The sequence below is a fragment of the Liolophura sinensis genome, chromosome 1 (genome assembly GCF_032854445.1).
Source record: "Liolophura sinensis isolate JHLJ2023 chromosome 1, CUHK_Ljap_v2, whole genome shotgun sequence".
In the NCBI taxonomy this organism is placed as follows: Eukaryota; Metazoa; Mollusca; class Polyplacophora; order Chitonida; family Chitonidae; genus Liolophura; species Liolophura sinensis.
The window spans coordinates 80,007,505-80,295,862 of NC_088295.1; the positions used below are offsets into that span (position 1 = coordinate 80,007,505).

The window sequence follows — 288,358 nt, forward strand, 5'->3', positions numbered from 1 at the left end:
GTAACAGTCGTACTCACCTCCAAAATTGCCTTTTGTTGGTGACGTGTAAGACAACAAGCTCAACTTGATTTGCCGTCCTTCTATACTATGGTAAGAAATATGCAGTTGGAGTAATTTTTCTAATTCATAATGCTTAGTTCTGACGCCAAGAACTCATTGCCTGGGATAACGTCAGGATTATTTAAAAACCAGAGGCATGCTGGATATTGAGCGGAGTTGACCATTTTTTACGGAGGGCGACAACAGTTACCTGAACTGCTATTAACTTCATTGTAAACCCTGTGTTTGACTCTGACATATTTGAAATTGTTTACCCGTTTTGGCATAAAGTAACCTTGATAAATGAATTTTATTTTATTTCTTGTGCTACATATTTTCACGGCAGTATGGGTTTAGAGAGCATTCTGTTATAAAGGGGAAAAAAACAATGAATTCGCGGAGACAGTGATTTAGGCTGAGTTACTGGGTGGAGTCTGTTCTAATCGTTGCTGGTGGAGCCATTGTAAAACCAATTCCTCTCCACCCCCATTGTTCAGCATGACACTTACTTTCGAATATAATGCGATCTTGCCATGGAAATCGAGCTGATGTAGTTCAACATTATGCATTAGAAATAGTGTTCTATCTTCATTTTCTTTGCAAGAATATCGCCTTTCAACATATATATGTGTATTGCCTTTGTCATATCACTGACTAAAGGCAATTTTGGTAGTGAGTATGACCAATTTTCCATACAGCTGACTGGCGTCTGTTTAAAAGGCGACTATTTAAAAGAAGTAGGCTATAGGTGTAAACTGCAGCTAAACATGTAAACGTGTTTAATATAGTAAACGTGTTACTTGTGAAATTCACCTTGTAAACATGTAAACATTTTTACATATACATTTATAAGCATTTCACACGTATCTATGAAGACAATCGTGTTTACCGGACTAATTGTATTTATTGAATATATCCACCACATACATGATTATGTGAACACTTCCATGCTTATTATAGCAAACACATAACATTTGTTACACAGTATGGGAAACTGGTTAATCAAGGATAGAAGTGTGTATATAAAATCCAGATAGCCGTAAACGAAATTTTGAAACAGCGGAAGTAATGACTCAAATCACCATGCTATACCACCGGAGTCATTTCCGCGCATACCCCGATACCATATAAGTTGGTGAGATATTTATGAACACAAATACCATAAACCAGTTCAAAATTACTCTGTACTTTAAAACACCAAATGCGAGAATACCAGGAAGGCGTGTCTTTAGCACATGGCGTGACACTTTTATTGAGACGTGTCAACACGTCACTGAACGAAAAGATTGGAGGGGCAGACAAGTCTTGGCAGCTATGTTCAGTCTTACTCTATGACTTTACTGTTTACAAAATGGATTTATTAACTGACGAAGATATAAATTTACATACCATTAAAAAAGAAAAAGAGACGAGCCTATGAAAAGGAATGAATTATATTTAACACGGATGTAGCAGGTGTTCAACCTCATTTTCTTATAGCTAATATAACTTTTTTTTACGTTTGTTAAGATTGGACAAGAATCATAGTGAAAATCATGAATTAAATTTTGCCTATTTCATGCTAACGGATAAATTAATACAATAAGCAGGGAGACATAGAAATTACAAAATGTTTGCTAGATTATAAAGTTGGCGAGAGGATTTCCTCACCGAGGAACTTTCTAGTTTTACGTCATTGTGCTTGCTTCAGTGGTGTGTGCACGAGTATGGTGGTAGGGTAGCATCTTTTTTCCTTTAAGTAATGTCAAAATCAGTGATGTCCAAATTTTTATTATAATGTAAAAATAAGCAAATCCTTCAAATCGAATTTTTGTTTTTATAGTTTATCAGAATCATTTTAACAATAACTAGTACAGGTGTTAGTCTCTTTTTAACTGAAAGGCAATAGTTGGAGCTAGTACTGGTAAACATCCAGCAAAATTGATTTGATTGGGGAATAGGACTTCAAGGAGTAGATATCCTGGTGAACACCAACACCCACATGAACCATAAACTAACACTGGGTTTGTTGTATAGGCCTTCAAGGAGTAGATATCCTGGTGACCACCAACACCCACATGAACCATAAACTAACACTGGGTTTGTGTATAGGCCTTTAAGGAGTAGATATCCTGGTGACCACCAACACCCACATGAACCATAAACTAACACTGGATTTGTGTATAAACCTTCAAGAAGTAAATATCCTGGTGACCACCAACACACATATGAACCATAAACTAACACTGGATTTGTGTATAGGCCTTCAAGGAGTAGATACCCTGGTGACCACCAACACCCACATGAACCATAAACTAACACTGGGTTTGTGTATAGGCCTTCAAGGAGTAGATATCCTGGTGACCACCAACACCCATATGAACCATAAACTAACACTGGATTTGTGTATAGGCCTTCAAGGAGTAGATATCCTGGTGACCACCAACACCCACATGAACCATAAACTAACACTGGATTTGTGTATAGGCCTTCAAGGAGTAGATATCCTGGTGACCATCAACACCCACATGAACCATAAACTAACACTGGATTTGTGTATAAACCTTTAAGAAGTAAATATCCTGGTGACCACCAACACACATATGAACCATAAACTACCACTGGATTTGTGTATAGGCCTTCAAGGAGTAGATATCCTGGTGACCACCAACACCCACATGAACCATAAACTAACACTGGATTTGTGTATAGGCCTTCAAGGAGTAGATATCCTGGTGACCACCAACACCCACATGAACCATAAACTAACACTGGGTTTGTGTATAGACCTTCAAGGAGTAGATATCCTGGTGACCACCAACACCCACATGAACCATAAACTAACACTGGATTTGTGTATAGGCCTTCAAGGAGTAGATATCCTGGTGACCACCAACACCCACATGAACCATAAACTAACACTGGGTTTGTGTATAGGCCTTCAAGGAGTAGATATCCTGGTGACCACCAACACCCACATGAACCATAAACTAACACTGGATTTGTGTATAGGCCTTCAAGGAGTAGATATCCTGGTGACCACCAACACCCACATGAACCATAAACTAACACTGGATTTGTGTATAGGCCTTCAAGGAGTAGATATCCTGGTGACCACCAACACCCACATGAACCATAAACTAACACTGGGTTTGTGTATAGGCCTTCAAGGAGTAGATATCCTGGTGACCACCAACACCCACATGAACCATAAACTAACACTGGATTTGTGTATAGGCCTTCAAGCAGTAGATATCCTGGTGACCACCAACACCCACATGAACCATAAACTAACACTGGATTTGTGTATAAACCTTCAAGAAGTAAATATCCTGGTGACCACCAACACACATATGAACTATAAACTAACACTGGATTTGTGTATAGGCCTTCAAGGAGTAGATATCCTGGTGACCACGAACATCCACATGAACCATAATCCACTGTAAGACTGGATTTCCGCAAAGGCCTCGATTGTATTGAATAACGTTATTCATGGATAACAAATGACATGTAATATATGGATAATATTCCATCATCCATCCTACACAGAGCCAACATCAAAAGACACAAAAACCCTCTCAAGACTCCTTTCCCAGTTTCTTCCCATGACACTGTCCAACTTTTGACTAAACCCCCCGTCGTCTCAACCCTCTAGGCAAGCTTGTCGAAAAAAGGCGACTAACCTAAAGCTCTGCCGTGTGGGCCCGCTGAATATAATAGGCTCAAATGTGTGAGAGGCAATCAGGAAGCGACCTTATTGTCGTCCGTTGCGACCCGTAATCTCAGGTCGGGATCTTGGTGGCTGAAGGCGCGTTGGTCTAGCGAGATCCTCACACCCAACACTCCACTTTGGCTCTTACTTGGAGAGAGGCAGGAGGTCGGATGGGCCCGGTCTGATCTATCGGCTTGGCCACGTCTTGCCTCTCCGTAGTCCCAAAATTTCTCCATAACACCACTCCTTAGAGAAAAAATGTTATTTCTGAAAATTCGTTCGCATGACTACGTTTTGCTCATGGATCAATACGTGTAGTACGCGTCTTTTGTGTGACCTTATTCACTCGGTGAGAGACGGAGGAGCTCGTGATGGGTAACTGGGTTTGCTTATTGAGGCCATCTATTCGAGTATACCCCATGTGGTTTCCTTGATGCGTTTCCTGTTGGGTATCCCCACGTTCAGACATCGCCCTTGTTGACACTCTTGGTGGGTGGGGGACACTTGGGGTGAATTCTTATTTTATATGTATTATGTCTTCAATAAAACTTTCGTCGAAGGTACCTCTCCGATCTTTTTCTTAGTTGACTTCAAGTGCTTATAAAAAGACGAAGTTTTTGTCCCACCCGCTTGATAATGGACAGGACAGTTGGCCTGCTTTTTTCGTTCTTTCAACTAGGAGTGAACAAAAACTGGCCTCTAAAATTCATCCTTTTGTATTAAAAGGGGCTTTAAACGGCACAGCAGGTACTTAAAAAACCGTTAAAAAAAACTACGACATCGAGACATTCTTGTCGCATGTTTCCGGAAACAATAATCTAAAACTTTATTATCATTAAATAAAATTTCCGATATATCTGTTTTTAGACCCCTCACAATTCCCTGAAAAGCTGTCAGGGAATAATACGTGATAGGGATGGTGATATTATTGACTTATCTGAAGACGAAATTTGTACAGAATTAAACGCATAGGGTGTTGCCGGAGTGAAGTACTTCACAGCCAAAAGTTTGCAACATCCTCACATTAAAGACACACCTTATGACCTTCAATAGTAGCTCTCTACCATGGTGTATCTACATTGGCCCGTATACGGTTAATATGGATTTATATATCCCCAACCCAACACGTTGTTTCACTTGCAAAAATCTGGTCACGGCAACGGCCAATGTAATAATAAATTGGTTTGTATTCGATGTTTCAGTGAAGGTAATGATGGTTTCGACTGCAGCAGCACAGTTAAGTGTTGCAATTGCGGTGTAGACAACATGGTTTGTTCTAAGGGCTGTCCTTTTTTCGTTAAAGAAAAGCAAAATTTAAAACTAAAAACAATATATCTTATCAGGAGGCCCGCAAGCTGGGGCCGCTTTCTAATACTTCACCGCAGACTTCGTTAGCCAGTGTGGTCAAGCGAGCTGCAACATCCGTTGCCTTCGGTAAGTCGTCTCAGTGAAGCAGCACTAAATAAAAGAGCGGTGGAAATCCGTCCTGCAACAAGGAGGCACATTACACGTACATGCACCCTAATGATTCCTTCGTCGTCATATGACTGAAAAATTGTTGAGTACGACGTTAAACCCCAAGCACTCACTCACTCACTCCTTGACATTGCCCATCGGAAACGACAAACCTAGTTGTATATCTTGCGAACCTTCTGATCAACCTGCCCGTAATTCTTGCTCAAACCAGACCACCTCAATACAACAAATAAATCCAGTAAACAATACAGAACAAACTAATAAACCTGAATCTAACCACTCCAAAAACAAAAAATGCTAGAAATAAGACCGAAAATAAACCTTATAACACTTAGAAGCGGAGGGGAAAGATACATCACCTCTACCAGGAAGATGTTCCAGTCGATCTCCGAGGAAGAGTCGTTCCTGGTCCAAACATAAAGATAAATCTCCTATACGTCTCACTCCATAATGTTTGTATATGGCAAAAGTATACAATGAAATTGTCGTGGCCTTAACGTAAATTTTATTGAAATAACACGGCTGGCCCAGTCATTAAATTATATTGCCATTTTTCTTCAGGACACTAACCTGAAAACACCTCACAAAGATAAAATAACACTCAAAAATTATCCACTTTATAGTACATTTTGTAATGAAGAAGAGCGAACTGCAGACGGCTCCTCTATCTTCATAAATAACAATATTATCCTCAGCCCTGTTGTTCTGCATACAGCTCCAGATTGTGACCGCCCGTGTTTCATTGTCTGAAACAATCAGATTGTGTTCGGTGTATGAGAAGTGTAATACTTCTTAGTCAGTTTTCCAGTTGAATAATTTAAAAGAACAATTACCTAAACCGTTTATAATAATGGGAGATTTTAATTCCCATACTAATAATAACACAAATAATAAGGGGGAGATAGTAGAAGATTTTTAACTAAGGAGGAACTGTGTTATTTCAGTGATTGTTCTTGTAATGGGCTCATTCTGCTATCGGTCTCACCATCACCGATTCATCACTTCGCCTGGATATTTTTGGAGAGTGTATGAGGATCTGTGTGGCTGTGACCATTTTCCTATTGTCCTACAGCATCTCGCTTCTACTTCTTCAGAAAATGTAGCTAGGTAGAAGATCGATAAAGTGGATTGAATCACATTTGAGATGATCTGTGAGGCTGATATCACCTCAGAGGCTCTCAATGCAGCAGATTATCCTATATTAAAATTTAATGAACTTTGTCGAGCTGCAGATAAAACTATATCTAAGACCTCGACAAATCCAAAATCCAAAAGTAAACCTTGGTATGATAATGACTGTCGTAAAGCCATAAAGGAACTCAAAAAGGCTGAACGCAGTTTTAATCATTGTCCTTCTGACATTGATTTAAACCAGGTCCGTATTTTAGAGCTAAGGCCCAGGAGACTATCTTGTTGGGAGAACTTCGTTTTAGGCATTACATCTCACATCTCGGTTGCTCGGTTAACACCTATGCGTAAGGTCTGGAACATGGTTCAGACACTTAAGGGCAAAAATAATAAAGCGAAAGTCCAGCATTTGAAAGATGAGGATAATATATTAACTTCCCCATCCGCCACAGCTAATAAACTAGCTGAAACAATTTCAAAGAAATCTTCTTCTGAGAATTATACTTCAAAGTTCCAGCATATTAAAAATCAGAAGGAGAAAATTAAATTGCTCTTTTCTTCTAATAACTTAGAAGATTATAATCGTCTGTTTAATATTGATGAACTAAAAACTGCATTAAGAAAGGCACATGATACTGCGTGTGATCCTGATAACGTATAATATAAATTTATGAGCCATTTACCGCCTGAGCCACTTGAGACTTTCTTGGACTTGCTTAATGATCTTTGGATAACTGGTAATTTTCCACCCTCATGGAGGAAGGCGTGTATCATCCCGGTTCCCAAATTACCGTCCCGTAGCTCTTACCAGCTGTGTCTGTAAGACTACTGAACAGATGTGAAATGATAGATTTGTTTGGTTTCTTGAAACCAACAAGTTACTGTCTAATATACAATGTAGTTTCGTCAAGGTAGATCCACTATGAATCACCTTGTACTATTTGAAACATTTATTCGTGATGGTTTTATTAATAATGAACACGTGTCGATATTTAAAACCTTGAAAAGGCTTACGACACCACATGAAAATATGGTATTTTGAAAGACCTGTCAGATATGAGGTTTGAAGGTCGTTCACCACTATTTATATCTGAATTTTCATCTGATCGTCATTTTAAGGTACGAGTGGAGTCCACTCTTTCTGGGTCTAATGGGTAAGAAATGGGTGTTCCCCAGGACAGTATTTTATCAACAACTCTGTTTACATCTAAATAGCCAAAACTTTGACGTCGAGCAAAGAGGGTTCTTTATATGTTAATGATTTCCTAACACGCTACCGTGCTAAAAATGTGAATAGTATCGAACGTCAGTTGCAGCCTTGTCTTAATAAAATCGAGAAATGGGCAACTGAGAACGGTTTTAGAATTTTCACGTCCAAAACTGTAGGTATGCATTGTTGTAATAAAGGGAAACTTCATCTTGACCCTGAACTTTTATGGTAAACAGATTAAAATTGTTGAAGAAACTAATTTTTTTGGTATAATATTCGATAATAAATTATCTTTCATACCTCTTAATACCTACGCTTAAAGCTGAATGTACAAAGGCTCGCGACAAAATTAAGGTAGTGTCTAGCACCGACTGAGGTGCTGATCTACGTGTGTTATTAAATCTATATCATTCTCTGGTGAGGTCTAAATTGGACTATGGGTCCATTATTTATGGTTCCCACTGGGAAATCGTACCTTAAAATGTTGGACTCTGTCCATCGCCAAGGTCTGAGACTCAGCCTTGGTGCTTTTAGAACCTCACCAGCAGAGATTTTATACGTAGAGGCAAATCAGCCTTCTTTATGTAACCGACGTATAAAACTGAGTCTTCAATATGCTACAAAGCTTATAACTCACCCAACAAATCCTGCCTACGACTGTCTTTTCAATCCGTCATATGTAGATTACTTAATAAAAGTCTCAATAAGTTCCCTTCGTTCGGTCTTTGTACACATCCAGCTAGAGGAAATAGTTCCGGTGTCTTTTCCGGAGTCTCCTCCCTGGCTTCTTCTACAACCTAAACTGATATTTGATCAACGTAGATATAATAAATTCAACACAAATTCTATTATAATTCAGCAAAGTTTTTCTGAAATTAAGGCTAACTATGCAGTCTATAAATTTATATATACTGATGGGTCAAATAATGGGGACAGAGTTGCGGCAGTGGCCGTCTTGGAGCAGCGAGTCTCTTCTACCGTCCTCTTCTTCAATCTTCTCTGCCCAGGCCAGAGCTATACTCCTTGCATTACCATATGTTTCTTCTGGGCATGCCCAGAGGGCATAATATATTCTGTTGGATACCGAGCCATATTGGTATCCATTAAAACAAAAGTACGTAGACACGGAGGCAAAGGCCGCCCATAAAAAATCTATATCAAAAGTTATTCTCTCTTTTACGGATTTTCGTTCTAATATTTTTACATATATTCGTCGCCATTGGCAGGGTGAATGAGACCTTCAGGTCCATAATAAATTGCATAGTGTTAGCCATATTATTGGGTGATATTTGTATACTCACGGTATGTCTCGAAGAGACCAAGTGGATTTAACGAGGTGTCGTATTGGGCATTTTCGTCCGACTCACAATTTTACTCTACCCCAGAGTGTATTGGATGTGATGCTCAATATGGCAGCAAACATATTCTGGTTGAATGCGTAGACTTTGCCCATGTTGGCAAAAAAAAAATATGGTATATATATATAATAATTAAAATTTAATTAAGATACATATACAGTTTTTCTAGATAAACTATTTCTAAAAATATGGTGGTTTTCGAGTTTTCACTGTTTTGTTTTTTCTTTTCTGATCCGCCTCGTTATTTCAACTTGTTCTCACAACGATATGGCTGATATATTGTCGATGTGGCGTTAAACCATAATCATTCATTCTTTCATTCATTCTGACTAAACTGTTTGCCCCGTTATGTAATACTGCTGGCTTCTTGAAAAAAGACTTTCATCACCAAAATCGCAAAACATGCGCGGCACTGACGGTAGCTGAGCTACGACCTCTTCAAACAACATTGCTCAGCTATTCATCCAGGAAAAAACTAATCAGTAAGCTAAATAGATTCATACCTCCCTCTCCGTTAACAGTAAATCCAATCTGTTACACATTCCTTCATCAGTTGAACCAGCGGAGATCTACATGCCACAATTTGAACAAAAGGCCACAGTAAAGCGGAGCTGAAGAGTGAACCTGTCGAATTAGCCTAGCATGATGAAAATTCGAATTCCCCATTCCATGGTATTGTTGCATTGGACAAAGCGCATTAACCTTGGGCAGAATGCGATTCCTCAAATCCACTATCGATGAACAATGAAACAGAAACCTCATTTGGCCTATTCAGAAGAAACAAGCCAGAAAAGGTGAATAGGGAAAGACAACCTGCCAAGGTATTGACCAACTCATCACCTTGGAGAGAAGTCACCATAATTCACACAGCTACTAATCACTGTGAACGGCTTTGTCTGTCGAAACCACTGCTGATTATTACAAACCTACAAACAATATGTACTATACAATACAATTAAAAAGCATCTCTCCTAGACCACGATGGTGTTGAATGGGCATATTCTGGAACCTAAATTCAAGAAAATATTCAGAAGAAAGTGTGATGACGGTGTGATTCTAGAATGTATTCTGTTTTGCAGCAGACTTTGTGTGAAAATTAACAGATTAATTTACATGACAGTGATGGCTATTATAACAAGATAATTTAAGTTAAGACACTGATTGCCTTTCCCAGGGAATGTCTATTCCCTAGTTGTATTAGGTATATACTATACAAGGTGGCATATTTTCATAAGAAGGGATTTATAGTTACATTTGAGTAAATCTGTGATTTTTGTACTGGTATGCTTTTTTTTGGTATGCTTTATATTTTTGGAATCTGATAAAAGTATTTCATAATTTTAGAGAAGGATTAGAGCAAAATTTTGAATGGTAAAGAAAAAAGTTTTGTTTTTGGCGCCTGTGTAAAGCTGCTTTCCGAGAGTGGATCAATCTCTCATGTCATCACTGAAAACAACTTCGCCTATCCATTTCATTGGTTGAGATTACCGTGTGTTATTATGGACAGTATTTTCACATGAGTTGTGCTGGGCGTGGCTTGTAGTCAAGGGATATGCGAGGCGGGCGACAACTTTTCACTACACCAACAACTATTGATCTATGCTGAGAGGAAGCCTGTAACTGTTCAGAGCGCTGTGTCACTCAAACACAGACGTAATTTTATTGGCGTGTGTTGGCCCTTCCCTTGCTACTCGTTTAAACTTAAACAGCTCCCTTTGTAACTCATCTCTCTCAGCTGTGCAAGTTTCCTGCTTTGCTTCACTTAGGGGCCTCTGGAACATTTATCCCACACAAGAACACCACCAAACAGGTAAGAAACCCCGTTCGATTGATTTCTGAAAAATTACGCTTGTATAAATGTACGAAAATATGTTTATTTCCATCAACTTTAGGCCATAAGTGCAAGTGTACGCTTTGACCATATGTGTCATACATGACGTTCATTAGAAACCACTTACCTCTACGAAAATGGCATACTGGCTAATATCTATGTGTGTAACACGTCGGAAAATTTGTCATCTTTGGGACCTGGAAGCGAAGGGGACGGAGTCCTATGTGGGCATTTCTGATTTGGTGAAAATTGTCACTGACAAAATGTAGTAGTTCCAGTTTTAGAGTGTATCTCCCTTAATCTTTCTTCTATTTGGGTACCATATGTAAACCCGCCTAGACCAACGTTATTGTGAAGCACAATACTTACTTCATAAAATACCGGTAAAATTATGCTGTTTTACAATACGATTTTAGTGTTGTCTGTTCGCACTCTTTACCTGCATGATACAGAATGGTTGCATTTCCAGTGATTCGGCCAGGCCATGGTTAAAAAATATGTTTGTTGCGGATAACGACAGAGTTTGTGGAGAGTGAAATCAGACGACGGGCTCACAAATTTCGAAAACTACTAGTCGACTTTGGCTAGGAAAAATGTTTGCAGGTGTACATGTTGTTATAAACGAGTCTATCTGTTTCGCTTAATTATTAAGTTTCTTATTATTTTCTCTAGCTTATAATTTTTCCAAAGAAGATTCTGTCCTTCGTTTAATGGCACTCGGTGCTGCATTATGGATACCAGTGTTTACCATACCAGCAGGTGTCCCTCGCCCTGCCGGAAATCTTACACAAGGTATCGCACCTTGTCATGGAAATACCTCGAAGTTATGACCATTAAGATCTTAACGAGGTACGAGGCTGTCTGGTCTTGGTCATCAAAACAGCGCGATTTGCAAAGTCTAAATTAAATGAAATGTGTCGTCTTATTTATATATAAGAAGGGGAGGGGTGGGGGGCAAGAGTATGAACATCGACGAACTGTGACAATTCCTTTCTTCGGGACAGCCTAAGACAAACCACTGCGCTGCTCTGATCTACCGAAATTAGGTTCAGTATTCAGTGGTGTAGCTTAACGCTTGCCCGCTTGCCAAATGCATGTGACCTCGGCGTCGGGCAAGTAAATTATGTTTTTTTGGTTGCCTGCCACGGCAAACTGATATGCGTGAGTTCCCAGGTAAATTCATACATGTCGGTTGGCAAAATAAATGTAACAAACAAACACAAATTAATGTCGACGGCGTATGGCTAACAGCAGAGAAGGATTCCGTGTTAAAACAAAACATTTATAGCAACGCCTATAGCATTAAGGGGGGGGGGGGCAAATCGGCAGATAAAACTTTCGGTTACTACTCAAGGTCTGCAGCATCCTGCTGATGATCGTGGGTTCCCCCGTGTTCTGCATGGTTTGCTCTCACCATAATACTGGCTGCCGTTGTATGAGTGAAAAATTCTTGAGTATGGCTTAAAATATCAATCAAGCAAATAAAACATTTTTTCAAAAATATTGCGCCGTGCATGAAAATGAGTGCGGGCGAGCAGTTTTCATTTCCAGCTTGCCCTGAAAGCAAACACCTTAAGAAGTTTAGTTACTACATCAGAGGTGTTACATATATTATCACTGTATTATAACCGGACCCTTTAAAACCCATGGGGCCCATTTACTTGATGAAATTTGGCAATTTAGTACGAGAACCACCGTTTCAAGCACTCTGCCATGCGCAGACCACCATCTCATAATTGAAATATTGAGGTTTTAAAATTTAATCAAATGAATAAATTATTTACTTTAGAGGGTTTATGCTATGAAGTGCTAGTTTTCTGATTTACTATACGGGAGTTTCGTGTTCGAACTCTTTTGTTTTGAAGGTAAGAAGAGATCTTCTGTATCACGTGACAAATGTTAGGCAACCTTTGTAAACATTAAATTACCGATCACTTGCCTCACTATGTCAAATTAGCCCAAATTACGCCTCTTTTCTTTAGACACTTTGCAAGTTTACAAACGTTCAGCTCGTCAATTTTCTCCAGCGTTTGTCAGCTCTAAATAACTTTTGAGAAACTTTTTTCAGACGCTCATGTTATAGTAACGGTGATCCTACAATAGTTTCCTAACATTTTTGACAGGTCACATGATTTTTTTACATTTAGCCATAGAAGAGTTTGAACTCAAAACTCCCCTATTTTTTTCTATATCGAAAAAAGATATTTAACAGGCCTGACCTCAAGAATTTGACACAAATGTTCTCATCAGATTTACTCAAGAAAGAATCAAAATTAAACTATGTAATCATGTCAAATAAGTAAGACTTAATATCTGAACATGAAGTATTATAGGGTTTAAAGAATTAATCTGGGGTTTTTACCCAAAACATCTGTTTGACACTTTGATCGATGAAGTGAATTGTAAAATAAAAGGACAATAGTGTGACCATTTTTGAATATACCTTTCAGGGTGTAATCAGTGGATTTTTTTTCTTTTTAATGTCTCTTGGACCATCACCCCTGTATAAAACTAAATGTTTTCGGGGGATTTGAGCTAAATTTTAGTTTATTTATTTAATTGATGGTTGTTTTACGCTATATTCAAGAATACTTCACTTCGACAATGGCTGCCGTCTTTATGGCGGGAGGAAACCGGGGGGAAATCCAAGACCATCCGTAGGTTGCTTGAAGACCTTCCCACGAAGGCATTGGCGAAAGGTTCCTGGGTCATTGCCCCGCCGTGGTGTGCTAACCACCTCGGTCACGGAGTCGCCATTCTCGGACAGCGAATTTTCAAAGAGCATCGTTTCGCAATAAGCGGTTGATAGTGCACTCAACCTTAGATGGAGTTCGCTGGTGACCGTTAATATGATATATTATAATGTGGCATGTTGAATAATTCGCCATTGTAACTTTGTGTAAAACTATTTGACAATCAAACTATTATCACGAAAATAGGAAATCCTAGAAGTGATCTGAGGCGTATCTCGTTGGAGCCCAAGGCCCACATTTCTAAAACGACTTAAGACTTAAGCAAAATTTACAATTACAATGTCTTCATCTAGGAAGTTCAGACGTTGTGTACTGATTCTTTACTACAGACCTATGTACCATCCACAATTTAAGGTTTTTTCTTGCAATTTCCGACTTATTGAAGTTGCATAGTAAATACGAACCCAGAAGCCCTTATTTGGAATCCAGTTCTCATCAGGTGGCATGCCAGTATGACAATATAATGTACTCTTATTTAGCGCAGATTTTCTCCACCAACAATCCTTTCCGCCGTTATGTACACTGATTTCAAATTTCATTTGTATTTTACCAGATCATGTCGACGTCCACCATCCTGCACGCTATGATCTTCACACTCGTGCTGCAACAGAGTTTATCTACCCAGAATACACCTGGAATTACCAATGACCAAGCGGAATTGGCCCTCTTCGCAACGACGGACAAGTCGTCTGAAAATACCACCGTTAATGTTACGATAACACACGTCGCTGTTAACGGAACCAGCAACTTCAATAACGTGGAACCGAATTTGATCGATGACTTTTCACCGGGCAAAAATTCATTGGAACAAATTTTTAATAGAGTGAGAGCTGACATGCTCAAATACTACGTATTTACTCTGAACCTTTTGAGCTTTATCTGCTGCATCTTAACTATTATCGTCCTTCAAAGAGGAGCCCTGAAATCTAGCTCAACCGTGTACATCCGGGGAAGTGCCATGTCTAGCATCTTCGGCACCCTACTCTACATAGTCTATACCGTTCAATACCATAAGACCGTTTCGCAGTCTATCGCATTTAAGAACTTCTTCAGCTATATTGTCGCATATGGTGACGCTTTCTTCTACATTAGCATCGCGGCAAATTCCTGGATTATTCTCGCATTTGCTCTGGAGCGTTTGTTTGCTATTTGGTTACCTCTAAAATCTCGCGTGTTCAGTAATGAATCACGGGCAAAGAAAATCGTCGCCCTCATTTTTGTTGTCGCCATTTTGGTGAACATTCCACGCTTTCTCCGTGTGACAGTTACAACCAGAATTGATCCTCTAACCAACAACACTCTTCACGTCTGGGCTTACACAACTTTTGGCAGGGATCCATTTATCCGTAATGCTGTTTACATCTCCTTTGCAGTTATTGTCATTATTATACCATTACCAATTTTAGCCATCCTGAACTTGCTGATAATAATAAAGCTACGCAGTGTGAAACGTAAGCAACTTCGACTTAGAGAAGGTAACACAAAGGCGACGAGCGGCTTTGAAGACAAGAGGCAAGTACAGATGGAGCGGGTTTTAGTGGCAAGTCTACTGGCATTCCTTATTTGTTACACGCCAATGGCTGGAACAACTATGACAGTAGCATTTGAAGGACCGAGTGTTTTTAGTACTTTTCACTTTGGATACCGCTTACTGTTCTTAGTGGCACCTCTTTTCTATGTTTCCTGTCCTTGTCTCAATTTTGTCTTGTATGTGTTGTGTAGCAAGATCCTTCGGGATGGCGTCAAGGATCTGTTTTGTGTCAAATGTGTAAAGAATGAAGGCGCAATTGGTCAGCAGCTAGAGTCGTCAAAACACACACACAGAACAGATGCGGAAAACAATGCGACTGTGGACAAAAACTCTGTACCTTAAAATATTCGCAAAGTAATAGAACAGAATAATATTAGAACATACGAACTTGTTCTAAAGATACAACAATTAATATGACGAATTTTGTCCACCTATATTCATATTTAGGTATTGTACATGTAATGTGACGTTTTTAATATAGCCTGAAGTAAAATATATTTTGTGCTTTTGTAACAATTAATGACATTGTATTATATATTTGCGAATTGTGGAAGACGTCCAAAAAATTCATGATTGTTGTATTTAACGGTGAGACAATTGCTTACACTATCTGTTTGGTGGTGGGGTGGGGGTGTTTTGGGGGGGCGGGGGGTGGGGAGGTGTCTAAGATCATAAAATATGGACACATACGTTTTCCACGTCTTAATATGATATTTGTGGCCTGATTAATTTGTGGGTGGTTACCCTTAAGACTTTATTTATTGGATGTCGTCCGTGACATTTTAGCGTTGTAACACAATAACCCAGAAGCCTCTCAGTTCAAGTGAGTTAAAGTCCAGCTCATGCTGGCTTTCTCTCCGATCGTATGTGGGACGGTCTGCCAGTAAACATGCTGATGGTCGTTGGTGTCCCCGACCCCTGGTTCGGCCCGATTTTCTCCCGCCATAACACTAGCAGCTGTGGTGAAAGTGACATATTCTTGAGGAAGACGTAAAACTCCAATCAAATAAATATTCCTTTGCACATTTATTTATTTGTAACGTTAATTAACACAAAAATGTTTCATCTGTATACCGGCAGTCACGTTTATGGGTGGAGGTGACCGGGCAGGGCCCTTATTACACCACTGCCTTTCGTCAGGTTGGTGACAAATTTCCTGATTTCCAGCTTAAACAAAACCCTCGACAAATCTCGCAGCCTGCGATCTCACGGAACAAGATCCTGTCTGTTAAGAAGTAAAAACTGATAATTCTGGGCAGTGTAAGAATACAACATAGTCTTTAAAAGTGAAATGTTTTATGTCTTCAGCATGCTGTTTACTGAGATATGACGATAAGTAAGCCCAGATTCAGCATTACCGTTTCGTGTATGCACGGTATATCCTAGAAAGTAAATCAAAAAATGAAAATAAATATATCGTTTACGTTGTCATTCGTAGACCATATATACATGAAATCAAATCAAAGTCACACCCAGCGAGGCGTGGGTATATAGGCTATATATTTGTTGAAGACCACTTGGTTGTCTCCACCACTTTGGTGTATACTTCATGTTAATGTTTCAACACATTTCAAAGCTGTTCATATTCCATTAAAGTTATGTTGATTAACCAACTTTTAATGGAGTTGGAATAGTTTGATGAATGTTAAAATGTTAACACTTCATAAAAGTGCAGTCATTCCTTGTGATTTAAATCGTGTATCAACAGCCTCGCATGTCTGTATGGCAGTATTACCTAGCTAATCAGTGCTCCTTCAGTTCGGAGGCAAATTTTGAACGTATTTACTTGAATTAGGCATGTGTAGCCTTTACACCACTGCCTATGGAGCCTGTGACACGCACGTAAGCTTGTCTAAGCATTGCCTCATGCCCGCGAGCCCATCCGCGGAACTGTTTAATCAGTGTTCATCGATAAAATTGTTTTAGGTTTTGGTTGGAATCATGTTATACGTAAGCATACTCAAGATAAAGAGAATACATGTGTATAAAGTGTTGTTCGAGACAATAAAGGTTGAGATGGATTGTTTTTGTTTTCTGATATCACTTCCTGTCTTATCAGCGTCACCCCTAGTGGCCACGGCGTTGTTCAAGATATCTGTACAAAATTTGTTCTTGGTGGCAGTGATGTAAGGCTAAAGATAGCGAGCGATGCAGGCACTGTAAGCTAGAATATGACTGAAGGTACGTAGAACAAGTCAGGAAACCAGTCTTGTATTCTTCCCAGAGTTATCACCCTTATCGTGCTGGTCAATTGCGATGTGTACCCAATTATTGTTACTGTTTTACAGAGACGAAAATGTTAATTTATTATGCTTTCAGAGTGATGAATTGATAAAGCAGGCTTCGTGTATTGGCTAGGCTTCATAGGAAGCTGCTTAATTTCAATATTCCCAGAAGCTTGCACTAAATATTTTTGATACTGGTAGACATATTTCTTCTGAGATAAGCTTAACTAATTTGATACAGGGATGGTGTTGAAAGCCTTGTAACAAAAAAAAAAAACGACAAATGATAAAATGAATAGTACGAATGAATAGTACGAATCACTGATCAATGAGTATCGAGTATAAAGAGCGTATTCTGAGTCTTAAAAACAGGGTTAAATGATATTAAAAGTCCCCTAAATTGTAAGAATAAAATGTGCAGTGTATTAGAACCGCTACCGGTACTGAAATCACAAGACCATAATGAAACAAAAGATTTTTGTCCCTTCCAAATTTACCTGACCTATGTAAATGTCACACAAGAACAAATGACGTCACCTATAGCCGACTTGTAGTCACATTTAACGCTGAATTGATTGATTGATTGATTGATTTATTTATTTATTGATTTATTTATTTATTTGATTGGTGTTTTACGCCGCACTCAAGAATACTTCACTTATACGACGGCGGTCAGCACTATAGCGGGCGGAAACCGGGCAGAGCCCGGGGGAGAAGGTCTGTGCTGACAGACCTTCTCACTTACGGCCACGCTGAATTGAAGTCATTCCAGCAATTGCCTTACTCGACGTCATAACTGCCCGATTCAGATTAACACAGGGAATATGAGCACATCACAACGGGTAAACATTATGCAAATAATTACAGGATTCCAGTAGTGTTATTCATCTTAAATCCTTTTGAACTACGGTGTTAAGTCTGTTCCGTGACAACAATGTTCAGCGAATATATTTTGAGTGACTAACATGTGACATCACTACAGTCTTTGTGCTCTCTCGTCATGGCGACAATAACGTGACGTCATCTAATTCTTGACTTCAGCTTGCCTTCATTTCTGATAGAAGACACCTATACACCATTTTGCTTTTTACTGACGTTTTATTTATTTCTTTATTTATTTGATTGGTGTTTTACGCCGTGCTCAAGAATATTTCACTTATACGACGGCGGCCAACATTATGGTGGGATTAAACCCACGACCATCCGCAGGTTGTTACCAGACCTTCCCACGTATGGCCGGAGAGGAAGACAGCATGAGCTGGACTTGAACTCACTGCATCAGCATTGACGAGATGCTTCTGTGTCATTACGCTGCGCTAGCGCGCTAACCAACTGACCCACGTAGGCTCCTATATCGTAGCGGGATTCAAGAAAGCAGGCTTTGAGAAATAAACGTAGGGAAGTTTTCATATCTTCATGTTTTAATGAATGTTCATGGAAGTTTTGATAAGACTGTTACCTCAGGCTATACTAGTTAATGAATGATGTCAATACCTGCCAGTATAGTGTTTATATATTCTCGTAGAGAGTTTTAAACTTACGTTTATGTCTTTTGTGACCGAGAGATGTTGTTTTTGAATCGGCGTATTTGGGATAACTGTAATTCAACAATGTATTGATCTGAAAAGCCTTTGCCTCCTATTTTCGTTCTTGTTGCACACAGTAAAATGACATTTATTATTGACATTTTACTTTTTCGTAGACAAGTACTTTAATATAGGCCTATGCTGGAGCTTAATACTTCTATTGCTTTGAGCTGTAAAACGTCAGGCTTGAATACAATGTTAGAAAAATAACACACAGTTCACAGTTCACGATAGCGCTGTAAAATAACAAACTTCGAAGGTAATTTCCGGTAATATTAATCAAGCAAAAAGACTATTACTTATGCATCATATTCTTTCACCACATTGCTCAAATAATGAAAATAATAACGCCTCTCCAAGTTTAGTGACATCCTTTTCACCTTTATTCGTGTATGCAGGTTTCATTTTGACTAGGATTAAGATAGAGCGTCTCTTAATCCCAGACTTTGAGATGAGTTATTTAGGTGACATCTTCAACTGCAGTAATGCTGTCATAGACACGGATGTACTCGTGACCAAGTCGCCTACTCAGTTTTCAGCCAGCTGAAGTCGATCGTTCAGTACATTTTGTAAATGCCGTGAAAGGATGTTCCGCGGACACGGGCGTAGCTTTACAGATGATCAGTCAGATGGACTAAATGACGACGGATATATTTTGGCTGAATGACAAAGAGTGAGTTCATCTTTCAAGTACTTCTTAATGTTAAGCATTTAGACGTACAGTGAGTGAGTGCTTGGGGTTTAACGTCGTGCTTAACGACTTTTTCAATACCTCCTTGTTGCAGGACGGATTTCCACCAAGTGCTGCTTTACTGAGAAGACTTACCAAAGGCAAGTAAGTAGCCCTGCCAGAGTCATTATACTGATACGGGTCAACCAGTCGTTGCACTATCCGCTTCATGCTGAACGCCAAGCGAGGAAGTTACAACTTCCTTTTTTAAAGCCTTACCAGGAAGACTCGACCCAGGATTGATCCTGGATATACCGCTCCCGAAGCAGCCGCTCTACCAACTGGCTCTACCAACTGTGCTATCCGGGCCGGTACAACCATAGAAGAATGGTGAGAATGGTAACTCGGCTGCAGAAAATAATTTGTAACAGAGTGGTTTGGATATTCAAATGTTTTCCAGTATAGGCCTAAATCAGTCGTATGTTTCATTGTTACCCGCGCGATATAGCTTTTCAGGCAATGAGGCCTTTCCGGTAGAAATTAACTAAACATTTCACTCTTGTTAGGTTTCATTTTATTTCCTATAAAGTGGAGGTTTCTGGAGTGCTCTAAACTTGCGACGCAGCAAGCTGGACTTGTCCAAAAACACAAGCTGATCAAGTTACTGAAATTTGAGCTGGAGAATCTGCACAGGTTATACAAATGTAGACAGGTAACACGTGGAAAAATAGTCGCCAAAAAAATCATACAAATATGATAAACAAGCTTCTAGATTTAGTTGGATTATATGCTGTACTCATGTATTCTAGATCAAATAAGTTACATTCACATTTCTGTTTTTTCTTATTTTCACGTCTTTTTGACATTGTAAATAGTTTGGTTTTTCAACATGATTCTCAAGAAACACATTTGTCTTTGTAGTTTGTAATATAAAACTTCCAAAGTTTCAACAAACACAAGATTGGTAAAGTTTCCAGCCAAAAGAATCTGGTTAAACACGGACAAAAACTAGATGACACAGTAGCGAAATATCACCTCATGCTGCAGAACGAGATGCTTCCGCAGATACTTATCCTGCTGGTAGGTCATTATAACCAACATTCTCCCAAAAAGGGCTGTAATGAAAGTAACGTGCACATGGGGAGTTTGGTGATCTAACTATACACAACCGCTGCGCCATTGGTCTGGATATTCCGGATAAACCTTTATTTATTAAGTGGTTTTAAGATTGCTTTTAACATGTGAATGTTACCTTATTTTGGAAGTTTTGCTCAGGAAGTATTTTTAAATAAATCCTTGAGTTATCAAAATAAATATTTTGAATTTCAGGGTTACTGATTATAATGTTGGTACATGTATATGTGGCGTTATATTAACTGCGTGTCTAAACTTAAATAAAATCACAGGTAAAACATGTTTAAATATTGTTAGTAGCTATGTCTGGAACTCAGCATGGCAAAGACCAGCAATATAGGCGGCAATAGCGTGAAGACATACGATGTTGCCATGGATACCACGATTTACACCAATGTCTCATCACGAGAAGAGCATATTCCCGTCAACACAGTTTAGCAAACACTAACTTCAATTTTGTAAACATCACGCAAAATAAGTCAGACTCAAAGGTCGACCATTATGGGGTTTTTTTCCGCAGAAATGATGTTCATCTCTTTTATATAGTCGCCATACTTTAAAGCATATGCTTATACATTTACTGACACTGTGAATGCATGATATATGCAAATGTTATACTTTAGCGGTTTACAAAAATCATTTTATTCTACATTCCTTCTCACAAATTTATGTACTAAAACGAAGATCCTAGTAGATACAAGAAAGTTTATTTCTACTGAAGACACCTTTAGAATAAGAACTTTAGTTCTACAATTTCTTGCATCATACATTGTATGGGCTCCTCTGGGCTACTTTTCAGGTAGGATGTTTCGCTGAATCACGACAGACTGATCCAGATTGATTCTTTTAAAGAATTTTTAAGTTCAACCCTTGACTTAAGTGCTGGTATATTCGGATCCACGTTGCTCTAGCTCAACTGTCGCATTTTGTCAGGTCATGTAACTGTCAAGTTCCGGTGGCGGACAAGGTTAACTTGAACCTTGTCAAATCTTATCTGATCTTGGGAAGGTAGCAATCTGTTACACACATGTGTGTCCACTTATACTACTTCCATCTTTTCATGTTCGATGCATTCATTCCACTATTTTTTTTACGATGGCTGTCAGACCTAGGGTCTTACCTGAAAAAAACCTTAAGTGCCAATGGTAAACCATCGACCAATGTCAAAGTCAAGACGAACTATATTCCACATGTAACACACAAACTTGCACGCAGCAGTGGTGGGAGGCAAATGACATTTACGAACGAATAGCTAAGCAGTGTAAAAAGGAATACAATTAACGTGCGATATATTGAGAAACCATTTTTAATAGCTGTCGTGCCACAAACATTGCTTTCGAGTGAGATGTAAGTCATTATAGCCTATTTTATAGCCCAAAAGACTCAAAGAGTAATTATGCGTCCTACCAGAGAAATCTTGCTTTTGTGTCACACATATTGTCCTATATGGCGTGTAACGAAGTTGTCGTGAAGACTGTAGTAGACTTCCGGGCCGTGATCTGCTGCTTTTAAATACTATGAAAAAAATCGAGTTGTTTTCCCTAACAATGGACTGTGGCTTGTGTCTCCTGATGTAAATGACCTATAATAGTTTTCAGATTTTTTAAATCTGTTGTGGTGATAGATAGTGGTTTGGTCGAACTGAAAGCCTTCGATGGCCAAGTGGGATACAAGCTGATGGAGTATGTACCTTGTGCGGGTTCCTGCAATTCCTGCAATAGCTCCACTATAGATTTTAAAATGCCCTTTGTTTCGCTAACAAAGAACAACCTGGCTGCATATCCCGTTATCATTTACAAAACCCAAACCAATATAAATAAATTCATATATTTCTCAAATGTAACAATAAATTCATTCTTCTGAAAATATGCAACCTTACGTAGCATATATTTCATACAACAAGTGAATAGTCACAATCTGTGAAAAGGTAAATGGCAGTCTTTACTTGTATTATCACGTTGTAACAGTCAACAATGTCAGGTTAGTACGTTAGTATGTGCATGTATAACTGTATCCTCAGTCAACCTAGCCGGGGTCTAGGAGAAAACAAGTGGTGTGTTGCACTGTGTAGTAAGACTGTTTACAGTTATTAGTACCTATGTGAATTATGGCGACATGGTGATGAGGTGTTCTTAAGAGCTTGGCAGGTACTCTTCCTGACAAGCTCTGACTTGTTTCTTCGGATCCTGACATCAGTTTTCTGGTTTTTGAAATCCTCTGTGTTGTTTAATTGCGGTTTGTCGAACCCCATTGTAGAGTGTGCCCTGGATTAAAGCGGTTTGTTAAATTCACGTACAACAATCCCAGGAAACAGCGGATGTCTAGTTTCATTCGACTACTCGGCATTCGAGGGTCTACTCGGCAATAGCACTTTGTGAACTCAGATTTACCAAGGCCTTTTGTTCATATTTTGTCATGGCTATCTCCGCTATTAGAAGGCATGAGGGGGGGGGGGGGGGACCGATCGGTTGTACTTAATTTTTCAGTCATATGACAACGAGGAGTCATTATATACGTGTACATATACTGTGTCTTGTCGCGGGCGAGTTATGCCAAAGACACCAGACATGACCCCCATCCAGCCCCATAATGCTGACACTGTGCCAGCAAAGCATGTTTCTTTGTTCTAACCTCGCAACGCTGAGCGCTGAGCATGAGAAAGTACCATTTTTAAAGTCTTTGACCCGAACCGAGTTTGATTCCGGGTTTCCTGACTTCGAAACGGACGCTCTAACCATTAGGCTACCGAAATGATCTCTCTCCAGCCGTACGTGGGAGGTCTGTCAGCAACCTTTAGATCTTTAATTACTAAACACAGTTTTTTTTTTTTAACAAGCACCCGGACGCGTTCCCAAAATGTAACACGGATGTGTTTAAAGACTAAACACTTATTTTAGTGTGTAGAGTAATTGAAAGCTTGAAAACACCTGCTGTATCTACATTAACCCTGGGATTAAGATAGATTATCTGTCTTAATCCCAGGTTAAACATACACCGGTCCTTTTCCGCCATTGAATTAGGCAGAAGAACTTTCTCTGTAGACACCTGTAGTGAAATAAATTCCGGTGATGCAGTAGTTATGACACTTGCTACAATTATGTAATATTATGATATGGTTAGCAATAGTTTACACATATAGTGTCACATTATTACATTACAGGTAGCACTTGCTACCTATATAGTGTGATAACCCGCCAGCGACTATGACGTAACGCGAGATTACTTTTTTTTAGACGTGAAACTACGAGAAGTGGGATCTCGCCTATGAAAGCATGCAGTATGCATCACGACAGAGACAAAATTTTCTGGGCAAGAAAATGTAAAAAAAAAATGCGTGATAGGGCCAATCAGCGTTTAGGAGATGCAGATGTCAAGATACCTTGAATGAAATCCATGTTTTTCAGCTAAAAGAGTTCGACGAAGCTGCCTATCGTATTTAATCAGAGCCAGGATTTTAAAATTACTTCCGAATTGATTAAAAAAAAATATGTAACGTTTTCCTGGGCTTTCCAACCCTGTGGTTGGGGTGCCCTTGGGAATACGTCTCGGCAAAAGATATCACTTTGTGCTACTTCATCGGTTACGTGTGACCATTTGCCAGCATTCACACTGTCATCGTTGCTCTGGTCTTACTCTCTATGGTGTACGTCTTAATTAGGTTTTAAAAGTACAGATCAATTGGGTTGATTTATTTTGATTGTGTTCATATTTATTTCACTAATTTACATCAGGCACTGGTATCGCAGAAATGTCAGGTTCTTCGGCTGATTTCCATTAATCATTTAGCGCACGTGGATCTTGGTGCCTTAGAAACGATGTATAGACAGTGGCATATTTGCTCTTATGCAACCGACCGATCGGCAGCAGAGATTTAACCACATAAGCCAGTCCAACGAATGACACGCACATGAGGCCAAGAGTTCGAAATCTCGAGTTAAGTCGGACAACACCAAAAATCACCAAAAAACTAAGACGGAGTTCTGTATTCCAGACAGTAGTCGCATGGCAGTAACACTGACAAGCTATCATGAGAACTAAATGGTTTTCAGTTAACTGAAATCAAAGAGTTAAAGTTCGTTTGCGTATTTAGACTTTATATGTATCATGTATGCCTAACCCAAAAATAAAAAGCAGGTTTATCATGGCCCTTCTGTAAATTCAAATGTGTTCTGTTTATGTTTTATATATTTTTGTTGTGTTTTATTTCAGTGTGTGTTGTAATGATGGCCACCAGAAGTTTCATGTGTTTATACACTTTAGCCCATATTCATAAAAGACTGATAACTTGGAAAGCAACTAGGCCTTAACAAGCTACTAAATCCGCAGGTGTCTGCTCCATATTTCACACCTAATTTTGTATTCATAAAGCCATGCTAGTAGCTTACCAGACAGTTGGCAGCTAAGCATTTTAGCAAGTAACTACTAGGCTGACAAACTGTGTTTGAAAACGATATAATGTACGAATATCATAAATTGTATTTCAATAGGTTGAGGCTTGTTTTTTTCTACATTTTTTTACACATGGCTGAGATTTTACACAAAAGGTGAGATAAAGCAACATGCCACAACTAAGACAGCTGGAAAAGTGTCAATACAAATCAAGAAGAATTGATCTGGAACAGGTTATTACTTCTGCAGGCAGATATTTTGGTGCATGGACTATCGATCTCCTTTCCTACCCTACTGTCAACTCTAAAGTCTGTTCATTCGAAGCAGTGTTAGCTATGAATGTGAAATTACATTTCTTGTTACATGTATAATGGTACTCTATCTATTACATCAAAATATACAAAGCCTATTTACTCACGCGGCTAAGAATTCAAAAATTATGTCACCAATTTAGCTGAACTGCCCACTGTTACCCGTTAAGAGGGGACCTTTCTAAAGTACTATATTAGTTCAAACTCCGTAGGTGTGATCACTTTTGTACAAAATGGTATTTCATATGTTGAGGTGCCTTTGTACTGTTGGGGTAGTCAAAATAATGACGCAAATGGCAGTGTTGTGAAAGAAATGGAAAATAACGACCATGTTGTTCCAGATGTGGCAAGCGGCGTAATGTTGCTACTGGCTACACTTCCTGTCTGGATTTGGCACTACGTGTAGTCCTAAGATTAGCGCAGGATTTGTGTGGAATGTTGACCAAGAAGCTCAATGTGCTACTGACCATTTCCCAATACATGTTCGGTTTGTCTGGGTTTCCAACGGTTATCTCCCTTTGGGTCCACATGGATAGAAATTACGCGAAGCTGATTGATCCACCTTTTTCTTGCAGTGATCCAGGCAGCTTGATACAAATATTGTTGATGATGATGTTGATGTTTTCTATAATAACTCTGTACATGTAAACACTGTGTGCCTTGGTGGTCGAAAGAGTGCGGTGAGCCTCTTAAGGATAGGAAATGACCATAGCACAGAGCATGCAGGTCTCTTTTTTTTTTATAGACATATAAGAATACAAACAGACAAAGGCTAGAGCTCATAGAGCTCAGGGTAATAAAATCTGCCGAAAAATCCTTCTGGCGTTAACTAATGCTCACGTATTAATAACAGGATCACACTGAAGAATGTTTGGTGGGTGGTTCTAGCTATTCGGGGTTCCGAGTCCACCAACTCCATCCCTTGGCTTAAAGCTGGTGATAATGTTATACTGATACTATTGACAAGGCAAATGCTTTAGTTGATCGATTTGCGTATGTTAGTAGCAATGGAAATTATGATCATAATTATGTACCCCACAAGACTGTGGTAGAGGCCTCCACTAATTTTGGTAATATCTTGTTTGATGGTCATGCAATACACGTTGATTTCTCATTGAGAGAATTGAAGCAAGCTGTTCGTAAAACAAAAAATAGCTCTCCTGGAAAGGTTGGTATCTGAAATATTATGTTTCGCAACTTACAAGCTTCATTTTGGCAGATCCTACTTCAACTTTTCAACCATACTTGGTCGTCTATGTCACTGCGTCAAGCCACAGAAGTCATGGGTTTTACATCAAAACGGGCGGTAACGAAGTTTACTTTTGAAGTTAAATGACATAAAGAAAAATAAAGGATTTGTCGGAATTCATGGATCTCTTTTAATTGACATCTAACGTGGAATAAACACGTCCATGCTCTCGTGATAAAGTGTTCTCAAGCAATGAAATTAAATCGCTCTGTTCCAGGAACGCCTTGGGGAGCTGTCAAAACGTCTTTGAGATTGTTGTATAGGAATCTTGTATAGATAAGACTATGGTTGTGAGGTGCACGATACAGCATTCAACTCTTTACAAAAAAAAATAGATTCTGTTCAATATAAAGTTCTGAATATTTGCACAGGTAAGGTGAAGGGAACGTCAGCCAGAATTTTTCAGCTTGCGTGTGGCGAATTTCCACGAGCTATCAGAAGGAAGTGAAAAACTTTCAAGTTCGCTTTTAAATTGTCCGCTGCTAAATCGAACCCAACTTCTGACCTGCTTAAGCAGTCTTACTAGTCTTTTTGCAGGAAAAAAGTTTGTCTTTGCATTCGGTCTTCTCTTGCGGCAAGTTTGCGGCAACTCCTACGATGTGTCTGGATGTTAGAGATAAAGTGCAAAATTCTGACAAGCCAGACCTTATTAATACGTGTTTTAAAGATTTTGTTAGTTCTATCTGGCTTGGGTATCTGAAGTTCTATACGGATGCATTGCGCTTTCCAGATTCTCGAAAGTCTTCCGCGGCCTTTACCATACCCGAATTAAGATACACCAGATACTTAGGCTGTCTGATATAATCTATCTGTAATTACATGTGAGCTATAGCTGTCGATTTTTGACCTCTCAAGAGTAGTCATTTTTCTGATTCGCTTAGTCCTCTTCAGTAAATCAAGAAATTTGTGTGATAGAGAGCGTCATCAATTCTATATGAAGCTCTTCTGATATTCAGTTTTTTGTGCTTTGTCTGGGTTCTGACTCATGCTCCCTGTCAGATCGGAGAGGAAGCCTGCATAAAATGGTCGTGAACTCACAGCGACCGCATTTGTGTGAGGCTCATGGGTTATTGTGCCGCGCTGACGTGCTTATCCCTCGGCCACGGACGTCCCTATTCAACTAATATGTCCTACTGCTGACATGATTCTTTTTAGGATTCTTGTGGAATATGTCCACTGCATGTACGTCTGCATAGATTAAATGGAAGAATCTTTGGACAACTTTTTACTTACTTAAATTCAGGCAACAGCGGGTAGCCTCGCTTGGTGTTAAGCACCTTATAATGCACGGTTTGCTTGCTCCAGAAAAGAACAGGACCAGAATTTTCCAAGCAGCTTCGTTGTTGTGTTCTCCTTAAGATTTTAATTTAATTTTTCTTGTAATTTTATTTACAGAATAACCTGAAAGGTATAGATTTCGCTGACAACCATTGGATTGTGGTGTAAATGAATCCCGTCGGGGGACTGGCACACGCCAATATCCCAAACACAAACCAAGACACGCATTAAATTTGTAAGGGACGTTTATACCCGGAATTCCAAAAATCATGTACCTCGTCAACCATGAAGATGTAAACGATAAATAATTAAAACGATGGAAACGTAAATCTAATTACACTGAGGATGAAAACCTGTTTTTGGACAAGGAGTTAGACGAAGTGAACGACGTTCTTGAAAGTAAACATAAAGATATCAACACCAACCGTATATGTAGCAATCTATAGGGCCTAGTGTGCTGGGAATTTTTAAAATTGTCCTTTTTTTCAGTATGTCGCTTTCACGGCTCTGTCATCTTCAGACCCCATCTTTTCGTTCCCCAAAATGGCTGAGATCTCATCTTCGACAGTCTAGGGCCTCGAAGCTTCCGCGGGAACAGGCGACATCTATACATATATTTGTACATATAAGATATAGAAAGCCATTTGCACTCTGTTTCGTGTTACTGATCGATTCATAGATGTGTATTCTTGCCCTTTTATAAGAGTTATTTTGAGATTGTTGTGTATATATACCAGTACAGTGTACACTGACCGTGCTCGTCCTGATGTTGAATCTGACGAGTTTTGTGGAAGTACCCACAGACGATATATCAAAATTTGTCCGAAGGTCGAAACCATGTGAGTCGATTATACGTTGTTCATGGTGTGAACCATTTATGGCGAAGAAACAATATGTCGTCTCAGTCGACTCGAGTTTCAGCTTCTGGAATTGTATTCCAGAGCGTTTTCCGTCTGTTTCAGCTTAGTTTCATAATGCCTGGAAGAAGAAGGGCTGAAATATATAGTCCAGAATTAATCATGATTCACTCCGTGATTTAAAATTATACTGGCAAGATCGAAGCGATCAAAAAACCATCATGTTCGTGTGCATGTCATATAGGAGATGATATATTTTAGTGTATAAGACGTATTTGTATGTCTAATAACCACCTTACACGATCTGGTTTGGATGACTAGGAATTTACTCCTCGTGTAAAATAAATGAAAGACGGCACAGTTTCCCGCTGATGACTCCATCGTGTGGAATATGTGCTGAAATAGCATGGACTTCATTCAACCTTAAAGTAAAAGAAAGTTAAAATATGAAGTAAGGTTCATAGTAGACAACTGAAAACTATTTCAGATTTTTGAAACACTATTTTATGAGTCGTACTAACGGTATATAGGAACTCTGACGTCACATCACCGTTTTTCCTAATGTTCGCAAGAAGGAAGGAATTTTTGTGAACAATCTTTCAGTTACCATTTACTCATGGGTGAAAAGACTTTTTCCAATACTCAGGTCGTGATTAGAGTTGGATAAATTTCGTGTGACGTCAGAATTCCTAAACCCTTATAGTATGGTCAATAAAGCCCACCTTAAAATTTAAACGTTTGAACGCCTTTAACTCTTTTCACAAAAATGTAAAGAAAAATAAATGAAAGTATGCATGGTTTTAAGTGGTCTATTTAGTAATGCCTACTTCGAATTTAAAGGTCTTTTCCATTAATATCCATCAGAAGAGTCTAGTTATCAGTGTTTAATTTACGCATGCAAGGATCTACATACGTCTGTGTCGCAAGTTATATTTAATTCTGACATAGGAAGGATGTGGAACTGAAAACGGTTGAAGGCAAAAATTTACAGCATTTTGTGGAAAAAGAACCTCGGGTTCTGGAAGTCAAACTTGTTCTGTAGCTTATTATGTAGCAGTCATGTACCATATTCCAATTCAATACGACTAACAATTTGCAGAAAAGTCCAGAAACCTGTCCAAATTTGAACAAATACGGCTATGATTTTGTCCAGATTAAACGTAGGGGTCCAAATGTCGACGATGGTCTGTAAATTGTTATCATGAAACTGTGGTTAACCGTTTTTTTAATTTTTTTTTTCAAATCCATAAAGAAAAAGGTGACGAATTGACATATTGACAAACGGGTACAAACCTCTATAGTCTCACCTACCAAATTATTTATTTATTTATTTGATTGGCGTTTTACGCCGTTCTCAAGAATATTTCAGGAAACCGGACAGAGCCCGGAGAAAACGCACGACCGTCCACAGGTTGCTGGCACAGGTTGCTTCCCATGTTACCGATAAACTGCAACCCAGTGGACGTGTAGAGAGGGAGGCAGATAAATATCTATTTTTTCAATAGATAGCTTTAAGCAAAGTTCGTAGAAAGAGGTACTTATCTTGCACAGTAGGCACATCAGAGTTCGGATATATTTGTCAGTTCAATGCCTGATTTAATAACGGCTAGACTTGACGTAGGACGAACGCACACATGGGATCCCCAATTTACATATACAGGCGAACAATATATCGGTATAGCATTGTACATATACTGTATATGGGGTCTACTTCACCCCATAACATTTCTTGGAGTGAATTACGTTAGAGAACCAAGCAGTCATAGCAGAATAAACAAAAATTATCTGCATTTTCAAAGCTCCCAAGCAGCTTGTTCAAAAGGCTTTCAGATTCTGCTTCGGCAAAGTGGGGTTTACAGCATGACACTATTTGTATCAATCGTCCAGCATGAAAGGGATGGTGTATTCTGAGGAAAACGGTCCGCCTTTGGGAAATCATAGAGAGTTAACAAGGCTGTTCAAGAGCAACCAAGTACCCAGCCACCCTCTAATTCTAAGTTAAATCAGTGAATGGGCTTAAAGTTTTATTTCTGAGAAAGTGTTATGTTAGTTAAACCATCTTAGCGAGAAACCTTTACGTGATTATTTGTAGCCCAAGTAGGATTAGATTCCACGGAAAGTGTATACCATGGGATACAAACTGGTGCAAAGTACAAATTTATATTTGTTTATTTATTTATTTGATTTGTGTTTCACGCCATATTCAAGAATATTTCACTTATACGACGGCGACCAGGATTATGATGGGAGGAAACCGGGCAGAGCCCGGGGGATACCCACGACCATCTGCAGGTTGCTGACAGACCTTCCCACTTACGGCCGGAGTTGAAGTCAACATGATACAAATTTATAGCTCTCATAGATTCGATTTACATGACAATGAAATAATGTAACTTTTAATATTGTGAAACCCACATATAGAGTTAGATGAGTACCAATACATCCTTTATAAACAATGTAACACATTGTAAAACATAGGTTCTGTGTCCGTCGTAATTCATCTATTTTCCAAGCGAGTGATTTATTTATTCATATATTTTTTTGTCTGATTGGTGTTTTACGCTGTACTCAAGATTATTTCACCTATGCGACGACGGCCAGCATAATGGCGGGAGCAAACCTGACAGAGCCTGGGGTAAGCCTAGGACCATCTACAGGTTGCTACAAGAACTATAAGGAAGCAAGCTTGAGACGGACTTGTGCTCACAGCGACTGCATTAGTTGAAAGCCACTGAGTCAATGGGCCGCGCTAGCACGCTAATCATCTCGGCCACGGAGGCCCCCTCTAGGCGAGATCAATTCTCCAACTGCTAGTGTGAATAAGTGTAAATATAACTTGTTATAGTGTAATCTCAGCTATCTGCTGTAGAAACGCATCTCTTTGCAGTATACCAAACAGCGTTGCAGCCGAAATACAATGGATTGACAGTGCCCTATTGTTAAACATAGGACAGACTGTATAAATGCACGGTATAAGTCTAAAGTTAACAGCATGTAGGTATGCTGAACATGTTATATAGTCTAGCATTTTCATTAAATGGATTGCTTGCATGTTAGATGTTAACGTTAAATCCGACATCGTCCACCTTGTCTCCGGGAATGTGCCCGACATGAGCAATAAAGGCACGAGTATATGAACGAACGGCTTTCAGTCCTGCTATTACCTGCCGCCATCCTTATAAAGGCATGAGTATATGAACGAACAGCGTTCAGTCGTGCTATTATCTGTCGCCATCATTTCTGAAGCCCGACATCTACATGTATCTTATAGCGATCAACTTCCTGTCATTATTCTCAGCAAGTTCGGAAACAAACCTGATGAAGTTATGTAAGGACCAAAAACCAATTCCACAAATTCATTTCTGATTCACCTGTGATGTCACAGTGGTTATCGCTTTTGGAACTGAATGTTCACATTTTAACACCTTTGTCTCAAGAAAACAATTATATCATTTGGTGCAAAATTTAAGTTTATCCAAAAATTACGCTTGAAATCCTATTTCAAAGTTATGACTGAAGTATAGCTTTGTGATGGGACCTAGCCGTGATCCCCGGCAGCATCGGTCAGTTGCGCTGCAAGCCCACGCTAGTGGTGGGAAATCAATACAAACATGATACGAAACAAGACTCATAATGAATATATATATATATATATATATATATATATATATATATATATATATATATATATATATATATATATATATATATATAGCAGGTATTACAAGCTCTCTCAAAAATGATATATTGAAAATCTGGGACAACAGAAGAAAATGATTGGCAATACCTGTATGCATAAATTTGTGTTAGCTAATTTTTAGAGATTTGCGTCTATTGTGGATAGGGTATGACAACGAAATAATGTTAGAAGATATTAACTGACAATTAACTTAAATCGGATACTGCAAGGCGATATAGACAGGTACACTTGGTTCATTACAGAGATGACTTTGACTTGTCACTGTTGTCTCCCTGTAGAGAGTTCGATTACATGTAAGCTTTTGACCCTTGCTAATCAAGCATGCATGCAGTACGTCGACTGCAAAGGGTCGACTCGTTATGAAGCAAAAGAAAGTCGCCGTGAAAGCAATAATGACGTTTGATCCAATATTTAATTTCATAAGGCATTCCGGCTAAACTGATTCTGATAGAGCAAATTATTGCTGTAGACGTGCAGACACTCTATCAAAGGGTTTGACACCGATGTCGTTTCTAATTATATGGGCTCTGTTCGGAATAGGCGTATAATATTACCCCTTCACAAATCTGACCTCTGCATGTTCGTAGTAAAGCATGTCAGATTTGAAAAACTAGTCAGATTAAAACTAGGAGCGATGGCTATAAATATGTCTTCCCAAATGTTTTACAAATATTTTGCTAGAGTAGTGGCTGTTGTCTTAACCCCTTTCCATAGTTTTCTAAAAAATATCAATGACATATTTGTTAAGTCTACATCATAAAAATGTAAAGTGAACTACTACTATAATTAAATGGTCAATCAACCGTTAGGCCTACTTTCCTCATATCGTTTAGACATTTTACTGTGCAACTGTGCTGGTCTAGACAAGCTTCCATAGTTTTGTCAAAAACGCAATTAACGTGCCTACATATTTACTATGAAAATCAAAAGTGAACTACTGCTACATAACATAACGTCAACTGAATATTTACAACTAATGAGTTTCTGTTCCTCAAATATGATGCCAAGTGACCACCGTAGATTTCTATAGGCCTACATCAGGCCTACATTTAGGGGCCTAACGTGTGTGTGTGGGGGGGAGGGGGGGGGGGTACCCACAGTTAATGAAGAAATCCCACCATCTGTTATGGATGCATTGATTTCTTACAGAAACTATAGCTCAATAGAGGCCTATATAGGTCTACCGCAGGTTTTTGGCAAAATCAAAAATTATCGATCAACGATAATCCAATGGAATGTAGTCTGTTAATTTAGAACAGCTTAAATTAATCAACTTATGCAAAATATCAGTATCGTCTGGGCACGTTTTATAGTTCAAGGTCGGTACAGGTAATAAAGTTTGTAAAAATGTATAAAGCTGGTAGTATTATAGGCCTATAACTTTAGCCCTACATGCATTTCTAACTTTAGAATCATTTTACCAATATTTTTACTAAATAGTGTAGGTACAAGTCTGATATTGGGCCCACTGAAAGATAACAATTTGAGCTATTCTTGGTAAATACATAAAATTCGAGTTGATTATAGCAACTTTTTTGCCAAAAATCTCTGCTAGGCCTAGCCCCTTTAAGAAAAGGTATTGAGACAGACATGACTGAACAATTTCTTATAGTAGGCTAAGCCACACGAATATAGAATGAATGAATGATTATGGCTTAACGCCCACGAATATAGAAGACTGCTTCAGTCAAGCTGCCGTCCTTGGGAAGGTCTTAAAAGTAGCAGTCTGCGGATGGCAGAGGGCCATAATGATGGCCTCCATCGTAGGTCATATGAAATATCCTTGTGTACAACGTGAAACACCAATCAAATAAATCAATCAACCAATCAATCAGTTAATCAAGTTGAAATTTTTGTACCTGGCATCGATGTTAATAACACCTGAGGACTCTGCTACAGGTTAGATTTGGAATAATTTCGCAGGGCTCAATTGACCTCTGGCACTGTGTAGCCTACATGTATAGAATTGCTGTGAGTGAAAAGATCATGGATGGGAAGAGTCACCAATTCTGGCATTTTTTCATTTGAAAACAACAACATGCAAATAGCACTGCATGTATCAAGATATGGACAAACATGAGCTGAATTGATTGCTTATTGCAGCTATAGTTCGACCCAAATACAGATTCATTATTCTATAGGTGATCCGACGAAATATGTCAGCGAATATCTTCAGTCGCATGATGTTTAATATCTCTGGTGTGTGATCATGTGACGTCAAATCTAAGACGAATACCCTGAATGGTTAGAACAGCTCTATTGTTCTGCAACTTCACCGGGCGACAAAGTAGACTGCCATGTATATACAGCGCTCGCTATGTATTTGTCCTGAACTAGATTTACCAGCAAACATGCCAGTTTCAGCCCTGAAAGTATAAAGGTCTTCTGCATAGCCCTCCTCATAAATTTAAGTTTTAATATTCCTGCATGAATACATATAATGAAAAATATTGAGTGTGGCGTTAACGGTCTAATTAATAGGCCTAAACACAAAAATTGTGTGACTAATTTATGTAAAACTCACCTTCATTGTGATATTTCATGATAAACAACTGACTTAAGCATTTGATTCAGACATGAACTAGACCAGCTCACAGCGTTAGATTTCATATACTGAAACTTATTCAATATCAAAGACATTCCGCAGGGTCATTAGGCTATAGCCGTTGTAAACATTTGTTTATAACCTGTAATATCCTATACCGCATGTCCTTGCGCAAATTTTTGTCCATGCAGGTATAGGAATGGACATTTTCCCCTCCCGGACATTTTCCCGTCCGGGACATTTTCCCCTCCCGAACATTTTCCCCTCCCTATGTGTGAACAGAATCTTCTGTGGTCCGTCCTCCATTATACATAGTCAAGAGTGGATCTTAATCATTAAATCATTTACAAACCGGAAAGTTTTAAAACTCGCAGCAGTTTTTTTTTCATGTGTAGCTTTCAATTCAATTAAATCAACACTTTGTAAGACTAGACCTAAGACTATAAAACTAGGTCTTATATAGGAAAAGGACAGTAGACAAAGTAAACGGAAAGCTTATTTATGAGAAATAGATGTTTTTTGTATTTGGAACAACAGGCTGAGAACAAGTAGGCTACTGTTACTTAATTTCTCAGTGAAATACAATACAGTACATAGTTCATGTGTTACGGTCTGATGCAGTGGCCCACTGCTCTTAGTGTTTCCTCCACTGTCTGTCTACGAGGTCTATTCATTAAGCTTTTATCCGAATACTGTTTTACTTTTTCTTCAATGTACAATTTCATTGAATAGTTTTATACACCATACACATACGTATCTTCCTTCCATATGATGACAATCAGCATTATTATGGGATGTTCCACTTTGATCATCAACATGCCGACAACTATCTGAATTTTGTGAATATATAAATATAAAAAAATGACTTAAACCCTGAAACGCTACAGCGGCCTTAAAATCTTCACCATATGGAGAGAAATACCTGAATTTTTGAATGTGTAAAAAAAATTGCTTATTTGAACCCCCTAGTCTATTCATTACAAGACACCTCACTTAAAAGATCGTAATTATATTTCCTACTGATCATATATGCATGTAGATATATAGGCAGGGGAAAATGTCCGGAGGGGAAAATGGGAAAATGTCCAGAGGGGAAAATGTCCCGGGAGGGGATATGTCCGGGAGGGAAAATATCCGTACCCCGCAGGTGTATAGGCCTATGCAGTCTATATGTTAACAAAAACAACAGCCTTATAGGCCTAATCACTCATCCGGTGCTCCAGAGAAGGTGTTAATAAACACATTTCACAAGGTTTCTCGCAGAACTCAAAATGGAACATATATAGTTTTGCAAATTTACATAAGTAGGTTGATATATTCACGTTTTATTCGGAGGTAAGACAATAGTTGATTCAAATTGGCTAAAACAAAACGAAGGATCTTCCAGACAATTAAATAGCTTTCCTATTTCTGTATTTTGAGACTATGGTATGGAAAAATACTTTTTTTTCTCTTGTTTTTCAACACAATACTTTGAAATATTCTTTTTCAAAAATCTGAGACCATGTTTAGTTTAATAGCTCTGAAATATACAAAGCTTTGATTTTGAAAATGTTGAAAATCAGTTGACGAAACAATACCAGTTCTTTTCTTTTATTATTTTTACAATTTCTTTTTATTTTCAGTGAAACAAAAGTTTCTTTTTTTTTTAATTTTGAAAGTGTTTTGTGGCGAGCAGTCTTTTAAATGTATCTAAAAGTCCGTTTCCGACTCACATCCATTAAATCCACTTTCAAAGATGGCGGAGGATTTGGTTTTGTTTCATCAAACTGATCTTCCATTTCAGGCCTTCCCGCAGATGGAAAACATTCGAAGGCAGGGAAAGCTATGCGATGTGACATTAAAGGTAAAATGTGAGAACAAATAGGTAAAACAGGTGGAGGTTTATACCAATCTGAACGTTAGGTTGATGGACCAGGGTGTAGCATCATAAAGTGGCCAATTTTCGACACGACATAAACCAAACCAGATGCGCAGATAACTTCAAATATCATTCGATCTGAGAAGGCGTGAGTGATAACAAAAGTAACATGCTGTACCCCACCACCCCCGTTCCATCGACCACCCCGCCTTTCTTTCCGCACACGCACACATAGTCCTTCGTTAAAAAAAAAAATCTTTAAGGTTTTCCCAATTCACTTTATTTTCACTTTCGAGTTTTGCCCGGTTAGCAAGTCTCAGTCATTAGGGTTAAAAAAAATAAAAGAAAGAAAGGAAAGCATGTGGAAATACAGATCATTGAGCTACCTGAAAGAAAGGTATTGTCGTGTGTGATTTTTTTCTTTTACAGTTTATGCAGTGATAACTCACTTATTGATACATGTCAGCAGAAGGATGGAGAGCTACACAGTGAAATCTAACGAAAGTGGTCATGTCGAACAGCTACCTGAATGCAAAACAAGGCAATGCGGCATATTCCCCTTGGAGAGGGGAGTACCTCACATGGCTCATGCTAGCTGCGCTTGGCCGTTTAGAGCTTATTTTAACTCCTTGAGGAAGATTTCACTGACCTTAACAACTGGAACTCACCTTTATATTTTGTATACACTGATTTCCTTATGTAGATGTAGCCAAAATTTGAAGTCAGGCCATCTCATTTCCAAATTGCTCCTATTTTTCCCCCACATCACCTGTGTTAATTTTGTCAAAATAAGGCGTCTCAAAGACACTGAGACACGCACCTGGCTAAACCTATGTTCCCTAAGTTTGCCAAAGTGTAGACATGCCAAACTCTGGATCATTAAACTGTCTATTATAGTAATCCAGCGTTTAAACTTTTGAATCACGCAAGTCTGATCAATATCTGCCATGGTTTGAAATTGAACTGTCTGCAAGATACATACAGCCTTCAAATCTATATTTTGGCTTTTGGCACTCATGGTCAACAGTCTGTCGGGCCAGCTTGTACAATATAGCTGGATCGTAGCTGAATATCCTACATCCGTCGTGGCAGAGCCGTCCAGGTATGGCCCTGATCCCATTGTATACCCATCATACATATACAGTGGAACAGGATCAGATCATGTTAGGCCCAACATGCGCCGACCCTGTAGCCATGATGGGCGTAGGATATTAAGCAGGAATGTGACTGTACTGTACTTTGCTGATGGTTAGAATTCAAATCATGGCAGACGTTGGTTTGACTTTTTTGATCGAAAAGTGACCAGCTGGATTACTGTTAAAAGATGAGTGACACAATTTACTGATGCAGGTTTTGACATGTTTGAGTTGTAAAGATCAGTGAGTTTTCCTTCGCGAACTATAGATATGTACTAATTACTAGGCTATACCTGACATGGAGCATAAATATTAGCAGCATATGTCAGCATTGGTGGATAAGTGTACTTTGAAGGGCAGCAAGGATCCTTGGTTGAAAGAGCTAAGCTACTCAACCAGTTACATTGGCTTTTACAATGTTGGTCTCTGTTCATCGGCATGCCATCAGTAGGACAGCTACGGTACTTTATCTGCTTTACTCCACATGTAATTGTAGATTAAAATATACTCCCTTTTCACACTTCTTGTATTATGAAGATGTCATGTATTCATAGTATTTTATGTACTGGTATGTCAATATTGTTTTGCTACAGGTTGGAGAGCAGAAGTTCACAGCTCATCGTATTGTTCTGGCAGCAAGCATACCTTATTTCAATGCAATGTTCACACATGACATGGTAGAGTCCAAGCAAGATGAGATCACCATGCAAGGGATTGATCCAGGGTACGTAGAAATGGTCAAAAACGGTAGGCCTATAAACAAGAACGGAATCAGATTCTCTCCTAGCTTCTTATCCCACAATCCCTGGGAACAGGAATTCCTTAAGACAAACAAAATAGAAGAAACTTGTGGACTGACATGGTTTTGCACAGAAGCTCATCTGTGCAGGTAGAAAAAGATCCTTACCATGTTGCTCATACACATCTGCATTCGTGTATTCTTTATTTTTTAAAATGTTGTGCACCATTTGATCTATCATTATTCATTTAAAAGAACATATTTTTTCCCCAGTTAGCCCTGGACAAACCACTGGGCATTTATTGTCCATTGGCTGTGAATTTACAACTGATCCTTACATTACCCATTTGGCCTGTTGCTACCACTGCCTTTGAAGAACACAAGTTATCTCCCTTGGTACCTTGTAAGTCAGATCCGAGTCCGTCATGCCTGCAATCATTTTTCCTTTGGTTCTGACATCGATGTGAGATTAATCATATGTACTTTTGAGCGGGATAATCAGTTTGATGTAGATCCTTTTGGCCCTTGAATTCTTCTGGCCATTTATAACTGATACAATGATGCTCTTGTTTTTACATTCAGGATTTATGCTTGTATTTTTTTTTTTTCTTTCTTTTTCTTTTTTTTCTTTCTTTTCTCTAAAATGAAACATACTAAGTTGAGCTTTAATGTCTGACAGCTTTTTATTGATGTTATCCATTTTCAAAACAAGTCATTAATTATAAACTAGAACTGCTACAATTTCAGAACTTCTAAGCAGTCTTCATGTATGGTTATGAGTGGATCTATCTACTGGTTCTGGAGAAGAAAATGTTATAAGGCTTTGCTCCAAATCCAGTTTGGCCACTAATCTAAGTGGCGTAGAAGACCAAGCTTTAAATCTGTGAAAGATAATATCTGCAAGAATTCTGCTGCCAAATTTCAAACAGCTGCAATGTGAATTTCTCTTTAAAAAAAGGACAAAAAGCACAGGTCAGAAAGAATTTTTTAATCCTCCAAGGAAAAACATTAGGCTTCCAGCTATCAGCTACATAATTTGTGATTCTTTGTTGTGCTTGATAACATGTAAAGCACCTACATGAAGTTTACAGTGTGATTGATTTTCAGAGCTATGGGAGCCTTAGTAAACTATGCATATAATGGTAAAGTGGAGATAGAAGTGAATAATGTCCAGTCACTGCTGGTAGGGGCTAGTTTCCTGCATCTCCAAACTGTCAAAGAAGCCTGCTGTGATTTCTTGAAACAAAGGTAAATAACATCTGATGATGTCAAGAGAGGGTAGAGATTGTTTCAATATGACTTGTATATTCAAAAGGTTATTGGCGACCGTATGAAGAACCTGTTTGCAACAAGAAGCAACAACGGTGGTATTTCATATGTGAACAGTGGAAATGCCCTTAGCTTACGAAATGTTACAGTAGTATGAATTGTTGATAGTCATCTCCTGTGGGTCACATGTGGAGAACAGTTGTGAACAGTTGTAATTTGCACACTTATATGGATTTTGGAGATGAAGGTTAGTTTCCCTGTCAAGGAGGAGGGAGAATCAAAGGCTGCAGAAAGCCATTCTTGTCAGAGTATCTCTATACTGTCCGTACTACATTTATTTCATAAAATACTTGTAATAGCATTGAGGTACAGTTACATTCAGTTCAGCTGCCCACATTTAAGTTCTTTGGTATAATAAATGTGTACATAAGTGCATGGTGAAAACCCTGATATACAATGTAAATACACTTATGCCAATGTGGACATTTATCTAAAGAAAATAAGCACAGCTAAATATGTAAATAAATATATGATCGTTATGGATATGGTATTTGTGTTGTACATGTAACTATTTGTGTGACAGACTACACCCACAGAATTGTCTGGGGCTGAGGAAGTTTGCTGACCAGTACATGTGCACCAGCCTGGTGGAGTCAGCCAACAAGTACATCCAGAAACACTTCCAGGCCGTGAGTAAGGGCGACGAGTTCTTATCTCTGAGTAAAGCTGAAGTGTTGGACATCATTAGCAGGGATGAACTCCATGTGACCAGCGAAGAACAGGTACATATAACTGAACCGGAAGTTCATTGATTGTTATGCTAAGTATCTGGTTGTGGAAATGCCAGGTAAAACTACTCACCTTCATTTTGCTCGTCTTGATACGGAACTTCATAAGGTGAAAAGTTGAAAAAGTGCCACCTGTCATAATGTTGACTCTGTTTTTACCCTTCACCCAAGATTCTCCATGGGGTATTGTCGAAGCGGGTGCCGTTCCTCCGTCCGCTGTCCGTCAGTCCGCCCTTCTGTTCATATACTTATAAACACTTTAGAACGGTTTAGCCCAAGTTTACCAAACTTACATCACACTTACACCTTGGGATGAGGAAGAACCTTATTTATTTTGAGTGACGTGGATCTTTTTCTTCAAGGTCATTGGGATCAATTAAGTTAAATGTAATAAAACTCTTGCAAACACAATATCTCTAGAGCGTGAGGAAGAATCCTATTGATTTTCAGCAACCCTGACCTTTTTCTTCAAGGTCATCCAGGTCATTTAAGTTCATTTTTATATGAGAGGCCGCAATGGTAGTCTGAAATAAACAAAAAAGTTGTTATCCTAAAAAGATATTTCCTCTCCAGCCGTACATGGGAAGGTCAGTCAGCAACCTGCGGATGCTGCCCGGTTTCATCCCACCATAATGCTGGCCGCCGTCGTATAAGTGAAATATTCTTGAGTACTGTGTAAAACAACAATCAAATAAATAAATAAATAAAAAGATATTCTCCTGTTTCATGTTTCACAACTTTCATCTGAATGCCTCTTGAAGAAGATCTACATATTACAAACCAGCGATAAATTGAACCCATTCATTACAGTGTATAAGGGGCCTCCGTGGCTCAGTTGGTTAGCACGCTAGAGCAGAGTTATGCCCCAGAAGCCTCTCACCAATGCGGTCGCTGTAAGTTCAAGTCCATCTCATGCTGGCTTCCTCTCCAGTTGTACGTGGGAAGGTTTGCCAGCAACCTGCAGATGGTCGTGGGTTTCCTTGGGCTCTGCCCGGTTTCCACCCACCATAATGCTGGCCACCGTCGTATAAGTGAAATGTTCTTGAGTACGGCGTAAAACACCAATCAAATAAATAAATAAATAAATTACAGTGTACATGTGCTCAAGGCTGAGGGATTTTAAGTGTATTGCATGGTATGTTTTTTTACTAAATGGCACTGTGATGATTCAGTGGTGCTAATCATGATTGTCACTTTGCTTTCTGTTTGACATTTTTTTATCTACACACTATTACTGATTGTTATTGTTTAAAAAATTGGGAGTCCAGTTTACAACTTGTAAATGCCTTATTTATTTTTTCCTTACACATATACAAGAAAAAAAACATAGACATTTTTCATCATTAGAAGTTGGCATATAAATCATAGAAAGGCACGCACAGACATTTCAGTAGGTGTATATCTTAATTTTTGTATTTTGAGATTAATAATATGAACAAAGTAAAGTGATAATAAAATAACACTGAATACTGCAAGCTGGACTTTGCCCACTTTATGAAACACTGGTGACGTTGTTCAGAATGGTTACTTCCTGTAATAAGTACATGAGCAACAATAAGGCAGTGAAGACAGTCCAAAAATGCTTTGCACTGTCGGTTCAACCCCATTGGCCATGCCATGTTATTTTATGTTGACGTCTGTGATTAAAATAATCTGACGTACAATGTAATGTTGTTGAATATTAGGTATTTGAGGCAATCCTGGCCTGGGTTAAGAGGAACCAGGATCAAGAGAAGGACTCCTTCCCAGAACTCATGGTCAAGGTCCGCTTACCTCTGCTCACCCCACAGTACCTTTCTGACAGGGTGGCTACTGAAGAGCTTGTTAAAAGCTCCCTCAAATGCAGGTACCATACAGCCAATTTTTCTCTCTCGTGTTCCTTTCTTTGTGTGTTTTTCTTTTTTTTTTTCTTTTTTTTTTTGGCTCACATTTTCTCACTGTATGAATCCAGAGTTTTCAGAATTCTTCTTAAATGATAAATTGGTGCAGAATTTATGAGCACCACAATATTGCAGGCCAGTATACCGTTTATAGCAAGGGTGGCATTGTGTATTGCTAATAAAGATATCCAGTAAATGGAATCTCCAATGACAAAAGCACTCTTTTTTTTGCAAATTTGTGACAAGCAATAATCACGTGTCCAGCTATAGCAGCTGTATCAGTTCTGATCATCACTATTGGCTTGCCGACAATACAAGATTTTCAAGTCATGACAGCAATATAAAAAGGTCATCGGAATTATGTTCTGCAGTTTTGTTGGGTGCAGCAAAGTGCAAAGACATCAGAATTCTGTCAGCAGTATTCCCTTGAATACAAAAACCACCATGTTGTGTGATAAATGACAGTAACATCAAGGTAACAAGGGACTTAACTCTGTTATTGCTGTAACTCGTGTGTCATAGGGATCTGTTGGATGAGGCAAAGGATTACCATCTGATGCCAGAAAGAAGACCTTTGCTTCAGACCTTTAAGGCCCGACCTCGCTGTTGTACTGATGTGCCTGGATTTATCTATGCTATAGGGGGCCTCACTTCATCAGGTAGGTTCAACACCAAGATGAAAGCCTATTACTTATGATGTTGTTCTGAAGTGTAGAAAATTACCAAGTCATTAAAGGTTACCAGTGTACCACTGACGTTTAACATTTTAAAAGAATCATGCCCATATTTTCAGTAAGAGTTACTAGAGCATTAATGACATGTATGTTACATACAGGTACATGTACTTGAAGCAAGATTTAGTGTCAGTGCAATGGCTGCAGAATAGATTTTACAGAAATAATGGATTCACTGAGACTTGAGTCAGGCCACTTTACAAATGAAGATGAAATTAATTGATTTTATGTAATTCATATTTTTTATATATTAAGTCCTGTAACTGGGAGCTTATTGGGTATAAGCATGTGATAACACTGTCTTGTGTTACCTTACATGAAGTTCACTGAAGTTTACCACTTTGAAATATGACACATTGTTAAAATGTTCAGCAGTATAACTTACGGTGGTTTACCCAGGATGTCTGGTTTAACCCACGAATATAATTCTTGAGTACAAGTACAACGGAGTAAAAAACTAAATGCTTGAACTAGGCAACAAGCTGTACATTATTGTTGTCTGTTAAAGGGACTCCCTGAGCACAGTGGAGTATTATGATCCAATCGTAGGGCGTTGGTCTGTCGCTGAGGCAATGACAACGCTTGCGCAGCAGGGTGGGCGCTACTGTCTTAGCAGGTAAGTGTGATTTGATATCATTATAACATTTGTGGTCGTACAAAGTATGCCTTGTAGATGTGTTTTTGAAACGTGTTTAACGCAGGAATAAGAATGTGTCAGAAAAATGGTTTTATAACATCTTTTACTGTCTACTTGTATTAAGAAATGGCTGTTTTAAGGTTTGTGCTATTTTAGGAATAGGCTTAAACTGAATGTGACATATTTAAAATACAGTGAAAAAACTTTAGAACTTTTCCGGCTTGCACTGGACGTGTACACACATGTTCATTGCTTTTGTAATGTAGCCTGCCCTCTTCTGTATCACTGTGTGATAACATAGGTCCTGATAAAGTATTTAATGAGATAGATATGATATTAAAGGATACTTGAAAAAGTACTGTAAAGCAAAGAGTATGGTTTCAAGGAAGGTGAAAAGAATACATATGAGCCAAAAGACAGGGAAAAAATGTGATTTTTGAGGCATATTTTGTTGTTCTTAATGTACTAGTTACTTTTATACCCCAGAAGAAATCCGGGAAGATTTTTTGTACTTTTATTTGTTAGACCACCTTGTATACTCCATATAAAGAAATTAAAAAAAGTGTTTCATGTGTCCTTCAAGGTAACAAACATTGGATGTACAATATTGTTAACATGTTGCATTATGTCAATCGATTCCTTAAGTCCAAGAGCAACAACTATAACTGACAGCCTATATATTTGCACTTTGGGCAGGTTGTCTGTACGCTATTGGTGGGTATGATGGTCAGGAGAGACTGAGCACAGTGGAGGTGTTTGAACCAGATTTGAAAAAGTGGAAGAAAGTTAGCCCCATGAACTGTAAACGAAGGTAATACTGCTCTACAAATGGATGTGTCACTATGTACATGTTCATGTTGGGCCTGCTCCACACATTCACAGCTCCATTTAAATACACGGTTTACATGCTTGCAGAATTCCAGTGAACAAATTAAGCTTGAATAGTCATTAAAAATGGCAGACAAAAAAAACATTGAAGTGAAACCAATGAATTTGTGTCAAGATTACAGTTTTGTCAAGGGTTGGTAAATCCTGGGCTACACAGGAGATATGTTCTTTGTTTTTTAAATTAATTTATGTAAATATACTTTCTAGAATATGAGCTACATGTAATAGTAGAAAGGTCTACATCTGAGTGATACTGTGGTAAAATATCTGGTGATCACATGATAAGCTAATCTGCATGTCCAGGGAAAAGTCAGATAAAATATAAGATCTTCAGACTAGAAGAGGTTTGAGTATGTTTGTGAACCTAAGTGTGATGATGTTTAATTTTTGCTGCAGTGCCTTGGGAGTGGCCATCTTGGATGGGAAGATCTATGTGTGTGGCGGGTATGACGGAGTGTCCTCCCTCTGCTCTGTGGAGCTCTATAACCCCAAACTGGACACGTGAGTATCAGAAGTATCTGTTAGCAGTTTATCGCCTGGCACAATGCCATGCCTGTCAACACGTCTGTCTGGCCCCTGGAAAAGCGCTTTATTCCATTTGCTGTCCTTTTCTTCACAACAGTACTATAAATACTTTCATTAGTTTATCATATCATATTCACTGAACTATGTTTCCAAATATGGAAGAGTAACAATATGATTGAAAACTGTTGTTAGCCTCACAATTCTCGCCCGAAAGGAAGTTTCCAGGACTCTAACGTTTAGCAAACCGGGCATATGTAATGCACAGCCGTGGATCAACAAGATCACAAGTTTTCACAACAATGAAATTTGAACGTTAGATCATAGCCAGCTGCTTGCCCAGTTCAGGTCGGCTGGAGAGGAAGCGTCAGTCCACCCACGAAAGACTAGCCGCACAGAACAGTTCTATTTGATCTTTGTTACGAACCTGACAAATGCAACTGTCAAAGCAACGGCAACGTGCGGCCTCATACTTATGAGTCAATCTTATAGGGTAACAAAATCATATACTGAGTTCTCCTCAAGCAGACCAGTCAAAACTGTTCAAGAAAATGAATTTTATTTTTATGTGATTTAAAAAAATTTTTTTTATTCTAATGCTTTGAATTTTACAAATAACTTAATTGATTGACTTCAAATGCCTTTGATACTCAGTACTATTAGTCATAATTCCTGAACAAATAACATCCATGTCCATGGGACTATTTGTGTTTGACGTAGTGGACATCACAAAAAATAAAATAGTTCAAAAAGATATGTGGAACATAAAACAAAATTTCTTATTGTTAAGGCCTTGAGTTAAGAGACTGTCTGCTAGGGAGTACTTTAACAAAGTTTTTTCCATTTAAGAAATAAATGTAATGGCATGCTACATGCTTAAATGTATGTGAAAATATCCATTTTTTGTTGTCAGTTGAGGAGCTTTAGGGTATGAATATTGATATATATTTAAACTATGACTTAAACCAGATCTAAACTGGTTTTGAGTGGCAACATAGCAATCTCCAATGGTGGCAAATCATCCCCCATGCCTTTCATAAATCCTGGCAAGGGGTCTGCTGTGATACCTGAGGCGAGGAGGTTTTACCCTGTGGTTAGGCATCCCTCTGCTGCTGTGCAAAAGCAGATGATGTTTGGCCACACAGTTTCATTTTGTACTTGTCAGTGACGCACAGACCCACTGGTTTGTTAATATTTGTTGATAATTCATTTCAGGCTACTGACTACCCAAGTATCTGTATGCCCAGCATTAATGGTTATTGTGTTGTTGTTGTGTATGTATGATAGTCGCACGCATAGGATAATGGTACGGTAATAGTGACATACAAAATGTCGTATTACAAAGGTACGATCAAAAAATGCTGTACGGCACTTTTTAAACTGAACCCAGAACTTTATGACAGTCCTGCCGAATATGTTGCATATTACACACCGCCAGGAGCAACGCTACATTACCCTGGCATCATTCGATGACACACCATTTTTTTTCTTTGTATGTATTTTTGCACTATTAATGGAAAAGCTAAGTTTGAGTTTTACTACCTTAAAATTGTGTCAAATTTTCATTTTTGTCAACTAATATTTGCTCCCTAGTTGAATTGATTGATGTTTGGTGTATAATACATCGGCTATTGAATAAACATGTGCTCATGCGGACTTTTAGCCCATATTTATTCACATACCTGTAAGTATCTGATAATTACTGGGTTAAAGCGACTGTCTAGAAGGCATTACATAGAGGATCTAACCTTGTTACAGATGGACTATGCTTAGTAATATGCACAAACACAGAAGTGCCTCAGGAGTAACAGTTCTTGATGGGGAAATCTATGCCTGTGGGGGACATGACGGCCTGTCTATCTATGACTCAGTGAGTATCGTGTTTTCAGTGTTATATACTTTTTAAATTTTTTGGACTAAATGTATATGACAGGCTGTAGTGCAACAGTGCATGTAATGTATAGAAAGGAATCTCTGACAGTATGAAAATTTTCTGGCTTCCTCTCCAGTCGTAATTTGGGAAGGTCTACCTGCAACCTGCACATGGTCATTTGTGTCACCCGGGCTCAAGCCAAAAAATGTCTGCTTCCACCGTATAAGTGAAATATTCTTGAGCAGGGCATAAAACACCAATCAAATAAATAAATAGACGTGAGGATGGTGTGTGCTTCTTTCTGAGAGCTGACATGTAGATACAATGCCAAGTAAAATTTTACATGAGGATGCAACTTTTTAATTACTGTTTCTTAGAAACTTTTAGGGCCACTTAGAGGGTTACCTTGGTGAAATGTGAGAATTTTTGTTTTGACATTGTCCTTTGTTGTTGGCATGGATTGTATCCATAATTGAATTTTCATCTGCCAATCATGTTACACCTTTGACTTGTTGGAGGGTCATCTCTCTGTCTTTATTTATTTATTGAAATGATTGGTGTTATACGCCGTACTGAAGAATACTTCACGCCCACGATGGCAGGCAGCATTATGGTGGGATGAAAACGAGGAGAGCACGGAGGGAAGCAACAACCATCCACCAGTTGCTGGCAGACCCTCCAACGTAAGTATGGAGAGGAAGCCAGCTCTTGTCTTCAGTAGTGCATCCCAGTGGCAGCACTCCTTTTGATCATCTTTTGATCACTGCTTTTAATCAGCCTGTTACATGTAGACCCGACACTGTCACAATATGATTGTATGACTGACAAATAAATCTGATTATATGAATATGGTTATAGTAATGTCCTGTATTTGTAGGTGGAATGTTTCAATACAACTACAACTTGTTGGAGAAGTGTGCGTAGTATGCAGACTAAGAGGTGTCGCTTGGGCGTGGCCACACTGAATGGTCAGCTCTACGCTGTCGGGGGATACGACGGGAATGTTTTCCTCAAGACAGTTGAGTGTTTTGATCCCAGCACAAACAAATGGACATATGTGAGACCGCTTAATAAGAAGCGGAGCCGTGTGGCCGTGGCAGCTACCTACGGAAAGCTGTTCGCAATCGGGGGATATGATGGGGTGACAAACCTCAAATCTGTGGAGATGTATGATCCAGAGTCTGATACATGGACCATGGTAGCCCCAATGTGTGCTCATGAGGGAGGAGTGGGCGTGGCAGTGCTGCCCATTGAGGAGGACCCTTGAGTTGCTGGCAGGGCTTATGACGTTTACACAGTGTGGTTTTCTTGTATATGGCTTTCAGGTCAACCTTCATGCTGTCGTTTCTTCAAGATATGTCTCATTCAGTGCATGAGCTGAAAAATAAATGAATTTTGCTAATTCATTCAGAATTGGGCAAATTTCCAGAGAGTTAAAAAAAAATATTTGAAAGAACTACATCTTCTTGATAAGTCTTACATGTACATTGAATCTAGCACAAGGTCTGGTTTTATTGTGAAATCTATTACAGAGTAATATATGTGCTTAGTACTCCTCAGTGGTTAAAAGAAATCAGATTTTTGTAAGAAGAATTGCCAATTTGTAGTGTCTTTAATATGTGTCTCTTTGTGTATGTGTTACCACATTATGCCTGGGTTGAATAGTGTTGTGATGCAAAAGCAACAAAGCTATTTTATTTTTTACATACAGCATCCAAATATAGAGCAAATGTAAAGTGCTCAAATCGCTTCAGTTGCTAGTTGAGCATGGTATCTTCATGTGAACAATCCTGACAATTACATGTGGATCATCATGTTATCTTTCATGGTTTATCACATCAAATCTTACTGTGATTTACAACAGGTGCTCTTGCCACTTCTGTGTCTTTGGTTGTGCATTAAGCTTGTGTAAATCTACTACGCAAGTTTCATACCAGTGTCACAAACATGTACTGCATACTAGATCTTTACTAGAACAGCAGTCAAATTTAAGCCATTAGTGGCAATTGTGAAATTTTCTTTTAAACATAGGCAAGTTCTATTTTAATACCTGTTAGGGGTGCACCAGTAACTTGTTAAAAGTGAGCAGTCAATCTCATTGGTGCATTTAGATATTCAACCTGGCCATATTTTGATACTTGTTTACATTTAGCAGGCGAGGACATCCTGTGTAATTAATGTGATATTGGTAAATATTTTTTCATAGATTTCAAGCCAGGCTTCATGTATATGCGAGTGTTTTGCCAATGGGACTCCCAAACTCATGCAGGGCATCATTGATCGAGCGTTAGGCCTTGTGGCCCACAACAGAGACCACTTTTATCTGCTACATTTTAGGGATACCCTGGCCTCGGGTCTCCGTTTCCTAGCCACCTGTATTTATATCTACTGTCTTACATCAAAAATCATTATTCTAGAAGTATTTCTGTGGAAAAACAATATTGTAAATGAGAAACTGTTTGAAAGTGTGAAGAAAGTACATGTACATGCAGATTATGTCTTTATATCCAGATAATTTTTTTTTTTTATAATTTTAATTTGTCTTTATTTCTCTCTATTACAATTTGTGTTTTGTCAATGTACCTTAGAGTCAAGCAAAGCTGTGTATGTGTGAGAGATGATATATTCTTTACAAACTCTGTGGTGCATTTTATTTCTTGTGAATTTGTTCCTATGGACAAATTTTATGTCTTTTATGTTCCTCAAAGTCAGATCTAATAGCATTTCCCTACAGTTTATTCTGACCTTGTCATTAACTGGATGTGAGATATCACCTTCTCGTCTTTGGTTGGAAAAGTGAATCAGAATTCTCACTTCTATACACACGTGGGTGAATGTTCTGGATTCACCTCCCAAAATATGGAAGCAAGAATTTTATGGAACAATCAGTGTGGAGTGGGTGTTTTTGTTTTTTTTTAGATCAGTTCATTGACAACTCCATATATTTATTTATTTATTTATTTGATTGGTGTTTTACGCCGTACTCAAGAATATCTCTTATACGACGGCGGCCAGCATTATGGTGGGTGGAAACTGGGCAGAGCCCAGGGGAAACCCACAACCATCCACAGGTTGCTGCAAGACCTTCCCACATAAGGCCGGAGAGGAAGCCAGCATGAGCTGGACTTGAACCCACAGCGACCGCATTGGTGAGAGACTCCTGGGTCATTATGATGCGCTAGCACGCTAACCAACTGAGCCACGGAGGTTCCCAACTTCATATAGGGAGCAGCTTCTAGATTGGCTTTGATGAGATAGATAGGTTTGTGATTAGATAGTGATGGGACAATAATGATCTGTCTATTGTGATGCTTACATTTTAAGGATTTAGTCAGTATTTGAGCTTGATAGTGATATAAGGTCTCAATCATGTGTATTAAACAAAAATGAACTGGTTGTGAACTGTATTTGGAATAAAAATAGACATGTTTTTGGACAAATGCAGTGAATGTTTTCATACTTTGTCAGATTCTGCTATACATACATGTATGTAATATATGCAAACTGTGTGCCTGTATTGAATGCACAAGCCATCACTGTTGTAACCTTACACTGTACAGTGAACATGTGAAAAGGTGTGAAAAAAGTGTACGTAAAGCAAGCCTGTACCAGTACTGCAAATGAAAACAACCAGTAACACAAGCTACTGTGTATACCTATGTTTAAATTGGCTGAGCCTGTTTTACTTCAGTTATTTTCTACGGTTAAAAGTGATTGTTTTACACAAAATAAACATTCTTTGTTTTCCTATCCATGTGTTTTCATGTGTTTATGAAATTTCAACCTATGTATGGTTTTTATATTTTTTACGCTTTGGTTCATCCGTTCCATCAGGTTACACAGTTTTACTGAGTATACTAAATTTGTTGACTGTATCATTGATTGTTTGCTTTTATATAAAGGTATGTTAAAAAAAACTAAAGTGAAGATTTCAGAGATCAGTGAGCCAAAAGTCACTCACTTAGGTGTTCGATACCAAGTGAGGCCATTCAGTTCGGTGTTTCTCGCCATCCAAAGACCATGGACCATGGACAGTAACCACTGGTTTGGTTGTTCCATACAACCCAGAGGCTATTCAGTTTAGTGTTCCATACCACGCAGACAACATTGACTTGGATTTGAGAGTTCCATACCACCAAGAAACCATAGGCTTGAGAGTACCATACCACCCAGAGATCATAGACTAAGGTGTTCCATACAAAGAGACCATTGATTAGAGCGTTCCATCCAACCCAGAGACCATAGACTAGGGTGTTCCATACAACCCAGAGACCATAGACTAGAGTGTTCCATACAACCCTGAAGCCACACAGTTAGGTGTTCTATAACACCCAGAGACCATTGATTATGGTGTTCCATACAACCCAGAGACGATAGACTAGAGTGTTCCATACCACCCTGAAGCCATACAGTTAGGTGTTCCATACCACCCATATACCATTTATTATGGTGTTTTATCCAACCCAGAGACCATAGACTAGGGTGTTCCATACAACCCAGAGACCATAAACTTGGGTGTCCCATACCACCCACAAACCACTGGATTGGTTGTTGGATCACTGAGGGACCCCTGACAAAACTGACAAGGGTTTTCCATACCACCGAGACACCACTGACTCCGGTGTTCCATGAGACCATACAGTTGGGTGTTCCATACCACCAAGAGACCATTGATATTGGTGTTCCAGAAAACCCACAGACCATTGACTCAGATGTTCCATTTACCACCCAGAGATCATTAATATATGTGTTCTAGATCACCATGACCATTGACACCGGTGTGCCATTTACCACCCACAGACCATTGACACAGGTGTTCCATTTACCACCCTCGAGATCGTTGGCTAAGGAGCCCTATTGTGCAGGTGGTTTATTGCCAGTGGACGGGGACTCAACAATAGACCACTGAATACCATTATTTCATACTTCCTGTTTCAGAAGGGTATGTAGGTTGAGGAGTGTTTTTTGGGCCTCCTTCATTCTACATTTATAACGTTTTATACATTTTATGGGTGGCATTGTGTAGGGTAGGTTGTGAAGTTTGATGGATGTATTTTGGCGGATGTCAGTTGACATGTTCTTTGTTGACAAGCTTGCCATCCGATTTCTTGAGGGCTACCTCCAAATTTCTACCATAGACGACCTATGGACATTTTTTAGAGGTAGCATCTCACAGGTCTGTGAACAACCTGTCAAGAGTGTTTTAGGCTTGCCGGTTCCTGGGCTGCCCAGCAGAAATAAACGTTGATAGGTAAATATAAAATTAGTTACTATCTGAGGACAAAGGGTGTAAACAGGACTCAGTCGATTTGAGCTCGATCTATCGCCCGTCATACGGCTATGTATAGAGGCTGATTTTAGTCTATTACCGACACCAGTGGATGGCAATATGTTTTCACATTGTCATAGTTTCCCCCACATTTTACATAACGGGTTAGTTGTATTCTAGTTTGGCCATTTTCGAGTTTCGTGTTGTTTTGCCTATTTTGACCAATTATGTTTATATGAATGTTTTCTGGAGACATACAGGTGTGTAATTTCAATGCGGTGAGTTACAGATAATACTAGACTCAAATATCGTTGAGTGATAGATGTACATGTACGTAGTCTGAATGCTTTACTTTCCTGGAATGGCCTAGTTTTAGCATTCTCTACAATCCTCTGATCACTTGATCAGGAGGCAGTTGACAAAGGCGTTCCTGACAAAACAAATGCCGTTTGGGATATTTTTCTGAAGATTGATGATTTCGAAGGCCGTACAAGTGTGCTGTTAATAGCCGCAGAATTTGAGGGTTGCTAGTCTACTTCGTCTTCGGACGTACACCCCGGCATTAAGTTAAATGCACACCAAGTCAACAACTTCTTCTGAAATGACTAAAGGAGATGACAAAGTTAAATAACAGCTTTGACCGCTACAGTTATTTATTTGGTGCCGTACAGCAATTGTTTCTCTGCGTTTGTTTTTCTCTTTTTATTTTCATTTTTTCGGTTTATATTTCTTTTAATGTACGGCCCAGTGGTTAGCCGTCTTATAAGTGAAATATTCTGGAGTATCACTCGCGACTTAATTGGCAAATCTAAACAAAAGAGCGATTTTCAAAAACAAAGGAAAAATATGAGATCAGAGATAAATCAAGATTGTATTGCAGAGGGAAAAGGGTTATACGTGCACATTTCTTACCGGCGTTATGAGGGAAAACTTCTCGAATATGACGTTTAACATCAGTCATATGAATAAATGGATAAATAAAACAAGTTTTCATTTTGTAAATCTCATCCAGGATGAAAACAGTTCTTTAAATGGATAATACAAAGTATTTCTGCCATTTGTTGGACTATTAAGCAATATCACAGTACACAGTTCCACACCGTTAGACTAGTCTTTCCAACCTAGTACCTGTGCCATCCACCCACGTATCATATATATTTCTGTATACACAGACTCAGATCAATTCATGTTTTAGACATTCTCTAGCATCGATATGTAAGTGTTGTAAATGTCGTGTCAGTGTGTCTTCAGAAGAGGGTGCACAGGCCTACGTGCCAATCTTGTGTCCACGTACTATAGAACCGTTCTGATTTATCGCGGATTGCCGGTCACAGAAACACTTTTGTGGCACTTAACAATGATTATACGGGTCATCGAAGTAATTGAAGCCTGTTGCTTTCTCATTGCTCACAACAGTGCTTTTCTATTGTCTGTATATACATTGTGTTTCACTGCAAATGTCACAAGGCACGGATTCCTATACCACAACGATGAAAGACACAAGGAGGAGTTTAACCTAGGTTTTATTTGTTAGTCATTAAATGTTGATTTCAAATATTGACGAGAGCGTTAAGTATTTTGACATAAGACGCCAGTTTGTACAGAGCAGCATTGTTAGAATTTGGCACTGACGCACGAAGCAGCCATTTCGCCACCAGATGTCGCCCGTCATCGATTGGAGATTTTCCTCAGATGTCTTCATTGTGAAAACCAATCACATGACCACAGTCCATGTTAATATCCCCTCTTCCCGGAAACTGGAGGTTTTGAGATTTAGATTTGCACCAATGGATGTCAAAAGAGCTCACAAACTATTACCTTACGAAGTTCATTCTAGCCTTGTAGATTCAAGAAATGTCTGACGATACCAAAATAAAGACTGCAATTCAGAGAAATCATATAACATGTCGCCAGCCATTTACAAATACACAGATAAGACATTTTCTCCCATTCTGAGCTCAGATCAACTCGCTTAACCATGTTCCGTAAACCCACACAGAATCACACAGTATAAATGCTACTTGTGAAATAAATCCTTGTATCTTTCTTGAAGGAATGGATGAGTAATAAACATATTATATAATATAGAGTTTTATTTTTTAAGAGTAGCTAGGAATTCCTAAGAGAATGGATGAATGAATGATTTTGGCTTTAACACCACTTCGGTAATATTGCAGCAATACTGTAGCGAGAACATGTTTAACAGATGAGACCGCAAATGATTCCCAAACATCCCAGATCAAACAAAAATAAACGAATGTTTTCGAAAGAAATCAAAACAAACATGAGAATATAGTTCTGGCCTTAAATATCATAAGATATAGTTCTTATAAAGTAAATGTAAAATATGTTTTAAATATCTATCGAAGGCATCGCCAGCAACACTGATTTAAGCCATCACACACAACACATGTTAAGAGCAAATCAGATGTGAACCTATTCGGATCACCGGACCCACACGGTAGCGCTTTATTTTAATGACGTTTTACGTGAAGCTTGCCTAGAGGGCGGAGTTCCTATTTTTCTTACCCCGGAGACTCCACGTTGGCTCCCACGAGAAAGACAGAGTAACCTTCTGGAAATTAAAGATAATCAACAATATATGCAAGCATTCCAATAAGTTTTAATTGGTCCATCAAATCTGTCATCAGAGTGGAAATATTGGGATTTTTCCAGGAAAATCTCACGTCTGATCAGACAGTCGCCATTTGGAGGTATAAAAGATGCGGTGGCAAAGCCTCATTCATAGATAACCTTGGGTTGTGGTGAGACGTGAATCCAGGACATGTGGAAGATGGTACATATATCTTGTTCCCATACCATGCTCTGCTTCATGTTAATGGGCATTAATTCAAATATTCCTTCAAATATTACAGTTGTTGCCACACTAATTTTCTTTCACCGTGCTGACTGCCTTGCATGATTGGACGAAACTGTAAATAAATTACGAAGGAGCGGTACATTGTACGCGTGTTTACGTTCTTAATCTATCGTACGCCTAATTTCTGTTGTTACATTATCAGTTGAATAGTTTCCAAAATATTGTGGCATATGTATTCTTCTTCAAAATAATATCTGAAAAAAAGTTTTCCGTCTGCCCAGTTACCATGCATTTATGCACATCGTTAGAGCAGAGCATGTCAGCGCGTTGTTGACAATGTTAACATTGTATACAACATGCACATAATGCGGGTATAAAATAAATTGTGTACATTTTCGCCGGTAATGCAGTTTCTTTAGATATTTGTTTCTTGTAAACCGATAAATGTCCGACAAAATGCAACAACATCAAAAAGGCCCGTTTTTATGAAACTTCCTGAATTCTGTAAATTGCGTCATTCGGTGTGTTTTTTTTTTATTGTTTTGTTTTTTGTTTTGTTTTTTATTCTTTTATTTTTATTTTTTTTCTTATTTTAGTTTAAAAACATGTGCAATACAATACAGGACTTGAGTTGTTCTGCTTAGCAAAAAGCTGACAAAGTTTAGTGAAAACTGGACACAGGAGGTTATGGTTGTTTCATTGTTTATGGGTAGGCCTACATGTAGCCCTTGTAAACACACAGAGATAGCTGGTTGATGCTTAAGGCACATCACGATGTAAATAATCTAAAATCTAACACGGTTTTATCTAATGCTAGCAGGAAAGTGAAACCTGGCAAAGTCATCCAATTCAGGGGGAAGCCTTTCTCATCATGGCGCCTCTGTAAACAGCTCACTTGATCTCACACCGATACGCTTCCATACTCACGTAGATCGATAGATTTAGCATGAAGTCATCTGTGACATAAAGTATTGCGCTGTGGCCAGATTCGTATCTGATCTGTTAAGCGAAGAAAACTCCCATGTCCCACCTGTCTGTGAACATCATGTGTGACAATAGTGGACAGTTGTAAACGAGGTTTGGAATGTATCGCCATCGAGCTGTTGTTTATCCCCCACTCTGCCGTCAGCAGTCCGTGGTCATGCGACTAATCAACCCTCCACCCAGTCAACCATCCGGCCATTCTAACAATGGGCGAGAAATCAGCTGTCGCCCCGATCGTTCAACACAACAACTTACACTGATATTGATTGTATTATTCAACATATAAGATTAAACCAGTTTGAATTTGTCTCATTGGGAAGGGTCTTGGCCTTTTATTGGGACCCGGGAAGTTTTACAGACTGGCCGTGTAAACTTGTATCACCTACTGGACGACAAGTACAGGTGGGTCCCGGTTTTTGTTTCACGCGCGACCGTCCCCCACTCCCTGTATTTAATCCGACGCTGCCGAGGGTAGTTTCGTTTCCTCACATGTAAAGAAGTTAGTATGCATCAGGCTAAAGCCCCATTGGTTCACTATCTTAAATTTTTGTTTTTGCTTTTTTTTTTTGCTTTTTTTTTTTTCGTTTTTTTTTTTTTTTTTTTTTGCTTTTCTATTTTTTTTTCATTACTTTCTTTTATTTCTTCGGATGTCCTTACCTCAGTTTGAATGAAGAGGTAAACTGACAAGAAACCGTATTTTTACTTTTGACCAATTCCCAAGCATCACACTGTCCTAACTGATCTGGGTTTACTCTCTATGTTGAAAGTCTATTATAACGAAGATATTCTCCATTACTTTCTGATATTTCTCTTTTGTCGCCGAATACCCTGCATGGGAATTTATACACGTATGCACCTGTATGTACACCTAGGTGAAAGTGGAATGAAATGGCATGGGTCTTTGTAAAGAAGCAGGCACTGCCTTTTATTGATGTAGGGAAAGTTAAATCGCTGGTATCTTACATCTTTTAGCTGAGACCGCTACAAATTGCGTTGTCAAACGACATACGGTTAGAATTTCGTATTCTGTCTCTCCAAAGTGATGCGTATATACTATCGCAATGGTGGTCTACAGATCATTTATTTTGTTGCTGATGGTCTACTTGACAACTCGGTCGTCAGTTTCATGAAAGTCAAGAGATGGATTAACCGCAGTGCGGTGGTCAGCAAGTTTTGTTTCTGATAATGACTTTAGCATCCGTGTGATGGTGGTCTATTTGCCGTAATTAGCATCAATATATAGATGTCCTTATCTGTAAAGCACGTTGCAATACATAATTCAATGTGTATTAACACTTGAGCTATGTCTATGTACTATACCGAGGCTAAGGGGAATCGTTTAGGCAGTCAGCTCGGAAAAATTCATGTTAGATACATTTCAATTGACAAACAAAACCAAATTAAACCTGAAAAATATGCTTACTATTTTCATTCAATAGTAAACCCTGAACCCCCCGCCATATTTGCCTCTGTTACTGAGGCATAGTGACATAATTTTGCCCGTCTGCCAAGAACCTGTTTATTGTAAATACAATTAACTTTTAAAAATCATTTTTGAGAAAAGACATCAGTATCAATTTTTGTTGAAAACAACTTTATGGATTTTCCAGAGAATCGTTTGAGTTAATCTCGAACAAATTTTATGTTGATTTCTGCATATATATATCAGGTTTGATTATTTTCTTGTATATAATGTTTCACTTATCAAACTATTAATGTAGTGCAAATTTCCCTGCTCTGCTTGAAAGTCTCACAAAATTTTTTAAGTGTTTTAGCACCTGTTATATATACCTGTACATTTGTTTGCTTTAACTTAATTAGACTATTCGTTGTTATACAATTCCACATACAAATCTCAGGGAAGAAATAGGGTGGAACATTAACCCTTTATCTAACATGACCTCCTCAGGTACAGTATGATATATTCGCCTACAAGAGAACGTCTTTGCCAAAAGGGCAATACGGTTAGTTTGTTGTAATTATTTAAAGGCAAAATTTTTTGTTTCTTATCGGCGATTCTCAACTACTTCTCTTGTCATCAGAAATAAACCTTCGGCCTCACCGCGTCCCGTCTGTCTTTATATCTACCTCTCTCATGGCTATTCGATAAAAACATGCTTGCTAGTGTTGACGTTAGATACGCCAAAGTAATTAAACTTATATACAAGTAAAGTGGTCAATTTATAGCATATGAGGAAATCATACTTAACTGAGCGCAATACATGGTTTAATGTGATTGCATTGTATCTCAGTGAAATTTACATGACGTTACAGTAGCAATAGATTTCTGAACTTCTGTTATCAGCATGCTTGAAAAATTTCTTCATAAGCCGAGCAATGATTGGTAATGGTGAGTTTAATCATGTGATTCATGAAATTATACACATCAACAGCTAAACAAAACGAAATCAAATCTGGTTAATATGCGTTCTACTTTCATAGAATAGAAAATCGTATACCAGGTTACTCATATTCAGAGTCGATCTACGTACTTTTCAACAGATAACCATAAATCTGCTTAATCTGACACTGATGTACAAATATCGATTGGTTTCAAACTTAAGGAGTGTTTTGTTCATCTTAGGGGACTTAATCCTACAACTGAAGTCAACATGTGGGGTGAGAATTTTAGGTATGCACAAACATAAAATATGACATAGCCGGAGGTTTCCAGATATACCCAGAGATTATCAAAAGCTGCAGGACAAATATTGTTCCCGATGACCTTTGCTGTAGTCACTGTAGCCACGCAGGCACAATCGAGGATGCTGTATGGTTTTTTGCTGACTATTTTTTTTTTAATTTGTTCAATACCAAATCGATCTAAATTCATGTAGCCGGTACATTCCATTGTAGGCCTATATTTTCCATGAAAGCCTCACAGGACTATATACTTGAGAGTGACTGTGAACAGTACACAATTTACAACTGTAAAATGTCATGCAGTTATGTATATAATGAAGTTTGTGCAAACTTGATCACATATACCCGCTGGCACTTCTCATTATAATCACTTTCTCTGGTTGTGGAACTCTACTGACTGATAGAGGCGCTAGATGACAGTGGTATATGCCCGACACAGTGGTAACTTATACCCCCTCTTACTGGCATTCATGTATTTGAAGCTCTATTGACTTATGGATGCATTTACTTGTGGTGAAAAATTTGACATTCTATAATTACTTACCTGCAGTAATAAACTTTGCATCCGAGTGCTTTTTACACATGCGCCACTCTAGTGATATCTACATGATAAGACAGTATCTTATCGTGGTGAGGAACTCCAATCACCTTGACATCCGATAGTGACTTATAAATGTACTAGCTGGCAGTATTATATACTGTACTCTGGTCAATTATACATGCACTTGTACGCGGTAGTATATATACTGTACTCTAGACACTTGTACATGTACTTGTAGGCGGTAGTATATATACTGTGCTCTGGACCTTATACATGCACTTGTACGTGGTAGTATATATACTGTACTCTAGACACTTGTACATGTACTTGTAGGCGGTAGTATATATACTGTACTCTGGTCACATATACATGTACTTGTAGACGATAGTATATATACTTTACTCTGGACACTTATACATGAACTTGTAGGCGGTAGTATATATACTGTGCTCTGGACCTTATACATGCACTTGTACGCGGTAGTATACATACTGTACTCTGGACACTTATACATGTACTTGTAGGCGGTAGTATATATACTGTACTCTGGTCACATATACATGTACTTGTAGGCGGTAGTATATATACTGTACTCTGGTCACATATACATGTACTTGTAGGCGGTAGTATATATACTGTACTCTGGACACTTATACATGAACTTGTAGGCGGTAGTATATATACTGTACTCTGGTCACTTATACATGTACTTGTACGTGGTCATATATATGGTACTCCAGTCACTTATACATGCACTTGTGGGCAGTGGCCAAATTGACTCGCCATTTACTCTCTTCAATCTTCAGTGTTACATTTAACTCTGTAAATATCACGAGGAGTCACTGCATTTATATGAGTTGCATGACCAGTTTTTATTAAGTGTTGATGTTTCAACACTCTTCAAACTCTTTTAAAGTGTTGATTTAGTTTGTTTACACTTTCAAAGTGGTTCAGTAACTCTTTGAAGATCACTCTTCGGGATCTTTACAGTGTTAAATGTAACACTTCAGTTTTCAGAGTGTAGTATGTGGAAGTACTATATGCGGCGCTCGATTTGCTGACTTATAGATTTACTTGACAGTAGTATATGCAGTACTCAAGTGACTTATATATATATACTTGTTAACGTATATGCGGAATTCTTGATTGGGTCGTGACCGAGTGCTTCTGACGCTTATCTTTCAATTGCTCGGACCCGGGAGGTTTATTCCCGGTCTTATATTAGTGTTATAACAGTGGCACCTCACTCCCGAAACCACCCCCCACGGCACCCCTGCCCATCACTTTTTACATGTTAGGAACAATTTTACCGGGTAGGAAATAACAAGCATATACTGTAGTGCCTCGTTCTAAAAACTTCAGTTCTCACACAGTTCTGTACGCCTACTAAACTGAACATCAAAGACTACAGATAAAAATAATATTTCTTAATGCAAAAGATTAAGAGCCTACATAATTGATTCTTATTAATCTATATCTTCGTCTAGCTAAACACACAACTTTGGGTACTATATATACAATTTTATACAAAACTTATATTTGAAATTCATAATTTTCTGTCAATCAGAAAAGGTTCTTTTACAAAGTGTTTTACATGGTGAAGTAATTTCGCCAGCGAGGGTCATCTGTTGCTGTCATATAAAAGTCGGGGCCTCAATGTTACACTTGGAACCACGTCTCTTAAACTCGGCACACTGACGTCTAATCTTTATATTTTTTGTCAGTTTTCGGCTCCGTACTCCTTTAGACTCTATCTCTCGGGGCACAAATTAACTTTCACAGGATGTAAAAAACGCAGTCTATGGTCACAGCTTCCGGGCCTAGGTGGCCTGTGGACCCTCGCCCGATTTTAAAACTCTTTCATTTTAGCATATCACGATTACGGCTCTATACCCTTCAGACCCAATCTCTTGATGGATCTCATCTACAGCAATCCAGAGTCGCGGAACGTCTGGGGTATCTATAGAGGCGGACCCTGGGCCCTCGCCTAATATGTGATAGTTACCCCACCCATACTTGAATTTCCTTCTTATATGTATGTATATGTAATACAGCAATGATATGTAAGCGCCACTCTAGTGACTTTAGGTGAATTTCGAGTTCGAACTCTTTCATCGCTAAAGTAAAAAATACCTAAAGTATCATGTGACCTTTCAAGAATGTTAGGCAACTAGTTTTGGTCACATTTACTACAATATGGGCGTGTGAAAAAAGTATCACAATAAGTGATTTTAAGCAGATGAACGACAGAGAAAACTGAGAGGGTGAACGCTTGTGAACTTGTGAAGGTCCTAAAGGAAAGAGGTGCCACTTGTCGCTGTAAAACACGGTAGGCAGGTAATGGTTAAATTAATGTCATCAAAAGTTGCATAGCATTTTTTGCATTCACATTTTTACATGTACCTTCAACCGCAATAGTTTTCGAACTCCTCTACTGTAGACATTTTATAAACCCGGCCCTCTGATGACTTTGACATTTATATGCCTACCTGTTAGCAGTAATACATATGCAACACTGTAGTGTAGTGCAACGTTTTGTATCTCTGAAGTCTGCAGTCTCTGTAGAAACTTCTTTGGTGATTTTGCATAACCTCAAGGTCAAAGGGTACATACATTCCGATACACATCTTGCTCCTGAAGATGACATGTCGATTGATTTTATCTTTATACCCCACAAGTTAGAGCCTTCTATAATCAGCTTATTGGGCTTATGTGTTTGTGAAAGATCAAATGGCGACAATGTCTGGTGTCTAAACATTCAATATATCGACTGGCGTGAATGATCTTGTAGCCTCTAGCGCGTGGTACTCCATTCCGTATCAGTAGCTTTAACTGTTGAAGTCACTGACCCACTACTATACTTGTCAGTCTTCTCACTAAGGTGTCCGTGGCGGTGTCACTCTTGACCGGTATCTTGACCGGCCCCGATAGTACAATTGGCAGAGCGCCCGCTTCAGGAGGCGGTAGATTCAGGGTCAATCCTGGGTCGAGTCACACCTAAGACTTTCAAAGAGGCAGTTGTAACTTCCTCGTTTGGTGTTCAGCCCTACGAAAGGGATAGGGCAAAGACTGATTGACCCATATCAGTATAATGTCCCGGGCGGGGTGGCTTACTTGCCATGATTATCATTCAGAACTTGTAGGCGACTTATATTGTCATGGATTGTTCTTTGTCTCAGATGCATGTCTGTATTTGTTCACCAGCTTTAACTGACATACAACAGATGTTCATTTTCTGAGGTGAAAACAAAGAAATGCAAAAATTATGAAAACTTTTTTGTCACACACGATAATGCCGGTCAGCTTAGAATGTAGAGATGAAAACAAGAAAACCAAACTGAAAAGATAAGCATAGAATGACAAGATAATAAAAATTGGGAATTTGAGGAAATCATTATACAGGATCAGCTGAGCGACAAATTTATCATCGGGATAATCGTGTGGAGTAAATTTGTACTGTTTACAAAGCAATGAGATAATTCCTAGTAGAATGTGTTTGCATAATTATACTCTGGTTTTCTTGATCATAAATCTTTATAAAGCAATTAAAGACGTACAGCATATAGAGTAAAACCACAGCAGCGACGACAGTGTGTTAGCTGGCAAATGATCAGAGTTAATCCGGGAAATATGGCCTCTTGTCAATTTATCTCAGGGTTTCATTTTAATTGTTCATGCATGAACAGTAGCAATTTACGCGTCCTCCTAGCACCATGGCTTAAGCAGAATTAGGTTGGAAAATTGCACTGATGTTAACTGCAATTTATTAGACGTCACTGGCCTAGACTTATTCAAAATGTTGTATTGTCATCACATTTAGCATACAATAACATTAAAAAAAATACTGAAGCATTTTTTTCTTTACATGTTCGCCACTGTAGGGCAAACTTATATTGTTTGTATATCTGATTGCCTTCATAGAAACTCGAAGTGAGGTTGATGCTGTGTTTTAGCGATGCACTGCCCAGTTTTCTTGCGGAAAAGGATAAATGTTGGTCTTAGACCCCAATCAAATAAAAAAATAATCAATTTCAATATCATGCTCTTCCAATTCTGACTGGGGACAAAACTTCATGTAACATCTTGACTATCAATTTAATCAATACAGTTTTGAGGAGGGATGAAACGCAATTATAAATGCAACATTGCATTTACTTTTTTAAAACCCATACAAACATTCCCTTCTTATTTTCATTTACTTGACACATTGCCTGCTCCTTTCTGCTAGCCTATTATGTCCTTGCGACTCTGATTGGGAACAAAACATCGTGATTTTCAGTATGCTCAATAAAGTTTTGGGGACGGATGACGCGACAAAACGACAAAGAATTGCAAATACCAACATTGTAGTTTATCTTTTTAAACCCATATAAATATACCTTTTATTATTTTCGTTCACTTGGTATATTGCCTGTTCCTTTCTCATCAGGTTTGTCTGCTCGTTTCTGTCCTCTCATTTTCATTTTCTGGTATATTGCCTGCTCCTTTGACTTCTCAGTTTCGCCTGTCTGCGTCTGCTAATTTTCATTGTCATTTTTTCTTTTCACGCTCTTCAGTTTTCTTGTGTTCATAATTTCATTCTCGCACTGTCATATTTTTCTTCCCGTTTTTTCTCACACATCCTTGATTTCTCAGCGCAATGCAAATGTCAACATAAACTAGATGTGATGATTTTCAATGTAAGCACCGGTATTTATTTCTAGCTCTCTTATTCTATAATTCTCCCTTTTGTCATTCCTGTTATTGCCTGGTATTTGACAGGATAACACAAATTAGAAATGCACCTTAGTTTATCGATTGTATATACACGTGTCGAACAAACGCAGCCTTAGGATCTCCGTTCACTTTCACATAATGCGCATTTTACAGTGAACAGATTTAGCTCCGTTTAAAGGAATCATATTTTTTTTCCACATCCTCAATAGAGATGCTGTTTTGCACAACATTTACAGCTGAAATCAAATGTAATTCGATGGATGAAAATCTCGAATTTGTAAATGTTGAACATCTGCCACTCTCAAAGAGCGTTCCTTTTGTTAATTTTGCATTGCTGATATTTTACCAGTAATATGATACATGTGAACTAGCCGCTTTGGTATTTGTCATCAACGATCATTTGCTTGAGACATTTAAGTCAGTGGTTCACTTCGTGCAATGTTTAATTGCTTCCAACGCTGTGCTGACACAGGAATCCATAGGTTTTGGTTCTCGTTTGTTTCTCTTAGATGCTAGTTTGTGACCAGAAATACTTTATATTATATATTTACAACTAGAAATTTCACAAGAGCAACACTTTTTAGAAAGAGCTTTTGGGATCATATTTTGCAAAGGTTTTTCACATTACTTTGAGTGCTAAAATTATTAAAACTTCTACAATGATCATAATGGAGTTCAAAGTGATAAGACCAACAGGCAAGTAAGGACAACTTTTATGACGAAAGTGACAGCACTAAGACGTGGTTCGAAAGGACCACCATATTTTATCAAACTTTAAATGATTTTATGTCACAGCAAAGATTCTAAAAAAAAATAAGATAAAATACCAGTAATACAAAATAAGAAGTAAGATAAAATAAAATACATTATTCCATTACATAGACACAGTGTCCCCTGGCGTGAACAAAAACTGTGAAATCAAAGCACTGACAATAGCAATGTTTATGTATTGGTAATCTTGGTGTTTCGCGTCGCTACCAATATTATTTCTGGTAAGTTGTGGCAACACTGATATAAACGTAATTATAGTGTTGCCTTTCTAGAAAGTACTGCCGTAGACACCAGACGTGATGCTATATCCAGTTTCGATATACAGATACCGAGCCAAGTAGCACTTAATATATACTTATACTGAGCACAAGGCCGGAGATGTACCAAGATTGTCATTTTGAAAGCATTTGACACCATCTTTGAACCATAACAGAGCATTTAACGAGCTCTAAATATATATGTGCTTAAGAATTGTTTATATGTGAATTGGTATACGTGTGTGGAAATAGAAAATGACCGTTCCTACGTACAAAACGAATTGCACATATGTAAATAATGTGTATCAAGAATATGGATTTCTCGCATTGGTAGAAAACGGAAGTAAGATTTTGTAACATAACTGTGACTGTGAGAAAAATTAGCTGATAGGGGTACTGTCACAAATGGCACACAAAACACCGTCAGCAGCAGATGAGTTGAAGTCTATGATGCCATACATTACGTAGGAAGTGAAAGGACTCTTACCTTGACAGGGAGAGGTCATTGAAATACAGGGTACCAAACGCGCCCCCTTTTGCACATATGTTCAGATATGTGAACATCTTTTATACACAAGTACGAAAGATTTCCACATCACAACAAAAGAATTACACATATGTAAAAGAAAGAATTCTACAAGGGTAGAACTTGTGTTAAATAAATGTGAAGTACATATATATTACAAAATAATAAAACACGAACAAGACCTTGTGTTAATTCAACAGAGGATAGAGCTGTTCATATATGACACAAGACTTTTGTAGGAAGTGTTTTGTGTGTATAGACCATTTTATAGACCATTGACAAAAATGTGTGAACCAAATATAGTTTTTCCTTGGTTTTATGCGTTATAAAGTTACTATTTGTTTTAGCGTACGCTAAGAAATCAGCTAATATTGCATTCTGTGGTATATTTGATAGGAACAGAGAGGTCATCACGACTCGTCCCAAGAATTAGCCAATCATGATCAGGCTGGGACTGCTGGTGGCATTACTTGCCTTCACCACAGTTGTCGCCGGTAAGATACCGTCTTGTCCATCGATCATTATCTTGTAGATCTTTGATTTTAACTCTTTGAAATATAATAAAATGGAACTTAAATATTTAAGTTAAATATTTACTTCTAGTATCATGCATTTGCAACTTTTAAATGTCATTAAGTTTATTATTGTCTCGTTAAAATTCACCGCGAGTTGCGGAATAAAATGTCTTGAGGCTATGTAATAGTGCCAAATATCACATTGTCAAAATGATGGTGCAGTTTTATGGTAAAAACTACGGGCAGGCTTGTTCCAATCTATACATTCATATAACAATTCTCAGACATAACTTTTCAGTGTTTTCTTGTACGTTTACAAGCTGTTGATATCTCTCTGTCATGCTCATAACTTTTGTAGCAACATAGATGATGCACGTTAATCAAAATCATTTACCGTTAAACTTGTAAATGTGTGTGTTTTACACTGGAGCGCTGTGTTACATTTTACAGTGAAACTTACTCGTAACGCAACAAACAGTTTTTACAGTGCACCTGTTCTAAACTCAGTTCTGTTGCTTCAATAATTTTGACGGACTTAAAACAAACACATTGCTTTCTAGAGGATAGCCTTTGCAGTCTCCACCAGGATTTGTCCTGTGACCCGTTTGCTACGTGTAAAGAGGATGCTGACAGTTGGTGGTGTGAGTGTCCGGAAGGAAGCACGGGTGACGGCTTGAAGACGGGCAATCACACCGGCTGTGTCTTTGGTAGGTCACAATTATTAGGTTATGTCATAATCAGAAACTATAGTTATAGAAAAATGTAACTATATATATATATATATATATATATATATATATATATATATATATATATATATATATATATATAGGGGCCTCCGTGGCTCAGTCGGTTAAAGCGCTAGCGCAGCGTAATGACCCAGGAGTCTCTCACCAATGCGGTCGATGTGAGTTCAAGTCCAGCTCAAGCTGGCTTCCCCTCTGGCCGTACGTGAGAAGGTCTGTCAACAACCTGCGGATGGTCGTGGGTTTCCCCCGGGCTCTGCCCGGTTTCCACCCACCATAATGCTGGCCGCCGTCGTATAAGTGAAATATTCTTGAGTACGGCGTAAAAACCAATCAAAAAAAAAATATATATATATATATATATATATATATATATATATAATATGTAGCATGAGAAAATTATGAATATACGATAATTAGACAGTATCCTCTTAGTCATAGCCGCAAGTGGTATAAATGTAAATTTAAATTCTGGTTGTACACCATAGTAAAAAAAAAGTATCACCTGAAGTTATAATAACCCAAAGGCCTCTCACCAATGCGGTCGCTGTGAGTTCAAGTCCAGCTCATACTGGCTTCCTCTCCAGCTGTACGTGGGAAGGTCCTGCAGCAACCTGCGGATGGTCGTGGGTTTCCCCGGGGTCTCCCCGGTTCCCTCTCACCATAATGCTGGCCACCGTCGTATAAGTGAAATATTCTTGAGTACGGCGTAAAACACTAATCAAATAAATAAATAATTCGATAAATAATTTCTAAAAATAGGTTATTTGATTTTTCCTTAAAGAGATGAACTGTCATAGTTTTGAACGAAGATGTGGTTAAAGAAAACGCTATTTTCGTGTTTATTAAAAGCAATTTCACGATGTCTCACTACTGGGCTAAACCATGAGAGCTACATTAGTTTAATAGGCCCCCAGCTAAAAAATAGCACAGGAACTTTTCTAGAATGAAAACGTCAGTTCTTTTCTTCAAGAATTTGGGACCAGTTGTTCAAGAGCGTATTAAAGTTTATTCCAGGTTTAAATGTTAATACCAGTTTAATCCCAATGTAAAACACATGGTACTTTTGTCTGGCCTAAAGTTAATAACAGGATTACGCCCTAATAAACTTTTTTAACAACTTGACCGTGACTTATATTGACATATGAAACTGTCATGAAGTTAACGTTTTGTGAATAACCCTGTCTATATTTGCTCTGTGTCGCCAGAGAAAACCCCGTGCGTCTTGGATAATGAGTGTCACATATATGGATACTGTGCCGTGGAGGATGGTTCTGTGTGTCACTGTAAGGAAGGCTACGCTGGGGATGGATTCAGATCCTGTGAAGGTAAGAATTAGTCAGGGTTACGAATTCACTGTCTCCGTAAATATCCAGTACCTGTGTAAAATTAACAAACGTGAGTCTTGCAAACCAACAGACAATCCCAAATCGATTTCTGATTTTCTTATTTTTCAGAATCTTACCACAAAAGATATAAAATGAACCACAAAAAATTAATTCTGTTAATTAATGAAATAGTAGATTTTGCCAGTTCATTTTGTCTGCTCCAAGTTACGGTTGACTTGAATGAATTTCACTCTAATCAGATGGATGGCAGTTATCGACTTTAATGATATTATTAAACTTACAGGGATGGGCGTTTGTTGTTTGCCCCTTACGTATAAATACAAATTTTATTTTATATGTTTATTCATTGTATGATGGCGGCCACTTTCATGAGTATTCGTCGAAAACCACCGACCTTTGGCAAGTTATTTTAGCAAGCCTGTAAATAATTAAACTAAGATTTTATGAAGTTTAGACTCAGTAGGCCAAACGCTATTGATATTCGTTGCCCATTGTTCCATTATGAAATCTCAAATACACATGTGTGTATTATAATGTTTGCAACACGTGTCCACTTCGTATTGACATGGGCTGTCAGTTTGGTTGTTTGGGTCTTATGACCTATAGAACCCTATCACTGACATATATACAGCCATGATGAGGGTGCCACATGTTACTGTTGACTGTACAGACAATACAGGGACTATACATGCCTGGTCAGCCCACATAAAAACACCTAGGTTAATGTCATCGGTAAGTTGATCCTATCGATCATGACTCTGTTGAATTGAATACAAATTCGAAATTAAGGTTCGGTATTGATTATATTGTCCGAGAAAGACTATTACAAACACCCTCTTGTACTTCCCCGTCGATGTCGCCTTTAGCTATTTAAGGACAGCCTTTGTGCACAATCGAGCACATTTACGTAGCCCGCGTCAGTTATTATTATTACTACTGTTAATAGTAATAATTTTTACTGTTAATTCTGTTAATACTGTTAATTTAATACTGTTACTTTAATACACTTTTCCTGAAAGATCAAAAGAAATTTACAACTGTCAATTAATATCATTATCCTAATCGCTTTATCAAAAAATCCAAAAACAAATGACTAACAAATATCATTTGAATCTGTTATTTCAATTGTAAAAACATCACCTAGAATCATTTGGCAAAATATTGACAGTTTTGAATCGATATTTTATAAAGAATTATTTACGATGCTAGAAGAAAGCAGTGCTGGTTTCGTAAATGTCCCATTAACATGTGCCCTATTTGAATGATTGTCGACGTATTTATTCCATGCGCTTGTCTGGCTAAAGAAAATGCTGTCCAAAACAATCGTTCACTGAGATTACCAAAATGGAGCTGGAGGTGATCACTTATGAAATAACCCCGAGTTTTTTTCTTCTTATTTGGTAACAAAACAACTAGTGGATCAGACGTTCTACAAATGCCTTTCATAACATCATACCTTTTGCTAAAAATCCCACAAGAGTTTTCAAAAACGATAAACAATACCAGTCTTGGAGAGGAAATTCATGGATTCCTTTCCCCTTTTCACCGTGGTGAATAAATTGACGAAGATGTTGGTGTGGCCCATTGCACACTCTAACCTTCGTTGATTACCTCATTTACACCGGCTTCCTTTACCCTCAACCCCATAGCAGGGATGAAAATTCTTGAAATATGGCGTTAACAAACAATCATATAATAAATGAGTCCTTAAACCATAAAATCAAGATTCTTCAAGATCAAGATTCAAGTCAAGTTCTTTGCAATACAAAAATATCCTGATCCAAACATGGTTCATCCACACTATAACACGTGTAGCATTGTGCTTTATCCGTTTGCTTGACCGCGCTTTAATATGCACCATCTTGTCCAATAAAACGACTTAAAGCAGAATGTAATGGTATCTCACTGTGTCGAACATTGATGACCAATATCCATTAGAGCTAGAACAGGTTATCAGGGTAACGTCCCTTATTTAAGCCGCTGTGAATATACAGCTTATATAGCTGTATTCTTAAAGTTGTATATCGAGGAATTATGTGTAGGCCTATTTGTCGAACTCATGCGTCTTTATTGTGTAGTGCAAAGTATCAACATATGCGGTATTGCCGTTAATAACATCCTGTGTTTATCCTCCCTTCCAGACAACGATGAATGTTCCATGGGTATCTGTTCCCCGGATGCTATTTGCCAAAACAGCCCCGGAAGCTACAGTTGCGCATGCGAAATTGGTTTCGTTGGTGATGGCATTGAGTGCATCAGTAAGTGGTTAATTTTACCTTTTGCAAATCATTTCTTAAATGTCATTAGGTGATGGCATTTAGTGAACCGGTTTTTAATATCACTTATTTTGATGTCCATATCTGGCGTCATGTGCAGTACTACTAAGTAAGAAATTTTACTACCGATTAAGCAGCTGATGACAACAAGAAGTCCTGCCTGGGGTTATGTCGTCGCTAATATAGTCAGCAACACTGTGTGTAAATCATTCCCTTGTCTATTTGTCTGTACACTTGCAAATAAGCAGAAGTGTGTTAAACAACCGAGTGTGGCAGTGTGTGATGCTTTCGTGGTTGTCGCTTTGATGGCATTGAGCGTCACAGTGTGTAACCTTTTCATAGTTGTCGTTGTGACTGTCGTTGAGTGAAGCAGTGTGTATTGCTTTCAAGGTTGTCATTGTCACTGGCACTGAGTGTAGCAGTGTGTAATGTTTTCATGGTTGTCGTTGTGACTGTCATTACGTGTGGCAGCGTGTAATGCCTTCATGGTTGTCGTTGTCACTGTCTTTACATGTAGCAGTGTGTAATGTTTGCATGGTTGCCATTGTCACCGACATTGAGTGTAGCAGTGTGTAATGTTTCCATGGTTGTCGTTGTCACCGGCATTGAGTGTAGCAGCGTGTTATGCTTTCACGGTTGTTGTTGTCAGTGGAGTGTAGCAGTGTGTAATGTTTCCATGGTTGTAGTTGTCACCGGCATTGAGTGTAGCAGTGTGTAATGTTTCCATGGTTGTAGTTGTCAGTGGCATTGAGTGTAGCAGTGTGTAATGTTTCCATGGTTGTAGTTGTCAGTGGCATTGAGTGTAGCAGTGTGTTATGCTTTCACGGTTGTTGTTGTCAGTGGCATTGAGTGTAGCAGTGTGTAATATTTCCATGGTTGTAGTTGTCACCGGCATTAAGTGTAGCAGTGTGTTATGCTTTTACGGTTGTTGTTGTTAGTGGCATTGAGTGTAGCAGTGAGTTATGCTCCTGTTCTCCTGTTCTCGTTGTCATTGATATCAGGTGTAACTTAGTGTAATGGTTCCATCGTTGTCCATGTATATGGCAATAACTGTAGTGCAGTGTTCAATTATTCGTCGGTGATGTTTTCAGTGATATTAAGTGTCTTCGTTCTTAATGCCCCCATCGTTGTAGTTGTCCGTGAGTAGCAGTGTGTGATGTTTCCATGGTTGTAGTTGTCAGTGGCATTGAGTGTAGCAGTGTGTTATGCTTTCACGGTTGTTGTTGTCAGTGGCATTGAGTGTAGCAGTGTGTTATACTTTCACGGTTGTTGTTGTCAGTGACATTAATTGTAGCAGTCTGTAAAGATTCCATCGTTATCGTTGTCTGTGATATCAAGTCAGTGACATTAATTGTAGCAGTCTGTAAAGATTCCATCGTTGTCGTTGTCCGTGATATCAAGTCAGTGACATTAATTGTAGCAGTCTGTAAAGATTCCATCGTTGTCGTTGTCCGTGATATCAAGTCAGAGGCATTAATTGTGGCAGTCTGTAAAGAGTTCATCGTTGCCGTTGTCAGTGACATTAATTGTAGCTCTGTGGAATGCTTCCCTTCTTTGTCGATGTAATTAAGTGTAGACGTAATTGATTAAAGGGCCCCATACACCTTTGTCTCAGATGATATTGGGTATATCTCTTTTAATCTCTTTTCCAATTAAACTGAGCACCTTCACTGCATAAAAACTGTAACTAACGAGCAACTCATTTAAATTTTCCTGAAAAGCGTGAGGTATGTGGCATAGTATATCATAGGGAACACACGTTTTTTCTTTCTGCTGACCAGTTCCATAACCTGTTCTTCATAACAATTACGTTTTTCGCTGTAACGCTTATGCTGAAGTTTCGCTGTGGAAATGACAGTTAATTCTTTGCTCTCTCTTTATAACTACTACTTTGACCCCACTGATTTTTTGGTACTTTAAGACTGATAATACTCCGCCTGTTTTTCAGGAAGCTGTGAGCTGAACCATCACTGTGCTGGCGAGAACAATTTCTGTAACACCAGTTTGTCAGTGTGCCAGTGTCGCGAGGGATTTGAGGGCGACGCATTCTTCGGATGTACAGGTGTGATCATAGCCTTGTCCTGGGTGTCAAAACAGAGATTCGTATACCAATCGTCAGTCATAATAGTCGTTACAGATCAATGCTAACACAAGATTGGCATTCTGTTGTCTTTTGTTTCCGACTTCCAGGAACAAAAGTTGCTGTGTATGGAATATATAAATATTTCTCCTTTCGTAAGTTTGATTAATGCAAAATAAATTTTTTGACTAAAACTAAGTAACATGGATAATTTAAATTTTAAGTATTTTTAATTTATGTGGTCAGATATTGATGAGTGTGACCTGGGGCTGGCTCAGTGCGGAAATCTGATGTACTGTGAAAATCTGAACGGTACCTACGATTGTCCATGCGTAGACGGCTTCTTCAAAGTCGGTGACGAGTGTATAGGTAAGTAGCTTAATCAGCCAGGTGAATGACTTAAGTGCTGATAGATTACTCTTGCAACGATTGATGGACATCACAAAAGCAAAATGTGAAACATTGGTATGTGCTTACTTCAACACAAATGTCAAAAAAACGGACATTACGTCTTTACTCATAATACTAAGTAATCACATCTGAAGATATTAAAACTACCCTGAACATTTCATATTCCCTTTTGTCCTCCAAGTAAATCAAATGCCGGCACCGTGGAAAGATTATTTTCACTTCTGGAATAAAATTGTTTTCTCGCAAATTCTTAACAACTCACCACCAGTCACCTTGGGGCAATGCCGTTTAAGAAACAATAAATACTGACAGAATTTCTTGACATTTGTACTTGATATCATCAGAAATTAGCTTAAGGAACAATGCTAATTAAGCAGATGAGCACCATAGTGTTTGGAAATATGACATATTTCTTCGTTGAACATTTCCATATATAGTTCATTCGGCTGCAATTGCCATGATTAAATGTAAGGCCGGCAAACTAAACCCGTCACATTTATACATGAATGTCATACAATATAAATAAAAAACAGACTCTGGTGTAGAAATCTGTCATTGTCGGGCTTCAATTTTAGGAAAACCAAGGAATTGTAACGATATCAAGATAAGAAATTCCCGATCGCGTGACGGCACCTATGAGGTTGATCCAGATGGACCTGGTGGCGTCCCAGCGTTCGATGTGAGTTTGTGATGTAATGTTGTCACATGAGTTTGTGATATAATGTGTGTGACGTGAGTTTGTGATGCAGTATTTATCACGTGAGTTTGTGATGTAATGTTTATCACGTGAGTTTGTGATGTAATGTTTGTGATGCGACTGTGTGCTGTAATGTTTGTCACGTGAGTCTGTGATGTAGTACACCCTATGAAAGGAAAAAGGCAAACCACACTGTTTAAAGTTATTCAACATGATCCTCTTCATATGGAACCATTATACGTTCCTTACAGAACTTTCACATCCAAGTGATCGTAAATTTCACTAAAATTTTTAATTCAATAATAGGGAAAAACGTTTGGAACGATAAGAGAATTGAAATATCCTTCCAAGAAACAATCATCATTGAAAAACTTATGTTAAGAACAATTTCATGTCTTGTTAAGTGCAAGTCAAAGTTTGTTTTAAAGACTTTGTTATTACCTCTATTCCAAACTGTTCATATTTCTTTGAGACGAGCAATCTCGATACCAACACACACGTTTCCATGCAGGGAACAAAGCCTAAATATAGCTCATTAATTAAAGCTATAGTGTTATTAAGCTTATGCTGACACTGATGATTTCTTTGTACTCCGTCTTTGGTAGAAAAGGCAGTGTTGTTTTACCCTACTACAACTGTATGTTACTTCTCACGAAATTACTAGACAAGTCTTTCGGAAAGACCTGGAGAAACCGATTCACTAGGTCCTTTAGCTGTACAGATAGGGCTTCTGAGTGAGGACCAATGGAGTCAGGTTACTAATACAGTATCCGTGTTTCTCCTCCCACCAGGTTTACTGTGATTTCCAGCCCACATTCGGCATCACGGTGCTGTTTGCGGAGAACACGAATGGAGAATCTGTCAGAAACTACCTGAAGAATAAAGAGATCAAGTATGAGGCGACCCAAGAGCAAATCCAAGCTCTGATGGATTCATCTCCGTACTGCTATCAGGATATGAGGTAAACTGGTATTGGGTGCTTGAAAGACTGCGTGGGTGACTGCCTAAATTAATGAATGAACAAATGACTGAATGGGTGGTCGAATGGTTGTATGAGTAGAAGAGTGATTGAATGAGTGATTGAAGGAGTGATTTGAGAGTCGGTGAGTAATTGAATGAGTGGATAGGCGATTGAATGAGTGAATGAGTGATTGAATGAGTGGATGAGCGATTTGATGAGTAATTCGATGAGTGATTGGGCGAGTTTATGAGTTATTGGAGGGGTGGATGGGCGATTGAATGAGTGGATGGGCGGTTCAAGGACTGAATGACTGATTGAATGAGTGGATGAGTGATTGGATGAGTAATTCGATGAGTGATTGGGGGAGTTTATGAGTAATTGAATGAGTGGATGAGTGATTGAATGAGTGGATGGGCGGTTCAAGGACTGAATGAGTGATTGAATGAGTGGATGAGTGATTGGATGAGTAATTCGATGAGTGATTGGGGGAGTTTATGAGTGATTGAATGATTGGATGAGTGATTGAATGAGTGGATGAGTGATTGGATGAGTAATTCGATGAGTGATTGGGCGAGTTTATGAGTTATTGGAGGGGTGGATGGGCGATTGAATGAGTGGATGGGCGGTTCAAGGAGTGAATGAGTGATTGAATGAGTGGATGAGTGATTGAATGAGTGGATGCTATTGAAGCAGTGGAAAAGTGATCGAATGTATGGATGAGTGATTGAATGTGACTCCTCGCTTTGCTGCTATCTGAATGTTTGGTGAGCCATGAAAGAATGTCTAAATGATTGGATGGCTAAATGATTAGATATGTGATTGACCGAGCGGACGGCTGATTGAACGTGTGGAAACACAGTCTTAACTGACCTAGTCATTAACAGATTTCTCTCATTGCCGAGTTAATGGATCGAATAAATGTTTAAATGAATGCTTCACTAGGTGCTCCGCACACCCTTATGATGTATTGGATGAATATTTTAATGAATGCTTCAGTAAATGGACTGAATTTTTCGCAGGTCTTAATGATGCATCAGCGTGATATTTTCAGTCAGAAGTCCAACCAAAATCCTTTTTTTTGACTTGATCTGCAATGACACGATCTGCAAATCTTGCTGTGTCAGGTTTCGCTGCGGGAGCGCTACGGATTTCCTGAAGGGCCAGACGTACTGGCAGGACGGCAATGGTGTCCGTCATTATTCCTGGGGAGGAGCTACAGAGAGTGGGAAGTGCGTTTGTGGACAGCTAGGCACTTGCGCCACACCCGAGGACAACTGCTACTGTAACGGAGAAGATTCGGGCAAAGAAGACCGTGGTAGAATCATTGACAAGAGCCAACTGCCAATCGTCAAGGTCTATTTCGGTGATATCAAATCAGGACAGCGCGCCAATCTTAAAATCACCAACCTAAAGTGTGGACCACATACATTCGGTAAATATATCACAATGTCTTGAAACTAAACATACGCATAGGTAACGTTCAATGAATGAATGAATGAATAAATGAATGCTTAAATGTTGGAGATCAATATGTTCTTGTGGAAAAATAATTAATTCGTATAAATCAAATATTCTTGAGTACTGCGTAATCTGTACTAATAACTAGATAATCAAAAGATAAAGAATAAAATAAAGAATTCTCTCGAAAACAGATTTAGCTGAGAGCTGCCACGAGTACAAATTCTCCGGCCGCTATTGGATCCGTAAGGACACTCCCATGTACATCGACGTGGATGGACCCCAAGGAAATTGCGACCCAATGCTGGTTCACTGTAACATGGAAAAGTACAAAAATGTTGGCATCACGGTTTTCCACCATCACGAGTAAGTGACATGCAGAGCTTTTTCATCTATCATTATTTCTGAAAATAATATGCATTCTGTAGTCTTACAGTGAGTATGCCATTTACGTCTTCTGTCAACATGTTTTTAGCATTGTCTTTGTTCTATGTAGTGTATATATATATATATATATATATATATATATATATATATATATATATATATATATATATATATATATATATATATATATATATATATATATATATATATCCGAGGCCGCAGTAGTACTGGTTTCTATATGTTACTTTCTATATATCCAAGGCCGTGGTAATATTGGTTTCGCCATGTTACATTCTATATATCCGAGGCCGTGGTAATACTGGTTTCTATATGTTACTTTCTGTATATCCGAGGCCGCAGTAGTACTGGTTTCTATATGTTACTTTCTATATATCCGAGGCCGTGGTAATACTGGTTTCTCCATGTCACATTCTATATATCCGAGGCCGTTGTAATACTGGTTTCTGTATGATAAATTTTATATATCGGAGGCCATGGTAATACTGGTTTCTCCATGTTATATTCTATATATCCGAGGCCGTGGTAATACTGGTTTCTCCATGTTACCTTCTATATATTCGAGGCCTTGATAATACTGCTTCTGTATGTTACATTCTATATATCCGAGGCTTTGATAATACTGGTTTCTCCATGTTACCTTCTATATATTCGAGGCCTTGATAATACTGCTTCTGTATGTTACATTCTATATATCCGAGGCTTTGATAATACTGGTTTCTCCATGTTACATTCTGTATATCTGAGGCTACGGTAATACTGGTTTCTCCACGTTACATTCTATATATCCGAAGCCGTGGTAATACTGGTTTCTATATGTTACATTCTATATATCCGAGGCCGTGGTAATACTTGTTTCTGTACGTTACATTCTATATATCGGAGGCCGTGGTAATACTGGTTTCTACTTGTTACATTCTATACATCCGAGGCCGTGGTAATACTGCTTTCTTCATGTTATATTTTGTATACCTGAGGCTGTGGTAATACTGGTTTCTCCATGTTACATTCTATATATCCGAGACCGTGGTAGTACTGGTTTCTACGTATACACTGTAGTTGAAACATTAGCAATTAACGTTTTATTTGTTAGCTGAAGCCTGGTAATACTTATCTGTATGTTACATTCAGTACAACCTAGGTCAGCGTAATACTACCCCTGTGTTATACTCTGCATGCATAGCGGAGAGTCTGGTAATTAACGTTTCATTCAGTATCTGTAATATGACGACACTGATTTTAATGTTACATTCTATACAGTCAAGGTTAGGGTAATATTGTTTTCTATGTTATATTCGTTATAGCCGACGTCTTAGTAATACTGGTTTCTGTGTTATATTCTAAAGCCGACACCTTGGTGATACTATTCCTGTATTATATTCTGTAGCCAAGGCTTTCGTAATATTGATTTCAATGTTATATTTTGTAGCTGAGACTTTAGTAATACTGATTTCTGTGTTACATTCTGGATCCGAGACCCTAGTTATACAGATTTCTATATTATACTCTGCAGCCGAGACCTTTGTCATATTGATTTCTGTGTAGTAACCTGTAGCCAAAACCTTAGTAATACTCATTTCTATGTTATATTCTGTAGCCCAGGCCTTAGTCATGCTGACTTCTATATTATATTCTGTAGCCAACACTTTATAGTAATACCTAAGTAATACTGATTTCTATGTTATATTCTGCAGCAGAGACCCTAGTTGTACTGATTTCCATGTTACATTCTGGAGCCGAGACCATAGTAATACTGATTTCTGTGTTATATTCTGTAGCCCAAACCCTAGTAATAGTGATTTCTGTGTTGTATTCTGTTGCCCAAACCCTAGTAATACTGATTTCTATGTTATATTCTGTAGCCCAAACCCTAGTAATAGTGATTTCTGTGTTGTATTCTGTTGCCCAAACCCTAGTAATACTGATTTCTGTGTTACATTCTGTAGCCCAAACCCTAGTAATAGTGATTTCTGTGTTGTATTCTGTAGCCCAAACCCTAGTTATACTGATTTCTATGTTGTATTCTGTAGCCCAAACCCTAGTAATAGTGATTTCTGTGTTGTATTCTGTTGCCCAAACCCTAGTGATACTGATTTCTGTGTTATATTCTGTAGCCCAAACCCTAGTAATACTGATTTCTGTGTTGTATTCTGTTGCCCAAACCCTGGTAATACTGATTTCTGTGTTATATTCTGTAGCCCAAACCCTAGTAATACTGATTTCTGTGTTGTATTCTGTTGCCCAAACCCTAGTAATACTGATTTCTATGTTATATTCTGTAGCCCAAACCCTGGTAATACTGATGTCTGTGTTATATTCTGTAGCCGAGATCCTGATAATACTGATGTCTCTGTTATATTCTGTAGCCGAGACCCTGGTAATACTGATTTCTATGTTATGTTATGTAGCCGAGACCCAGCTGTGGTACAAAACTCTGGACGGTTAGACTTTGATTACCAAATTCCTTCCCAGTGTCTGAGAAAAGCCGTGGATAACAGTGCTTACTGCTCCCAGTCGGCCTACTATCAGTGCAAGGTAAAGGCAGTAGCCTGCCATCTCCTGCAGAATGTTCCTTTCTGTTGTTTCTATTGATATCAATTCTTCCTAAGCTTTATATTCTAAGTTACTTCTTAGTCAGAATAATGTATATGTATTTTGTTAGAACAAAATTCATATTGCCCACATAAAGCTAAACTTTGTCTGAACTAAAATCGCAGAAGACTTTTCGTGGCAGAAATGTTGACAGTTTTGACTTAATTGTAATTTTTCAATCGACTCTGCACGAATCGCTCTGTTAATCTGATTATTATGACGCAACGTTTGGGTTTCCATTGCTTTGTGGAATCTAAAGTTGCTTGGTTGTAAAACTTCTCTTAGCCAGTTAAAATCATTAATATACGTAAACACGTGTCATTCCTGCAATGACTTTTGCTTTTTTGTCAGAACTCTCGTCTGTACAACAATGGTGATGTTAAGGGATACCTGGGTGGTCTTGACGGCCAGCCCATTCCGTTCTTTGCCGGTGGGATGGGCATAGAAAACATGTGTGGATGCGGGGTGAGCGGCTCGTGTGAGGACCCCTCCTACAACTGTAACTGTGACATCGCTGACGGCAAGGAGAGAATCGACCAGGGAGTCATGCACGAGAAGGATTATCTCCCCATTAGCTTTGTCTCCTTCTCCGAGATCGGAGGCAATGCTACCGGAACATACAGTGTCGGGCCACTCCAGTGTGCAGAAAAGCAATTCGGTAACACAGTATTTTCGTTAGTCAAAAAAGTTCTGCTCCTGTCATTATTTGAATCACAATAAGCGCAAAAATTTATCTACCTTGACCATTTGATCTTGTCCACAAAAAATCGAGAACATTTTTTTTGTTGATATTTTGCTAGCGTAAACATTCTCCTGTTTATAGAATGTGCATGCGGTGTATTGTTAAGCGTACTGTCTACAGCATTATGTCCATTGTCTTTGGCCCATATGACATATTTAAGCATTCTGTGTAACTTTTGCCAGGCATCCCACCGTCGTGTTTGGCAGTACGAGCTGATGGGAACACCCTCAACCACAATTACCTGATCGACCCTGACCAGGGATCAGATATCCAGAAATACAGTAAGTTTAGGAAATCGGCCGTGTTCCAACGTAGCATTCCTAAATACAAGTCCCTTACAAACAGTAGAAAGTGTTGTCATACGGTGAAATTTCATGTTATTGTCGTTTTATTTTATGTCTCTTCTAGGAGTTCTCATAAAAATACATAAACCAAATTCAAAAGTATCATGTCGTAAATGACAAAATGTAAATTTGTTCATTTATTGATCTGCCTTAATGTTGAAAAATTAAAATTTTCATTTAATTTACGGGTACAGAGAATTTAATCACCCAAATTATGTCATAATATTAAAACGCAAGACATTTGGTACAAAGTAATTAAGCTTACTGTAATATTGGATACAACTGCGTAAAACATAAAATACGGACCTTTATATTATTCATTTGTAACAAATCGCTTTCCTCATAGGTTAATAATCCATTTTGTCGCCTTTTCTAGATAACGTCGAACCTTTTAATGTGTACTGCGAATTCAGTGATGTGGGAATATCAGCTACTACAATTGTGTACCACGAGAATTGGAATGTGGTATGTCGAAATGGCAAGCTAGCCTGCTCGAGTTATAGAAACGTCGCTGCAGTCATAATTAAGTCAAAACTAACTGATGTACATGAAGACTGCCCGAACATTAATGGCAATCATATATTTGTAACTATTCGTTTAATGACCATTTGGGTGCATCAAAGAAAACGGAAGCTTGTAGACTTGTATCTTTGAAGAGTAATTCACGAATCATAGTTATGTCAACTTTCAGGACAAACATAATCCTAATAATGCTAACAGCGTTCGACTTTTCTTCTTACAGACAATGCTAACAGCATCTGACTATATCATCAACTACAAGTATTACCTTCTAGTGAAGAAGCAGATCGAGGCCCTAAAACGCACGTCAGCGTACTGCTTCCAGGACGTGACCCTGGCCTGTAAGAAGGCTCATCTACACGTAAATGGTAAGAGGCATGTAGTACTCACGTAACGAGTATAATTCTGGACTTACCAAGTACTTAGAGTAGCTTTGGTTCCATTTTTCCGGATGAAGTCAGAATCTAAACGTCATATACTCTCAATACAGAAAGCTCGTGTCCTTTAATTATGTTATTTCATTTGTGTGGTGTAAATGTGCTGTATTCAACTGAATTCCTGGCTGATAGAAATTCCAAGATTTCCAACATTGATTCACACCAAAATCCTATCAACTGTTCACTGTGTTTTTCAGGAGTTGCCAATTTTGACTGGAAGGACCTGGACTTTGCTGTCCACAATTACTTCCACGGTAACGGTGCTGGGCAGGGCTGTGCCTGTCATGACACTAACAACTGTACAGGGGGTGGGCTGTGTAACTGTGACGCACAAGATGAGCTTAAGAGGTACAATACTGCAATACTTCACTCATGATTCTGTCCATGTAACAAGGTGTTGGGTTACATACAACCCACAAACTTTTCTTTTGACGGGCTATTTGGTTTGTGTGTTTGTATCCCAATTGCACACCAACATCTAATGTAGAATGCAGTTCCTATAACCAGTGCCACAATTCTGAACTTCTATTAAGAATAGCCAGTGCGTAGTTTATACCTTTTATCACGAAGTCGCTTTTCTCTGTTTAATAGGTTTGACTACGGCGTGTTGACCAACATGAATGAAATGCCAGTGATTCAAGCTGTGTTGAGGGGATTGACTGGCCTGAGTGAGGCCGATCTTACTGTGGGGCCTCTTATTTGTACAGGTAAGACTAACTTACGTGGTATATTATCCGTATTTACCTGTGTTGGGTACAACTCGCATGTATTCCTTTAAGGCTGATTTACCTAGTGTGCTGTCCGTGTTTTCCTGACTCTCAGGTCTCCTGTCTGCTCAGGTAAAGTAATTTACCTGCTGCAATTTCTGTATTCGTTTAAGGACTGTATAGCTTACTTTGAGGTCTCATATCTGTTCGCCTGAGACTAGTTTTCATTGTTTATCACTGATTAATATATGAAGGGCATGAACCTGAATCCCGACCATTCACCTTTTGTGTTATTCACCTTTTGTGTCATTCACCTTTTTGTCATCTCTTTAAACGTTGTTATCATTATAGTTACAGATTATAAATACAATTCGTTTAACTTCTGATATTTAACTGCAATTCTTCGAACTTTTAATATGTATATCTCTATTTTCGCATGCTGATCAGAGAATTTCCCCACATGTCATCAAATCAATGACAAATTCGTGCCAGCTAAGAACGCTTTTGGACTTCTGGAGGATGGTGAATTCTATGTGGACCCAGACGGTATTGATCCGCTCGAACCATTCCTTGTCCAATGTGCCTTCCCAGTGCGAACCATCTTACCCACCAGTGAGTAACTAGTAGTTGTTACACAGGGGAATACCCTGCGAACATGGGACAATAACTGCAGGTGAAACATCCAGGTAGTATCATCCCGAATCACCAGATTTCATTCGCTGGTTTGCATTTCTCGATGTAGGTGAGAAATTTTAATATCCAATTTTAATTTATTGTATTTAGCAGCAGCAGGAAACGGGTCAAACTTGGCCTTGGACATGAAATCTGTACATGCATACGCTCCCAGTTCCATGGGGTCTTGATGACAGTAATTAGTCGAAGATGCTGGGAAAACCGCTTATCTTTCACCAATATAGTGTGTATATACATGTCTGCAAAAGTTGGTCAGTGACTTACCAAAAGGTTGGTGGTTTCCCCTGGGCAACAGCCAGCGTTTTGACCGTCTGAGCGAGCGTGTATCATTCATCTTATACAGTAAATCTCTCATACAGCCAAAAAAAACCCCTACCGTACACTTAAATGATTAAGTGAATTCAGAGGTTTGACTACTTAATACTGCTACATGTAAATCAACACTACAGAGGACCCCCTTCTTTATCTTCAGCTGACGGGACTGACAATGGACCGCCTTTCCCATTTGGCTTTCCACAGTGCTTTGATATAGAATATGCTGGAAATCCCAGCCCAGAGCAAATACAGGTAATTTATGGTGTTACATCATTTCTGTCAGACGATACTCATCAATTAAGATTATAATTTCCATCCCATATATATATATATATATATATATATCCCCTCTAGGAAGTATATATATATATATATATATATATATATATATATATATATATATATATATATTGTTTGATATACTAATAACTGCTATCAAAATAAAAATGTGAATGGTTTGTATTTACCAACAGGCGCTTGTGAATTCATCTGCATTTTGTGAGCAGAAGGTGGCTTACTATTGCCGAAACTCTCCATTTACTAACAAAGTTACCTACAAGACATGTGACGGAAGAGAACAGAGAGGTAAAATGAAATCTTATTAACTCTCATCAGTTTTAGAGTTTAAGAAATAGTACAAGCTCTATCCTTAAGGCCAACTTTAGGGGGTCTTATTTGTCAAATCAACTCCACTAGTGGAATAAAAATACTTCACACCCTATTTCATATGATTCGCACATTTACACTAAAATCGAATCGAACTGATTTTGATAATTTGCAATTCAGTACAAAAAATTGCACCCTGTTGACGCGTCGTAAGTAAATGTGTGTAGGCTAATCTTTATATCCCCTGTTTCTTCTTGGTTATGTCTTGATGACGACGAGAAGTTATTGTCTTAATTATAAAAATAGGTGCTTCAATTGTTGTGTTCAAGGTTGGGGAGGGAGTCAAGGACAGCCAGGGTGCGGCTGTGGCGTCACTGGTACCTGCGATAAATGCCTCTGCGACACAGGCAGTTCCCAGACACAGAAAGACGAGGGATTCATCCGCGCCAAGTGGGCGCTTCCGGTGTGCAGCGTGTGCTTTGATCTAGACCCAGTAGACTTCGGGGACCCCAGTCGCTACTCGAAGACTGTGGTGGAGTCACTCGTCTGCTACCCTCACACTGGCCGTCAGTACAACATTTACGTTTAACTGGACCCAAACTCTGTTTGAGCAAATGTTCATGTATTGATGTGGTAAACCTGAATCTCACAAAAGAGCTAAGGCCATATCGTGTTCACCACGGTGAAAGACGAATTGCATAACATAATGTCTGTTACATTCCACTGTAAGGCTAGCCTTGGAATACATATACGTCTAAAGCTGACATAAAACATCTGCGTTATAAATCAGTTCAGCTTAATATTCAGAGATTCAGCCGAATAACTTTCATTTAGATTTGTGCGTTTAAACCCCATTGATTTTGATGCACAGATTTTCCTGGAATGCAATGCGTATTCACTTTATACCTTAAAATATGTGAATCTCTGATGCACAGATGTTCCCGGGACATGCCAAGATATCCGGAACAGCGACATCTATCATAGCGGCGAACAGGAACTGACCACTGAGATTGACCCCGACGGCCCCTTCGGTAACCCTCCACTTCCGGTTACATGCCTCCTCACGGGACCTCTGGGGGTCGTGGTACGTTACAGGTGGTAGTTTCCGTAACTTATTCGTATCGTTGATCAATAACTTTGAGTGAAAAAAACTCTCTTGACTATCAAAAATGTTACAGCTATTGTCAGATATCGATCTATGACAGCTTTTTTCTTAGAAAACGAAAAGATCAATATTCCTAGCACATATCCGTCACCAAAGCATTCTCAGTTCATTCAAATACAATATTGATTCCTTTCTATTTTCTGTCTACTCTTTTTGCACTGGATTGGTGTCAAGGACTATTGAACTCCTTACAGTGAGATTATTATCGGTTTCAGGTCATCGAACCCATGAATCCTGTGATTGAAGTACCTTTAGAGGGTATAGAAATCGAAATCCTGTACTTCTTCTTGAACTTTACCTTCATCCGTGACGTCATAGAGGAGTCCGTGTACTGCGAACAGTCCCTCCACATTGAGTGTTTTGATGACGCCACATTTGCGGTGAACGCTAACTCTGCTTGGCAGAGTGCTGATGGAACTTATCAGGAGTACTGGGCAGGAAACACAGGTAAACTTATGCAGTGTGGAATAGCGAACTTGAAGCACTTATGAAGATGTAACCAAGCATATGCCAATCACAGCTTTCACAGTAACCCTGTAACCATATGAACGAAATAGTTTTTTGTCAGGATTACAGTTTAAGTCTTTATGCAAAATCATGAAAAATTGATGTGTATGAATGTCAGAAAGATGACTTCCCGACAGCATGCTGTTAGAGTAAATAAAGCAAATAGTAAATGTTCGGTTGCACACTCATATTCACCATTAAAACTTTGCTCAGTTGCTGTTCGGCAAAGATACAACACAACATGCTGACATGCCGCCTAGTTACCTTGTATGAAATATTTATGTAATTCATTGCACTCCAAATTTTACACTTACGGGTGGAGAAAGCCGGGATGCTGAGAGCAAACTTGCCCTTTACCAGGTATCTGTCAAGCCTAGTGATTTGAAGTCCCAGCCGAACCACTGATATCTGAATTCCGTCCTGTGACATCATTAGCCTGGGGTCGAAGGCTGTTTTAAATACAAAATTTTTCCTAGAGAGCGAGCAAGGGTCTTATGCACTGTATGATAGCCAATAAACACAGAATGCCTCCTGAAACATGAAAATAACATAAGAACACTAGCTATCGGAGGTTTACCATGAAAACTTGTTTGGATCCAATAAAGAATAGAACCATTTGAAACAATGAATAAATGATTATGGCCTGGCATTTTCATTCACAATGTTTACACAATTACTTAAGGGCATAATTAAGGGTATCTCCGAAATACAACATTTGTGAAGGAATATGCTTATGTTTGTGTGTGTATCAAGAATTCTTCTGTTTATTTGTGTGTCGTCTTAGGTGGTATTGGTTGTGAGGGAGGAGAGTGTAACTGCGGCTTCCAGGACGGTCGAGAAAGAATTGACGGTGGGTTGTTAACAGATCAGGACGCCCTGCCCGCTACCGGCCTCAAGCTGCCCGCATCGACCGGGGCTAGACGCGTCACTATTTCCGCTCTGAAGTGTTACGGTGAGATCCAACTGCAGAGAATCCATTCAATAACACTTTTGCCGTTCGGCTAGTTCTGCATACAGATTCAGTTAATTTTGTGTCTTTCTGCTTTCTCTCAGTAATCTGTTCTCGCCAGTTGAATAATGTAATTGTATGAGAGTTGTTTCTTGTTTTAGTGACATTATATTGTCTTTACCATTCCATTTTAATACGAAACTGTCTCCGTTTTTTATACGAACTGTTTAGGTCATACAGAATAATTGTCTTTACTGTTTTAGTTACACATGATGATTGCCTGTACATTGTTTCAGTTGTATACAAGGATTGTAATGAAATCCTTCAGAAGACGGGAGGCAAGAACTCGCCATCTGGGGACAAGACTTGGCCAGTAGACCCGGACGCAGAAGGCGGTGTAGAACCATTCACTGTTAAATGTGACTTCTATTCTCACAAACACATGGGTATCACTGTGGTAAGCTCACTGTCACCCAACCTCATACTGTCTCAATGTATCAACTTCAGTGACTTTAAATGTGACGAATGTTTCCTTTTTGCTTTCGCAAGGTGTAACATTTGGGTGTGAAAATATTGCCCACGTGTTTTTATAAATTTTCGTGTTTGTTTTCTCTGGTAACTATTCTATTAAATACTACTATAGAAGTAGAGATAGATTATACTACTCACTTAAGTATGGGTGTTGAACAAAGTGTCCTATATTTTTTACGATAACTTTCATCAACCTGCCCTTATAAATACAGACTCAAGACACTTAGGCGATATTTTATTTCAATAGTAGAAATACATGAAATACATCTCTTCACCATTGCATGTATTTGTTAATCACAGTACATGGGTATATACGAGTTGGATCAAGCTCTTTAGAGCTTACTTTCTTCATTTGGTGATAACGTCAACTATTTCTGTATTACGTCATTTGCTGGCGAATAAAGAGAGTAATCAATCAACTAAGAAATATTTCGACTGGCAGGGTTGGTCGCTTTGATAATGGCTTCTAAAAGATTGCTTTCGCGCACACCTCTGTCGTGTTCTTCGTTTGACGCTGCTTTATCTGTACCAGATCAAGACTGACACCGCGCCAGTAGATGTGGTAAATGCCATTGAACCAGGAAGTTTCCAGATTCCAGTTTCTTACTTGCCCAGCCCCGCCCAGATTAATGCTCTTACTATCCAATCGGAATACTGTTACCAGGTAAGTCCAACACTGATCAGCTCTACAAGACTTTTATATGAGATCGCGTAGTTGTTTGTACTTATCGATAGTCATAAATTTCTTTCGCGACTGGCATTCCCGCAATAAGAAACTAAGACCTGTGACTGAAAGATAACTTCAGAGTTTGAAGATGTTCACTACAGCAAACAAAGCACGTTGAATTTCGTGTCATTTATTTATTTATTTTATTGGTGCTTTGTGTCGTACCTAAAAATATTTCATTTATACGACCGCGTCCGTCATTATGATGGGAGAAAAACGGGCAGAACCCGGGGGTAACCCACGGCCATCCCATGTACAACCGGAGAGGAGAATTTCGTATGATACCGGAAAAGAATGGTGTGCAACCAGCCATCCATTTCACACTTCATTATGAAATAGAGTACAAATAGAGTTCATTCACTGTTTTTGTTGTTGTTGTTTTTTCAAGAACGTAGAGTTTCAGTGCACCTTGACTCCGCTTATCAATGACTTCAACCCAGCTTATGGCTTCTTGACTGGTGTCAGTAATGTGTCCTCGAATTTCGCCGCCGGTGATTCCACTGTGGTAGGCTGTGCCTGTGAACTTAGCGGAACCTGTCCAGCTAACCATTCCTGTCGCTGCGATGTCAAAAGCTCAGAACCAGTCTTGGAACGAGGGGTGCTCCTGAACGAATCGATCATGCCCATTACTCTGGCGTCTTTTGGTGGACAAACCAGCGAGGGAGCCTCTGGCGTGTTCAAGGTCGGGGACGTATTGTGTGCTCCTGAGGTCTTTGGTAAGTGGAGTCTATTGGATTTTATTGGATTTTCAACCCCCTTGAAAAAATTCTTGCACAACGTTCGAATATTTCAATCTGTAGTAGGTAATTGAGGCTGCGATAATTATGCCAGTAATGGACACATCGCCATGATAAGCTACTGACTGTTACGTACATTAAAGCATTGACTTAACAATGGATCTCTTCCTCAGATGTACCCGTGGACTGTGAAGAGGCTCGTCAGCTGGGCATGACCACAGGGGACACCCTTATCCGCCCTCACGCTCATCTTGACCCCATCATGGTCTTCTGTGAAATGAGAGAGGACTTCGGTAAGATATGAGACTAGTAGGCCTAGCTAGAAAAGATTATAGCAGTGTAACACTGCGTAAGAAATACGTGGACCGTGACGTTTTTATTAGCTGAGGATTAATTAAATACAAATAAAATATATAGTGATGTAAGCTAAACAAAAACAATGTCGACTCACAACTCGGTAAAGTGCCCATTCTTGACGTCAGCCAAGGATTTATTCAGGTGGTTCATGTTCATGCTTAAGCTATCTGATTAACCCAACCCCTTGGTGACATGAACGGAACAAATTTCATTAGAAATGTGGTTATTCAACTGGTATGCATACAAGATCGCTCACAAGTTGCGATTTGTCATATCGAAACAATTAAAATGCACTTCTTGTACCATTCTTTGCTATGGCGCATGTCCTTTAAGCCCGCATCGCTCTCCGTTGAAGGCATTACGTCAACGTCTACCTCTTAAATTTACAGGTATAACAATTGTGGGCACCAGTGTGACAAACACACCAGGTAATGTGACGTACCCGGGCAAGGTGGACGTGACTTACTTTGACGTCCCCGATGTACAACTCCGACAATTGGTGAAGATGTCCGTGTGTTATCAGCCAGTCAAATTCGACTGTAAGAACACTGAGGTAAAGCAGTGAATTTTGAACACGGGCACCTGATAGTAGTAGTACATGTAAGTAGTAGTATATACGAAGGGGTGTCTTTTCATTAGAAAATCTGCAGCTGTATAACTTTATAGCATTTATAGCAAGTGGAGAATAGGAAACATATAATATTAATCTGAAACCTTAAATTGGATGATTTCTTTTTCGTAGATAGATAAGGTATTAGACGGTTGATCATTAATTCACTGGATTTTTTGATCCGCCTTCAAGCTAACATGTTGAATATTTAAATATGTCAGTGTAAAAAGAATATTCTGTTATATGCGGTTTGTTGTAGTTTTTGAAAGGTGACAAGGCTTTCTGGCTCACAATGGGAAGTGAGGAAAAACGTAGATATTTTGGGCACGCCAACCCCTGGGAGAACAAGTGTAGCTGTGGTCACGATAGGTTGTGTGGCGGTACGCCTGATGAAGGCAAATTTGTCCAAAGAGCAAGGTGATTGTAAAAATTATTGAAAATCCATAAACAGAAAAATAAACTTCCTAATAGAATAGAACAACGTAGACAGTAAAAAACCGGGGGGAGCGACGACAGTGTGATAATTCGGCTTGTTTATTTACCTCGGTGTTTTATTCTAAGTATTTATGTAAACACTTTCATTAGCATATTACGTGCTCCCTTGCACACAAGCTTAAATGGCATTAGGTGAAAAACTGCAGGGATGTCCATTACAATTCTGTAGACGTCACTGGTCCAGAATACAGAATATGATATTCACATAATGCATAATATCATCATATTATTCAGTATTATTTGATTAGATTGGTCTTTTTGTTTATTTATTTATTTATTTATATATTTATTTATTTATTTATTTATTTGATTGGTGTTTTACGCCGTACTCAAGAATATTTCACTTATACGACGGCGGCCAGCATTATGGTGGGAGGAAACCGGGCAGACCCCGGCGGAAACCCACGACCATCCGCAGGTTGCTACAAGCCCGTCCCACGTACGGCCGGAACCATAATTCTTTTAAACCACTTTGGTATTAATATGTGAACAATTGATTATCATAAGTCAGATTGCTTATATCTAAAGACTGCTTGCGTTTTTCCAGGAAATGTAATTGTGACGCTGGCGATGACGTATGGCGTCGTGATGCTGGCATCATCAGTGACCATTTGCCAATTGATGGTGTTCAGTTCAATGCCCAGAGCCACGAGAACGCAGAAGGACTAGTAACTGTTGGATATCTGTACTGTGCCCCGCAGGAGTTTGGTACGCTATTAATGCACAGGGAATTCGCAAGATTGCATACGTATCCTATGTGTCCAATATTTTAGCCACATATTTTTTACGTCATTTATCCTATATTTGTTCAAATTTCAGTACGAGTTGTTCTCTGCGTATTTTGTGCTCTAGATATGTCTAAAGCAGCAGCGTTCTCTGGTTTCATATGATAAGTCGTTTAAATTGGGGATCCTCAGATAAATGATAAGCGCACATGTACAACTTTTCCTGATTTCTGATCAGTGACCATTCACAAATGACCAAGACATATATGGTCACTGGTGGACGCCAAGACATATACTAAACTTGTCCTGATTTCTGACCAGTAAGCATTCACAAACGGAGAATATATATCTTAATTTTGTCCTATCGATGGCTGCCACTCGTGGCCATGTTTGATCTGTAACAAAGAATTTCATAATCCGGTGCACCTAGAGAGGGGCACACTCCAGGGGAGTCCATCGCATTCTTTTGTTAAGAGTTCAATATGGCCACAACTGCAAACCACATATAGTGTAGTGAAATCTCCTTTGTTTCTCCTAGATTTTCCCTCAACATTTGATTTTTTTATTTTTTTTATTTAATAGTATCGGTCTTGCTTTCACAGACTTGGATGAATGCGCCCTGGACTTCCATGATTGTGATGCTAATGCAGACTGTATAAATCTGCCAGGAGCATTCGAGTGCCGATGTAGGGAGGGTTACAGAGGCTGGGGCCTTGATCGTAGCAAGTATTTTGCCACCGGACGAGTTTGCTATGGTAGGTTTCAACTCTTAGTTTCTATCAACACAAACCCTTCGCATCAAACGTTCCAATTAGTTGCTGTCTGATTAATGTATGTTAAAACCGATGTGAACCCCTCACAATTACCAATGCTGATTACCTACTATCAAACAATGATAGTCATCACTTTGTTGATTGTTTGTTGTCGACTGAATGAATGCAGCAAAGTAATATGTTTGTGGTTTTGACAGACGATGACGAATGCGCCCTTAATAGATGTGGATGGTCGGCAGTTTGTGAAAATTTGGAAGGCTCTTACCGTTGTCACTGCAAAAACGGCTTCACCCAGGTTGACGACCAGACATGTAAAGGTAAATGGTGAATTTTACTCGAATGTATTTAATCCATTCTACAGTGTTAAAAACTAAATTTTCTCAAGAAATAACATCATTATGAAGAAAGGCACTATACCCTCATTATGTCATAGTTCTGTTAAGCGTTTAACATGGTTAAATATATTCTTAAAGCACACCAAGTTCAATACACTTGAATAATTGCATTAATTAAACACATTTCGATGAGTTGTATCAGGCACAATTCATGCTCCCTCTTCTGGGTTATGCTAATTTACTTTTCAGGTGGTTATAAGTGTCTTGGCTGGGGTCTTAAAATCTCTGGTTCCTCTTTCAGACATTGACGAGTGTAAGACAGGGGACAACAACTGTGACGAAAACGCTTACTGCATCAACACCCCGGGATCATATCAGTGCAGATGTAACCGAGGTTACCGTGGCAACGGCATTGTCTGTGAAGGTAAAGACAACTTGATACATTTCTCTACATATGTTGTTGTATTCTCATTACGCTCTACTTTTTCTCCAAGGTAATTACCTTTTCACATTGCCTTTTGTTGAAATTTTAATTAAAGTCTTGCATTCGTTACGTAGAGGCCAATGCTCGCTGTATTATTTACTGTGCAGCAAGTGTGTAAGTACTGTACAGTTGCCATACTTTTTCCGTTATTCTTTGAAAAAGAGATTGGAATCTGCACGTGCTTTGGCGACCCCCATTGCCGGTCGTTCGATGACCGCTGGCTGCACTTCCAGGGAGCGTGTCAGTACACCATGGTGCGTGATAACTGCGAGGGAGACCAGTTACCCACATTCCAGGTTCTGCAGAAGAACTGGAGACGAGGTGACCGCGTTGCTATCGATACCGAGGTTTCCTGGGTCAAGGAAATCACCATCATCATCGATGATCTGGTCAGTAAGAAACACATCATAATGACCAATAATGGACTGAAACAGTTTTAAGCGTATGTTGTGATTTGTCAGAATCAGCCATTGATGAGAACACATTTTCAGAATAAAATTTAATATTTGCATTGTATGTGTCTATAGATGTGCTAATTACGTTCTAATTGTAAAGATGTTCATTAATTCATATTTTTGTTCCTTATCAAGAGAATGATTGTTTCTTGTTTGGAACTCTTGCAATGTACCTTCATAGCCTCTACCAGTTCTCAAAGAATCAGATATCCTGGCTATCTATCAGATTCTTCCAATGTACCTTCATAGCCTCCACCAGTTCTCAAAGAATCAGATATCCTGGCTATGTATCAGATTCTTGCAATGTACCTTCCTAGCCTCCACCAGTTCTCAAAGAATCAAATATCCTGGCTATGTATCAGATTCTTGCAATGTACCTTCCTAACCTCCACCAGTTCTCAAAGAATCAGATATCCTGGCTATGTGTCAGATTCTTGCAATGTACCTTCATAGCCTCCACCAGTTCTCAAAGAATCAGATATCCTGGCTATGTGTCAGATTCTTGCAATGTACCTTTATAGCCTCCACCAGTTCTCAAAGAATCAGATATCCTGGCTATGTATCAGATTCTTGCAATGTACCTTCCTAAGACTCCACCAGTTCTCAAAGAATCAGATATCCTGGCTATCTATCAGATTCTTGCAATGTACCTTCCTAGCCTCCACCAGTTCTCAAAGAATCAAATATCCTGGCTATGTATCAGATTCTTGCAATGTACCTTCCTAGCCTCCACCAGTTCTCAAAGAATCAGATATCCTGGCTATGTGTCAGATTCTTGCAATGTACCTTCCTAGCCTCCACCAGTTCTCAAAGAATCAAATATCCTGGCTATGTATCAGATTCTTGCAATGTACCTTCCTAGCCTCCACCAGTTCTCAAAGAATCAGATATCCTGGCTATGTGTCAGATTCTTGCAATGTACCTTCATAGCCTCCACCAGTTCTCAAAGAATCAGATATCCTGGCTATGTATCAGATTCTTGCAATGTACCTTCATAGCCTCCACCAGTTCTCAAAGAATCAGATATCCTGGCTATGTATCTGATTCTTGCAATGTAACTCCATAGCCTCCACCAGTTCTCAAAGAATCAGATATCCTGGCTATATATCAGATTCAAACAATGAATTTTATCTTCATTTGCAGACAATCACCCTTAAGCAGGGCCTTGTGTTACATGTCAACGGCATAGCCAGGAATCTTCCATTTTCGCCGAGAGCAGGAATAGCTATTTATTATACACTTCACAATATCGTGAGTATTTTTTGTCAATGTTCATGTCAGTTTTCGGCATGCTAATGAACGGCTGGTTTATTATGGTTTCACTCTACCTCTCCAGTATTACATCCATGTGATTGCAGAGCATATTAAGGAATCTGTTTTGTGTGTCGTGTATTCCAGTCACATATAACAGTAGTGTTCTTCATATGTTCCAGGAAGTGAGAACGAGCTTTGGATTACACGTGAGGTGGAATGGATACACTTCTGTAGACGTCATCCTGCCCACGGACTTCAAAGAGAAAACCTGTGGACTGTGTGGAAACTATAACGAAGATCCGACAGACGATTGGATAACAGGACCACGATGTCCTCCTGGTGGCGAAATTGTAAGAGCATAAGGATAGCTGGTCAAATTGCATAACGTGATCGTAATGGGGCGCAAGCATTGCATTAGGCGGGATAGCTTCCCCATTACTCACTGTCTACTACACTACCCTATGGTAGGCTCATTTATTTGCATGATTGGTGTTTACGCTATGCTGAAGAATAATTCACTGATACGACAGGGATTAGGTTTATGGGTAGAGGTTAATGTCTCACCTCGTCAGGTGCCTGAGGAATCGCCTATCATTCGGCTGCAGCCGTTGAGGCAGAAGTTGGAATCGACCACGAAATCTCACGGTCAAATGTGACGCCCCTTCTACCGCTGCAGTATGGTTAAAATCATAAGAGTATAGAGGATGTATATCTGGATTACAAGCAGGATTGTACAAATAAAATGATGTGTGTATTTTTTTAATTTCTCTCGTAGACGGACAACAACAACGAGTTTGGTCAGTCCTGGGCCGTGGACTACCCTGGTCAAGCGGAGGACACAGAATGCTCCATCGACTGTGACAGTCCTCCAGACGGAGACAGGTGCACAGAGCAACAGAAGAGGTACGCTGAGGAATACTGTCTCATCATCTTCTCCAAGACCAGCGTGTTCAAGGTAACTAATAATGGGGAAACGTCATACCATATGTTCTCTATCTTTTCGCATGTGAAATACATGTGCCGACTTCAAATGCGATGTATCCATCCTAAAAATTAATACGTAGATGAAGGACAATAGTTGTTGTATGTTGACCACATTCTCGAGGAGGGGGAGGATTTTCCTTGACCCACGACACCTCGGACACCTCATTCTTCAAGGAAAGTGTTATATGCTAACTTAGACAGAAATGTACAAAGACGTATACATGCGAAAAGGAGTAAATTACTTCTCAAGACAATCTTGATTGAGGCCAAACCAATATATCTGAGAAAAGCACACTTTTGGCGCTAGACAGTTTTTTTTGCTCGGGGCTTTACGTCATTTGTGGAGATGTTTCACTTTGTTAAATATATAATTACGGATACCGATACATCATTTTGTGCGTTCTCTGTTTAAATCCTTTATATATTCTGCCAAGAATGTAAGGAAACTATTCCCATTCCACTTAAGAACTGCTCTATTGGGAAAAAAAATTCACTCAAAAAAATGAGAAGCAGGATTTACTACAAATCCAAAGTTTGGCTTAGAGCGTATACCTGGACGAAATACGATAAAAACGTTGAAGCAGATGTTTGTGATAACGCAAAATGTTAGGAACAATCGTATTCGTATCCGTACGTGTTAACATAATCTTGGGAAACGTTTTCCTTCTTGTCACCATTGTGTTATTCAAGTGTGCTGTATACATGCTAATTAATGTACGAGTGCTGTATGCCATGATTACCATTAGCTCTGGTTATGATTTTAGGACTGTATCGCTCTGTTGGGGGATGAGGTATATGCACAATACAAGGAGAGTTGTATATACGATCTGTGCGATGGGAATGTCGCTGCCGAGCTTTGCGCTACAGCTAAAGACTTTGTAAACGAATGTCAAACAACGTACAATGTCCAGATCACTGGCTGGAGATCCCCTGCATTCTGTGGTAAGGGGACTCGAATCATCCAGAACTTGAAACGCATTTGAAAACGTAAAAAAGTGAAAAACAGCGTTGGGCGGTTACAGAAACTGTGTCTCTATCCACAAAACAATTATATTCGAGACAGATTTTGCCTTATCTATAAAAACCAAATATGTTGAGTGATATATTCTGATTCTTATGAAAAAGTAATAATTGTTCAAATGGTTTTAAGTATATATATATTTCTGTTGTTATGAAAAAGTAATAATTGTTCAAATGGTTTTAAGTATAAGATATATATATTTCTGTTGTTATGATTGTCGCTGTGTCAGCTGGCAATTTTTGCTTTTCCTTGTGTTTCTTTTTTTTCATATTCCCCAATTCATTTTCCTCTTATTTGTCTTTTATGCGTTTATCGTTTTCCTTTCTGTTAATAGTTTTTACATTCACTTTTCATGTTGCGCAAAAATAATAATAAAATAATAAAATTTTCCATATGCAATGGATAAAAATATGCCTGAGTGAGCTTTAGGTGTGCCAAGAAACACGAAAATGTCAAAATGCAGCGGAAAGAGAAAAACATACCTTTTTTATTTTTTCGATTCTTTTGATTGATAAATGGTTGAATTATATTGTGGGCTTTTATACACTGATCACGTTGGCTGTTGTAAAACGGCGTTTTCTGGGCTTTTTAAGTTTATATTTGACTTTTATTTTCACCATTGGGTAAAATTCTTTTGAAGGTAATGACTTTTCATGCATAAAAGCATAAATATTAAATACGAGATTTGGGATGACAAACGCATCTATAACGTTAAAGACACCCACAGTGGTCCGAAAGGCTCATCATAGAATCCTAACATTTCTCTGCATTGTATTCACTCAAACAAAATCTAATGAAAAAAAATAAATAAACAAAGTTAGCTTAGGATATAGTTTCCAGTGCTTTCACGCTTATACGTTTTGTTTTACATTAAGACAAAACAGTCAACAATGCCGTCACATAAACTGTGGTTAATTGAATGATAACAACTGTGTTCCCTTGCAGACCCGAAATGTAAGGAAAACCAGGTGTATACAACCTGTGGGAAGCCATCTGAGCAGCAGTACTGCGTGGGTAACGACACACAGGCCGTGCCTCAGAATTCAGGGTTTGAGTGTGAAGAGGGATGCCTGTGTCCAAACGGATTCATGATCAGCGGCACTAACTGCGTCAGGCCAGATGAGTGCGGCTGTTACGTTGATGGGACTTATTACGCTGTAAGAAATAAGTAATTGGCCAGTTAGTTTGAAAATCATGAGTTCTGAACATTTAATAATGATGTAGTCTCCACAGGCTGGTAGACCAAAGCAAAAACGGGTGTAATGGCGGCACCGATCCAAACTGGATAGACCGTTGTACTCTTCTAATACATGAGTTTGACGGTACAAGCTTGTCCATAAATCGTCATCACTATTAAGCAGGAATGAAAATAAGGCTACACATTTGCAGTGGTGGATGAGGGTAGTGGGACTCATTCCAGTTAACCCCTAATTCAGTTTTAGTTGACCTAGCGTCTATAAGGCTAACACCAATGCTACATTGTAAGGAAAGTCACTAATTATGAATCTGCAACTTAAGACAAAATTTGTGGTGGAAAGGCCACTTAAGATAAAGACTAATTAGCGCTAATTAAAAATTTATTTGACATAAAACCTATAACATTGGAACCAGATGTAAAACGTCGAGCATGGTCTAAATAGCAAGAATCGCCAACTTAAGACAAGATTATGTAGTGGAAAGGTCAGTTAAGAGAAGTACAAAGGTCAATTTGCACAAATTGACCTTTCCACCACAAAATGTTGTCTTAAGTTGGCGATTCTTGCTATTTAGACCATGCTCAGCATTTTACATCTGGTTTCAATGTTATAGATTTTAAGTGGCCTTTCCACATCAAATTTTTGTCTTAATTGCAGATTCCTAATTATTATGATTTTCCTCACTATGTAGCACTGGCGTCAGCCTTATAGGCTCTAGGTCAAATAAAACTGAACTGGGGGTTAATTATAAGAGCTCCACAGTCCCACCCACCAATGGCTGCACATAAGACAAAAATTTCTGTAGTCAGGGAGGCTATCTCTACCCTACCAAACAGTCAAAGTTTTTATAGCTTTTATGTCAAAAGAAATCTGAGCCAGCTCTTGCACTATAAGACTACACATCTTTTGCCCGAAAAAACATAAGGCTGTACACCTTTTGCCCGAATGAACATAAGGCTACACAGCTTCTGCCCGAATTAACATAAGGCTGTACACCTTTTGCCCGAATGAACATAAGGTTACACATCTTTTGCCCAAATGAACATAAAGCTACACAGCTTCAGTCCGAATGAACATAAGGCTGTACACCTTTTGCCCGAATGAACATAAGGTTACACATCTTTTGCCCGAATGAACATAAAGCTACACAGCTTCAGCCCGAATGAACATAAAGCTGTACACCTTTTGACCAAATGAACATAAATCTACACAGCTTCAGCCCGAATGAACATAACGCTGAACACCTTTTGCCCGAATGAACATAAGGTTACACATCTTTTTCCCGAATGAACATAAGGCTACACAGCTTCAGCCCGAATGAACATAACGCTGAACACCTTTTGCCCGAAAGAACATAAGGTTACACATCTTTTTCCCGAATGAACAAAAAGCTACACAGCTTCAGCCCGAACGAACATAAGGTTACACAGCTTCAGCCCGAATGAACACAAGGCTACACATCTTTTGCCAGAATGAACATAAGGTTACACAGCTTCAGCCCGAATGAACATAAGGCTGTACACCTTTTGCCCGAATGAACATAAGGCTACACAGCTTCAGCCCAAATGAACATAAAGCTACACAGCTTCAGCCCAAATGAACATAAGGCTACACATCTTTTGCCCGAATGAACATAGGGTTACACATCTTTTGCCCAAATGAACATAAGGCAACTCATCTTTTGCCCGAATGAACATAACGCTGCACACCTTTTGCCCGAATGAACATAAGGTTACACAGCTTCTGCCCGAATGAACATAAGGCTACACAGCTTCAGCCCGAATGAACATAAGGCTGTACACCTTTTGCCCGAATGAACATAAGGCTCTACACCTTTTGCCCGAATGAGCATAAGGCTACACAGCTTTAGCCCGAATAAACATAAGGCTACACAGCTTCTGCCTGAATGAAAACAGCTTATGTACACCTTTTCTCAAATAAAACTGAACTGGGAGTTATTTAGAAAGAGCCCCACAGTGCCACCCACCAACGGCTGCACCAAACATTCAAAGTTTTTACAGCTTTTATGTCAAAAGAAATCTGAGCCAGCTCTTGCACTATAAGACTACCTATCTTTTGCCCGAATGCACATAAGGCTGTACACCTTTTGCCCGAATAACTGCAGGCGGGAAAAGTTCACTGTTACAATCTTTGATCCGCTCTCATTGGCTGTAGTTTTGAGTCAGACGGTTTGTCAGGTGCCTGGCTAAGTGAATTCATATCTCGCCTCAACCCCAGCTTTTCTTAACCCATAAAGCCGATGATCGCTTAACCGTTTTTTCAACCCTGTTCTTGGACATGAAATCTCTACTCTTTACAGAGAAAGTTTTTTCTGTCTCTACTGTTGGTAGTACCTTGGTAGCAAAATTTGTCGAGAGCGCGTGAAGCTCCGTTCAGGTTAGCTTACATAAAGTTTGTTTAAGATTACTTGCTTCCACATTCACTCTGCCAAGAAGGTGTAAATCTGTGCGTACCAGCTGGAAAGTGGATAACGAAATACCAAAGGCTGATAGTTTACACAGGGCACCCCAGTTTTCTTCACTCATAGAACCGACACTTATGCCCGACATTAAACCGTAATTAAATTAGTTTAATAATATATAAGGACATAGATTTGCTGGTCAGTACATGCGCTTTACAAATAATGGGGCTTGGTGCTTCAGAACAGCTGATTTGCTATATACTATATATACTGAGTTATTCCAGAACATACCTTTGTCGTAATTGAAAGTCATGTGCTATATGGGGCGTTCAATTTAAAACAGGGAACGAAATGCATTTATATTAAATGTTTCTCATTGGTCTTTGTCTTAAGATATCTTATCAAAATCATTTCCGTTTATTTCCTACAGGTCAATGAGGTTGTATTTAGCGGCAACTGTTCCACGATCACGACGTGTGGTGATGATCGTCAGTTGAAGACGACTCCCGCTCCGGCATGCGGTCAGGATGAAATCTGCACCGTTAAAGATGGTATTGAGGGATGTCACTGCAAAGAGGGCTTTATGAGAACTGATGAGGGAACATGTACAGGTAAGCATTTCTAACATGTTTCTACAGTCTTTGTGCATTCCAAGCAACGTTTGCCATTTATCTTATTTTGAAGCAAGGCATATATAGCATATATTATGATTTATTTTTCTTTGGTGCTCTTTTTGATGTCAGATATTGTGACAATGGACTTATCATGGACTTGGTATGCTGTGCCTTCAAATAGAGTTGTCTTTCTCACCTTTGTTGTCATAAGCGCTACGGCATAACACCGACTATGATATTACAAAATAATTGATGCAGGTTTGGGGCATTTAACACTGTATTTGTGTTATTGTGTGAAAATATTTACCGGAGACAAAATTTATGTACCATAGAATTAGATTCGGTTCGCTAACTTTGGATGTTCGTTTTCATTCACAATATTCACCATGACACAAAATGCTTAAACGTGTTTATTTAGATTTGTAATAAGATTTAAGTTGTTGGCAGTCTGAGTGGTGAAGGAATTCAAAGGAAAATTCCTTATGACTGTTTTGTTTACTTTTAGACGACCATTGCTACAAACATAACTGCACGAAGAACTCCGAGTGCGTGTCCACCGAGGATAGTTATGAGTGCGTTTGCGTGATGGGATTCACCGGTTTCTGTAATAACTGTGATGGTGAGTGTGACATTTATCACGCATTCATGATGATGAGAGTGACATTTATCACGGATTCGTGATGGTGAGTGTAACATTTATCGCGGATTCATCCATGTTTACAAAATAGCGACCACTTTTACAAAGTCTGCAACGCAGCTGTGATGATCCCTCAGAAGTGACTTGGCCCAAAGTAAAGTATTGTAAAAGCAGTAAGATTTGCGAGAGCAGTTTCCAGAAATGTATCTTGTGACGATGTGATCTAATGTCATAAGGAAGCAACTACCAAACAAAAACGTTTCCCTTGGGACGTATGTGATATAAATGTGATGTCTTGAAGTTTGTCCGACTTTAATTATAGATCGTCGTTATAAAGTATAGTAGACTATAAAGTCGTTTGTTCAACTTTAATTATAGATAATTTACAGATCAGTTGTGTCGTCATTGTTTGTCCTTTAGATGTTGATGAATGCGCCACAAACACCCACGAGTGCGACGGAAGAGCCCAATGCCAGAACACTATCGGTTCATACCGGTGTTTCTGTGAGCCCGGTCTGATAGCCCTGGATGGACGAGTCTGTGTCGGTAAGCTGGCTCCTCTAAACATACCCTTAGACATGCGTACTTTCTGTCCCAAAGGCGCAAGACTTTTCCATCCAACTTCATTAAAGATCCTTTCCGTCTGGTCGTCTACCGCCTTCCGTTCAAAAGGTTAAAGTGTTCCTAGGCAACATCATTAAAAATTCTGTTTCAGTTAGGTGTCAGGTCCTCTTAACCCACTTGAACACTCAAGAGTGTCTGCTCAGCATCATTCAAAAAAGTGTCGGTCAGTGTTTTATCATTAATTCGATGACAGAATTTTGAGGTTCTAGTTTCTGAAAGGCTTAAGACAAATCCGAATACGGTGAGTAATTCAAACTCGAATGTGGTGCATTTAGAAATAGTGTGCTACAGGCGTATTCATCTATACAGCTTCTGTTTTGAACGGTTTCTAGATGCGGTTTTACGTTAAAGGCAGCCATACAGCTCTGGTGGACTCACCTGAGCGATTTTGTTGTTATTTTCTTCCTGATTCACGTTAGCTGCCTTCTTTGTACCCGAAGTTGTTACTCCTGATCTTTCTCTGTTCCAGATAAGGATGAGTGCTCACTGGGAATCCACGATTGTGACGAGAATGCTCAGTGTGTTAATACATATAAAGGCTATGAGTGTGTGTGTTGTTTGGGTTACACTGATGGGCCCAACGGAACCTGTGTTGGTAAGCACAGTGTTATTAATAATAAGCATAAAATCTGCAACAGTTTGTTTTTATGTGTTTCATGGTTTTAACCGTATTTTAAACGTACTCAAAGCTTATCACTTATACGACAGTTGATAGGAGAAACCAGTCATATCCTGTCGAAGAGAAACTTCCGCACGACACCAAACTTCTAACGTAAAGTCGCAGCCAATCTATGGGCAGTTTGTTTCGGAACCTTACTGGACTTATTGGGCAAGGGCTATTCAACTGCCAAGAATGCCCAATATTGCCAACGAAACATATCACTGTAACGTTTTTCTTTTCTCTGTACCCTATTTCACACCAGTACATTTCGATGGACAGAGTCATGAGAAGTTCTGACAGAAAATGTGTTTCTTTAGTTTCACAAAGGAAATCTCCTAGTTAAATGTAATTTTATTTCAAAGGAGTATTCGTTTGTCTTAGTTCTGATGAGAGCAAAGGGGGTATTAACTGATGAATCTAACTACTCTGATCAATACAGAATCATGTTTGATGCAGTTTAGAAAGATCTCTCTTGATTTGATGGGAGTCACCTGATCAGTTGAGAAACCTGTCCAAATAGTTAGGAACAGGTGTAATCATTTCTCACCAGTGGAGCAACTGATCCAAGCAATCTTTTGAAAAACCTTTTCGCTTTAACTTTCGCTTGACTTTCTCGAAAGTGACAACATAACATCTTATGGCGAGCTTCTAACAATGGCCGAACGAAGGCAATGTCTTTACCACAAAAATTTTTAAAAAACTGGTGACTTTGTGTTGACAGAGGAGCCAGGGGACAAAACAGGAGGGGAGTGCTGCGCATGTGTCGGAGATGGCTGCCACAGACCAGGACCGGTAAGTTCTTTGATTAAAATAGCTAACCTACAGGCTTTGTTAGGGGTCTGATGCCTAGTGGCAATGTCTCGGCATTTCATGTGTGCCAAACAAAAAAATTTAACAGTCAAAAAGTGTAACGTCAGAATTACCAGGTAAACGCAACATTAAAGGACTAATTTCTTAAGATAATTCATGTACTTACCGACCGCGCTACAATGGTTTGACCTTGCTGTGAACAATGATTTTGCTAGACAGGTATCACATATTGTGCGCATGCGTCTGTTACAGGTGTGTGGCTCAGATTTTAATACGTATGCCAGTGAGCGAGATTTGGTGGTCTCGGCCTGTTTAAGGGAAAACAGTGTGACTCTGGCGTACCGTGGAGAATGCCAAGGTATTCTAACAGTCGCACCTTTTTTAGTGGAAAGGACAGGTTGCTTGTATAATGCTTACAGGGGAGTTGTAACTATGAAGTGTTTTATTAACGTAATGCCGTTTGCAGTATAGAGAGAAGTGTAATATAATGCTTGAATATCGCAATGTTTATTGTGGAAAGAGAGACCATATGATTCTTGAATATCACAATGTTCATAGAGAAACTGTTCATGTATATAAAGTTTCTGATATTGCAATGTTGATAATAGAGGGTGAGACTCTATAGTGCTTGAATATTGCAATGTTCAGGGTTGCAGAGATATCATATAATGCTTTGAACATTGGAATGCTTATCGTGGGGTAGCAAACTATAAAATATTTTCATATCATAATATATAAAATTTAGTGTTAGATTATATAATACTTGAACATCACAATGTCTACAATGGTGCAATATGCCATGTAATGCTTCATTACGACAATGTTTACACTGAAGTTCTGTGTAATGTTTAACCAGCACACTGTTGATGTAATAAAACTTACACCTAATTACCGATGTTTCAGGGACTTGTGCCAATGTGGTGTGTGAAGGCTGGGAGGTGTGTAGACCTGACCCCGGCACGGGACTTCCCATCTGCACCTGTGAATCATGTTCTCAGCAACAGCTCGAGATAGGTAAGTCACATATTATGTGAATGTCTTCTGTTTAATTTATTATCACCATTATACATATGCCTCAAAATATTTAGGAATATTTAAGAAAAGAAGAATTGGTGGCCTCCTTTAAATCCGATGAAGTTTCCTACAATTCTTGTTTAATATAGGGATACATTGTTGTCCATTTTCATTGGTCAATTACTTGTTCTTTCAGCAGTCGAATAGTGAAAATTCAAATGTAAACACTTTTTGTTACAGTTGAAGAATTGTGTGACAGCTCTGGAAATATATTCATGTCAATGTGTGAGTTCCGGGCAGCCATGTGTTTGACAGGAAGCGACTCGGAGCCAACCCCCATCGATGGCTGTTCTGGGTTGGGATCAGGTAAGTCACAACACGAGAATCCCCCCATATTTGTCACAGTTTCATTGGTCCTTCTAACTTGTCACAACATCATTAGTCCCTCATGCTTGTGACCACACCATTGTTCCCTCATGGTTGTCCCACCAGTATACCCTCACTCTTGTCACAAGACCATTATCCCCTCATGGTTGTCACAGCAACAGTATTCGCTCATGTGCGTCACAACACCAGTATCTTCTCCTGCTTGTCAGAACTCAAGTATCGACTCCTGCTTGTCACATTACCGTTATTCCTTCCTACTTGTCACATTACCATTATTCCTTCTTGCTTGTCACATTACCATTATTCCTTCCTGCTTGTCACATTACCATTATTACTTCCTGTTTGTCACAGCCCCATTATTACTTCCTTCTTGTCACTGCACCATTATTCCCTTATGGTTTCCCCAGTGCCATTATTCCCTTCTGCTTGTCTCAACACCAGCATTTACTCTGACATATTTTGGCAGTTAGAACTGCAGTAAAATTAAGACCAGTGATTTTGTAACTTGGTTTCTTGGTATTTACAGGATAGCCCAGAGCTGGTGGATCTGGTACCAATGTTCTGGCGTGGGTGGGGGTGTTATGTCTGCAGTCTACGGCACTTTTTCGCTGAGGCAGCACTATAGCATACCACTACACAGTGGAAGTTTGAGGAAGAAAACACATATAGGTCGTCATATAACACATAAATAGGTAAATTAATGAGATAATTACTAGGCATAGATACGCATCGAGATGAATTTCGTAATTAAAGAAATCTATTATCAGCTAACGTCGTTTGTGTCTTTGTAGGTGTTTCCCTGACGCCCTGGACAGAGTGGTCACCGTGTAGCGTGACCTGTGGGAAGGGAGAGAAAACAAGGACTAGGAGCTGGAAAACAGGTAACCCATCCCCCGGGGTGGAGGCCCGTGTGGCCATGAGAGCCACGACGGAGTGCTACGAGCCAGCTTGTGTCACAGGTAAGTTAAACATGGGTCGAGAGAAGGCTCATTTGTCTTAACAGCCACACAGATGTACAGCGTGTATCTCACATTATAGTATGTTCAGATAAAAAAAAGTCGGAAACAAAAATAGCATAAGATGTGTCCACGGAAATCCATTGTTTAGGAAACTTATGATTTCTTCATAATCATTTCGCATTCTCCAGAATATCAAGGAGAAATCTATGTGATTACGCCTTCTCTGTATAGTGACACACCACGTAAAGTCTAGTTAATATCATAGTTGTTAATACGGGGACAATTTCACAAAGCGTGTTTTTACTTAAATTTTTATAAACATTGATATAATTCGCCATCTGTATAAGGCCCAAAAAATTAAAATTTTGATATAAGTATCTTGGTGTCCAGATTTAACTCCTGGCCCTAATTATAAAGATTATAACCTGTTTGAACAGTACACTACCGGGAGGGTTCCTGAGAAACGTAATAATGCCTTTAAATCCAACAAAAAAAATCTACTGCCTTGAGTAGCTCTCCCACAAGGCCGATTTATCTTCGGACTAGAGGTCGACTTAGATGTGACAAAAATCGGGATAGTTCCTATTGTTGTCGTGTATAGTCCTCCTGCAGTAGTGTTTAATCGGGGGTTTGTCTTGATTGGTCGGGAATGAGAGAGGACCTAGGTACGAGCAAATCAGGACGGTAGTACGACTACAGGATGATACTGCCACGACTTGTTCCCGACTTACCCCGACCTTTCTACGACCAGACCAGAGTGAAGTAAGGGTGTAGTAGAACAGAGGCACGACCTGAACGACTGCTCCACGAGTAGTAGGACTGCTTAACGATATTAGACATTAATCATGTGATCATTTTTGTTCAAAATGGCTAGTGTTAACATGCTGATAGAATCAGAGAGGAAGAGATTATTTTGTGTGGGGCTCTAGCTGTAACAGTAGTATGTATGAAACAGACGAGACGGACACACGAGTATTGCACGACAATAATAGGACATGACGACAACAACAACACGACTAATCCACGAGCGTTCAGTGATTATACAGGAGTGATACGACTTTAGTACGACAACGTCAGCGATTGTTCTAGGACTAATGTATGTGTCTGGCACGAACGTCCCCCGATCGACAAACGATTTCGACAATATGACTTATGTACGACAACAGTAGGTCAGCAGCACGGCTTGTACGACAGGGTCCCGAGTACCGTGACTGCTCAGCGAATAGGCCTACATCACGATATACGACTTAGCACAAGTACTCTAAATTTTCAACATGTTCAAAAGAAAAAAAAACCGACTCACCAGGACTGGGCCAGATCAGCACAACTTTGCCAGGACGAAGTCACAACTCCACGACCTTTCGCCGACAACGACCGAGTCTCCCAGACATTTCACGAATTTAATATGTGACGCACTCGGCTCTAAAAATCGGCCGAACTCGGCTCCGTGTGAGAGCCCCATTAGCCGATCTCCAGCCAGCCGCATGGTACGACTCACCGAGTGACGTCATAGATGGCTAACCCAAGTCTAGCTGGCCTGTATAATTTGGGAATTCGTATCAAAACAAGGTCATTTTCGAGATGGATTCTAGCTACAGGAGCAAATATACTGCCTTTCAAATTTGAACCCTTGGTGGACTACGTTAACGCTCAGGTTTATGACCATGACATCTCTAGTCAGTCTTCAGATTCCGATATTTCGGACGTTTAATTTGATCTTTGTCATGGTAATTCGAACCGCACTAACATTTGATACGGACTAGTATGCTGTGTTACACTATATGTGTCGTGTGTTCATCTTAAGATTTAATATTTATTCACTATTTTTTTCTTTCTATCCGCTTCACAATAAATGTCATTCTATTCCCCGAGGAATTCATACCCATATGCGATTACAACTACGAGTATGTGTTATTGCCGGCATTCCGATCAGCTATGGTCGTATACAATACAAATACATGTACGGTGCGGACATCGGCGTTAGAGTACAGAGATTTGGCATCTATCAGTTCTCAGTTCTTTCAATAGTGTTTTATAACCACCGTGTGCGAGTGCCGTTGTGGAAACGTTTTAAGTTCAGCTGTATTCGTCTCGTAGCTTTTAACTGTAAAACGGCGAGAGCAGGTATGGCTGTTTTTGGTGGGTCCAAAATCCTTCCGTCTTGTGCTGTAAATCCATACCTGACTGAGTGCAAAATCGTCAATAAACTTGAAAAAATAAGCCCAGGGTTCTTGGACGACCTGTTTTTACAACCGTGTGCACAACAGCAAACCATTTCGTGGAAGAAAGCGAATGTCACTCTTGTAGCTGTTTTGAACGCTGAAGTAAATGGCAAAGCTCTGAAAGCTCTTAGAGGTTAGACTTGTATGACGTAATTCCTCGGAGACTACACTGTTGGCGGAAAAAATGCATGAAACCAGCTTCATTATATGGTGGTTTTAAGTGCCATATTACTCAGATTATTGTACCCTTTTTCAACAATTTTTGGCGTTCAATTTAACAATATATACAGGGACATCTAATTATGAATAAAGAATGAATCTGGACACTAATCCTTTAAAATAACATTTGTTTAATATTCCCAAAAACGCTTCAAGTCACGTCACATTCAAATTCTTATCCATGTCAAAACTGGCTTTTTAGGAATCGACTCGTGATGTCATGGCCCCTACCTGTGCACTTCACACGTGCTCTGTTTAACCAGCCCAGTCTAGGTTTATGTACATCTATAAAATCTGAAAGTGTTGTATTGACAGGACCGTGCGTAGTTGACGTGTGCACGGGACCCGGCGAGGAGTGTGTGGAGTATGACGGCGTGGCTCAGTGTGAGTGCCCAGAGTGCACTAATGGGGGAGTAGACCCAGTCTGCGCCCTGGTGGGCACAAGCGTGGGCACCTATTTGAGCGCATGTAAGGCACAGAGGGCCGCCTGCGTCCTCAACCTGCCTTACGAGATCCTTCACGAGGGCAACTGTGGAGGTGAGTGTGTCCACGGGCAGGATGGAGGTTTGGTCCAGTAATCTAGATGTTGCCGCAGAATTTATTCTGAGTCATAAAAAGATTACAGGTATCCTATCGAAAAAGCATTCTATGTCTACCATACCGCCTAGCCAGATAATTTTGATATTCGTGGTTAAATAGGTAGAAACAACTACGTGCATATCATCCAGAACTTGCCAGACTTCGAAAAAAAATGGAGTGCTTTTCAGTGGTGATTCGCAAACTCGCTCTCCTGTGAATGTTGGCTGCTTGGTATTGCTTACCTGTCTCGTTCCTTACCTGACTCCCCATCTCGGCAATTAGAGGTCAGATTTCTATGTCCCGTACAAAGGGATTAAATTGGAGCGTTGTATTCCTGTTTTCCTCCTCCTTCATACATTTGTACCTAACATAGCATCTTCAACAAGATCCATTGTAGGTTGATATGGGCACTAAAAACTTTGCGGGTTCTACCTGCAAATTTAGTTTACTCTCAGATAGGCCTATTTGTGATCTAGCGTTCTTAAGATACCCCTCATTGCATTTGGTTCAGTGCGTCCTGTGAAGTGCCAGAGGATGCCGCTGATCGTGCCCTTCGCCATGGAGAACGGCTGTTACGCTGAGAACACGGTGAATCTGTGGACGTGTGACGGAGGCTGCGGTCCTATGTCCAACCTCTGCTGTGACAGTGTGGAAGACGAGGAAACCCTCACCATCGACCTCACCTGTCCCGATGGAAGCGCCAGGAACACTACGGTATGAGAACTGTCTTTTTATTTAATCTACTGCACGTAAGGCCAACAAATTTAGGTCTGTCTGCTTATCTGATATACCTGCGAATTTCTTTTTTTTTAAATTCACCTTCTTCGTTATATTTTAGAACAATAAGCATTCATTGTACCATACTATCCTTTTCCCCGCCCACCACATCAGACCACAACCGAAATGGTGAAAACTGAAATTTGCTCTATCCGTAGTTCAAATGCATGGGTCCTTTATTGAGGAAAATAGTATATGGAAGTATTCGCTTGACAATACACATGAAAAAACCCACAGTGGCTTTGTCTTATATTTCTTGTGTAACTGTAGTGGTTGTTTTTGACTCAATCATTTGTTTTGTTTCTTCACTACAGTTATGTTCGATGTTATTGGAACTGATCCGTTTACATATTGAAAGTATCCCTCCAGATACTTCATCTTTAGCGCCATTAGAGTCAAAATTGAAGTTGCATCATAAGCAACAGGCTACACTGATTTACACTTATAATGCGACCAAATGAGCTCCACCTACAAATGTTTCATTGACCACAACTTGACCTTAAGGATATGCATAGTTATCATTAAGCAGTCCGAAGTTTGTGTAATTCTCTACAGTTTTCCCATCAAATACGTATGCAAGTATTCTCTAACATCCATCCATCCATCCACACGGTTTACATTACATAGTGTAGTTATCCATTGGTTTGAAGACTTCATTTTATATCGTCTTTCACTTTTATTCTGTATCCGCAGGTGCCCATTGTCAGCAGATGTTTCTGTCGTGAAGAGAACGACGTCTCCGTACCATAAACATCAACTTAGCTTCTAGTCCTAACCCCTAATCTAGTCAAATAATAATCTAGCTATTTATTAAAAATTTCCAGTATACGAATATTCTAACAAAGTATATATAACAAACTTATGGCTAAAACTGTCTGTTATAACGTGCTTAACAATACATGATCAAAGAATTTTCGGCCTTATCGTATATATCTTTGATTGAAATTAACTGTCACAACGCCTCTCACCATATATGGGTACGATCAGCATTTCTGTTCACTGGGCATCATCTGCTAAGGTGGGTTTAAAGTGATAAATATTTAACATGTGACGAAATGGGTAATCTACATATATAAACATATGGTTCGGCACACTCGTTATGTGGTCACATTTCCAGTTCTACTCGATGGATTATAAACATAGTACATGTGTGTATACTTTGCTTCTCCCCACTCTGACTTCAGGGAGTGAGTTGGGAACGTTATGTCAATCATGAAAACAATACTGCTTGACTGCAAGTTTAGTACACTTTTTCACATCAGCTATTCTTGCTCTAGCCAAGGAACGTATCTGCTTACATTTTGAAAGCTTCATCCCTTACATAGGGTATGAAGTAAAAGAAGCTAAAACAATTAAAAAGTCAGGAAAATAATTGATTTGAAAACAGGGCGGGGAGGAGCTAGGTATAACAAAAACAGCAAGCTATCGCAACTTCTCAACTGAACAACTCTGCGATAGCGATAAATCCTACAGCGGTAACATATATACTGTGTGCACCAACGATCTAGCCGAATCTCCATATAACTGAACACTACGTATGTACGCAAGGAGAGCTCAGCCAGATTGAGCTACATACCATTAAATTCCCCAAATTTTTGTCGGCCAGACATTTGCTAGGAAGAGCAATCTCGTCAAGCCTTCGGAACTGCGCCTTTTCTCTGACTAAAATCATGTCTAAAACTCAAATGGCCGGATGTTTCCCTTCCTGGAATCCTGTCAGCGAGGCTACTTTGAACTGAGTAAAGTAAATGATTTGCTAAGTTTCTAATTTCCCACGACAGTTAATTTTTCTATAGCTTTCCGTTCATGTACATGTTGTCACGGAACCTATCTCGTGGTCAGTTTACAATAGTATTAAACAATCTGATATGCACTTCTTCTACAACCGATTCTAAAGCATAGTCTACACTAATATTGGTCTTTCTTCTACCACTATGAGAGTATTCCACATACCTCTTTTCAACCAAAGTAACCTTAACTGTGATTCTGAACATAAGCACCAAACTCTCAGATGTTTGTTTATGATGTACATATTGACGTGTAACTTATGCCACTGTTGTGGAATGTTGCCCATATTGTCTTTCCTCTTCATTATTTTCTTTAACGTTATGTCTCTGGGCCCAGATGTAAACAGTTATGTTCGGTTGTGGGAATTTATGTCTGTTTCTGTTGATGAACATTACTGGAGGAAATAAAGCTGTTATTCAGAATGAAACCCCCATGCACTTGTGTACTTATTTTGCATGATATAAAACCTATAATATTTCTATTGCTTAATTTTCCCAAAATGTACATGTTAGTAAAACAGTAATCAGGTTTCTAGTGAGATTTATTCGGACAGCTCGGGGGCCTCCGTGGCCTCCGTGGTTAGCGTGTCAGGGTGGTGCAATGACTCTGGAGCCTCTCACCAATGCGGTCGTTGTACGTGGGAAGGCCTCCAGCAACCTGCGGATGGTCGTGGATTTAGCCTGGGATCTGCCCCGTTTCCTCTCATTATAATGCTGGCAGCCGTCATGTAAGTGAAAATATTAATGAGTACTGCGTAATACAGCAATCAAATAAATAAATAACTTGTACAGCCAGTAGGAAACTGGACAGTTATATGAAACTGGTCAGTAGAAGGAGATTTGACAGGTAGGAGGGAAACTAGACAGTAAACAGGACACTTTTGGGGGAAACTGGGCAATCTGGGGGAAAGTGTACGGTTAGGGAGGAAATGAGGAGGGAAACCGTTCAGTTTGGTGTAAAGCGAAATACTCTTCATACCACTGAGCCAGCAAAGGCTCTTCAAACAAAACTATAACCATTTTACAAACCACATGTAACGAATCACTATAATATATGTACATGTAACAATTATTAACTGAAATTCTTCTCGGTGATCTTTATCTCTTAACAGTAAATAAAGGTGTGCCACTGAAACATTATGATTGATAATATGGACACATAGGCTGATATTGTTTGGACTGCAAACATATAAAGTTCGTTTATAAACAAAGTCTCTGACGTATCCAAAAAGCGGTGGAAATGTACAAAACTAAAATATTAAAATATAACTTTAATACCATTTAATTTATACATACAAATATCAACTTTATTTGTCCAACATGTCAGGTTTATTAGCGAATAAAGCCACTGCATTAAGTCAGGTAGCCACCAAAAAATGTTGGACACAGAGAGGGTACAGCGGTATGGCCATGGTATAAACCATACAAGCAACTCATCAACATTGTGCCCAAGTGCTGTGCTACATTTAACAGTACTTGCACAACATACCCAAGTTCAGTGACTACAGATGTGACTTCATCTGACTTTCTGACAGTCAGATACAATTTGGCACGTCATTATATAATACAGCACCTTCAACAAGTCTATTCACCATGAAAGCAATATTGAAACATGAACCCTGAGGTGTATGTTGGAGCACCAATATGTGACTTGGACAAGTAGTAATTCAACAAAATTAACCACCGAAAATATTCTTTAGAATACTTTCTCAACAGCCATACAAAACATGCAATCAACCTAATGAACTTGACAAAAATTAGAGGTAGCTCTACAAAAGATTCTTTGAAATATTTTCTTAAAAGGCTATAATCATTATGCCATAATACTAGGTTCAAATGCGACGTTAAAATTCCATACATTAACAATTATTATTACTGAATGAAATTTTTCACACATTCATGTAAACAAAAAAAAAATTATACAAAACAATGAAAATCCACTTGTTCAAATGAATATAAGCATTACAGTATCCACTTCTACAGAAAAAAACAGAGCATTCATATAAAATTACATGTTTAAGTTCTTAACAAGAAATCATAATGGAAAGGTGTTGGAATGATAATGATGATACAAAATGTTTGAAGGAGTTATCAGAAAATTATTTCATTTCTTGGGCATATTCATATTAAGAAAATCACATGGCAATAGGACACACAAAACCCACCGTGCACTGATGTATTCTTTGATCAAGGGCCACAACAATAATCAGTATCTGGTCCAGTCATAATACCATATATTCATATTCATGCAGGACAAAAATTACAACTAGAAGACTGTCCTTTATCTGTCAACTCTGTTTGCATGTACTGTACCCTAATACATGTACTTCACATGGTCTGCACGTGTACTTACATTTACAATGTATCCCAATATTCCAACTATCCTGTATGTACCTTAACATTTGACTTATGTATATGTACATATTGTGTATGCACCTTAACATTTGACTTATGTATTTGTACATATTGTGTATGTACCTTAACATTTGACTTATGTATTTTTACATACATCAATAATTCATAAAGTGAACGTATCTACATTCTTTGCATACTGTTTACATACATGCATATCATTACTTCACATATAGTGTACTTATCTCAATATTGTACAAATTTGTTTTCTTATCTCCATATTTCAATCACTGTATCTGTACATATCTCATCACTTCACATACTATGTACACATCTAAATACTTCACATATTATGTATGCATCACTGCATGAGCTATTAAACATTCTGAAAGCCTAAACTCTCTTGAGGCTTAAGATTAAACAAGATGATTGAAGACGAGCCATTAGGACAGGGATGAAATTATCATCCGGCCAACATTAAGAGCAAGGGAATATGGGAGTTTTGAGTTCCGACTGGCTGTGTCATTAAAGGTGAAAACAGTCCTGTATTATAAGATAACATGTGAATTGTCACAAATGTTAGGCAATTTCTGCTAGCATTAATTTACGGATCACCTGCTTCACCGTGTTCCAAAAGCATTAATGACACCTGTTTTCTTCAGGAACATATAAAGTTCATAAACGTTCATCTCCTCACTTTTGCTACATTTTTTGTCTCCTCTACATTGCCCTTTGTGAACCTTTTTTCAGACACACATGTTATGATATATGTGCAGAAAAATAGTTGCCTAACATTTTTGACAGGTCACATGATACTGTAAAACTCTAAGAGTTTGTAATCTTCACTCCAATCTTGTCCTTGTGTGGAAAATTGAATGTGTCAGTAATAAGATTTCCCACCCCTGAGGACTGAACCAGATGAACAAGACTGCAGATTTTCATCCCTAGCAGACACGATCCAAATCTCTTCCAAAATTAACGGGTAAACCTGAATATGAAATGAAATCAAAAATGATGAATTAACCCAGTGACTTTCATGCAAAATGATAGCAAAACTGATAAGTGCTACCTTCAAAACTTTTCAGCAAATGCCTATGTTGAAGTCTTAAACATACTAATTACCAATAGCTATTTTCTTGTTATTAAACCATAGTTGACTTATTGTGTAGCCTACTCATCCAAAACTTATATCATTCTTATAACATAAACATGGAATGTTAAGAGGTCTTGAGGTTTTAGGAATAGATTCACATGAGTAAAGAAAAATATTATCTTTGAAAATGTCCAGCACATGCACAAACATAAATATAAATTTACATATAAATTATCTATAGAAAAGACCTTTACATAATCTCATGTATCAATATACACCTTTATACCAATGTATATAAACAGGGAGCTGTTTTGAAACAAGTAACCTCTCAACAGTCAATAAACATTTCCTTGTATAAAAGGTGTCTCAAAACCGTAAGAAATTTCTTTCTCCTTTCTATCCCTTGCACAAGTTTGGGTCATGTGAACGCCCTGTCCGTAGACCACAGAGAATTTTCTTCTTGCACTTTTCATCACATTCACCTTCTGTAAGATGTGCCTTTTTGTAATACCTACAACATGAATAATGCTATGAATAATCACTAGTATACATTAGGTACAAATATACAGAATTACATATATATAAAGCCAGAGTCTTTTTGCATCCATTTTAGGACAAGCTTGTACATTCACTCAAACAACTCATGATAAAGCTTCACTTAGAATACAGGGATTACCCAGAAATGCTTGGGTCCTCCTCAGCCCAGACTGGCCAACCATATGAAGTTTCTAATCATTATTTCTCTATGACTGGTAACAGGTCGGTTAAAGTTCGAAACAATGTTCCCTGATCTTTGTAACCCTCCTGCTATAACAAATCTATGAATTTATCTATTGCAACGCCATGAAATATGAGGGCCTTAGCACCATGATGCATGCATAGCATATAGATAGGCCTGATCAGTCTAACTGGGCTTACCTATAAAACTGCTGAAAAAGTGTATCATTGGATGAGAGCTGACCAATCAGATTGTTCCAGTCACTGGGAAAGAGGGAGGCCATGCCATAGGCAGCCTACAAGAAAAGACTGGAGATTAATGTCAAGCTCGTTCATGACTACGAGACACTGATGAGTTAGTTCTTCCTATAATAGCATACATGTACATCTACTTGCATCCTTAATACACACCATTAGTGCATTTTCATGACAGATTCCTTCAGCGCCTGGAAATGATTCCACAAGGGGATTTCTGACTTCAAAGAAAATACAACACACAATACAACCATAGTTATTTAAGAAAAGAAGTAGAAATAGACCAAATCAGTGTGACTTGTTTAAATTGTAGTAGCCTGAACGGTTTCCGATAGTCATTTTGTTCTGACGTGCTCAGTATTAACACCATTAAATCAACTCTTAGTCTGGATTCCTTATGAAGCCATAGGATATACCATGTTCGAGGAATCAGAAAAACAATGTTGCCTTGGTCATACCCCTCAATCATATAGCTAAAAGACAGTGTTAATACGATGTTAGCATGACGCAAGCATAACGAAATGCTTTAAAGAAATAACTCACGTAAGGCTGGTTAGATTTCATAACACTGCAGTGCTCTCACATAATTTCTCTCTATGTACGCAAATATGCTAACTTTCAACTACAATATCACTGTTATGGAACATCACAAGAGTAAAAACTTTTTAGAGGGTACGCTTTTTAAAGTTTTTGTAGATAATATATGCATATACACATTTGATGAGTTCCTTTATTCCTTTAAGTCAGAGGCCAAGTAGTTAGAGTGATAAGCTAAGCACAATGATTCAGGAGCCTCTCACCAATGCAGTCACTGTGAGTTCAAGTCCAGTTCATTTCTGGCTTCCTCTCAGGTCATACGTGGGAAGGTCTACCAGCAACTTGCGGATGGACGTGGGTTTCCCTGAGTCTCTACCCGGTCTTCTCCCACCACAACGGTGGCAGATGTCAAATAAGTGAAATGATCCCTGAGCACAGCTTAAAACACCAGTCAAATAAATAAATTTTCTCTTCAGTCAAAATTTGAAATATAGTTTTAGAGCTTAATTTTTGGCCTTAGAAATGTTATAGATGAACTCATCAATGTTGCCTGACAACAAATGATTCAAAATTTCAACTTCAAGTGATTGTTACAAACTCACCAGGTATTTGTACAAACAAACCTTAGCTGAGTAGAGCTGCTGCCACTGTGGGGTTGTTGTTGGATTTATGTTAGCCTCTGTCAGGTTGAGGATGTAGTTTGTGTGGTCCAACACAGCCTGTGAGAATAAGGCAGATCACCAGTATGAGTAAACATGAAAATTGATCATGCTCAACAATGAAATGGAATAAACTTCCAAAATGTCATGCTAACACATCAATATGACAGTCATACATACCCAGCTAGAGTCAGGGTAATTGCCGTCTATCTCATATATTCTATAGCCTGGATTAAGATCAGGGTAGGTTGTCACAGAGCCAACAATATACCCCACACTTAGAGGGCGCTTCAGGTCAGCCACATCATAAAACATCTGGTAGTGATCACGATGGGTATGGCCGAAGAACTGACCCACAACTGTACTCTCATACCTGTGACAGAAACGCGCATTAATGCCTGGCCTGTATTAAAGCTTGGGCATGTTTGTTGGAAGCTTATTTCTTCTTGTGTCAACTTTTAAACACTAAATAAATGCACTATTTCAATGTGTATTTCAATTATTTCAATTCAAACACTATACTAAAGTAAAGCTGTGTAAGCCTCCACTGGACTTGAATGGAATTATAAGAAGTTACATAAAATATGCTTTTATAATACTGTACAAGATTTATAGCTGTTGTTTTTAAAGCATTGTAGAAACAATACATGAACCAAAATGGTTGTTTTAAATTTGCTCCTCACACAGCAGGAAGATGCTCTTCTCCCTTTTTGTCCATCAAAAGCACACTGGTTCTCCATTAAAAGATTCTAATACAGATGCTGGCATACCTGTTAATGATCCGGTAGTAGTTCCAGCTCCAAGCCTTCAGGCAGTCATTTAACCCTGGTGGGATGTGGCCTATAATGTGCACCTGGACAGAAAACATTAGATTCAAATAGAGAAGTTACTGGTGAGAGATTTCAATATACACGAGAAGAAATGTAAGAAATCATGCACTGTCTTTTGGCTTTTCTTTATGATGTTCACATAAATTTTGCCCTTGTGAACAGTTCCCCTTTTGCAAATGTTACCTCTATGATTTCTTCATTTAACTGATTGTTGTTCAAAGCCATACTCAAGAATTTTCATGTACGTAAAGGCAAGCGAGTGGAGAAAACCTGGTTGTCTGGGCTAAACCACCCACCTTCTGTCAGTCAGAGACAAACTTTGCCACATGTGACATACAGATATGCACAGCTTACCAGTACAAGCCACATGGTCTTCAATCAAAGTTACACTCCACAAATGGCCCCACAAAAGTTACTTATTGTCCCCAAGGCTCCCCGAACAGGTGGACCAAGGGAATGGACAAATTCCCTGTCCAAGGCCTGATTTGAATCCCACCATTCACATGTCCTATCCCTGTCCAAGGCCTGATTTGAATCCCACCCTTCACATGTCCTATCCCTGTCCAAGGCCTGATTTGAATCCCACCAGTCACATGTCCTATCCCTGTCCATGGCCTGATTTGAATCCCACCCTTCATGTGTCCTATCTTTGTCCAAGGCCTGATTTGAATCCCACCAGTCACATGTCCTATCTTTGTCCAAGGCCTGATTTGAATCCCACCCTTCACATGTCCTATCCCTGTCTAGGGCCTGATTTGAATCCCACCCTTCACGTATCCTATCCCTGTCTAGGGCCTGATTTGAATCCCACCATTCACATGTCCTATCCCTGTCCAAGGCCTGATTTGAATCCCACCATTCACATGTCCTATCCCTGTCCAAGGCCTGATTTGAATCCCACCATACACATGTCCTATCTTTGTCCAAGGCCTGATTTGAATCCCACCCTTCATGTGTCCTATCCCTGTCCAAGGCCTGAATTGAATCCCACCATTCACATGTCCTATCCCTGTCCAAGGCCTGATTTGAATCCCACCCTTCATGTGTCCTATCCCTGTCCAAGGTCTGATTTGAATCCCACCATTCACATGTCCTATCTCTGTCCAAGGCCTGATTTGAATTCCAACCTTCACGTGTCCTATCTTTGTCCAAGGCCTGATTTGAATCCCACCCTTCACATGTCCTATCCCTGTCCAAGGCCTGATTTGAATCCCACCAGTCACATGTCCTATCCCTGTCCAAGGCCTGATTTGAATCCCACCCTTCATGTGTCCTATCCCTGTCCAAGGCCTGATTTGAATCCCACCAGTCACATGTCCTATCCCTGTCCAAGGCCTGATTTGAATCCCACCCTTCATGTGTCCTATCTTTGTCCAAGGCCTGATTTGAATCCCACCCTTCACATGTTCTATCCCTGTCCAAGGCCTGATTTGAATCCCACCCTTCACATGTCCTATCCCTGTCCAAGGCCTGATTTGAATCCCACACTTCACGTATCCTATCCCTGTCTAGGGCCTGATTTGAATCCCACCCTTCACATGTCCTATCCCTGTCCAAGGCCTGATTTGAATCCCACCAGTCACATGTCCTATCCCTGTCCAAGGCCTGATTTGAATCCCACCAGTCACATGTCCTATCCCTGTCCAAGGCCTGAATTGAATCCCACCATTCACATGTCCTATCTTTGTCCAAGGCCTGATTTGAATCCCACCCTTCACATGTCCTATCCCTGTCCAAGGCCTGATTTGAATTCCAACCTTCACATGTCCTATCCCTGTCCAAGGCCTGATTTGAATCCCACCCTTCATGTGTCCTATCTTTGTCCAAGGCCTGATTTGAATCCCACCCTTCACATGTCCTATCCCTGTCCAAGGCCTGATTTGAATCCCACCATTCATGTGTCCTATCCCTGTCCAAGGCCTGATTTGAATCCCACCAGTCACATGTCCTATCTTTGTCCAAGGCCTGATTTGAATCCCACCCTTCATGTGTCCTATCCCTGTCCAAGGCCTGAATTGAATCCCACCCTTCACGTGTCCTATCCCTGTCCAAGGCCTGATTTGAATTCCAACCTTCACATGTCCTATCCCTGTCCAAGGCCTGATTTGAATCCCCCCAGTCACATGTCCTATCCCTGTCCAAGGCCTGATTTGAATCCCACCCTTCATGTGTCCTATCCCTGTCCAAGGCCTGAATTGAATCCCACCATTCACATGTCCTATCCCTGTCCAAGGCCTGATTTGAATCCCACCCTTCATGTGTCCTATCCCTGTCCAAGGCCTGATTTGAATCCCACCCTTCACATGTCCTATCCCTGTCCAAGGCCTGATTTGAATTCCAACCTTCACGTGTCCTATCTTTGTCCAAGGCCTGATTTGAATCCCACCCTTCATGTGTCCTATCTTTGTCCAAGGCCTGATTTGAATCCCACCCTTCACATGTTCTATCCCTGTCCAAGGCCTGATTTGAATCCCACCCTTCACATGTCCTATCCCTGTCCAAGGCCTGATTTGAATCCCACCCTTCACGTGTCCTATCCCTGTCTAGGGCCTGATTTGAATCCCACCCTTCACATGTCCTATCCCTGTCCAAGGCCTGATTTGAATCCCACCATTCACATGTCCTATCCCTGTCCAAGGCCTGATTTGAATCCCACCAGTCACATGTCCTATCCCTGTCCAAGGCCTGAATTGAATCCCACCATTCACATGTCCTATCTTTGTCCAAGGCCTGATTTGAATCCCACCCTTCACATGTCCTATCCCTGTCCAAGGCCTGATTTGAATTCCAACCTTCACATGTCCTATCCCTGTCCAAGGCCTGATTTGAATCCCACCCTTCATGTGTCCTATCTTTGTCCAAGGCCTGATTTGAATCCCACCCTTCACATGTCCTATCCCTGTCCAAGGCCTGATTTGAATCCCACCATTCACATGTCCTATCCCTGTCCAAGGCCTGATTTGAATCCCACCAGTCACATGTCCTATCTTTGTCCAAGGCCTGATTTGAATCCCACCCTTCATGTGTCCTATCCCTGTCCAAGGCCTGAATTGAATCCCACCATTCACATGTCCTATCCCTGTCCAAGGCCTGATTTGAATCCCACCCTTCATGTGTCCAATCCCTGTCCAAGGCCTGATTTGAATCCCAACCTTCACATGTCCTATCCCTGTCCAAGGCCTGATTTGAATTCCAACCTTCACGTGTCCTATCTTTGTCCAAGGCCTGATTTGAATCCCACCCTTCATGTGTCCTATCTTTGTCCAAGGCCTGATTTGAATCCCACCCTTCACATGTTCTATCCCTGTCCAAGGCCTGATTTGAATCCCACCCTTCACATGTCCTATCCCTGTCCAAGGCCTGATTTGAATCCCACCCTTCACGTATCCTATCCCTGTCTAGGGCCTGATTTGAATCCCACCCTTCACATGTCCTATCCCTGTCCAAGGCCTGATTTGAATCCCACCATTCACATGTCCTATCCCTGTCCAAGGCCTGATTTGAATCCCACCAGTCACATGTCCTATCCCTGTCCAAGGCCTGAATTGAATCCCACCATTCACATGTCCTATCTTTGTCCAAGGCCTGATTTGAATCCCACCCTTCACATGTCCTATCCCTGTCCAAGGCCTAATTTGAATTCCAACCTTCACATGTCCTATCCCTGTCCAAGGCCTGATTTGAATCCCACCCTTCATGTGTCCTATCTTTGTCCAAGGCCTGATTTGAATCCCACCCTTCACATGTCCTATCCCTGTCCAAGGCCTGATTTGAATCCCACCATTCACATGTCCTATCCCTGTCCAAGGCCTGATTTGAATCCCACCAGTCACATGTCCTATCCCTGTCCAAGGCCTGAATTGAATCCCACCATTCACATGTCCTATCCCTGTCCAAGGCCTGATTTGAATCCCACCCTTCACATGTCCTATCCCTGTCCAAGGCCTGATTTGAATTCCAACCTTCACATGTCCTATCCCTGTCCAAGGCCTGATTTGAATCCCACCCTTCATGTGTCCTATCTTTGTCTAAGGCCTGATTTGAATCCCAACCTTCACATGTCCTATCCCTGTCCAAGGCCTGATTTGAATCCCACCCTTCACATGTCCTATCTTTGTCCAAGGCCTGATTTGAATCCCACCCTTCACATGTCCTATCCCTGTCCAAGGCCTAATTTGAATCCCACCCTTCACATGTTCTATCCCTGTCCAAGGCCTGATTTGAATCCCACCCTTCACATGTCCTATCCCTGTCCAAGGCCTGATTTGAATTCCAACCTTCACATGTCCTAGTGACTCAAAGACAAGCAGCATAAAAACTCAACCATGTTCCATTCCACATTTCCCCTTTTGTGGATGTACCTTTTCCTTGTTGTTCTCTGCTGCCTGTAAGACTCCCACTAACCAGCTCAGTTCTCCCGCTGGGTCTGTCGTATTCAGCAACAGCCACCTGTATAACACAAGTAGTAATATTAATTATATTTTATGGTTTCTATTGCCTCTGACATGAACTTTTTCAGGTGAATGTGTTTTTATTTGCCCCTGACAAGCACTTTCTCAGGTGAATGTGTTTGTATTTGCCTCTGACATGCACTTTTTCAAGTGAATGTGTTTTTATTTGCCTCTGACATGCACTTTTTCACATGAATGTTAAGACCAGTGTACTCAATATACACCACATACACCATCTACAGGTATGGGTGAGATTACTGACTGGAACAAACAGAGTTCACAATTTTGGGTAACAATTTTCATAATTTAAAAGAAATACTATTATGCAAACCAGAGATTTGAATCATACTGTAAATTAGACAAAAGAAAACTCCAAAAGACTTCATGACTCAACTTGAGGGAGGGAGGACGGCTTCAACATTTTATTTCTTTATTATTACATAATGTTTCTGCAATATATCCTCTCAGGTTCATTAATTTTCTTTATCACATTTGTGAGTTCTGGCAACCAGCATTGTGATGACAGGAAGCTGGGGAGAGCCAGTGTGAAACCCATGGCCATCTGGAGGCTGCTGGCTGACCTTCCCACATATGACCATGACCTGGATTTGAACCCACTGACCACATCGGTGGGAGGCTCCAGAGTCAGCATTCTCATGTAGGAAGCTAACTACTCACTCACAGAGGCCCCCTGTCCCCTATTCCATCATATTTCTAGTGCTGCCTCACTGGACGAGGACACCCAAGACACCCAACAATGTTTCAACTAATTATCGAAGTCATAATGTAAGTCATTACAAATCAGACTTACTAGTTACATTTACTAGTTAAAATGTTACAGGATAACATGTGCTAAAAAGGAAATTGGAAAACTTACCAGTTGTAATTATTACAATAGTTAGTGTTTATAGAGACAATCCTAAAGCCCGGGTAAGGTGAGACTGTGTAGAAAGCACCACTTGAACAAAAACAAGAAACAGACTAAGCAGAAGTATGAATGATTGCTGCATTTCACTGTCTGTTTCACTTTAACTTTAAACATTAATAATTATGTACAGTGTACAGTGTATGTCACAGTGGTGTCTCCTTTCATCATGTCCAGTGGGGAAAGTCTTGGACTGACGAAAGCTGGGATTGATCCCATGTCACTGACTAAAAAAGCAGACATTTTCATCACAAGGCCATTGCACTGCAGTCATGTTAACATGGAAGAATTCATAAAAGCACATAAAAATTAATAATACCATAAATAATTACCTTAAATACCATATTTCAGCTAAATTTAGCATACTTCAAGTCACACCTTTTTTTTGATTAATACTGTAATTAATTCAAACACCTTATAAGGCCATTTAAGAGGTTTTTCTGAAGTTTGATTAATTTCTTGTCAGACATGTCAGAAAAGCGTCGGCATCAAAAGTATCAATTTAAGGCCTTTTACCATATACACATTTCATGTGCATCTGACAAGCGCATTCTTACATGTAGATACCAAAATTCGTGTGAAATACAATATCTAATATCCAACAAGAATGGAAAACAAATTAATTTGTGGAGCACTGTCAGCAGTCGACTCACTTTTTAATGGTCAATGTAGTTTCAGGGGGCAGCCATGTTTTCCAGCTGTCAGCTAGGGCAGTGTACAGCCAACTAATGGAGTTCTCGCCAGTGATGAAGGGGGGAGGAAAGCTATAACCAGATGAACACATGAAAAACATCTACACTTTTAATACTAACCTGGAGCAATACATATCTACATGATGTAAATATAGGAAACTGATATCTTTGGTGTGATATTACAGGAAACTTGATGTCAACAGACATGAGAATATCCTTTCATAAAACAGTCAAAATTTCAAATAAAACTGTTAAATATTTATGACCTAACCCCAATTAATGTAATTTAGTGTTGGTCAGTGCACTAACATAAAACTGGATGGTTCTAAATTTAATTAACAAGCCACTTGCAGTTAAACTGTTGGTCATTTACATTTTAGAGGATAGAATCGCCACTCTAACGAGTCCATCATTCATCAGTAGATAGGCTCTCAAGAAAAGTCAGTGAACTTAAACTGGTTCCCTGGAAAAAATTTCCTGCAACCCAAAACTTCCTTTCCAGTGTTTCCCAATCCATGGTCCATAATTAAGGAATCAAAAAGTACCACTATGATCGTAACTTTCTCTGGAACTTGCCTGCTAGCAATGGGGTGTTTTGTCGCACTCCATTTGGTGATGCTAACTTCAGTTTTGATTAATACTTTAGAAAATACACACCTATTCACTGGGGAGCTTTCATGGTTTCCCAGCGCAGGATAGATTGGGATGTTAGGCAGGTATTTCACAAACAGCTCTGTCAAGGTCTTCACCAAACCTAACTGATCTTCCCTGGTCTGATTCCACACATCGTGAGCTGGAAGGTCACCTGTCCACAAAATGTAGTCAAACTGGCAAACAGAGAGAAACAAAAGATAACCACAAAACAGTATGATTGCTTCCACACATCATGAGCTGGACGGTCACCCGTCAACAAAATGTAGTCAACCTGACAAACGGAGAAAAACAAAAGATAACCACAAAACAGTACGATTGCTTCCACAAATCATGCGCTGGAAGGTCACCCACCCACAAAATGTAGTCAAACTGACAAAAAGAGAAAAAAAAAAGATAACCACAAAACAGTATGATTGCTTCCACACATCCTGAGCTGGACGGTCACCCATCCACAAAATGTAGTCAAACTGGCAAACAGAGAAAAACAAAAGATAACCACAAAACAGTATGATTGATTCCACACATCATGAGCTGGAAGGTCACCCGTCAACAAAATGTAGTCAAATTGGCAAACAGAGAAAAACAAAAGATAACCACAAAACAGTATGATTGATTCCACACATCCTGAGCTGGACGGTCACCTGTCCACAAAATGTAGTCAAATTGGCAAACAGAGAAAAACAAAAGATAACCACAAAACAGTATGATTGATTCCACACATCATGAGCTGGACGGTCACCCATCCACAAAATGTAGTCAAACTGGCAAACAGAGAAAAACAAAAGATAACCACAAAACAGTATGATTGATTCCACACATCATGAGCTGGATGGTCACCCATCCACAAAATGTAGTCAAACTGGCAAACAGAGAAAAACAAAAGATAACCACAAAACAGTATGACTGATTCCACAAAGATGAGCTGGACAATCACCCATCCACAAAATGTAGTCAAACTCACACAGAGAACACAATACATTGTAACTTCCAATGCCCCCCTCACTTCGCACACCAAAGTACAGTGTTTACTCGATGATGGAAACTCAGGCCCAACCTTGATAACACAAGTCGATGTCAATGGAAAACAAATGGATTCTTGTACAAACAATACTGCTGAAAACTGCTTAAGATTTCAGGAGATATCATGTTTAAAAAACCTGTCAATAAACATAAACACTGATGACCCCAATGACCTTATAAAAAAGGACCTACATCACACAAATGAACCCTGGTTTTTCCAGTGTCATGTGATACAAGGAAGGTAAACCTGGCAACAAACTTTCTGGAAATGACATGTTTGCAGAGAAAATCTTGGCCAAGAGATGAAAGTCAATTTAAAAAGCAAGTGTTTGTATTTACCTGGTGTCTTGTCTTGTTCAGGTGAGAAAAGAGGTTCTCCAGGGTGACCAGGGGTATGTCACAGTGGCGATAGTCACCCCATTTCCCTGCTGCTGCTCCAGATACTGAAAACATAGTATGCAGAACTATCAAAATCATTAGTAGTCAACCCATTTCCCTGCTGCTGCCACAGCTACCGCAAAACAACAAACAGATGATACAAACTGTCCTACCTGGAGGGCCATCATCTGCCCTACAGCACACAGGTTCATCACAGTCAGCATTAGAGCCCTCCTTGTACAGTCTGTCATAGTGGATGTCAGACAGGTAAAGATGATACAAACTGTCCTACCTGGAGGGCCATCATCTGCCCTACAGCACACAGGTTCATCACAGTCAGCATTAGAGCCCTCCTTGTACAGTCTGTCATAGTGGATGTCAGACAGGTGAAGATGATACAAACTGTCCTACCTGGAGGGCCATCATCTGCCCTACAGCACAGAGGTTCATCACAGTCAGCATTAGAGCCCTCCTTGTACAGTCTGTCATAGTGGATGTCAGACAGGTGAAGATGATACAAACTATCCTACCTGGAGGGCCATCATCTGCCCTACAGCACAGAGGTTCATCACAGTCAGCATTAGAGCCCTCCTTGTACAGTCTGTCATAGTGGATGTCAGACAGGTGAAGATGATACAAACTGTCCTACCTGGAGGGCCATCATCTGCCCTACAGCACAGAGGTTCATCACAGTCAGCATTAGAGCCCTCCTTGTACAGTCTGTCATAGTGGATGTCAGACAGGTGAAGATGATACAAACTGTCCTACCTGGACGGCCATCATCTGCCCTACAGCACACAGGTTCATCACAGTCAGCATTAGAGCCCTCCTTGTACAGTCTGTCATAGTGGATGTCAGACAGGTGAAGATGATACAAACTGTCCTACCTGGAGGGCCATCATCTGCCCTACAGCACAGAGGTTCATCACAGTCAGCATTAGAGCCCTCCTTGTACAGTCTGTCATAGTGGATGTCAGACAGGTGAAGAACTCGCAGCTTAGGGGAGCCTGGCTGAAAACAAGAAGTGCCCATGATTAGTTGAGGTATTTATACATAACACACAGATTCCTTCACTGATTGATTATTGGAAAATTACTTCCCCTTAGCTATTTTTTGACTGAATGGAATAAATGAAGCTATGACAACCCGTGAGTTCAAATCCCATTCCTTCTGTATCAGATTTGAATTTATGGCAGAAACTTTACACCTAGGACACTGTTCAGCCATGAGACAAAAGCAACAAGATTTTGTAAGTATTACATAAAACATGGACCACATGACGAAATAAACAACACAAACTGAAAGACAAGGTTGCTGACCATTTACTGGAAAGCACAGATTAGTTATTAGCTCACAGGCTGATTTACCTAAATATGTACATAGCTGACATTAGCCAGTATTTTAAATGTATCCAGATGAAAATACAAGATATATCTGCCCTATCCAATTTTCAAATGTTTTAATTAATCAGGTGACATAAAATGTAAAAATAAGCACAAAAATGATCGCATTTTTAGTAAAAGTTTTTTTTATCATGGAATGTACTTACCTTTGGTAGATGAGGGGGCATGACAGGTGGTTTAGGGACAATTGGTAAGGGTATGGACCAGTTGCCCAGAGGATTGTAGACATGTCCACAGGTCTCCCCAAATACTAAACCACAAAGCTCCTCGGGATCCAGGGCCACATCATCCAAGACTGTCAACACTTCCACCTGAAAACAAACAACAACATACTTATGTTACTGAAGAGTACTTGTGCATCTATGAGCCACATCATCCCAATCTCTCAACACTTCCACATGAAAACAAACAACAACATACTCATGTTACTGAATACTACTTGTGCATGTTTAAGCCACATTGTCCAAGACTGCCAAAGCTGGAAGGTGACATCTGACAAATAAAATGTGGACTTACATTTTATTTTACATTAGAATATTACCTTAAATTTATTTGGGTGATAGAACAGACAGGCAAACTGATTAACAGATGAACTGGCCAACAGGCACACTGATTAACAGATGGACACACAGACAGACAGGCAAGCAAACTGACCGACAGATGGACTAACCGACAGACAGACTGACAGATGGACAGAAAAACAGGCATCCTGATGGACAGAAGGACAGATTGATTGGGTGGATGTACATACAAACAGACTGACTAGCGGACGGATAAACAAACAGGCAGACTGATTGTCAGGCAAACTGATTAACAGATGGACAGACTGACTGACCGACAGACAGACTGATTAACAGATGGTCACATCGACAGGCTGATTGATTTACAGATGGACAGATTGATTAATGGATGGAGGGACAGACAGGCACACTGATTAACAGACAGGCAGACAGACAGGCAGACTGATTGATAGGCAGAATGATTGATAGGAAGACTGATTAACAGATGGACTGGCTGACAGGCAGACTGATTAACAGATGGACAGGCTGGCTGATTAACAGATGGGCTCAGTGATTAATGTCGTAGGGACAGACAGGCAGACTGATTAACCAACCGGCAGATTGATTGTTAGGCAGATTGATTAAAAGATGGACAGACGGACTGACTGACAGGCAGACTGATTAACAGACTCACAGACAATCAGGCAGACAGGCAGACTGGTTAAAAGACATCAAGGCAGGCAGACAGGTAGACAAATCATAATGGACTAACATTTTCATGACAGGATTATAAGCTGAAAAGACAAAAAGAAGATTATCTTCGCACGATAATTGTAGGATATTGTTCCATTAGAAATGACAGTGTTGTATTGATACAATATTAATAGTGTCATGTATGATACCGCTTCTGTATTCAGATGCATGAAAAAGAAATTCTTGTTACATATCATTAAATGTTAAAACAATAAAACCTCACCTGGAATTCCTTCACAATTTCTTCACACACTCTGACATCTTCAATGCCAAGTGTCACACATGTCTTTGTTATGAAGTCTACCACCTCCTGATGAGATTTTCCTTGATTAAATGCTATCCGGACGAAAGTGACGAGCAGCTTACAAATGTCACAGGTAAATGCAGAGTGCCTCTTCAAGGTTATTTCAATGGTTGTGGACAGCCATCTGATGTATTTAAAGGGATTAGCTGCCCAGGATTTTGACTCTTTCACTTCTACATCACTGATGTTCCGCTCTTGGTGATCATCAGAGTACCACAGAGGCTGATTTTGTTGAATGACTTTGCTATTTTGTTCAACCTTCCACACAAGAGGCGAACCGCCACAGAGATCTATGCAGGAACTAAAGGCAACAACACACAACAAGGCTTGTCCAGGCTGGACCATGGTGGGAAAACTTAACTGTAAATGCAGCAAACAATTATATTCATTCTATTGATGTTTCATGCTGGATTGCTTTATTTATTTGATTGGTGTTTTAACGCCAAACTCAAGAATGTTTCATTTTTAAGATGGCGACCAACATTATGCAGTGGGAGGAAATCGTGCAGAGCCCAAGGGAAACTCACGACCATCCACAGGTTGCTGGCAGGCTTTCCCACATACAGCCCGAGAAGAAGCCAGCATGAGCTGAACTTGAACTCACAGCGACTGCATTGATGAGAGGCTCCTGGGTCACTCATTGCACCATGCTGGCGTGATAACCCCCCTCGTCCACAGAGGCTCTCTCATGCTGGACTGATATTGATTGATTGTTGCCATACTTAAGAATTGGGTGGAGTAAACTAGAGGAGCCAGGTTAAACTACTAACCTTTGGCAACTTACTGACAAACTTTTCCACGTACAGTACATACCAGGACATACACAGACTTTCATGTCATATTTGTGAAAGACAATAAACCGGTCTTCAACAACTGTAATACTGCTTAACTGTTCCCTGTGAAGACTAAATGAACAGTGAGTATGGGTTACGAGTTCCTACATATACTAGATACTTCACGCTCGATCATTGTATGAGGGACATGGATCCGTCTCCATTTTTTACTGAATGATCCGATATGATAGTCTACACCATTTCACATCAAGATTACCGATTACCTATGGGTTTTATGAATGACCAATATCTGCTTTTCTCTTTTCCCTTACTATAGTCAATATATATTGCTGTAAAAGTCCTACAGCTAAGTGAACGCTAGAACTGAATCACTGAACGCTTATTGTCTAGGCCAACAGGCAACACAGCGTCTTACCAAGAATTATGAACACTGCTGAGCCCACTTTCACTGTACATTCTCAATCATTGATTTTTGTGCCTAATTAGTGGAATAAATCAACTTTGTTGTTTAAACAGCATTTTCAACTAAAAACTTCCTCTACTAGAAAATCGAATTTTGAAAGTTACCCAAAGCCTTACCTTCCCTTACACACAAACTCCTGTCACTCACATCAGACATGTGACACGCTCCTCTGATGACCCCAATAATATCGCCCGGGTGTGGATTAATGGAACTCCCCTAATATACGAATTGGTTTACGTCCCTGACGTCATGTTCGCTAAATAAAACTAATTTAGCATAGAGATGTAGAATGTGAAGAATAAATGGTTCAACTTTGTTCTCGAAAGTCCGTAACCTTTACTTTTTAATCGGATAAATATTTCAGGGGAAAATTTCCATCACACAACGACAACAACATGGAAGATGGCGGCAAATGCGACATCGGTAAATTTCCACGCATTATTTAAAGATTTATGAATTCTGGCACTAGCATTTAGATCAGCCACAAGGCATGCTATGAGAAAATGTGTAAAACTAAAGATGTTTTTTATTTGAATTTCCTTTGACCCTTTGATCAAAGGTAATTTGTGTAAATAAGACATCGTTTGGACTCGAAAACTGAACCCGGAGTAATGTGCTGTGGTAGCAGTTTGATTTAACCTCGCCCTGGTCAGAGTCCTAGCAGCCCCTGCTCTCCAGGGCAGATGTTAATTGTGAAAAGCAGATTCTTCACTGAATTGATGTGATACCTTCTACCATCAGATGTGAACAACAATAACAACAAAATCCTGGAGCTCATGTTAGCAGCAACTGCTCTGACAGTTACTGAACTAACATATGTACCATGGTCGGTAGAAGTTCGCCCCTACACTTTTTCAGTTTAGTTCCGATGTAGCAGTTACACTGGAATCCCGCTCCCTAATCTTATTTTCCCCTACTTTACTGCTGTTACTCACTGGAAGCGAGATATTCCATTCATGCACTTACCTGTAAAAAATAAACATTGGATACCATGTTGTCACTTGCACAAATGAACGTCCGTTCAGAGTACAGGATGCACCAACAGCAAATGAGAGATGTGTTGTGTGTCATCTATCACACGGAACTGGGCGATTCATGTATTATGAAGACTATTTGGTGTCTAGTGACATTTTGAGAGAGAGGGAGATATTTTGTCCTAGTTAGTTGGGATGTGGGCGAGTCTCCGTGGCCAGCATGGCGCAATGACTCAGGCGCCTGTCACCAATTCGGTCACTGTGAGTTTAAGTCCAACTCATGCTGGCTTCTTCTCCGGCCATATGTGGGAACATCTTCCAGTAATTTGCAGATGGTCGTGGTTTTCTCCTGGGCACTGTCCGGTTTCCTCACATTGAACCTAGCAAATAGTGATGGTTTACTCCACACATTGTGGCTGCCTGAAATGAATGTATAGTCTTAAGTATTAACCAGGTAAATAAGCAAAGATAGACCTGCAATTTATACGAGTGTTTGGCAGTTTGAAATTATGTATTGACAAAATGTTGGCTAATTAAGTAAAATATTTTATCAGAACAGTGCTAAGTAAATCCCAGATGAATTATGTAATCTCGGAAAAATGTGTTGATCTTGCACCTTGGATTCTAGATGGATACAACTGATGCATTGAAGGAGATGCCAGAAGGCCCATTGACAGGATCAGAACCTGAAAAACCTGCTGAACACAGTTCAGAAGGGGTCACAGCCTCTGCCCTGGAGACGGAACAGGGGAAATCTCAGACTGGCTCCTCTACTACCTCAGAAAATGACAGGTCTACCAAGGTCGGAAGTGGGCAGGACAAGGGGAAAACAGCCGTTAGTGAACCATCGGCTCTCAAAAAAGTCCCCAATAGACCTGGTATCACATGGCAGGTTGGAGAACGTATCGAGGCCATGGATTACCTCTCAAAGTGGTGGGACATCTCGTTTCTGTTCCATTTTTTTTATATTTTTGCACACTAATTGCTTAAATGGAACATTATAGCATAGACGAATGTGCTCATGTTTATATCATACATGAAGTACTAGAAAAAGACAAATACAAAACAGAACAACAGAAGTCTCATTGTATATTTTCGAGATAGAATTTATTCAGTTATCACAGTGAACAGGTTTGTGTTCCGTTAAAATGCTTGTTTTGACAACCATTTTGTGTCTGGCTTCATTAAGGTACCCTGCCAAAATGCTGGAGGTGGACCTGAGTGATCAGACTGTGCTGATCCACTTTGAAGGCTGGAACCAGCGCTATGATGAGTGGGTGGCCATGCACAGTGACAAACTACGTCCCTTGACCAGAACATCGGATCGCAAAAAGAACAAATCAAAATCTTCTGGTGTAAGTTACAGCTTCGTACAAAGGTTTTTGATGCTGTTCTTTGTTTAATTGTTACAGTTTATAGGTTAACATTGTATATGTTCTGCACAACAGTTTTAATGTCTTTCTTGATTGCACTTTAAAGCCATAACAACATTTTCATCACGTTGCCTCCTAAGCTTGCAAGATCAGCTGTTTGGTGCTTGCCTAACCTGGAATTTGGCATAAAAGTAAATACTCAAAGAATCATCAAATTTGGATATGTGGTGTTTCTTGGAACTTACCATGGAGTTGTCAAAGTTCACAATTTTCTTATTGTTTGCAGAGACCTGCATTTGTCCCATGTAATGTTTTTTTTTAAATTGTTACATTAATAGCTGCACAGAATTGGTGATAAAGTTCTAGCCCGCTGGACAGATGGCAAGATGTACCCGGGCAAAGTCACGAGTGTAAAGTCCAAAGGTAGGTGTTTTAGACACAACAAATTTCAGATTCTGTGTATGTAAATATAAATTCTAAACATTCAGGCATCATTTCAGTTATCACATACTAGTATACATGTATATATTTTTAATTTCACACTGGATTTATGTGTTCATAATGTTAGAGGAGATTTGCATACATGGATACATACATGTGGTGTTTGTTTACCATAAGTGCTCAAACTGTTTACATATAAAAGAGCGTTGTGAAAAGTCAGCGTGTTTGATGCACCTTTTGTATTTGACTTTTGAATGCTTTAATAAACATCTTGCAATCATGCAAAAGGGTTGAAAAATTACAGTAAAGCTTTGTGATAATAATGCAGGCCTTCAGCTGACTCCTGTATTTTCTCCTTAAAAATGCTTTTGTATGGTGGAAATTTGGAAACACCCCATTTGTATAATGAAGGCCAAACACATCTATACATAAATGTACTCTAAAAGTGTTTGTAATGTATGTCTAGTATAACTGACTTCAGTGGTGTTGGAATGATGGGCATGAGATGGGGGTGGGGGTGTCCCACCTAATATGCTAGGGCCCATCCACTTTTTATCTGTCAGAGAGAATTTGATTCAGCAGAAAATACAAAGTATACACTGTAACTCCTTGTACTAAAATTTCAGTTCTTCCACATTTACTGTATCAAACTGAACAACAAAGACTAGATAAAAGTCATTAATTCTGTCGATCAGATAAGGCTCTTTAATTAAGCCTCACCTATATTGCGCTCAGATAAACTTTCAAACTTCCACCGAATGTGCTGTGATAGTTGGACATCCCCACCTCCCGATGCCACTGTACTTTGTAAATTCCACCCATAAAACTGACTGCCAACATATAAGTGGAAAATTGGAGTATGGTGTTGAACAAGAATCACATAAATAAATAAATAAATGAGTAAAACTCTTTTTTTATGTATAATAGTCCTTTATTTTGTCCCTATTTTCGCTTTCATATAGGGTTAGCTGAAAGCCTGACAAATTTAGATTCACATATCATGACACATGAATAAATGTGAGAACTGTATTCATAAATGACTGTTATAGCAGAATTTTACGAGATCATGTTCTACGATGGACACAAGAAACTGATCCCTGCTTCTAATGTGAAGATCATGTCACAAGAGATGAAAAATAAGGTGTGTTCCTAGAGACTGGCTGCATGAGGTTTCATATTGCTCTGATGTTGTAACTGTATGACATATGGACAAATCAAAGAGTATAATAATCTAGTCTTTCGTATTTATAATAATCTATAATGTAACTCTGCAACATTTGCATGCATCATTTTATTTTTTATATCCACATCTTCTGAGGAAAGTACCAATATTTGTGTTATTTGTAAAACTTAATGTTGTATTAGGTGAAAAGGTAGAACTGACATACAGTCACATGACTGGTTTTTGAGCCATTTCAGTGTGGCAATTGTGGAGAATATTGTTGATCTACCAATAAGCTTAATAGTATAATGTAAAAGCATAGATATTTTTGAATAAAGAGGTTCCATAGTGAAATGTTATTTATTTCAACAAAGTTTTATTTGTCACCTGGATATGAAGATGGCAAATGAAACTTTGTGAAACGTCAACAATTGGATATATTAATTTATTTGGGAACAGGAGGCCTCAGATTGGCTGGCCATGTTCAGCTTTTACGTTAACGGCTCTGGATTGTTAGATTCACTAAACCTGTCATCCACACTGTCCTCAAAGTATCAATGCTGTAAGCAATGAAAACAGGTTTTCTTATGGAGTGATCTTAAAGTAACTCTGAATTCATACCAGCTCTTTATGCTGGAATAAAACAGACCTCAAGGACGAAATAAACACAAATATAACCAACACATCCACTCGTAGAGAATCCAATCTTCGCAGTCAGTCATTTTAAAATCATGTGACTCACGTTTCAAGGATGGTCTTACTTACTTATCACAGAATTAAGATCGTAATCTTCTTTTAGAATAGTTGCTTGTTTTTCATATTTTACACAAATGTTAACTTTAAGACTCATAAGCTAGTTGTCCGTTGCCCTTTAATGGTGTCGGTCTTCTTGGTTTTAATTTGAACGTTCGACAAGTTTAATGTCTTTTCCTGACAACGCCGAGTGTGGCCGACTTAAATCAGAAATGACTGTTAGCCAAGAATGGCTTTCTGCCTCTGGAACAGGTATATTTGTGGTCACAAATAAATAGGTAATATGAGCTCAGAACTTCTGCCGTAAAGGCAACATGTTTTTGTGGTGTGCAGCCTTGACATGTTGAGGACAGCAGGCTCGAAAAGACCTACATTGAAGTTCCAGGCTAGCAAATTGAAGAGTATACACATGTAGATCTGTGCTTCTGAAAGCAAAACTAGGAATAACGAAATAGATCTCAGATCTAGTGATATCTGTGCTTAAACATTATAACTGTTAAGCTTCTAAGATTATTACTTAGAGTTTTTGAAAAAAACATCTAGTTCTATTTTTCCAATTTATCCAACTCCTGCATATTGACTTACAAAAACTAATGTCACAAAGTTTCACTTCATATTATAATATTGTTGATTTAGTGTCTTTTCTGGGCACCCTACCAATTATTTTTCTATCACTGTCCCAACAGAACTTTGAGGCTCCACCCAGAACCAATGAGATACCTGCGACCAGTGACCCGCTCAGTCCAGTCATAACTGAGGGCAAACGAATACGAAAGTTGTCCCTGATACAAAGAGAAAGTATGTTTTTTCTTCACTTTAATTTTGGGTATTTTTAGGATTTCAGGTGAAAAATTAGACACTATACTCCTGGTGCAGAAAAGCCTCAGATCTTTGTATTGTTCCCTTCATGTAAATACAGTGTACATGCATACTGTTTGAGGGGAAGGCCACACTGACTTAGTTGACAAAAGTGTTGAAAAAAATTGAAAAAAATATTTAATGCTGGCTGAAGATACTTTGAATGGTATTCCTTCACTGGACATAAATATTAGTCAGGTGCTGTCTTTCACTATAAGTGCAACCTACTGCACCAATGTACCACATGCCACAGTCAGTTGATAAAGTTGACATTTCCACATGTGTTTTGAGAGTCGTGGATATAGTCATGAGTAACATGGGTCTCACAGGCTATAAGTTACAAGCTTTGGAGGCTCAGTGCAAAGATTAATGAATTTTTACTGTACCTGAATTGTTCTTAAGAGTGACTTATCATTGGACTGTTCAGTAAGATCTTGTAGGTATATAGTCACTTTGAAAGTTAAGTTACTAGTGGAAAAGTAGAATTTGTTTCATCTAGACTGATACCAAATTTGTGGATAAATATAGGTGTTGAACTAAATTTGTAAATACATGTAAATTTGTAATGTATGATTTGTCCCCTGTAAGATTTGAGAGACAGTTTAGAGCTGGCACAAAGCAAAGCAGAAAGTAAGAGATGTGACAAGAAGAAAAAGGACAAAGCTAAACCTGATGACAAAGCAGAAAAAGGGAAGCAAGATGCCAAAAGTGCAACAGAAACCTCTGGAAAAAGGGGTGAGGGTGGGAGCAAAGATGATGCAGGTGTAACAGCCAGTGCTGAGGAGAGTGGTAAACAGAAGACTGGTGGGAGAGTGAGACAAGAGGACAAGGCTAGCACAGGTGGGAGGAAGGCTGCAAAGATAGGTAAGATACTGGATATCATCTGTACTTGGATAACAACAGACACAGAAAAATGCCTGCTCATAGGTTCTGTACCATCAGCCTCTCATTAGGAAAGTCCTGTTAGTTAATCCTTTGTCAGGCTCTCCTGTGGCTGACTGGTTAGCATGCTAGCACAACACAATGGCCCAGGAGACTTTCATTATTACGGTTGCTGTGAGGTCTTCCAACTCATGCTAGCTTCTTCTCCTGTCATATGTGGCAAGATGGATTACCCTAACCAGTTTCTTCCCACTGTAATGCTGTTTGCCATCAACGGTCAAAGAAGTGAAATTTATATTTCACTTAAAACACCAATGAAGTAAATAAATCCTTTATCTACATGTTTCTCCCATACATGTAGACAAACACAAGCTTCACAAGTGGCAATCAACAACAACCTGTGAGGTGTCATTTTATGAGGAGTATGAAAAAGGCTTGATCATCTCTTAGAAATGGTGCAGATTAGCCCTTTGCAACATCAATGACATCTCTGATTAGTGGTATTAATATTTAGACTACTGAATAATCCGGAAATATAAGTATGATATTTGTGTGCTTTATTTTTGTCTTTTGCTCCTCTACAGAGAAATGTTTCACCATTAATAAAACGTTTCATATTTAAGTGGCAGTAATTCTTTCAATTACATCAATTGGTCTAATGAAGATAAATACAATATTTCTGAGATCGTATTGTTCTGATATCGCTGGGTTCACTTTTCAGAGATGAAAAGAAGAAGCAGCTCTAAAGATGGAGACTCCAAGAAATCAGAGAGAAGTCAGAAGCCAGCTCTGCGGAAGGGCGGCAAACTGATAGTGGCTGGTGCATTCTCTAGGTTCAAGACAGGTCACTCCCCTCCCATAGGAAAAGTAAGTACCTTGTCCTGGGGGAATTGGTGTGAGGGGCTGACAGCTTTTGGCTACCTCATTTCTGGATGGGGCATAAGTCTAATCTTCGCATGTCTGGTCATGTCCTGGCATTGTACTCTAACTCTTGAGGAAAAACCCTGTTTATTTTCAGTGACTTTGTCCAATTTTTTCCCATCCTTCCATCTGTCCATTTCCTTGTAAACATTTTGACTTAAGTCCGAGTAGATTTGAATATGCATTGTGTGATATTCTTACATTCAATAGCAAAAATAAAATATTTTCCATACTGGTTTTGTGTTGTGTATGCATATCAACATTGACATTTATGTTTGACAAAAATTGTAGAAGAGAAATGTAACTTTACAGGCAGGTCTTTTTGATAGTAACTAAATAGAAGTGTTTGCTTTATGTCTACTACAGCAGTACAATATGAACTGATAAAAAAACGTCTTGAGAAATTTATGCTTCTTACCAGTGGATGTGTAATTTCAGTTCAACTTAGAGTGGTACATCAGTTATTCTGATCAGATTTTATGAACCATACATCTGTTTGGCCAGCTCCTTTTGTATTTTCTCAACTATAATGTATGCAGTTACAAATGTGACTGTGTGAAATAATTGTCCAGCTCCAGACAGTAATCATCCCAGCACTGTGTAACATACGTTACTGATACTTGGTTTGATAATGTCTGATAATGTTCATCCACTCATTTGTGTTTCTGTGTAAGTATATAACCACAGACAGGGACAATACCTGCCAACTGAGCACATCAGATGTCAACATATGGGTTAAAAATAACAGGTTTATTGCTAAAATGCTAAATGTATGAATGAGAACATCGCTAGGCTATACTCTGCTGTAAAGCAAGTTCAGAAGCACACTCAAGAAAAATCAGATCAATAGATGTTTTTGAAAACGTTAGTCTAGATTACAGTTTTTGTCATTCAGTGACCTTATTTGCTTTCTGCATATACTGTTATGGTATTGTTAATATCAAGGAATACCCCCAAATAATATAATAAATAAATAAAGCTTCGGTGAAAAGAGCATTTAATGATCTATCCAAATGTAGCTTATATTTTTTACTGTATTTGTTTTTTACTAAAGAAAATGAAGTGTAATGTTTGAATTCTGTGGTGGGCCTTTTGGACTGAATGAGGATTTTTCTGTGCACAATATTGGAATAGCTTCTTCTTGTGTTTGGCTAAAATTTATGCTAGTGAATGTCACAAGAAAAGCACAATTTGTTGTATCAGTATAATTATGAATATTGCCTACAAAGCCCACCATAGAATTCAAGCATTTAACTGTATTTTAATTTTAAAAAAATGTAAAAAAAAACATAAATGTAGCTGTATATATAGTTTTCAGTGGTTATTTCACTGATGCTGTCTGGATTTTGGTGTATTCTTCCACTTTAAAGGGATACAGAATTGGATGCTGATCAGCTGACATTTGAGATAGGATTTCCTGGGTTAAACCCTGCTGCTTTGAATGCACTTGAATAAATCTGAAATACCTAATATTCAGCTAAGGCCTGGACATGCCTATCTCTCACACCAGCTAATCACAAATCTTCTATTCTATACCCTGACAGCCTTGATTATATCCCCTGGCTGCAATGCAGTGGACTGGTTATCTGCCCTTGGTTGTTGCTGTATAACAGTCAGCTGAGTTTCTCTTCATTTGAGGAAGCTGACAGACATGGTGTGGTAGAGGCAGTAGATGACTTTGTTTAGCCTGACAAGTTGCCAAACTGTCACAGTCACAGTCAATATTACCACATGAGTTTTCAGAACACGTTCACATTTTATTGAAAGTTTTGATTATTATCTATCTTCATGTTTGACACTTGTGGCACTTGTTCCATTTCTTCCTCCATTTTCTTGCAGGCTTCCTTTGCATAACATGCCAGAAACTTAGCATCTTGTTTGTTCACTGAAGCTAAGGTACATCATAGATAGATTTTCTAGAAACTTCTGTCTGCATGGCCTGCTTCAAAAACATTTATATCAACTTCATAATTCAAAAACATTGATATCAGCTGAGCAAATTTAGTCAAGTGTTGGATTTGTAAGAACATGTGTAGATTATTTACAAGGGAAGACAGTCAGTGATATCTGATATATTTGGCAATCAATGTCAGCATTACTCACTATTGTGTTTCAGAAGACCAGTTTGGATTCAGGTGGAAATAAGGGAAGTTCGGGTAATGTCCACAGGAGTAAAGGTTGTCAGACACCTGTCACTCCTACAGGTGAGACTTCAGTCTTCTTGTGTGTCAGTCTTGGACACAGTAGTTTGTTATTATTGTTTTGTCTGTCTTCCCACATTTTTGTTTTAAGTCTGTCCACTCGCTGATAGTGTCTGCATATTTATTGTGTGTCTGTTCTACATAGTGGTCATATCAATACATGTACTATGATTCTTAACCTTTTTGCAGGCTTGCAAGGTGTTTATTTAAGCATATTCTGAAGGCTTTATTTTTTGTTGACTGGTAAAATTATATGGTGTGTGAAGCCCTGTATGCCGATACACATGGATATACAGCTTGTAAATGTTGCTATTTGACCAACTGAGACATGGTAGCCCTAAGCTCTTACTTGCAACCCTTCATGTTTTATATGAAAATCCTGCTTGTTAAGCTAATTGAACTTCAGCGTCACAGAGGAGAGAATTTTATAGCTGTTGTTACGGTCATGTAGGTTCTCTAAAGGGAAGTCACACATGTCACAATGTCATTTACATACATGGTAGTTATACCCCTTACCAAATCTTAATGTATTCTGTTTCTGTTCTAGTTACATCAATAATTCCAACAGAAATTAGTGTAGAATCACTTGTGCTGGATTTCACCTAATGTTCAGTGTGTAAAAATAGACTCCAAGAGGAAACAGATACTTCTGTAACCAACACCTCAAGTTTTTTCCATAAAGAGTTAATTACACTTCACAAAAAATTCTTAATTGGCCATAAATGGTGGATGAATCAATCACAATCAAGCTTCAGGTGAAATGCTGCATGCAGTGGACTGTATGCTATATCATGACATTATGAGTGAAAGTATTTCATTAACAGTGATGAACATAAATATTAATACCAACTCTGGATATACTGTTTTGATTCACATGTATATACAAAATAACTAAACATGTTCATTTTGCCCATTACACTCCACTCCACTTAAGAATAATGTTGTTTAAACGTCAGTTCCCTGCTGTTCTACTGATACAATGGCATTCTAATAGAATAATGTTGTTTAAACGTCAGTTCCCTGCTGTTCTACTGATACAATGGCATTCTAATAGAATAATGTTGTTTAAACGTCAGTGCCCTGCTGTTCTACTGATACAGTGGCATTCTAATAAAATAATGTTGTTTAAACGTCAGTTCCCTGCTGTTCTACTGATACAATGGCATTCTAATTTACATTCTGTTCTATTTGTTTTCAAGATGAGCAGAAGCCACAGAGTTCAGAGAAAGATTCAGTGAAAGCTGGAAAGTCTTCAATTTTTATGGAAGCATTTCAGAAGTTTACCTCTGGGGGAAGCCAGAAAACTCACAAGTCCAACCTTGCTTACAAGAAGTCTGTGTCTGATTCAGGGCGTAGGAAGACGAACCAGGCTAGCCCCTCACGGAGGAGATCAGCACCGGTTAGGTCTCGCAAACCTATTAACAGGAGCCCAAGAAAGCCTGTGCGCAGGCCAGTCATCAAGAAAGCGGCTGCAGTAAACCCACGAAGTCGCAAGTCTGCTCCTGCTGTGTCAGGCCAGCCTCAAGCCCCTGGTACAGATCTGACAGGTAGGACAGAGATTGTAAGCATGCCAGGTATTGTGGGTGCTGGGGGGCTGGGAATTGGCCCACATGGAGATTGTCCCCTGTCCAGCAGTAGTCCTAGCCTGGCCTCTTCACTTCCTGTAGACTGCCCCAGCCCAGCCGCCAGTCCTGCCTCCCCATGCTGGACGGCTTCACCTCGCTGGACTGCCTCACCCTGTCTGACTCCTGCTTCCCTCGCTTCGTCTACTCCACTAGCTAGACTCAAAGGTACAGGCATGCTGCTAACTCATTTACTTATCTATGAATGCTCATCTATGCTTTAATAATCATTAACACCAGCTGTCAAACTGTTACTTTAAGGGCTTACTCTTTGGAAACAAATTTCCTTTTGAAATCTGAATTTTTTTTTTCTTCCAATTTAATTTTAATTTCTGTTACTTTATTCAGTGCAGTGTAATTTAAGCAGGGGAAAATTAGAAGTATTATTCCAGCGTTTTAAGTACTATAGATACAGAATACTTTACATGTGTTTCTTTAGATGTCATTCAGAAATGTAAATCTTGAAGTCTAACTGATGGTGGTGGGATAGCATCTTTTTTTTCCTCTTGCACAAGGAGGAATATTTGGGCTTTGGAGCATTTGCTAACCATTGCTTTACTAATAACACAAACTATTGTGTCTAACACTAAGTTAAAATTACTGACCAGAATATACTAACAATATTCATGCTGTTTGTAATATTTAGTTTGATAATTTTTATAAAGATAATTAATTATCTCATAAAGTTGACCGCCTTCCTAGAGGTTAAAATTCCAGAGTACAGCATTAAACACCAATCAAATAAATAAATATGTAAGTTAATAAGTGAAGATGTTTGTCCCGTGTATGACATTGCCTATATGTAGACTGTTCCTAACCTGATACTGTATTGTAGCAGGAAAGCAGGGTACAAGGAGTGCCTCTCCCAAAACGCTCACTAGTCAGCCCCTGCCTGAAACACCCATCACTGAAGGTAAGTCATTCTCATGTGTGTAACATGTGAATGAAATGTTAAAATGCCTTTTTATTAATGATTTATATTGTTAAAATGCCCATGTGTATATAAATATTATACAAGTAGTATTTATATTGTCTGGACATGTTTACAATATATTTTTTAATGTTAATCAGGTATGAGTTGTAGTGAAGAGGTTCTAGAGTTGTACGCACATCTATGTATAAATCTGAAAGTGAAAGTACTATGTGAAGTGGGATATAGTAATAAAATATAGCTGCTAAAGCAGCGATGCCGGGGTTCAAGCCGGTATTGCCGGCCTATGCAGTGTTACGTACGGTTACCTGAATGGTGTCCATGTATAGATATGTAACGAACTTAATTAGAACGCTTACATTCTTTGTAGCCATTAGTTCATTGTAAGTACACTGTATAGCATGTGTATGTAGATGTGCCAAAGGGAGTAAATCGACTTTTGGGCAGTATTCAAAGGCATGCTTTTCCCCTAATTTTTTAACACATCTCAACAATTTTCAGCATACATACAGTACATATATAGCCCTGTGCACTCAGCCGTTTTTCGCTTTACAGCTATAGCAGTTTTGTGTTGCGTGACCGCCAGATGTGGGAAAAAGTTGCACTTTTTCACATTCAATGGGAATTTGCATCAAAACTGTGTATTGGAGAAAAGTAAAATGACCAGATTCATGATCAGAACCACAAACTACGCCAAGCGACATACTTAAAACATTTAAATTTAAAAAATTTTAATCACGTGACAAATTCAGTAAACTTAGATTGATCTCTGACATGACTGATGAGATACAAGCCCGGCGCGATCTGCCTAATGTCAATTTCCCCACATCAGTCATATTCCCTATTCAACTGCCCGAGACACATCTGTGTAATACCACACAGGTGAGAGAAGGTTAGCATTTAGTAGGTCAAGTCGGGCAAAATTTTGCCAGCATCTCTCTTACTCTCCACTCTATTATATATATTACTAAGTCCGGAAGGCATTTGCAATTTTCAGTTCAAATTCCCATACACATTTTTTTTACGCTTATATCTTTCATATGAGAGCATAAGTTATTGGTCGAAAATTAATACATAACCAGATACATGGCTTTGAAACTTTTAGTGCGATCTGACACTGTTTATTACTGAGGCAGTTGGCCGGTCATTCACATACCTTTGAATAGATTGGCAAGCTCCATGATGCTGCGCTATGGCCTATGACAAACAGCGACCCCTTCTCAGACTTAGGATGCCTCTTTGTAAGAAAGAATGCAAAAAGCATGGCCCTTGTAACAGCAAGTTTATACTTCCATGTATGAATCCACGACCTGCCATGCACAGACTGACTGCTTTACTAATAGCTCGGCCGTTGTCTGAAGGTGAACACCTGGGTCAGGGAGGCATGTAGATATCTCTCAATCACCGGGACCTGGTTAGCGTGTAGTGAAGAAGACAAGGTTTGCGCAAAACAAAGCGTTTAGAACTACAAGCACATTATTGGGGTGCAATCGTGTTGGGTGAGCCAATCACAACTGCAGTACAAACCAGATAATCAAGAGAACATATACATGATACATGTTCTTTATAGTTATCCACACATTGTATTACACTATATAGCATGTATATGTAAATTTGCCCTATGTGGTAAATCTGCATTTGGACATTATTCAGAAGCATCCATGTCCTGTGTTTTTTGACACAGGTCAGCGGTTTTCAGCATATATGCAGCACATGTGTAGTCCTTTATACACAGCCATTTTCAACTTGACAGCTGAAACAGTTTTCTGTCACATGACCAGAAAAAATGTGGGAAATTGAACTTTTTCGCTTTTTTGATCGTAATTTGCGACATGAATATACATCGCAGAACAAAAGCAAGACCGGATTCATGATAAGGAAACTACGTCAGGTAACATTTGCATACATGTTGCATCTTTTTTCTGTCCAAATAGCCCCCATGGAATGCTTGTTATGTGTGCTAAATTTTAAGTCATTCGGAAATTGCATTTTGGAAAAAATGGCTGTCAAATGCTTTCGCTTCTACCCAAAATCACACCAGATCACATGACTCAGGTCACCCAAGTTTTTACTCGGAAGAACACATATCCGGATCTATCACGTACCTTACTTTCACGCATTTCTGTTGAGACATTATAGCTGTAGTTTTTCAATTTTGAAAAATGAAAAAATGGCGACTTTTTTTTGGCATGTATTACTTCCGGTTTGCTGACGTCTCTTGCGGCTGTGTAAAAGTTGTCTGCTTGCCTTGGGATGATGTTAGGGTTTAAGATTGCCCTTTCAGAATCAGCATCATATGATCAGATAAAACAATTTCTGGCAGTAAAATTCTTAACATTTTTGAAAGTATTTTGTAAAAAGCAGTTTTTTTCGTCACAGGATAATTTCACTCAATAGCGAGCTTGTACAATTTTCAACGCAGAAGGTTTCCATTATCACCCTGAATGTACCTTGGCCTTGTGCAACTGCAGTTTGAATTTCAGCTCAATTGCATCAGCCGGTCTGGAGAAAAAGATGGTTAAAGGTTTTCATCAAAATCCAATATGGCTGCCAAGTCACGTGATCAAAAGTTTCCAAAAGCTTAAGTGCAAAACTTCAGATCTGTAGCTAAAACATACTGAAATTTCATAATGGTACAATTTGCCTTTTTTTGTAGAAACCTGGGACAAATTTGTGGAGAATAATAAAAATTATCTTAACGAAAACAATAGGGATTCAAGTCTGAATGGCACGAACCCCTAAAAACACATAATCCAAACGATTTCAAGAGGGATTCAAGTCTGAGTGGCACGAACCCCTAAAAACACATAATCCAAACAATTTCAAGAGGGATTCAAGTCTGAATGGCTTGAACCCCTCATAATAAAAACAAATGTTCCTAAGAGATACCAGAGGGATTCAAGCCTGAATGGCTTGAATTCCTAATAATGACATTAAGTTAAGGAATGTACAGCAGTGAGGATTTGGAGAGTTGCCCAGGTTATACATGTATAAGCAGCTTAAATCAGTAGGGTTATACATTGAGGGGTTGCAGCTGTGAACAGTATTGGTGTCAGAAGACAGTTATGTCCAGGTAAAAATATCCATTCATGGAATGTCAACAGGTAATCAGGCCATTGACGCAGCCTGTGTGTTATTAGATCTGTGTTTGTTTTTGCTGCCTGTCAAGTAATACTCTTTAACTTGATATGCATCATGCTTCAGTGTTGCCATTGTCAGCCCCCAAGGAGTTTGTTGTTGAGGAAGACCACAACCCTTACAAGTGTACATACGAGGCCTGCTCAAAGAGCTTCAGGAAGCAGAATCTCCTGGATTATCATGTCAAGTATTACCATTCCAATAACGGCAAGCCCCCTGCACCCCTGCCCCCACGCAAACGCAGGAAAACATCCAGTATATGTAAGTTTTAGTTTAACTAGGTACAGTATCTTGTTCAGTATGAAAGTGTTCGGATACATTTAGATGTGGGATTAACCCATTGTGCACGCAAAGATGTTTTAAATTTATATGTAATTTAAGTAGATTGTAACTCCTGTAAAATCATATTGACATCTTAACATTCTTTGCTCTGATAAATGTAGTTAAAATCAACTAAATCTAGGGTAACTTTGTTGTACACAGCCCAGGTATGTGGATTTTTAATTGTCTGATCAGAGCACAGTTTATTTGGTTTAGTCCTCTACTTAATTGCTTATTAATTGTCATATACATATATGTATATTATAACCTGTGGAAGTTTTATTTATTACATTGTGAAATCCCACCTGCGATGTTTGACAGGCTCCACAGACTCGGACTCCTCAGTTTCTTTCACTCCCAGCACTAAGCCCATCCCTACACCAACAGTGCCCAGCAAACGTCGGCGTCACTCTTCATCTATAAGTCTGCCAGCAGAGGGTGCTACTCTCCCGTCTCTCCCGGGTGTGGCTGAGGAAGTCATGACTACAGGTGGAGACGGTAAGTCCTGTGTAACTTTATCCTGATTTCTTGGTGGCAAACTGACTCTAGGCACTTCCTTCGAGTCTGCAAGCACCAGAACAGGGGCTTGTTGATGTTATCCCTTACCTGCTCCCACTAGTGCAGCTTGTGTGGGGAAGTCAGTTCTCTCCCTTCAGCAATCTGTTTTCATATAAAAGTAATCTTAGTACAAAGTAAATACTTATCAAATTCAATCAATCAAATGACAATAATTTGTTCAGCTTTGCCCTTGTAGGTGTACCTTGTGTGAGCATTGTTAACCTATTCTTTAATTGACATTTCATTACTATTAAATAACCTTTTATTTATTTTATATGACATTTCAACGCCAATCACTCGATAATGATGCTAGTATCATGATCAAAAGATTGTGTGAAATTATATTACAGTCAAACCTGCCGTATGTGGCCAGTTAAGGGAAACAAAAAAAGTGGCCACATATGACAGGTGGACACATACGACAAGTTGAGTAAAAGACCAAGTCAACACACAAGTGAATGAGTTCCAAATAACATACACATACTGTATTTATTTCATAAAGTCTAAAAGCACTAAGGCCAACACACATTAATATAACAAGTGGTAAGAAAAGTAAAAAAAAAAAACACACACACATGGATAAATAGAAACAGCACACTTGTAGATGACTGAAGCAATCATAAACAGGCCTGTATATGCAGAGGATGTGGCAAGAATAAATCAATCAAGAAATCAATTAAATCAATGAAAGAAAACTTATTTTGGTCTGTGTTGGTCTTGACACAATAGCAATGGAATTTACTTTGTCCTCTAATCCCATTACGAGGTTCAGCATATCCATTTGTCCTTGCTGTATAGAGAACATCGTTAACTTTGTGATGTACACCTGAGCATCTACAATGGAACAAGTCAGTGCTGCAGGCGTGCTTTCATCATCCTCTTCATCATCATCGTCACTGGACACACTAGCAGCTTTATTGCTGAGAAGTTCTGTGGTAGGACTATTCCAGTCACGAATTTCAGTGTCATGGGTGTGCACATTGATGTCTGTATCCGCTAGTTGTCTACATGGTGCAGCCAAAGAATTTATGAGCTAGCTTCAAAAGAGAGAGAGGAACGTCGTCGCCGTCGTCGTTGTTGTCGTCCTGTGACATTGACGCATTTTCGTCATGGCGATACCCACATTTAGTGAAACACTTCTGAATGGTGGACTTGTCCTCTTCCTTACAGGCACTTGCTATCCAGTATTTCACATCGAGAATTGAAATTGAATTCAATAAGTCCATACTGCTTGAAAGCTCATCATTATCCATAGCTTTCAGCATGTTCTGGAGTTGTCGGCGACGGAACTTCAGTTTAGCGGCTTGGATAATTCCCTGGTCCATTGGCTGAGACTTGCTTTTTGTGTTTACTGGTAAAAACATCAGCTTGACGTTCTGACACTTCCATTGTGGCGTTGTTCACATCCCCTCTCTCTCCGCTCATCTTGCTGAACACTATGTTGTGCCTGCGCAGAAAACTTTATAGCCATCCATTCGAAGCCTTGAAGTCACTGTTGTCCAGATCAGTGGCAAATTTCAAGGCTTTTCCCCGCAGCAGTGGCCCCGTGACATTCACACGTCTGCGCTGGGCATCTTGAAACCATTCCCAGCATAGCTGATTGACGCCTTCATTCCCTGTCACTCAGCTCTGTATTTTTCGGTCAGCTGACATGTTTGACTTGTAATTCATTTGCACCTGGGTTTTTCCGACGCCAAGTTCTTCAGCGATTTTCCAAATGCTTTTCTTCTGTTTCTCAGCAAGTTCATTGACTTGCATACGTTGTTCAAGCGTTAGAACTTTGCGGTGGAACGTCGATGACATGACGGGAGGTGGTTTTAAAATAAACACAGTTTACCTGCCATATTTATTCTATGAAAAGAATACCCCCCTCGATGATAACAACAGTGTGATTGGTCACTAAAACAATAAATCTTGCAGCTATTGGTTAATGAAGAAGCTAATTGATTGGTCAAGGAAAAGTAGCAGTTTACAAGACTGCAAATTTTCAATCCCTGCTGGCAAAGTTTGTGACCGCCATTTTGAATTTTTCGAAGCCCCCGGTCATCGGCTAATTGTCAATGGATCAAGTCTTCTGGGCGCATGAAAGAGGTTGATATTGGATTTTTGTTATGAAATATAGTGGCTGCTGGACGCGTTGGACAGGTGCCCACATATTACAGGTCGTTTAACATGGAAAATCGCTTTGTCGCGGCAAAGAGTGGGCGTGTAGAGCAGAGGGACGCTGCTTACGGGTGGCTGTAAGTACAGGTTTGACTGTACAGAAGTTGTTATCCATAAGAACTTGGCTTGTTCCATCATAAACCTTACCAGGTAGTGTTAAAAGCAAGGCCCTGATTTCAGACAATTTGCTCTCAGAAAGATGTACCAAGTGTCACTGATTTGTCTTCTATAGCTGACCGATTGTCACAGTCCTTAGGGGAGGGACGAGCCAGGCTTTCATCCAATCAGGAAGTGGGTGAAGAAGTGATTGATGGGGAGGAAGGGAATCGTGAGGAGGTGGTAAATTGTCACTGTGGACAAAATGAGGAGAATGGTCTCATGATACAGGTAAGCTGTCACTGTGGCCAAAATGAGAACAGTTTCATGATACAGGTAAGCTGTCACTGTGGCCAAAATGAGGAAAAAGGTCTTGTGATACAGGTAAGCTGTCACTGTGGCCAAAATGAGGAGAACGGTCCCATGATACAGGTAAGCTGTCACTGTGGCCAAAATGAGGAGAACAGTCTTGTGATACAGGTAAGCTGTCACGGTGGGCAAAATTAGGAGAACGGTCCCATGATACAGGTTAGCTGTTACTCTGGCCAGAATAACGGTCTGATTGGTACAGTTAATATCATGTCAATGCTTGGTTTTTTCTTCATAGTTTTTTTAGGGCCTCCATGGCCGAGGTAGTTAGTTTGCCAGTGCGACTCATTGATCCAAAATCCTCTCCCCAATGTCGTTGCAGTGAGTTCAAGTCCAGCTTCACTTGGCTTCCTCTCTGGCCTTATACTTTCACTCAACTTGACGACAAAAAATACACATGCACATTTCTGATTCAACAAAGTTGGATGGTGTGGAGTGTTGTTGAACGGAGTTGAAGAACTTATCCAGACTACTCAACACGGCTCAACATGGGGACTCAACTTCAAGTTGACACTTGTTGAGTCAACCAAAGTTGAGGGATGTTCAGTAGTTTGGACGGGGCTTAAGAGAAATATACTTTAAACAGGACAGCTTTAAACACCATTCAAATAAATAAATAAATCATAGATTTTTTCAATATTGTCAAATCGACATTGAAACTCCAAGTTAACAACAACAGAAATGAGTAAGTGAAAAAAGTAATAGTTGGTGGGGTGCCTAATGATACATAATATATAGGTTTTCCATGAATGTACAGTGATATATCATTCGTTAATTTGGGAAGAAAACCATAGAGACACAGAAATCTGCAGCTCACAACCTGACTCGCAGCCCCAATGGGTTAGTTGATAGGGTCAATCCTTGGTTGGGTGACATGTAAGACCTTAAAAAAGAGGAAGTTGTAGCGTTCTTGCTTGGCATTCAGCATTAAGGGGATATTGCAACGACTGGTTGACACGTATCAGTATAATGGTTTGGGTGGGGCGCACTCACTCTAAGGACTTTTTCGTCATCATATAACTGAAAAATTGTTAAGTACAACATTAAACCCTAAGCACTCAGAAGCACATCCTGATCATAACATGTCTCTAATTGTGCATTGAGGACAATACGTTATTAGAGAACAAAATAAAAGTGTTTTATTGTTTTGTACAATACTCTTGATTATTTGTAATACCGGGCACAGCTGCTTTTGAACATGCAGCCTATCTACATAACATCAGCCAAGCAGTGATGGTGATCAGTATGCCTCTGATCTTTGACATGTTCCCTTTCTTTCCTCCCCTAGTGTGAGGTGTGTTTCTGCTGGCAGCATGCGGCCTGTTTCAACATCACCCCTCAGACTTTACCTCAGCGTTATGTCTGCTACGTCTGTCTTGATCCACCAGGTAATACATCTGTATGTAGCAATCTTGCAGAAATGTCAAGAATTTCTGTCCAGTATTACACTGTTTTGGTTAAAACATTTTTTACTTAACTATTCCTAGTTGATGACAGTTTTAACTGGCTTCTGGTATTACTTGATTAACATTTTCTATATTTAACATAAACTGTAGAAGAGATATCCTAATAGTTCTATACATATGACTTGTGTTGAGGATGTTTGTTGTCTTGATGGTTTCCTGTTACCATGTTTACTCCTGTTGGTTTTTCTTTGTTATATTCACCTATATTGATTTTGTTGGTTTTTCAGGTGTACGAGAGAGCAGTCGTTATGTGTACAACCACGAGGACTGGGTGCGGCATGGCTATCTGCCCGAGTTTAAATTCTGCCCTGTGGTACCTGACAGAGACTGTAAAGCTGTTGCTATACGGACCACAAATGCTCTCCTGGGAGACATTTACAACATCAAGACAGTTCTACAGGGAACCAGGCAAAAGCTGAACCTACTGCAGTAAGTTGGCATACAGTGGCAGTAGAAGAGTTAATGTCATTGTAGTTAAAGTTCTATAGGGAACCAGACAGGAGCTTAACCTACTGCACTAAGTTTAGGTACAGAGGCGATAGAAGGGTTAATGTCATTCTAGTACAAGTTCTATAGGGAACCAAGCAGAAGCTGAACCTACTGCAGTAAGTTTGTGTATAGAGACGGTATATGGGTTAATGTCATTATAGCACAAGTTCTACAGGGAACCAGACAGAAGCTGAACCTACTGCACTAAATTTATGTACAGAGGCGATAGAAGGGTTAATGTCATTCTAGTACAAGTTCTATAGGGAACCAAGCAGAAGCTGAACATTCTGCAGTAAGTTTGTGTATAGAGACGGTAGATGGGTTAATGTCATTATAGCACAAGTTCTACAGGGAACCAGACACAAGCTGAGCCTACTGCACTAAGTTTATGTACAGAGGCGATAGGAGGGTTAATGTCATTCTAGTACAAGTTCTATAGGGAACCAAGCAGAAGCTGAACATTCTGCTGTAAGTTTGTGTATAGAGATGGTAGATGGGTTAATGTCATTATAGCACAAGTTCTACAGGGAACCAAGCAGAAGCTGAACCTACTGCACTAAGTTTATGTACAGAGGGGATAGAAGGGTTAATGTCATTCTAGTACAAGTTCTACCGGGGAACCAGGCAAAAGCTGAACTTTCTGCAGTAAGTTTGTGTACAGTGGTGATAGAAGGGTTAATGTCATTGTAGTTCAAGTTCTATAGGGAACCAAGCAGAAGCTGAACCTACTGCAGTACACTTTGTGTATAGAGACGGTACAAGGGTTAATGTCATTCTAGTACAAGTTCTATAGGGAACCAGGTGAAAGCTGATCCTTCTGAAGTAAGTTTGGGTACAATGGTGATAGAAGGGCTAATGTCATTGTAGTTCAAGTTGTATAGGGAACCAAGCAGATGCTGAACCTACAGCAGTAAGTTTGTGTAGACTGGAGGTAGAAGGGCTAATGTCATTCTAGTACAAGTTCTCTAGGGAACCAGGCAAAAACTGAAACTAGTACAAGTTCTACAGGAAACCAGGTGAAAGCTGAACTTTCAGCTTTGAGTTTATAGACAGTGGAGGTAGAAGGGGCTATGTCATCATAGTACAAGTTCTACAGGGAACAGGGAAGCATGTGGAGATAGCAGGTTTAATGTTTTTATAGTAAAAGTTCTACTTTGATCAAGGCAGAAGTAAGTTTGTGTTCTGTAGAAGTAGAAGGGTTAATGTCATTTTAGTACTTCGTAATTGGTATTTTTTCTCACCTGAATGATTGCCTTTTCATGTCCAAGGTGAAAGTAATTACATATCTTGCATGACAGTGGTGACCTGCCCGCTAGCTGGGATGTGGAGAAGCATGATAGATTATGTGGATGAAATGAAAATGTGTAGGTGGGAAGGATTTCCAATTACACCCACTCTCCAGTCTGCACATAACCACCTGCCACGTCCTTGAGCACTACACTACATATATGTAGGACAGTTGACAAACAGCGGTATTTTATGTCAATATATATACAAATGATGTGTCATTGATTATGCATTAGCCAGATTCAGTACTTAATCAGTGTATATGTGTTTTACAGGAAGCCGGATGACCCTGACCTCAGGCTGTGGTACAGACGATGGGATAGGGAGGTAACTCTGAGTCAGAGTACAGATACCACCATGTCAACAGACAGCTCCACAGAGCTACCTAATGCTTCAGCCAATGGCATGGAGGAGTCCATGGATACTAGTGACTGTAAAGGGTTTGCCTCTGAACACTCCTACAGCGTGTCTAATGCTCTGACATTCCCACAACCTCCATGTGAGCTCCCACAAAGGTCATCCACCCCTTCTGTGGAGAACCAGGCTGGCCAGGCTGAACTGTTGTCGGGGGGAGGGTCAGATGTGGGCAGTAATGTGCACAAAGAAGCAGAGGAAACAATGGAGGCAGATGCAATTATGAGTGTAGAAATAGGCAGCATGGAGGCTGCCTCCCCAGAGCATCAAACCAGTGGTGTAACTCAGGGCTCTGACTACGGGGATGTTAGGAGTGATGACCAGTCCGAGGTACCACCCTCCAGTGACACACTCCAGGCCACTGCCCAGTCCACAGTACAGACCACAGATACGCCCACAGACCAGCTAGCTAGTGGCTCTGGCTGGGAGGTGGCACCAGAAATAGCAGAACACAACTATCAAAAGGTAAGTTAACAACAAGATGTACCTCTTACTATAGAATTACTAGCACACTGAAATCTGGGCTCACTCCCACAAAGCCCTCTTAACGTTAAGAGCACGTAACTACCATGGTGACATAATGCCTACAGTGCTGGTTGCTATGGTAGTTACTTGCTCTTAACGTTAAGAGGGCTTTGTGCAAGTAGGCCCTGATTTTTTTAGAATACAACTGCTTTTTTAGCCTCTGATCTTAAATGCCACAAGGATTGAGTGCGACGCTATCTGCTTTGTTATACTCCCCCGGAAAATCCAGATTAGAGAGCAAGAACTTGTATGTAGGTACAGTATTAATGGAGACACAGGCAAGACTGCGGACATGAGAGGGTAAATTATTCCAATCCTTGACAGTTTTAGCGAAGAAAGACAAGCAACAATTGAATGCGAGTTTCAAAAAGTGGAACATTTCCCCTGTTTCGAAGGTTGTATGTGTCTGTAGGTGCAGTATTAATGGAGATATGAGCCAGACTGCTATTCACCGAAGCACCCCCTGGTGTGATAATCAAGAATTGTTGGCATCACCTGATAGACTGCATTAAGTATCATTAATGTACCAAGTATGATGTCCCTTGAGCTTACTCTTCGGTAATAGGTGGGAATGTTTGCCAACAACCTGTGAATGGTTTCCTCAGTGCCTCGTTTGGTTTCCTTCCACCATAATGCATTACTTCATCAAAGTTAATAGTAGAATACACAATAGTAATGTCTGTATTATTTAATGTATGGAAGATGGTGATATACCATTCTCAGACCTAGTTACACTATGTACATGTATATTTCTTATAACTTTCAAGTCTGGTATCGGAGGCACACCTGCTGTTAATCAGACAATGGATGAAGCTTATGGTACCACAGATATGGTTGGACAGGAAGATGATGTAACTGGTTCCGTGGTTGGTCCATGCAGCCAAGACGTGCTTGGGGAGACAGAACAGTTGATGGAGTTGATGGCAGCTGCTGATCCAGTAAGACAATGCAAGGATAACCTGCTGGAGCACATAGAGGGACTACAGCTGGAGATCTGTCACAGACTCGACTCCATAGAAGATCATGTCTCAGGTATGCAGAAGAACCGACCAGTGCTGTACTTGGATGAAATTTAGTAATGACAGTAGATGAACTGGAATGAAATGTCACAAGATGCAAAATCTTGAATAGCTTTATTTTGAGATTAATTCTGAATGTTAATACAGAGTGGGTTGAAATCAATATTACATACTGCATTTGAGTGCAAATATTATGCACTTTAGAGACATATCATGGCCATTAAGTATTCTTCTTCTAGCGCTGAGATTCAAATTTTGGTAAGATTTTCTCCTACCTTCCAACAAACCTCCAGGACATCTTTCTATGATGAATCAGAATCAGGCCAAATGAATAACTTTAGTCATGTTCAAAAGTTTGGGCCAAATACTTTTATGGTGAATAGCCTCTGTCGTCCTGTCATTCTTGCATCAGACCATTTTGTGTCTCCTGGTGTAAACATGAATGCACCTCAGTATAGCTGCGATATTTGTTGAAGTGGCATTATGCCATAATCATCCGTACATGTAACAAAGTTTGTCAGGCACCTGGTAAAATACAGCTCCTTTCTTCCAATACCCAAAAACCTGACCATGGTCATATAAGTGAAATATAGTCTAATATGGAGTATTAAAATCAATAAATAAAACTTGCTGGAGCTGAACTGGCTGTCTCCTTGTTGGGAGGTTTCTCGAGTAACCTGGTTTGGTACAGTTTTCTCTCGACCCAACTGGGTTTCCTCCACCCATAAGTCTGACCACGGTTGTCTGTGACACATTTATGTTCACAAGGATGAAACATATAAGAAAACAGATAAACATATATAAAGAAATTGAGGGTCATTCTCAATCATCAAAAGTTCATCTTCAGTAAATTTGTGTACTGTTGTCATTGCAGCCCTGGAAAGTGTGGATGCAGATCCTGTTGCTGATGGAAACATTTTAGCAGACATGCCTGTGTTGAAGAAATCTCTCAAAGCTTTAATTGGAGACTTGGGTAAAGTGAAACGCCTGGCTGCCTTCGGCATGTGATCTGATCTCGTTAATTATGTTTACATATGGACATTTTGAAGTACAGACATCATGCTGTAAAAGGAGATTCTTGCTATCATGTGCATATATATGCATCCACAATTGTGCCAGTTCTGTGTGGCTGAGACAATGCTTTGTGCATAACTTCAGATTGTGCCAGTGCTGTGTGGCTGAGACAAGGCTTTGTACATAACTTCAGATTGTGCCAGTGCTGTGTCGCTGAGACAGTGCTTTGTGGATAACTTCAGATTGTGCCAGTGCTGTCGCTGAGACAATGCTTTGTGCATAACTTCAGAAAGTAGCAGCATTCTCAATGTATGGACTTGAATATAAACATCATGAAACTAAGTGTTGAACAGATGCTTTAATGTAACTATTTCGAAGGCTTGAGATAAAGTTCCTCCATGATTCGTTGAAACAAGGAGTCATGTTTGTATACATGTGTCATGCACAATAAACCTCATTACCAATGATTGTAAGATTGTTTTCTGTTACATTTGTTCTAGCTGTAATTTAAACAGAATTCAGCAGCTTCCCGACCTCCACCCTTTGTTGACATGCTGCAGGAAGGGTGTGATTCCAGCTCATCACAGCTGCTGTGGTCACAGATAAGCTTCAGAAACTGTTTTGATATGTTTGATTTTATCTAGATTGAGAATAGTGATAAATGTTTACTGGAACGATTTGCCTAATACACTTGCAGGTGTGATACATTATCCCTAGCGGTCTTATAACCCTCCATTTAGTCATTATTTATGGGACTAATGTGTGACGTCATACTCAAGAATATTTCACTTATGTGACAGCTGCCTGCATTGTGGTGGACAGAAACTGGGCATAGCCTTGATCATAAGCAGGTTGCTGGCTGACCTATCCTCCACTGGACCATTTTTTGTGTGTGTGTATTGACCAGATTATCTTGTGAAGTATTTTTATTTTATTCTGCAAGTTGAGCTTGTTGCATGTACAAACTAGAATTACGATGAATACATAAAGATAAATTACGATAAGTTTCTTTGTATTGATGTTGATGTCAGTTTACTTTAAGTGTAGTGTGCTGTCGTATCTGGTAAAGGACATGATAAACACATCAAAAATACATTCCAGGCAGAAAGACGCATACTGAAAAGATATATCAAGAAGTGTGAATGAAGGAGCTGATTCTGCCAAACAAATCAGTGTTTACCCTCACTCTTCACAGTTTGGGCGTGGTGACTTTGATGCAGACTACTGAAACTGAAATCTTCCAGATTAAGTCAAAACAAAATTAATATTATCACAAAAGTATTTTATTCGAAGAACAAGCTTTGTACAGGGATTTAAGTCTAAAAAAAAAAAATGTGATTTAGCAACACAGCATGAATAATGATGATCCCAGCCACAATATGTATATTCTGTTGTGTGTTAATGTCTGCACAAGATCTGGAATACTGAGCACATGAAAAAAGCATATTGCTGCCATGTACATGTACAATACAAAATGCAATTAACATTGTAAAACATAACAGAACATTTATTTAATCATGATTTAAATAAATAACTGGTACACACTAATATACATTGTTAAGATGAACTGTCGCTGGCATTAACTTGTTAACAACCACTGCAACAGGAGTTAGCTAGAACAAGATTTTTTCCCCAAAAAGTTTGTTTCTAATAACCCATATATATGTATATACAATATTCTCCACATCTTAAAGAAGTCAACGCTGCTCAACCTTTGCATGCAGCACATTTAACCCTGAAATGTTGACAATACCCCGTAACATATACTGTAGTACTGGCAACAATGCCTTATAGCTTACCCCATTTTAGTTACAACAGATCACTGTTGACCACTGCACGTAACCAGACACCCTACAATAACGGAATTGATACATTACCTGCATAGTGACATTAATTGTTACTACAGTCAGACAGCCTTTTGGTGAGAAAACTGTAGGAATATGTAGTCTCTGGAACATCTTCACTCACACTAGTCTCTTATTTTCAAAAGAGTGTAACATGTAATGAAGTTGTGTCATCGAAATTTGACTGGTAGACCATAAACGACAGGAGCACAGCCAATAAGATAAGGCAGTCTGCACACACTGCGGGACTTGGCTAGCAATGTGGCCAGACACTTGCCTTCACCAGGCTTAAGTAAGCTGTTTAGTAGAGCCTCTGTAAGACGGTCAATGTCCTTGTCTGTCACATCCCACAGGTTGCCCACCACGCATGGACTAAAAACAGCCAAAACAGACAAAGATTGTCAGTTTTTTCATTAAGCATATAGTACATTTACATGTACAGGACATTAGATTATTTATCTGATTGAGTGTTTTACACTGTACTTTAGAATATTTTATTTATACCACAGCGCCTAACAGTATGGTAAGAGAAGTCGGGCAGAGTACTGGGGGAACCCAACACCATTCACAGGTTGCTGGCAGACCTTCCCGTGCATGACACGAGAGGAAGCTAACATGCACTAAACTTGAATTCACAGTAATGGCACTGGTGAGATGCTCGTGGGTCCATGTACTGCACCAACACGATAAAAGAATGAAGCTAACAAATATTCCACTGATTTTATGTCTAAATGCAATAATATTAATATAAACTTAGTGTTGTGTGACATACATTCCCCCTATGATGGCTGGAACCTTGCCAAGCACCTGCCTAGCTTTCAGACATGAAGCCTCAGTTGAGATAGCTGAAGCTGGATTCAAATACAATGTACAATATGGCCCACCTCAGAGTTGAAGAACTTCAGCAGTAATGATTTAAATTGTTCAGCCAGTCAGGGCCCAATTCAGTTGTGATTTGTTTATATAAATGTGCTTCATTTAATTACTCAAAATATTTCACATACAAAACAACACTTAGTTTCATGGATGGAGGTGTTGATTAGATTAGTCTACTGTAAATCTTCAACCTATTCAACCACTAAAGCACTTTTTTAATGGAAATTTATGCATACAATTATGAAAATAACACCAAAAAGGATTTGTTTGGGACATTAAAAATGAAAGTTTCATAAAGCTGTGCAGACTATTTCTCTACTCCTCACAGTTCTCCTCAGAATGTTTCAAAATATTGGTCACAAAAGTATAGCAAAATAAATAATAAGTCGCATATTTAAGGCTCCATTATTTCAACAAAATTGTATTTATCATCTTCACATGCACCTTTTCAGTTTTTTCGGTGTGTCTATGCTTTTGCAATATGCTATAAAGCTTATTGGTGGATCAACAATAATTTAGCATCTTACCATCCAGCCAGGAAGTAGTTCTGCATCATACCGTAAGGCTCCAGTTGTCCCTCCACCTGCAGCCTGCCACTACTGCAGCCCACTAGGAGGGCAGTGGCCTGACAGTGCAGGAATTGTATGTCATCCCCTGGCAGGTACTTACTGCCAGCTCCATGGCCACAGTAACTGAAACACAATACAAACATCAGGACATCATTTCACAACCAATTGCTAAATCAGAAATCTTAGTGATAGAAGTAAGTCTCCAGTAAGTCACTAGTGTTACCATTTGGCCCATAAGTCACAGCCAGTAGACTTGATGTATGGTATGGATGTAGGTAGCAAGTTTTAGCTTAGGACTTGACTTGAGATTCAATTGAAATGTTGGTCAAGTTTTTCTGTTATCACATGTTCACAGAGAAGAAAAGAAAAAAGAAAAGGCCCTCAGGAGAAACAGAAAACAGTTCTACCAGTGGAGTAGGCCTGAATAATGCAATTGGTTCATTCGGTGTTTCATGGTACACTCAACATTCCACTTAATTGACAGTCAAGTTTAGAGAAGAAATTCAATTAAAGGAAAATAGCTCTGAAATAACTGAGCAACATTGGGATGTATCAGCTTGACTTACATAACTATGTTGTATCTTTGTGAAAAACAAAAACTGTATCCCCAGGTTAAACACCGGGCTAAACCCTCGGGAAATCACTCAGCTGACAGGGTCACCCTCCTGATGCTGAGACACGGTCATCTAACCCAGAGTTAACTCAAATAATAAAACCTTCCAAAAACCTTTCAAAGTATAGAAAGGCCAAATTTTCAGATCATCCAATTGTTTAGAATGCAGCAGATGTCACACTTTTCCCTCTTAAAAGAGCTCAGTCTGAGAGTAACTTAACGCCCTAACTATTTGATGTGAACAGAACACAACACTGACTTCACAAACGTATAACTTTATCCTTCTGCAAAGAAAAATGGGATCAAAGTATGCTTCAGACCTTTATTTTTTAAATTTCTTACAAGATTCTAAATGGATTACCATAGATTCAATTTGCGTGAATCCACCAGAATCTAGTCTGAATCTTATACGCCCCCTCCCACCTCTCCATTAACCATATTGTTAAATTCTCAAGCTAACATACAATTACTTTTGTAACTCAGTTCTGGTTTACAGGAGTCATAACAAGAATCAGATTCCCGTGAAGAGTTAAGTCCTGTGCTTACATGTCCTGTAACACTTTGTACATCGGAGAAGAGGTTGTAGAATCACAGCCATATTGACAGCATATATATACACAACAGTATGAAACAGCATTGCTTTAATCCTGAAGAAATTACCCATCCACTACAGTCAGAGTTCAGTTCTGACACCCCGTAGTCAGTGAATCACCCCTGCAGGAGTTAGTGGAGGTACTGGAGTTACTTACACAAGGAGCTGATGATCTGTGAGAGCCGCAGTGAACTGTTCCTTGGTTGGAGCAACACCAGTCAGGCCACTCCACCCAGCTTGCCTGTGAACACAAAAGTATTATCACGTACAAATTAAGCCAATATAAACAATTTCAAGCCATCTATATATACAAATTCGAAGTACAATGTACAAAAGAATTACTAGGGCATTTCAGACAAATGACCCAAGGTTATACATGCCACAGTATTTCATTTTTATTTAAATCGTTTCCAAGAAAACATGCTGAATCATTTATGGACTTCCGTCATTTGTAGGAGTAACCACTGTACTTCCTGAGGCTTATCAATGGAATGGAAATACAACAGAATTAGTTTTCTCTCTATTATACCTTCAAATTTATGTAATTTAACATTGCTTACTTTTTGATCCCATGCATGAATAACTTGCCAAATGATTGTATCTGATTTATTTAGCTTATGGTTAACACTTTCAGCAATGTCAAAAGCACTTTGCTCACAGTCACAACCAACTGCTACAAGTGCTTTTGAGTACGATATCTGCAGTTATACACTACATGTATTTCAAGGAAATGGCAGGCATGGACTAACTGCTATAGCATTATTTCACACTGATGGAATGTCTTTACATCAAACCTCATTAGGAAAAACTGACAGTAAAACTACAGGTATGTATTCAAAAAGTTATTAAGTTGCTTTTCATATTCTTCATATGTTAAGCTGCGTACAGTTTTGGATATTGACAAGGAACAGCATGCATATAGGTCAGGTACAGGTGTGTGCTTACTGTTCAAACATCTTCTGGAAGTGCACCTGTGTGGCTGGGAGGTTGTTTTCTGGATTGAGGATGTAGTAGGTAGACCTGGGGTCCACTCCGTCCCTCAGTGCTGACTGCTCCTGCCCCTGTTCCAACACAAGCTGACTGTGAAGGTGGTGCAGGGAGGGCATACGACACACAGGCTGGCCTCGTAATACAGGGATACTCTCCCAGGGCAGGTGTTGCAGAAGCTGAGGGTAAGTAGAGGAACAAGTGTTCAGCAAAATAGTCAGACACATTGCTCCTGAATAGAGATGTCTAATGTTAATTACTGTGCCATCTATTGTATTTCACTTCAAATTTAGCTTTTTGTAAGTGGCACATTTTGTCCGATTCAATAGATTCATCCACCTTAAAAGGCTACTGGTAAAGGTTTTTTGTAAAGTCTGGTCTGACTAAATTTTTATCACAAAAACTTTCATGTAAGTGTTGGCATCAAAAGCCTTTGTGCATTTCTACACACCAAGCAGAAACTTACGGCGACATTACATTAGTACCTTTATTTTAAAAGTTATTTACTTGACTGGTGTTTGATGCTATACTAAGGGTGAGTAAGTGCTTAGGGTTTAACATCGTTGCTATACTAATGACCATTTCATAGAAATAGACCATTTCATAGACCATTTGATAGAAGCAGTCTAGACTGAAAGAAATGCATGTTAAATCTTAAAATTCAGAAATATTTGTTTTTCAAGCACAGTGTAAGACAGAGATAAACCAGGTAGTATACTAACTGTTCAGAATAATAATAATTCATAATAATAATTTGAACAGAATAATGTGCAATACTGATAATTGCCTCAGATGGTTAAAGTGCTGACTTGATGCCATTATTTGGTCGTTGGCCAATGAGGTCCCATAGTCGAATACAGCTCTTACTGTTTTTTGCTACACCTCAAGGAGGCGTGTCAGGTACCGGCCATGGATGGTAATTTATTCTGGGCACTTTGGTTTGCTCAACCCATCAAGCTGTCAGCCATCATATATGACAAAAATTCTTGAGCCCTTATATGACATTTAACACCTATCAATGAATCCAATAACAATAGCTCTGAAATGAGGAGTAGAATATTGATGAATACCGAGTCGAGGATAAGTATAACAGGTTGTCGTTGTGCTCCTGATGGGATCTGTTCTGCACTCTCTCGTGTCTCTGTCATGAGGTCAGTGTGTGCCGATGTCCTGGGCAGGCTTCCTGTGAGTTCTGTGATCAACTCACTGAGCTCTGTTTCTGAGCAGACAGGGCCACAGGATATCAGCGCCTGGCAAAGGGCAAGTCAGAGATTAATAAATACTTCTGTAATGGGATTACCCTAATTCCTAAAGCCTTTTCGCATATGAAAGAGTAACTTTCAGTGAGATTTATGCACCTATTTAATCTGGTTTGGAGGTAGAAAACTACCAGTACACTGGTTCAGTGGACTACTTTCTGGGCTTCACAAAGAGTATAATTTCAAAATTCTATACAAAATAATGCACTCAAAATATGCCTGAATAAACATCTTGCAAAACGTACGTTTGTGGAAGAATTACTGTTACCATACTCCTCACAGCACATGTGCCTCTCTCTATGCTTGCATTATACCACTGCCACCACTAGACACACTTGACATCCGGAGCCCACGCGATGCACAATGGCTTGTGCAGACTTAGTCTCACTACTGGTGTCCTCGCACGGAACTATTTAATCAGCATTCATGAATAAAATGACTTCAGATGTTGGTTAGAAACATGTTTTGCATACTTTGGAAAAAGAGAATGCTGGTGTATAAAAAGTATTAACACCAAAAATTTTGTGTTTTCTGACATCACTTCCTGTGTGATCACCATGACCCCAGTGACCTTCAAGATTTCTGCACAAAATTTGCCAGTGGTGGCAGTGATGTAAGGCCACTGAAGAGAGTGATGTGTGCACCGTAAGAAGTATGAACTGTTATCTGTTCTAGAAACCTTTTTTAATCATTCCTGTAAGTTCACAGGTCCCTACCTGAACAATACCTTCCAGTATTTGACACTTATGAATCATATTTTCAACTACCATCTGAAGTTAGACTTTAAAGGCTGAATTAGTTGAGGATTTAGGGTGAATAACAGCACACTAACCTTGCCAAGCGGAGTGGTCAAATGGTCACTGACACTAGACATAATGTTTGTCAGTACTTCCTGATCATCCTCATCGGTTAGCTGGCCTATGAGCAGGGATTTCCAGCCACGCAGGCAATCATTCTCCAAACGCAGCAGTGCCTCCTGTAAAATAATCCAGCATTAACATTTAAGTAATGAAAATAAAAACCTATCTTTAACACATATTTGGGTATTGATCTCTTTCTAAGAATCTATATTTTTAGTGTAATCAGGCATCCTATACCAATAAAGTTTGAACTGTTATAACCGGGATATGTCATAGTGTATGTGTAATTTATCGTAAACATATGGTTAACGTTTGTTAGTTTGCCTAGTGATTAATGTTGCCTTTAACATTTCACATCACCATGGTGTCTACATGCTCCAGGCCAGTTTCAAACCAGATACGTGTCCCTGTACCTGTAAATCAGCATCCAACCCTTTCCTAATTTTCCACCATTCTGTCTTATTAGAGATCTTCATGGCTTTCTGGCTGCCCTCCATGATCTCTGTGAAATGAGTCAGAACACTCTGCACCTGATGGAAATAAAATTGTGACAGATGTAGTTTGTATCAAATGTAAGGGTGCAATCCTAATGTACATGTACAAAGTGCAGGCATGCTTTTGATAAAATTTTAACCCGTTAGATGATGCACTGTGTAATAATATGAATGTCATTTTATTGCAATGCAATTTACAACTGCTCAAAATCTTCAATAGTCACTTACCAAGACTTCTTCACATAGAAGGCACAACAATGACAAATACTGGTTACAACACGATCTGCGCAGGAAACACTTTCTCAATTCTCCAAGTCACAAACACATGTACTGCATAACCTAAGGATTATGGTTTTCATACGACAAAAGTAGAATACTGTATTAAGTTCTCAAGTCCTCTGTACCATGCCTAGTGTTTTGTACTGGAAGTTGAAATGTGGACTGGACATATTTTTCTTAAGGTAACATTGATGGGAGGTACAAAATTTTAATTTCTAAAACCCCAAAATAAGCTTTGAGATCACATTTCAGATTTGGACTCAAGTCAGAAATGGCTTTGTGGATTTGGACCATGATTTCATTCAGGTGAGGACGAACTGTGCATTACCTGATCAGAGGTGAAAGAGATGATCCTCTTGACGAGTGGCTCTGTCCCATTCTGAAGACGGGTGATGATCAACTCTGAGTCCTCACTGCCAGACTGTACCACAGACAGCATACATACAGTCCAGTCTGAAACACAGTAACCAGTTCAGTTACAAGAGAAGGGACATAGAACACTGGTCCTCACTGCCAGGCCGTACCACAGGCAGCATACATACAGTCCAGTCTGGAACACAGTAACCAGTTCAGTAACAAGCGAGCCGACATAGAGCACTGGTCCTCACAGTAACCAGTTCAGTTACAAGAGAAGGGACATAGAACACTGGTCCTCACTGCCAGACTGTACCACAGGCAGCATACATAGTCCAGTCTAAAACACAGTAACCAGCTCAGTTACAAGCGAGCGGACAAAGAACACTGGCCCTCACAGTAACCAGTTCAGTTACAAGAGAAGGGACATAGAACACTGGTCCTCACTGCCAGACTGTACCACAGGCAGCATACATACAGTTCAGTCTGAAACACTGTAACCAGTTCAGATACAAGAGAAGGGACATAGAGCACTGGTCCTCACTGCCAGACTGTACCACAGGCATCATACATACAGTTCAGTCTGAAACACTGTAACCAGTTCAGATACAAGAGAAGGGACATAGAACACTGGTCCTCACTGCCAGACTGTACCACAGGCAGCATACATACAGTTCAGTCTGAAACACTGAAACCAGTTCAGTTACAAGAGAAGGGACATAGAACACTGGCCCTCACAGTAACCAGTTCAGTTACAACAGAAGAGACATAGAACACTGGTCCTCACTACCAGACTGTACCGCAGGCAGCAAACATACAGTTCAGCCTGAAACACTGTAACCAGTTCAGATACAAGAGAAGGGACATAGAGCACTGGTCCTCACTGCCAGACTGTACCACAGGCAGTATACATACAGTTCAGTCTGAAACACTGTAACCAGTTCAGTAATAAGCGAGCGGACATAGAACACTGGCCCTCACAGTAACCAGTTCAGTTACAAGAGACAGAATAGCAGTAAACTGAGCATAACCAAGCCAACACTCAAAACGAGTAAAACAAAGTTAAACACAGGGACAGTATATAACTAAGTTACAAAGGAGGGAATATATCTATTTGTTTCTGTACTGATAATGAGTATTGATCTGTATTGAGTTTAATACCTTACTCAAGAATCATTTACTTACATGTATATGGCAGTGGTCAGGCTTGAGTATGAGTGGAGAAAACTGGTACAAACCACTGACTTTCACTGAGTATGAGGAGCAGAGGAGGGAGGGAGTGTGGAACACTAGCTTACACATTGAAACATAGAACTCAGCTAAGAGTTGAAACACTAATTATTGAACCGCACAAAAATTAAAGTGAGAAAGCACTGAATACTATTCAAAAGTCTGAAAAACAAAATAATTTATTAAACTGTATTAAACTGAAATACACGATGCAAGTATGTCTAAAATAATCAATTCTGACACGTATATATCTGGATGAGCCTACCTTTGGGGAGACACTCCAGCGTTACTATGATGTCCATCTGACAAAACTCCAGTTCATGACCAATTGGTTTTTCTTCTAAAATCTTCCCTGCCTTCAGTAACTGTCTGCAAAGATGAAAAATATGGAAATCAAATTTTGTAAATCCACTCTGCTCTAGTATCAACATGATTTGACAAAATAAGCTGGATATTCTATATACAGAATCTTCCATGCAGGTTTATTGTAGATATGTGTCAAGTTTGAAGAAAACATATGTTAACTGTGGCCAAAAGAAGAATAAAATAACAGGAAGAATGTCATTATATTCAATCCTGGACATCCATGAAAATACCGGAATTATGACAATCATTTGTCATTATGTTTCAAAATCAAGACTATTTACAAAGCTTTGTAAAATTCAGACTTGTATATGTTCTTTTTTTTTTTTTTTATCTACTATCTTAGGTCATCACATCTAAATTCCAATCTAAGTATACAGTACAGTGTTCCATTTTACACAAGCCTTTAGGATCTGGTTCATGTAAACTTACTTTTGCTGGGTGGCCTGGTTACATCGAGCCCTGTGCCTCAGGGTGACTGCCATGGACTCAGCCAGGTAAGAGGCTGCTTTGACAGAAGAGAGCTGTATATATTGGAGGGCCAGACACTGACAGATGTCCCTGTACAAGGCCATGGGAGGGCAGGGACTGATCAGCCGCAAGGCTTCCTCCAACTCTGCTATCATCTCACTCACAGGGGCAACAACTGGGCTTTCTGTAAGGGAAACGTTCACACTGTTGAAAATGTTACCTTACAGTCAATAGGAACTGCCTTACATGCACATACATAAATGCAAAGATCGTGAAATGCAGTTTGTCTTTAACTTTATATCAAATTTTATGTCATGTCACATAACTTGAAGAAAGTTAGCAACTGTCAGAACACAAAAAAGTTTTTAAATGTTGAAGTTATTCACGCGATGTGAAACTTGAAGCATAAAAAAGAATGCTCATGGGTTTATCTTCAAAATGAACAATATATCTCCTTACACATCTGATGGCATTATAAAAGAAGCAACATCATTATCCACACCTGCTTTTATTTCTGATATTTCACTTTGTAGCTGACCAGTGGTGTTAGTCTTCCTCACAGCCTTAGGTTTGGACTTGTTTATTGGCTGCTGCTTGTACTTTGTCACTCGGCTGGCTCGCGTGATTTCAGTGTCTTCCTTGTCCCTAACCAATTTCTTTCGGCCTGTTCTGCAGCGCGTTGTACGACTTCTCCCACTGTCTTCATCATCTGTACCAGCTCTAACCAGTTCTATAGAGGTGTCCAGGTCAAGGCTTACGGGAAGCAAGGTGTCGCTGAGATCCAGCAGCTTGAGTGATGGTGATGTAGACCGGGACATGTCATCCCCCAGGTCTAGAACAGGGTCTACGTGAGGGGGTGGGGACAATCTCATATCACCGTCATCTTCACATATAGCTATCACAGCCAAATCAAACTCTCTGTCATGTAACAACAAATCCTCATCCACAGTCCTTCCTACTTCTATCTCAGTACCAGTTTTAGGCCGTCTTGCCCTAGTTGTTTTTGACACCTTACTTTTTGCAGTAGTGTTTATATTTCTCTTTGATGTACGACTGGAAGATTTTCCTTTAGCAAGTACATTTTCATCACAAGTGTCAAAGTCAAACACATTCTTGGGTGAAAGCTCTGAGACAGGAACTTTTATAGGTATGGCCGACTTTGTTTTGCAGGTTTGACTCTTCTTCACTTCAACAATTTCTGGCATTACTGCCACTGATTTAGCTTTTCTTCTGGTTTGTTTTGGCTGTAAGTTCCCAGTGTTTGTATTGCCTACTGCATTAATTGCATCATCTTTGACCTTTCTGGTTCTGCTCGACTTTTTAATGCTATTTTCTGGCACATGCACATCACATATTTCATCTGCCTTTGGTTTGGTATTCTTGGACTTTGCTGATTTGATAGAGAGATTGCTTAACTGCTCACAGATATCACTGGATATATTTCTCTCTGGAACATTACTGTTATCTTCCATATCAGACTCTTCCACTACAGCTTTACCAGATTTTGGCAATGCTTTATGCGCCTTCATCACTTTCCTTGTTTTTACTGAATCTGTTTTAACATCCTCACCATCAGAATCAGAATCAGAAACATACATAATTTTCTTCTTACTTCTCCCTGATGTAGTTCTCCGTTTTGGTTGTAATTTGATTTTTGCTTTGTTCTTTTCCTCCACATTCTGCTGTTCCTCATCATCCAGGATTAACTTCTCCAAATTTTTCACTAAGGAGAATGTTTTAAGTTTGGTTTGGGATTTGTCTAAAGTACTGTGTTGAGGGGTGGATACATCTGAATTCTCTGTCAACAGGTGTGTAAGCTTGGGCAACCTTAGCCTTGCCTGGGCCTTACACAGCCATAACTGAGCCTGTAAGTGGACAACGTCAGACATACCCTGGCTACACCCTGTTATCCAGGCCTGCCCTTCATCAGCAGCTTTCAGAGATAGAGTTCGTTCCCCCTGGAGAAGTTTAGCCTTGGCCATGCAGCAGGAGGTCTTTCCATGAAATATGCTGAGCCACATGAGAGGACGAGTCACAGTTTGGGCATGTAACTTCTCATGTGACACTGACTTCACAAGAGCCGACATCTTGGGAGCAAGTTTAATCAGAAGATCCCTGGCTGCCGTAAGCGTATCCGTCGCCTTCCCTGCTGCCCCACTGCTGAGGTAGTGCTCTGACAAGGTGAGGAGGTAGTCTAGGAACAGTCTGTGTGAGGTGAGATCAGAACATGGCTCACACACACACTCTGCTGGGTGAACAATCAGGTCAGGTTCACAAGGGGTAGATAACTGTGGAGACAGCATATCGCATTGCTCCGATACTCCTTTACCTCTGATGGTCGTGATCAGTAACTCTCCCTGACCCTCAAGCTGGGGAGAGGCAAAGCCAAAGCAGTCCCCTGCCGTGTCGACATTGGTCAGGAAAGTATAGGGTGTTTCTGCTGGCGCATCCCCACTGGCCTGTTTCTCCCTCTCCTCATAATGGACAACCTCCTCGTTAGCATACAGCACTTCTCTGGCCTGTTTCAGGTACATGTCAGTGTCCTTTACACAACCAGACACAGAATTCAGCCTGGCCAGCTCGATCAGGAAACACACACACCTGGAAAATACAAATTAATCAACTGAAAAAGTATAAGTTTTCAACAAAATTACAGTTATAAATGAAATTTAGAAAAGACGCAATATAGAATTTTAAAAACTCAAAAATACTGCCCAAATTTAAAGCCGAAATTTTTAAGCATTTTGCACTGATTTCACAATACTGAAACCCCAAATCAAATGGTTGTGGCAGCTATATAGTAGCTTACACACAGTTTTTTGTTTCACACTAGACTGTCTGAAACTTTCCTGATGTATCCAAGTGACAACAGAATAGACCCCCTTATTCTTCAGACATTCAACACGTTCAACATGAAACTTCAAATAAACAAATTAACAGGCCAGGTTAAATGTATCCCGTAGCAAAAATATTAAAATGCTTTGAAATATTACAAAAAGTCTATATTATATACAGCCATTATACATGTATGTAAAAAAAAAACACTTTTTCTCTTTGAGTAAAATCTCAACGACCCATTGTTACCACTGGATCAGGCGAATTCACCAGTGCCTGTGCCATCAGTATTGTTACTACTGAGCCAAGTGCACTTACCATCTAGGAATGGCCAGTGCCTGAGCCAGAGCCAGCCCCTCCTCCAGGTAACATGTGGCTCTGCGAGCATATCCAGTGAGCAGGTTGACCCGTCCCAGGTGCAACAATGACAACAAGGTCTCCATTACCACCAGCCACATATCAACTGGCTGGGCACCTGATGAGTAATAATAGAGTGATAATGACACTTGAAATTACCTATCAGATGCTCTGACTTTCTAAACCCAGAGAATCAGATGAAACGTACAGTGTCACTATAAAAGAAGAATAATGTATGATTTATAGTTCATTCTCAGTGTATTCTGAGGCCTTCAAGTACAACAAAAACCCACATTAACAAAACAGAGGTACATGGATTTAAATGAATGTATTTAATATAAAGCAAGTAAGCATGTAAATCTACTATGTATTTCCATCACTTAGTCTGAAAGATGCAAACGTGAAAAGCCATTGTGTGTGCAGATTCAGATATATACCTTCGTAGCTGGACTAATTTACTTTGTCAGGATATAGCAATGCTGTCCAAAAGTTGGAAACACTAAAGGGTATTATACCTTTAGCAGAGATGGGTTCGTTAAGGTCCTTGCCCAGCAGGTGATGTAGTACGGATGTGTGACATCGTAGACTCTGCTTGGCTAAGTGGCTGGAGCAGGCTTGCACCCCTAGTCGCTTCCCAGCCACCCCTTGAGTCACAGCGGTCAGTCGGGACAGCAGGCGTAGAGCAGCGCCCTCTAGTAGACACGACTCTCTCGTACGGGGCTGTATAGCCTGCACCTTCTCCAACAGGTCTGTGGCCAACTCACCACACTCATCCAACTAAACACATGAACCAGTACTTCACATAAATCCACAAATTCAACAGAAAGCAGAACAGTGTCAACAGATGTAGTATTGATTGGCTCACCTTTGTCCTTAAGAATGCTGTAATAAGGGCATGTGTGCAATCAGGAAAACAATGACTGCATTGTGAGACTTCACTCGGTAAAAGAATTAAAAATTCTGGTCTATAGACAATCTAATTAGATGCATATAAAAATTGGTTTGAGACCTAACTGAATAGTAATTAATCCTGTACATATTCAATAACAGTGTTTATACTGACCTCTCCCAATCTAAGAGCATGCTGGGCTTTCCTTAGGCAGAAGGTGAGATTCTGTGGGCAGTTCCAGTCCTCTAACACCTGACTGACCACACTCGGATGGTCAATCTCACCCCACAGCCGGAATAAACAATCCGCAGTTTGAGACAGTTGGTTTGATGGAACAGCTGAACTGACTTTCTTCACAAGCTGCAGGCACTCTAAGCCCTTCAAAGGCTGGGTAAAAGAAAAAAACCAGGTGTAAAAGAAAAAACCAGCATAAGAGAATTTAGTTATGGACAATTTGAGACAGGAAAGAAACTACAAATGTAGGGATGTCTTTCTGAATGACAAAAATGCATACAATTATCTGGAAAGTATGATGTTTTCAGTTTTACTCGACCAATCATAGAGAGAATACGTAGAAAAATCCCATCTGATTTATCAAGCGATACTGACAACTAGGGTGTTTCGCCTAAATCGTGAATGGCCCTAGCAGATGCTGGTTGAATTGGCTCCACCCAGAAAACAAGTAATCTTCATCACAGCCACAGTGTAAGAGATGGGTTAATACTTGTATAGCTTTTAATGAGCCTTTCAATCTTACCTTGCTTATGGAGTAGTATATGACTGCACACAGGTGTAGGGACTGTGTAATGGCTGTGTAGTCTAGCTCCTCACACAGCTGGTTATCAGACACACACCTAGCCCATAGTAACAGTGCTCTATCCAGCAGACAGGTCATCTCCTGCTCGGCCATGACTGTCACATATGCACACTTTGTCTTTGCCTTCATGGCAGGTTTGTCTTCTCCACTGTCTGAATCTTCACACGGCTTTGGACAAAAGAAATTTGGGGCAGGAGTCTGAAAATATACAGTTTACAAATTCAGTAATTGATATCCTAGATGTGCTTAAACAATATTATTGACTGGAAGGTTATGCTTGGAGATAATTGTATTCCCCCTGGCTACATAGTCTACAGAATACAAATACTGACATTTGGTTAAATGTAGATGACCTCAGGTTAAATGTAGAGAACACTAACCTAAAGCATGCGAGGATATAAAGGGGGTGAAGTCCATGTAAAAGTACACGAACACAGTAACTGGTGGCTGGATGGATGGACGGATGCTCATATATACATATAGATTATTTTTTTTAATCTGCTAGTAGCCAGAATGTTGTATGACATATGTTAAAGGAATAAAAAAGAGATGTAAAGAATCCATAATCTCTAATTTTTTCTTTACTAAGTAAAAGTCAAAATTCAGGGAATAAACAGTCAAAAAGATGAGGAAACTGTTACTCTAGATCCAAGCTCACATTGCATGTCAACAATTCATTTCAGCAATCTTGCACCTTAATCCGTTGACGAAACTGCTTCATCCCAGTGATGTAGAGCCAGAGGTAGGCTTCAGCAGACGTTGTGGCCACCAGAGGGATGTTGGACTTCTGCCCTGATAACAGCTCCACTGCTTCCTTTGCACATCTAAAACAGCACCTGTCAACAAATAAACATACTTAGTACAATGTTACAAGAACATGAAGCAGCAAAACAAATTTACATGTTGTTCCAGAAAAAAATAATTTACAGCATTGTAGATCCTAAAAGATTTGTTGACTTAGTCTTGTTTAACACTAAAGCAGATTTTCCCACATACAGGATTTGAAATCCTTCCAGAAGCAGTAAGTTTCTTCATTACTATTTCTCACAGATCACATTGTCCAATACCTGCAGTATGTGATTAAGAGGAAGCATAGCTCTGCACAATCTATCAAAAACACCTCAGATCAGAACCTGACACCCTCACTACGTAAATCCTCCAGTAGCTGTTGGTTACCTTTGGTCAGAGAGAGCAGGGTGTAACCAGAGCAGTTTAGTCTCCTCCACCAGCAGAGCAGCCTTTTCTAGCTTATCAGTGGTCAACTGCAGCAAGTCATGGTGGCACTTCAGTTCAGCCTCGTGTAACCTACAGCTAAAACATCAACATCATCTTCGGGGGAATAATAATACATGCAATAACACAAATGTGTCTATGTGTACCAAGGACACATAAAATCAACTGATAACAAAATCTACAGCCTCATAGATAAAAAAAAATAAAAATAATTTTACAAATAGGAGCTTTGATGCACATTTAGGACATGCAGTATATTATATTAGCATATTTGAACAAACATGCAAAAGCCTAATAAAATTCATTATTGAACATGTCAAAAAATGACTTAAAGGCAAAGAAAATATTAAACAAAAGTATTTAATTCATGAAAGACAACTGGCCAGGAAAACAGTTCTACTTATTTTTTTAGAATTTTTCTGATCAACTAAAATGCATTTTACTAGGTCTAAAAATATTCCAAAAAAATCCATCAAACTATTTTCCAGAACAATATTTAATGGTCTTTCATCTGACGTGTACTTCATACTAGAGTTCTTTATCACCATTTAGCATTGTCCAGAACATAAAAGGGAGTCTAGACAGCTCTCTACTCAGGTTTTTATCGCATAATGCATATACTGTTTAGTGGTATGTGTTGACTTTGTGTCCATAGTGTCTTACCACTACTATATGAGTGATTATGATCTCAGCTTTCACAAGATTTTGAAGCCCTCAGGACATGTGTTGTCACATGGCCATAGTTTTGCGGACACCAGCCGCACAAATATAGACAAAAACGTGTTACGTACACAGATCTGTAGGTTCTATACACCTTCAATTCCTTCTCCAATAATTCCCTCTTCTCCGTCAATTCCAAGTGTACGTCTTTCTCTAGGACACTCTCTAGGAGGGACCTGACGTTAGTTCAAACAGAAATAGATGGTTAAGGTCACACCCATTTTATCTTGGCAGACATCAGTTTCACATTATTTTTACACGCTCTTACCATACAAGTTCATTACATTTCAGCAAGAGTCGTTACATGTAAGTACTGTGTGAGGGAAAAAAATTTGAAAAATAATATTTTTTCATGAAAAGTTTCACTGACCTGTTTAGAGTTTCCTGACTAAGTTGGTCCTTTTTTAGGAGATCTTTCTTGGCCCTGACCCATATCTTGGCTGCAGACAACAAGTGACTTCTGTCTACCAGCACACACTGTATCACAGTCTCCATAGCTTCTCTGTGCTTACCAGAGCGGCGATAACACTCGGCTAAAGAATCATAACATTTCCACAGGCACACCTGCACAAAGGCAAAACATTAGTGCTTCCCTTTAGAACAACTCCACAAGCCTTTTCTCCATTCCCCTATGGTAACTGTTCAACGACTGTATGCATTCTCTATGAATATCAACAATAAGATAATTCTGATTGAAAACAATGTGAAATATAACACTTTCCTGTGAATGAATTGACTAGAGGTGGAGTTTGAACCTTCCAGATGAAAGGCTACAGTCAGTTCTAATCCAAAACGTCACTGGCTCAGAGCAACAAACTCTATGTGACTGTACCTTCTGAATAACCAGGAAAGAGTAATAACAAGTATTTCATTTTTTATTCCTATAAATACATTGCAGCTTAGTGTGCTAACTGACTGAGTCAGTACTACTGCAGTCTGCTCACCTCCTGGATGCTGGCTTTCCGTTTAGCCGGGTCCTCTTCACACCATCCTGTCAGGTGTTTACATGCCACTTTGTAAAACACTGTGGCCTTTTCATCATCTTCATTAATGTAACAAACATTACCAAGTTTCTGGCCCACAGTACCTACAAATTATCAAAAGAATTTCATATTGGTTACAAAAAAAATGGTTTCATACCTCCTAACTTTATGACTTCCTAAAAAATTTGCACTGGAAAAATTATGAGGGCAGCCACAGTATGATTCAATATTGTCTGTGATAGGCTGGAACTCCCCACCGTCTTGGATAAGATCAAGTGGATTAAGCTAGCAAACTGACAATGGAAAATGGCTGATCTGAAGTATCATACAGAAGACTGAAAGATAGGGCAATATCATTTCCTTAAAACCAAACATCAACTGAAACATGGTCATCCACATGGGAGAGCAGTTCCTTCAAATTAGCTCAAAATGATTTTTACTTTTTCATTGGATCCTGTTTATGACACTAGCCCTAAACTAAATTATATTTTTAAATAATACACAGGATAATTTTTCCAATCTCTTCCCTTGAGGTAAACAACATGTTTCCTAGCAGTAAAGGTTGAAGAATTACAGTACGGCTATTTTACAAGAGCTTGCCCCAACTGCCCTCTCTCACTTGTGTTTCTAAATGTTTCTGCACACAGCTTTGTCTGTGCTTTCACAAATGTGCTAACCTAAATCATGTACAGATTTCTCCTGTTTGCCTTTAATACTAATTCTATCCTGATGTTCTTCTAGCATTTGGATGGCCTCCACAGCCTCTGACAGCAAATCAGCACCTGCAAGAAAAAAGTGTCAAGCTAATGAATCTTGTTATCTCATGCCAGGGAGTAATTACTAGTAAAATATCTCTGATTTATCTTAAATACATATAGTTACCACAGTTTTAGTCTTCATGTTTATATGAAAAAGTATCATGAATCGGGATAATCTGGTTTGTTTCCTAACTTGTTTCATTCCATGCTTTGCAAAATCTGCAGGAGGGTAAAGAAATAAAATATTTCTGCATGTACTACTTCTAATGTTATTTTTTTCATTTATGTGATTGTTCTTCTAACACCAGTTTTTAACTTAACAGATGGTCTTCAGTTTCATGGCTGGAAGAAACAGGAGTAGAGAGCACAATCCACTGATAAATGGCAAGTTATTGACAAACTTATCCACATGTGACTTACAAATATGCACACCACATTGATGGAAGACAACTGGTCTTTAAAGACCACTAAACTGCGCAGACAGACACATGAGCAACATCAATCGCTTACTACATGTATCTCCAAGGTCCACAAGCAGAGAGAGCAGTGAAATCTACACATCCACAATGGTAAACAGAATTATATTCAAACAGTCTGAAATATTTTTCATCAAAATATACATGTTTGTACTAAAACTGTAAAGTCAGTGAAGACATACCTTTGGCATATCGCTTGTGTAACAATATGTGAAGTAATTGCAGTTGAAGGAGGTACATAGAGGTAAGAGTTTTGTCTGGCTGAAGATTCCATGCCCACGACCTCTGAACCTTACTCAGGTCTCCATTACAGAACTGTAAATGAAATCTGCTCTGACATTTCAGAACTGCCACAATCTTACACATCACATCCAAACCCTCATCACTGGTTTGATAGGCTGTATTCAGAAGGGTCCTGACTTCACCTGTAAAACTTGCTGCCAGTAGTATACTCAAGGCTTTCATGTCCTCAATGAGTTCATCTGTTGAATATTTGCTGGGTATATTCTGATACTGTTGTAGTACTTCAGAGAATCCAGCTAGCACTGCCCGAGCACTGTTTACTAGCGTCTTATCGTGCAGATGTTGTTTCATGTGCGATAGATTGAGACAAGCCCTACATAGGCTCAAGGAGACATAAGTATGAGGGGAAGCAGCTTTACTCTGTGTCTGCAGTTGGAGCAACAAATCTAATGTCTCTTCTGCCTTTATAATACTGCCTCTTCCCCACAGCTCTTTAAACTGATGAAGTCTGATGAGAACGACACTGCTGTGTGCCTCTGGGTACTGGTCAGTAACATGTTTACAAAAGTCATCACACACACTGGTCAGCAGTTCTACATCTTCCTCACAGCCATCACTGACCTTCCACTTGGACATTATTTGACCATACCGTATTAAGGCGATCAATACTTTCTGCGTAAAGACATCTACACCCCGCTTCTGTAGAGCGATGAATTTTAGCGCAACATGTCTAGCTCTGAAGGCTATAGTTGCTGAGGCAGGCTGTGTTTCCACCTTAGCTGCCGTGTTCCAGAGTGTGTGATACACTCTGGTGATAATGTTACTGATTGTCTTGTCTGACTCGCCACTGTCCCCCACCTCTTGCAGAATGTACAGCGCAACACTCAAACAATCTTCCAATATATTCTGAAACAACAGTGTTACATGTGCTACCACAGGTCAGAGGTCAAATTATGACAGGTAATTGTTTTTTTTTCTACCTGCTCACAAAATTCTTCACCAGTACAAAAATGTTACTGGGACTTAACATCATCTTCCTATGAACACAAAATTTCAGTTAAAAATGGTAAGGTCTAGGACTACTTTTGACATGCTGAATTTCGGTTCAAAAAAATTTCAGAAATTTAACAAATAGCACACAGGCTAAAATGCGCCAGCACCATGCAATTAGTAACATTTGTTATCACCTGACACCCACAAAAGTTACGCGTTTGCAACAGACAGGAACCATAATATTTCGACCAGTACATCTGATTGAAGACTGCACTTGGATTCAAATCACTTCAAAACTTCATATTAACAATCAATATTGTCATAATTTATCTCTACTGTAATTCTTCAACCTTTCCGCATGTTTGCAAGGCGTTTATTTAAGCATATTCTGAAGACATCATTCTATGTTGAGTGATAAAATTGTTCTTTTTGCAAAGACCTGAAACTGACCAATCCAACTAATGTAGTTTTGTCTCCAAAATAAAATTACAAATGTCCATAAATTGCACTGAAAGTTGCTCTTTTTTATGCAAAAATGTTGAGGAAACAGGGTAATGCCACAGGTGGAACATTATGTTAACAAAGGTCTAATATGATCATACTAAGACTTTCTTATTCAATAAAGGTTTAGTGCTTAAAAACAAAGACTTAAACAGTCTTCTCTTGTTATTGTATGGGGTTGCGGAAGATTTCTTTGTGAAAAGAAATCACAAATTTGAGAATTCCTTTCTCAAGGAGACAAACACTACTGACTACAAACCACTGCACTGCTCCGATTTTCCTAAATTAGCTTCAGTATTACAAGTTTCCTCTCGTCAGAGGCAGAAGTAAATTCATATCGTCCACTACGTTACAGCACATTCATCTTTACACTGTGAATGTAGGTCCTAAAATCTAACATTGGCAGCATTTAAAAGCTAATATTTCGTAGTTGGTAGTCATAGATTCATCGGAATCTGCACAATAATCAGGCCTCTTTTCAGCCAATGGGTTCTTTCTAGGACATTGGTGGTGCCAACATCCTTTATCTTGAAAAAATTTGTACATTTATACAAAATAACACCAAAATTTAACAGTCATCTTCATGTTTTTACTGTGATTAAGATTCAAATCCAATGCCTTTGCAGTTCACCTTTAAGTTGAAGACAGTTTTACAATTTCGGAGCCAACCAAATGATCCGGACCTGTGTGATCATTCCTTACAACATTCTTACCTTGTCAGACAATTTCACAAAAATGTGATAGAGAACTTGTACAAGGAATAGAGGTTGACTGAGTTGAACTTTGGATCGCATCTGCTGAAAACAGTGGTAAGTTGTGTGTATTGCAGATATGAGCCCAGGGTCAGAACTTTGCAGACATCCAATGCTTGCACGCAGGAAATTTGCTGAGAAGAGACCATATTTGCGCTGGGCAGAATCCTCCAGATCTTGGCTCTTCACAGGTAGCAAGTAAGCCTGCAATTTACAATTAATATCGATTCATAAGAACAACATAGAAAGAAAGTATTTTGGTACCACAACGCTGTAATTAATACAAAAGCCTTTTTTTTTATTAGAGATCAAAAGAATCATTTAATCTGAGCACATTCAAACTGAAACAAACCCAACGTTTATTTTTGAATGCATATTATATTATAATCCCATTTATTAAATGTGCAGTTAATAATCAGAGGGTTTTCCATAACAAATTTCAAATGTACAGCAATACAAACTTAGCACTCAAAAGTATCCATATCATAAAATATGAGCTCTTACTTGGACATCCTCTGCAATGTCAATGAGGTTGTTGTCAGTCAGCCTCTTCAGCAACCATTCCCCTGCCATCGTTCTGGCTCTAAGTTCACAGAGGAGGTTCAATTAGTACATCCTGGCACTGTCAGCACCAAATCTTCTTTAACTGTCCACTGAGCACTAAAGTAATTATACATGTGATAGAAATGAAACTGAACAAAGCACTGCTCCAATTTGTGGAAAGGCATAGGCATATTTTATGACATTCTGAATGTTAACTTCCACAACTTTTCATCTTATTGGCAACTACTATAAATAACCCAAAATATTTCAATTTTTTTTTTACCTTTATTTCCGAAGCAAATAAATGTCATAAAATATTATAATTTTCCAGTATGCTATTATCCTATTTTCTAAACAAAGCTCAAAAATTTGTTTTAGTGGCATTTAGAAGTTGGCACGGAAGTACACTGGGCAAGGCATTGTTATGGATTTACAACTTCTTGGTTTATCGTCACGACGTTTCGATGCATATACTAGCATCATTATCAAGTGAATGACATCATAACATAAAGTGCTTAAATATAACAGATAGAGATATAGGTTTCAACAGGTAAGAAAACAGTAGAGTTGGGTAGGGAAAAAAGTGCTCAATGGTTTAAGGGGGATTAAAATGGTAATCTTTAACTGGCCTAGGCTCGGTAGGGTGTGGTAATGGGGGCAGTCTACTAGTTAGGCAACCTGAACAGAGATCAAGGCGTCTATCTCCCTTCAGTCTATGAACTGTTAATCCTCCAAAGTGACCAGGAGCCCCACCCAGCCTAACTAGTAGACTGCCCAAGTTTATTTAAATGCAATATTATGATCAACACATTTATGTAATGGCACATATTCTGAAAGATTTAATTTACTTCGGATCCAAAAAAAATAGTTTATTAAGTCGAAAAGCTTAAATTTTTCACGAGAGGTAACTTCATTTACAGATGTAACTCTACCTTGATTTATTTCCCTAGATAATTTTTTTTTATTTTTTACAATTGGCGATGAAACGCATCCCCCAAAATGCAATGATTCTCATTCGTTATTTAACGGAAATGATTTCAAGCGTTATTTAATGTAAGTCAACTTGCAACAATGCTGAAACCCCTTTGTAGATTTCTGTCAAGTAATCTGTCAAGTAATCTGTCAAGAAAATAGGCATTTTCTTATGCAATAACGTAGGGAGGACCGTTTTCTTCACAACGCCGTTTGTTACCAAGAAAATCAGGTGGTCTTTAGTTTCCAATCTGTCTTACAGATTATATGTTTGGGTTTTACGATATAGTCTTTGTAGATCAATACATATTCCTGACACCTAAGCAACTATTTCTATCAGTAAAAATAGCACCACTAAATAATCTTGTGAATAAGATAATCTGATATGATAAATATGGTAAATTACTTTTTTTCAATCATTAGAACTGAGGTCACATCACAACCTCATCCCAAATATGGATGAGATTACACCTTGTCCAAGAACCCTGCATATAGCTGCCACATTAACTTACTCCAACTGCCTTATGGTTTGGCTTGTTATTGTAGCATGCGTTCAAAAATGTTAACAGGAAAATTGTACTTTTAGAAATTTTAAATGCTACATTTCATCAAAAGAATCCTTATTTTATCAATCACCTGGCCCTTGTTACATCCACCTGGTTCATTAATTTAGAGTCATATTTTGTCAAACATATCTTTCCTAAAAACCCAACCCGCTCATGGCAGTATGCCAACATGGTAGTTCTACTTATAGTCAAAGGCGAAAGTAGTAGTCTGCTTGAAAAATGTTTCATGTTAACTTAATAGATGATGGAGTGACCTTGCCTTTAGAGTAAGTTCCTGTTGTATTGTGATAATCTATTACATGCTGGCTGGGGTTGCTGGACGTAGGATGTACATTTGTGAAAAAAAAACCTGCTCAAAAGACCAATAGTCTGCACATGTAGAATAGTGCACTTACCACATAGCTAACAGTTCATGTCACTTTAGATTCACATTCTGTAACTTGGGTATTTCTTTTTTTTTTTCTTTTTTTTCTGTGCACTGGCCGCATATCATAGTTGGGAAGTCAATGATATGAAAAGTGCTGCCATATTTAGGCCTCAATGAAAAAAAATGTTTAGCTTCTCACAGAATGCGAACACCTCTATGTCGGATCTAACTACACAAAAACAACCTATTTTGAATCAAGTAACTCTCTGACACAGTGGCTAAGGGTATAGAAAATTAATTTTCTTACCCTGATCAGGCCTGTATATTATAACCTAGGAGTGGTTTCAGATTAAATCCTAAAAAAACATCAGTTCAGATTGACGTTGTTGTTGCAGCACGTTACACAAGACATTTGTATTCTGAATGATACTGGCGATGTTTTTTGAGAGAAATGAACTATAATTTGGAATGGGTTTGAGAGTGTTTACCTGGCTGAAAGTTCTTACATAAACAGCCACAACAAAAAAAAGATCACTTGGTCGGGTACAGATAGAGCCATTGGCAGCTGACCTCAGATGCAGGTGGGGTTAGATCAGGTAGGTTGGATAAATTCTGCACACGACTTGGAAAGAAAATTAACACGTTGTTGTTGTTGTAACCAATATATACCGCCAAGATTGTCTACACGTTGACCCATATTAACTTATACCTCATGACTTAAATTTTTACGGCAGATCAAAAAGCAGCATCAGGCCTATATCAATCGTCCAACTTAGAGTTTAACTACAAAATAAAATTTACCGAATGGACCAGGAATGGCATCTCTTCAAAATTTCTCAAAGCTCTCAGTTTCGAAAGCCCCGCGCAGCAAGATGTCGCTCCTTTAGTGATTGGCTCTTATCGTGCATTTTCGACCAATAAAAAAAAGGAAACCATGGACGCCTACAGCCCACTTTTCGGCTGTCGTGAATGGAGCATACGCTGAAAGACAGGAAGATCAAATTTGAAATTATTATTTCTCGAAGTTTTTGAGCGTCACGATTCAGTATGATGTGTGAGTATTCTGGGAAACTTACAGAAGCACTTGTGCTCGCACGGACGCGAGCAACTGAACTTGAGAAAGTTCGAAAACTGAACTGCTGGTAAGGGAAATGTCATCACGACCGTCTGCGTGATTAAACTTCACTGGCAGTTACTTTCACCTATAGATTCAGTTAAAGAATTATACGTACATCTAAGATAAATAATTGTATGAAGGCGTCATTAAAGTACATAAGGATGAATGCTTGTGTGATATTTGTCTCAAAATGCATAGATTTTCACACAGACATTGATTTATAAGTGCTTGTTGACCTAGAACTTGCAGATAATATTGTTCTCAGTTTACCTTAATTGTAGTTCTGTTATGTCCATCTCATGTTATACCATTTCTGGATATGGTGTTGTAAAGACTACAAGTGCTGCGTTTACATGAGACTTTCCATGTCACTGCTTACATCAGTTCATTTATGCTTCCTAGCTCTGACGGACCATCTCTTCATCTTAAAGGATAACAACCCTGATGCCATAAATGCTACCTGTTATATAACTTTACTTGCTTTACTTGACGTCCATCACACATGAATGTTGGGGCGGATAAAAAGTGTCTGTCGGTACTCGTAGTTGACCGAAATGCTCATCTCGGCCAGATGGCCTCTCTTCAGATCGCTAGTAAATCCAACAGATCCGAAAATTACATGGCCATCGCTGCTAGGCACAAAACACAACTGCCATGTTGCTCTCGCAGGTTCTTGATAACCTGTGTTACCTCGCGAGAAAATCATTTGGTTGCTCTCGGGTCCTTCCGAAGTAACAGGACTGGTTGGCCCGGTGTCAGTATAATGTGATTGGGTGAGGTGTCATGTGTTCCACTGATACTTCAGTGGCAGCAGTACTTTGGCAGCATGGACTTGCCCTGCCACGAGAAGGCACAATATATGTACACACGCCTAATTACTCCTCATTGTCATGTGATTGAAAAGTTGTTAAGTGTGACCCCAAGAATACATACATTCATACATACATGTAAATTTTAGTATTTGATTCACAAAATAAACATCAAATTTTATGTCTAAAACCACTGTAGCATATGAGTTATGTATCTTTACAGGGGCTCAGATGTGATAGATGTCAGCATTGTTAGGAAGATGCCAAACCTAGAGGTCTGCAGTCTAAGGTGAGTAGAGTAACCTTAGATACATGTCATCCCAAAATAGAAAACTGTTGCAGATTCTCCTTGCGTATATATGTACATGGTCATTGTTAGCCATTATCCATTTCTGCATGAAAACCCTAATAACACTTAAAATATTTCTGTATCAGGGTCTACTCCAGCCTAGCTCCACCTAGCTTTACCTTTAATTCCCTACAACACCAGAGTGTAAGCATGGTACATGTACAACTATGTAGAGCTGACTCAAGCCTCATGTACATATAAAGCATTTCATTAGAATATATTATATACATGTGAAGTCTTGTACTGTTTATACCATACATCATTGTCAAACAACAGAGCCAACATTTGATGGAAAACTTTCTATTTGTTGACATATTAGTTCGTCCCTACATCATCCGTGATTCTCCATTGTCATTGTTTGATCAGGCGGATTAAAATGTTGACATACACTTGTCAGAGGTGGATGCCAAGTCACTATATGAGATTTAAACCCTTCGCAGCTGAATTACTGCGTAGACTGATGTCATTCTTCTCTGTGAGGCTAAATTTATACCGTGTGCAGCTAAATTACTGCGCAGACTGACGTCATATGCAATGGTGCATCATTGTGACGTCACACAATGCCAGCAGCTGACATAAAAAGCATGATTTTTTCTTTGGCTGGTTATCTCCCCCTGACGTCAGATGGCACATTCACGGTACACGGAATACATCAGAGAACCAGACTAGAATTTTTCATAGCTCAGCTTTATGCATATGTGAGACTGGCTTTCCATGTGATAAATATTGTAGGGACAAAATCATTATCCACATGCGGAAAAGGGTATACAGGGATTTAAACCCTGTATGTAAGACTTTAACCCTTCGCCTGTGGCTGAAGGTTACAATATCACACAGGGATTAAATCCCCATATACGCTTCGCTACACGCAGATAACTTATAATATTGAGTTATACACATGGTTCCTGGTGTATCTATTTGATGTGAGCCATTGCTGTGTTATTAGTACCATTCTTTTCTCTTCTTTTTACAGTGTCAATGGCATCACTACTCTTAAAGACTTTTCATATTGCCAGAACCTTCAAGAACTTTATATAAGAAAAAATGCAATAGAGAATTTGTCTGAGATTTGCCACTTAAAAACACTCCCAAAACTCCGGTCTTTGTGGATTGCCGACAACCCATGCTGCAACAGAAAGAACTACAGATCCACGGTGCTAAGACATTTACCTAATTTGCAGAAACTCGACAACATAGGTAAGATGCACAATGATTATTATATTTCACTGTGAGTTTGGCCTGTAAAAATGCGCTTTCAAAAGCATCTAAAGGCCTTAAAATGATAGCTATGATATTAGCTTTTCATTTTTTCTGATAAAAAATTAACCATTGTTCAAAATAACTCTTGAAGTGTCCCTATAAGGTGGATGATTAAGTCAATCAGACAAAATGTCTATGTCACTTAAAGAAAGTTAAATTTATGTATTTATATTTATTCATTTATATGATAGGTGTGCCTGAAGTAAACCGCTGTCCTTCTCTAATTACCCGTCAGACCAAATTGAAATAAACCAGATCTGAACATACTTATTTATACACGTGTTATTTTCTATATCACATATACAGTACATGCATGATGATGAACATGTATTACCCTAATACTTCAAGCTCATCAATCACTTCTGCAGTTGATATTTTGTAATATCCCAAACTATTGGGTGTCAAGACATAAGTTGCACAGTTTTATGAAGCGTGCTTCTTTACGTAGAAAAACAAAACATTTTTTGCGTCAATTTATATTAATTGTATGCATAAATTCCACTTGCTAAAATTATATCAGTTTCGTGATTCATTGTTTCTTGTGAGAAAAATTTATTGACATTGTGCGAATTGTCATACTGACTTGCACAATTCAAGGAAATCAAATTTCATCACAAAATTGCAATGTATTGGTATGACTTGAGAGGATTTCATTGTTCAGCAATAATGCATATACATGTATACATCCAGAGAGACTTTATGGCCTCACACAAACACTAGACTTTATGGCCTCACAAAAACACTAGGCAATGGTGCAAATGGAGACATTTTTAATGAACTCTGTATCTTTAATTGAAATAGAATTGCACATTATTCCTCAAGAACATAGCTTTTACACATTGAGAAGTTCATGTAATCCCTTTCCTGAACATTTTTCTTAGCCTTAGCTGGTAAAGGCTGGTGGTTTTGAGAGTGCACAGCCATTCCATCCAACCATAAAATTGAAATGGGAAGAGAAATATTCATAAGTAAAGCATGAAGTACTTTTTGGGGAGAAATTTTTTGTCATTTTAATATAGTACCAGAACATGTAACACTTATTAATGTAAATGACCTAAAATTTTACCGAAACATTAGCATTTTAATCGGCAAATAAATGTCATAAAGTATTGCTTTTAGTGCTAAAACTGTAATTGTCACCCCCAAAACCTCCAAACATCTTTCTAAGGTCAGTAAATCTCTCAGAATCAAGCAAAATGTGCAACTTTGTCATGGACAAACTTTTAGATTTTTTACAGTATCAAATGAAGAAACCTTTTTGCTTTACGGTAACAAACCTGGCCAAACTTCACCTTTTTTTCTGTAACTTGGACAAGTTTTTATATATGTGACCTGCTTCACATCACATCCGAAATATTATTAAGCCATTTGCAAAATATTCTGATTCAATAAAATGATACATTTGTTGACGAGATAGGAATTCTGGTTGAATTCTTTTGAATCTTGTTACTTCCTGATCTTTTTAGAAGCCTGATGAAGCTTTGATCTTTTAATGTAGTCAGATGTCCATTTCCCTGGCTGTCACTTTTGAAGGATAAAACAAAATCTACTTTTTTATTCAAAAATAAATTAACTGTGGCTTCTTTCAGTGTCAAAAGTTGATGACATATACACATATTCTGTGGGTGGTTTGAAATGGCCAGGGAATCGGTGTTTGGGTTCTGCATTTACAAGTCCAGCTGAAGCTTGCCAGTTGGGAATAAAATGGTTTAAATATTGAATCTCAAACTGACCTAAATGAGTGTTATATTTATATCCCTTCATATTTCAGTGTGATAGCTCAATACATAACACTATTAAAAATACATTTGTTTTCATGATTGCAAGAACAGAACAGCAGCTAAAGCTATAATTATCTTGTCTTGATCTTAGAGGTGCATCATGTTTCTATAGACACAGGTATTCACCACCTGCTCTTATTGTTTTTGATATCAACCATCTGAGAATGGGGCTATTGTATTATAACTTCAGGATGTGATTTGTTGTAAAGCTTGTGAATGTGATTTATTTTATGTGTTTGTCATTGTTTCAGCTGTAACTGAAGATGAAGTGAATGCAGCTGTAGAGGAAGGAGATGATTTGTGGCTGACAGATTCATTGACATCAAAGCAATCACGCAATGGATCCGAGCCTGAATCTGAGACCACAGATGATGAGCCTTCAACTGATGACAGTAGTAAAGGCAAAGATAGCCGTCTAAATGAAGTCGTAACACTGACCATGGAAGAAACTAAGTGAGTTATGTAACTTAACAGGATTGTACAATAGCAATTGATATGCAGGAGAAGTGTGATTTCTGTGGTAGCCAAAGCGTAAAAATACATGAATGAAACTATGTACACATGTAGGTGTGTCTGAAGGGAATTTGTTAAACATCTTACAAGCCTTAAACATAAGAATACATACATGTATACATGGGTATACACACATACCTTGTAATTAGTTTAATTGGTTTTTAAAGCTGTTTACATCATGAAAAACTTCTGGTTTGTCATGAGTACAGCCCAGGCTATGAGTTACTTGGTATAGGCCCTGTCACACCTTGACAATTTAGCCAAGGTAAGCCAGCATATGGAAATTTCTCTGAAACGCTGGCATAGGCTGATTATCAGTAACTTATGTAAAACATTTCGAAAGCTAGAAACATGTTCAATAAGTTCTGTGGTGATTTGGAATACATGTACATGTGTCAGTGTGCATTGGAGATAAGTTCAGTATAAGTTACACATACATTCAAAGCACATTAGTCATATCTTAGAAATAAGTTTTGGTACGCTGGAGATTATCTGGAAATATTTCGACTTACAACTAACTTAAAAGTAATGTATGTGAACATTTGTCATTGATCGCATAACTTACCTACAACTTCTGGCCCACCTATCATATGCGGGAGGTATGAACCATATGCTAGCATACGTCAACCTTGCCGTACTACTACATATACCAGCTTGCTTCATCGTGCTTTTAACTTATACAAAACATACCCATAACTTATTTGACATGCACCAGCATATTTGCCAAATTTTTTCATACATTAGCATATGCTAGCTAAATCATCGTAGTGCCTTAAAGGCTGCTGGTTTTCCCAGTACATTGAAATGGCAAATGAATCTTCTTTAGTAAAGAGTGAGACACTTTAGTGGGCAAAGTTTTAATAACGGTAAATGACCAAGGGGCCTCTGTGCCTGAGGGGGCCCAGGAACCTCCTACCAATGCGGTCATTGTGAGTTCAAGTCCAGCTCATGCTGGCTTCCTCTCCAGCCGTATGTGGGAAGGTCTCCAGCAACCTGCAGATGGTTGTGGTTTTCCCCCCGAGCTGTGCCCGGTTTCCTTAAACCATAATGCTGGCTACCATCGTAATAAGTGAAATATTCTTTAGAACGGTGTAAAACACCAATCAAATAAATAAAAAAAATCAGTGACCTAATGTGCTGATAGACAAGCGTCAAAATAAATAATAATTAAAAAATGCACCCATTGTCCGTGCTTACCCAGTGTGAATTGACAGGCCCTCTCAAAATGTGTTGCCTGTTCCCCACAAAATCTTGTGGCTCTAGCTCACAAGGTAGTTGTGAAAATCAGGTAGCACTTCTTAACAAAAGCTGCAACAAACAGTTACGATGATCAGTTATATGTGTACATAGTGAAGGCTCACTGAAATTACTTCCGATCTGGATCATTTTAATGTTTACATGTGCACTGTACAGGTATGTCCATCTGTACACATTTATTTTCTTTTGTGTTTTTAAGTAAAATCCGAGCCCAGTTGGGACTCAAACCCTTACCGCAGGACAAGATGACACCTCCAAAGTCAGTTGCCTCAGGTACCACGAAATCCAGGGTAAGTCCCACAACTTCAGTTATTCTTCATCCTTTAATAATTGAATTGTTTTTAGATTTCAACACATGCTTCAACACATGCTTGCTTTTTATGTGATAAGTTGTCTTTTGGTTTTAAATTGTCAATCTTTTACATTATGATTTGAGCTTGGCACATGATATATCATGTGTGAAACATTGTAATTGGCATTTGATTCAGGCTGTTGATCCACAGTGGTACCATATTCATGTGATTGTCTTAAAGGATTGTCTCCCCTTTTGTGTTTGGTGTGCATGTCAATACCTTTAAGCTATCCACACGACCTAGTTACCCCTAATTATTGCTCAGTTTTTAAATTAATAGGTTGATGTACATGTGTAAATGTCAATTCTGGCTTCAAACTAAATAATGTATGTAAAAGCTTTTGAACTCTTTCTTGAGGCTTTTCATGTATATATTCATTACAATAACTACCACATTGTAGCTTTCACCTACATAATTTAGAAAAGTATTTGTGTGTGTCAAACATCTGAGAGGTGCCTGCTGGCTAAAGAACATATTTAGTGGGTTCAGGAGGCTATGTAAACCAGGGTTGGGTACAGAAATATTAGATGTTAATCGTAAATCACTAGAATGATGGGGTGAGTCATAAATGATACCATTGAAGTAAAATGTTGATGTAAAGAAACATTTATGGTTGAGATAGGCAAACAAAAATACTACATAATGCCAATGAACTTCCTTCTTAACGGTTGGATCTTTATTATTAATCCACTTGAAGAATGAAGGATTGTTCTACAACCAAAATAAATACATATACAATCAATAATTTTCAATCTGGTGGTTGACGCAGCATATATAACACAGTCCACCGCCATTTCTCACTGGTGAAGTTCAAATGTGTTCAGCTTTCCCAGTTACTTCAGGCATGCAAAGTCATGAGAACACTGAGCAGATGTTTGAGAAGCAGGCTTGAAACACTAAAATGATACATGTATAATTGTAATGATACATGTATAACTGGCATGATACATGTATAACTGGCATGATACATGTATAACTGGCATGATACATGTATAATTGTAATGATACATGTATAACTAAAATGGTACATGTATAAATGTAACAATACAAGTATATCTGGAATGATATATGTGACACTGGAATGATAAATGTGATGCTGGAATGACACATGTGACACTGGAATGATACATGTGACACTGGAATGATACATGTGACACTGGAATGATACATGTATAATTGTAATGCTATATGTATCATTCCAGTTGTTATTCCAGCGTGTTCATTGAAGTATGAGATCAATCATTACCATTGAATTTTATTAATTAATTCACGTTTGTGCCGATTCAAGAATATGTTTGTAAGATGACAGTCAATTTTATGGGCTGAGGAGACTAGGGAATCATCACAATTACTGTGTTTTTGGTTCAACCATTTGAGACAGAAACTGTATCCAGGAATAATAAAACATAAATTTCATGAAGAGGATACTTCCATCAAATAAGCAATTACACGAGATGAACAAAATGACCCTCATTAGGAATGAGTGATGAAGTTCTGCATTCAGCTGAAAAAATATCAAAAATAACTTGCTAATGAGGAAGACTGAAGGTGACCTTTTTTTCTTCAACGCTTCCATCCAATTGTCTGTCTGATCTGCTTAAATTACATGTATTAACAATTAATCATTCATAATTAGTTAAAATTTTATGTTAAATGAGAACTTGTTGTCTTCATTTAATTTCAAAGCATAAGTGAGGCTATTTGGTGAGTACAGCCATGAATAATTGTTTGCAAAGAGCTTACTCGTGAAATAGCATAGAAATTACTTCTAAGAGGAAATACCACTGTAGAAATGGAACATTGATTAGAGATTTTCTGCTGCATTACATCTGACAAAACCTGCTTCATGTTAACCATGGTTTTCATAATGGCATATTAATGAAGTGTGCAGGCGTTAGACTCCTGGCTGATGACCCCATGCACAGACAAGTGTCTAGTTATCTCTTACATTAAATATGGGCAAATAGTAATGCAATAAAGAATAAAGATAGTAAAGAATTTTATTCACAATTATAATAAGTCTGGTGATTCTCATAAATAAACATTTTTTCCTTGCCTTGTTATTGTGTTTCTACTTTGCGCTCTCTGCTGATGACAGGCTTTATTTTTTTTTTTTTTTTTTTTTTTTTTTTGCGTGTGCATATGTGTTTTTGTTTAGCATTGTTTACCCTGCTGAGTAATTTGCACCAACCTATTAGAATCCTGGACAAACCATGTATTTTAGAGGACTGCTGTTCTGTTTGTTCCCAGAGCACTGTATGTATGCCCAAGCAAATGGATTCAATGTGATCCCATCCGTTATTGTGTGATGTCAGCCTCCTCATCTGCCCACCTCCACTCATCACTGTAGGGATCATGTGTCCTGGGCTTTCCACAGCTTACACTGTTGTTAGTGTATTGCTAGACTGATCGTTATATAACCTGGCATATAGGAGAGCATACATGTCAGACCGCTAGTTAACCCTTGTTGATCTCTGTAGGCATCATTTATTAACCCTTGTTGATCTCTGTAGGCATCATTTATTAACCCTTGTTGATCTCTGTAGGCATCATTTATTATGAGTGTTAGCTTGATAACTTCCAAATTTGCTATTTTTGTCAATGTGAAAGTGTGCCAATGTCTGTGTTTTGCTGGTGTCTGGCGAAGTACCTGTGATCTGAGATTAGTGTTGACACTGAGGAGAAATATAGAGGCGATGACATTGGGAGCTTAACTTTTCAAACCAGATGCTAAAGGAAAGGGTGTAGCTCACAGGAACAGAGATTAAGTTCTTGTTCTAATCTTCAATTTCAACAACAGCTATTGAGATCCTTGTGATATTAAAGAAAAAACTTAGACTGAAGTGTATAACTCCATGAAGGAATCAATTTGTAGGTCACCTTGCAAATGTCACAGGGTCATCTTGATTTGCTTCAGTTTGTGTGTCTGACTGTCCATACATCTGTGTTACACTTTATCAAAAACTATTTGAGATAGACTTCCAAATTTGCTATACACAACCTTCATTTACTCTCCTCATGCCTTCCATCAACTACCTCTGCTGAAAAAGCTCACGAATCAGATACAGATATAGCTGTTAATATAATCTAGAATGACCATTGGAAAGGTCATGTCATAGTTGTAAAGTAGCTATGCCTGAATTATGTGGGAAGTTTGATACAGTCAGGTTTGTCAGGTCAAACTATGACACTTTTTTTCTCTGCATGTACAAATAATAAATCAGCATTCCCGTTGTGAATTTGTTATATCGCAATGGCCATATTACATTTATCGGTGTAAGCTGCATTTTCAAATTACTGTTGATTAATCAAGATGAATAAAAATTACAGGATGAGTACAGGGCAACTCGCACCCATGCAATCATGACTGTGTCCAAAGTAGAGAGAAAATGGCCAAAATGCCTGTTTAGGGTATTTCACGTCAAATGTTTACTTTGTCTGTCTAAATCAGTTTGAACTGAAGGTTATATTAAAGGCCACTCTCATTAAAGGTGTGTCCTTTTTTCATCTTTAGGGTCTTTAGGTATGATCTTGGCTGAGAGTTGAAATTTACCCTTTTAATGATGCATTTGTGGCTGTAGGGCAGGAATTCACTCCTCTGTCATTGTTACCTTGTTATCTAATGCCTGTCTAATTAACGTTGTTAGACACCAATACTAACAATCGCCTTCAACATGACAGCCTCGTTATGAGCCAGGATTCCTCAATGTTGCGATTTAACCAAAGTCTGTCATGTTTCTGTCTCAGCTTTTAATGTTGAAGCGAATATAGAAAGCTGTTTTCTTCTGTGACAGACAAAAGATTTTTTTTTTGGCTTTGTTTGGAAAGATTTCATTGTGTGCTTGTTAGTAGAATGCAGGAAAGATGAGCAGAAAGTAATGTCAAAGCTACTTGTGACTGCATGCGGTTGTGAATATGCCTGATCAGTCCCCTGAAGGATGTTGGTATCTAAGACACGTATGATCATTTTTCTTAAGTTCAAAGCACTCATCATGTCCTCTTGTGCATAGTGTTGTCTATTTCTTCATTTCTTCATTTGCAGAATTCCCACATTTTGCAAGCTGTACTCCTTCTTATTAAAGAGCTGGATTCAGAGAGTTTGGAAGTGGTGGGAAACGCTGTCAAAAATCGACTGGAAAGTTTATGATGAATTGCTTTGGTGGAGCAGAAATTACCACTTCCTTCCACACAGCAGCCCTGCTTATGTGATATGTGTACGTGCCTTCATTGACCAATGAGTGAAATACAAGTGTTGTGTACAGTAAATGTTATCTGTGGGCAGCATGTTTGTCTCATCATTAAAAATACCTGCCTTTAAGCCAGCAGGTCTGGCTTTACAAGTGTCTGCCATGTTTGTTTTCTTTTTTGTTGTTTTTTTTTTGTTTCTCTTTTGCGTTTGCTTCTTAATTGTAATTGTGAAAAGTAATTTTAAGAAAGATGTGTTAATAATTGAAATAGAAATACCATGTCTGTGGAGACTATGCCACAGATTGTCTGACTCATTTGGATTGTTGCTGCCTTGGAAAAGATTATTGCATATTTTTGTCATTTTCACACTTCTTTATGAAATTTCAAGTTTTGACACCTGTTTTTATGTGCAGCTTGACTTTATATTTTTAGCACAATTGTTTGTCAACACATAGATGTAAAATCAGGAAAAGGGCTGTTTTGTTTTCATTGTTTAGCCGTAGATATGTGGACTCTTTTAACAGTATGCGTTTGACTTAAAATGTCATTAGAATCATTTATAGCTGGCTGTGATGAGAAACCTGATTACCGTAGAGAGGAGGAACAGTATCTTGTTCCGTTTGTTAATGTGAGTACTAGTTAATGATTTATGTTCAGGCATTATCATTGAGAACGAAGGTCTATGCTGATTTGATGTTTCCTCAGGTTAAGATTTTTGTTCAACTCATGCACAGATACTGAAGGTAAGGTTTATGTTACTTGGTGCACTCAAAAGACAGCTGTTTGGTTTCCCTTAATCCCTGGTGACTTTTTCTGTGCTTGACCAAAATACCCCTTACACTACAGCTGATACATCTGTTTGTAGTGCATAACGGGATCTCAAGCCAGTCAAATAAATAAGGAAAGCTTATAGAACTCACAGATTAAGTGAGCAAAGCTGCTGAAATTCAAAGATGTTTTAGTGGACACTTTCAGATTGTGCTTAATGTGCATCTGTTGTGCATTATGTGTGTTTTTATCCACGTTCAAACAATACTGTGTACATGGGGGACCTGGATCCCCTGAATGCTTGTCGGATTGATGTTTGTGCTATTTTCAGTTTCACATTAGTGAGTTTCTAGGGCTAAGCTTGGCTTTGTTAATGTGAGTAGAAACAATGCAATTTCCCGAAGAAACTACATCTGATTGATATATTTCTCAGTTTCATTTTGGTTATCAGTAGCTGCAGGGAGTATTATTCCCTAATGTGGATTATGGATAGTGACTAGTATTGGGCTCCTTATGACAGCTGATGTCAATTGTCATTGTGTAAAGCCTACCCGATATTGCCCAGCGTGGAATGGTTAATGATGAGAGACGTGAACATAGAAGCGAGGGATCAGTGCTATATAGAGAGCAATTTCTTGTTCTTTACAAAGTGGCATGAATCCTTCTCCTAACATCGAAATGTCCATACCTTTACCTTCTATGATCATCTCCCTTCTTAGCACGATACCATTTTGGAAACCCCAAATTGCGCTCTCATTAAACCTGGGTGTTCCAAATAAAAGTGTTACATTTTGTAGAATTGCGATCTAGAAATAGCATGTCTTGATGGTACAACCCTGTCAAATTGCCACACACTGTGTCTGTAAATCTGCACTTTGGCAGCAAACAGTGGTCTGAATTATCTGAAGAGTTTCCTTGGAAATAACCGACACTTTTGAGACTGGTCAGTAGAGAACATCCGTGTTCAATAGGTTGTTTTGTGATCATTGTGACCTTCCTGTAAGAAACCAGGACACATATACCGAAGGTTTTTAAATTTTTCATGAATTTCATGTTAGAGCAAAAGATGTACACTTTTGTCCCAGTCTCAAAAGATCAGTTCTTATTGTGTGCTTGCCTTTCTTGTCGGTTAAACCCTGTGTCTTTTCTTGTTTTTTGTTTGCTTTATTGAAATCCTGTTGAATACAGAAGTAAACAATGTAGTGGTTTATAGATTATCTATGAAAATTAGCATCAGTGGTCTTACATAGAATCCATCCATTTTTAATTTACGGCCTTAAACAGTACACAGTTTCATTTCTTGAGGTCACTTTGGATATAATTCCTGTAGTCTGAAACTTTGAACTTTGAAACTTAATAGTCTATTATTTGCCCGAAGCCAGAAGAAGTTGTTTTACCTTACCGGTTATTTACAGTGTTCAGAAACAGAGATTATGTCACAGACTTATTATAACAGTATTTTTACTTAATAAAAAAACAATATGAATCTTTTGTGTTGCTTTTTAGATTCCTTGTACTGTCGCATGCACTTCAACTAATTTCTTCTGAAACGTTCCTTTGAAAAAACTTTACACGCCCTCATGGCTTCAGTCATGTATTATGTCATCTGAAGATGGAAACCAGAACCTTGATGTTCCTAGGTAGAGAACCTTCAGTCTGAATTGTGCAACGACTGGTTCTTCCGTATCAGTATAATGGCTCGGGCGGGGCAGCTTACTTGCCTTAGGTAAGGCATCTCAGTGAAGCAGCACAAGATAAAAGAGCGGTGGAAATCGATCCTGCAACAAGGAGGCACATTACATGCACTCTAAGGATTCCTTCGTCGTCATTTGACTGAAAAATTGTTGAGTACGACGTTTAACCCCAAGCACTCACACACTCAATCTGAATTCGTCCACCGTCAGGGATATGGATTCAGCATCGTGAATGATGTTTCAGCATTTCCAACACATGTATCTAACACACTGGTTCTGTTAGGCTTCGATTCCAGCTCTCTCTTATACAGATGCCTTTTTAACTGTGAAGTGTTGTCACGTACATTGCGAAGGTCGGTTGTATTCTCGAGGGAAAAGTGTCGGTATTTGTGTTCGGTTAAGCGGGTTTTTTTCAGGTCCTGCATAATTTTATCTCATGCGTGGATAAGCTTTTTCTTAACTCCCTAGTGTAAGGTATGGTCTGTAAATGTACATACTTGGCTGGAAGGTTAAGCTTTTTTTAGCTCCTGTACATTGGGCTCTCATACATGAATTTAAGATTACGCTTTTTTAGTTCCCTAGTCTAAGGATTGGTGTATACATGTACATGTTTGGATGGAAGGTTAAGCTCTTTTTTAGCTCCTGTATAACGGGTACTCATGCATGTATTGAAGGTTAAACTTTTTTAAAGCTTAAGTTTATGTCTTGTTATTGGTGTCATTTTTTTTAGTATGGTGATGTTCCAACTGTAACAACGCAAATTACACATTAAATATAAGTGAACATTTAAACATAGTGCACGTGGATGATAACGTTGAACTAAAGACTTTATAATATGACTAATTTAATAATTCCGTTCTCAGCATCAGACAGGTGAGCCTATGTGGAGCGTCGGGTTAAGATGCTGCCAAGGTATGTCTCCAAAAAGACTCGTGTTTGGAATGTTATATAGGGGACGATACTTTATAAACATTGTACTTCAGCCGTTTTCTCTTCGTCGTCGAAAATCGTATTGCTTAGTCACAGAAGACAGTGTCATCAGTATTAAGTGTGAAAGAAGAAATGGCTTTGTGGAGAGAGAGCAAGGGTAGCACATGAGATTGACCTGTGGAATTATCACAAAGATGGTAGATCGTCGTTGTCTTGTCTTTCCTATCAGAACGTCGGTTTGAGGAAGATCTCTGTAGAGAGCTCTCGGGGATCACACGGCTAAACTGGGGAGGGAAAACAGCCGTGGACTGTAAAGAGATTTTTTACCTCAGGCGATATACAGATGGTGTTTAAAAACTATGCATTTTTTATCCGTTTCTGCCGATGTAAAAAAGGAATCTTGGGTTTATGTTGTCTAAGTTTGATCGAGGTGTGATTGCCTGTAGACTATCGTTCACGTGGTTTCTGATACTCCACGATTTGTTCTACATATATTTTGACGGCATAGGTGGCAAGCCATGTATTTGTGGCCATGACCAAAAAGAAATATTTTAATTTATACCTAATATTTTAGTTTGTATAAAACAGACAGTAGTATTCACACACATCAGCTTAAACTCTACCGCTGTCATCACTTCAACAGGATTATGGTGGGAGGAAGACTGGCAGAGCTCAGGAGAAACCCACGGCAGTCTGCAGGTTGCTGAGTTTAAAATTGGAAGATAATGTGACGGAGTTATGCAGATTCTCGGAAGATCGAAAGTACATCTGACGACAGGATTATGGTCTGGGACAAACCTTGATTAACGTAATCCCTGCAGACAGGTGCTTTCTGGTTATTAGCTACAATACCATACGTGACAATTGCCGTTGTAACCGTTGATTTTCAAACCGTGTCGTCAAATACCATTTGAAAACACAGAGAAATCGGCACAGTAAACCAGGGATTCCATGCAAATGACTTCGTTTCGGCGACTGTAATGCTGGAGTTTCTAGATATATTCTCTTTGGTGATCTTCGGTCACGTTCAAATATCTGCTAGCCCCCCCCCCCCCCCTTCCACCAAAATAGTCATTTAACGGAGGCTACGGGACGAAAACTGATAAATGTCCCGAACAAGCTCGCCTGATCAGTGCTGGTGGGTACTATGATCAACCCTGTGGACGTCTAATATTGCTTTAAGTAATATAATCCAGGGGATTTCCTCAACAAATGACATTCGTGCTTGGGAACGTTTCAACTTCATCTTAGGGATTTCTTACTTTCAAGCCTTGCCAGATGTAACATACATTTTCATGTGGCTCTTTTCTTGTAGGAAATCCTTCTGGAAATTATTTTCTGTGTGGTTCTAATTCCGACAATATCTGCAGAGGCAAACAGAACATTCACTGCATTAAACATAGACGCCAAAGTGAAAAGACAAAGCCGGTGTCCCTGTTATGAGGGACAGTAAAAGAGGAACAGATATTGATTTTCAAACCTGGAGTGTTTTAAAATGTGAGCAACTTGACAGATAAGGCTGATTATTTCCATAAATCTATGAATGTCGCACATATTCCTGTTATCAGTGGCTGTGTTTGACATCACAACATGCCGATGAACCCAGAACTGCTGATGTAGTTAGCCCATGTTAGATAAAGTGGCGGGAATGTCCATCGAAAGGAACTACATTATAATTTCAGTTTTATGGACATACAGAAAATCCGTGCGAGAAGATCGATGATAAGTTGATGTGTTGATTAATCAACATATGTTTGACTATCACTGTTGCTCCGGTCAGTTTTTGTAACGTGTTTAAAACACGGCCATTATATATAAAAACCTATGATAATAAAACTCTGACTGACGAAGCAGAGCTTGTGAGGGTAATAGGATATTACTGTCAGTTGCCATCAGTGTGTCTATATAATGTATGCATCTACCTTGAATCGATAGGCAAGAGGACTTCTGAATGTCATTGACAACTCTTGTTGATATATTGCTACATGCTAATAGGAAAACATGTTTTGACAAACAAACCATTACTTAGAAATGCATCGCCACTTTGGACGACTGTAATTATATCCGGTCATGATGCCCATTTTGAAGCAGTCTAAGCTCGTAATGTACTTTTCCTAGTAAATGTAAACTGGAAAGCATGTATTCAGTGTAAGTATGTATGTATGCTTCGATTATATGTCGTACTTAACCTTCTTTTTATTTCCAATCATATAACGAAGAGAAGTCATTCGTTGTGTACTGAATACCACCTCATCCAGTCACATTTTACTGACATGGGGCCAAGCAGGCATGTTTCCTTCCTCTAACCTCTCAGTGCTGAGGAGCAACTATATGTTGATGACTTAATACATATAACATGCAAGAACGCTGGCCGTTGTCATATAGGTGAAATATTCTTGAGTACGGCGTAAACTACTAATAAGATAAAAAAAAAAAACTACATTATCTGTAACCCTTCTTTTTACAGTCTGTTAAGGGTACTTCACGTGTAATGTCCAGTTTTCGGAAATACTTTATCTGGTATGTTTGCCTGATTGAGTTAGAGCTCAAGTATATATTAAATGTCTCTCTGTAGAGTTATATCCTCTTTTATACCCGAGTCTGTTATGTGTCATCCCGGCTGAGAATTGAACTTGACCCTGTTGGTGATGCATTTGTGGACCGGATTTCACTTCCCTGTCATTGTTATCAATCAAATGTTTTCTCAGAATGTTGCTCTGATTAACGTTAAACAGAAACACTAACAATAAGCCACAACGTGACAGCCTCGTCATGAGCCAAGATTTCCCAAGCTTGTAATTTAAACCCAGCCTCTGTCACGTTTGTGACATCATTGTGAAATAATCATGTCTTTTGTGGGGGTCTGACAAACACCCCAGCTTTTAATTTTAAAGCGCTTATCAAACACTGTTGTCTTCTATGACATTTTAAGCTCATGCTGGCTTCGTGGGAAGGCCGTACGTGGGATGGTCTGTCAGCAACCTGCGAATGGTCGTGGTTTCCCCCGGGGATATCCCCGTTCTCCTCCCACCATAATGCTGGCCACCGTCGTATAAGTGAAATATTCTTGAGTACTTACTCAATCCAAAATACTGCTGTTGGGTTTATTGTTGATTTTATCGGGCACTACACCAAAATATTACTGTTAGGTTTTGTTGATATTATCGGGCTTAACGCCAAGATACTGCTTTCATAACATACTGCAACTGATACGTCCTGTGGTGTGTAACGGGGTTCCAATCTAACATATTCCAAACGGCACGGTCGGAGAGGAAACCAGCATGAGATGGACTTGTACTCACAGCCACCACAGTCGTGGGAGACTTCTGGGTCATTGCGTCGCGCTGGCGTGCTAATACCCTCTACCACGTGTGTACCAAGGACCGCATTGGTGAGAGGCTCCTGGGTCAGTGCGCCGCGCTGGCAGGCAAAGTATCGCGATTTCCACAGTCCATTGTATTGTGATCATGCTCGCCTTCCTGTGCCAGTGACACAATGCCAGTGACTGCGTTCTTAAATGTTTTCGCGAATTTTTATATACCCTTAGTTCTTGGCTAATAAATGTAAACATAGAGATAAGCTTACTGGGATTTAGTTCTGGATACAAATAGAGTTTAATTAAACATAACAAACAACGTAGCTGTTAAGTTCTGATTTGAATTTCCGAATGAAGTGCTGTTTCTTATGAACACGTTTTAGATTATCCTCAGAAAATAATTTAAAAAAGGATAATATTGGGAATTCATCAAAGTATTTTGGAGTTCATACATGCATTTACGATAAAGGTCTTAAAATCATATCTGAACTGAAATTTGTACTCATCTATTACGTGATTACAAGATTTACATCGCTTATCATGGCCAAAATAAAGAAATGTGGTTTTAGTTGCCTACCATTGCTGTAAAACCCTATCCGGATGTATTTCATGCACGATGACTTGATAGTATGTAAATTGTGTGCTAATGACAGCTTGTCTACTGGGGACCACAACATATGATGCATTATACATCTGTAAAGGTCTATAGTTTCACAAAGCTATTACACTGATAGCAAACCGTTCACTGTAGGCATTTTGTTCTGTCTGCTCTAGCTTGGCCAGGAAAAGGCTTCATGGATAATAAGCTCTGGTATCCTATTACAATAGTCGTTTGAGGATAACCGAGAGTTTTTTTTTCTCATGTCTCAGAGTGAGAGGGCCCTTGCAGCAAGCTGTATCCTTCTTTGGGACAATGCCTTTGGGATCAACGTCTTTGCACCGGAGATGCACAATATGGAGGCCTGACCGATTCCTTTTAACCCACCCTCTCCCAAAGCAAGCTTTGTCATAATAAGGAGGTGTGTTTTAAAGATTATGTCATTGGAAATATTTATAAACAATGTACATCCGTCGTTTTGTCCTCGAGGTTAAATCCCATATTCATGGCCATACAGAAGACAATATGTGTTAGTCTTAGTTAACAGGTGTTTTTGCACCCGAAAGCATTGATTCTACTCGGATTCTATGGAAGCCGGCTCAGCACGATCGGTATGAAGTGTGAAAGGAGAAATGGCTGAGTGGAGAGAGAGGAGGGGTAGCGCTTGAGATTGCCCTGTGGAATTACTACAAAGATATTAAATCGCCACTGTCTTGTCTTTCCTATCAGAATGTCGGTAAGAAGAATATCTCTATAGAGAGCTCTTAGGGTTTGCACGCTTGGTTAGCGATCACACGGATAAACTGGGACGGGAAAATTGCCTTGGACTGCGTTTGAAGGCATTTTTTCTATCAGGCCATATACAAATGTGGGTAAAAAAGTATACATTTTTTGTACGTTTCTGCTGACGAAAAAAAAAGGAACCTCTCCTTCCTACTGTCCAAGTTCGATCGATGTGTGATTGCCTGAATAGACTCTAGTTGACGTGTTTATGATACTCCACGACTTGTCTACATACCTTTTGACAAACCGTCTAGCTGTTTGTGGCCATGATCACGAAGAAACTAAAATATTTTAGTGAGTAAAACGGAGAATAGTTTTCGTAGGCGTCAGATTAAATTCTACTGATTAAGGTGACACTCCACTCAAGTATTCAGATCAGCATTCTTTAGTTGAAGTTTAGGCGAAAATGTAAGGGCGTTATGCAGATTCTCGCGAGATCGCAAATACATCTCACACAGGATTATGACCTGGGACAACCAATGATTCACGCTACTCGCAGTTATGTGCTTTTTCGTTATAAGTGCTACTAGTTAAGTGAAAATTGCACACTTTGGATTATCAAACCGCATTCTTGAGTACTTACATACAGGATTGAGCTGCCATTTGAACAGAAAGGAAAATTGGCACAGAAAACCATGTATCTCGCACAAATGACTTCGTTTCCGTCAGGTAATGATGTAATGTCTATATCTACTCTGGATATTGTTTTGCTTGACGTCCAAATATCTCCTAGGCTCCCCAGATGTAGTCATCTAGCAGAGGATAAGGGATAAAATCTGGTGCATATCCCGAACAAGCTCCCCTGATCAGTGCTGGTGGGTACTGTCATCAACACTCTGCACTTCTAATATTGCTTTAAGTAAAATGATCCAAGGGATTCACAGAACTAATGGCATTCAGGAAAGCTGCAACTTGTCAGATAGAAAATTCTTCTGGAAATATCCGCAGAGGCAGACAGAACATTCATGGCATTAAACATGAAAGTGAAAAGGCAAATTCGTTGCCCCTGTTACTAAAGAGCTTAAAAGAGGAACAGATATTGATTTTCATATCTGGAGTGTTTTAAGAGGTGAGGAAGTGGACAAATAAAACTGATTATTTACATAAATCTATAAATGTCGACCATGTCGATGTTATCCAGAACTTCCGACACTGCAGATCGAGGTTGGTGGTACAGTGGCGTGAATGTCCATCCAACGGAACTCCAGTACTGGATTTTCTTTGACGAACACAAAGAAAAATGTCGTCCATGTTCCTGTTATAATGTGGCAATATTTTGCATCACAACATGCAGACCTGTTATCACCGATGACTGTTTCTGGCCTTCAGCAGGAGGGTCACCATGTCGCCAAAATGCTGTCTCCTCTGAAATATCGTGCCGAACATGACACCCCATCCACTCACAATGACACCGAGCCAACCCGTTACGTTTCCTTTGGTCTAAGCTCTAAGTGCTGGAGAGCAACAGCACCACTTTTAAAGTGTTTGGTATGACCCTACCCGGGTTTTATCCCGGGGGTAAAGATTTTGAGTCAAACGCTCTAGGTACTAGGTAACTGGAGCGGTTTCATACACTGGATGTGAAGATGACTTTAACATATGTAAAATACAATACTATTTTATGAGGGGACAAATTAACATTTAATCGAGAATTATCGATATCGATAAATGAATTACCGATATCGATAAATAAATTATAGATATCGCTAATTTATTTATCGATATCGATAAACAGCTCAACGTTTTAGGTAAGGCGGCTCAGAAAATTAGCCATATTGGGGCCTCCGTGGCTCAGTTGGTTAGCGCGCCAGCGCAGCGTAATGACCCAGGAGTCTCTCACCAATGCGGTCGATGTGAGTTCAAGTCCAGCTCATGCTGGCTTCCTCTCTGGCCGTATATGGGAAGGTGTGTCGTGGGTTTCCCTCGGGCTCTGCCCGGTTTCCGCCCACCATAATGCTGGCCGCCGTCGTATAAGTGAAATATTCTTGAGTGCGGCGTAAAACACCAATCAAACCCCACCCCCCCCCCCAAAAAAAAATAGCCATATTTATCGAAAACAATGAATGAATTTGCGATATCGATAAATGAATTATCGATATCGTTAATTTATTTATCGATATCGTTAATTTATTTATCGATATCGATAAATCAGGGACATTAGTCGCAAGATAATAATAGCTCCCTTCTAACATCTCGCGGGATTTTGGCGTTGTTGAATTAGTTCAAATGGCGGGTGTATCGGATGTGGACGATGTTTTGCGTGTCCTAAACAACACAATGACTCGAGTTGAAAGAACACTACAACAAAATATTGGTAATTTGGATAACTTAAACAACAGATTGTCCCAGGAGTTTGAAAACTTGACACGAATAAACTCAGTGTTGTCAACAGACATTGTGAATTTACTGAACAGGGCACTCCGCGATCTTCAAGGCGAGGTACAGGCCTGTATACATTTACGATCTGCACCATTATCATCAAATGTGGGCATTACAGAAACGGTCGGCGTGGAGACTGACTTACCTACAAAGCGTAGAAGTAATACCAGCAAAAGTAAGCCAGTCAGCACCATTGCGCCTTTATACACATTTCTCAACAAAACTTACTTTACAGGTAAAGTACGTGTAGTCCTTCGGCTAATATAGTGTAAATTATCAGCTCCTGGTTTACCAAGCGAGAGAAAAATAAACTAGAAGTGTGTTTTAGCAGATAAGAAATTCCTGTTTGTGTAGATGTGTAATAATCCGTTGGCCACAAATGTATATGTGAAATATTGTTGAGCAAGTGAATAAATAAATAAATAAATTCATCTTGTTACTGGAGTTTGTTGATGGAGCTTTATGGCACAAACGGTTAATCACACAAAGGTAATGTAAATGTAATATATCAATATCAGTTGAATCATAAAAATAAGCCTCTGTTTTATCTAGCGTAACAACGAGGGGGAGCAGTCATTTCCATTGAATCTAAACTGGAAACACGATTTATCGATATCGCTAATTCATTTGCCGATATCGCTGATTCATTTATCGATATCGATAAACGACACACAATTATGGATATCGATAAATGAATTATGGATATCGATAAATGAATTATGGATATCGATAAATGAATAATCGATATCGATAATTCATTTATCGATATCAGTAATTCTTTTATTGATATCAATAAATGAATTAGTGATATCAATAATTCTGGATTAAATGTTAATTTGCCCACCCCCCCTCCACCCCCCACCCCCACCCCCAATATTTTACAGCAAATACTTTATCCGTTATCTTTGTCTGATCGAGTTACAGCTCAACATTTTAGGTAAGGCGGCTCAGAAAATTTGTACCTCTTTTATACCTAGGATTCTTTATATCTGATCCTGGCTGAGACTTGAAATTTACAATGTTAGGAATGCATTTGTGGCTGTAGGGCTGGAATTTACTCCTCTGCCTTTGTTATCAATCAGATGTCTTCTCAGAACGTTCATTTTGTTAACGTCGTTAGACAGCAACACTAACAACAGCCTACAACATGACAGCCTTGCCATGAGCCAAGATTTCTCTAGTTTGTAATTTAACCCAAGCCTCTGTCATATTTCTGACATCATTGTGAAATAACCATGTATTTGTGTGGTTGGTTTGATAAGTTTCATTTCATTTCGAATCGAATAACAACAAGTGTTTTCTTCTGTGACAAAAATTTTTTTCCAATCATTTATCTAGCATCAAGCTTGTCTGACGACAAAAATAATCTAGGAAAGATGAGCAGAATGTCATGTCAAAGAAAACTGCCGAAACTGCATGTGTGTGAAAACGTCTTATCAGTTCCCTGAAGGATGTTTGTGTATATGACGCCCATGTTTGATCACATTGTAGCATTTTATGTCCAAGCCACTGATCAAGTTCTCTTACGCATAGCAGTATCTATTACTTTATTTGCAGAATTCCCACATTCTGCAGGCCATACACCTTCGTATTTAAGACCTAGATTCAGAGAATTTGGAACTGGTTGGAAATGCTGTCAGAAACCGATTAGAGAGCTTATGATGATGAATTGTTGTGGTGGAGAGGAAATTATCATTTCGATTCAGACAAAAATTCTACTTATGTGGTATTTGCACGTGCCTTCATTGACTGATGAGTGAAATCCAAGTGCTGTGTAGAGTAAATGTCATCTGTGGTCAGTCATCTCACATCATTCAGCATCTTTGTCTTATCCCCAAAATGATGTGCCTTTAGGCCAGCGAGACTGGCTTTGTGAGTGTCTGTCAAGTTTTTAAAACTTCTTTTGTGTTTCTTTTAACAGTGCGTCTGCTTTAAAATGCCACTGGAATCATTGTTAGCTCACTTTAAAGAGAAACCCCATTAAGTGTGTGAGTGTGTTTTTGTTTACCTCCATTTTAAGTTAAGTGTGAGGACTGGTTAATGATTTGTGTTAAGCAATATCATTGGGAACTCAGGTGAACTCAGGCCTGTGCTGACGAAGTAATTCATCAGGTTTAGATTTTTCGTTCAGGTCACATATACCGATTCTAATGGTTTATGCTACTTCATGCACACAACCCCAAGACACGTCTTTCATCAGAAATAGTATATCCTCTGTGTAGTCTATAACTGGACCCCAGGCTAACATATTCAAAACTATGAGTTTGAGTATGACGAGCCTCTATCTCCACGTAGGTTTGTAAGTGTGTACCACAGTATCGGAAGAGTCGTCGACTCCTTTAGTAAGTAATGGAAGCTTATAAAAGTCACGTGTTTGGTAGTCGACCCTGGACCAATTTCTTGACTTTTTAACGTGTTTTTCCTATATTGGGTGCATTTTTGTGTAATCAACTCCTCCTACACTAAGTAAACGAAGCTTCTGAAGCTGAAAAAAATTTGTAGTCAACACTTTTAAAATGTGCACAATATCTTTTCTGTGTACTGATTTTATCCCCATTCAAAGAGGTTACCGGGAAGCTCTGGCTGCGTGTTGAATGGATGTTTTGTGCTGTTTTCACTCTCACTTGACTGGGTAGCTTCAGCCAAGCCAGGCTTTGTTAATGTACGTGGAACAATGTAATGGCCCGAAGAATCCACATGTGATTGATATATTTCTCAGTTCCATTTTGGTTATTAATAGCTGCTGGGAGAATTATTCCTCATGCATGGGTCAGGGAGAATGTCTAGTATTGGACACCTTCTGACAGCTGATGTCAATCTTGATTTTGTTAAGCCTACCCGATATTGCCGGCGTTGAATGGTTATAGGTGGGAGACTAGAACAGAGGAGCCAGGCGTTTAGAATTGGGCCAGCATTAGAGCTAAACATTTCCCGTTCTGTACGAAATGGAAAAATTACCTTGCGTACTATCGAAATCTCCACATATATCTGTATCATCATTTCCCATCGAGCTAACCTAACGTTACGCCAAAGATCCAAACTGTGTTCTGATTTTGGTGTTCTAAATGGAGTGTAACAGTTTGTGGGGTTTTCAACTAGAAATGGTACACTGTATAACCCTCTTAAATTGTCACTCTGAGTTTTGGGTAATTAGTACCCAGGTAACAGTCAGTGAACGACATTATCTGGCAGCTGTTTCCAGCAAATGTCCCAAACTGTGCAAACTGGTCAGTAGACAGGTTTGTGTAGATCTCCGTAGTCCATTAGCTTTTTCTTGTTGTTTTTTGTGGTGATTATTCTCGCTCGCAATCTTCCGAGCGCTACTACCACGATGGCTTTGTTCTTACACGTTTCGTTAGTTTTGATAAATCTGGTACAAACGCATTTTTTGTCAGTTTTAGTTTCAAAACTTTTTAAGACCGGTGTTTTTTTTTTTTGTTTTTTTTTTTTTTTTGTTAGTTTCTTGTTCAGCATCCAGGGCATCTGTACGCTATTTTTACAATATTGTTTGTTCGAGGCCGGAAGAAATTATTCTTTTACTTTAGGGGATATTTATAGTGTCAGGAAAACAGATTATGTCACAGACTTCATTATAACAGTATTTTTACTTCATAAAAAATCGATATGAATGTTTTGTGTTGTTCTTTAGATTCCATGTATTGTTGCATGCACTTAAGCTTCTGGAACTTAACTTTAACAGAAATACCCTAAATGGTTTAAATCATGTTTCACGCCCTCTCAGCTTCAGTGATGTATTATGTCATTTGAAGACTAAAACCTTGGTGTCCTTGGTAGAGTTCCCTCACTTTGAATTCGAGGACAATGAGGTATATGCCCCGTTTCCTCTCACCATAATGTTGTCGTCCGTCGTGTGTGCAAATGAAATGAATATGTGGCTTTAGATGCCATACATTGCTATAATACCCTATCCAGATGTATTCAGCGATCACTTGGTCTTAAGATACCGTATGCCACTGAGAGCTTATCGACCAAGGAACACGGTAAATTACATGTTACATACCTGTAAAGCAAACAGGAAAGATAGCCAACCTTCCACTGTGTGCACTTTGTTTTCTCTGCTCCAGTTTCGCCGGAAAAGTGCTTTATGGATAATAAGCCATGCAATTTTATCACAATCGTCGTTTGAGGATAACCGACAGTGTTTTGTTTCCCCTTTTTTCTTTTTTGTCTTTTTTTGTTTTTTGTTTTCAGTATGAGAGGGTCTTCATGAAAGCTCAATCACTCTTTGTTGCATGGCCTTTGAGATCAATGTATTGCAGCGGTCATGCACGATATGGAGATCTTTGTCTAAAGCTTTGTCTAAATAAGGACTAGTGTTTTGGAGATCATTTCATGGGAAATATTTATGAACAATGTTCATCTGCCGATTTTTCCTCGAGGTTGAATCCCGTATTGATTAGCCACACAGAGGACAAGGTGTGCTAAAATCTTGGATAACAGATGATGTCCAGCTGAAAGCTTTGATTATACAGGGGATGCGTGGAAGGCTCAGTGCCATCAGTATCAAGTGTGAAAGCAGAAATGGTTGTGTGTGGTGAGAAGAGGCATAGCATTTGAGATTGCCCTCTGGAATTACCACAAAGATAATAGATATAATCAAGATGTACAGCATAGAGAAAAAAAAAACAGAGGAGCGATGACAGTGTGATAGCTGGCAAATAGTTACACGTAACCGGTGAAATACGGCCTCTTGTCAATTTTACCTCAGTTACGGGTTTATTCTAACTGTTCATGTAAATATGCATAAATAGTAGCAAATTACCCCCCCCCCCCTCCCCCCACAAACACCTCCAGCACTATGAATTAGTTTTAAAAAAGGCAGTGATGTTAATTGCAATTTATTGGATGTCAATGGTGTAGAATTACTCTGTGTTGGCATCATATTTAACATGCAACGACATTACAAAAAATGCCGTTGCCTTGTCTTTACTATCAGAACGTCGGTATGAAGAAGATCTCTGGAAAGAGTTCTTGGGGATTGCACGTTTGGTTAGCGATTACGGGGTTAGTCTGGAACCCCAAATCAGCCGCCAACTGTATTAAAAGGCGTTTTTTTTCTCTCAGGCGATATAGGCCTGCAGATTAAGGTTCAAAATATACATTACGCGTTTCTGTTTATGTGTAAAAGAATCTCGGGTTGTCTAAGTTTGATGGATGTGTGATTGCCTGTAAGACTATCGTTGACGTTGACGGTATGAGTGCCACGCCATCTATTTGTGGCCACGATTAAAAAGAAACTCTAATATTTTAGTGGGTAAAACAGACAGCAGTATTGATATAAATCAGACTAAATGTGCTTTCATCATTTCAGTAGGATCAATCAAAATAAATAAGTGAATGAAAGTATATATTTATGTACAAATAAATATCGCCGTTGCTATATGTGGCTTTAGTTGCCATTCATTGCCATAATACCCTATCCAGAGATTTTCCGCGATGACTTGGCCGTAAGATACCGTGTGTCACTTACAGATTATCGACCATAAGACACTGTAAAGTACAGGTTACATACCTGTAAAGGTTTACAGTTTCCCAAAGCTATTACATTATTACCACAGCTAAACCTTTCACAGTGTGCATTTTGCTTTCTCTGCCATAGTTTCGCCGGAAAAGGGTTTTATGGATAATAAGCCATGGAATTATTATAATAGTCATTTGAGGATAACCGTGAGAGTTTTTTGTTGTCTTTCTCTTTTTCTCGTGTTTCATTATGAAAGGGTCCCCGTGAAAGTTGTCATTCTGTAGTGCATGGCCTTTGAGATCAACGTGTCTCACCAGTGAAGCACAATATGTTGACCGCCATCATCAGTAGGAAGAATGAAAGGAAAAGTGGCTGTGTGGACAGAGAGGAAGGGTAGCACTTGAGATTGACCTGTGAAATTACCACATAGATGATAAATCGCCGTTGTCTTTCCTACCAGAACGTCGATATGAAGAAGATCTGTGGAGAGAGCTCTTGGGGAATACACGCTTGGTTAGCGATCACAGGGTTAAGTTGGAACAGCAAAACAGCCGTGAACTGTGTTTGAATGGCGTCTTTTTTTCACTTCAGACAACCAACGATTAACTATTCTCTCAAACAAGTGCTTTCTTTGTTATTAGCTACCTTAAGTGACTATTGCACACTCTGGCCTTTGTCTGTCGAACCACATTATCAGATACAGGGCTTAAACTGGCATTTAAAACAGAGCGAAGAATTGGTACAATAAACCAGGGATTCCATGCAAAAATGCCTTCCTTTCGATGACCGTGATGATGAAATCTCTGGATCTATTCACTTTGGATATCTTTAGTCATGTTTTTCTTTCCGTTCAAATATCTTCTAGGCAACCCAAAGATACTCATTTAGCGGAAGATATGGGACGAAAGCTGATCTGTATCCTGACCAAACTCGCCTGATCAGTGTTGGTCGGTGCTGTGACCAACCTCCTGGGCGTCTAATACTGGCTTAAGTAACGTAATTCAAGGGATTCCCGGAACAAATGACATTCGTGATTGGGAACGTTATCTTCGGGATTTCTTACTTACCAGTCTTTCCAGATATAACCTAAATTTTCACGAGGCTCTAAAATTCGAAGAAATCGTTCTGGAAATGATTTTCTGTCGGTTCTAATTCCGACAATATCCGTAGAGGCAGACAAAATATTCACGGTACTAAATATGGACGCCAAAGTGAAAAAACAAATACTATGCGTCTGTTATGAGAGGCAGTAAAGAGAGAAATATAAATTGATTTTTAAACTTAGATTAAAACTTAGATTAGATTTAAACTTAAAATATGAGCAAGTGGATAGTTAAACCTGAACAGTTCATCAATTTATAAGTGTCGTCCATATTCCTGTTATCGCTTGGCACTGTTTGTCAATGTTTGATATCTCAACATGCGGCACTCTGGTCTTATGAAATAAATAGCCCTATTTTGGCTGGAGGTTTCATTCATAAAATCGTAGGTTACGGGAATCGTATGAACATGGATGAGCTGTAATGTATATAAAAATTCCTTCTGGAGACAATCCGCTTCGACGGATGAAGAAAACAGTTCATAGTGAGGATCATAGATTTGTTACACTAAGTTCATAGAAATCACGTGTCCAACTCCTAGAGATTGACGGGAGGACGGGACGGGATAGATAAGAATGACAGCTCTCTTGTTGACAGCCTGCTACATGCCTATCACTTATAAATTCATCGCAAATTTGGAGGAATTTAATTATATTCAATCAAGCTGGTTAAGGAATGTAAGCTCGTTCTACTTTACTTCAACCGAAAACATATTAGAATTTATGAGTCGACATCCGCATATCAGCTGTCAGCCAATATGGACGCTCCAGGTTAATAATTGCAAGGTCAACTCCCAAAACGACGTTTACCGGCACACCAGCAAAGATCTAAGAAAGTATAAAGAGTACGAAATTAGGTCGGAAACATGAAAAGACAGTCATCACTTTTCCATGGTATTGAAAAGACGCAAGGTATGTTCTAGGTAAGTAAAATGAACATTCCAATCGTGTATACCATGCTAGTATAAAAGTTGTCGATAATAAAATATGTGTCTCAGATGCGCTTTGACTGCAACTGTTCATATATCCAACATGGCGATCTAATTCAACGCGATAAATATACCGTCTCTTGCGCCAGGTTAAGCGGAATTAGATACACTCACAAAGCAGAGTGCCATAGATTTTCTTACGATAGAATTATACCCAAACATACACATTAAATCTGTGGATGACTGAAATACATATAACATTTTACAGCCGTAAAACCAATAGGATGCTTCACATATTCAGTTTCCGGGAATACTTTATCCTTTATCTTTGATCGACTTACAGCTCAAATTTATGGGAAAGGTGACTCAGTAAAGTTTTGTCACTCTTCATACTTGAGGGTCTTTATGTGTGATCTTGGCTGAGATTTGAAATTTACCCTGTTAGTTATGCATTTGTGGCTGTAGGACAGGAATTCACTCCTCTGTCTTTGTTATCAATCAGATGTTTTCTCAGAACGTTCTTCTGATTAACGTCGTTAGACAGCAACACTAACAACATCTTACAACATGACAGGCTCGCCATGAGCCAAGATTCCTCAAGTTTGTAATTTAGCCTAAGTCTCTGTCATATTTCTGGCATCATTGTGAAATAACCATGTATTTGTGTGCTTTGTTTGACTTTTGATTTTTGAGTTTGTTTGACATCTCTGCTTTTGATTTTGAAGCGAGTATCGAAAACTGTTTTCTTATTTCACAGACAAAAGTAATTTTTTGCATACGTTTCGTCTTTGTGTGCTTGTTACCATTTCTCTTGTCTGCTAGACCAAAAGAATCCAGAAAATAAGAGCAGAAAGTAAGGTCAATGCTATCTATTTCTTCATTTGCAACTCATATTTTACAGGCTATTCTCCTTCTTATTAAAGAGCTGGATTCAGAGAGTTTGGAAGTGGTGGAAATGCTGTCAAAAACCGACTCGAGGGCTTATGATGAATTGCTGTGAATGAGAAGAAATCATCATTTCAAACCACACAACAGTTCTGTTCATGTGATGTGTGTACTTCATTAACTGATGAGTGAAATCCAAATGTTGTGTACAGTAAATGTCATCTGTGGTCAGTCATCTCACATCACTCAGCATCTTTGTCTCATCACCAAAATGATCTGCCTTTAGGCCAGCAGATCGGGCTTTGCAAATGTCTGTCACATTCTTTTTCTTCTTCCTTTGTGTTTGTTTCGTAACAGTGAAGTTGAAGAAAGATGTCTTAATAATTGAAACAGAAATACCACGCATGTAAAGTGTGGACCATGTCAAAAAAAAGGAATGACTCGGAGACTGTCTCATTAAGAGTTTTTCTGCGCAGGAAATGATTAGTGCACATTTTGGTTATTTCACACTTCGTGGTGAAATTTCTACTTTTTAACACTTGTTGCTGTGTATAACTTGAGTTTATATTTTGTATATATTTTTTTTAGAAATTTTTGTTGACACATAGCTGTGCAATCACAAGTACTGCGTTGTTTCATTGTTCAACCATAGTTATGGAGATTCTTTTAACAGCATGTCTTTGTCATTAAAATGCTATTAGAGTCATTGTGAGCTCGGTATGATAAGAAACCGTAGAGAGGAGGAAAGGTATCCTGTTACGATGTTAATGTGAGTACTAGTTAATAATTTATTTTGAGTCAATGAAATCGGTTGGGTTTCCTTTAACTCTGATTGTGTTTGTCTTTAGTTTAACACTCTTTTTTCAGTACAAGTGGTACATCAAATGATAAATGTTTTGACACAATGATCCTTTTGTAGTGTGTAGCAGGAACCTAAGCTAACATATTTAAAACTGCTGCCGCAAATTTATTTTGTTATTGTTTCCGTCCAGTACACATTGGGAGTTTGGCTATAATGTGTGTCAGTCTGGGTTTATATGTACATCTAACTGTTTTTTACACTGAGTAAATTTTTTGTTTATTCAACTCGTACAAAAAGTAAGGAATATAACTTGGACGTCAACACAGATTGAAAAACCAGAGCAGCGACGACGGAATGATAGCTGGCTTGTAGCCGGTGAAATACGGCCTCTTGCTACTTTACCTCAGTTACAGTTTTATTCTAGCTGTTCAAATAAATGCCAAAACATAAGCAAATTACACCCCCTTTAGCATTATGGCTTAAGCAAAATTAGTTTAAATAATTGCAGTAATACAGTAAAATTTAGACGCACAACATAGACAGAAAACCAAGAGAAGGGACGACAGTGTGATGGCTGGCAAATGGTCTCATTTAACCGGTGAAATACGAGGGGTGCTCATGAAAGTCACATATTTAGGCAGCAAAGTCACAGATTAAGATATGAATGATTATGAGAGTTACATCAAGACAAGAAAGCTCATGAAAGTCACATATTAAGACAGGAAAGATTATGCAAGTCACAGATTAAGTGTGGAAAGCTTATGCTACTCAAGTTTTTACTTGACACGATACTGATTTCTTGACTTTTGGCATGGATTTCCCCGATGGGGTTCAATTCTCTGTAATCAGCTCCTCCTGCAGTGAGTAAGGGAAGCTCGAAGATTTTGTAGTGGACACTTTCAGAATGTTCAAGGTATCCTTTCTGCATTATATATGTTTTCATCCCCTTCCAAACACTATCGTTCATGGAAGACTTGTATCCTCTGGATGCGTGTCGGATTGTTGTTTTGCGTTGTTTTAAGTTTCACATCGCTGAGATCATTGAGCCAAATCAGTTTTTGTTAATGTGAATGGAAACTGTGCACCGGCCGGTAAAAATTACATGTAATTTCATGGATTCTTTCTGGTTACTATAGTGAATCGGTAAAGTCTACACAATATCACCTGCGTAGAATGGTTAATAGAGAGAGACTAGAACAGAGGAGCCAGGCGTTGCATTTAGAATCGGGTCAATGCTATAGAGAAACATTACCCGTCCTATACGAAATGGCACGAGTCCTATCATATTTCGTATTCTCATTATCATTCCAGCAAACGACCCTTACTATGCAGACTGGTCAGTAGAAAATCTCCATAGTCCATTAGGTTGTTTTGTGATCATGCTCGCCTGACTTCTTCGTGCAAGGAAGCTGGCACAACTGACATAAATGCCATTGACTGTGTTTCTAAACGTTCGTAAATTTGATCAATCCGGTACAAACGACGCATTTTTCAAAACTTTCTAAGATCGATGTTTTTTTCTGCGGAATACGGAAGTGAGCAGTAAATTGTTTATCCATCAAAATCAGCCCCAGACGACGTACATGGAATCCCTTCTTAATTTAACACATTAAACATTGCAGTTTCATTTCTTAAGTTTAAAATCTACTCTATTCGCTATTATTACCGTATTTTTTTCGAAGGCGGAAGAAATTATTCTTTTACATTATGAGGTATTTATAGTGTCAAGGAAACAGTGATTATATCTCATTATAACAGTATTTCTTTAATTATTAAAAAATCAATATCAATCTTTTGTGCTGCTTTTTGGATTCCTTGTACTGGCATGCACTTAAGCCAATTTCTCCTAAAACGTAGCTTTAAAAGGAACACTTTAAATGGTTCAAATCATGCTTTACACCCTCTCAGCTTCAGCCATGTGTCATCTGAAGACAGAGACTAGAACCTTGGTTTCCTGGGAAGAGTTCTCTCATTCTGAATTCATGGACAGTATGGTTCATGCTTTCGGTGTCGTCGGTCTTGTTTCGGGTATCGCCAACACACATGGTTAACATGGCCAACAAAAAAATATCTCCACACACCATTGTCTTGTCTTGTTGGAACGACGGTATGAAGCAGATCCCTGGAGAGTGCTCTGGAGGATTTCACGCTCGGTCAGCCATAAGGGGGTTAAGTTGGAACTGCAAAACAGCCTTGAACTGTGTTTCAAGGCATTTCCCCCCAAAGCGATCTACAGATTATTGTTTTTAAAAGATGGATTTTTATCCGCGTTTATTCTGATATAAAAAAGATTCCTGTTGTCTAAGTTTGAGATTACCTGTAAGAACCGAGTTGATGTGTTTGGTATACTCAACGATCTGTCACGCCATCTGTTTGTGGCAACTATTAAAAGGAAACTCTAATATTTTAGTGCTTAACACAGACAGCAGTATTCATAGACATCATATTAAATGTGCTTTCATCAGTTTTAGTGGGATTAAGGTGACACTCCACACAAGTATTCTGGCCATCATCCTTTAGTTTAAGTTTAAAAGATAATGTGACGGCGATATGCAGATTCTCGCGAGATCGATATTACATCTCATGACAAGATTATGGTCTGGGAGAACCTTTGATTAACGATCCTTGCACACAGATGCTGTTTGATCATTAGTTACCCTAAATGACAATTGCACACTGTCTATCAAACCACATTATCAGATACAGGGCTTAAACTGTCATTCAAGCACAAACACAAAAATAGTAAATCAGAGATTTAATGCAAATGTCTTCTTGTCGGTGACCGTGATGATGAAATGTCTAGTCCTTTTCTGTTTGGATATCTTTGGCCGCGTTTTTCTTTACGATCAAATTTCTTCTAGGCACCCCTTCCATTTAGCGGAGGATACTGGACGAAAGATGATGAATATCCCGAACAAGCTCGACTAAGCAGTGCTGGTGGGTACTGTCATCAACCGTAAGGACGTCTAACATTGCTTTAAGTAATATAATCGAAGAGATTTCCAGAACAAATGATATTCGTGCTTGGGAACGTTGCAATTTTATCTTCGGGATTTCTTGCTTCCATGTCTTGCCAAATATAACATAAAGTTATCTGAACTTGTATGAAATCCTTCAAGAAATGATTTTCTGTGTTGTTCTAAATCCGACAATATCTGCAGAGGCAGACAGAACATTCATGGCATTAAATACAGACGTCAAAGTGTAATGAGGAAGTGTAAAGAGAATCACATTTGCTTATTTTCAAACCCGGTGTGTTTCAAAAGGTGAGCAACTGGACAGATAAAACTGATTATTTTCATAAATCTATAAGTATTGTCCATATTCATGTGGCGATGGTTGACATTCATACATGCTGATGAAACCCAGAACTTCCGAAAATGCAAACCGATTTTGATGGTAACGTGTCTGGAATGTCCATAAAACTGGACTTCATTGGGTTAAGTTTCACGGACATAAAGAAAATCTGCTCGAGAACATATTTCACAGGTAGATGTGTTGATAGATTTTCACTAATTACTATATTGAATAGGCCAAGTTTTGTGACGTCATTAAACAACAACGTTATTCCAAACCTGTTGTCGTTGATGATTTTTTTCTCGTCTTGTATAAATAAATAACTCTATTTTGACTTACGGAAGATTTCATCCGTAAAATTCGGGGCTACGTGTTTCGCATGAAGAAGAATGACCCATCTATACGGGGCCATATACACAGGCCGTAATTCTTGACGGATGAATGAGCAAACAGTTCACAGTGAGGATGACAGATTTGTGATACTAAGTTCATAACAACATGTGACATACCAGGCAAAGCCTGTGGAAATCATAGAATATTGCCGTGAGTTGACAAAGTGCCCGCTTTGTTGGTTAATATGTCTGTATAATATGATTTCTATAAGTGGCCTCCCTCGTGAACAGGATGCTCAGTGCAAAGCCTATAGGAAAGTAGGTTTGGCAAACATACACGTACCACCGGCAATAAAGTCTTCGCCACTTTAGAATTATTTATTTATTTGATTAGTGTTTTACGCCGTACTCAAGAACATTTCACTTATACGACGGCGGCCAGCATTGTCATGGGAGGAAACCGGGCGTAGCACGGGGGAAACCCACGACCATTCGCAGGTTGCTGCAGACCTTCCCACGTACGGCCGGAGAGGAAGCCAGCATGTGCTGGTCTTGACCTCACCGCATTGGTGAGAGGCTTCTGGGTTATTACGCTGCGCTAGCACGCTAACCAACTGAGCCACGGATACCACCTTCAGAATTATGTAGGTCTTTTACTATAATATAGTGCAGTAATACATTTGCTTTATTACTGCACGTTTTACGCCGGACACTCAATGCTGAACCGCCGGAATCGGAATTTGAACTTGCTGCCTGACTGATGAAGGGCTGTAGTGGTCTTTTGGTGAAAGCCAATAAGCCGCTCTACCACAAAGGACGTTGCAAGACGTTATCTGCTTTATTAATATAAATCCTTTTGATCTGAGTATTTACTATCCGGACATTTCATAATCGCTGTAAAGATCATATTTTAAAAGCTGCTTAATTAAGTTGTTTCGTGCTGGTTTCCTCCGACCTAACGTGGGAAGGTCTGCCAACAACCTACGGTTTTCGTGGGGTTCCCCTGGGCACAGTCCGGTTTCCTCACACCATAAGTCGTATCGGTGAAATATTCTACAACACGGTATACAACGCATAAAATCCAAAAAAAAAATAAAATAAAATTAAGTTGTTGCCGTCGCATTCGGAAAATTCAAACATTTATTTAACCTCCCAAGATATGCTTTTTTGTTTGCTTGTTTTTTGGGGTTTCAAAAGCATTAGGCACAGCTTAATTCGTTTTCAAGCTTGATTAGTTAAAGCAGCTTGGGGAATTGTTTCTGGATCCTCCAATGCATAATGAGAATCAGACAGCGCGTGTAAATCAGCCCCGTGCTACCTCATCCACAGCATTATAAGTCACACGCATCAGTACATACACGCGAAAGCATTCACGTGAGAAATAAAAGAAATGTGTGTCCATCATAAAAGTTTAGAGCTGTGTCCCGAAAGTTGAATAATGGTTGTCTATAGTTTAATAGATGTTTGAGACAATGAAACACAGGTGGAAAAACTGTCAAAAGTGCTCAGTGAATCAAGGAAATTTTATATTCATTTGACCACTATCGATATTTACTCTCATTTTGAAGGGCCAGGCTCTCTTTCAAATCCTCGGAAATACTTTGTCGATTTAATCCCAGCCTTGGAGAGGGAACTTTGGAGATATACCGTCTTCCCCGGTTCTTCAGGTCATTAAATACCAGTCAATCGTTCAACTATTACCGGAGTAGGTAAGAAAGCCAGTCGTTTTTCATGAAATACAACGTTTTCACGAAATGGATGATTGGAAATATCCAAAATGTTCTGGTGCCACGCGACTGACGCCGATGATCTTGGTATGAATCTGTCCCTGTCTCTCAGATTCATGTAGTTATGGGACATTCTCAAAGAATTCGATCGTGTCCTCTTTGAAAGTTGACTAAGATGGCCGTCTAATTGGCCATTGCGGAGTCTAGATGTATTCTTGGAATGTAGCCAAGTCTCATGTCCGCCGTCTGCCTACTCCACTTGATCACGGACTGGACACTGTGTTGAACAGTCTTCATTTCGTCTGACCGTCTAATGACGAGCGGGAGTTAAAATCGCCAAGGATCCTGTCAAATGACAGTGTCTACCAAGTAGACATTTCCTTTCGGACAAGAGTTAATGGCATAATGGGTACATTCCCTCTCAGTTAGTCTTTGTCCTGTCGTCTTTCTACATGTGATTTATACTACATGTACCATATGGAACTATTGTCTGTTCTCGAGGAAACATTTGCCAGACCAAGGTTGCTATCGTCTTACCAGTGCATTAGTCACCGCTACTGTTAAATCTATGGGTTTGAGAAACTGACCGTTTCGTGTTTTTTTTTTCTTCTTCCTATAACATCTTATGACACTTTTCAGACTTATTAATCTGATGGGAATTTTACTTATAAGACACTACCCGTTTTAAGTGCTGAGACCGAGTCTTGCTTGCTTGAATAGTTTTTCGGCAATATTGGTTTTGACCCTACATGAATTCTGATCAGCTTTTATAGCACTATCCGTTTCCACAGTTCTACAGGAACGTTTAGTACAGTTTGGTCAGATCTTATAACACTACTGGTTTACAGTGTTCTGCAGGAATGTTTAGTACAGTTTGGTCAGATCTTATTACACTACTGGTTTACAGCGTTCTGCAGGAATGTTTAGTACAGTTTGGTCAGATCTTATAACACTACTGGTTTACAGTGTTCTGCAGGAATGTTTAGTACAGTTTGGTCAGATCTTATTACACTACTGGCTTACAGTGTTCTGCAGGAATGTTTAGTACAGTTTGGTCAGTTCTTCTAACACTACTAGCTTACAGTGTTCTGCAGGAAATACACTTAGATTTTAGTAAGATCTTATGGCGCTAACAGTTTCAGTATTTTGCTGGATTCTTTACCTAGATTCTGGTCAGATCTTATGGCACTGCACGTTTTCAATATTCTGCGGGAACCTTATGCAATTCCTACAAAGACTGTTTGGCACCACCGCCATTTTTGCAAGAATCTTTCTTAGTTCCTGGTCTGGAACCATAGTGTTTTTTATTCTTGTAAGGATTTACGTGAAGATATGTAAACCATGACCATTGCCCTTGATGTCAAATAGATTTACTTACCCATTCTAATGGTAATGTTGTGACTTCAGGGTAACATTACGGAAAAAAACGGGAAAAGAGGACTGATTACAGTATTTGGCTTGTCTGCCATGCTTTTTGGAACTGTGCTAACACCACATATATCACCAGTCGTAAATTAGAAAACTCTTGTTTGAGGTGAAAGATTTATCCTCTTTTGCCCTTGTCATCGGTAAACGGATTGTTTTGGGAATAAACCAAAGTTACGCTGTCCAAATGAGTTGTATGTTAGGAATTCCATAGAAACTCATGAACAGAAGAAAAGAATAGAAATAATGGCCACATTTATACGCCAGTGGGGTGTGGATCAGTAATGTTCCATTATCAAGGAACACCTGCTTCTCAGTAAACCCCGCCGTTTATCAATTTGTGATATCACATAATGGAAATTCCATTCTAATAGGTTTCTTCTCAGCCATCAGCTAAATGTCAAATTCCGTTTTCATGGGTAATCTGGAATGTTTTACCTCTAAGCTGAAAAACATTTGAAAAATGGCACTGGCTAATAAATGAGCTGTGTCTGCTGTGATTGCCACATCCATTTTATAGTTTTTCTGGACTCCCTTTTTGATCGATGGACTTGTGCTGAACGCCGCGCACAGAACTGTCTGCCTTAGCAAAATGAATAGCTTAGGCCTAGTATTACAATGCCGATAAAAGATTGTAGTCCATACATTGTGATTTCATGTTTCAGTTTATCTTAAATAGAAGAATTTCGAAGAAAACCGAAGTATGGAATTTCATTGCATCAAGTTATAAACGGTACGCTATTTGTAAAGGTCATCTGTAGAAGACAAGTAATCAGCCAAATGGAATGGAATAGCTTTGAGCAGATAATGGGATCCCTGGAAAGGTAGCCACTGGCCGAAGCTGTCTATAATAGGTTAAACAGCTTCTCCAGTTCACACACCTTTGCGTTTTAAATAAGGGTTAAATTTTCGAGATAATCTTTACTTCAATACTGTAATACATGAAGGTTCTTTTCGCAAGTCTTAAAGGATCGTATGGAAGGAAACATTTTCACTTCTATTTTAAATACATCATGCATAGCTTCAAATCGATGCTATCAAATGCTTTCTAAAGCCTTTAAAGTTATTCCATCGAAATATTCTAACTTGAATATCATATCTATCCCGATCAGTGCCTTACCAGTAATATGTAAACGTTAAATCAGACACATACGAAATATTTTGTTTTGGGGCTATAATATCTCAGATATTCTCATTAAATGGTGCTATACATCGTGACTCTTTTTGAAATATTCATGGTACCAGCTCTTTTCGGTTTAGAAAGTCTTGCACTTTCTACATAAAATTTAAAAAATAATCCGTGGGTTTACTGCGAACTGGAGTAACGCTTTAATAGTTTTTCTCAGGGACAGAAAGTGATTACCCCCCGTAAATGTACACGCAGTTCAATTTACGAACTGGAGCGGATGGTGATTCAGTCGTCCGGGGGATTGTCTTTCAGCCCCTAGGACATACGCGGTATGGGTTCAATCCTTGGACAGAGAATTTAAGGATTCCGCCTCTTACATGTTCGTGGGCTCTTAGTGAAACTAACCGGTTTTTAAAACATTTGAAAACATTTGAAAGTTGGCCGTTGGCCTACCCCAAGCATGCATGTACTACGATTTCCTCCACTCACAAAGTTGACCGCCATTATATGTGCGAAGAGTTCTTGAAAACGACGTTAAAGAACAATAAGAAAAGTTCATCAATACAGTGGACAATGGTGAACAAACCTGGACAAACGTGGTAATAACACGATCCCTAAATGACGAACAACTGCAAGGGTAAGATCTGTTGTGCTGGGGACGAGTATCGTAAACCAGTGTTCCCAAGCGTAGGGCGAACCTGCCGTGTAATGAACAGTTACACTTCACTTTAATGTAAACGGTACAGTCCTGGGGGGGTGGGGGGGGGGGGGAATTGTTGTCTGGATTCTTTTTTACCTGCAGGGAAAAGATCAAAACATGCCGTATAGCTGTTTCCATATAATCAAAGTATGGCGTGTGTGGTGCTAAAACCAATCAGGTAAATGATACATAATAGGCTTGTATCCGGCCTAAAATAGGTTATCAATTTTCATCGCGGGAAAAGTGGGAATGTCGGTGGGGTCAAACCTGCATACAACGCACAATTTTTTACCGGATGTTCTTCAATGCTTTTGACAGCTTTGATATCACAAAGAAAAAACGCTCTGTCATTTAATGAAGAATGCTCTGAAAGGTCAGAGCAATCCAGAAGTGAAATCTAATTTGGTTTGTTATGAAAAGGGATTTTTCTGTCACAAGAAAAAATAACTCCCAAAAATTTGCGAACGCACGAGTTTTACTGTCAAAATACAACACATCACCTTTTAAACCAGTAAGAGCACCATGTCCTTTGATAAACAGCTCCCGTAAATCAGTATAGAAATCTCAAACACACGGTTCTGTCACCTCGGCTTTTCAGCGTGAAACAACTCCACTGTAAAGATAGGCACATTGAAGTTGGAAATTTGGAATGAGCCCCGTGGCGTTCACACAGGGTCTCCTTTCTCTGATCCTTTACGAGTGGTACAGAACGACCCTCGTCCGGTTGCGGACATTTTCCTGTAGGCAGAATCTTCAAACTGCATAGGTCTCTTTTCCTGCTTACAAGGGTTAACAAATAAGGCTTTAAAATTGCACCAAAAGATAGTGTTGAAGATGCAATAGAGCACAAAGTTCGTGGCGGCATTGATTAACAACAAGAAGTCGGTGATTTCACGTATTCCACGCGCCAAATAGTTCTCTTCGTAATAGCCAAAGCCAAAAAAAGTGGACATGATGGCGTCAGGAGTAATGCACACAAGAAAGACAACGATAATAAAGATGAGCATGATGGTGACGCGATGACGGCTCGAGATTCGCTTACGTGTTAATCGGCAGCGCCTTAGGCCGTAAATTATACAGGTATTGAGGATGATGAGTACTATTAAAGGTATGATAGACCGCAGTAAGTTGTGAAGCCATATATAGGCTGTGGAAAAGGTTTGATTCTGCCACAAAGTCGTCAAGTTTACGTCGTAAATAAAATCCTGTTTGGCGGCGTCATAGTTTTCCACTGTCCTGTATCGCATTGCGTAAGGAATAGTTAGTAAACTCATGATGACAAACACCGAGGTAGATACGGTCCGTGCCCGGGGAATTGTACAGAAGGTCTTAACGCGTGTGGGGTGACACACATACACATACCTCTCCACGGCCACAGACACTACCAGCCAGGCGGAGATACAGAGAGAGGCATTAAAGATGTAATGCATGTATGGGTAAAGAAAACCATATGCTCTATTCCCCACAGGTCGATTGACTTCTTTCAACAAAATCACCATGAAGTAAAGGAGATCGCTGAACACTTTGATGCAATCTGAAATTGCAAGAGCCATCAAGTAGATGTTCGTAGATGATTTCATCTGGTGTTGGCTCATAACAATTATACTGAGCGTATTGCCTGCTAATCCTATGAGGCAAGTAATGGGGTAAAGTATGAGGCCCGTAATGAATTGAGCCTCCAGGTAAAAGTCCCGAAACTCACCGTCTTCCTCCACCGATTGGTTCCCCAGTAGATTCATGGTCATTGTTCTCCTGCCCCCTGTCCAGATGCCCTTGGGGCGAGGTGCTGTACTTTGGGTGGTGTAGCGCTCAAAACTCTTCTGCAACGGTGTCCTGTGACCCTGCCGGCAACCGCATCACGTCCCTCCCGGCTGCCAAGGTAAAAGTGGGCAAGCTGTGCGTAATAAACCGTTTTTCTATGACTTTGGCATTGGTTTTCTCTCTGGAATCACAGCTGTGAGGCAAGCGGGTCGATCGATGGGCTTTATAATGTACCTGCCATGAATCCGCGACCTAGCTGTCTGTTCTACAGTGATTGGTGCCAACGACTCGGCCAGCGATTCATTTGGCGCTTCGTTCCTCCGTTCCTCTTCTCCACGATTCTGTCACAAATCTGCGAACAGAGAAGAAGACGTACAAGTCACTCAAACTTAACCAAATTCAATTAGACAAAACTTTTGCAACCTTTCCGTATCGTCAAACCTTTATAACATATATTATCTTCATATCAGATGACCTTGGTAATATATCACCGCTTTGTGTCTGAGATTTCGTGCCCGTGTCAAGGGTTTCTTAATGGTTCGGATATTAAACCGATTTGTTTTAGGCAGAGCTACCAATCATGTGTACTTACAGAAGCACAGTTGTTTGGCAGCCCTGGGGAACAATCCGCTAGATGGCTTTGTATATATATATAGGTCATGCCAAATATTCCCCAGTTTCAAAAAGTTCATATTGTTCATTTGCAATCTTGTATCTATGAACTTCCTCTAAAGTTGATTGGCTGTAATTCCGATCATTCACATGGTTATTAAATCGTCTATGCATCCTTTTTAAAGAATTTCCTAAGACAGGAACACATTCATGCGGAGCCGGAACTGGTCCATTATATGATCTCCTTAAACTGGGTTAAAAGACATGCGCATTGTTCCAATTCAATGACCATCGCTATGAAAAAGCCACAGACAACCAGTGAAATTACCATTAAAGTGTGTGGTCTATCTTGCGAAATATTCGTGAAGGCGACGTTAAACAGCCATCAAATCGATAAATAAATGATGCAACAAAATAACTGTCCTCAATAGTTCAGTAATGATTCATGTGTCGAACAGCACAATCAGTTTACACACAACCACAAATTAAAAGTCTCCTAGCGTAAAAAAAATAAACAGTGATGTTAATTGCAATATGTTAAACGTCCTCATAAGGCCATCACAAAACAATCGCATAAAGTAGATGCTGATACACTTTACACAATGAATGCTATGAACTGTTTTACACTGCATGATGAGAACCTGTCATGGCGGGTTCCTTGAAGAGATACACAAGTGTAACAAAAGTGCCGGTAAAAGGAGGTTTGAAACGATACATCGAAAGATTCTATGTTGTTTGGCAGTAGCATTCCGATCTCAGACGTCGTGAACCGTGAAGGCCCATCTTGTACTTTTCGACGCATCCGTTATAATGCCGAACGGATGTTTGTCTAAATGGGTCAAATGACTATGGTAATGAAATAGTACTTGAAATGCAAAATCAACTAGTTATCCACCCTTTGAAAGATTATTACAATGGAATAGTTTCTCTGCATGGAAAAGTATAAGCTTTCACAACCGCTTCCCTGAGGCTGGGCTGGGCAAAGGCGTACTGTGCTGCCGGAGAGTGGTATGTTACACTTTGTTTTGTATATCTACATGACGTACTGGAATCATAATCGGTTTTTGGCCTGGGTTCTGCATGGGAAAAATACGATTCAGGTTGATAGCTTTTTGCGTGGCGTTAACTCATCAATACGCTGTCAATAGCATTATTGAGACAATAGCATTAAGTCCTTTAATGTGTGGAGCACTACAAGCTCTGTGGGGTTAGTGAGACGGAGTAGGTGGCTCAATCAATCTGAGACACTCATACACAAGGAGAGCCGGACATTCAACATGTCGCCCCCCGTGGAAATTTCCCATCCATCAAACACAACAAACACACCAACCACTACTAAACACGTACACTCCCATATCCCATTAATTGAACGGCGAATCGGTCGTCCTTCGGTCGGCTGTAGCTAGCTAGACCTACAACCTTTGTCATTGCCGCTGGAATTGATTTTCTTACGTGGTGGAAACGATCAAGTGTTCGAATCGCCGATGTGAATCATGTTTACGATGTGCGTACTTCCTGAGTTTGGGGACAGTTTTACGAAATGGACAGGGTTGGTGATCGGTTACATATCCTATCAGCCAAGCAAACAAGATCTGCAAGGAAGAGGATGCCGTCACAAGTGGCGAACCGTCCACTCTTCTGGATGCAGATCGTGGAACACTCTTCCACGAGTCTGGAGTGGTCGTTCAATAGGAGACAAATGTCTCCAAGAACTGTCCCCGTGTCCTTTGCCAATTTATCAGTAGTCACCCTGAGGTGGTCATCTATCTGAGAGAGCTTAGATGCCACTTTCTTTCCACAAAGACGAATTATAACAAATTTCAATCAATAGGCATTGCTTCCACCATCATAGACGGAAAGCAGCATTATTCTCGCTGTTAGTTTTTGTTTCTTTGGTTACTTGTAGTTTAATATCGGCTCCGTCATTATTTATTTATTTATTTATTTGATTGTTGTTACTGATTGTTCACTAAATGTGGTTAGTTTTATTGGTGGAGAAAATCAGAGGCCCCGGGTAAACCACCGGCGAACTTGTTCACGTGTGACGAACAGGTATACTCCCCATATTGGTGAAAGACAAGTGGTTTCCATTGGACTTTAGACTGCTGACAGCGTGAGAATCTACGAACTGGTTCAATCATTATTTCGCACATATCACTAGGGTGTCTTCGTATAACAGTTCCTTCCTAGTGCCAACATATTTACAGAGTTGAATCACTGGGTCCCCATGCTGACGACACCAACCATGGTACCCCACCTATTCAAGGTATACTTGCAAGTATGGAACCCGGCGATGGCACGAGGCGATGGCACGGTGATGCGAAGCGATGGCACGATGATACGAAGCGATGTGATGACTTCATGCCATCGCCCTTCCAAGAATACTCACGTAACTAGAACAGTGAGTTGTGGTATTTCCGCTTGTTCATAAACTGTTCAACTGGTCATAAAGGCATCATGCAGATGTAATGAGCATGGCTGCCTTTACGGCCCCCAGCCCCAGGTTAAGGTGTATTAGATATAGTTCGAAAATGACGAACGTTACCAACCTTAACCGAACAGATTATGATTCAAAAGTTATGGACGATTACGTCTTTCCCGTTAATATGTAAGGATCTCATACTACAAGAGGCGCCATATATGATGTTACACATGACATGATGGTCTGTATAAAAGCTGTCTAGAAGATAGACGGTTACACTCGGCAACCAGCGCCATCTATGTTGTTAAATACCATGTACGCGATAGATATGTACATAAGGATAACAGCGCTGTCTATGTGGCTGATCACAATGCAGATCGCCAGAGATTCTGAACGACCTGTCTATAAGAGCCAACGAGAGTGTTATACTCATTGTAAAATTTGAGAAACTTAGAATGAAGGCGTTTGATGGAGTATCCTTGACAAATTAGTTTCTGACCTAACAACTTGTGACGCAGATTAAGGTCATCACAATTTTACGCAAGATCTGACAAATGCTACAAGGCGAGATATGTATACGCCACATGCAGGACCCTTTGGTATATTGCTATCCAAATATGGATAATTTACAATATCAAAAGTAAAACTAGAATGGATCTGCCAATAGCACATCTTAGGCTGGGATCCCGGATCGGATCGAAGACGTTTTCCTCAACCAATAATACACGGCCCTTGTAACAGCAAGTTTATGTAAATGTGCCGAATGTGGTAAATCTGCCTTAAGACATTCTTTGAAAACGTGCATGTCCTGTGTTTGTTGACACAGATCAAAGAGTTTTAGCACACACAGACTACATGTGTAACGCTTTGCACTCAGTGATTTTCAGCTTTACAGCTGTAACGGTTTTCTCTCACCAGACCTCCAAATATGGTGAAAAATTGCATTTTTCGGGCTTTAATCGCAATTTGCGGCAAAACTGTACGTCGCCATCAAGAAATATGTCCAGATTCATGATCAGGACGTCAAAATACGTCTGATAGCATGCTAACAATGTTCGTGTGTTCATCCTAGTCGCAAATGCATTTAAAATGCATCATATAACATGGGGACGTCAAAGTGCCAAACATAGCCAATCGGCCTTTGGACAATTTTTCAAGCCCTGCAACTCCCACATGTATTATGACAGTTCAACGATTTTCCGCACCCCTACAGTACCCATATAGCCCTTTGCACTCAGTCATTTTCAGCTCCACAGCTGCAGCGATTTTGTGTCACGTGAAGTTCCCAAGGCAGTCGCAATTCTCACTTCTAGACTATATACGCATTTTCTTTACGTTTATATCTTTCATACGAGAGCATAAGTTATCGGTTGAAAATCAACACATAACCACGTACATGGCTTTCAAAGTTTCCATGCGAACTTACAACGTTTGTCACTGAGGCAGTCGGCCGGTCATTTGCATTCCCGCGAATAGATCGGCGAGCTTTATGATGCTACGCTATGCCCAGTGAAAAACGGTTATTCCTTGGCAAACTTAGCCCGCTTTTTGTAAGAAATAACGCAAAAACACGACCAGTGTAACAGCAAGTTTGTACTTTCACGTCTCAATCCACGACCTGCCATGCACAGACTCACTGCTCTAATGATAGCTCGGCCATTGTTAGAAAGTCAACACTTGGACCACGGCACATGTCCATATCTGTCAATCACCCTGGCCTGTTTAACGTATAGTAAGAGGACAAGGTCTGCACAAAACAAAGCTAACTTTTACATGATCATTTGCTGTTGTAGTTAGATCTCTACGCCATCTAATAGAGTACTGTATAGCTGAATGGCATCGTACAACGGTTTCGGGAGATCACGGACAATGTAGCCGAAAGCATCTGGTCAAATACTATAAACCCAGTCCAGTCCCCATCTAGCTCCATGTTAAAGCAATAGGATTCCCATCTTTTTCTAAACAAAAACCGGTGTTGTCATTTAAACGCTTCTAGCGAGAAAACTATTAATTGGAGCTCAAATCCGTAGAAAATGTTCAAAAGAGCAAGTCTTGGGCTACAATTTGGTACAGAAGGCACATTTCTAGCTTCCATAGTTCTCGAGTTACAGGTCATTGAAATTACGTAACTTTTTTTAGTTCTTTGCTTATTTCTCAAAAAGTTACACAGATATGCAAAAAATAAAAGCAGATTCGGAATCAGCAGCTCAAGATACATCAGAATACGTTGAGAACAGTTGACATTTCAGAACTTTTTGTGACGTCACAAATTCGATCAATGGCGAGCCTCCAGAATTTTGACCGGAAGTCAACCATTTTTGCCAACTTTAAATAACTCATGACCTTCTAGTTGCATGTCAAATTTGAAAAGAATCGGTTGATTGGTTCTTAAGAAGAAGATTTTTAAAAGTATTACACAAAATTCAATATGGCGGCCGAACCACGTGACATAGCTAAAAAAATGGAGAATTTGTCCCGAGATATTCACCGCCAGAATATATGAGCAAAATTTGGGACTTTTATGTTGAACGGTGTAGAAGTTTCCTTGCTAATAAAGTCGGTGAAAAAATAATAATGATAATAATAATAATAGGAAGAAGAAGAAGAAGAAGAAAAAACAGAACGATTACAATAGGGATCCCATTCGGGAAGAACGGGATCCCTAATTACCCCTTTTGTCGTAAAGGCGGCGTGAAAGGAGACCTTGTTCGTCTTTGTACAGATATAGATCCAAATAAGATGTACTATCAGGACTATCTGTTGTCTCCATTAAATCCAGTGAAGGCGGATAGATTTCCTTCACCGCTTCAGCAATGTGGGGGTTATTTAAAGCCAGTAGATCATCAATATACCGCTTGGTAAATGAAAAGGATCGAGCTTTAAAGATATTACTTTTAAATAATTTCTGCATATAGTCGTATTTCATATGAAAACAGGTATAGGTCTGCCAGAAGATGCGCACAATTGGTACCCATTGGAATACCTATGTACTGTTGGTAAATGGTATCCCCGAATTTCACATAGATGTTATTAATGAGAAGTAATTCAATAAATAATGTAACATCCCATGATTGGTAACCTTTATAATTAGTAGACCTAAAGAAAGCCTTATTGCTTCTGACGTTAATGTAACAGTGACCTGTTTTAGTAAATACCCAGATAATTAACGACGATATTCTTTCAATAAGATCTTTGTGAGGAACTGTAGTATAGAGAGTAGAGAAATCCCATGTGGATGCGTCTTTGTGCGGTCGATGCATATGAGCATCAAGTTCTTCTGTAAGACGTTGGGAGTTAAGAACCCACATGCAGTAGACACCTGAATTTTTTGTTACAAATGTACTTATTCCAAAATGACTTTACTTATTGTAACGCTCTCGTAAGTAGGATTGACAAGAGTTTAGTGGTACAACTTCTTGATCCCGCAATAAATCGAGCCTTGTATGGTGATTTATGCATTTTAGGAATCCAGTAAAGTTCTGCATGACAAGTAGGTATATTTATGCGCCTTTCTTTAAGAAAGGTTTTGTGTTTATTAAATAGTTCCACCAGAGTACTTGTAGTAGCAGAATGCGTACATGTTGTTGTAGATGTACATAGCTCTTGAGCAAAAATTTGATAATAATAATTCTTGCAAATAAAGAGGACATTATTAGGAGCCTTGTCTGCTACAGTAATGACAAATTTAGTAAGAAGGTCAGCGAGTGTTTCTTTCACAGTGGGATCCTTCAGAACCTGTTTAACTTTAGGTAGAGCATCAATGTCTATACGGTGTATAGCTAAACTAACTTTCTTTGTGACAATCTCAAGTCAATCGTTACGTACCGAAGAATCCGCTTTCTCTTGTTTTGACCTTTTTTAAACATATTCCTCAAACGCCGAGATGATATTTTTTATGTTAGATCTAATGTTGACATTTCTCTTTTCTCTATACTTAGGACCTCTCACAAAGAAATTCCTAACATCATGATTCTTAATAATATTAAAGTCACCAGTCAAGATATGTTTACATTTGTCGTAGGTGAAAACTGAGGATTCACAATCACAGTTATAGCCGCCAGAAGTATAAGTCGCCAAATCGAACTCCTTGATGGCCTGGGAATAATTGAAATTTTTGAGACGATAGGCTTTGTATACTCATAGGATATGCAAGGGGGCTCTTGGATATTAAAATAATTAGGCACAACACTACGAACCTCAGGTTCATTAAAGATGCGTGGTAGGTTAATTAAATCAAGGCCTCTGTCTGAATACTTTATCTTCAGAAAGAGTTGATCGTGCTGAGTTTTAATTATAGTTACAGGGAGATACAAATACAATATGTCTTGACATAGACGTACAAGGTGAGATGGATCATTAAAATTATGTATGTTATTGGATACGTCTTGAATTACCTGTTTTAGCAAATTCAGTTGCAGTGAATGTAAAACGCTGCGTAGAGCATGCATGCTATTGGTGTCATACGACAATCCTACTAAATACCTAACTGTAACGTGTTTGTGAATCATGTTTCTATTGAACTTCCTCCCGACTTGAACAACGTCCCTAGCTTACTGTGGATTGAAGAGGCGTTTCACAAGATGGCCAGCCGAACGATCACGACCATCCCGGTGCTTTTCTTTTTGTTTGGTGCAGATTCTCAGTATGTATGTATGTATGCTTGGGGTTTTTCGTCGAATTCGTTATATGACGACGAAGATTCATTAGGTGTGTATTCTGTGTCTTCTTGTGGCACGGCGAGTCCATGCTGCCGCCACTGAATTATCATGCCGAAGACACCTTACATGACACCCCATCTAGTCACATTATACTGAAACCGAAACAACCAGTCATGTTTCATTGCTCTATCCTCTCGAGCTGAGCGTCAAGCGAGACAAACAACAAATACCATTTTTAAAGTCATTGGTATGAGCCGACCCGGGTTTGATATCGGGGCCCCCGACTTCGAAGCGGACGCTCTAACCATTAGGCCACCGAAGTTGTCCCCCCACCTCCAGTGGGTTGAACTGTAAGTATAGAATCACAACGTGCTACATTTGATGAGAATGTGCAACCGAACGTTAAGCGCTCGAATTATGGCCTCACTAGCGATTCAGGAATTTCGTGAAGTCAAAAGGTATTTTGTTTTTATTTGCTGCCATCATTGCAGCACTTTGATCTTAACCCTTAACAACTTCAGTTTTGAATAGTGAGAAACTTTCAGAAGGATGGTACTTGTTGTTAACTAATAATGGGGCTTAGAACAGGTCCGGCTAACGTACCTGTGTATATATATATATCCTCCCCCCCCCCCCCCCCACCCCCGCTCCCCCCAAATAAACGATATCGACATTCAGGCAGGGGCGACAACTTATCTCGCGGCATTTATAGAAATCTTCTCCCGAGGTTCGATAACGTGTTTATAGAAGTTCCATTGTTACCTATGTCAAAAACCAAACGGCACCACAATGGTTTGCAGCAAATAAGGCCAAAAAGCTTTACGTTCTTCTCTGTATAAGGGTTAAAGCAATATTTGACGTTTAAACGCTTCCGATAAATTTAAATTTTACTTGTTAGAGTAAAGGCTTAAATGGCAACTATTCCGTGTTCCACGGATCCTCTAAAAATATCATCATCCTGTCGTGAGCTTTGACAGATCCCAGCTCTGTAAACACACTGAAGTACAATATACTCTTCACCCCTATTATCCCTCGATACAAAGGTATAGTATCCCTGTATTTTATCGTGAGAATTAATCAAAGAGACAATTAACGTGTTTTCTTGAACACAAAGCTGCAGAGAATCATACTGTCAATGAAGACGTGCCTCATTATTGGTCACTGTTATTTAGATAGTTAACAATCAAAGGGCGTTTACTTACGCCCACAAGCATGCTTTTGATGAAAGAAATACGTAGAGTGGAGTTCTTGTAAGGCCCGAAAAAAGCAGAACATTTGTTTTTTGTTCGAAAGAATATGCCGCCTGGGGAAAATGCGTCACAAAGACAGCGGCGGTAGTTGTACGGGTACTGTAAGGAACACATGTACGGCCTCGCTAACAGCCGCCGATAATACACTTTTCTTCGTTTAGCAAAGACAAAGGCAACAATGGTGACGCTGTAAACAACAAATCGTCCACAGTCAATGATAGACAGTCTCTAACGAATATTAAACGCGACAAAAATAGATAGATCATCTAAAAATAAGCTCTCTCTTGGTTAAGATGTGGCGGAGAATTTGGACAAACATTATTTTGATTGGATTAGAACAGGGTTGAAGTGTTTATAGTCGCCCCAGATCTGAGCTTCTTTTCAGAGAATAGATCACCGAGCAAATTGTATCAGAAGCTATGATGAACTTATTTTAGATTACTGTAACTATTTTTAGAGGATTGGCCCCTAAGAAAACCTTCGTGAGGTGACTGTTGTTTTGTTCCCGGGCCTGGAAGTTTCGAGGCATCAAAGAATCGGCAAGATCACAAAACCGTGGACTCCTCAGTGCAAATATACAGCCGTAGTAATTCCGGAATTAGTGTTGGCAACAAGGTGTTCTGTGAACAGGATTCATTTCTGTAAAGGAAGATGTGCACTGCCTAAGCTTTTTGCTTACAAAAAAAAACGGTCAAAATCACTTAAATGGTGAAGATTGAAGATTTTATTTACGTGAGACTAAAACTCATTCGGATAAATAAAAAATTGTTTAAATGCTTTTAAAACTAAAACAATCTTTTAAAATGTGTCACATAATGTTGGGCATTGGAACAAACATAGATTTTTACACTAACACTTCATATAGATTGCATGTAGTTTGTCCACGTTTAAAGCCTCATGCCGCTGACATGACACAAGAGATAGCTATCACATATGACATAATAACCATAACTTGGACTCTGTGGCCAGTGTGCAGTGGTGGGGTTGTAAATATAGTCACGTGATTATCTTTACATTCTGCTACCTTTAACCAAAAAATCGTTCAATCAATCGTTCAATCAATGTGTTGGCTTTCCGCACATTGCCAACGCTGCTTTGTGCTGATTGGTTAAATGGTTAATTGATTAACAGTATTATCGTTTTTTGGGGTTTACATTGTCTGCGGTATCGCACAGATTCTAGTGCCGATAATCGGCTGATATCACTCCTTGTTTCGATCCAGAGTAAGACACATAATTGTCAGAAAGAAGATCTGGATCAACCAGCCAATAGATTTCACAAATATAAAAAATAGTTGACAAATACCAACAATACTGTCTTTTAACATTATACATGCACAATGAAATTGGATCCGAGATTTTCCCAAGAGTGCTGGGGCACCCGTAGAATAATACTATAAAATAGAATATTAGAGACAGTTGATTCACTATGAATGTCTGTACTGGTATTCTGCATCCAGTCAAAATGTGTCAGAATTTTGTCCCCTTGGCTAGAACACACCGTTTTGCCCACGGTTAATGCCCCCCGCCCCCCCAATTGGTATGAATTTATTTCAAGCAGCATCAAATCAAGCAAATTTGTGTGACTGTATACTTGAGAAGATCAATCTGTTATTTTTTAACAGTTTAAGAAATGTAAAACGTCCCTCTTTCAATAACACGTTTACGTCCCTTTAGTCATTTGGATGGATGGAAGCTTCTCTCTCACTTCTCAAATGCACTCCCAGGAGCTTTCTTGTGGGATACGCTCAAGATATTACACTCCCTTAGTCATATACACCATGTGAGCCACCCAGATCTCGTTTAACATAAAAATGACATTTCTCTGAGCCTAACGGCTTTGCTTGAGAAGTCAACCAGCATATAATATAACAAAATCAGCCTCGCGGGATCAAGTACCCTAGCAATTGTCGAAAACAATTTGGCCAAAAAAGCCAAAAAAAAGCTGACATTTCAGATTTGAATTATGCATAAGTGGACGGTTAAAGTGCGGGATTGATCCATACGGGGCCAGAGCCCCAGCGTCAGCTGTTACGCAAACCAAGTGGTAAGTGAATGACGGACCCCTGGGAAGTTTGGATGCCTCTGAAGGCAACATGTTACGGTGAAATACAGCTCGGGGTGCGGAGGTCTGCTGTTCTAGACAGGGAATAGAATAGCTCCTCCACTCTTACTATTGACACTCGTCTGCTGCTTCGGGCTATCAGCATCCATCATAGCCAGGAAGAAAAACATAATCAACACCAGCCAGCATGCTGAGAGCATCAACGATCATTTTATAGGGGCACTCCATTGCCAGCCAGTTGATCAGTGAGGGAGCAATATGAACCCACTCCGGAAACTCTATACTTTCTCACCTCCTGTATAACGAGACATTAATCACAGAAAGCTCTCTGAAAATAGCCACTTTGGGAAAATGTGGCGGCAGATTAAAACTCAGGTAAAGGTGGAAAGAAGATACTAGATAGACCTACTCACTTCCCCTTCAATCATTCGTGTCTTATGAATGATACATCCTTTGTCGTTTTCTTGACAACGTGTTATTCGATTACATGTGAGCTAAATACACATTTCCAGTTATAAGAGTATGTCTCACTGACGGCTCCTTGGGCTGGTTTGGCACAGGGACATTTTTTGCCAATAGTCAAATTGATGAAAATCTAAGAAATACTAATGGCATAGGAATAATTTGCGATCATTGTTCCTTAATGTATATTATGCTTGGTGGCTGGTATGCGAATGTCTGTTTCGACGCCTGGGTTTACAAAAATTGACAAAATGTGCAACTTGAGGGTGACTCGGCCGCCAAAGAGCGAAAGCAAACCACGGTTTGGAATGGGAAAAGAACATAAGTATAGGTTGCATCACCAAGCTAGCTCACAGCACGATCTCTTAAATATTACTGACCACAGCCTCCACTGAGGTTGAGTGAGTGAGTGAGTACTTAACAATTTTTCAGTCATATGGCGACGAAGGAATCATTCGAGTGGATTTAATATACCTCCTTGTTGCAGGACGGATTTCCACCGCTCTTTTATCTAGTGCTGCTTCACTGACGCCTTACCGAAGGCAAGTACGGCGCCCGTCCGAGCCATTATACTGATACGGGTCAACCAATCATTGCACTATCCCCTTTATGCTGAATGTCAAGCCAGGAAGTTACAACGTCCTCTTTTAAAGTCTTAAGTGTGACCCTGGATCTACCGCTCCAGAAGCGGACTCTCTACCAACCATTGGGGTTGACGTCTTATCTGTTATGAAGGCTAGGTTTAAGGACTGCTAGACTTACAGTATCATAATATCTGATATCTGGGTAAGCAATTACTGAAGCATGTTGGTACCATGATAAGAATTTTTTTTCGTGAAAGAAAAAATCAATTTATTGGAAAAGTTCTTGCAATTAGGTAAAATAATCAATTAGGCGGAGCTCACGAATTTGTCGGCCTTGGTCTTGTCTCGATTTTCTTTTGAGCTAGCTGATCCAATTTAAGGTCGGATCCATGAATGAACGGTGAAAAAGTTACTGTTCGTTTTAACGTAAATAAACATACAATCTCCCCAATAACTAATGCTTTCATCCTTTTTCTTGTTTTTATTCCCAAAAGACATTTTTTCTGATCGAAATAGTGAAATATTCTTGACTAAGGCGTAAACATCAGTTAAATAAAGAAAAAGAATCATGTTTTAAAGACGATACTCCACCAAGCGACTACTGGGTTAGTTTTGATTTTACATTGTATTATAATATAACATTGCTGTCGGCCACCTAGACGAAGGCTTCCTAATGACCTGCTTACAGACAATCTCACTGTGTATATCTAGCTGTCTGGTATCACGAAATCTCAGTCTGTGACGTCCACCTAATCTTTCTTGTGCATACACAGACCATTCCATGCCATGTCCAAAGATGTGGCTAAAAGATGTGGTGTTCCGTGAAATCTATGCAATCTTCGCAGAGGTTAAACAGTGCGTGCATAAACGACCTCAACCGGTGGGGGATAATGAGTATCTCGCGAGAGGAAATGTCGGAATACAAATCTGGCCATTTACAGTCCGCGTCATTTTGACTGTCCCGTCACAGCCGGTCAATACGCCGATTAAGCCACCTGATTGTGCTGGGTATACGATGGTTAAACTTAGCCGATGAGCCTAGCTAAATTTGCCAACCATCGGGGAATCTATTAACAGACGATTTGGCTGCCAGGAATGACGGTTTTCATGAATGTACAGTAATTCTCCAGTGTCTTGAGGACATAAAGTACCATTAAGCAAGGGCTACATAGAGCTCCTTAGACCTACTTAAATTGCCGACGGAGTACCTAAGTGATATGGCAAATTTTAAACTTTCACGACATTTTCAATGCAGAAAGATATAAGCGATGTATTCAAACTATAACCAATAAAAGTTACATATGTTAAAGCGGTAAATGCTATCAGGTTTATTTAAAATTCTTAAGATTAGTCTTCATAAAAGTAAATGTCAAGTTTGATGACCATGAGCTGTCAGTTATACAAGACATCATTCCAAACAAGAATTGTATACATGTGCCATCAGGCTAACAATTGAAACGTCTCCCAAATATCTCATGATGATCATCTAAATGCTCTATTCTTAGTGATGTTCTAAAGTTCTTAGTTCTAAATCGCGTGATAGCCTAATGTCATGACGCCTAACGTGAGGTAAACTGGGTACAGGGCAAATTATGTTGTCCTTTTACAGTCTTTGAAAAAGTTGCCATGTTGAAATGGAAAAGCCTTGCCAGTAGCTTAGCGTAAATTAACTATTCACGTGTAAACCTTTGTCAGAGCACAGGGTTTATGAGAGGAGAAAAACTGTCGTAACTGTCACGAACATTGTGTGAAATGTGGAATTACCTGAAATGCTCTGCCTTAGTGAAGTATTAATGTGAAATTACTTAGAATGCGCTGCTGAAGTGACACAATTATGTGCATTGCCAAGAATGTTCTGCCTAGGTCCGACAGTAACATAAAATTTCCCGGAATGCTCTTCCTACTTGAAACAGTAAGGTGAAATTTCCGAGTATGCTCTAAGTGACACAGTAACATTAGATTACAAGGAATATTCTGCCTGTGTGAGACAGTAATGTGGAATTGCCAGGAATGTTCTGCCTGTGTGAGACAGTAATGTGGAATTGCCAGGAATGTTCTGCCTGTGTGAGACAGTAATGTGGAAATGCCAGGAATATTCTGCCTATAAACAAGAGAGTGAAGTAAAACTTTGCAAATGCCATTGATGTTCTACCTAATGAAGTAAAATGTTAAAGTAGAATCGTCAAAAACGCCCAGCCTATGTTAGCTGGCTAATTTGGACTCTACAGGATTGAGGTGCAATTTTTCTATTTAATAAAAGGAATGAGATTGTCATACTTACTAAACCAGTCGATGACCCTGTCGCATGCGAATGTAATCAGATAGAATCAATTTACAACATTCAAATTTGACTATGACATTTATCAAGCAAATTTTAAGACACGCATCACAGAAATGCGTCGGCTACTGCTTAATTTAATTCTCACTCATGTTGTTGGAAGGACAGTTTATTACTGGAACACCCGGAATTTTGACGTCTAAGTGATATAAGTCGAGTCTATTTACTCACCTGTCAGGAACAAAGGAAACGTCAGGCGGGGGGCTTTCACAGCAGCTTTTCCTTGATTTTCTCTAGATTGTATTATGTAATTATATCCCTACCATTCTGCTGACTATATAAGACCTGCATCAATTTAAAGAAGACAAAATGTGACCTGTTATTTACCTGCTTGTAGCTAGGGTTAAGGAGGTGTGGGCATAAACAGCGCGTCAGCCACCTGCGGGAATCCAAAACTCCATTATGCTTAACCAGACTGAAAACGAAAAACTAGAAAAAAAAAGTTGTCTTTGCTATTCCCGAACAGCCATCGGCGGTGGAATACTTTTCCTTCAACCACAGCAGGGATATGAATAAATTTAATTTTAAACCACAAGCCCTCCAGTAAATCCTGATTATTTGCAAATTATACCTCGCTGTTTCCCCCGCAATAAGGCGATGATTGAAAAATGTAATTTGCGTATGTCTTAACCCTTTGTGATCGATGATTCGTATAGACTAGCTTGAAGCATGTCATTAAGAAAAATCGAAAAAAAAATAACGTTCATGAAACAAACTGACCTTAACTCGTTTGAATATTTTGGGATGTATAAGTTTACCTAACCCACTGAAAACTCTCTAGCGCTTGACAGCTATGATTTGTTCCCATAATTTACATCTAAGCTTAATAATAGGAGGAATTATAAACATTGTCTGCCTCATGTGATGCACGACCAATCTAATAAAGACAATGCTCATCAAATCTCATTACATCAGTTTACATCAATGTCACTTCTGTCGATGATTAAATTCTACAAGGCTGTAAGAAAACTTAATGTTGGATTATTTTAAATATTTGCGATTTCATTCTCTAATATTTTTGTTCGATTATCAATGTAAAAGATTATCCAGCAGCTGGAACTGTGTTTTTGCAGTTAGATCAACAAAGTATGAGCAATGGGACTAGACTGTAGGTTTTGTTGAAAATATTTAAAACTTCTCCAAAGCACATATCTGTCATAGGTTACACTTTTCATGGGATCTGCTGATTCAACACGCATTTTTTGGCGCCATTTTTACGCAGACGGATTTCGATGATAGGCTTTCTTCCTGTCTGAAAATGCTAGTTGTCCTCCGTTGTTTGAGATCATGGGCCAGGGCACAGATCGACAAGGGCATCGACTCTTCAGTTGTTTGAGATCATGGACCTGGGCACAGATCGACAAGTGCATCGACTCCTCAGTTGTCTGAGATCAGGGCACAGATCGACAAGGGCATCGACTCTTCAGTTGTTTGAGATCATGGACCTGGGCAAAGACCGACAAGGGCATCGACTCTTCAGTTGTTTGAGATCATGGGCCAGGGTACAGATCGACAAGGACATCGACTATTCAGTTGTTTGAGATCATGGGTCAGGGCACAGATCGACAAGGACATCGACTCTTCAGTTGTTTGAGATCATGGGCTAGGGCACAGATCGACAAGGACATCGACTATTCAGTTGTTTGAGATCATGGGTCAGGGCACAGATCGACAAGGACATCGACTCTTCAGTTGTTTGAGATCATGGACCTGGGCACAGACCGACAAGGGCATCGACTCTTCAGTTGTTTGAGATCATGGGCCAGGGCACAGACCGACAAGGGCATCGACTCTTCAGTTGTTTGAGATCATGGGCCAGGGCACAGATCGACAAGGGCATCGACTCTTCAGTTGTTTGAGATCATGGGCCAGGGCACAGATCGACAAGGGCATCGACTCTTCAGTTGTTTGAGACCATGGGCCTGGGCAGAGACCGACAAGGGCATCGACTTTTCAGTTGTTTGAGATCATGGACCTGGGCACAGATCGACAAGGGCATCGACTCTTCAGTTGTTTGAGATCATGGGCCAAGATACAGATCGACAAGGGCATCGACTCTTCAGTTGTTTGAGATCATGGGTCAGGGCACAGATCGACAAGGGCATCGACTCTTCAGTTGTTTGAGACCATGGACCTGGGCAGAGACCGACAAGGGCATCGAATCTTCAGTTGTTTGAGACCATGGACCTGGGCACAGACCGACAAGGGCATCGACTCTTCATAGGCAGAGATTTAAAATGGCGACATGTCGCTCTCAGTGGAAATGAACTAAAGGATGTTTGACAAACAAGTGAATTTTACTTAGATTCTATTAGATAATTGCGTCAGGTTAGTGGAGAGAACCCATAAGTCCAGATTTCAAATCATACATCTACAGTACGATTTAACATCGGTCAAAGTGAGGCTATGAATGAAGCTTGGCGATTATGTTTCCGCCACAAATGCTTCTGAAATGTTCCTGTCCCATTGGGATTCATTTTGATGCCACAACTAGAAGATTTGCCTGCCTCCAGTACACGAAAAGATAATCATTACAATGGAGATGTTGGACAAAATGCCGCCAATTATATGGTTCAGCAGCATTATTTTGTCAATACTGGTTACAATATAGCTATTAACCACATTCGTATGGGACAAAATTTCAAAGCATTTAATCTGGCTGTCAGTAGCACATAGTCCTGAGTCATAATTATTGCCCTTCAGCTACTGTATTTATTAAACTATTGCCTCATACAGAGTTTTCACTGCTCTTAAAATTGGATAGTCCCTGCCGTTTGAGATCCAATTTGTCGATAAAGATTTCGTATTGAATAATCACACTACGCAATCGTGGACATCCTGGAATGGCTACTGGCCAAAACCATTGAAATGGGAAACATAAGAGAAGCGCGAAGACACGGCGCTAGTGCGGTAAACGGCTATTAGTTCTATACCCTTACAGCAATGACTGCTGCAGTTTACAGGCAGTGATCGAAGGTCATTGATACCCCAGGAGAACCCCCCGATGATTCGTGCGGTGAGCTGGCTTCCATAGAACTTGTGCTTGGACAAAAACAGCCTTTCGACTTCATCCCCTGATTACTTTGCTGGCTGCTCTAGGGGAGGTTAATTCGCCACCCCCGTTGAAAACCCGGTACCCACCGTCGTCAATTACCTGCCTCCTCATTACCCTTCCTCGATAGGAAGAGTAGAGCAGTACAAAGATGGGACATATTCGTACCCAGCCCATTCCGTAAACAGTTCTTGTATGCCTTAGAAATTAGTTTTCCAGAATTAGCCCTAACCTCCATAACAAGTGCACACACTTGTCATTTGTGCGCTGAGATTCGGATTTATAGAGGCGAGTGCTAGAACCGGAAATTTTTTCATCCAGGGGTATGAGTAATGTGTAATACTTCTTGGATCACACTCTTATTCACTTGTGGCACAATGCCACAGACCCCGAAACTACTTACTCACCCACGTGGTGGCTCCACAAAGTTCGTGTTTCAGCAAACTCTAGTGACACTGAAGTGTATGTAACATTAATATTGCTCGAATTTATCGAATTTCACTTCAAGGTGAATTAATGAGTTCAAGTATCTTCTTTGCTGCTTTAATTAATTATACACTTTTGGCAGCTTTCAGCGAGATCATAAACTTGTAGTCTGGGGACAGATTTATCGACTGCAAATTGAATGATGGCGTCCCTTGATATGGGGTATGTAACGCAAACATGGAAGCCAGTGCTTCAGATTAGCTTGTCGTACATTATGCTGCAGTCATCTTAACCAGAATAATGACAAGATCAATTATTACAATGCTTTTCAGCAAATCATGGCTACCATCTGCAAATGCAGAATATGTTAGAAATACAGATAGGCTACATCAAGAAAAGAATGGCATCAATGACCGCTTGATTAAATATTGCTAATTTTTTCCTGGCTTTTCAACATTGTGAAATAAAAGCACGTTCGGCATCAATGGGACAAAAGCCAGCTTAAGGGTACCTAGTAAATATCCATGTATTCTGAAAAGGCTCTGTAGATGGTGTTTAAATCGCTATCTTGTATATAATATATCTGGCATTTGCCAATCAAGTAGTATTTAGGATATGAAAGAGCCCAAACCAAACACATAGATATGTATTTACTGCCTACTTTAAGATTGCACCTTTAAGATACCTGGGCGCCTTGCTTCGGATCGCAGCGACGTTGAAAGCGAGGCAAAAACATGCCGTCATTTTCAGCAGGGACCCCTTCAGGCTATTTAAAGAAACCCACGTGAAATAATGAACGTCGTGCTCCGCCTTTAAAAGTGTTGACAGCACACGGAAACTTCACCCCTAAGCTGTGGGCAATACCTCAAGGATATCTCCTCATAAAGCATCCAGCAATTGCTTGTCTAAGGTAATCAGAAACACCTACTTCCCGTAGATAATTACTTCCTTGACGGCAGCTACGCAAGATTCGGTACTGAATATCCATTACATCGTCCATGACGCATAGAATATATTTATTTATTTATTTATTTGATCAATGTTTTCGAGCGTACTCAAGAATATTTCACCTATTCGATGGCGGCCAGCATTATGGTGGGAAGGAACTGGGCAGAGCCCGGGGGAAACCCACGATTCCCCAGGAGCCTCTCACCAATGACGTCGCTGTGAGTTCAAGTCCAGCTCATGCTGGCTTCCTCTCAGGTCATACGTGTGAAGGTCTACCAGCCACCTGTGAATGGTTGTGGGTTTCCACCCGGCCTCTGCCAGGTTTTCTTCCATCATAATGCTGGCCGCCGTCGTATAAGTGAAATATTATTGAGTACGGCGTAAAACTCCAATCAAATAAAAAAAATAAATAAATACAAGGAGGGTGGCTTTAATAAAACGCTCCTATTGACTTTCCATTATTTATCAATTAGGGATACAAGATGTTCACAGAATAGCACTCTGCTCCCTTTATCCATCTATCCGCGATTTTGCATCATGCCAAGTCCCGTAGATAATGGACACATGTTTCGGATCGACGGGTGACAAAGTGCAACGAGACCAATGACTTATGGTGTTTTGCCTTTGTTATCGTTCCCAGCGTGTGAGATAGAAACCCAGTAACCTAATTACGGTAGATAAGCACCACTTTCGTTACATCTGTAGCCAAATGGCAACCCTGTTTTAATTAGCGAAAATTCCTTCGGGCAACTTACGTCTGCAGCAGACAACTTCCTGCATCCATCACACCTTACTCAGTGAACATAAGGGATCGCAGCTTCATCTCCACTCAACTGAAAAGCACCTAAAATCAGTTTAATTTTCTTCACGTCAACATGTCTTACGCTGAAAATAGCTCCAGGGCTTCCGTGTTGGCGAATAATGAGAGTGGCCATGCTATGTGTTTGTGTGTGATAAGTCAAGGCGGATTTAAAGGTTTAATGGTAAGGCAAGCTGGTTCCCAGAACTGGGTGCGCCGCTATATATAAACTAAACAGGATGTGTTGTGAAATCATATACGCAACACTGTTGCTGACATGGTGGCTGATATGGTCAGCTGATGTGTGACTGAAACGAATTTCGTATTGTGTTCTCCCATCAGGCTGAAAAAAACATTCATTTGGCTTGGTGAAGTCTGAACGAATGCTATGCCTTGAGGCGATTGAAACATTAGCCATTTTAGGCATTGTCATAGAGTAAAAACTGCGGTCATAAATTTAACATATTAAACTGACAGATGACATGTAATTGTATCAGCATCAGAATCTAGGTAAACGGGAGTTCAGACAAACGATTGGCAACCAGTAAAATATCATAGTGGGAATGTCAACTTGGCTGTAACATAACCTATCGGTATGTTCACTTCACAGTGTTACGGTATTGAAAACGGCAACAGAAAACAGACTCAGTGACTCAATATTACAATGTAAACAATGCTTTATATATAAAATGAGACGTACAGTTTTACAGACAGTTCAACAACAACAACAACATACACATCAGTATTACCGGTCTTTAAAAGTTTCCAGTTCACCTTTGCAACCCAAGGAATGTATTCCAGGAAATCCAACGTAAAGACCATGGGATAAACACACAATTCACAAAAGTCCTAGACAGGTACTTCGCCAGGTTAGCGAACACGAACACAGTACACAGGTTACACAGAACTGGAACAGTCAAGCCTTTGAATGACGTCACACCCGCAGAGCACAACACAGGGTAAATACAGGCATGGAGGTATAATCCACTTTAGAACAGTTTCCCGCAGAAACTCACAAACGAGCCGTTCAGAGACGTAGAGTAATGTCACCTTGTGGCAGAACGAACGTCCTTTGCAAAACTGAAAACTTCAGTTTAGAGTCCTTGACGACCTTGTCGGTCAGGTGAGGTCAGCGTGTTAAACAAATTACACAGTCCACACTGTATAATCATAATAAAGATCCGAACACCAATAAACGTGACTTCCGCAGAAATTCACATAAACCAGACATCAGTACTACTGTGGTACACAAACGGTGCCGGCATAAAAAAACTGTCCTCCCAAATGAAACTGGCATCACCAGCTCATATCAAAATAATGGACTCGATACGAGAGCGTCTCACACTCTCCTGGCTCCCAGTGGATGCAGCAAAAATACCCCCCCTCTGCACAGAAAACACGGCTTATATACGTGCCAGGTGGATTCAACTATTCTTAGACACAGAATTAACAGCCAATGAACATCCAGTTAAATAAACAGAGCATTGAACAAGGTGCTTTCGGCCAGGTCCGCACTGTACATATATAACAGGGCCTGTTATGCTTATAACATATAACACAAAGGTCCGCAGACTAACAGTACATGAAGACGTTAAATAGTCATACATAACACCCCCACCCTTCAGGGAAAGAAAGTTTTGCATAAAACTTTCTTTAACATATTCATAATTATGAATAATAATAACGTTTACCACAGTCTATAAAAACACAGCTGCAGAAAACCAACTAGACACGTGACAAACAATCAGCAATCACATTATCTTTCCCTTTTATGTGTCTAATCTCTAGATTAAATTCTTGCAAAAGCAAACTCCACCGTAACAATCTTCGGTTTTTACCTTTTAGTTTGTGCAAGAAAGTTAAGGGATTGTGATCTGTATACACAACAATGGGGTAACTTGACGAAGTCACATATACTTCAAAATGCTGTAATGCTAGAATCAAGGACAGACACTCCTTTTCTATTGTCGAATAATTTCTCTGGCACTTGTCAAATTTGCGAGAGAAAAAACATACAGGGTGATCAACATGATCTGTTTCATTTTCTTGTAACAAAACTGCCCCAGCAGATATATCACTAGCATCAACAGCTAGCTTAAATGGTAAATTAAAATCAGGTGCTACAAGTATGGGGCCGCTGCTTAGCATGGCCTTTAATCTATCAAAAGATCTCTGACACTCAATGGACCACAAGAATTTAGCACCTTTCTTTAACAGCTGAGTTAGTGGCTCACTAACAAATGAAAAGTTCCTACAGAACTTTCGATAATAACCTGCCATGCCCAAAAAACGCTTTAATTCTCTCTTACAACTTGGCACTGGAAAACAAGAGATAGCAACTCCACTAGGATGTACAATATTGTGATCAGTGCTATCTCTGTCTACATATGGCTTTAACATGTTAATGTGACAAAGTTGTCTAGATTTGCGCCGATCAGGAGTGAAAATAATATAATTAAGATCGCTTAGCCTCTTGTCTACTACATAAGGTCCAAAATAACGAGCCTCAAGTGGCTTACCACTAACTGGAAGTAAGGCCAATACCTTCTGACCAACTTCAAAGCTGCGTCTTACTGTCTCTTTGTCATACTTAGTTTTCATACTCTTCTGAGAAGCTGTAAGATTCTCTCTGGCTAACTCACATACTCTGTTGAGCTTAGTACGAAAACTTGACACATACTGTAATAGGTTAACATTGTCACTATCACCAGACACAAACTTTTCCTTGAACAACTGTAGTGGACCACGCACAGTATGGCCAAACACAAGCTCAAATGGACTAAATCTAAGTGACTCTTGTACAGACTCTCTTACAGCAAACATTAACAAAGGTACACCCTCGTCCCAATCTTTCCCTGTCTCAAAGCAGTAAGTTCTTATCATACTTTTCAGTGTCTGATGGAATCTCTCTAGTGCTCCTTGACTTTGTGGGTGGTAAGCTGAGGACTTATACTGGCTAATACCTAGCTCATGCATAACTTGTTGGAACACACCAGACATGAAATTTGAACCCTGGTCTGACTGTACTGACTTAGGCAGACCAAACATGGTGAAAAACTTAACTAAAGCCTTAATTACAGTCTTGGCAGTAATATTCCTTAATGGAATTGCCTCAGGGAAACGAGTTGAAGTACACATTATAGTTAACATATACTGATTTCCAGACTTTGTCTTAGGTAGCGGACCAACACAATCTATTAAGATTCTACTGAATGGCTCACCAATTGCAGGAATAGGCCTCAAGGCTGCCTTGGGGATTGTCTGGTTAGGTTTCCCCACTAACTGACATGCATGACAAGACCTGCAAAATTCAGTAACATCTTTCCTTATTCCTGGCCAATAAAAATGACTGAGAATCTTATGATAGGTCTTATTAACACCTAAATGACCTGCTAACGGCGTTTCATGCGCTATGGTCAGTATGTCTTTACGATAAGACTTGGGCACAACTACCTGATGCTTAACTGCCCATTCATCCTCCAACGAAACATCGGGAGGCCTCCACTGCCGCATCAATATGCCAGACTTGACATAGTAGTAGCATGGGTCAGGTAAAGATTCACCATCTTTAGCTGCATCATTAAACAAGCAAGAAATACTTGGATCACTGTGTTGTTCAGCAATCAACTCAGTCCTACAAAATGGCTGATCACCACTAACAAAATTAGTATCTACTTCCTGCTGGCTGTCTAATTTGGAAGAATCTCCATCCAACATGTTGTTGAGAAAAGTCTCGCTCAAATCAACAGTACTACCCTGGTCTGTACTGACTTTTCTAGACATAGCTCTTGTAACAACACAGGACGGATATAAACCCGCTATCTCGCTTTCAACTGGCTCTGTGACTGAATTCAGAGAAGGCTTATCAACCATTAAGGGATCAACAGTAACCTTATCATGTGCTAAGTCATTTCCCAACAACAAATGAATACCCTCAAAAGGTAATGAAGGCTTAATGCCTACCCGGACAGGTCCAGATATCAAATCTGATGACAAATAAATATCATGAAGGGGAACACTGACAAAGTCACTAGACTCTACACCTCTAATAAGGGCACGAACCCCAGAGTATGACTCTTCAGAAAAGGGCAGAGTATTCATCAACAACAGAGACTGAGATGCCCCAGTATCCCTTAATATCTTTATAGGGGTAGCCCCAGACATGTCGCTTCTAAGCGACACTGAACCAGAATTGATAAACGGAGCGAAGCTATCCATAGAGCATTTGGGAATCTTATCCAATCCCATATCAGCTAACTCAGATCTGCTTTTAACTGCTGATGTAACTTCCGGCAATGTTTTGTGCATTGCAACACAAAGACCTGTGGGCTTAGACTCATTCTGAGCTTCCCGTCTCCTTTTCAACGTGTAACATTCACTCATCACGTGACCTACCCGCTTGCAAAAATTACAAGTGACCCTATTTCGAGGACTACCATTCCAATCTGAACTATGTGAACCATGAGCTGTAGAACCATTGGAGCCTGGTGTAGAACTCTTCTGTGTAGAGCTACCTCTACCTGTTGCATGTGACTGGGTATTTCTACGTGTAAATGAATTAAATGGCTTACCCGTGTATGTAGCCTTATGTGTCAAAGAATAATTATCAGCTAAACTGGCTGCCTCTTCAAGTGTACTCGCCTTCTGCTCATCAACGAACACCTTTACATCATTATGAATACAACGCTTGAACTCTTCTACCAGCACAAGCTGACGCAAACTTTCAAAATCCTTGCCTATTTTCTTGGCTATACACCAGCGATCAAACAACTGCTCCTTAGCTCGACCAAACTCAACGTATGTCTGATCTCTACCTTTTTCACAGTTACGAAATTTCTGGCGGTAAGCTTCAGGCACCAATTCATAACCCTTCAAAATTACCTCTTTCACATAGTCATAATTGGAAGCATTCTCTACACTTAACTGAGTGTAAATTTCCCTGGCCTTTCCAATTAGCACACTCTGTAATAACATAGTCCAGAACTCTTTAGGCCACTTCAAGCTATTTGCAATTTTCTCAAAATGCAGAAAATATTTATCCACCTCTTTTTCCTGAAAGGATGGAACTAACCGAATGTATTTGGTCACATCAAATCCTGAATCCTGTCTACCGGAAGGACCCGGTTTCTCATCTCTCTCTAATTCTAACTTTTTCATTTGAAACTCCAATTCTCTTTCCCTCTCTCTTTCTTGCATTTCTCTCTCCTCTCTCTGCACTTCCCTCTCTCTCTCTTTTTCCTCTCTCTGCACTTCCCTCTCTCTTTCTTTCTCTCTTTCCTCTTTCTCCATTTTCAACTTTTCCATCTCATGTTCCCTCTCTTTCTCGCTCTCTCTTTCCTCTTTCTCCAATCTCAACTTTAACTCAAACTGCTTAAACTTAAGCTCGGCATCAGACTGACCCTCGAACTCATAATCAGATAATGCAGAACTATCAAACTTGCCTATCTCCACTAAATGTTTCAACAAAGTATGCTGCATATCTCTTTTCCTCCATGAAGACTTTATGGACAAACCTAAAAATGTCCCTAACTTAACCAAGTCTTCCTTCTTTAAACTCTCAAAAACATCCTGATCGGGCGCATTAACAAACTGTTTAGGATCGAAATCTCCCATTGTAAATATTTAGCCACTGAATCATTCACTGTTAAAATTAAGCAATCGCTTCTCACATATGTTTAACTTCAAATATCCGATGCAAAACAAAACGGAAACAATCAGTTCCCGGACAAGCCCCCAATTTCTGTTACGGTATTGAAAACGGCAACAGAAAACAGACTCAGTGACTCAATATTACAATGTAAACAATGCTTTATATATAAAATGAGACGTACAGTTTTACAGACAGTTCAACAGCAACAACAACATACACATCAGTATTACCGGTCTTTAAAAGTTTCCAGTTCACCTTTGCAACCCAAGGAATGTATTCCAGGAAATCCAACGTAAAGACCATGGGATAAACACACAATTCACAAAAGTCCTAGACAGGTACTTCGCCAGGTTAGCGAACACGAACACAGTACACAGGTTACACAGAACTGGAACAGTCAAGCCTTTGAATGACGTCACACCCGCAGAGCACAACACAGGGTAAATACAGGCATGGAGGTATAATCCACTTTAGAACAGTTTCCCGCAGAAACTCACAAACGAGCCGTTCAGAGACGTAGAGTAATGTCACCTTGTGGCAGAACGAACGTCCTTTGCAAAACTGAAAACTTCAGTTTAGAGTCCTTGACGACCTTGTCGGTCAGGTGAGGTCAGCGTGTTAAACAAATTACACAGTCCACACTGTATAATCATAATAAAGATCCGAACACCAATAAACGTGACTTCCGCAGAAATTCACATAAACCAGACATCAGTACTACTGTGGTACACAAACGGTGCCGGCATAAAAAACTGTCCTCCCAAATGAAACTGGCATCACCAGCTCATATCAAAATAATGGACTCGATACGAGAGCGTCTCACACTCTCCTGGCTCCCAGTGGATGCAGCAAAAATACCCCCCCTCTGCACAGAAAACACGGCTTATATACGTGCCAGGTGGATTCAACTATTCTTAGACACAGAATTAACAGCCAATGAACATCCAGTTAAATAAACAGAGCATTGAACAAGGTGCTTTCGGCCAGGTCCGCACTGTACATATATAACAGGGCCTGTTATGCTTATAACATATAACACAAAGGTCCGCAGACTAACAGTACATGAAGACGTTAAATAGTCATACATAACAACAGCCATATCGATTCAGCGACATTTTGATCAACGCATATGCGCCATAAACCTTACGTCACAGACAAAAATAACGCTAAAGTGAACCATAAAAAGAACAAATGCCACATTCGGTATCATTTATACATCGCCATACATGCCTGACGGTGGCTTTTGTTTGATGTATGCGACGTTTTGAATAACAAGTTACTGGCGACAGCAAGAATGGATGTGCAGACAAAGTGGGATAAGGTTTCTTAAGTATCACAAATAAGACCATTTATCGCATCAAGACTACCCACAGCAAGAACCCCAAAAAGCCATCTCCTACTCATCACCGGTGCAAACGAAGTAGACTGAAGTAACAGCCTTGACACCCATCAACATGTATGTAGATCCACTAAAAGACTTTTGTCATGTTTCTTGGTTGGTGCCGCACTGCTATGGCATCGTAATTAGGGCGTCCGTCTGGAAAGTGGCAGACACGAGCAGCCTCGAATCGGATCAAGCCAAAAGAAATTGGCAATTTTAGTACTGTCTTACGCAGAGCATAGCATATGGAGATGTACCAGCAAGAAGGATGTGAGTAAAAAGAGTCCTGCCAGATGTATTCATGAAGGCGTTTAAGTATCTGAAAGTGTCATGCTATAAGAAAGCACAATACAGCATTTGACAGTTTCTTTTTTTTAAAAGAAACACAACAAATAATATAACCTTAGTTATTTCGGAAGTGGGATGGAAACAGAGAGAAACGGCCACGGTCATCTCGTTTTGATGTGTTTGACAACTCTGTATGTAAATTTTTAATATGGAATTCTTTCTATGTCATGTTACGCCATGTTAGAGAAACAAGAAACACAATGTCGGGTCATCCGTAATGCACGCTCATATGACTGAAAGGCAGTGTGCGCCTGATGACGGCGGTACCAGATGTATTCACGGGTTACAGAAACAAGTCGTTCCTGGTTGGTTAAACCTGATAACAATTCGGCACTCGATTTTCCAAACAAGCACGATATAACAAGAAAATCCATGCTGATATGCGCAGATCGCTGCCATTCTTAGCCCGGGCGACATGTGCACCCGATTTTGAAATTGATACTGTATTCAGTTTCACCATCGGCAAAGCTCGCTGCATATGCAATGCTTTACATCCTAATCCACTTAAAGGATTAATGCCCAGATTTACTCTTTAATCATAATTACATTCCCTTGTATATATTGTTAAATTGAGTGTAAAGAATATTGAATTAGGGTACATTAATCTGAGCAGTATGGCACTTAAATCGCTCGATAATGAGGCTGGTTTTACGCATTTTTTCCGCCAACACTCGGTATCTCCGCCGAATTACGTCTTACAAGTTCAACCTTTATCGGCTGTCAGAGCTTCGCCATTTACTTCAGTGTTTAAAAAGCTTTAAGGGTGACAACAAGCACATGGTTTTTTGTTCTGCATATTATTTTGGACAATTTGGACCTCAGGAAGGCGTGGACATACAGAACAAGACGGAAGGATTTTGAAAAAACAGCCGTATACCTGCTCTCGCCATTATACAGGTGAAAGCTAAGAGAGGAATACACGTGAATTTTCAAAATAGCACTATATACAGTAGAACAAAATACTATAAACTGAAATGAAAACTGATAGATAGTAAATATCTGTAACGCCGACGTCCACATCATACATGTATATATTCGGGTGGGCATATATATTCTACTCATGACACCTGACAGGTCATGCAAGGGTGTTTCACCGGAACGTGCGTTTTTGAGGCTATGTGGTCATTTTAACCCTGTCTCTAGACTACTCAAGCTATGATCTTGAAAATTGGTCAGTATATTAATAAAATCATGCCCTTTAAATATCTAAAGTTTGAAAGTGTTTGAACAAAGGATAATGGAGCAATACAGCATCAAAGTACGGCCCATTTGTAAGCCCACCCGATGTATTGTACACGAATCTATGTCCCTAGGCAAGGGATATTCGGAATGCCGACAATAACATCTACCGGTAGTTGTCATCACATATAGATATGGATTTAGAATCCTTTGTGGGAATAGAATGATATTTATTGTGAAGAGGGCGGGGAAGAGGATAGAAAATATTTATTAAATCTTAGATAAACACGCGTGTAACACAGATAAATTAAACTATAGCTTACCAGTCCGTGTTGTCAGTGTGGTCGGAAATGCCTAGACAAATTAAGATCAAATTTAACGCCTGAAAACTCGGAATTTGAAGTCTGGCCAGAGATGTCAGCGTCATAAATCGGAACTTTCACGTCGGCCACTATGGATTCAAATTGATATGGCAGTATATTTTCTTCTGTGTAGCTAAAATCCATCTCGAAAATGGCATCGTTTTTGTTATGAACTGCCCGTTTATTCAGGGCAGCCAGACTAGTGTTGACCATCTATGACGTCACCCGCTGAGTCGTACCGGGCGGCCGGCTGAGAGGCTAGGGTAGTAAATCTACTGGTTTTGGTTAATTTAAAGTCATTATTATGTTTCTCAGAATTCCTCTCGGTAGCATACAGTTTTAACAGATAATAATCTTTTTAATAAGGGCCAGCAGCTAAATCTGGACACTTATCCTCTAATACATGGTTTGTCCCCTAGTCAAGACATTTATGCACCTTTTGCAACTATTTACACTGACCTTTATTCGATGTTTCCACAGAAAATCTCAGTCGAAGGTTTTCTGTGAGCTGCTGATGCCGTCAACCCGATTGACCCAAATTGGTGCGTCAATCACGTTGATGTCTATTGAGAATTTGACATCCTGAAAAAATATATCACAACGTTATTTAGGTATTCGAATCTATGGAACAGCTCAGCAAGCAAAGATGGACGACGATGCTGTTTTGAAAGCTAATTGTTGAGTGAACTAGAAGTATAAAGTGCCAGATTCTTTCAAAATGACAAGGAATTGAACCGCCTGAACGTCAACTACATGTGCGCATGCGCCGCACACGAAAACAACATCTGCGCGCGTTTATGAAGACGTGGCGACATTTGTGAGTAGGACTCAGAAAACGAGAAGTTACTACTCGTATACGCTACCAAATGAGATAAAAATTGTCCAGAAGATGACGAACCCGTCGGCGAATGTAATTTGCTTGACTTTTGCTGATGACACATACGTGTTTTCTCGTATATTCGTAGGTTCAGTTCACATATACATATTTTACTGTGGATAGCTTGAACTAGACCTTACCAAATATTAAAAGTTCGCGGTCGATTTCTTGACTGTGCACGATATTGTTTACTTTGAAATGTGATATCTCCGTTTTGTAACATAACAAAATTGTTGTGAATGACCAAAATGTGCTTTATGAATGACTTTAGGTGTCAATGACATCAAAAACTTTTTTCATCATAAATTTGGTATTAAATGTTGCAATGTATGGCTCTTTCATTGGTCATAACTTAACATTGCCCTTGTTAACTACACGAGAAGTTCTTCTGAAGGTGAAACTAAAAGTACAGAGACCGGCATCCAAGCGTTTGACTGCGTTTAGTCATTCATATATATATCTAAACAATTTTAACAGAAAATTTGACTGGCCTTTTATCTGATGGTTATTACGTTTATAGAATATCATTGTAAAAAATCTTATATCGCAACTTAAACTCTTAAGTGAAAATGGACAACTTCTGAGAGATGTGTAAAGTGCAGCCTTGAATTCAGCTTTAAGTTTTCAGCTAGGAGATAACTGCAAGGATTTATTTTATTAATTCGTCGTCCTAGATGTTAACTGTGGGGAATAGTAGACAACTTTAAAAAAGACAAGGCTAGGCCAAATGTATATATGCACCGATAAAGTATCTCATATGAAGTTCTATTTTTTGAAGTTGCATAACCAAGACATCACCGGTGAAATTAAGCACAATGAGGTACATTGATAAACCCATAAGCGCCGCCATGATCGAATTAACCAATCAGGTGCGAGATATTTCTATAACACGAGAACACACCTGTTTCCGCTGACGGTACGCGAACACTGTTTTTGCCTTTGCATGTTAGCCACACGAGAGTAGGGTACGAGTGACTTCAACTTGAGTTACGGTTTCTCTAACATGGTGTATCCCTTAGCCTAATAACACTTCCATGCTAAAAGTTCAGTGATAGAGTTACCAAAAACGTGAGAACAACATGGCAACATGGTCGTTGAGATCTATTTAACCCCGCTTCGGAAATAACTAAGGTTATATTATTTGTTGTCTTTTCTTTTAAATGGACGGGACAAATATTGTTGTTGTTGTGGACTGGGTAAAGACCGTCAAATCGAAGACAATGCGCTTTTACATAACGCAAAGCCATAGAACCCCAAGAACTCCATGCCACCATGAAATGCGACATTTAATGGTTTATGACTGCTTTTCATAAAAATTTAGGTCAAGAGGGCATGGAAGAACTGTAGTTTTATTTGTGAAACATGTATCTCTATTAAACTTACAGATCGTCCGATAACCCTTTGAGATACAAGTCCACTTCGTTTGTATTTAGCTTACCAAACGTGGGTAGATTCGAGATAACAAAAGCTCATAGATTTAATTCGCCCACTCAATCCATTTCAACCATTCTTGCTGGATCCTTATTGCATGGTAATCAATGCTGCCTTGATTGCACAATGTTCCAACTCACATTATACATAGAGTTGTGTATGAAAATCATAGCACTGATGGCGAACCTGTCCTTTTGTCGTTTGAACTAATTCTTCAGTGGATTACATTAAACCAGAAAATTTTTTATTCATTTTTGCAATGGCCGTTTCAAACATGTTCTGTCTTGAACTTGGCTATGTAAGGATATCAATTATCTTTCGTATTGCTTGGCCTAAATACAACTGGTTTCAACATTTAACTAATAAAGGCTCAGATAATGAAGGGGTTTGTCATACACTGTCGGATTTACCTTACGAATTTAAAAACAAGGTGTTTAAATTGGTAATTTTATATTTATGAACACTCTTCTTCATTTGCTCGGCATATACAAATGTTTCACGTTATCACTTTTCGTGTGTCCGCATTTGCTTCATGTGACGATTACTATCAGGTAACTTTCTTATAGTTTATTTTATAACCAAACTATCTATTACTCGAGTTTCGACTCCAGATTTATCTTTCAAGTATGCCATTCTCAGCAGGCATGCACACGTGTACTCAAGTGAACGGTTTGGTCAGTTTTAGGTGAGACATTGCCACCAGACGCGACATGTAACACAGATGTGAATGTGGATCGCCTCTAAGTGATTTGGCCACATAAAGGTAAAGTGGTCATGTCATTACCTTGTCCTGTGGGTAGTCGACTTCGCTATAATATTGTATAGTTAAAATGCCATCTTCTGTATTACACAACCCAGAACCAGAAACCCTGACAGATATATATATACATATCTATCTAGTCATTATCAGAGACTAATTCTTACCTGATATAGACTGATAAGTAAACAAGTGTTATCCATTTGGTCTGCGTGGATTATCGGATGACTATATGTACTCACAGGTTGATTTACAGTTCTGGGGACGCAGCTGACGCTGTAATCACTGAAGCTCTGGGGTTCTGTCCGTTTCACAGTGGCACATATTCCGGATAGGTATCGACTGCACGAAGTGTTAGGGTAGTGCGCACCGATCACATCGCACTCTCAACGCAACGGCTGGCTTGATCCATTAACTCCCTTCACCAATGACCCTTTAACATTCTATGCGATCGCGGCGTCGCTCAGATGGTTGTTTCCACTTGAAATAGTGCAAGAATGCTTCGAATCAGCACACAGGACGCACTTGAAACGGCAAAATACCTATAGTGTAACCTAAATGAAGACTTATCCCAGGCCATGTACGGCTTTTTTGTTACGTGGTACCTCCCCCTTGGTAATGAGACAGTGTGGTGGCAAGTTGAAATCTCTTCTTAATTTATATGTTAAGAAAACAGTCCATATGTCAGCAGTCAACACGGTCTGTTTTTATTATGTAGTCATGTATGCAAATAGGCGAGCCTGGGTTATGTCCTTAAAAGCTATAAAGATTAATATATTCAAAAAGCATTCAAAGTAAAAATGTATTTTGAGACTCATCTGATAACTAAATGATTTACAAGGCAAACAATGTAAGGACCAAAGCGTAGAATAACTGATCGATTTGTGAATCTCTGTGAATATGCGAGACAATTGGCAGTATGAAGTTATAAACTGATGCGCGACGTTACATATTCTACTGGTCTTTCTGTTAACGGACTGTAAGGAATGAATGTTGAGTAGACTTATTGGTTTGTCTCACAAGAACAGTGGTTACGATGTCAGCTATTACATTATATCAAACCGGAAATGCTCTTTTCACTTCAAAAAGTTACTGTATATTTTCACGATATATTGGCACCTGACAGGAAATCCCTGGAGTTAAGATAAGGCCGAATAATTACTTGGCATGGCTGATCCACGGTCGCAACTTTATGGCTTCTGATCTTTAACAAGATCCCCTATAATCATAATCCAACGGTGTCAGAAAGCCGCAAATATGAAGACGTAGTAAATCTATCAGAAGACAGTTGACATCTCTCAGGAATTATCCATCACGTTATGATGGACGTAACCTTCAGCTGTCTGACTGGTAAGTTTAATGATTCTCACAACAGCCGTATGTCAGTCCACGTGACGTGATTGAACACACGGTTCACTGATTGAATTGACCAGTGGTATGATTATAATCTATTCCTTTTAGGCTAAATGAAATAGACTTATAAGTGAGAGTTTGTGTCGCTCTGGCACCCTTGTTAGAACCTAGATGGACAGTTCGGAACCAATTCGTGGTGTTCATTATAAAAAAGCCGGTTTTCCCCGGATGTTTAGTTATTGTCGTACCTTTTAACTACATGCACAGTACAAAAGTTCATCAGCCATATCCTCTCTTCGTGCTGTCGGATGGGACATTTTCCATGCGTCAGTCGAGGGTCTTCCCCTGTAAAAGCCCGAGCCCATAGGTAGCCATTTGATTGGCTCAGATACAGGCTATGTCACCTCTCCAAACTTCTAACCATTACCGTTTTTTCACATGTATGTTTGTAAAATGAATCGTATTCTCAAATTTCATGTCCCAAACCTAAGGAAAATATCATTTATCCATTATCTGTCGAATATTTATTGTTATAAGTCGGGAGCTCTACGAGTCGTGAACCTCTGACTCTTTTTATCATACTGGCTCTTTGTTCAGTTTTGCATGAAAAATTCATAAATTGAGCCCATCATATGTTTGATACAATAAAAACCGAACTTTCCATTCAGAGGTCTTAAACAAACATCCAAGACAACTGATCTGAAGCAGACACCAGCTGGTGGGCACATCTAACAGAGGACAAACAATGGTGATGACATATGGAATGACTTGGGTAAACAACTAGCCTTTGGCAAGTTACTGACGAAATTTACCACGGTGCACACCATATTAATGGAAAACAAATGGTCTTAATGAAAGTTAGACTCCGTAAATAACCACGCCAGTATTGTCGATTGCTTATTGTCAACAAGACCCATGGAACAGTGACAGCGGGGGAAACTTCAATTTCCATGTCCAGAGCAGGATTTGAACCCGTACGCCGTGTGTGTTGAAGATTCAAGGGCAAGCCCGTAGTCCCTCAGCCTAGCTCGCTCTTGGTAAACGTTTAAAATAGAAGTGGACCGTCAGCCTGTCTGATACGTCTACGGAAAGATTAGTGAGGAGGATTACAGGGAAGATTTAACTCTGAACCTAAGATTAAAAGAGAGTGAGGCTGAGATGTATAAAGGAACAGGATTTCACCATCTGAGGCCTGTTTCAAAGATCTAAAAACAAGATAAACGCTAGGAACAGGAGTGTAAGTATACAAAAGACAGAACAATATCGAAAGGGCTGGCCTTGTATAGCTAATTTGGACTCGAATCTCCCGGTATTTCATTACGAGCAAACACAGTCGTTTCAGTCTTTCAAAGGTTACATTGGAAACCATTAAAATGCCTGTGATTGAGGAGTAACCGTTCTATTTACAGCCATCTACTCCGAAGGCCGCGTCTAGCTTTAAAGGTAGATGGTGAAAAAAGTGGTGTTAATAGATGTCTGTGTTCTCCTTGCCAATCGTACCCCTGACACGTAGTGCCCAAGCATTTGCGGTACAGTGCGAACATACAGAAAGTGCATACAGAGTGAACGTCACAATAATCCTCATGAACAAACGGATGTAATTGAAGACAATCCCTGTTAACTGGTTATTCAACATGTCCTTCCATCTAGTCCCACTTCGCTTTTTGATTAGATTAAGTGAGAAGCCTGCATTATTTAAACATATATAAAAAAATCACAGAATTCCCTGATTATGGCATCACAGCTTGGCTGATACGCCTTTACACCTCATCCTCTTCAGCGGCTTCAATTTTAGCAATCCCCTGTAAAGACGCTATCGTTACCAATCTCTCTTGAGCGAGTCACTGGCTATTGGAGGTTTCACGTAAGTGGAACCGTGGGCGCATCTGTCGTAACCATTGTTAACACCAGCCATAATGTGTACTTCAAAATGGAGCACTTTTCAGAACCTTTCAATATTGTACGATCACTTCCCACTCAGCCTATTACGTTTTAGCCAACTCAATGAAGCCCAAATTGGCTTCCAGATTTGTTACAAGATTCGGGAGAGATGGGAGAGCCCTTATCTGTCACCGACACGTTTATGCCGTGTAGTTCATTGCAGGGAACTGTATGTAGGAACGGCTTTTTGCTAGTTGCCCTATATGCTAAGGTCTTCAGATTGAACAAGGGCTTGATCATATAGAATGTTTAATGCCTAAGTAGTCTCCCATGTTGTGGCCATATTGGTGAGGAATATTTGCCACTCTCGGCAGAACATCATTAGCTTCTTATCTAATCAATTCTTTTCCCTGTTATCGGGTTTGATGACGCTATTGGAAATGTATTTGAATATTTCTTCGCAAGGCATTTTCCATGATGATACATGAAAGCATCTTATCACAATTGATGTCTACATGCCAGTCTCATTAGTTCTTGTATACCTTACTCAAAGTGGTCACACGCCAACACAACTAGTGAATGACCAATGCTTAGTATATCGATCTAACCCATGATTATTACAGATTAGGAAATTAAAAATTTCAAAAAGTCACTGTTTCTTAAATTTAGCCTAGCTTTAACCATAGATCCAATATATAGCTACGTGATTTACATAAGTCGTGCAAATACCTTGTACATGTGAAATACCATTTTCATTTCTTGTAAATCCGATGCAAACTCACAAGCATATGTAGTCATATGTTTAGAAGGCTAATGTTGCAAACATCAGCTGGCTTCCTGCTGTCCGGTGAACAGTTTTGGCCATTATAAAATATCATTCAGAGCTGACAACAGCAGTAAGAGGCATGGCTTATCTGCATTTTTCTGTATACACGTATATACGTGCCGATTAGGTCGGCTTCCAGTCAGTCATCCCACGCACTTCGCTAAACAGGTGAATAATTTACACACCTATTACCAGCCCGGAAACCCCTCACACTGACAAACAAACAGGTGACGGTGAGGGGTTTCACAGCCCTGGTTAGGAAAATAAGACCTTAGCACCCAACAAACACCAGACATTTGCATGCAGTAGACGAGAGTCAAGGTTACAGCAATGCTTAAGCCAGCGGAGACAATATTCAGACCTGATAACTTGTCTTTATACATGGACATACATAATGGAAAAGATCAACACTGTGACACTGTGGAGGGAATTCTATCGTTATTTATGTTAAACATTCAACTCATTAATTGGCAATTCAATTTAAGTATTAAGAGTTAATGGATAATATCACGATATGATTGCTATATTGATATCGCCCTGAATACCGATATCAATATTCCAATTCTGTTCTACGGTTTTATTCACTGTGACTTGACTACATGTGATACAGTGTGCATAATGCTTTGATCCTTAAAAGAATATCATCCCAATGACCAAGCAAATATTAGTTCATCAAGATCAAAACGTTTTCTCTATATTATTACACTTCGTTAGATGTCTACAAGGCAGATAGTACAAAGGATAGTCAGCGTTCCATTACCCAGCACACCTGTTGGCTATTTGCCGCTGTTATGTTACCGGTGTATAATATACCCATGACAAATGAACGACATTTGAACAAACACCTGATCGCTCCATACTAGCTTTGATTTAGTTCCATTGTGAAGTTCCAGAAATGTGTAAATGTATACGGATGAGTGCATGTAGCACTGATTGTGGCAATGTGCTGTAATGCAGGTGCAAACGTCCTGTCCATTTTGTCGTCTGCAAAGGGAGCTTTAGTGCTATCAGCACCATCTACACACGAATATCAACCGAAATCAAGGAAAGATCGGAACAAGTTCTTCGCAATCCCATACCACTGCAACGATATGGCTTCAAGGCTGAGTTTCATTAATTCACCTTTCTTTCTATGTAAGATACAGAAATAGGCCAGGGAAAGTAAATATAACGGCGAAACCGTGTGGTCCAACATGTAGAATACGTAATAAGGTCCAGTTTGACCCTGTACCATGAAACGGGTGTTATGCACTCACCCGTCATGGTTTTATAGCGCCTCTTCGGCAGTACTTTTGTCATATGTTGGCGACCGCTGTTGATGAGTTGTTCATGTGTTGTTGACGTGGCTATATATAAGCACTGTGTAAAGTTTCAATTTTTTAATGTTACATTGTCCAACTGATATTGAACAAAATTAAAAAGGCTTTTTTTCGTCAAGAAAAAAACCCGAACAGAAAATACATATTCTCGATACAACCAATTAAGGGAGAGAAATATACATTACACTGTCCGACGTTGTCCATTCTCAAGCATTGTTGTCTACCTGAAGCAAAGACGACTTGTCTGATGTTGGCACGTTCACTTTGTTTATTTATTTATTTAAGAATATTTTACTTATACGACGGCAGCCAGCATTATGGTGGGAGGAAACCGGGCAGAGCCAGGGGAAAATAGAAGACCATCCGTACGTTGCTGACAGACCGGCCGTACGACCGGAGAGGAAGCCATCATGAGTTGGACTTGAACTCACAGTGATCGCATTGGTGAGAGTCTCCTGGGTCGTTGTCACATTCACGTTGTTTATGCATTTAAAGTGATCAATATACATTGAAAAACAAGCATTACATTTGATCATCTAATCAACAAGGAAGAAAAACAATATGACTGAAGTGCAGCCAAGGTGTCTCTAAATCTCAATTATTCATTTGAAAGGGCAACAAAACCGGAATATTTCTCATTGTATTTCGCAGCTATTTTTCTGCTGATCCTATCTGAAATCACGACGTTTGGTAAAGTTCCCCCATCCACCATTATTACGCAGGGGCAATGGGATCACAAAGTTAGATAATTAACAATATCCGTAACAAGAAAGTGCATACGAGTGCTTGTTTTTGATAACACTAATGATTTCTTGGACACTGAATCCCAGAAACGTATTGACTGTTGTGAATCTAGTGTATGCTTACCACATGCATAAATAAACCGCTTGGTGTGTACATTACAAATTTATACAAAAAAACTGTAATAATTGTGTGTTTATAATTTGGTGGTAGCAGAAAACTACATAACTATGGACAATTAGGTATGAAATAGATTACATATCAACACCTGGAACCACTTGTACCTTTCATGTCTATGATGACACAATTTCAGAAGCAGACGACTCTTTGACACACACATACAAAAAAGCAATGAGAGATAAACCATGGATATCGACGCGTGGTGTACTTTTTAGAAACCAGCGCTTCTTTGATTCCACTGTTGGGAAGAAGTGTGGGTAAACACACAACGCCAGATTGACGATGAGGATGTTCTAAGTCTCTCGGTGAAGCTTGAGCGGATGTGTCGGTCCCACATGGTACCCACGGAGCAGTGTCTCAAAGGCTTTTGTTCTTATAACAAAGGACGAAAATCTAGCTCCTCTTGTCAGCAATCATTCTTATCCGCGCTAAAACAAAGCCCTGACAGCTCATCAATAAGCACACAGTCACTGCGAAGTGCCAATCCGAACCCTAATATGGAGCCATTTTTTCCGATCCCGTCCTGTTTATGACGGAAGCATCAATGCCCAGATCAATTAACAAAAAATATTTTAAGTCTACTATTGGCTGCATTCGACGAATGTTTCATACCATGCCGTTTTCCAGAGTGGCTATGATGCTGTAAAGCAGTAACAGTTAAAACGAAACCATGAGGGGATTTTTTCTTCAATCATGCAGTTGATAACATTAATTGGATTCAATACCATTTCAGACGAGTTCGCAATAAAAAATGTTTCTGTTCTCTTGCGCTTTCGCCGCAGTACCAGACACAAATACATTGTTTAGGCAGATTCAAAGAGATAATGACGACATCACTTTTTTTATAGACTAATCCTCATGTTTCAACATGTTAGTTAAGTGAAATAAGTAGCAAAAGAATCATTTAAAAAACGTAGCACTCACCTTCTCGCTTGAACACCATACTCATAAAACTGCAAGTCTTGAGAGTTAAAGCACAGATTTCCAAAATGAAGAAGAAATGTGGACACATCTCATTGCCCTGAAAAAAGAGGAACGACTGTAACCAACCAGTAATTAGAACGAACTGTCTTAACGGAGGAGCCTGATTTGAGTTTGGCCCCGATTCTGGCTCGGCTCAAGGACAAGCTAAGGTAGGTCTCCTTTTCACAGAGACAGCGTTGAGATGAATGCCTCGCCGCTCTGCTCCACTCATTGGACAGTTTCAAAGTGTTGTTGTAATCAATACGCGGTGTGGGTTAGGCGCCATATGTCGCATAAAGTGATAGGAGCTGTTCAGCAGATGATGCCTATTTCCCAACCACAGACAATAGCAAAAAACGTTTTCTTTAAAAAGAACAACTATATTTTTACCAATGTCATTAACTGAGTGTTTGAAAACGCCTGAGAAATTAAACCAATCGGCAAAAAAAATTTTCCAATAAATGTGTGCTGATCTAAATGATCTGAGGTGATTATTGTGAGGATGGGTTTCTTTTAAAGCTGACGATACACCCATATTTCTGCAGATGCATCGTTCTTAAGGGGAGGATGACACAACCTTATGTTGAGGAAGCAGCATCCTTATGCTGAGAATCCATCAACCCCATGCTGAAGATGCATCAACCTTGTACTGGGGATGTAAAAAAAGTATACTGAGGATCCCTATGCACGTGCAGCTTTTGCGGTGGGAATGCACTTTTATACAACCATTTTGAGTATGTCAATCTGCGACACTTGCGGCTCGGGTTTACCACTATTTCGGTCATGATTTATCCGGAATACCTCGTTATGGAGTTTCAGTGGGGTGTCATTAGAAGTATGCTGTATGACCAGCCTGTAAGAGGGAAAGTTTGTATGGCTATGATCGAAATATTGTGTGCAACGACGTCAAACTCCATGCCATTTTGGAGCTCTCAACCTCGGGCAGGATTAGCAGCCGTATTCCAACAGTCAAGCCAGTCCTCCAATCCAAAAAACAGAAGTAATATAAGCGATTTTTGAAGTTCAACTAAAGGTAAACAAAATACAGTAATAATATGAAATACACGTATTAGAATGGAACGTTAGATTCCTTGTATGTACTGTTATATGTATGAGGTTGTAACATTTTCCCACATCACTGAGTCGTTGCACTAGGCTACAGTTTTATGTGAGTTTAGGAAGTTTGATGTATTTGGTAATGTGGCAAGTTTCCCGGGATCCTCTGCTTAGACACTTAAGCGCCATATAGTGTGAGTAAATATTTTTTAATACGATCGACGCAAGACATTAGTTAAAACAAAAGCCGGCAGTGTAGAGAGTAACAGAAGAGCAGTGACATTAGCAGCGATAGTCGGCAAATGGCCACAGCCATTATTGACCCTGAACGCCCGTATTGGTTGACAGCTGGTATACCAAATGCCTGTTTTAGACCCGAAACCGGAGAAATCTGGCCTCTTTTCATTTTACTTCAGTCAGAGTTTTATTGTCATTGTTCATGTACATCCTTCAACATAATACACCTTCTAATACCGTGGGTTAAACAGAATTATAGGTAAAACGCCCTACACAAGAAGACCAGAGCTCTCTGTATGCACAAACAAGGTAGACCTCCATATCAAATTACACCAAGTACATAGCGGTCAGGTAATTCGAATCGAATCTCAGATAATGTGTTTAATGCGTGAATGTGTAATGAGCGGTGTCGGTTTTCAATCGTGCTTAACCGCACCATAAGGTGATCAGCTTTGTCACTTGACGTACCGGATAAGGCAGGCTGTGTTGTCACACAAGACGATGTGTGAACCAACCAGACGCCGCAATCACATGGTATATAGTCGTGAAAACAACCATATCGAATTCATTTCCCAATTTCTGAAATATTTACACATAACTTTGACTGTGTTAAAACCTCAAGTGCTAGCCGCTTTTTCTCTGCAAAAAGATATTTTTTTGTTACTCCAGGCGAAACAGGGTTTTGCTGGCGTGATTTCCTTCCACAAATCATTTGGGATCCTGGAAGCCAGCATGGTTTTGTAAATGAGAAGGCTCCTGCAACAAGTGAAAGAGCTAGGTTCTTGGAGGAAAAGCGCGGCCTCGAAGGGTTCGATACGCAAGACAGTGCTGTACATGCAAGTAGGCCATCTCAAAGCGAACCCGGGCTCTTTATACAGAATAGACTTCCTCAAGCTAGCCAAGGCACTACCTGCGAGTATGGCATCTTCAAGTGATCTAGGGATCTATACGCGTTTTAGGCATCCCCATGCAAGACAGACATGAGCGTTTTCAAGCGAAGCATTACTTTACATACGAGATGAGGGCTCTCAAACGCTTATCAGCGAGATTTTAACAATGATGCAGGCTCGCAAATAAAACCATGCTGATTTTAAGAAAGAAAGAAAAAAACAACATGGGGCGTCAGGTGTCTCTCTTGCATCCGTTAGGGCCTGATACAAACACACGATGAAGTGTCAATAATGGGTGGCTGTAACTGTAAATTATATAGTGTATAAGCTGTCCTTATAGGTCAAGGTCCATCTTAAATTCCGAAGATTCCGCTTTCCTTGTTGAAGAAAGGTTGGGAATTTTCTTGCATCTGGCACAATTGAGACCAATGGCAAAGCGGATTGCTTCTTGTCAGATTGGTTTCCTTCAATATCTCTGGAATAATGTGTCTAAGACAACTAGATGACCCATAACAAAAAAAGTAGATTTCTCCAGGGATGTTACCTTTCTATCTCGCGGTAAGTGATAAATCCCTCGTTTTTCGTGGAATACTCAACAGGAATTGTTTTACTTATCTTTTTACGGCTACACATACGAAGTATAGCAGAGAGGTCATCTGATAATTTTGACACACAGGTCATTTCTTCTCCTTAAATTGCATGGGAAACTTAGGCTACAAGGACACATGCCGCCGGGTTCCTCGCACCATAATGCTAGCCGCCGTCGCATAAGTGAAATATTCTTGAGTACTGTGTAAAACACCAATCAAATAGATAAATAACATTCGGTGAACAGTTGTATTACATGTTGATTGCCATCCATGTCCATTCACATTTAACCATCATATACGTTTTTTCTCCATTCTCCTTTACAGTTGGTATAGCGTCCGCTTCGGGAGCGGTAGATCCAGAGTCAATCCTGGATCGAGTCACACCTAAAACCTTCAAAGAGGAAGTTCTAACTTCCTGTCTTGGTGTCCAGCATGAAAGGGGATAGTGCAACGACTGGTTGACCCATATCAGTTTAATCGCTCAGCCAGTTTACTTCCCTTCGGTAAGGCGTCTCATTGAAGCAGCATTATACAAAAGAGCGGTGGAAATCTGTCCTGCGACAAGGAAGCACATTTCATGCACTCTAAGGATTCCTTCGTCGTCATATGACTAAAAAATTGTTAAACACTCACTCACTCACTCCATTCTCCTTTAAGTACCTTTAAGCGGTGAAAGTTGCTACTTTGTAAGCTTTTACATGAACAGTTAGTAATGAGAATAAACTCAAATTCACCGATTCCGTGTGATTGTCGTCTATGTCGATGATAGAGGGTTAGATATCAATGTTGGGGATCCGAGTTCAAATCCCGGTGTAATTCACAGATGTAATTCAAGTATTACATAAGACGGCGTGAGATATGGTGATATCCGACATGTAATGGTAACCTCAATGCCCAAACGTAAAATCGGGTGACAGTGCTCATGAGTACTGCTCCTAGGGAACTCTATACATAAGTGCTATGTTTATTTATTTCATTGTTTTTTTACGCCGTACTCACGATTTATTTATTGATTGGTGTTTTACACTGTATTCAAGAGTATTTCACTTACGGTGGCGGTGGCCAGTATTATGGTGAGAGGAAAACGATCAGATCCCGGGAGAAACCAAGACAATCCGCAGGTTGCTGGTAGACCTTCCCACGTACGGCTAGAGAGGAAGCCAGCACAAGCTTGGCTTGAACTCAGAGCAACCGCATTGGAGGCCCAATCCATGTATTATAATATGGTGGCTGATAGCGGTGGGCGCCGAACCGCGCCCTCCGTGCATTCCGTGTCGTCCGCGGGGTCGCGGCGGTCGCGGTTTTTAATAAAATCGGGGCCCCACAGAACTCACAGAAGGTTAAAACTCGCTTTGTTTTAAAACCGCACTTTCTTAAACCGCGCTTTCCGTGAAAAAAACTCATGAACATACTGTACATGCACGGCTTGATAGCCTGGGTGTAAAATAAGAACCGAATCATGTTACCGTTGTAATAAAGCCTACAAAGAAACAAGAATGAATTTAGGCGTCGAATAATGAAGTCAAGAACATTTTTCACACTGCAACAAGCAACATGGTTAACCCAAACTAGATTTTTATCAATCGGCTTCCAATTTACGCAGATAATTGGACTGTAAACGATATTTCTGACAAATTTATCGAGATCATTAAATTCTAAGTGTCATTGCATGCCTGTCGGTGTGTGTAGAATCAGATACGATGTATGAAAAAATATAGCGTTTGATCTTACTATATTAATTATTCATTTGTGACTTCAATCAAAGAAAGAAAGGCCTATTTAGTCATGGAGAGAAATTTGCAAGCAATGAAAATCTGTAAATTACTCTGGTAATGGGCAATAACTTTCCGGATGACATTTCTTTGCCTGACCTGCTGACATGAGATTTAGAGACGAACAGGAAACAACTGCCTTGCATCTGATCTGTGTGATTAAAATCAGCAGGTGAGACGTCCTAGTCATTATAAGTCTGTACGTGTGTTTTCACAGCAGGCTTCACAACGTAAGTCTGCATTCGAAATCACGCGCCTTTCTACGTGATCCTACGGTACCTGGGCAAGGTTCATGTATAGATGGACACCATCAGCGCAGTGACCAATGGTATAAAAATCAAGCACCTGCCTGTATCTGAATTCATCAAAAACACATAAAAAATTACTACTTACTCACAGATTAGCTAATGTATATTCAGTTATTCAACATGGCGGCGCCCATGAAGACATCATAAAGAGAGTTCAAAAAATTAATCGCGTATGCCAAGGCAAGCGACCGTGTTTCACTAGAATTGAAGGCAAAGCAATTCACCGCTCTTCGTGCAGCATGTGAGAAAGATGTCAGCGCCGTCTAATCGACTGAGTATAGTAAAAGTCATCAATATCAGGTTATGCCTTGTGTCACCCAGCGTCGAGAACACTGTGAGGAACCCTGTGAGATAACTATTGTTGGGTCCCCTCTGAATTCTGTTATGCAAAATTGAAGTGGTGTGTGAATATATTTAATATCGCTATGGTTTAGCTTGAGCACGGAGGGAGATGATAATAATATAACGACTGTATATAGTGCACTGCTGAAAGCTTCGGTACGTTGGCCATGACGTGTAGTTGTTTAAATGAGGCGAAAGTAGTCATCTCAGATCAGGTGACGTAATGCACGAGCCTCGCTTTCGACGTCGCTGTTATGAAAAACGTGGCACCCAATTATATAAGAGATATATTTTCAACGGAGGCAGTACGTAGGCCTACATTTCTATTTTAGGATGCGTAAGTCTGCTGAAGCCGATGAAGCCTTGACCTGTCCGTGTAGGAAGAAAACGTGCTAATACACGACGTGTCTTGGTAGAGGAGACAAACAGAAAACACGTCCCGATAGAATTCGTGACAGACAATAAGACTGGTGTGGGACCCTGTGCCATACGCACCTGCTCATGTCCCGTCACCGTCCGAGACGTGTGACCATGGGCTGATTGATCACAAAAGGGGTGTAAGTCTATGGAATATTCCTTCCAGGAAACTATATCCTTCGGTTGACCGATAATGTCACAAGTTCGATTCCTCTACGAAGTATAATAACTCGAGGTTGTGCTGATTGCCCTCCCGAAGCTGCTCAGTTCGCCAGTCGAGGTGACACCTAACGCCCACTCATACTTGGTTCTGCGGTTCTCATGATTGATATGTTCTTGATCCAAATTAGCATAGACTAACTTTCAAAGAGGCATGAAAACTCATTACAAAACATCCACGCATAGTGGTATCATAGTGGTATGGTTATACCAACCCGCAGCAAGATGGTAATTCGCTGAACAGAATATCACGGACACACCACACTGAATGATGATAGCCCAACCAACTATGATGATGTGGCATGATATATCACACATTATCATTCAGTTTCATTTCGGACATGGTTATAACATAATAATAATAAATTGTAAATTTCCTAATTACTTGACGAATATAAATTAGAGGAGTCAAAAGACTTTCCTGCCATTTCTTTTTACTTGTATTTGTATAAATTAAGAAATAAAATCCATTATCTCATGCTGCTAATAAGTTATGTTCCACGGGTTATTTTCCGGACTGTTATGACAAGTTTTATTGCATCATTACCTGTAATATTGCTATATCTGATAGCACAGTATCTGAGTTGCGCTGTCTTAAATTGCCACATGGTAACGGGGAAAGGGTATTCGAGGAGCGGGGGACTTTCAATGAATTCTAATTTACTTTTTTCACATTGAACGCCTTGAGGGAACCATACAATATGGCGACTGTGAGAATGATACAGACGTTGATTTCCGTGATCAGAACAGAAGCCAGCCTATATATGGGTGCGCCCTCGCACGATCTAGGGTCGGCATGTGCCATTGTTCTCAAGACAAAGATGGCGACCGTCTGTAAACTCTTAGAGGAAGCAATCGGCTCCTTTAATGAGGCTTATTTCACTGTTTTGGCGGTTGTTTTGTGAGGAACATTTGGGTTGTTTAGCACAGCATAGTGCCTGAGGCTAATTGGTCAAATACGGACACTCTGGAGAGACTGCCACGTCTGTAAGTCCGTAAGATAACAGGTCTGATGGCTCGGGTAAACAATGGATAACGCTCAATAACATCAATTATCCACAAAGCTTGTCAAACAGCCTTCATTAATCCGTTGTAGCCATTGAAGACACATAGGTCTTCGCACGCTACTGCGGTATGTATAGATACAGTGTGACGTTGCTTCTGAGATGAACGAAGATTTTCTTACTTATATGAACGCCGTGAGAGCCATACTCAAAAGCTATTCACTATTCACATATCATGCACATCATGTGGATGGTGGAAGACAAGTGGTCTTTAACAAACATTAGGCTGCGCGTAAAATTTATCTATTTATTTTTTGGATTGGTGTTTTACGCCGTACTCAAGAATATTTCACTTTCACGACGGCGACCAGCATTATGGTGGGAGGAAACCGGACAGAGCCCGGTGGAACCCACGACCATCCGCAAGTTGCTGGCAGATTTTCCCACGTACGGCCTGCACATAAAAAGTGGTCCCACTATATCCAAGTACCGTTATCAGTTGTAAATGTATACCATGGGTGCTCTGTTTCTATGTCATGAATAACTCGCATAATGATTGTATTGTAACGACATAAGATGCCGTCCCACCCATTTTTCATAGTGTAACACCATGCCGATGAGAAGATACCAGATCAGAGGCAAGTGATCACGGGTCTAGAGCTTTATCCGATTTAATTTTATAATACGCAAGCCATATATATTAGCTGAATAGTTTTGCATGAAATTGACGCTGGATCCAAACGGTCAGAAAAAAGCTCAACATATCTGAATACTTCTGTTAATGGTTGCATCAACAACTTCAACAAATCTTGAGACAAGATAATAAAAAGACAACTGGTTATACTTTTTGTTAAATTTTATTTTAAAAAGTGATCATGAAAATGATGTGGATTTTGGCGTATCTTAAAATACAATGGGTGTGCATGGGCAAGTGAGAATAATTGGAACATTACAATGTTAACTTAACACTGTACATACAATGCCATATTCCTTTTGTAATTGCAAAAGATACTTTCTAAAGCATATATATAGCTCCTAGTATGACATTCTCGGAACAAAGACTCTTGCCGTGGAAAACCATTGAAATTTATAATCATGTGCACTGAGATATTTTTGTGATTGCTAAATCACGATGAAAAAAGCTCAGAACATTTTCTGCTTTGAGGTCCATGTCTCTTCCGTCCAACTCTGCCACCTCTGTCATCAAATTGATGTCATTCAGTTTGTTGCTGTTGTTGTAATACCTATAATCCTCTTATAATTGACATCTGAAAATTGGCATTTAAAAGACAACTTAAACTAAATACGAAATCTACCTTTAATTGTAATAGTATGACACTTTCAAAATAAACACTGTATCAACTATATTTTTCCGTAAGCTCAAAATGTAAACATGAATTTATTTATTTGAATATCAAGAATTCTTCAAAGATACGAAGGCGGCCAGTCTTATGATGGGAGGAAACCGGGTATGGTCTTGAGGAATCCATGACCATTCACATTACCTGAGAGGAACCCATGACCATTCACATTACCTGAGAGGAACCCATGACCATTCACATTACCTGAGAGGAACCCAAAATAAACTGGACTTACAACGGCCGCAGTAGTGAAAAGTACCTGGGTAATTGTTTACGCTAACCACTAGGTCAAGGAGGACACTCGAACATGTTATGTCCTTACAACTTCTTGTACCAGGTAAAGTATACTTGGTGTACCACACATCTTCAAGTGATAGATTTAGGCTATTAACAAGTGTAACCATGAGTAAACTGTTTCGATTGTAAGCTTTGCCTTTTTCTTTAACGTCATGCATGTTGTTGTTATAGCTTTGACAACAATGCTACGAAATAAAATAAACACAATGAGTGGCTCCCTAAAGTGACAACTTCAATTAAATACCAAATCTATCTTTAATCGTAATCGTATGACAGTTTCAAAATAAACTCTATTTAACTGTTTTACTCGAAGCTCAGAATTTAAACATGCATCGCCCTTACAACGTACTGTAACATAAAGCATAACTGGTGTACCCTACACCTCCAAATGATAAATCTAGGTTAAGCAAACACATACAACGTATGTAAACTAACATACATCGAACATAAAGGAATTGTTTTCTTTGCAGCCTTTGCCTTTTTATCGTGCTGCCTGTGAATATTAGAAAAAAATTAAAGAAAAGGGAAAACATCAACACCTTTTTGAATGTGTATCACTATGAAAAGAAGAATATTTATTTAACTTGAAAAAGAATCGAATTTAGCGTTTCGTTTCATTTGTGTGTTAAAGAATCATATCTTTACACTACAAAACAGAAGAACAGAGTATTTAACATGTTGTTAGATACTTTGAACAGTTGGCCTCACTTGTACAGTTGTCTTGGGATTTCAACAGAACGACGAGGGCAAAGCCATTCCAAAGACAGATTCGAGCCCATGGCCTTTTGTCGGTGCAGATAGTCACGACATTTAGGGCTGTTACCTGGATAACGTAAATTAATGTCTATGTTGCAGTAAAGTGTGCTTGTAGTAAATCCAGAAAATGGTAACAGAACCAGTGATACGGCTAGAAACCCGCTTTATATCTAGTAGGAAACAACACGCAGAAAGTCACAAAACAATATATGTTTACCTACCTTCAGGATCATTTTCCATAGGATCATCTCTTGTTGAACAATGGCGTGACATTTCCTCACTATGTCATCCAGCTTCTGTCCTTCTTTGAACAGACCCTACCGGCCTGATCTTTTGTCTTTCTACTCTTGGTAAAACCCTTGAAGCTTTCTAGCACAAACTATTAAAGAGATTAAAACAAAAATTAGTTTTAGAACATACGGGTATACGAAGCCAGAGGTATGATACAACATGTCGGTATGCCAAGGCAAAGGTAGGATAAAACATACCGGTGCACCAAATAGTAGGCCTATGATAAAAAAAGAGAAGCAGTAAAGTGCAAACTCGAAAACTAACGTTAGATCTAGTACGTGTCATTTAGTTTACATTGCTACTTATTTGAGGTATTTACCGCATTTCATAATGATATCTTAAAGAGTAGGGAGTTCCATCAGAATCATTACCACATATACAGAACATTGCTCAACATTTCTTTTATATCATTTCGAGGACCTAGGTGGCCGAGGTGGGAGGCGTATCAGCGCAGCGCAATAAATCAGGGGCATCAGTCCCGCTGGCTTCTACTTGGGCTGTACGTTGAAGGTCTGCCTGCAACGTGCGGATGATCGTGGATATTCCCCTGTAATTTGTCCGGTTTCCTGCCACCATAATGCTGCCCGCCGTCGATATATCACTTCGCACCCAAGTTTTAGAGCAATTGCCTCGCTGAATCAATTAGACCGGTAAAGTACGTTTTTACCTGTCTTAATCTATTCAAGTTGATTAGGATGGCCAGCTCAGATTTCAATAACTTGGTTAGTTTCAGTCCAGACCAGTCCAGATACTTATGCAGCCTTTGTAGACATTAATTTAACGATCACTTGTCTCATCATATTCTAAAGACTCACAGCAACTGACAACTCTATCCTTTGGAATCTTCCCAAGTTCGCAAACATTCAGCTCGTTAATTTTCTCAATCTTTGTCTACTCTAAATAGCTTTTGGGGAAACCCTTTTCAGATGCCCATGTTATAGGAAATCGTCGGGATGAGAGTTACTTTGACGCCTTTGTCATCGAGAGAAATCGTTCTGGCGGCGGGTCAGTGATGGTGTGGGGAGGTTTCACATTTCGTCACCGTACTCGTCTTGCAGCTTGAATGCTGCAGGTTACCGAGACCAGATTCACCAGCCCGTTGTAGTCCCTTTCCTGCGGCGTCACAGCCCCGGGATCACATTTTAGCAGGACAATGCTTATCCCCACACATTTCGATATGGCTCGGGTGACAAGAGCATTTATGACTGCAAGCAACTTTCATGTGGACCTTGGCCTGCAAATTTACCCAACTGAACGCCTACTGAGCACATTTGGGAGGGAATGGACGGATGCTTGGGACGGCACCGACGCCAGCCCCAAAACGTTGACACAATGGCTAAAGACCTAACCAGGTTCAGGGCGGAGATTCCTCAAGCATTCCTTGCTCGTCTGCTGACTTCAATGAGATGGAGATGCACAGAAACCATCGGCACACGTGGTGGACACACCCGTTACTTAGCTTACCAACATTCATTTTGACCCTTTTCCGTCAATGACCTTGGAACGTGTTAGCGACTTGACTTGAATAACCATTTTTGTCTGCTTATTGGCAGTAGGTTGTTCTTCGTCCATGATTAGAAAAAAAGATAGTATGTATTGTAAAATTAAAACTCATGTCTGCTCTATCTAGTTCAGTTAAGGTGTTGCCTTATACCGCTGTCCAAGCCTTCGGATGGACGTTGATTTGTTAATTTAGTTTAACTTAGTATGTGTTCTGACATCTTTTTCTGGCTTTCAGTGTTAAAGACAGCCTATTTCCAAGAAGCATAATAATGCCATAATAATAATACACGCTAGTTTGTCACGGCCCACACTGTTTTGACTTATATTAATTTTCCATTAAAATCAAAACAGCCATATATTCCGTGTGCTCCCATATCGCGTCTTTAGGGCAAATGAACTTAGAAGGTATAGGGTAGTATTTCAGTTTGGTTTTTTATTTCTTTCTTTTCCCCTTAATGATGTATCATGTCGTAAACGTACTATAGCGGACATGCAGGCTTGATAATTAACTGTTCCCAGAGTCCTGTTCGGTGAGAAACTACACCATTTACACGAGCACAAAGCATGATGTCAAGTTTCCGTTGGAGTCTCTGGCTGAGACTGTGCAGAAAGGAAAACCCGCACCGTGGCGGAGTAATTACTCGTCTTAATACATACCCTTATAAGGTTTCTCCTCGGCTCGCGCGAGCCCGCGGGCGGCGTTTCCTATGAGCATGAGTCCAGACTAACCGGCACTGATCTCTGCGTGCAAAGTTTTCAGTGTATGTTAAACATAAACGACTATGACCAGTGTCATTTTTCTTCACGAAAGACGTGTCAAAGGTTTCATTTAGGCTTACATTTCAACTGTCACAGGACACTTGCACACAGGGCAGTAGGTCATTTACCAGGTTCAAACCATACAAGTGAGTTCAAACACACATGTTACGTGCAGAGTTCAATACTCTGTATGTCTGGATTAGCATTTCATATAGTTTCGTAGTCAGACCTGTATAGGTACAGCACGTGTTTATAGTGATGTAAAGCCACGTGGACAGACCGTGACGTCAAATGTGAAAATATTGAAGTAGGAAATCATAAAAAAGAGAATGATAATATCAGCACCTCTTTATAAATATTTAAATTTATGTACAAACTAAGAAACCATATGTTGGAGATACTTTGTGATTGCATACATTGTTAAACAACTGTGAGAGATATATACTTTCAAGTAAATTTCACACTATTTGAGAACTCACACTACCTATCACAATATTCACTTATTAAAGCTACATTCTCCATATAGCTATGCATCACTCTTGACTAACATACAGTATGAAGGTGCCCCACCAATGACCTTGTTTAAAAGCCGATCCAGCTGATTCATGGGATATAGTTACTTTCTGTTATATCTATTTACGGCTATTTACAACCATGTCATGTCCCTTACAGTGTTTGTGCCGCTCTCTATGCTCGCCTTACATCATTGCCACCACTAGACAAGCTTGACCTTTGGAGCCTGTGCAACACATAGACTTGTTTAGGGTTAGCTTCACCAATGGTGTCCTCTCGCGGAGCTATTTAATCAGCATTAAGCAATAAAATTGTTTCACGTGTTGGTTAAAATTATGTTCTGCATACTTTAGATAGCGAGAGTGCATATGTATGAAGTAAAAAAGGTTGAAGCACAGTTTTTGTGTTTTCTGACATCACTTGTTTGCCTTATCACCGTAACACCGGTGAATTTGGAGATTGTTTTCTGTACAAAATTTGCTAGTGGTGGAGTATTTAACAGAGGCTCAAAAACAACGGTTATACTTGCGCAGGTTACACTTGGTCCTGATTCGAGACAGGTTTCTTAAAAGTAATTATAAAAACTGATTCCAATGAAATTCGTTGGACAACTTAGAGTAAAAGTGTAAAAGACTAAGGCGTAGAAAATAACCGTTACAGACCGATGCTCGTTTTCCACAGGCCATGTGTGTTTATAGTTAAATATAGGTGTCTGAAAAACTGATTTTAGCCAGATTCTGTCTGAGTTTTTTGTTGATGCTGACGCAAATGCTTCTTAAATATGTAGTGAAGCGATATGTAATACTTTTCAAGTAATAATTCTCAGGTCCAGTGCGCGAGTACTGAGCTGGCCACCTAGAAAATTCGGCCATGTGGTGTACAGACTTGGTTTCCGCCATTATCCTTATGACGTCACCGGAGAAATCATTGCATGTGCCTTGTTGAAGTGCAGATGCACCACCATAATATATATGGGAATACAGTCGCCGATATAACGTGTTTATCTGCCAAAGCATTTGAATATTTTCAAATAAATATTGTAGTTACTGAATTGGGTTACAAAATACTTTGATATATAATATTTATAAATCGTTGTGTAGCTTGCGGCCCCATGTGATGAAGAGCAATCAATCGAGGGCATAGTAGCCACGCTTTTAGGTGGCGTCCCTTTACCTTGTATTTTGGCATCAAAGTTTCACGTTGCAAATCTTTGATAACACTTTCCTGAATAAAAGGGCACAGATTTGTTATACAAATAACCAATATTATTTCAGTCAGATGTACTTCGGCTATTAAAATACATTTGGAAATTTCCTGATCTGTGTCACAAGTCACCCTTTTCACAAAAGTAAAGCCGATATATATTCGATTTGTCGCGCCTGACAATTCGTGACAGTTTTTCACTGTTGATAACATAAAGTACTTGCCGTTTTCTATAAAACAAGAAACAGAGAGCTCAAACCCAAACCAATCTTTCAAACAATCCGAACTTGGCGTTCCCTCTTTACTTTTCACAAAAGTAAAGCCGATATATATTCGATTTGTCGCGCCTGACAATACGTGACAGTTTTTCACTGTTGATAACATAAAGTACTTGCCGTTTTCTATAAAACAAGAAACAGAGAGCTCAAACCCAAACCAATCTTTCAAACAATCCGAACGTTTGAAATGATTTACAATGGGCGTCTTTCCAGGAATGGACGTCTTCCTGGGCTCATTCGCCTATATGTACTAGCAGGTGTCGCAGTCAGTGCTATTTTATCGTCTGTCTAGTAGAAGCTGTCACAGCCAGTAGTATACAGTCATATCACCTATATACTAGCTGGTGTCGCATACAGTGGTACATTATACCCCATGTAGTAGCGGGCGTCACAGTCAATGTTACATTATCACCTACATGCATGGACTATCAGGCGTCACAGCAAGTGTGACATTATCCCCTATGTACAGGTACTAGCATGTATTACAGTAAGTGCTACATGATTATCTATGCATGAAGGTGGAGAATTTGAGAGAGGCTGGCAGCATCCACTGGTGACTTTCACGTGGACTGGCGCCCTGCGTTAACGTTAATGTAGGGGATAGGGGAGGATGGCTGGCATCCATGTCCATACTTTTTTTTATTAGGACACTTAACTTGTTATCATAGTTACTATGCAAAGACTTCGCTGTGTGTGAACGAAGCATTGTCAAGCTGAGAATATCGTGATATTTGCCTTTTCCTCCCATCATTACGCTGGCCGCCGTCGTGTAAGTGAAATATTCTTGAGTACGGCGTAAAACACCAGTCAAATAAATAAATCGTGATGTTGGAATAAAAAGCTTTCTCTCATTATATGTTGTTATAATCTGCTATAATGCTCCCGTTTTACGGGTCCATTGGTGAATAAATCGTTGAAGAAATGGACAAAAGGAATGGACATGTTCTGTTTCCAAGTACACTGTATACCCAAATATGATACTTACAGCCTTGGCTTTACAACGGGTTCTCATTTAGCATTTTATTATCCTGTCGTATGCATTTTATAGAATAATGGCTCCACTGTCTAACTGACAAGTTCATCAAAATAGGACCATGTTATGCTTGCAAAAAAAAAAACACCAGCAAGTTGTACATGGAATTTTACTCCACATTCTCTCATGGAGCCGCCATTTATAACTTGTAAAAATCTTAATGAAGAAATGCAAATTTGCAGTAGCTCCGACAACCACCTGTATACAGCAAAAACTGCTAGACATATACATGTTAACATAAAAACGGCTGTTTGACCACTCTAGTAGACATGCCACATGCTTTCTATCAAACACCAATGTTTTGGAGAAAAGGTGAAAATGATTTACTGAAAACTTCAATGTTATAAAAAGTATGTCATCCTATGTTTTTTTTAAAACGTATTCGTGTATAGTCCCACCATATACATGTAACGCGCTTATGGATAAGACATCTGCGTTCGAATGAAAAAAGAAAGGCGTTTGTACATTAATGCAGGTGTTTTTATAAATATGTCATGCGTCGTTAATACTGGCAGTGTAGTATTTCATGTCGTCTTGCACTCAGGCCTTTTGTTAATAAAATAGCCCACGTTACGTTAAAATACAGACCCCATGTTAGGAGATGTTAAAAGTTTGACCTACCGACCTCTAAAAACATTCAGCAGTGATGTCACCCTCTGGAAGCTCGTGAGAGACATGTACAGCATAAAATAGTCTCCTCGCTAAGTTTCTAGCATGTTGTCCCAAGAAGCTCTGTCACTGGAGAAGTAGCCTTTCGCCTCAAACAGGCTGGACAAGCCCCGGGCGCTGACTGTTTGATATATCATGGTGTCAAACGATGTCAGCAACGCAATAAATCAACCAGACTTACAGCTTTGGGGAAGAAATCATTTTAGGAAAGAAATCAAATGTCACTGCTGTTATTGTTTGTTTAGAAATCGCCACGGTACCCAAAACTGACTCGCCATTTCATACCATTACTTGCAGCCTGTGTCATGACTCACCACAGAATACCTATAACATCTATCTTTAGTACTTAAATAGGGCTTAGTGAAAGCAGGTCGTGGCCGAGTGGCAAAGGTGCTCTCCATTCAATCGTTAGGACACACTAAGAGTTCAATCCCTTATATGGACAGGAAGCCCCGAGATTCGACAATAAGAAATCAACAATGCTCGTATGATCCGTCTTAGATTAAGATCGTAAGAAACACATTTCCAACAGTTTGACATGCACTTTAGGAACTCACTTTGTACAAAAAGGGAGTGTATTCCACGTGATGAAGTTCGTCACTTACTTGTCACAGGCCAGTAGTTTACTCCCGGCATTCCGGTTTCTTTCACTCCTAAAATCAACACCCGTCGTAAAAGTGAAATATTCTTGAGTACGGCTTCAAACCAACCATCAGATAATGGAAGTAAGAAAATAAGACTTAACATTGTTTTCAACATTATTTAAGTCATATCTCCACTGTGTCCTCTTGTAGTAGGAATTTGCCAATGTCGACAGATTGATGGTGATGTGTAATAGGAGCGACATGCCGAACAAGGCACACACGACGCTCCAAACAATCACAGTACAACTATACTGGACCGACCAATAAGGCCAAGCCAAACGATGGAGCGCCAAGCTAAGCGATGAAGCGCCAAGCCAAGCAAGGGAGCACCAAGCGATAGGGCGCGAAGCCAAGCGATGGAGTGCCAAACAAAACGAGGGGGCGTCAAGTCAAGCGAGGGAACGTCAAGCCAAACGAGGGAGCACCAAGCCTGTGTCCCAGCCCAAGGGAAGACAAAGCCAAGGAAGGGAGTACAGTGAGGGAGCGCCAAGATAGGAGCACCAGGCCAAGCAGGAAACACTAAGCCAAATTAGAGAGCACCAGACAAGAGAGAGAGAGAAACGGAGAGACAGAGGGCTAATCGACGGGGAACCAACAGACGTTAAGTGGGCGATAGTGAGAGGCAAGCCAAAGGAGAGAGAGCCAATCGAGAGAGCACGAATCGAGATAGCGCCAAGCGAGAAGGTACCAAACGAAGAAACACCGAAAGCTGAGCAACGAGTCACGAAAGAACGCCAAGCCAACAGGTAGGGTCGAGGTGAGGTGGGTGTTGATCGCAAGGGGTTGGGGTTTGAAAGGTGATCCTAAACAGACAGCGTCAAGCGAGTGAGCACCAGGCTACTCAGTGTCGAAAGAGGGAGCGCCTAACGGGGGACGTGAAGCTAGGAAGCGACAAGAAAGGCGGGGGGGGGGGGGGCTGCTAAATATCATATCAAACCTTTTTCGAGCTTATTTTTGAGGGGACAACTAAAGAATTTGATGATGCGTTAATTTAATGTATAAACTATTATTCACTTGTGGTATATAGCTTGGTAATGGTTTTTGGGCGCATGATGGTATTTAAACCAGGTTTTAAAACAGGGCGTGTACTGCTTATACTTGTTTATCATGTGGCAATTTATGTATTTGTTTGCTGTTTAAATGACATAAAGACCCATTCAAATCGGCGACCTCATTATTTATAAGCCCATCAGGTGCGGCGAGAGCACTGTAATTTAAACGAGTGCGCAAAAAAAACCGTGTGCAACTTTAAGGCAGTTCAGAACTTTCCTCGTAAATCACGCTGCTTTGTCGCTCTTTAACATGGACAACATTATTTACAAACAAAAAACAGAGACAAGAGAAATCGGCCAGCCGAGGCTGTGTGAAAGGTTTCACTGCTGCGCATGTTCTAGACACAAGGCAGGTTTAGTAGCATGTAGCATGTCTAAAAAAAGGCTTCCGTTATCGGTATTTTCTATCAAACATCTCCATGACGTAAGCGATCTGATTCAGTTATTACATCCTTGAAGGTAGCAAAAGAAATTGGTATGTTTCTTCCCAAGTTCCCAACCAGACACTGTCAATACTTAGATCACTCGACACTCAGGACATACCGAAAAAACAGGCGGACAAATTCCTCGAAAGTTCTTGGCAAGATTGATTCATGTGTCAAGACACCCACTCTACAAGCCATTGTAAAAAGCATACTATGTTCATGCATACAATCTGTGGAGCAATGTGCAATGGTTCCTGGTCAGATGACGTCGCAGTAACCCGCTGATATTCAGGATATATTATATACAGTTCATAAACATCGAGACGAACCTTATCCCTGCTGTAAAGAAGTAGTTCATATGCGGATTTACATGAGAGCAATTGTTTCTTTGTTCACGTACCTTCTTAACCACACATTGTGCTCCTCGAGTCTCAAAATACTTTTTACACACACAGCTAAAACATTTCTTTCATCTGTTCAGCATCACAGAAAACCGTTGCTCGCTCACTTGACATGACTGCGTTCTAATTTCTTTCTTTATATACTTTCGTAAACATGTTTACGCCTATGTCTTGTTCTCGCCCACCAGCATCACGTCACTCGGATGCCCCCTTACCCTTCACCATGCAGGCCTTCTTTTCTCTAAGCTCAGCGAAACATTCCCAATTTAATCGTACATATATATGTCCTGTCATCCGTGCTCAGTGAGCCGTCCATATCACCATGCATGAGATATTTACTACCTGTTTCTCCAGCCCCAAGCTTTTCACATTGTCCATTCTTCCCGAAGTCGACACATTACTTATGGATAACAAACCCCTTGAATTATTGCTAGTATGGATGTTGGAAGCTATGATGAAACAACATAGAACTAATGTGTTATATATATATATATATATATATATATATATATATATATATATATATATATATATATATATATATATATATACCGTACTCAATAATATTTTCACTTATACGACGGCGGTCAGCATTATGGGTTAAGGAAACCGGGCAGAGTCTTTGTCCTTTGGTCTTATTGACGACGGCTAAACTTGGATGGGTGATCCTGTTCCATTTCCATCTCCATTGTATATGATGCAATGAATTTGAGTAATAAAAGTAATCCCCGGAGCTAAAGTGCATTCAGTTTCATATTGTTTCAAGATCTTGGTTACTATTTTTCGGAGCTTAATCTCCGATTTATTTATTTTATTTATTTATTTATTTGATTGGTGTTTACGCCATACTCAAGAACATTTCGCTTATATGACGGCGACCAGCATTATGGTGAAAGGAAATCGAGCAGACCCGGTGGGAAACCCACAAGCTTTATCTCCGAGAAAATACTGTAAATATAACGAGTTGCAAAGATTGAACAAGTACTGGTTGGGAAAAAGCAGTTTTATACGGTGGCCCATATACGACATTTTCCTTTTTTCTTAACTTTTGTAACTTTTTCTAAGGTTTCCCCTTGAGCGAAAATCTTTTCACTTGGGTGGAAACGATTCTCACCTGGGTGAAAACCTTTTCACATGGGTGGAAACCATGTTTACATGGGTTTTCACCTAGGTACCAAGTTGAAACCTTTTCACCCAGGTGAAAACTCACTTGATGCCAGAAGCCTCGTTCTCGTTTCCGTGGGCAGAATGATGATGAACTATAACATGTAAGACCTTCAGCATGACGGAGAAAGGCGTGGATCAGGCAAGTCACATGGAATTCCACACGACCTCTCTGTAGATTGTTCCGAAAATTTTATCTGTAGTCAAAATGATTTCATCTTCCATTTTCCGAAATTTTTGGACCAGAACGAGGCGTTTGGTATCACGTGAGTTTTCGCCTTGGTGAAAACCTTTTCACCCAAGTGGAAAGCTAAGAAAAAGTTACGAAAGTTAAGAAAAGGGTAAAATGTAGTACATAGGCCACCGTAGTTTTAACCTATGTCCACGTAATTTGTTTTACTTTGAAATGTCCTTTTTTCTGCCACATAAAGAATACATGCGTGTACCTTGATTGCATAACGTATTTCTCAAGTTCTATTAGATGTGGTTCTCCTAAACATATGCGCATGCGTACTGCACTTTGTATATAAAATGTTGCCTATAGCACTGTCTTAGAAGGTCAGAAGACCGATAAAGGTTTGCGAATAGGTGAGGTGTGATACTGTAGCTCACAATTTGATCCGTTCATAAACCGTTACCAAGGCTACTGATGGGCTTTTTGTGTTTTATGGTCGAGCATATAATCTAACCGCACTGTTGGACAGCCACATCGCTATTCTGTTACACTACAGCTATTGTTTAACCTCCTGTTTTTACAGTACCCTAGATTCATGCTAACCACTAAAGATCGCTTTTCCCTTCTAAACGTTTCCTTTTTCCGTAACCAGGTTTTGCGATTTAAATAGTGACGCCTTTGAACTGTCATCTTTGGGATTCTTTGTACTTTTCATTTCTGAATTTAAAATACCATCACGTTTAACACTGGAAGCTTTCATTATGTAAAAAGCATTTCCATGGTGCAACCTGCGTACGCACACTAATAAAAATCTAATCAGAGAAGCAAATGACGATGTGTGCATTTGTCAAACTCTTTGATAAATGTATTGTCCACATGTGTATTTACAGCAAGCTGTGCCAGTTCCATGTACCCAGCGGGATGCTAATTCCATTTACCAACTCTGCTTTCCACAATCTGCAGTAGGTATACTTATCACACGTTGTACCGAATTAATTTACTACAGGCTATGGCAAGTGAGCTTTCAAAAAGTTGAAGCAAGCCTATGTACCACGGGCTATGGGAAGTTAGCTTACCGAAGTTTGCAATGTCTGTTTGTCTAAACCAAGTTTGTTTACTACAGGCTACAGCAAGTGAGCTATGGACGGCTGCTCTAAGTCCATAGGCTATGACCATGATAAAGCCCGTCTCAGCTGTAGAGATCTTTCACAGGTACAGACGTTTCTGTCGTCTGATATAGCTTTCTGGAAACACCAGTGGCATCTCAAATTATTGTGGAAAAGTGTTCATGGACACATATTGTATGTAAGTTTCTTGTGTCTTTAATTGTGTCTATGAACTGAACCGTAACGCTTATTATCATATACATACATCATTAATAAAAAGAACTCATGGCACCATTATACATAATGGAATGTAGGAATGACTGCAAATCCTACAAGACAGTGGGTGCTATCTGAAATAAATAATAACCATGAATCAGGTGTATAACCCTTACTTCGAGCACTCACATATTAAATTCTAACGTTGTTTGATTAAAATCATTCCCAGAGGAACAATAAACGTGTTGAACAATGAAATTATGCTCATGCTCAGTCTGGTGGGTTGATTCTCACAGGTAGTAACAGCATGGGTACACTTTAATACTAAAGGTACCTAAATTATTTCACAGCCAAAACAAGTGAACTGTTGATTTATTTGATTGGTGTCTTTGCCCGCACTCAAGAATAATTCACTTATATGACAGTGGCCTGTATTGTGGTGGGAGCAAACCGGGCAGAGCCTAGGGGAATCCCACGACCACCGCTGGTAGACCTTCACACGTTTGGCCGGAGAGGAAGCTAGCATGAGTTGGGCTTGAACTCACAGCGACCGCATTGCTGGAAGGTTTCTGTGTAATTGCGCCGGGCTGACACGTTTAACTCTCGGCCACGGAAGACCCCCAGTGAAATGTTGTATCAACAGTAATACTTACTTTGTCACATGAATAAATGAAACATAATTCTTTGCAATGGAAATACAAAAGCCATGTAAATTGAAAGTTATTGAAAGTTTTATTTACTAGATAACATCAGACATTTGGGTAACAAGCGTACTCTAACACGTTCAGTAACCGAATTAAGCGGAGTTATTTCTGTAATCTGAACAGACAAGTGATTTGTGAAAACATTTGATTTACGTGCTATCTTGGTATTTATAAACAGCCTTGTCGCTCGTGATTTGATAAACCTTTCCTTAATGTATTTGGTGATAAGGGCTGACTACGATATTGCATCAACAACAAAAAAAATATGGATGAATTTATTTCCAGTAGTTTGCAGATTATTAAATATGTAGCATGTGTGTTGTCAAGTTTCGTTAACAAGAAGAGGAATGGTAAGATTAAAAAATGCAAATCAACGTTTTTCTGTTCTGAGCAAATACGGTCTGAAAAGTCGATAACAAGGTGATGACTGATGATGGACATATTCATCATTGGTGACCGAATCTGTAAGCAAAAAAAAAAAACGATGCAGTAACTGCATTTGTCAACATTATAATGGGGTGGCAATGTTGAGTAGCTATGTCACGAACTCCAGATGTTGACAATTTACCACCAACGTCATTACGGTGCTTTGTTATTGTTTTCACCAAAATCAGACTCATATTGTTTTAAGAATAGAAACAGGCGCATTAATTATTTATAATGAAAAACAACAATAGGCTTCACATTGTTACATTCTAATGCTGAATGGGAACCTGAGCTCAAACATTTACGCCACCTTAATTCATTCACTCCAAAATAACTGGTTAAGTATGGAAAGAATGGTTTTCATGCATGCATATTTAATTAAGTTCAGTTTTAATTTTTGGGAAATATCGGTTTGTATATAATGCGCTGAAAAGGATTAAAACTGTGTATGTTGTACATTTACGTAGGAAAGGACTTAACGTAAGTGGAGGAGTATTAATCATCAGGTCTGTTAGTCTTAGCAGGTGCATGTCATCGGAACATCAGTGTGTTTATGTTCAAACTTTTTTTGACTGATTAATTGATTGAATGACTGATTTGCTTTAAGTGGGTACCGGCCTGAATCGCAGTGGAACGTTTTCCATCTACAGATAGACTAGCTGTATAAAACGTTTGCTTTTTTAATTGTAGCCTTTTTTTAAAATAAATTATGTACTTGTATTTAAGATTCAAAAAGAATGGTATTCATTTCGCTTAGATTCCCTTGGCGTGACACGTGAATTGATGAAGTTCTTTCGTGAATTAAATCTTTACATAATACATTATGTATTATAAACCTTCAGGAACCCTAACGTCAGATATCTACTGCCGAAAATTAACTTTTGACCAAGATATAATTATCTTGGTCAGATTCGGAGATCCCCATCGCCCTTTACATTTAAATGGAACGTTTTCAACATTCTGAGCGGAGGGTGAACGGGCAAAATTAAATATGGAGTTCTCTGGAAGTTGAGGTGTATTGATGGTTGGCGTTGGTAACAGCTGTTCATGACACGTTTTGCCCATGTTAAAGTGAAGCCATTTACTAGACAAATTACCGATTCCAGCAATATGTTCTGACATTCCTGTTCAGAGGCGTAATCTTTTATTTATTCCTGTCTCTGATTCTTCACCAGTTGACATGATTCAGCGATGTAAAGCGCTGTGTATAAGGTTTATTACTTAAGACAACAGTAATCATGGCGAAACGCTTTGAAATGACACCAACACGAGATTAACTACTGTTTTTGATCGTTGAGTCCATCGGGTAACTATTATCTATATGGTATGATACACAGACGCGCTATCCGCAAGGAAGTTAAAATGAATTTACACCTAACTTACTAATACTAGTAATCTCGTCCTGGCGAGCATTACGGTGTGGGGACACACATGTGGCAAGAATTTGGAGAAAAACAGTCAGAAGAAAAGTTGGCTGTGGATGTTGTCTATGAGGCTTTCTCGGTATGGCTGATGCAGAGACTGTCAAAGATATAGTTGAGATAGATACTGTAAGATACACAATCAGGCGTGATGCTGAGGCAGACAGTGTCAGAGGTGGTGATGAGGAAGACAGTGCCAGAGGTGGTGATGAAGCAGACGCTGTTAGATTTGGCGATGACACAGTCAGAGGTCAAGATAAGACAGACACTGTCAAATTGATGCTGAGGTAGACACTGTCAGAGGTGGTGATGAGGCAGACACTACCAGAGATGATGCTGGGACAGACCCTGTAAGAGGTGATGCTGAGGTGACGCACTCGAAGATTTTTTTTTTCAACACTGTCACGGTTGGTGTTACTTCAAAAATACTTCATTGCACTGCAATCTAGCATACATAATCTAATTTAAGCGGTTATAAATTGGACATATAGTTCAGAAGGCGTGGGCTGAGGTTCACAATTATTATTTGCGTGGACTAAGGCTCACAATTATTCTTTGCGTGGACTGAGGTTCACACTTACTCTTTGCCTAGACTTAAGTTCACAATTGTTCTTTGCATGGACGGAGGTTCACAATTATTCTTTGCTTGGACAGAGATTCACAATTACTCTTTGCCTGGACTGAGGTTCACAATTTAGTACAGTTTACTTGTTCCACCTGAATGCAAATAATGTAATAGCCTGGATATTATCAAAGACTTTGACATTCAGAAATGCACGATTAAGTCTGGCCGGGAACAGTGTAAACACTAATGGGATGACAGGTGAATTCTGTGTCACGGCATTTTCCACTCCAAGTCAATAACCCATGGGTGAATGTGTCTTGATGACACGTTCCGATTACACTTGACTATAGCGCAACCACGTCGATGAGTGTCAGACATGATTCCAGAACCCTGAGCAAGGGATGCAGCTCCGGACTAGGTCATTCTCAGGTGTATTAGGTTACTCGTGTGGAACATTTACTACTTTAATATTTACTGACACCTATACTAGGCATATTTGATGAAAACCTTATCACAAAGAGATAAGGATCGTAATAGGGTTTTCCGAATGAATTGGTTACCTTAACGACGGACACCTTCACTGAAGCTCAAATTCAGAAAAACAGGCTAAGGGACAATTCATAGTTATTCTGTTTGCTTACAAAACATCGATTTTAACAACAACAAAAAACACCCGCCAATCAGGTAATCCATCGTTCTAGACATTTTTTCCACAGTTATTTATTATTATTTGTTTATGGAAATAAATACCAGTATCAAGTTTATAAAAGATTATGTTGACTACCATATGCTAACGACCAGTGGGCGCTGTGTAACTTGTGATCAGCCGAAGAGTTTCGCGGGATTTCACATGCTCGTTGGCTAATGAACATAATATGCATTTACAATACGGCTATCCCAAAAGAGGTACAGCTTTCGCGTGTTTTCTGCCTTTAGAGCTTTGCAGTTTCTCAAAGCAAATCGCAGAATATTAAATCATGTTGCCTGGAGATTATAAGCGCTGGACTTTTAATTCCGAGCGTCTTTTTTCTGCTATAAATAAACCTTAATCAAAGAAAACATTTGAAGGATAATAGGCTTAACCCCGGAAGACATATTTACAGCTTTCAAGTTTTCCACCCATTATAGGTATATGTTTATTTGAAAGACGAAAGAATATATTTATAACGATAGTATCTGCTAACCTCAACAAATATACTTTCCACTCCAAGACGAATTGTTTCTTAATTCTCTCCAAGGTATCAAAAAGGAAAACATTGATGTTTAGAAGGCGTGTAAATTGCTACCATTTATGCATTTACATGAACAGTTAGAATAAAACTGAGACCCTGAGGTACTGACGGACGTAAATTGACAAAAGGCCGTATTTCACCTGTTACGTGTAACCATTTGGCAGCTATCACACTGCACGTCGCTGCTCTGATTTTACTCTCTATGCTGTACGTCTTTAATTATCTTGGAATCAAATCAGGGTTGGGTTATACCAGATTTTAAAAATGGTACTTGTTGCTGTCTCGCCTGGAGCTTATAACTGAGGAGTTAGAGCAGGGAAACTCGACTTGTTAGCACGGTGTCAGTATTATGTGACAGGGTGATGGGTGTCATGTCCTGTTGTCTTCGGCGTGATACTTCAGTGGCGGCAGCATTTTGGCCTCATGGATTCGCCCTGCCACAAGGATACAGTATATGGACATACACCTAATGACGCCTCATCGTCTCATGTGGCTGAATAATTGTGAAGTTCGACGTAAAGACTTAAGAATACGTGCATACTGGATGCAGTTGCCAGCAATAAGTATGGGAGAAGGTCATATAGATTATAGTTGGACTGATTTCTTTTATTATTACAATAATGGAAAACCAACAAAGTAATTCGACTTCAAGCTGTGATAGCAATTGAATTTCTGGTTAAAAAATTTAAAGTGAAAACACATAATGGAAGCACAACCACAAATGGAGAGAGAGTGTCGCATTCGTTATTCATTTTCCGTTTATATGTATTTATTCCACAAAGAAAACACAATGGGTTGCGTTATATACACTGTGGGGGTCTTCGTGGCTCAGTTGGTTAGCGCGCCAGGGCAGCGTTACGACCCAGGAGCCTCTAACCAATGCAGACGCTGTGAGTTCAAGTCCAACTCATGCTGGCTTCCTTTGCCGTCATAAACTGGAAGGTGTTTCAGCAACATGCGGATGGTCGTGGGTTTCCCCCGGGTCCTGTCCGGTTTCCTCCCACCATAATGCTGGCCGCCGTCGTATAGGGCCTAAGTGAAATAATCCCGAGTACGGAGTAAAAAAACAGTTAAATAAACAAATAAATAAAAATACACGGTGTTGCTACTATTCACATTTTCGTTTTCAGGGAATTTACATAAGTTTATACGTGTAGAACTCTTATAACTCTTTTATTTCATATTTCAGACGGCGAAGTAACCTGTAGTTTCAGTTGACTACAGCAACACGTGAGAATCTGAAACAGCGTGGGTTTATATAGATTTCTTCCTAACACCTGTAAAAAGTGAAGATTAACATCTTGTGTGAGACATTTCCAATGGATGAATCCAACACATCCGATATCCCACCACCCATTCTCGAGACAACATTAATTTTCATTCCATCCCGGTGAAAGCAACTGTGATAAAGATTGAGCATTTGTAACCAATGTGTGGGAAATCCGGTTAACCTGTTTGCAAGAATACTGCAAATAGGTCTGTTCCTATTCGAATAGACAATCTCTATTAGGTTTCACCAGAGAGAACAAGATCTGTCCAGTTTTTGAAGTAACTGTTACCGTAAGACACACCCATCCTCAATGGAATGTGACAATAATTCACCTTGGCAAAATTTGAGACATACTAGCACTTAACAGTGCTTTAACTACTCATACCCGACGTGATCTGGTCCTGAAAACCAACAATCAATCCAAGAAACAGAAACAGACCATGTTGTACTGAAATGTGAGCTGCAGCATCCCAGAAGACGTACACAGGTAATACAAAATTAGTCTATGTTGTAACCAACTGGGCACCCTTTCACAAGCTGGTTGTAAATAACACGGTCACATGTGTGTTTAACATGTTTATGTGTTGCCATTGTAGTTACAGTTAACTTATCCTTATGTCGCATTGTGGAACAGGGTCAATGTCATGATGAGTTGTCTTTAAACATGTCTTTAGTTGCATTTTTATGAGTCTGCCTCTCTGTCCATACCTTGTGCTGTTCCAGTACCAGTTTTAGGTGCCAGCCGTTTGGAGACGCGCACCGAAAACTGAGCAAAACACAACTTTACCCTCAATGATCTAATGTTAAGGTTTGTGGATTCACCTGTAAATTTCCATTTTAATTCTTCGTCAGAAAATCAGTCGTCCACACAAAGAATTTATTTCCATAGGTATTCACATATAATTGGGGAACATGCTTCATTCTAGAACACCATATAAGGTGCCAAAAAAGAAACTCAAAAGGGACTTTTCAAAAGATGTATCTACCTTAATTATATTAATACTATGCCAGGTCAATATATATATAGTAACAAAAGCTCATTCGGCTATGGCACCAGGTTACAAGTAGATGTTCATCTCAGCTTCTGGTAACACCATCAGCTGCCGCCTATGCCTTTCTTTTTTTGGGGAGAGTATAGATAGTTTCTAGAGTTTTGAGACAGAGAGGTCAGAAATCGCAAGAATCTGTTTTAAAACGGGTAAAATCTATACATGAAATGATGATTCCACTCATTAACACAGAGACCATCCTTCACAGAATTATCCAGAATGTAAATCTAGGCGTTATAACAGACTTCTGTCACCAAACGTCAATCTTCATTGACGCTTCAGGTCAATAATAACGAGATCAATTTCTAAAATAATGATCAACATAAACCAAAAATTATAAAATGCATATAAAACAAGAACATCGGACGGCGTGCTGTAAAGAGTCAGTTAAACGTTTTCAGTGATCCCGGACAGACAAATAGGGCTGTTTAGTTAATCAGTCAATATGACTGACTGTCTCAGTGTGGAGAATGGCTCTGTTGAAATGGCATAAAGGGTATAATAGAAAACATGATGAGAGACGTCAGTAAAGCAGCTTTAGTAGAAACTATATGACGTCATTGGATAGTTACATCCTTAACCCTGGCATCGTGACAAATGCACTTGACAATTTATGGCTGAGTAACAATCTGGTATATTGTTATATGAAAAGTGTATTACTCATGGCATCTAATGGTTTTCTCCTGGAAGATTATTAAGGTCACGTGTTCGAATCCAGCTCAGAGTGGTTCGGCCGTGGCAAAACTGGGATTTGCGGATTACCTAACAAAGAAATATGGACCTACCCTGAAAATATCACTTCGATTACATAAAAATTCAACTGTTCAAAATCACAGACCATTAGAGCTGGCTAGCTAGCCTCAATTTTAGCCGACCTGTTGCATTTACTGACGACTACGCCAATCATTTTAAATGAGCTATACTATAAAGACACCTTTCACAGAACATCGTAAAAAAAAATACAGAATGAATGGGTCTTGTTGTAATCTGTTTTGAAGTCTATATATTTATATATATCTTATACATATGTTGAAATTGATGCTTATAGATTTAACATACGTAGCCCTTAATTCTCCTCGGATGACATTCTGTATTGATTTGTGTTTCATGTCAGTACACAAAATGCTTAAGTTCTCCATTATATTGTAAATAAGCGATATTTACTTGCATGTTGATCGTCGTTAAAGAGCATATTCAATACATGTGTAAAAGATCATCTCTTTCTTCACAAGCCGCCATTAT

The 288,358-nt window shown here is 39.4% G+C and overlaps 9 protein-coding genes across 15 annotated transcripts; 5 read left to right on the forward strand and 4 right to left on the reverse strand.

Moving 5' to 3' along the window:
- Nucleotides 1–14,045: 14,045 nt before the first annotated feature.
- Nucleotides 14,046–15,362, forward strand: LOC135464535 (growth hormone secretagogue receptor type 1-like). Its single transcript, XM_064741963.1, has one exon. It carries the CDS (start codon nt 14,046–14,048, stop codon nt 15,360–15,362), a length of 1,317 nt encoding a protein of 438 aa, XP_064598033.1.
- A 21,340-nt stretch (nt 15,363–36,702) lies between these two features.
- On the forward strand, nt 36,703–49,217 carry LOC135474799 (kelch-like protein 18). The gene is given in 12 exon segments (XM_064754400.1): nt 36,703–36,810; nt 38,555–38,685; nt 39,808–39,948; nt 40,553–40,751; nt 42,443–42,603; nt 43,160–43,300; nt 43,880–43,952; nt 43,954–43,987; nt 44,705–44,819; nt 45,293–45,397; nt 47,177–47,288; nt 48,169–49,217. Coding segments are annotated over 12 exon segments (1,710 nt in total). The 3' UTR covers nt 48,559–49,217.
- Nucleotides 49,218–68,370: 19,153 nt separating this feature from the next.
- LOC135474810 (uncharacterized) lies at nt 68,371–111,117 on the forward strand. Its single transcript, XM_064754410.1, has 50 exons — nt 68,371–68,408; nt 70,571–70,687; nt 72,654–72,767; nt 73,032–73,154; nt 73,772–73,875; nt 74,685–74,854; nt 75,979–76,286; nt 76,507–76,678; nt 79,126–79,252; nt 79,661–79,967; nt 80,234–80,332; nt 80,772–80,860; nt 81,138–81,282; nt 81,549–81,699; nt 81,943–82,058; nt 82,506–82,670; nt 83,224–83,318; nt 83,540–83,651; nt 84,002–84,238; nt 84,608–84,756; nt 85,053–85,284; nt 86,129–86,296; nt 86,590–86,750; nt 87,357–87,488; nt 87,940–88,267; nt 88,462–88,581; nt 89,035–89,198; nt 89,515–89,672; nt 90,298–90,458; nt 91,078–91,230; nt 91,446–91,565; nt 91,885–92,007; nt 92,230–92,456; nt 93,666–93,773; nt 93,956–94,126; nt 94,552–94,731; nt 95,525–95,702; nt 96,727–96,938; nt 99,830–100,010; nt 100,519–100,632; nt 101,071–101,196; nt 101,744–101,869; nt 102,657–102,727; nt 102,998–103,103; nt 103,649–103,759; nt 104,000–104,125; nt 104,938–105,105; nt 107,862–108,083; nt 108,637–108,839; nt 109,596–111,117. The coding sequence occupies exons 2-50, from the start codon at nt 70,588–70,590 to the stop codon at nt 109,650–109,652; spliced, it is 7,590 nt and encodes a 2,529-aa protein (XP_064610480.1). The 5' UTR covers nt 68,371–68,408; nt 70,571–70,587; the 3' UTR covers nt 109,653–111,117.
- Nucleotides 111,118–111,940: 823 nt separating this feature from the next.
- On the reverse strand, nt 111,941–129,630 carry LOC135461683 (sphingomyelin phosphodiesterase-like). Its single transcript, XM_064738877.1, has 14 exons — nt 129,586–129,630; nt 128,132–128,572; nt 126,802–126,966; nt 126,128–126,263; nt 125,214–125,308; nt 123,858–124,027; nt 123,162–123,272; nt 122,461–122,541; nt 121,494–121,581; nt 117,073–117,155; nt 116,483–116,675; nt 116,267–116,362; nt 115,053–115,147; nt 111,941–114,645 (listed from the first exon to the last, which is right to left on the reverse strand). The coding sequence occupies exons 2-14, from the start codon at nt 128,555–128,557 to the stop codon at nt 114,531–114,533; spliced, it is 1,854 nt and encodes a 617-aa protein (XP_064594947.1). The 5' UTR covers nt 128,558–128,572; nt 129,586–129,630; the 3' UTR covers nt 111,941–114,530.
- A 139-nt stretch (nt 129,631–129,769) lies between these two features.
- Nucleotides 129,770–154,911, forward strand: LOC135474869 (PHD finger protein 20-like). 5 transcript variants are annotated; one of them, XM_064754511.1, is made up of 19 exons: nt 129,770–129,892; nt 131,072–131,376; nt 131,633–131,798; nt 132,155–132,239; nt 133,307–133,398; nt 134,859–134,970; nt 135,619–135,894; nt 136,634–136,779; nt 138,950–139,037; nt 140,234–140,824; nt 141,492–141,569; nt 144,792–144,986; nt 145,368–145,544; nt 148,000–148,154; nt 149,521–149,620; nt 149,926–150,127; nt 151,750–152,353; nt 153,181–153,445; nt 154,307–154,911. In XM_064754511.1, the coding sequence occupies exons 1-19, from the start codon at nt 129,872–129,874 to the stop codon at nt 154,438–154,440; spliced, it is 3,792 nt and encodes a 1,263-aa protein (XP_064610581.1). In that variant the 5' UTR covers nt 129,770–129,871; the 3' UTR covers nt 154,441–154,911. The 5 variants fall into 5 exon arrangements, with proteins under 5 accessions (XP_064610581.1, XP_064610591.1, XP_064610609.1 ...); XM_064754521.1 differs by having other exon boundaries at nt 141,495–141,569; XM_064754539.1 differs by having other exon boundaries at nt 140,234–140,581.
- An 849-nt stretch (nt 154,912–155,760) lies between these two features.
- LOC135461957 (separin-like) lies at nt 155,761–161,180 on the reverse strand. The gene is made up of 5 exons (XM_064739261.1): nt 160,998–161,180; nt 159,886–160,106; nt 159,098–159,181; nt 157,694–157,858; nt 155,761–156,662 (listed from the first exon to the last, which is right to left on the reverse strand). The coding sequence occupies exons 1-5, from the start codon at nt 161,073–161,075 to the stop codon at nt 156,461–156,463; spliced, it is 750 nt and encodes a 249-aa protein (XP_064595331.1). The 5' UTR covers nt 161,076–161,180; the 3' UTR covers nt 155,761–156,460.
- A 157-nt stretch (nt 161,181–161,337) lies between these two features.
- On the reverse strand, nt 161,338–177,435 carry LOC135464546 (uncharacterized). Its single transcript, XM_064741974.1, has 20 exons — nt 177,299–177,435; nt 176,756–176,998; nt 174,488–175,454; nt 173,749–173,853; nt 173,033–173,175; nt 172,459–172,652; nt 172,160–172,264; nt 171,312–171,440; nt 170,830–170,971; nt 170,076–170,333; nt 169,493–169,705; nt 168,945–169,206; nt 168,391–168,547; nt 165,740–167,838; nt 165,199–165,421; nt 164,669–164,772; nt 163,148–163,272; nt 162,460–162,576; nt 162,019–162,162; nt 161,338–161,376 (listed from the first exon to the last, which is right to left on the reverse strand). Exons 1-20 carry the CDS (start codon nt 177,365–177,367, stop codon nt 161,338–161,340), a joined length of 5,838 nt encoding a protein of 1,945 aa, XP_064598044.1. The 5' UTR covers nt 177,368–177,435.
- Nucleotides 177,436–180,219: 2,784 nt separating this feature from the next.
- Nucleotides 180,220–193,123, forward strand: LOC135481302 (cilia- and flagella-associated protein 410-like). 2 transcript variants are annotated; one of them, XM_064761151.1, is made up of 6 exons: nt 180,220–180,384; nt 181,392–181,457; nt 182,491–182,714; nt 184,810–185,011; nt 186,528–186,618; nt 190,724–193,123. In XM_064761151.1, the coding sequence occupies exons 1-6, from the start codon at nt 180,290–180,292 to the stop codon at nt 190,826–190,828; spliced, it is 783 nt and encodes a 260-aa protein (XP_064617221.1). In that variant the 5' UTR covers nt 180,220–180,289; the 3' UTR covers nt 190,829–193,123. The 2 variants fall into 2 exon arrangements, with proteins under 2 accessions (XP_064617221.1, XP_064617225.1); XM_064761155.1 differs by having other exon boundaries at nt 180,232–180,296.
- Nucleotides 193,124–219,708: 26,585 nt separating this feature from the next.
- Nucleotides 219,709–252,809, reverse strand: LOC135461502 (probable G-protein coupled receptor 139). Of its 2 annotated transcripts, none has more exons than XM_064738633.1 (2): nt 252,748–252,809; nt 219,709–221,257 (listed from the first exon to the last, which is right to left on the reverse strand). In XM_064738633.1, exon 2 carries the CDS (start codon nt 220,887–220,889, stop codon nt 219,810–219,812), a length of 1,080 nt encoding a protein of 359 aa, XP_064594703.1. In that variant the 5' UTR covers nt 220,890–221,257; nt 252,748–252,809; the 3' UTR covers nt 219,709–219,809. The 2 variants fall into 2 exon arrangements, with proteins under 2 accessions (XP_064594703.1, XP_064594702.1); XM_064738632.1 differs by having other exon boundaries at nt 252,673–252,759.
- Nucleotides 252,810–288,358: the final 35,549 nt, after the last annotated feature.

Bases quoted from the DNA above. Each gene is read 5' to 3' on its own strand.
- LOC135464535 (XM_064741963.1), top strand. From the start codon at position 14,046: ATGTCGACGTCCACCATCCTGCACGCTATGATCTTCACACTCGTGCTG.
- LOC135474810 (XM_064754410.1), top strand. From the start codon at position 70,588: ATGGGTATCTGTTCCCCGGATGCTATTTGCCAAAACAGCCCCGGAAGC. The intron at 88,582-89,034 runs GTAAGATATGAG...TTAAATTTACAG, and splicing joins TGAAATGAGAGAGGACTTCG to GTATAACAATTGTGGGCACC. The intron at 91,231-91,445 runs GTAGGTTTCAAC...TGGTTTTGACAG, and splicing joins CACCGGACGAGTTTGCTATG to ACGATGACGAATGCGCCCTT.
- LOC135461683 (XM_064738877.1), bottom strand. From the start codon at position 128,557: ATGGTCCAGCCTGGACAAGCCTTGTTGTGTGTTGTTGCCTTTAGTTCC. The intron at 122,542-123,161 runs GTGAGTCGACTG...TTTTTGTTCAAG, and splicing joins ACTACATTGACCATTAAAAA to TGGTGCTTTCTACACAGTCT. The intron at 116,676-117,072 runs GTATGCCAGCAT...TTTCTGTCACAG, and splicing joins TACTACCGGATCATTAACAG to GTATGAGAGTACAGTTGTGG.
- LOC135474869 (XM_064754511.1), top strand. From the start codon at position 129,872: ATGGCGGCAAATGCGACATCG. The intron at 135,895-136,633 runs GTAAGATACTGG...TTCACTTTTCAG, and splicing joins GAGGAAGGCTGCAAAGATAG to AGATGAAAAGAAGAAGCAGC. The intron at 144,987-145,367 runs GTAAGTTTTAGT...GATGTTTGACAG, and splicing joins CAGGAAAACATCCAGTATAT to GCTCCACAGACTCGGACTCC.
- LOC135461957 (XM_064739261.1), bottom strand. From the start codon at position 161,075: ATGACAGAGACACGAGAGAGTGCAGAACAGATCCCATCAGGAGCACAA. The intron at 160,107-160,997 runs GTATTCATCAAT...ACTTACCCTCAG, and splicing joins TTATACTTATCCTCGACTCG to CTTCTGCAACACCTGCCCTG. The intron at 157,859-159,097 runs GTAAGTAACTCC...ATTGTGTTTCAG, and splicing joins ACAGATCATCAGCTCCTTGT to TTACTGTGGCCATGGAGCTG.
- LOC135464546 (XM_064741974.1), bottom strand. From the start codon at position 177,367: ATGGCAGGGGAATGGTTGCTGAAGAGGCTGACTGACAACAACCTCATT. The intron at 167,839-168,390 runs GTAAGTGCACTT...TGTATTTTCCAG, and splicing joins GCACTGGCCATTCCTAGATG to GTGTGTGTGTTTCCTGATCG. The intron at 164,773-165,198 runs GTAAGTTTACAT...TCATCTTTGCAG, and splicing joins AACCAGGCCACCCAGCAAAA to ACAGTTACTGAAGGCAGGGA.
- LOC135481302 (XM_064761151.1), top strand. From the start codon at position 180,290: ATGATGTGTGAGTATTCTGGGAAACTTACAGAAGCACTTGTGCTCGCA. The intron at 182,715-184,809 runs GTAAGATGCACA...TCATTGTTTCAG, and splicing joins GCAGAAACTCGACAACATAG to CTGTAACTGAAGATGAAGTG. The intron at 186,619-190,723 runs GTAAGTCCCACA...CTTCATTTGCAG, and splicing joins CAGGTACCACGAAATCCAGG to AATTCCCACATTTTGCAAGC.
- LOC135461502 (XM_064738633.1), bottom strand. From the start codon at position 220,889: ATGACCATGAATCTACTGGGGAACCAATCGGTGGAGGAAGACGGTGAG.